The sequence below is a fragment of the Diadema antillarum genome, unplaced genomic scaffold, assembly GCF_040938485.1.
Source record: "Diadema antillarum isolate AM-2024a unplaced genomic scaffold, OU_Dant_1.0 seq00000195_RagTag, whole genome shotgun sequence".
NCBI lineage: Eukaryota > Metazoa > Echinodermata > Echinoidea > Diadematoida > Diadematidae > Diadema > Diadema antillarum.
This window is the reverse complement of record NW_027271258.1, coordinates 1-284252: the sequence shown is the minus strand read 5'-3', so window position 1 is coordinate 284252 and position 284252 is coordinate 1. Positions and strand designations below refer to the sequence as shown.

The 284252-nt window shown below is 38.6% G+C and overlaps 5 protein-coding genes and 1 pseudogene across 7 annotated transcripts; 3 read left to right on the top strand and 3 right to left on the bottom strand.

Annotated features, from left to right (window-relative positions):
* Positions 1-13227: 13227 nt before the first annotated feature.
* On the bottom strand, positions 13228-16692 carry LOC139728727 (uncharacterized). The gene has a single exon (XM_071639668.1). It carries the CDS (start codon positions 16690-16692, stop codon positions 13228-13230), a length of 3465 nt encoding a protein of 1154 aa, XP_071495769.1.
* Positions 16693-16707: 15 nt separating this feature from the next.
* On the bottom strand, positions 16708-18423 carry LOC139728726 (uncharacterized). The gene has a single exon (XM_071639666.1). It carries the CDS (start codon positions 18421-18423, stop codon positions 16708-16710), a length of 1716 nt encoding a protein of 571 aa, XP_071495767.1.
* A 70594-nt stretch (positions 18424-89017) lies between these two features.
* LOC139728746 (guanine nucleotide exchange factor VAV2-like) lies at positions 89018-212639 on the top strand. 3 transcript variants are annotated; one of them, XM_071639686.1, is made up of 24 exons: positions 89018-89381; positions 140542-140658; positions 142331-142389; positions 164453-164506; positions 167335-167470; positions 170023-170112; positions 170888-170956; positions 173098-173295; positions 174669-174764; positions 179038-179109; positions 180913-180986; positions 181733-181825; positions 182761-182824; positions 185767-185787; positions 195658-195744; positions 196527-196645; positions 198417-198515; positions 198875-199184; positions 204348-204454; positions 206371-206475; positions 207471-207558; positions 208830-208935; positions 210849-211015; positions 212119-212639. In XM_071639686.1, the coding sequence occupies exons 1-24, from the start codon at positions 89166-89168 to the stop codon at positions 212173-212175; spliced, it is 2604 nt and encodes an 867-aa protein (XP_071495787.1). In that variant the 5' UTR covers positions 89018-89165; the 3' UTR covers positions 212176-212639. The 3 variants fall into 3 exon arrangements, with proteins under 3 accessions (XP_071495787.1, XP_071495788.1, XP_071495789.1); XM_071639687.1 differs by lacking the exon at positions 185767-185787; XM_071639688.1 differs by lacking the exons at positions 204348-204454; positions 206371-206475; positions 207471-207558; ... (1 more) ...; positions 210849-211015; positions 212119-212639 and adding an exon at positions 200967-201108.
* Positions 212640-225033: 12394 nt separating this feature from the next.
* LOC139728724 (4-trimethylaminobutyraldehyde dehydrogenase-like) lies at positions 225034-233643 on the top strand. Its single transcript, XM_071639665.1, has 9 exons — positions 225034-225156; positions 226954-227099; positions 227953-228082; positions 228645-228851; positions 229576-229700; positions 230675-230815; positions 231236-231424; positions 232117-232343; positions 233436-233643. The coding sequence occupies exons 1-9, from the start codon at positions 225048-225050 to the stop codon at positions 233641-233643; spliced, it is 1482 nt and encodes a 493-aa protein (XP_071495766.1). The 5' UTR covers positions 225034-225047.
* An 8153-nt stretch (positions 233644-241796) lies between these two features.
* LOC139728723 (geranylgeranyl transferase type-2 subunit beta-like) lies at positions 241797-253761 on the top strand. The gene is made up of 9 exons (XM_071639664.1): positions 241797-241862; positions 243994-244101; positions 245817-246014; positions 246614-246719; positions 247587-247639; positions 248840-248953; positions 249526-249637; positions 251872-252035; positions 253461-253761. The coding sequence occupies exons 1-9, from the start codon at positions 241860-241862 to the stop codon at positions 253602-253604; spliced, it is 1002 nt and encodes a 333-aa protein (XP_071495765.1). The 5' UTR covers positions 241797-241859; the 3' UTR covers positions 253605-253761.
* A 6455-nt stretch (positions 253762-260216) lies between these two features.
* Positions 260217-283612, bottom strand: LOC139728749 (uncharacterized; annotated as a pseudogene).
* Positions 283613-284252: the final 640 nt, after the last annotated feature.

Below are 284252 nucleotides of genomic sequence, written 5' to 3'. Positions count from 1 at the left end.
CAGTCAAAATGTAGATGCTATTGATTTTGAAGGACATCGATTTTTTTTTTAATGAGAATGCCGTAATCATCGAAAGATTAACACCTGTATTAGGATGACAAGTGTCTTCGCCACATATTTCGCCGATTTACGTCATTAGGAATATATAACAAAACATTTGGTTTGGGGGGCACTACAATGCTCTCGCAAACTTCTACAGGAATCTGTACACTGTATCTAATATCCAAGCTTATGCCGTGATCGATATTACCTGCATTGGAAGGCGTCGATTCTGAGCACAGATGAGGATCATCTTATTTGATGCATTTTTTTTTTCATGAAAAAGGAGCATGAATCCAATTTTAGATGAGTTTACTTGTTTGTTTGTGGGTTGGTTGGTTGGTTGGTTGGTTGGTTGGTTGATTGGTTGTTGTCCATTTTATCACTACACGTGTGATTACTAAACGCACAGACTCTTTGCGTAAGACTACTAGTATTTGGCGTCATTACTTACCATATCTGCTCTGATTATTCCCAACAGTTGCTGTATGATAATTTCATTTGATAGCGCAGTCTTCCAGTTTAAGCGATGTTGAACACAACCGCGAAAAAATAATGATAATACTAAATGAAAAAGTGAATAAGATGATATATATAATATTTAACATCTGTTTAATATACATATACGTGTATATATATATATATATATATACGTGTATATATATATATATATATGTATATATATATATAAGTATATAAATGAAGAGAAAAATGAATAAAAAGTAAATTAATTAGTAAATAAACAGAGAAATAATATAAAAAATGTACATTTTTGAACAATTTTGAAGTAGTTGATTGGTGTCACACAGGATTTCATTATCTCAGTGTCATGATGTAGCTATGTTTGTTAACTCCGGCATATCAACATTTAATGGCTTGGCCACGCTGCATGGTTGTCTTAGTTGCTATATTCCCGCCAAATAAAACATGCAAGAAATCTTCTTTCTTGCGTGATGAAGACAACCGGAAAAAGTATTAGAATACAACTCGAAAATTGTGCGTTCTTCTTTCTTTCTTCCACGCGATCACACGTAACCACGAACGCACGCAAGTGCGCGCGCGCGCACACACACACACACACACACACACTCACTAACAACAACATACAGGGACTTTCTCAAATCTCTTGGAATCTCTTCTCCCGCCTGATTCCAGCGAATTTCTGTGACATATCCCTGACAGGTGTTCCACGTCATCTATATCACGTCTCCTTCGCTCCATCGTCTGGGTTTTAAGTTCTTTCTTGTCTCATTATCTTGCACTTTCTTCTCTTCTATTCTTCTCTCTCTCTGTCGCTTCCACACAACCACCCACCCACACACACACACACACACATACGCACACTTTCTTTTTACTACCTCGACCACAAACCCGGGGTTATTTCCCTACATTTTCCATACGCAGAGGGGAGGAGTCTAAATTGAATTTTAAACGCATGCTTTCAGTTCCCGAGAAGGTTCTGAAGAATTCTTTCAATTTCCATAATGAACGCGCTTCCTTGAGCCACTGACTCCGAAGTGTTTTGCCGTGTATAGAGTAACGCGGACGCGGCGGTGCGGAAACACGTATTGATGTGTTACGTACGGATCCTGGTGAATAAGTCTTCTCCGTGTGCGTGTGGCGGTTTTTCTGGTTTATTTTCGTTGAGGGAACAAACTTGCGCCACCGTATATGTGTATTGCGCCTGTCACTGTCGCGTATATGGAAATTGATTTTGAAATTCGTTCGAGCAAAATAGGGGGGAGAGAATTAGCAAATGTAATTCGGCGGGTTCATTTTCGTTGTCCATGAAAGTTATCGTGAATGATTATGGGAGAAGAACGGAGTCTGGCGAGGAGATACCCCTCTGAAGAAAATACAGATGATAATTTGATCCATTGTTGGTGCATGCCATTCATTTGTTTTAGAATTGGTTAATGTCTTGATTATATTTTACGCAATTTCTTCCCGCTCCCTATATATGAATGAATTAGTGTATGAGAGAAATATATGTATATATATATATATATATATATATATATATATATATATATATATATAGAAGTATTGGAACAAGTTCACTCGGTTGACATCAGATTGCCTGATGATTGCCCCTCATGGAGGTGGCATGAAACTCCGAGTAGCAATAAAATACGAATGAACCTGCTGTCAACCGAGTGAACTTGTTCCAATACTTCTGTCTAAAGCTCTTCCTTTGAGGATATCGAGCACTCTTCATAGAAGGATAGAATCACCAAGTGTATATATATATATATATATATATATATATATATATATATATACATATATATATATGTATATATAGATCTATATTCATATTTATAAGAAGAATGAGTCTCAAATACGCCATCTGTAGATCCAACAAGAAGGTTTTTATTCACAAAATTGTCAGCCCGCCTCGGGTCTTCGTCAGTGTAGTGTATACTAGGACAATGTCCTAGTCTTCCAATTCACGCACATGAACAAGATCAATAGAGTTCGTTGAATAAACAACTGTGCATCAGTATTCCTACAAAACATACTTCTAAGTGCATAGAGTATCTGCGGGTTATATCACTCAACAGAATGAGCAATACTTCGAAAAATAAAACATCAACAAGTGAACTGTCTGAAATTTGGCAGACTACAGGCAAGGGTATTGTGGTGTAGGACTTATGAAATAAAAGTTTGCTTGTTATTTATTTGTTTGTTTGTTGTTGTTGTTTTTGTTCATGTTTGTTTGTTTGTTAGTTTGTTAATTGATGATTTCACGAAGAGGAAATTTTACTAATGACGATGATGATAAAAGAAAACTGAATGAAAATATCATTGATGATAAAGAGAATAACGATAATATATCTACTTCTACCACTGCTTCCCGTAATGATAACAGTGATCATGATTACCATCGTCTGACTGAAATTCGGCAGACTACAGGCAAGGGTATTGCGGTGTAGGACTTACAAAATGAAATAGAATTTCTGTATCTTCACGGCGGCAAACGTCAGTAGATTTTGGTCAGGTAAGAAGAACCATAATAAACGAGTTGAACTCGCTCAGATACAGGAAGTGGTCTGGCTCATTTTCTTTCCTCAGTAATGTCCATGTACGACACTCCACATACTTAATCAATTATAAATGTGAAGCCCTGCAGTCTTCCGTTCTCACGTTTCGAATTCTGTGAATTCTATGAAAATTGCAACAACAATTGATTTCATAGCTCCCTCTTTATCAATCTTTGATACCGCCGTTCTTCCACTCTTTCCATCATCTTGCCAATTTCTTATCTGTTTCGTTCCCCATTCTTCTTTTTCTTTCTTTTTCTCTCTCTCTCTGCAACTATTCCTGTTCCTTTTTTCTTTCTCTTTCGCTCCTCCTCTGAAAAGTTCTGTGTTTCAGTCACTCTTCAAAGTCAATTTTCTCAACCCCCATTCTACTCATCATCTTATTAAAGGGCATGCACGTATTTTGGGACTTTATCGTCTACAGTATCTATTTTTCCTTCCTTTTTGTCCCCACCTTTGCTTTTTATGAGGGGAAATAAGAATGTAATCACTAATGCGCTTGGCATCAATTTGTTGTCGAGTGGGTAATGTCACCATTAAGCACCCCGTAATCGGATTTTCGGATTAGCAACTTGGAATAATGTTTATGGAAGTAGACAAGGATTTTTTTCTCTTTAAAAAGCCGAAAGCAGAGTACATGGTTACCTTCTGGACTCGAAAGAGCGTTTGTTTCAGGACGTACCCGGGTACAACGTCTATCCGCCCATTGTCAAGAATATTCTCCCGTGCGGCGGCTCGCATCTCAAGACCACTCCATTTGCTTTTAACAAGACAGGGATGCTCTTAACACGACAACACTGCGAGGTAATCCTCTTTCTGTTGCTTATGATGATGATAATAGCGTTCGAGTGCTGGCGACATTTAGGGGGAAACAACTCTTGTCTAGGAAGTGGACAGATAGAGAAGGGGAGTAGGTGAGACGGAAAGAAATAAGGAAACAAAAAAGAAAAAAAAAGAAGGAGAATGAAAATAAGATAGAGGTAAGGACGAAAAAAGCATCAGAAGAAACATGAATAACAACCGGACAGAAACAGATATTTTCGTGAAAGTCATAACCGGGATAGCCAATTAGGGACTATCTTTCCGTTAAACTTGTAACAGAATGAATGTTCAATCGCGCTTATTCCCTACTCCCGCCCCTTTTTTGTCTGACTTCTGGCGCCTTTACAGTGTACATTGAAAGAAAACACGTAGCACAGAGTCAGGAAGGAAAAATCAATCATTGATAATATTATGATGTAATGATATGGTCTTATTCATATAACGTTGCCTCTTCATTCTTACCCAGTTTTCCATGTCATTTTTCTTACCTCAGCATTGTCATCAGGTACCCATTTTGCATCTGGGTCGAGAGGGACATTTTGGGTAAAACAAAAACAAAAACAAAAACAAAACATCTTGTGCAAAGACGCAAGCACTCGGAATCGAATTCGGGGCCACCGTTTCAAAGTCGCGAGTCTTGCCAACTACGCCATGTACACAACCGTGTCCCCGCTTACGACTAGCATTGAAGAGGAAGCTATAGTACACACACACACACACACACACACACACACACACACACACACACACACATGCACACAAACAATGTACGTAAGACAATATGTTTATGACATCATTACATATGACTTACATCAGAAGTTGCCAATTTAGAATCATTATTACACACAAAAAAGACGAAAATGGTAGATACCCTATATATAACTGACTTATTAGCCTGTTTGAGTAGGTGAGCATTTAGGAGGCTCTAATAGAAGAGAGAGAAGTGAATTATTTTTCTAATCTATGAAAGAATAAACACCTAAAACCGCAGGAAATTGGAGGAAAAAGCACAACCACAGCAACATCAGCATGCAACACCAAGAAACAGACAGCTAAACTTCAAAGGACAGTCGTGTCTGATGGGGGAAAGGTGAGGATTAGAGATAGAAATAGATGGATAAAGGGAGAAATATAGGAGGAAGATGAGGAAGAGAAAGACGGAAGGATAAGATAAGTTGTTGTGTTACTCTGAGATCGTTTTGATTTGCATTGCACATGCAAAACTTGATAACAGCGTAGGTACGGGACTGGAAATATAGTAAATTTGTTCTATATTTCCACGCACATTTTTTTTTGTCACTCATATTGTACAATGTTGTACATGGGTATAGGAGTGGCCGCCATTTTGAATGGAAAATAAGCTTGAAATACTAAATTTACCTACTTGAAATGAAAATTCTCTTGCATATGCAGATGGGTTTACTCAAGGAACAAAAATGTAAAAAGTTTGATGGAATAGTCGGTCAAAAATGGACATATCTGTGATTATCATGGCCTAATTAGCATATTTGGCGGCCATCTTGGACTTTTTGCTTATTGCCGAAAATAAAATGCTCAAGGTTACGCGAGTGGCATCAATCAGATTTGGAATCAGCACCCTAGAGTTGGCAAGAAACCATCAAAAAAACGTTGTATATATTCCAAAACAAGGTTAGGTGCACTTTCCATGGAGCCTAGCCTGAACTATTTCCAGTCAAGCACGCTGCTTGTTGATAACCGTGTCCTCCACATGTCCCACAAAAGATGTGGAAGTATTTACACTCATATAAATATATCATATGTAATATGTTATTTCTTTCATGTACCTGTATGTCTGCACATGTCAGAGTAAGTTTAGTTAGCACTGATTTTGTCACATCAATTACTAGAAAATATACTGTTGGTGATCTATTACTTTCTTTTATTGATACAAACCCTGCTGCAAAGAACACAGTGTGTTCACAATGTGTTCACATAGTCGGCTATGTGAAAACACTCGAATTTAACAGTGTGAAGATGATTTCACACTGTGGTGTAGTTTTTCACACAGTGTTTTTCTGTCTCACACTGTGAGTGATGATTTACGATGTCTTCACAATGTTAAAGGGACATTCCGGACGATTTTCATAATTTCACATCATGTAGTGCATAAATCGACAGCTCCATGTATAGACTTGTGGAATTTATTGTGGTCCTTGAGCAGAGAAACCAATAAATTGAAAATCTTAAACAAATTACACTGAACAGTGTTGATGACATCAGAGCCTCATATATTTCAGAAATGTAGCAGTGCAATTCCATTACAATACCGCTTGCTCAACAAGTTCACCTGTGAAAAATCTATGCATGCCTTGTTCTTTTGTTCTGCTTCCTTGAGCCCCAACTCATGCATTCTTATGGTGAGGCTGCTATGTCATCATCCTTGTTCATTGCAATTTGTTATAGATTTTGAAAACATTCTCATTCCTCATCCCAATCACTAAAAGTTCTGAAACTCTATACTCAGTTTAACTAATTTATAGTTGTTCAAATGTAAAAGTCTGAAAATCATCCGGAGGTCCCCTCTAAAATGCTCGAATTTAACAATGTAAAAAAATTACACACTGTGTTCACACTGTGTTTCACATAGTATTTCACACTGTGGGACACTGGTTTTTTTTTCCAGCAGGGAGTGAACAAACTGAAGAAATTACTGAAACTGAATAAAGTGAAAGAGAAGAAAAGACGCGTGAGGGAGCAGAGTTGTTGATATAGTAAGGACGTGAAGAAGGCTTTGCTGGATCACTGACGAAAGGAGCGTTGACTCTGGTCACGTGACTTCACTATTGGCTATCATTTATAAATTAGCCGTCATTTATAGCAAAGTCTGTTGTTCACTTTCCATTGAATATACCTCAGTGGATTATCGTTTTAAAACGTTAAAAACTATGAAAAAATAAAATGCCTTCTATATTGCAGGTCATTTCTCTCTTTCCATCCCCCCCCCCCTCTCTCTCCTTCTCGTCTTTCTCTACATGATTCTCCTTCACTTCTTCTCTCATCTTCATTTTCTATCTCTCTTTGAATTTTCCTTGCCTGTCTATGATTCTCGTATATCATCTATCACGCACTTCAGCTACAGTCTGTACTTGAACTTGAGATGTGTTCAAAGGCTCCTTTCGTATTTCTTTTCCAAAACAGAATGAGGGTTATGTAGAAATAGAATGGAGAGAGGACAGTTGATAGCTGTCTAAGCAAAAGTTACACAACAAGGAAAACAAAAAAGGAAAAAAAAAGAAACGGTAAAAGTCGTTTTCCCCATCATGGGACACGGATACCGATGGGGAAATGAAATGGAATGCGCCTTGACATTTCAAGGAGGATTACGGCAAAATAAAAGAGAAAGAGCGGCGGGTATCAAAATGCGCGCGAAATAAGAGAAGCGCAATTAAACAGCGAGCAGAATTCGAATCCGGGTTTTATAGACGATGACGTTTCTCGAATGTTTCAGCGTTCCGTGTTTTTCCTGGTGAGGTTTTGTGCACAAAGCACGGTCTCTTCGACGCGTAGCAGTCATACCTGTCACGTGATGCAATCATGTGGTATGTATATCATCTGTCTCTTTCATTGATCCCCCAATTTGAGGTCGACCGTCTTCAATGTGACTTTGAGAATAAAAAAAACAACAACCAATCATCCTCTCTGTACATGAATACATAACGAACCATTGACCAGATTCGCAACAGTACGACACTTCTGCGCATCTAATCATTTGGATTTGTTTGTCTTTATCAATGTGCGTATCATATTTTCAGCCCATTGTTCTACGCCAAAAAGATATCACTGGGTGTTTGTGTGTATGCTTTTGTATCGATGATGTGACGAATCTGATAACTTGCACGGATGAAAATGATAAAAACAATTAAAAATGACGATGATTTATAATCTTGTGATAAGAATAACACTGCCACTGATATAGCATATATATATATACCACTGATATGACAATGATGATCATCATCACCATCATCACAAACGTAGTTTTAACGGGTAATAGCTTGAACAGGTCAAGGAGCGTTTTCTAGTCCGGATCCCTACATCCGCTGCTTTCATACGCTTACAAGTTTTTATGAAGTTACAAGGTTTTATACAGCTACTGTCACAGTTACAAGTTTGTATATTTGCCTTTGCCCATTGTTTGTATGCAATGTACTTTACGATGTCAGTCATTCTTCAAGTGATATGAAGTGAATTTGAATTTAATCATCGTCACCACCACCACCACCACCACCATCATCATCATCATTATCATCATTATCACAAATGTTATGGTGTAAGCAGCAATATACTTCTACTGCTTTGCTGTCATGCATACTACTAATGTTACCATATAACGGTAGTAGACCTACCCTTTATATCGTCAGTGATGACACTTTGAGTACTAATGTATAACCATGGAGCTTTAGTAGCTCCATGGTATAACTACATTAACAACGCAATTGAACAACAACGCAACAACCTGACAGCAGCTACTTTCTGTGTTAGATATTCTATACTGTTTCTACTCCTATACGATAGGCACACTTTCCTGCAGAATCTCTTCTTCCTCCTCCTCCTCCTCCTCCTCCACTCTCTACTCTATCCATTGCTATCCATCCATCTATCCATCTATCTATCTATCTCTCTATCTATCTATCTATCTATATCTATCATCTATCTCTCTCTCTCTATATATATATGCATATCTATCTATCTATCTATCTATCTATCTATCTATATCTATCTATCTATCTATTCATCTTTCTATCTATTAATCTATCTATCTATTTATCTATCTATCTATCTATCTATATCATCTATTCATCCATCTGTCTTTCTATCTATTTATATATCTATCTATCCACATCTATATCTATCTATCTATCTATCTATCTTTATCTATCTATCTATCTATCTATCTATCTATCTATCTATCAATCTATCAATCTATCTATCTATATATTTACCTATCTCTCTATCTATCCCTCCCCTCCTTTTTTATGCTCAAACTCTTACTCAAACACATTATATTTACCCGCAATTCCCCGCATGAAGGCAAGCGATGTACATATATTCTCGCCTCTGGCATACTCCTGCCTCCTACAGTAAAACGTGATTAAATAGCGATTGATTTGAGGGAAGTAGTCTATCAATTATTGTGGGGCCACAGGACAAAAGCATTAAACAAAGAAAGACGAGTGAGAGAAATAAAAAACGACAGATGAAAAAACAAACAAGCACAACGTAGACTCAAAAAAAAAGAGAGAGAGCCAAGAAGAATCGAACATGACGATGCGTTCAGTATTGATAGGTATGCCTTGGGTGTTTACATGCCCAACCTAGAATTATTGCAGCACATTAGGGTGCAATATACACGTCTGTGTGCTAAGGTAAGTAAAAAGTATATAGTAGTGTTGGAGTTATTCAGAAGAACCACAACAACGGCAGGAATAACGACTCGATCTTTCGAGAAATGAAACACGTATAGCAGTTGCATTACCACCAATTGGAGCACGGTGGGTTATGTTTTTGTTTTGTCTTTAACTTTTGCTAATGTTGAATACTGCCTGCCTGTCTGTATGTCTGTCTGTCTTTCTCCTTACGTATATTCTTTTTCACTTTATGAAGCAAGGAAATTCCCTTGAAGACAAGCACAATAGAAGAGTGTATCTGTGCTTCCAGGAAGTAAACGTAAAGCTTCACTTTACTCAAAATTATGATATTAGAAGCAGGTAGTAGTATCACACGAAAAAAAAAAATCAACCCAATGTTGTTGTTTTTTAAGGTAGGATAGATTTATGTAATCAGTCTTCCAGGAAACAATGAATTGGAACCATTTTCATTCTTTGACAGAGTTTAGTATTGTTGTTTATTTTCTTTTTCAAGTATGTTTTGCTTGTCAGCAAACAGGGTGACTCTGAAACAGACAAGTTGACAAACACTTCGGTATGACATGAATATCTGTAGAAAAGAAGCCATTCAAGTAGATAAAATCTACTTTGGAAAAAATCAGAGTATGAGAAAAATAATGAACATGCATTTGTTACTGTCTCTTTAATACCTGGATTTGTCATGTACACACACTCGAGCACACACGTCCACCACACACAGTTGATACAGTTGTATTAGAAATGTTTAAAAAAAGGAAAGAAAAACACGATTTGTATCCCCATCTCACAGGGACAGACGACAGTAAATACTACCTTACAAGACCTTATGTACTGTGACGTATGACCCCCAGACACCATCGATGACGTCAAGAACCACACAGGGCGACACCCATGAAGAGATACCGTGCATGGCAGCAGGTTCAATCTGCAATTTAATATAAAACATAATCAACTCTTACACTACATGAACCAAAGGAGTAATCACTCTGACTTATTGGTATACAGTAATGTACCTTTGCATAAGGCTACTTGCCATCAATAAATGTTTTCCACCAAACATCACCTGTATGTAGTGTCTTCTTATTTGCCTGTATAACCCATAGTGTGATGAGTGAACTTTCTTTGATATTGACTAGCATAATACATGTGCAAGGGCACTGTCTACCTGCACTAACATACAGTTGCATTTATCATTGACCTTGGCCATGCATGACCTTGACATGCCTTCTTACACATAGCAACCTCACACTGTACCTTTCATTAATCTGCCCTTGTTATACATCTTACATAGGCATTATCTCTTCCATAATTACCTCAATTGAACCACAGTACTCTTCATACACTATTATAATCATCTGCGGTATATCTAACGTAGATCTGTAAATGCTCAGATTATACAGAGCCCATCGGGCCTTATTCATCGTGCATCATCACTACGTTATACTGTGTAGGTAATCCATTACGTATATGCAACGTGCACCTTCGACTGTGTACTTTCACCTATTCAACCACTCCACATGGGCAACTCATTCACACACTACACTATATTTTGTTGCCTCATTTATATCATTTATACTTCGTCATTCATTAAGCCAAATGGCTAAAAAGATAAATGAAACCTCAAACTTCATACAATCATACTCATTTCTACTTACATCATTGGGCTTGTAACGAAATCTGAGCTAAATCAATGGCATCTCTGGGCAACGAAAGTTTCGGAACTCGAAATTAGCAGCACACCTTTATAGCGCCCCCACAGGCCGATACCCAATTTTCTGCTTCACAAGCCCGCCTATGACGTCACAATCAATGCTGAACTTATCACGAACTCATACTTTATTCTGTCCACAACATCCCGGCCCCCTTAAATGTATCTAACGAAACATTTAACCTTCACTTTCTTCAGTTACTTATCCTCAACTTGCCCATTCAAATCTATATTGCTTCTTGCAATACACTGTACCACGGTACCTTTAACGTCCTTCACAAATGATTTCTCAAAGTAACTCTTCCAACAATTCATGCCATAAGGCATTGAATAATGTTAGTGACTGTACACAACTCAGCACATATATAACTTTCGAGAAATCTTGTATTTGTCTTTCAGCATGATAATTTGCATGCTATGCTTAAACTTCACTGTCTTCATATGATCGCTTTAATATCACTATAACAACCAAATAATTGAATAACTTTGCATCTCTATCAAATCATGACACTCTTTCTGTTCTCCATGACATATTGATAACATTAGCCACTCTTCCTTTGCACAATTACCAATCAATCAAATTTCGATTTCAACAACTCACTGGACATTTATCCAAACAAAAAATGCTCTTCTTTATCTTAGAACAAACCTTACACTTCATATATCACATTTCGTATGTTTTGCATAATCTTGCTTTCACTTTGACATGTATACCTTTGTGAACTTCAAACTATTCACATTTTCATTACCGCATAATGTCAACTTAAACTTCCTTTCATATGTCCACTTTACATACAACAGGGATGACTATCCGACAGTCACTGTACCAACTCTTTAAATCTGTAATAATAAACCTGTACTTTGATGAGCACAAATAAACAAAAATGTTTCAATTCCTAGCTCTGGGTATTCATACTATATAAACAATTTTGCAATATTTACCCTTTGTCAAATTTGACCTGAACTTCAAACTTTCTCAAATCATAGTAACAGTGTACTTTACACAACTACATACTTATTTCACTCATAACATTCAGTCAGTGAATTCTGTATCTTCTTTCATCATAAGACACCTTTGCATACAATTTGTAAAACTATGCATGTCTAATGATGTGTATCGCCTCCATACCTGTTGACACATTTTCCTGCATAATGTTTCTCTGATGGACCATAACATCAACTCTCAACCTGCAAAAACATGAAATATATGAACACTTGGATTTGTCAAGCTCTTGGCTTGTAATACCTCTGATACCTGAATGCACACAAGAATGAACACTTGCATTATGTCAAACTCCTTCCTTAATTATCAATGCAGCTGTGCATCAACATATGTACACATTGTATATCAGCATACAACACTTTAGCAAGCAGTTTGTTTGTTTATTTGTTTGTTTAAAAAAAAAAAATTAAAAATTCACATGAACCCGTCCTCAGAAAGAAACTCTGGGATTTCTTTGTTATCACCACAGTGCAACAATTTGCCTAGTTTTACTGCATACTCCACATCCATGTGAACTTCACAAGAAGGAAACCTTTGGAAAGGCATTATATCCATTACCTGTTGCAAAACTGCCAAAATAACAACCATGAGATATGAATCATTTCATATACACTTCACTTACACAATGTACAACATTATGCAATCAGTTATCTTGTGAACCTGCATAAAGTCTGTCTTATAAAGTCTGGTAAGAGTTATTTGTGTTCACTGGTAATGAACAAAAGGTGAATTCACAGTCAAGGTGGCTTTCATTTCCACTGATCTGAATGGATGAATCAAATGAATCCCCGCGACACAATCTGCGCACTTGTCACAAATGATCTCCTTCGCGATTTACGTCAAACACACAAACCTTCAGCGATATCACAACACAATCCGATGATAATATCACCTCTGAGAAAAGCTGAATCTTGTGTTTTCCATCCAACACGACACAAAACGACATCATTTTATAACGCGATTATATCACAAACTGCGCATCACATGATATTTCCACAACGCGAATATCACAGCTTGACCTTCACACGCTATTTTCACAATGCGTTGAACTCCATGTCGCGACTATAACACAAACTGAACATCACACTATCTTCTTGCCGCGAACGTTGATATCCACTTGGCAATCACAAACGCTTTAACACATATCGCACTTTCTCACAAACGCTATGTGTAACACGCTATCACAATACTGGCTGATCCATCACAGATCCTAAATGAGCTCCATTAAACATCTCCTTCCAAGATCATGCATAACTTGGAAATCGGTCGAATGATAACGCTGTTCTTCGTCTTGATTGCTGCGCTACGGACGAAACCTTGGCTGTCAGGCATGGTTTGAAGTACTCTTCCCAACATCCACAGATTACGCGGAACATTTCCATCCACCACGAGCACTAGGTCACCAACTTGCACATTTCTGCGAGACGATAACCACTTCTCCCTTTCCTGCAGTTGAGGTAGATACTCCCTCGTCCAGCGTCTCCAGAAGATGTCAGCCAAATACTGCACTTGACGCCATCTCTTCCTCGCGTAGACATCAGACTTGTCAGTCACCGTGGGTGGTAGTTGAGGCTTCCTGTTGAGCAGGAGAAGGTGATTTGGAGTCAGAGCCTCAACATCACTCACGTCATCAGACACTCTGGTTATGGGCCTGTTGTTGATTATGCTCTCCACTTCACACAACAAGGTACTCAAACCTTCATCAGAGAGCATTTGTTGCTTCGTCAAGGCAAGAATCAACTTCCTCACCGTTCTGATCTGTCTTTCCCAGGTGCCCCCAAAATGTGAAGCTCCAGGTGGATTGAACGACCATTTAATGTTTTCCTGAAGGAGTTCGTTGTTTAGTCGTTCTCGATTCCATCCTTCTATTTCTCGCCTGAGCTCCCTTTCTGCTCCTACTAGATTGGTCCCATTGTCTGATCTTATTTCTTTCACATTACCTCTGCGAGCAATGAATCGTCTTATTGCATCAATGCATGAGTCTGTGTCTAATGATGCAGCCATTTCAAGATGTACTGCTCTCACAGCAAGGCAAGTGAAGATAACACCGTAGCGTTTAACAGTACTCCTGCCCCTCTTAGCTTCTATGGGCCCGAAGTAGTCCATACCGACTCTCGTGAAAGGCGGCTCATCAGGTGTCAACCTGTCCTTGGGCAGGTCAGCCATTTTTTGCTGCATTACTTTAGCTCTCTGTCGCCGGCATGCAACACACCCACTTATCATCCTTCTGATGGCAGCTCCAGCACCGGGTAGCCAGTACTTCTCATGTAGAATTGACAACATGTAATTTCTGCCACTGTGTCCAGCCTTTACATGAATTTCTCTTAAGATCAGTTTTGACACATGGCTTGCCTTCGGAAGCACCACTGGGTGTTTTGCCTCTAGTGGTAGTGCAGATCTGCTTAGTCTTCCTCCGACTCTGATCAGACCTTCCTCTATCCTTGGATCCAGTTTGTAGATAGGACTGGATTTCTTTACACAGCCATCTGTTTCAGTCAGGGCATCCTTTTCTTCTCCATAGAATTTAGATTGCTCATGTTGGAGCATTTTCTTCTCTGCAAACTGCATTTCATCCAGTGTGATCCTTTTGAAGTCCTCATCTACTTCATGCTTCAGTGATTTCATTTCTTTCAACCACCGGATGAATTTCACCACCCAGCAAACTGCTCTTTTCAATCCATACCATGATGAATAGTGGTTGATCATCTCATCTAAGGCATTCTCATCACCAGATAGAGTGCTGAATGTACTTGCATCTCCCTTTGATGATTTGATCTCTGCATCATTGTCTGAAATCACTTCCCTCTCAATTGGATTTGTGGGCCAATTTTCCTTCCCTTGTAGCAAGAATTCTGGACCATGTAGCCATCTTTCTTTCGTCCTCAGATCATCTGCCGACAAACCTCTGGACAAATCATCCGCTGGATTAGATTTAGAATCCACATAATGCCATTGTTCTGGAGAAGATGCATTCCTGATTGCAGCAATTCTGTTTGCTACAAATGTCCGAAATCTTTTCTCCTCATTTCTGATGTACTGAATGACGATAGTACTGTCTGTCCAGAAAAATGATCTCGTCACTGGTACATTCAGCTCACGTTTCAGAAACGAGTCCAGTCTTACACTCATTGTTGCAGCAGACAGCTCCAGACGAGGGATTGTTGTCTTCTTGATAGGTGCCAGATGAGATTTTGACATTAACAGCTCACTGTGTTTCTGACCGTCTGTGGCTTTCAACACCAAATAAGATGCTGTCCCATATGCTACCTCTGAGGCATCAGAAAAATGGTGCAATTCATAGTCGTTCACTTCAGCTAGATCATGGGGCCGAATGCACCTGTTTACTGTGAAGCGTTCAATAGCTGGTAACTCATCTAGCCATTTCAGCCATTTGTCTTTGTCGATTTCTGGTATAGGCTCATCCCACGTTAGCCCCTTTCGACACAGCTCCTGCAAGACCAATTTCCCTCTGACGATGAACGGGCTTGCATAACCCATAGGGTCATACATTGACGAGACGACACTCAGTAGTCCCCGTCTTGTGAGGGGTTTGTCCTTAGGTGATATCTTATAGCCAAAGCAATCCTCTTCAACGTTCCAGCTCATGCCCAAGGCTCGCTCGACCGGTAATGCATCGTGATTCAGATCAACTCCAGCTAACTCCTTGGATCTTTCTTCTGGTGGTATGGTCCCCAACACACATGGAGAATTACTCAGCCATTTAGTCAGTCTGAATCCACCTCTGCTGAGTAGGTCACGAAGCTCTGCTGCCAAGTGAATGGCCTTCGTTTCAGTCTCTGATGTTACTAAGCAGTCATCAACATAGAAGTTCTTGTAAACCGTCTCGACTGTGATGGGATCATAATCCTGCTGGTTGTCTTCTGCAGTTTGTCGCAGTGCAAAACTGCACACACTTGGACTCCAAGTACCACCGAAGAGATGTGAACACATGCGATAGACTCTTGGTTGCTTTGCAAGATCTCCTGATTCCCACCACAGAAACCTCAGGACATTTCTGTGATTTGGGGTTACTCGGACCTGATGAAACATGGCCTCAATATCTGCAGTCAGTGCGATAGGATCCCTTCTGAATCTCAGAAGTACCCCTGCTAGCTTGTTTGTTAGATCCGGCCCTTGTAGGATGACATCATTCAGAGCTACGTCTCCATATCTGGCTGCACAATCAAAGACAATGCGTACTTTCCCGGGCTTCTTTGGATTTATCACAGGGTGATGAGGCAGATACCAGTGTTCTCGATCAACTTGACTTTGATCTTGTAGTTCGTCGTTAACTTCTTCAGCATAACCTTTCTTGAGAAGGTCAGACATTCCTTCCTTGTATTTGCTGAGAAGATAGTCATCCTTGGAGAGTTTTCTTCTAAGCGACTGCAAACGCTGTTCAGCTAGATGACGATTGTCAGGCAAACGTGGACGATTCGTTCTAAATGGGATTGGCAACTGATAATGTCCACCATCCATGGTAATTTCTCTCTCCCAAGTCTCTATCGCCTTCTGGTCATTCACTGACAGACTCCTGTTGTCGTCATCAAGGCATTCCATTCCTTCAAGTTTCCAGAACAACTTGACTTGCTCTTCGAGACCTCCAGCATCAGCTATGAAGTTAGCAGTGGCTTGGAAATTTCCCTGACCGTTGTCTGCTAATGGACCATTCAATGTCCAACCAAACATAGCGCGTTCATGTCTCTAAGCGCTGCTGACTGCGTAGACTTCTCCTGATGCTCCTTCTCGCACTTCCAAGGGCATTAAGGCCTGGGGAACATCCTGCCCGATCAGCATACTGACCTGGTGTTGATTGACAACTGGAAGGTCAAGGTCACGAAGGTGTTCATACTTGTTTATGTCTTCCTCCGTAGCCATGTTTCTAACACTTATGTTCAAATTCGGTCGCGTGTAAGCTTGGATATTGAGCCCCTCATCAGATGTTAGTCCTTTCACCTTTAACTGCACAGTCTCACATTCAATCCTGTTGTTTGGTCTCTCCAGTGTAGAGATAGACAGGGTCTTGGTCTCACCCTTTGCTTCCAGAGTGTCAGCTAGTTCCTTTGTACAAAAGGAATGTGTAGATCCTGTATCTAGCAAGGCAAATGTTTCTACGCACACATTTCCATTTGGAGCTTGAACTTGAATGGGAATTATGGGAAGGGCGATCCTATACCTCCCGGCCCCCATGACGTCACTGCTTGCGTGTGATGATGATTCACTGGTGCTAGCAAACACATGCTGATCTGTTTGGGTTGATGAATCTAACTGATCAGAAACTCTGTCTGTTTTCCTTGATGACAATTCAGGATCATTGGAACTTGGTCTAGTAGACGGTCCTCCAGTGTGCAGAAACTTTGTGTGCTTTAGAGTACACCCTTTCACTGAGCAGGTTCTGTTTAGAGTGCATCTCGATGACATATGCCCTTGCAGCAAACAGTTGAAGCACAATCTCTTGTCCCGGGCTAATTGAAGACGCTGTTCTGGCTTCATGTCTTTAAACTGCTGACAGTAGAATAGCCCATGGTTAGCCTCGCAGAGAATACATCTTGGTGTACTGACAGATGTAGAATAGGAACCTCTTTGTGGTAAACGATGACTTGAAGGTGTTGGTCTGTCTTTAGACTTCTGATAGAAGCTGCGTCCATCCTTCGTACCACTCTGTAGTAATGACCCAAAGACAGGATCATTCAGTTCTTCTGCTGCTTCAGCGACGAACTCCACAATGTCAAGGATGTGTGGTGATCTGCCTCTGTCCCGGATAGTCTTTACCAGCTTTAGCCAACGACTACGAAGATGGTATGGTAGTCTCTCAACTATCTTGACCATCTCTCCGCGGTTGCTAATCTCTTGCAGCATTCCAAGTGCCCTCAGTGTTTCTGCACAGGTCTTTAATTGATCAGCGAAGTCTCTGAGTTGTTTGCTGTTGCTCTGTATGGCTGGACCCTCAACAACTCTCTTGATCCATGCTTCACTGATGACAAAGTTGTTACCAAACCGATCAGCTAACAAATGTCTTGCCTTGAAGTATCCTTCGTCTGGGCTCATCATCAGACAGCACTGGATGATGGATTTCGCTTGGCCCTCACACAAGTTGTAAAGCTTTAGCAACTTGCTATTGTTGTCTAAAGTTGAGTCACCAATCAAGCTGTCGAAGGATCTCATGAACTGGAAATACTTGAGCGGATTTCCATCGAACTGCATAATGTCAACATTAGACAAACTAATTGTTTCCATCAACTGTCGCTGTTGTCTCTGACCTTCTTCCAAATGTTGAAATATCTGCGTTGTCACTGGGCTCGATGACGGCATAGGCTGTTCAACAGGATATTGAAAGGTTCTATCTGCATCACTACTTGTTCCCCTTTCAGAAGCCATGGGTTCATCACGTCTTGGCAACGGAGTAGAAACTGGAACCATTTCGGGTGGTTCCAACTTGACGGTTTCCAACTTGACGGCTTCATCATCACTTTCATCGTAAACAGCTTCCTCGGCCTCAGCAATCCTGAGCTTAGTTTGCAGGGTCAACTCAGCCTTTCTTAGCCTTAACTCCAGTTCCTGTCTCTCGAGCTCTTGCTGCTCTTTCAGGGCAGCAACTTCTGCAGCTAGGGCAGCTCGTCTGGCCTTACTCCGCAGTCTGGACGACGCCCGTGAGCCAGCCTGACTCACAGAATCTTCCGGTCGTACATCTGACTTGGCTGCCTCACTCATGGTGGTGCTAACTCATCAGCTACACAAGCTGATATTGAACTGATGTGACGTATGACCCCCAGACACCATCGATGACGTCAAGAACCACACAGGGCGACACCCATGAAGAGATACCGTGCATGGCAGCAGGTTCAATCTGCAATTTAATATAAAACATAATCAACTCTTACACTACATGAACCAAAGGAGTAATCACTCTGACTTATTGGTATACAGTAATGTACCTTTGCATAAGGCTACTTGCCATCAATAAATGTTTTCCACCAAACATCACCTGTATGTAGTGTCTTCTTATTTGCCTGTATAACCCATAGTGTGATGAGTGAACTTTCTTTGATATTGACTAGCATAATACATGTGCAAGGGCACTGTCTACCTGCACTAACATACAGTTGCATTTATCATTGACCTTGGCCATGCATGACCTTGACATGCCTTCTTACACATAGCAACCTCACACTGTACCTTTCATTAATCTGCCCTTGTTATACATCTTACATAGGCATTATCTCTTCCATAATTACCTCAATTGAACCACAGTACTCTTCATACACTATTATAATCATCTGCGGTATATCTAACGTAGATCTGTAAATGCTCAGATTATACAGAGCCCATCGGGCCTTATTCATCGTGCATCATCACTACGTTATACTGTGTAGGTAATCCATTACGTATATGCAACGTGCACCTTCGACTGTGTACTTTCACCTATTCAACCACTCCACATGGGCAACTCATTCACACACTACACTATATTTTGTTGCCTCATTTATATCATTTATACTTCGTCATTCATTAAGCCAAATGGCTAAAAAGATAAATGAAACCTCAAACTTCATACAATCATACTCATTTCTACTTACATCATTGGGCTTGTAACGAAATCTGAGCTAAATCAATGGCATCTCTGGGCAACGAAAGTTTCGGAACTCGAAATTAGCAGCACACCTTTATAGCGCCCCCACAGGCCGATACCCAATTTTCTGCTTCACAAGCCCGCCTATGACGTCACAATCAATGCTGAACTTATCACGAACTCATACTTTATTCTGTCCACAACATGTACAGTGATGTAAATATTTGATACCAAATGCAAATGCTCAACTACTCAAACAGGCTAATTTAATCAGGTTTATATACCGTGTTATATTCGTTTGTTCTCTTTTCTGTGTGTGTAATAATGATTCAAAATGGACGACTACTGATGTGAATCATTAGTAATGATGTAAAAAGTATATTGTCTCACATAAATTTGTTTATCTCTGTGTGTGTGAGTGTGTGTGTGTGTGTGTGTGTGTGTGTGTGCGTGTGTGTGAGGAATGTGAATATGACTTTCAAATAAGTGACTGTATCTCATAGAGATGGAAAAAAATCCTAATAATACTACTGTTCGTCATAAGCTTGGACTGGAATAAGAGCAACTCAATCGCTTGTAAGTCAACGGTTATATTTGAATCAGAAAAAATGTTTTATAATACTAATTCACAAAACCTCCTCCCAAATTCATAATTTCCATCTATCATGGCTATAAAACAACTGCATCAGATTTTGTCTTCTTGATTATTTTTCCTCAATTCCGTCTCTCTCATGACTATAGAACAACTGCATCAGATTTCTGTCTTCTTGAAAGTTTTTCCTCAATGCCGTTTCTATCATTCTGTCTACGTACGCCCCCCCCCCCAACCCGTTCATCATGCTTATTATTATATACTTAAAACCAATGAAAAAAAAAATGTTAAGGTTGCCTGCTGATTATCCGATCGATCAATCAAATTTCTTGCCGCTCGCAATTGTCAGTGGGCTGACTTTTCCCCCCATCTTAGACTCTTCCTGAAAATGACAACAATTCTGGAGTTTTCTACTCGATTTCTGCCGCAATATACGGACGTCCTCAATTAGTACACCTTTGCCCAGTGGCAAATGCATTATTTTCTTGTCTCCTTTCTTTCTCATTTTAGTGAATCTTGGTCTTCTATTTTTTTTTGTCTCAACTCTTTTATGAAAGACAAGATTGAGAGATGTATCCTGTCATTTTTAAGCAGGAAGATGTTCTCGGTAAGGAGTGATCCTTATTGATTTCCCTCGTCCGCTCCGCTGGGTTTTTTTTTTTTTTTTTGGTTAGTTTTGTTCAGACTTTTCCTTTTCATATGATGGTTTTGTTTTGTGTTTTTCTTTTCCATGCTTTCCTTTATACCAAGCGACAAAATGTATCGATTATGTGACTAATCGGGAGTTTGAAAGACTAATCCTTAAAACGGAACCGCTCTCGAACTGTATAGGGAATTTGCACATGTGACTTCATCACTCTTCAGTTCTTAGAGGGTAAAAAATACAAGCTACATGATACATGTTCAGCTCCAAGTCGAACCAAAAATCAGTTGGCTCCATTATATGACGAATCGGAACTATGCCAGACTAATATTTAAAACAGAATAAGAACCGCTCTGGAACTGTATTACTGACTTTTTTAAAACTTAAAAGAAAAATGTTCATTTTCCTTTCATCACATTTGTATGTTGCAATGCCATGTCAAATATGTCGAGCAGAAGGAGGTACAATACGTCATGATATGGCGGAACCAACCAGATATTGGCCTGCATGCACTGTATTATTGTTATCATATTATATGTTTTTGCAATCGCAGATGTCATACTGTTGGTAATTGTTTCTGTTCATATTGTTTCAATGTTTATCAATGTATACGCGTATGTGTATATTGTTCATGCAGGACCTCAGCTAACAACGATGTACAACTTCCTGATGGAGCAACCCTGTGAAAGTAAGACAGATGAATAAATAGATAAATCTGTCAGTTTGACGTGTTTAAAGGGATATATCGTCTTCATTTCCTATTATTCAAGAATCTCTTTAAATCCGACTTCAAAAAATTATCTCTTTTTTCAGTTAGCATACTGATTTGGAATTTGCGGAGGAGGCACGTTTCAAGCCAAACAGATATGGGGTCGTCTCTTGTAGTCACTGAAAACGTGCTAGAACGAGAATCATGATTTATATGAAATGTTAACCTGAATAAATATTGTTTTTCTACATGGATTCCACATTTGGGGTCAGATACTATCCCATCCGTCGCCACTCCCATCCCCCCCCCCCAATCTTAAAAAAGGAAGAAAAACAAAAAGAAGGAGAAGAAGAAGAAGAAGAAGAAGAAGAAGAAGAAGATGATGATGAAGAAGAAGAAGAAGAAGTAGAAGAAGACCAAGAAGAAGAACTCGCTGTTAGTCTCGAGTAACTTGCTGTCGGGCAAAACAATTCAAATGTAAGCGAGACGAGCATGAGCTAAGAATGAAACTCTTGTTTCTTCTCTGACAACCCGGGCATCCGTCTTTCCATGATTCCTGCATTGTTTGAAACCGTAGCTGTCAAATGATTAGACGAGTGCAACATTGTCCACCAGCCTCAGAAACAATAGTCATCAATCTGATTTCAGTTTCACAAGGAATCACCACGGGCAAATTAATTTGTTTCCACTTCTTTTCTTTCTTTCTTTCTTTTTTGCACATGGAAAAAAAAATCATCCTTTTTTTTTCAAAAACAACTGAAAACGGTTTCTACACATGTCTGTTCCTTGAAGCTGTAAGATTTGAATTTCCTTGATCAGATCCCATCTCTTCCTCCAAAGTTTGATGTTGATGTGTTATCTACAATGGAAGAAGAACGATTTGATACCTCTTTCTTCGAGTTGACGGTCAAAAGAATGTTTCGATCTGAACACCAACAAAGAAGCAAAACACAATTTGGCCCGTTAAATCGGGTGATGACCGTTATTCCAAAGGTTCGTTAATCCGAAAATGATATAAGGTTCGTCATTTCGGAGATTCGTTATACCGACACACACAAATTCCCTACGCCCAGATGTTCGTCAATCCGAACAATTGTGGCATAATTCTGAAGGTTCGCTATTACTATTCCGAAGGTTCGTAATTCCGGAAATGAAATGAAATAAGATTACGAAACTCATTTCATTTTCGGATAAACGGACCTTCGGAATAATGACTTGTAACCGTTAAATCATCCACTTTCAGTCAGATTTGACTGCAAAACATATTTAGTGAAGCATTTCAATCAAGAGCCCTAAAGTGATGTTTATAAGCGGAAACCCAATCGCGGAAGCTTATAGAATTAAAATTTTGAATTTTCTCATAGTTGTTGTTGTTGTTGTTGTTGTTGTTGTTGTTGTTGTTGTTGTTGTTGTTGTTGTTGTTGTTTTGGTTTTAATGGCGTGTATCACTCGGAAATGAGTATTTACACCATAGGGCTTATGTTACTCCTAGCCTTCGTCCTAGTCAATCACATTAATGATTGAGTGATGACGGTCTCCTCGTACATCAAAATATGTAAGTGTTTACGTGTATATGTTATTTCTTTCATGTACCTGTACGTCTATACATGCTATGAGTATGTTTAGTGATCAATGATTTGATCACGTCATAGTTAAATTGTATGGTATGACATTGTTTTGTATTTATCACGTAACAATGCGTCTCAATTAATCAGTGTTTATATGTAAGAAAGTGATGTTGCCTTAATATTGTTATGCAAGTAATGCGACTTTGAAGATTATTTGTGCTTTATGTGGTTTATCATAAATGTGTTGTCATCATGCGATTAATGGGAAGGATCGAGATCTAATGATCATGTTGTTAGATTAACGGTGTTTGAGGTTCCGAGACAGAGCAAAGTTTCGGGTTCCGACAAGGAGCAAAGTTTGAGGTTCCGACCAAGACAGAAGTTTGGGATCCCATAATCATAAAGAGGGACGGCCCGCTTTACTCCAAGATGGCATCATCGACAGCTTAGATCAACCCAGTGAAGGAGCTACTCCATAGCACAGCAGAACAGAGCAGCCAAGCTAGTGTTCGAGCTCAAGAATCGGAAACCTATTGTTGTACTTGTAGTAATCACCGATATCTGTTTGAAAGCAGTATATAATAAACTCATCGGTATATTGCATGACTACGGTGAAATTGACTACTTATTTCGAGGCACAATAACTTTGCACACAAGTCGTACGAGTTTGACAATTAATGAACGGTCTGTTAACAATCTGCTGCATTTTGAGAGGGTCAAGCATTGACTATGTAGAAAAGATCCCAGTCACAAGGAGAAATTTCGATCCCCACATAAAGAGGAATATCCCCTGTGGCAGATGTATTATTTTTTCTTTATTTGTACAAATGTTCAAGTAAAGCAAACAAACTAAAAGAGAAGAAACCATCTTTAAAAATTTTCTCTGAATTTATCATATCTTGTATTATTTTTTGGTGAGGTCGGCCGAAAGCCAGCAAGGGTTGTTATGGTTATCTCTTCCTTGAATCGTGGATTTGAAAGATTGTCAATATATATTTCTTTCCTGTATACAGGAAAAAGAGACACAAGCCGAGCGCAAAAGGTTGCCTTCGAGGAAACAGCGTGTTGTTTGTATGAAGCTGTTCCATTAACATGGTTCGAGATAACAGCTATTTGTATAAGATGTGAAACCATTCTGTCGGCCATGTGTCGAAAAAAAAAAAACAACAACCCAACAAACACACACAAGAGTTGAGTGTTGAGGTATAATGATGATGGTATGATGGTTACACGGAGATTGCCACTGCAATGTCCCTAAAGGGATGAAATTCGAACGTCGGAAATAAATTGGCAAATGGACATGATGCGGTGATAACGACATCGACAGAAGCAGAGCAAGTTGATGACCATGACTCTGCCATGTTTCTGGAGTGGGAAACCATCAACGAGGAAGATAGACTTCAACCCGAAATGCGGGAAAAGTGGATATTATGGATGTGATGAGCAAGCTAAAGTGTAGCATCGATAATAATGTATGGAACTTTTGTGATCATTTTGCCTGAAACGATAATTTTGTGATTGCTCTTTGATAGAGAAATCAGGCAATTTCGTCATGGATAAAAGAAAGCTTTAGTGCATTGGGCAATAGATCAGTTGAAGAGAAATTATGTCAGTTAACATTAATTGTGAAAAATCTTGTCTAGCAAAAGAATCGATTTGATTGTTTGTTAAATTTTTTTCCCAGTTTCAAATCAAATAACTAATAAGTTTTGAAACGAGTTCAAATGGCGGACATGGACATGGTTTTTCATTTCAAAACCTTTCTTCACATTTTTCTAGAGTTATCAATCAGTAATGATGTCAAGTTTGTTATCAGTTATTTAGTCTATTACCGATTTTATGCCCAGTATACAGCTTATGTGGAATATGAGCGTCGGGCCTCGTATTTTTTGGTAGAGAGACGCGCATATAGAATTAAGGATACTCAAGTGATTAAAAGGAGAAAAAAAATCAAAGAAGATTAACAGGATAAATCAAATCAAATCAAATCAAATTAAATAGAATAAAAAAGAGCCGGTTTATCTTGAACGGCTATCCAAGGAAATAAAAAAAAATGAATCAATCATATGCTCTTTCACAGTGACTAATAGTTATAAGAATAAATTGGTTTTCTAGACACGTATACGCCCATAGACAAACGTACACACACACACGTACACACACACACACACACACACACACAAACACACAAGCTCAAACACAAACACGTAAACACCCCGGCATTCACACATTTAAAGCCATTGTACGTTGTTGTATATGCACGGGAACCTGGTCTATCAGTACAAATTTTGTAGGTAACCAAGAATGTTGACATTGCATGAAGAGGGCTAATATTCACCCTGGTATACACATTATGCATCTTTATTTACAGTGCGTAAATCGTATGAGTGTGCGAGTGTGTCTTATGAGGTTCTCACCGCTTGCCATGGTCTATACAAGTGAGTTCTTGAAAATAATCGAATGATGAAAGCACAATTTAATTCTGGGTATGGCGAAGACGGTGACCTTGACTCATTAATTAAACGTGGCAATCTGTAAATGGAAAGAATGAGAGATTTACGGGAGAATCAGGGCTGTATCTTCGTGGAGAAAAAAAAATAGTGACATTGATGTTGTATCACACACCCCGTTTTTTCAAAGTTGATTCTTATTACAACTGTACATCCCCCATCCTCTTAATCAATAAGTACTCATTCACACAGTCATATAGTATATAACATCGTCCATACATAAATTATACAACTGCATGTATACAGGCACGTGGCATGTAGGCACGCAGTAAATGTAATATTCTCATGTACAATGTGTGCATGGGAGTTTGTATATGCCCATGATGGTAAAAGAGGAATATAAATAAAAGCTAAATTGTTATAAATCCCCGACATTGATTTTTGGTTTCAAATCTCCTACTGTGCCTCATGCTGTTTCTTCTGCTACACTCACTTCCCCGTTGATTAGAGTTCTTCATTTTTTTATTTATAATTCCTCCCGCTTTATTCTCTCGACTCAGTCCCTCCACTTTTGCCTCCGTAATGTATTCACTTGTATTTCTGTTTTCTGTCTTTTTTAAGCCAACAAAAGCACTTGCCAAGCGTTTGTATTCTGCAGCCATTGTGTCTAAGTGCCACCCACCTTCTCTCCAGCGTGTTTTCTTTTTGACAGTAAGGTGGGGGAGAGTGTGTGCGACAGTATCTTTCTTTGAGACGCGAAGGCCCTGACAAAAACTTGGTGCAAGGGCAAAATAGTGAATGGAGGAGGAAGAGAGCGCGTTATGAGGTAGAGGAGGTGAAAGAAGACAGAATGGATTCGTAAAGGGTGACAGACCAACCACTGTTCCGCAGGTGCTGAGATGCTGGGCGTTGCCGACTGGAGGCCAGCTAGTGTTTAGGAGGAGAGGGGGAAGGGAATGTGGTGGAGGCTATGAGAGAGATATGAGTGGGGGAGTAGTGTGTGTGTGTGTGTGTGTGTGTGTGTGTGTGTGTGTGTGTGTGTGTGTGTGTGCGTGTGCGTGTGTGTGTGCGTTAAAGAGAGAGAGAGGGGGGTGTGTGGGTGCGTTTGTGCGATGATGTGTGTTTGTATGGGTGTGGGAGTTTTCAATAATGTTGCGCTCGTCGTTCGTTTAAGCGGTGCGCTCGATTAGAATCTTTTAGCACCCCAAACAATAAACACTGCTTTAATAGCAACCAAAGTCACTCCTCCTCACAGTGACTGGTCACCAAAGAAAAAGACCACAAAAAGAGAGAGATTGAGAGGGAGAGAGAATGGTAGTATTGTTAAAGCACTGCTTTTAACGAGAAATAAAAACATAGATAGGAATGCAAAGACATTAGCTAAAATAGAGTGAGAGAACGTCGAAGCTCAGTGCGGTAGATTAATTTCCACGCTTCCCATCCTTTTGACTTCTTCAGTTCTTGGAAGACATTTCTGGCGATTATACACACGGGAGAATTTAGGAGCTATATGCTTGTGTTTGTGTGGAGTGTTCCCGCGTATTAAAAGATTGTGAGGGTTTGTGTGTGTGTGTGTGTGTGTGTGTGTGTGTGTGTGTGTGTGTGTGTGTGTGTTTGCTTGCTGATGAAGTCTTGGGCTTGCGTGAGTCAGTTTCGTGTATTAATATCTCTCCATTTGCAGCTAATGTTTCCAATTTAGCTCACACTTCTGCAGGAAATTCCTCCCTCACTCGGGGCTAGCTCCCTTCTCCTCCATCCTCTTCCTCGCTGCTTCTTCTCCCCGCTCTCTATTTTCCCCCCTCGTTTGCTTTTCCTCAGAAGTGAGGAAAAGAGACATTAATGGAAATTGCATTCATCAGAGACGCGGTGTAAGAGCTGGACAAATGCTCGGTAATTGGATACGCTCAATAGCGAGCGCACCCGATGTCGTTAGTTCAGCGCCGTAACTCGATCGCGCCGGGACGAACACGGGCTCGGTGCGTAACGAATTGTAAAATGGAGCACTCCTACCCTCTTTGTAGATGGAAGAGAGAGAGAAAATAAACCACTTTACGGATCCATTACAGAAAGACGAGTCGATACGTTTGTCGATTGCAACTCGGCGGGGTTTTTCTTTCTCCTCTTATCTTGTCGCGAGATTCCCATCTAGCTCTAGAAAAACGTCTTGTTTAGCGCAAGATGGAAGGACGAGGGATATTCTGTCCTTTGAAACTCCCCACCACTGCAGTTAAAGAGGAATGCCCGGTATCTCTTCGCGCGCGCTGCGGACGCCATCTTTTGTCGATGACTCCATGCGGGGTGTCGTCCTTACCCACTCGACTGGGGCCTCGCCGGCCGACGGTGGCTCGCGTTACACAACGTCAAGAGCGCCACTTCTGGCTCTGTTTTCCACTCGGGGCGTATCGCGGGAGAAAATGTTGCCAGGAGAGAGCGCGCCGCGGCTCAAGCGCAAATTCGATGAGAGGCCAGAGTTGGAGTGGGGCTGTGAGAGCTGATCGCTGGCTCATGTTATAAACAGGGAAGGAGCGGCCGGGAGTCGGATACCAAATAATATGATCGTCTCGATTGCGCAATGTTCCATCAAACCACCTGTTAAAACTGGCAGGGAAGACTTCATCCAAGTGATATCCCCTTGCTTCATCTATCTCCCTCTTTATCTCTCCTCTCAGCTCTCACTGTCCCTCCTTTTACTTTCTCTTTTCTCTCTTTCTCTATATGTTTCTCTTTTCTCTCTTTCTCTATATGTTTCTCTTTTCTCTCTTTCTCTATATGTTTCTCTTCCAGCCTTTTCTGTCAAGATTTCTCCTTTCACCTCTCGATATTTTTGTCTGGCCTTTTTTTCTAGTGCTCTAACAGTCGCTTTCTTCTATTTCGTTCACGAGCTCTTTCTCTTCAGTTCATTTTGTTGTTGTTTATTTCAAATGTCTAGACACGCTTTTGCTGTCAATGTGAAATGAAGTTAGGCTGACAGGTGTAAATCTGTTTATCCATCTATCTATCTAATGTATATACATGTATATAATATATACATACATACATATATATACATGTATACACACAATTATGATATATATATATATATATATATATATATATATATATATATATATATATATATATATATATATAGTAAGGTATATAGTGAAAACTTTGAGCAAAGAGTCGGATACCAAATAATATGTTCGTCTCGGTTGCGCAATGTTCCATCAAGCCACTTTTCAGTAGTTGCCATTCGTTTCTGAATTGAATTGAATTAAATTGAATTGAACTGAATCTATTCATTTCATTTCCATTTTTACATTGCATTGTTGTTTACATATTGACACATAATATTACAGTAATATATCAGCATGAATTGACAGAATATATAGGGTACTTATACAAACGGAAATGGGGTGACCCAACTGAAAGCAAAGCTTGTAAAATTTGTAGGTCACCATGACGAGTAATATTCATAATTATGTACAGAGTAATTGAGAATATAACATATATACAGACTCCTGAAACATATTTACATAACTTGTATATATTTACATCTGGTCAGTTTTCCCTTCTTCGTTGTCTTATATATATATGTATATATATATATATATATATATATATATATATATATATATATATATATATGATCACAAAGGTAGGTCTACACGATAAAGCTTCAAACCTGCCAGCAAAGTGTGGATGATAGGTGAATATTAAAGCTACGGCAGCAGGTACATGATATGTATATATATATATTTTTATTTTATTTTTTTTTTTTTTGGGGGGGGGGGGGAACTAAAAGGCAGACTTCCCGACAGTGTCTCAAGCGTTTTACGCCGGTATATCCCTGATCTCCATGGTTATCTAACTGAACTCAAGTGTGTGTGTGTGTGTGTGTGTGTGTATGCGCGCGCGTTTGTGTTTGTCTGCGTTTGCGTGTGACATATCAAGTAAGATATAAACTTATGCCTACTTTCAATCACGAACGGTATTTTTTTTTTGGGGGGGGGAGGAGGTGTCCTCCTGAAGAAAATACAGCTAAGCACAGATTACAGTCTACAAAGTAAATCCACTTTCCTTGCTGTATCCTTACTCTGAGTTTAACGGCTCCTAACTTTACTTTATCGGTTAAAAAAAAAGTATAAATCGTTCATTTTGTCTTATTTTCTTACTTTTCTTTTTCAATCTGTTGAGGTGTGAAAACTGGATACACGATCTTTAAAAATAAAAAAATAAAAAAGCTTAACTCAAACAGGTGGTTGAAAGCCCAGAAGTGGCGAAGGATCACACGAATAGAAAGTGTCATTGATTTTTGATTGACGGTGAAACTCGCTCTCAAAGAGCAAGACGATGACTAAGTGAGAAATAAAAAAAGAAGAAAACTGAAGTGGAGGAACAATAATGTAAAATACGCCCAGAACGAGGCGGCACTGAGTTGAACGTATTTTACGTCACTTCTCTCAAAAATTAGCGGTGGCGTGCGCTTGTTACCTACCGATGCGTGCGCCTCTGTTGGTGCGTGTGTATAAATGAGTAATGATTGCATTGCACCAAAAAAATGCTGAACGGGAATAGTAAGATACGGTGAGAAAATCAGGGTAATGTTTCTCACATGAAATGTTATAGAATACGCACGTGAACAGACACGAGCAAGCATACGCACTATATTGTTGCATATGCATACATAGATACATAGATAAATATATACTATGTACATGATATATATACTATGTATAACATATGTAAATGTAATATGTTTACACACACACACACACACACATATATATATATATATATATAATATAATACTATGATATATATCCACATAAATATCATATGTAGAAAGAGGGAGAGCGAGAAATAAGTACAAATACACAGAGAAATTTAGCTGTTTATAGACAATATATTTGTGAATAATACGTACATACATGGGAAACATACGTTCATACACACATACATTCAATAGGCAACATTTCATTCCTACATCACTTCAAAAATCTCATCGATCTCTCTCTCGTCTCTCTTTCCTTTTAGGGCTATATGTATACTATACCAATGATAAGGAAACATAGCAAATGTCGTACACTCCAGAAATTCGTTTAGTCATATTCAAATAGATGAAGATGACGAATTCAACCACAGAAATGGGCGAAGCGTGTGCGTCGGTCAAGGGTCAGTGGATAACTGATGACGTGCCAAAAAGGACAGAGAGAAAGAGAGAGAGAGAGGGAGAAAGGTCGGTTGCCAATTTGCGTCTCTCGACACCAACTTGAGATGCATTATTGATGTCGTCTTCTTGCATTACAACGTAATGAGTTCGCTGCGCCAGTTGATGAAAGGGTCTGTAGCTGCATGACTTTGTGACGGTGTTAGTTATAACTATCGGGCACTTAAACCGTGTCCGATAGTCTCCATGCCTAATGAGGAACTGTGCAGGAATGCTATAATAGTATGTCACAAATATCGAGGAGAACAGGAGACCCTTCTGGCCTTCGTTCGCGAATTGTAAATCACAGCGCCCTCTTAAAAAATGATTTCAAATAACAAAATATGAATCATTTTACTTAATCCTAAGACTGCGCGCATTAGCAGTGTATTGGAAAAACTTGCTACCACGTTTAACAGGAGTAAGATAAGGTGAGAGGGAAAAGATGGGAATGCTTTACGTATCATTTTACAACAAACGCTGCATTGTATTCATGTTTAACATCATTCTGTTAAGGAGAGAAAAAAAAATCTATCACAAAAATGCTTAATATAGAATACCTACAAAATGAAAATAAGTGTGTATTGATGCATCGTGATTGTATTTCATTGAGTAAACAGAAATAGAATAAGAATAGAATTAACAATAAGAAACACACAAAAAATGGCCGTTCAATTTTCCGTCATTTTAGCTTTAAAGGAGGCAAAGGAACTATCGATAATTGTACAGAAATGAAAACGGGTGGGAGGTAGATATCAACAAGAGTCGGAGAGGGAGTGGGGAAAACAGAGCCGTTAAAGCAAAAAATGACAGAAAAGAAATAATGGAGTTCGATTTTGGATGTTCATAACAAAAAATCAAGCATAGATAAAACGTGGGTGGAGAATCACAATAGTGATCACGTGACAGTGTTTGAAAGTTGGTGATTATCGTATTACAGTTGGAACAGCGACCTTATTTTCATGATGGAGTGAACTAGATTAAATTCTTGTAAATAGAATGCATTTGTGTGTGTGTCTGTGTGTGTGCGAGTGTGTGTGTGCGTGTGTGTGTGTGTGTGTGTGTGTGTTTGTGTGTGTGCGTGCGTGTGTGTGTGTGTGTGTGTGTGTGTGTGTGTGTGTTTGTGTGTGTGTGTGTGTGTGTGCGTGTGTGTGTGTGTATGTGTGTGTGTGTGTGTGTGTGTGTGTGTTTGTGAGGGTGGGAGAGGGCGACATAAAGAGTAAGGGATAAAGAACGAGAAAGGCGGGGATGAATAGCTGGGGGTCCATGAGGAGAATAAGCTACATATCTTCACAATGACTTCTTTGAGTCTTAGATTGCTTCATTAAAGATAGGTCAAGTTTCGAAGACAGTCAATTTGGAGGCGTAAATTCATATGCAAGAAAGAGGAAACTTCAAAACGTACACACAACAGATATGACGCACTTTTCTCTCCTCTTCTCTCTCTCTCTCTCTCTCTCTCTCTCTATTTATATATATATATATATACATATATATGTATATATATATATGTCTCTCTATCTCTTCATCTATATATATGTATATTTATATATAATATATAGAGAGATAGATAGATAGATAGATAGATAGATAGATAGATAGATGGATAGATATCACACTCTCTATCTATCTATCTATCTATCTATCTATCAATCTATCTATCTATCTATCTATCTGTGTATCAAATCTACAAGTAGGGCCTACCACTTTCACTATTCGCCCTTTCTTCCACTGAACACTCTGTAAGTTTTGGTAGACTTCTAGGGGTAAAAAGCGGCCTCATACACCACCAACCCTGATCCTAAGCAAGGTCCCCCTTCTCAGTAGTACCACTCATCCATGTAAATCTGTATTTAATCTTGGGGGTATCGTTACGGCGAGTGTGCCCGGCAAATAGTGGTACGCCTCTTCACCGTCGAGTAGGGAGTGTAAACAAGGGTGATGGTATTTGGGGAAGGGATGCGGGAGGGGGAGGGGGGGGGGGTTAGAGAGGAGACGGGGCGGTGGAATCGAGGGATGTTAGGATTTATCAATACTTTATATGTGCCTAGAAACGCACACATATACACACATTTGAATGTATCATAATTATTATTGATATGTAAGTATGCTTATGTTCATAACTGTGTACTGGTAAATCAAACTTGTGAGTATGCATGCTGCGGCGATATGTGCACATTTGCATTTCTGGTGGTGAAATTATCTGTATCAGTTGATGTGCTTTCTGAATCATTTGGCCAAAATATCAAGAAGATAAAGCGGGAAATCATAAGTCAATTCTTTTCTTTTCATATCTTTAATCCTGCTCTATCATTATACGGCCATAGTCGCAATTCAAAATTATCGTCGGGATATTCAATACTGATGTGTGGTAGCGATTTTCGTCTTAATTGAACAACCTCTGATCTTGACTCATTTTCACGAAGTTGTCCACGATGATGTTATTTCAGTCAGTTTACATACATTTAACATCAACGAATTGATTAATAATGGCCACAAATTTTACGATTATCACAACTTATTGGAGATGTATAATTTCTTTTGAAGATAAATATCCTAATCACGCATTAGTTTCAGTATGAAATGCTGTTGTATGCTGTATGAAAAGTTGTCTATCGCAATGCGAGTGGGAAAAGGTTATGAATCTTCGATGTAGCAGCGAAGTTTGCACTGAACCCCCCGAAGGAAGGGCAGTGTTGATCCATCACGGCTCTCGAGCTTGAAGCTCGTATTCTTGCCGTTGGCCCCCTATCTGCTAAGGGTGTCACCTGCTCTGAGCAAATAGTCCGCGAACAAAGCACCAATTACCAGCGATGAAGAGGACGGGAAATAGGAGGGATTGGCGAGGTATAAGGAGTGATTGGGAAGCATGTTGAGAGAGATATTAGAGAGAGGCGGGGGTCCTTCTTGGACACTTTGAACGATGGTTGGAACATTTTAAGTCGATCGCACTATCATGCGATCGTTCATTTTGGCCCCGCTCGGCGCGCACACACTCACGCACCATCCATGTCGCTTTGATTGGTGACGCAGCAATCCCATAATTCAAAGCGACAGGTTCCCGCGTGTATCACGCGTTGCCGAGTGTTGGCTGACCTTATGTAGATAGTTTTCCACGTCTAAATCGATGCTTACTGCCCATTACCTTCAGCGCTGCCCGATACAAAAGCAAAAACAATAACAAAAATATAGAGGCAGTTTTGTGGTGGTACTAAAAGTTCCTTAACCCTCTGAATAACCTTCTTGATAGACTCGGTATTTCCGACTAATTTTGAAGGCCTTGTGGAGAAACAAACTGCTTTTCGGATGTCACAAAGTGATTTTCTTGTAGAGATCACGCTTAAGTGAACGCTAGAGCTTGAAATCATCGGCAAGAAACAGCAGCGACGTATTCGAGTGTAAGTGTACTCTTGACTCTAAAGTTTTAAAACTTTTTCAACCGATAAAGTTCTTTCCCCCCCCCTCTCTCTCCCTCTCTCTCCCTCTATCTATTGACATTTATTTTGTCTTCATGTTGCCAAACTGCAAATGCTTTCTATATAAAACTTCTTCTTTTTTTTTTTTGGATAATCTACCATAACTATATGGCTTTGCCGAGGTAAGAGATGAGCGTGACCCTAGATAGTGTCATTAAGACAAAAATAGCCATGTCATTGTACCATCTATCGTCATGGTATTCAATTCTTCCTTCTTCTTTTTTCTTTTTCTTTTTGAAATCAAAGACGGTACTGAAATGTGTTAGGGAATAGTTAGCTCTATTTCATTGTCATTTATGTGACTAAATGTACAGTTAACTCGTAAACGCTCTCCAAAAGTGACGTAGAAGTAGCCATAACCAATAAAGTTGACATCAGTCAAAGTATCAAAAAGTCATCATTGATCAGACATCATGGAACTTCTTCTCACCCGATCATCCAAAGTCATAGTTTCTCTCATTTTAAAGATACGCGCGTATTCATATTATATTATTGTGTTGTATTCCATCTGGCTAACAGTAAAATACCCATGTCCGAAAGGGGATCCTTCGTTTTCCATGGCTTTTCACACTTTTGGCTGTATAGTGAGTCAACTTCCTCATGGCGCCGCCTCGGAGCGTAACCCTCCTTCTAACCCCTTCCCCCATCTCTTCTTCTCCCAGAGCCCTCCTTTGGCCTATCCCAGACAAGTCGTCCATGCTGATGACGATTTAACTGCCTATACTCATCCCAAAGTTCGACGTCAGTTCAGGGGGGAAGGTGCTCTTTGATTTCACCCCGGATAAGCGCAATCAACTTCCCATTACTCCGTGGAGAGGCCAATCGTATAGCTCCTGTTTCGGGTTATGTAATTCTCTCTTTGTTTTTACCCCTTCTCTCCCTTTTCTTCCTGTATCTTCTCCCTGTCTCTCATTCTCTCTGTCTTTTTCCTCTGCCCTCTTTTTCTATCCATCTATATTTCTCTCTCACTATTAATGATAACGAATTTTAAAGAGAGAGAGAGAGATAGAAATTGAAAGTGAGAAAGAGGGAGACTAAAGATCAGGGGACCTGAGGAGGGGAGAGAGTACACGAGGACGGATCTTCGAGTTATTTTCAGATAATCTCCCCCTCGTTGAGGTTCTAGGCGAGTGAAAGACATGACAAACAAGTTGTCGGAGTATCGCGATTACATCGCTGATTTGAAGAAATTGCCGGGGCACCATTAGATGAATTTCCAGCTCCGCTCTGTAAAATAACCCCAATGGCTGGCTGACGGATGCTGCTTACAATTGATGGGGACAAGACCTTCCCCCCCCCCCCCCAGATAAACTTTGTAAGTATTCTGTTCTGTCTCAAAAGAAAAAAAAAACTTTTACAAGTTGACATTTTGGCTGAGTTAACGTTTTCATGCAAGTTGTTTCAAAGTTTTACGACAACCCTAGATAGCGAAGTCAGCTTCGTATTATGTTTAAAAATCCTTTTAATGATTATTCTTTTAGTCCTTAGGCAATGCGCCAATATTATAGTAGTAGTAGTAGTAGTAGTAGTAGTAGTAGTAGTAGTAGTAGTAGTAGTAGTACTACTACTACTACTACTACCACTGCTACTATTACTACTACTACTACTACTGCTACGACTGCTACTGCGACTACTACTACTACTACTACTACTACTACTACTACTACTACTACCATTGCTGCTACTACTACTACTACTACTACGACTGCTACTGCGACTACTACTACTACTACTACTACGACTACTACTATACTACTACTACTACTACTGCTGCTATGCTACTACTACTACTTGTAAAAGTAATAGTGATAACAGTGATAATGATAGTAATAGTAATATCAGTAGCATTTGTGTACTACAGTAATATAGTGTAGTAGTATTGTGTAGGAAGAGGATGAGGAGCCGAAGTCGTAGTGACAATGTTATTGTTTTCCTGTATACGACTCTAATTATTGTCCATACATCATCATTATCCTCGCCTCCCATGAGCTAAAGACACATCGCATAAGACCTGGGATGTCACTTGGCGAGGGATGCCGTCCGACGGCCCCAGCAAGGCACGTCGGAGGGGTTGCCAGGCGACGGGATCGATGTTACCGAGCAAGCAAGTTGGAAGCAAGCGCCTCCCGTCGTCCGCACACCGCGAGCGGCGGTATCATATAGGACCCATTCCTCGGCACCCGAGAGGTGCATGCGAAAGTGGCCAATAACGTATGCAGGGGAGACCGTCCCCCAGCCATGACTCACTAATGCTCCATATTATGACGGGAGAAAGTCTCATGGTCTACATCACATCAACACCTATAAGGAAAGGAGAGAAACGCGTGGAGGTACGCCAAATAAATGTCTGAGGCGGAACTTTCGACAACGAAGACCGACTTTTCACTCGTTTTGTGGTATGAGGCAAAATACTAGCCTTTTTTTCACAAGGCAAAAACTATTTTGAAGTATCACATTTGTTTAAACCATCTCAGTGTACATGAAATACCACCTAATAAAGGACAAAAATATAAGAATTTCAATAGTCGCATGGAGATACATGCGTAAGTACATGCATGCGTACTAATTATGTGGTAGACAAAAAAAAAAAGTTGAGAGAAAAATGTTGGTACTTGCATAGATGAATACAAACACGACAAACATGACAAAGGGGTATAAAGAGTGAAACGGGAACGTGGAAAGAAAAGAAGAATATGTTTGCATGTGTGTGTGCGTGCATGTGTAGTCAAAATCAAACGTACACACACACACACACACACACACACACACACACACACAGAGGCGTACATTAAAATCTCTTAATTTCTCTTAATTTTCTGCATGGAAGAATGCGAAAACAAATCAGTGAAAGCGTTCTAAACGGACGACTGAAACCAGCCGAGAAGTCGGTAATATACGGTGCATCAGTTCAAGGAGGAGGAGGAGGAAGAGGAGGAGAGAACAGAGAGAAAGATAGAGGGAGAGATGGAGTGAGAGATAGAAAGGAAGAGGGTGATGAATAAATACTCGGAAAAAATACCTTCACAGACATCACGGCGATTAAGAGATGAAAAAACTGCGGGGAAACAAATAGGAGTTTGATTAATGCCATAATTGATCGGAAAATGGAGACATTTAATCGAGCTGGGGCTAGTCCGGGGTGCAGTCGCGAGATGAAACCGATACTCGCCACCGATCGCACCCCGGACATGATGGTGATGATCGACGACAAACGCCGCACAGCCATGGAACATCATCTTCACTTGGGTCATCATTTATTTAGGACGATTAATACTTGATCGCAATATCATCCCCCTGTCGCTGGCCTGGTCGTCGACGTGGAGTCTGGAGCTTTCGATCACACACCGCGAAGAAGACTGGGTTTCAGGTGATAGCTCGTGGGGGCGCCTTCGTCCTTTCTTTTTTTGTAGGTCTTCTTAGATCTTTTTCTTTTCGTTCTCCCTCTTCTGCTTTCGGAAGTTAAATGCCGCATTCACAGTCACGATTGACGAAGACCTTCCCTCAGGCATACAGAGTGCCTCTTTTCAAGTTTTGGCTCGCGTCACCCATATCCCACGCTTGTTGAAGAATCTTCGGCTGCTAACTTTTTCTCTGTTGCTGGGCTAGCTCTCTCTTTGGGCCAAACGCTATGTGTATAAAGTTCCTCCTCAGCTTATGTCTGTGCTATTAGTGTCATCCACCCTTTATCCAAAATCATGCGAGTAAGACCATAAAAGCAACAAATTCGATTTCAAATTTGGATTATCATTTATAGTTGTCATTTTTTACGAAGAGAAAACCAGCAGCCACAGTTTGTACTCATCCCCTTGTATTTGTTTGATAACCAATATGATTCTGTCTTCTTGATATATCTCCTCTTTGTGGTAATCTTTTCTTCTTCTCGTTCCATCTCTCTCCCACCTTTTCACACATACACACATACACACAGACACACGCACGCACACACACACACACACACACACACACGCACACGCACACACACACAAATAAACATATTGTGTAAGGTCTTCCCTTCTTTCTCTCCTCTTTGTATTTATGATGAATAATAACCGTCCCATTGATTTTCTTCTATACCACTCTGTAATCCCGAAACCTTTTTTCTATTTCTCGTTACCCATCTTATCTATCTACAGTTAGTTTCATTTCGTATATATACTTCGTATATATTTCGTATATATATGTCTCTCTCTCTCTCATACACACTCTTTCTTTCCTTCTATTTCACTATTTCTCATTCTCTTTCCTTCTACGTGCATACATCTTCACCGCAGAACGTGATCTCTTCAACTGCAGCACGATAGTTAACTCCTTCCGGAGCGATTCGTCATCACATCTGTATCAAATTACGAATAAATTTAACGCTATAACAGTTTGAAGAGGAAGTACAAGGTTGTGGAAGGCAAGAAAGCATATCCATTCCTCTCTCCTGTTTTCCCCCACTTGCAGAACAGTGCTACCGTCTATCAAGTTATGAATATGCACAAAATGGACTTGTAAGTACACTGCATTCGAAAAAGGTGTAAGTAGTATCGTCAGCTTGAATAGCAGTAGTTACAGTCGTGCCGTATCAGAAGCAGTGGTTGTAGTAGTAATAGTAGTGGTAGTAGTAGTAGTAGTAGTAGTAGTAGTAGTAGTAGTAGTAGTAGTGGTGGTAGCAGTAGTAGCAGTAGTAGTAGTAGTAGTAGCAGTAGTAGTAGTAGTAGTAGTAGTAGTAGTATAGTGGTAGTAGTAGTATCAGCAGCAGCAGTAGTAGAAAGTAATGGTAGTAGTAGAAGTAGTAGTCGCAGTAGTTATAGTAGTAGAAATAGTAGTAGTAGTCGTAGTAGTAGTTGTAGCAGTATCAGTCGCTGCCAGTGGTAGTAATGAGCAGTGATTGATAGCAGTGCATTTGTTGCTGCTGCTGTTGCTCGTGTGCGTTTAACCATTATTCTTTTTTAAAGAAAGTCTGACATTACCTTTACTCCAAAAAAAAAATATGGCGAGGAGAAGACGGTTTGATCTCATATCATCCGAATTATCTAAAACTTAAAAAAAAAAAGCTCTTAAACCTAAAGAAAAAAAAAACTTTGACTATCTGTTTATTCATCTGCAGTGACGCCTTGGCATGTATTACAAAATCAATTATCCTTTTCGTCAGGTGGCGTCGATTGGCATAACGTATCTCAAACATGCACTCAAAACGGCCATAAAAGAAATAAAAAAAAATCAGGTTATTTTGCTGTTTCTGCGTAGAATAACATTCCGTCCCTTCAAGTAATGTTACATTTAAAGATATGTGTTTCAGGAAAATTAAACATCGACTCTGTATTTTAGACGGTATTGTAGCGATGTTTTCACATTTCAGAATCGCTTCCCTTCCCCCCCCCCCCTACAAAAAAGGGGGCTGTCAAGCTATCTATGCCAGCCTAGAGAGGAAGTTAAGCAAATGAACAAGAGATGTCGATGCTTTAAGAAGTAAAAGAAACAAACACAATTGATTACAGATGCACGTTGAGTATTTCTTGTCTGAATTAGAAATTGTACAGTCTTCAAATTGTACTTGGTTAAATCATTTTTCTTTAAAGGGCCAAGTGTTTGAAATAAATAACGCGATGACCTAAAACATGCATCAAGCCTTGCTGTATTCACATAAACAGTACTTTTGAGAGAGAGAGTTTTATTAAGTTCTTAAATACAGTAACTGTTTTACTCATGTTTTTATCTTAATTAATTTATAAGTTTCTGTTGCTGTCAAAACTGTTCCTAGTCCAGCTTTCCTTCTCTGTCTTCCCGATATTTCTTGCTGTTCTGTCCTGTCTACGTAAATTTTCACTGCAAAAAGTCCGGTGTTAGATATGAAACATCGAGCTGGTGTTAAATTTCCGGTGCTCATTCATGGTGTTAGATTAACACCTCCGGGTGTCATTTCAAAATTTAAAATTGTTTTTTGAATAGTTTCTTAGTTACTGCACTTCTTGTTAATTTTGAACTTCAACAAGACGATAAAGAATTTTCCGATAAAGTACTTGATTTTTGAAAAAATGTGTAAACACATTTACACCACAGTAACACCAGTTGGTGTGGTCCCCATTGAAGCTGGACGGGTGTTATACCATTGAAATTAACACCACCAATATCAAATCAACACCATGCGGTGTCATTATATTAACTCTAGCTCAGTGTCAAAAATATCACCAGCCACAGTGTCAAATTAACACCACGAAGCGCCAGGCGAACACTTTTTAACACCGTCACAATACATTTTCAACACCTGTGGGCGTGGTCCTCTATTGAAGTTTGATCGGTGTTAGATTTAACACCCATGGTGTTAAATCTAACACCGATGTTTTTACAGTGTATTAGTTTCTTCGATCGGTGTATGCCTGTGGGTGTGTTTGTGGGTGTGTGCTTCTGCGTACTTCCAATAAATTGAGTAGTTGGCCCACATTTCTGCACGCTCGTCTTTTACGTGGGCCTCTCTTTTCCAGTTACACAATGATTCTGTTCAAATAGTTTAACATGTTTGATACAGGTTCATGCCCTCCCTTACTTTCCTTTTCTGCTTTCAAATGTATTTTCATATATTTTGAATTGGATTAAACTGAATTGAATAAAATTGAATCGAATTGAACGGAATTGAACTGAATTGAATTGAACTAAATGACGCGGAATGAATTGAATTGAATTGGAAACCACACCGATACGCCCTTCTTTTATGAGGATAAAGCACTTCAGCTCTCAGGCCAAGGCGAATGGACACGTCGTTGGGTATTCGCAGTTGCAGAATAGAACAGTCCACCATATATTCCATCTGAGAAGTGACTGCGTTGATTACATCATGATTTAATCATCCCTGATAAGTGAAACACTGAATTATTGAACATAACGACGCGCATTCCTCTGAGGGATATGGGGCCCATAACCGACCAGACACAATGTGCACTTGTGCCATAGATACAAAACATCAGGCAATGTTGTGGGCTGAATTTTATAATGTCCTTTTTATTTGAAAACAAATTTCCTGGCATAATATTTGAAAGAGAGAGAGACACAAATGATTCGAAATCTACTGAAGAGCCAACAAACACACATACATGTGGGTGCGCGCAGATATATATAAATAAATATATATATATATATATATATATATATATATATATATATATAATATATATATATATGTGTGTGTGTGTGTGTGTGTGTGTGTGTGTGTGTGTGTGTGTGTGTGTGTGTCGGGCGGAAGCTCGGTGGTCTAGTGGAGATGACACCTGCCCGGAGATCAGGAGGTCGTAGGTTCGATTCCTGCTCGAGTATTACGCGCCCATGATTTCTTTTATCATGGCTACTACTAAAACACTGATCAATTCAGTACTTATTTACGTCGATGTAGGGCAATTTGTCAGTCAGTTGCAATGTTCATGTGTAGTTGATATGCAATGACTTGTGTGACATAATATCATAAAACTGTCCCTGTTAGAACCACTAATTGATTATTTGATATCTTAGAAGAACACGTGATCTTTCCGACTCTCTCCGTTTCGTGTGGATCAAAATGGTCCAGTTAGGTGAAAGGGTTTATTACTATACATGGCGTGATAGGCTGAGTCATTGGAAAGCAACTATTGTGTCCTCTCGCATACTTCTGGACAAAATTCGTCTGCTTTTGTGCCTCACTCATAATCTGAATTCTTGATTATTTTAAAAAAAAAGATAAAAACCTGAATGAAAAGATGAATTAATGCTGGGAGATGTTTATGACAAGAGAAGAGATTCTTTCAGTGAAATCATTTCTGCCAGGCCTGTGCCCGCACCCACTCTACTTCCATGATAATGTACCAATACAGAGAGGCAGAGAAAGGGAGCGAGCGATGTCTCCCGATGACGCAAATGATGACGTCACCGTTCATTGTTGAAAAACTCCGCGATCGAAATAGGGGGGAGAAAAAGAAACGATATAATGCCTTCAACAAGAAGCGGATATCTCTTTGCTTAGCAACCAAGGCGGGTTTTGTCCAAGGTGTAGGGCGAATCAATTACGGTCTGTTATTCAAAAATTGCAAGGAGTAATTTCGCTAATAATACCGGCGAATTGAGGAGGGTAGGGCGTATCATCGCATTTCAGAGAGATAAAAGACGGCTAAGCTTTTAAAATGCTTTCCACGACGATTTGCAATTTCCCCTTCCAACTCAAAGCTGCTTAAAGAGAAAATCGTGTTATGTGGATTCAAAACAAACTAACGAATATTGAACTTCCGCTCTAAATTAGATCATTAGATTGAATCACAAGAATTGTATATGTATTAAGACGGATAGTAAATTAATCATAATAATACAAAGATAAGGGGGGTATAACGGAAGATAGAGAAGTAATTGATTCATTGCCATATCAACAAATCTCCTGTACAAAGAATAATAATAATTATCACTCGAATGAAATATACAAAACGATTGATATCAGGCTCGGAATAACTCTTATTGTGATATCAGTATTAATTGCACTTATTGTCCTATCAGCTTAACAAGCAACTCCACGACACTGAATTATTTTGACTTCACATGTTGGATTGATTTTAACTTCCTACTGACTTTGAGGTGATTTTCAACATGTATTTCAGATATGAATATTAACGCAAAATCATTCCAAAGACAGACAAGCGATAATCTTTAGTGTTCACTCTCACAGTAATACATCCAAATTACTTTTTAATACACACGGATGAAAGAACTCTATACAATGTGCAATATGAAATAGAAAAGGTTTGTTCATTTTCCCGTTTAAGAGTAAGGGGGCTGATACCGAAGTAAAACGGAAAAAAGTATTTATAAGGTGATGAGAAAAGTAACTGATATATATATATATATATATATATATATATATATATGTAACTCATTGTGAATTCTTAATTGAAGTCATAACGATGATGACGATTTACTAATGAAGATATTAGTCATCATCACATCAGGTTTATAAACAGATTCTTCAATTTTCATTGTTACGATTGTGATAATTATGAAAATAAAAAGAATGATAAAAACAACAATATAGTGATGTTATCAAAAGTGTGACCACATGTTAGTGGCTGGTATCAACACAGCAGTCGCTTGAGGTCTTCCTAAAACCCACATTCTCCCTTTAAGGGAATCCAAAGTGAACGTTTTGATTCTCGGTGAAAAGCGTCGCGATATTCGCAATTGTTGTGTGAAGTGTTATTGATTTCTCTTGCAGCTGAGCGAAGAAAAGACTGGACTTGTCTAATGAACGTAGCGTCTTCTTTTTAATTTCGTCCTCCTACTTTCTCACTCTCTCTCTTTCCCTCTCCCTCTGTCTTCTTCTGTCATATCCTCCTCTTTTACAAACGCATGTGTGTCATTCTTGTATGACATACCTGCCGGCTGACACGGAGAGGCACCGATACTCTGTCGAAGAAAAGACGGCTAGAGTGGAAAAAAAGTATACATATACAAATTTCTCTAAAATCGCAAGTATAGAAATTTCCTCGCTCAATACTACGTGTCTTGTCCCAGGGACATCGTGGCAATGTCTTTATTCGACTCGGGTGTGTCCGCCGCTTTATTGTTAGAGGTAAAAGCTAGTTACAGTTGGATCATTTGTTGCCAGCGTAAAGTGTCTCTTTCTTGTAAGAATTGCGCTAATATTACTTTTTTTTTTTCAGGGGTAGATGGACGTTTGGACTTTATTTTCATTTACTGACTTAAGATAGGTAAACGTAATCTGTGTGTATGATGTGTTTGCATGGTAGTTTAGTGTGTCTGTTGGGTAGACCAGATAGTTTGAATGTATTTCGTGCTTGCAACCAACAACGATGAAGTGCTCTGCAATGGATTTTTTTTAAAGAATACACACAAACACCACAGATACACACACACATACACACACACGCACTTTTTTTTTCTCTCTCTCTCTATATATATATGTATATATATATATATACATATGTATATATATATATGTGTGTGTTTGTATGTGGGTGTGTGTGTGTGTGTGTGCGCGCGTGCGTGTGATCCTGCATCATAAAACCACCAAAAAGTCGCCAGACATGAATTTTTAGTTAAGCAAATGTAAAACATTAAAACAATGATGCACACAAAATATAAAGCACGACAAAGTCACAGTAATATGAGAAGCCTTTATCACTTTTGGCGTCAGTGAATGTTTAAAATTCATTTTCCATATATCTTTACAAATCCCCGAACGACATGTTACACCAGTCGATGAAGTGCTCCTCACTCTTGAAAAGAAATCTTAAAAATCAGCATTGAAATTTTATACGTATCTAGTAAACAGGTTTATCTAAAGTGGAAACTGGCTAAAATCTCCACCCTTTAGTACTTTTCATTCTAGATAAAGAAGTACATTCTTCTTCTTTCACCTACCACTGCAATTCTCACGGTTCCATCGTTCTTTTTTATTTTTCTTCTGGTTTTAGAAAGGATGTAAGTGGAACAATAAAAGATCGATGGATAGCCGAGAAAGGCATATCTCACAAACACTGGGAAAGAAAAAGGAAGCAGCTAGGAATCAATACACAAAAAGTGAGATTTTACAAACACTGCATGGCAATTTAACGAACAGGTCGACTATCTTGGCCGAGACTAAAAGTGGTTCGTCTTCCGTGAAAGAGACACAACACAGGCAGAAGGCTAGAAAAGCCGCCCAGGAGAAGGAAATTTTATGGAAATTCATTAAGTTTCTCTTGGTGTTTTGTGTGTGCTTGCTTGCCAAATGAGATGACTAACTGACCAAACTTAGTGAAGACCTGTCCACCCCCCCCCCCCCAAAAAAAAAAAAAAAAAAAAACTTGGTCCAGGTTAGTCGCCTCTTATAGGCTCATGTCTATGCTAATTACCCGGTTTACAAATTGTAAACTGACTCCAATCATACTATATCATTGTTTGAAATGAAAACCCGAAAATGATCGGAAATTCTTTACGCTTACTGTTTAACTTTACATATACATAATTCAACTGCACATCATTGGTATCAAACGAATCAAATCGGAAGTAAAATAAATATATTCATGCAAACGTAATTGTATGTATACAATAATATATGTAAACAAAAGGAGAAAGGTGAAGAAACAGGCGAAGCAAAGACATAATTCTTCATAAATAGATCTTCGGAAACTAACGTAAACATACGAAAGACATACAAAGCTAATCAGACCATACAGCTACTACCACAACTACAACTAATACACTTTTGTCACTTCGACTGCTACTACTACTGCTACTACTACTACTGATACTATACAACTACTGCTATTGCTACTATATACTGCTAAGACTGCTATTTCTACTATTTATCATTATTGTTATAATAATAATGATAGTAATGATAATAATAATAACGATTACTTGTGACTACTACTACTACTACTACTACTACTATTCTTTAGTGGGTCCCTCCATTTTTTCGATGTTCGCGTATTGTTATTTCGTCTTTATCACTTCAGTTCTCATGACAACGCATTGTTACTCCAATGTTCCACAATTATATTTTTCTCAGTTTACTTTGTTTTGAGTATGCAACCTAATTATGTTACCAAAGAAAGTGAAATGTCTATGTTCTTTTCGAAAAATAGAATAAACTTACATTGAATTGAATTCAATCACTGCTACTACTACTACTACTACTACTACTACTACTACTACTACTACTACTACTACTATTACTGCTACTGCTATTACTACAATCACTACTATTGCTACTACTACTAGTGCTGTTATTACTACAACTAGTATACAACTAAACTGTTATTACCTCTACTACTACTGTTGCTGCTACTACTTCTATTACTACTAATACTGCTGCTACTTCTACTGCACACTGCGACTGCTTTATACGTCACCAGTCTTTATTATGATTAAATCATTCTCATCATTATCACCATCATCATCATCATCACGAAATTGTTGTTGCTGTTTGCTGGTTTTGCATTGATTGTATCAAATACATAACGCGTACTCGACACAGAAGATTGAGGGCTGACACTATCTTAAAGTGCCCCTGGCAATTAATGAACCCATGGGACCAGCTGGCAAAAGATCTAGATGAATTATCGCCGTGTATTCAATCAGTACGAGGTCCATACCTCCCAAATCACACCCCATGGGCGAATGCATAAAGATACTCGCTCAAGGAGCGAAGAGATAATCCATCCATCTTTCAGAACAACAACCCCCACCTCAAAAGAATAAAAACATGCAAAAAGGAATTATATTTGAATAATTCACCTTTCTGCTCCTTCACCGGAGATTGATTGACGTACAAAATCTTTATTGCCTTCTTCTTCCAGCTCTCACCGGGGGGAATTAATATAGAAGATAATGTCTTTTATTACTATGATCGCGCGAATGATTCAACCCCGGCTAATGGACAAACATTACATGTTATAGCATTTCTGCATGTATAATCCGTCCATGATTGATTGTCGAGACGTTCCTAACGTTCTTATGATAATATGCAAACTCGCTGTCACATCGAATTACGCATGCAGACTCGTGAACTTTTCTAGTCAAGTAGACGTGCCTCTGTAGAACGCACTGCTGGGAATCGGAAACAGCGATAAGAATCGTCTGTTTCTCATGGAGATGATTTATCATCTGATCATTAAAATATGCAAAATTGTGTTGTTCCGAAGATTCCCTCTTGACAAGTTCAACGAATCACCCCATGTCTGAATATGTTACGTCCTTACCAAGGAGGTGGTCGCCATATTCCGCCCCTTGCAAGTCTTCGAAAGTGACTATCACCCCTCATATGATGTCGCTCTTTATCAGATATCTGTAGTCTTCAAGACAGAGAAGGAGTAGATTTGGAAACACAGAAGGATATTGTCGCTTCGAGCTGTGACTTACAACATGATGATGATACAATCTCACGCGAGGGCGCCCTACAACCGTTAGATTTTTTTTTTTTCCCTTTCCTCCCCGTTCACCGTTCTTCCGTTTACTGGCAGACTGGTGGGTTTATGATATTGTTCATATGTTTTGCTGCATTATATTACATATCAGGAATATAATAATGAATTTATGTAGGTGTAATATTAGAAGTATTTAACATTAAAAAGTAAATAAAAAGAACCTCTTGCCTTCTGCGACATCCTTGTCATCATCAATTTTGTGACACCCATTCTAAAGGCCCCAAATATGTATGAATTATATACAACGTATATATATATATATACATATACATATATATATATATATATATATATATATATATATATATACATATATATTGTACATATATATATAAATATATATACATATATACATATATTATAATATATACATAATTATATAGTACATTGTATATAGTGCAAGAGAAATAGATCTATATAATATGATGCATATGATATATTGTGTAAGAGAAACATATTTCCCTTTTATGTGATGCTCTTCCCGTCCTCCTCTTCTCAGCCACTGTCAGCCGGGTTTTTTTTTTTTTTTGTCTTTCTGTCAACCTCCATCCATCCCCGCCCCCCCCCCCCCCATCTGTTCATCTGTACCCTGAGAGCTATTAACGATGATGTATAGATGGGGGTGAACGAACGACTTTGTTCAATTGACTTCGTTGTGTCTTACCTTTTTCGCATAGACTTTTATTGTTATCTCCTTTTTTCTTTTCTTTCTTAGTATTATTTTTATTACTATCATTCTTCTTTGCGATCTATGCATTGCCAGCAACGGGTGACCACGTCAATAGAGACTCGCAGGGAAAGAGACGGTACACTAATCTACGCCGAGATGATGTCTTACCAAACGTGCGCAGGCACTATAATGAATAATATCATTATGATTAATAATATCTCGAAATGTGGCTTGAAAATAAAACAGTTATTGACAGTAGGAAAAAAAGGGGAGTAATAAAACATTGGTGAATAGGCAATGAATATGGCGTACAAGCATAACATGAGAATAATTTTGGGTTCAATCTATCAAGTAAAAATGCTGATTGCGGGATAAGCCATGATAAGTGCAATTTGATATTCCATTAATGAAAACTAACAAGATATTCATGTCAGAATGAATTCGTTCTAAATGCAAAATTGGGAGAATGATATTATTTGAGATCATACCAGGGCTTTCGCATGCGCAAATTAACATGCAAATTGAAGGACAAAGAAACAACTTGTCCCGCCGTAATTGATTGTAGCAGACTAATTGATACTACTTGACACTAAGAAGGGATAAAAATTTATGGGAAGAGTATAAAGATCCTTGGAAACGAAAGTAAATTATAGCACCAGAGTAATCATTGACATATCTTAAGACGAAAAAATATGAAAGCATAATAGTTCAGCAGACGACATATGAAAAAGGAAAGTGATTTCGCCTCGAGAGCAAAAGACTTTATAGGGTTTGTAGCAGCAGCAACAAAGAAGGATACATGTATAGTAGTAGAAGTAGAAGTAGTAGTAACAGTAGAAGTAGTAGTAGTAGCAGTAGTAGTAGTAGTATAGTAGTAATAGTAGTAGTAGTATAGTAGTAGTAGTATAGTAGCAATAGTAGTAGTAGTAGTAGTAGTAGTGGTAGTAGTAGTAGTAGTATAGTAGTAGTATAGTAGTAATAGTAGTAGTAGTAGTAGTAGTAGTAGGAGGAGGAGGAGTGGTAGTAGTAGTAGTAGTAGTATGGTAGTAGTAGTAGTATATAGTAGTAGTAGTAGTATATAGTAGTAGTAGTAGTATAGTAGTAGTAGTAGTAGTAGTAGTAGTGGTAGTAGTAGTAGTAGTAGTAGCATATTAGTTGAAGTAGTAGATAATAATGATGATGATAGGAGGTAACAGTGATGACTGTAGTGGTAGAAAATTTGATTTGAATTAATTTGATTTGAAATGAGTCTTTCTTAGATTCTGACTGGCCACCAAAGGTCTAAGTTGTATCAATACATGTAGTAGTATAGCAACAGCAGCAGTAGTATCAGCAGCTGCAGTAGTAGTAGTAGTACAAGTAGTAGTCGTAGTAGTAGTAGTAATAGTAGTGGCAGTTATAGTAGTAGTAGTAGTAGTAGTAGTAGTAGTAGTAGTCGTAGTAGTAGTAGTAGTAGTAGTAGTAGTAGTGGTAGTAGTAGTAGTCGTGGTAGTAGTAGTAATAGTAGTGGCAGTTATAGTATTAGTAGCAGTAGTAGTAGTAGTAGTAGTAGTAGTACAATTAGTAATAGTTGTTGTTGTTTTAGCAGTAACAGCAGCAGAAGCAGTTGTTGTTATTGTTGTTACCGCTGTGTAAGAAGAAGATGAGGAGAAGACGAGGAAGAAAATAAAAAGAGGAGGAATTAAGAGGGAGAAAAGAAATGGAGAGTGGTAGGCAAGTAGCTTTTGCATTACTCATTAGTGTCTGGTTATTAATTGGCACTTATGATTCATAATTCTTGCTTCTTATTTCTATTTATAATTATCCAACTTGCGATGTGACAGAATCAAGAATAACTAAATGTTATTAGAAAGAATGTTCTGTCCAAAACAAAAAAGAAATGACGCAACAAAACTTGCCTGTCTGAGAAAATGACAATTTTTTTTTTTGTTGCAAATGCATCGAAAGCATAACAAACGGTTTGCATTCCCCATTTGTTCCCAGGCGTGATACCCTGCAATATCTGCTGTGCTCTGAACATTAATCCTCACAACCGTGTACAGTTTTCCCAGTTCAAATTACGACAAGAACCCCTCCCGCCCAGAACTATACTATTCTCTATATATTCTATTCTATACTATACTATTCTCTATGGAAGGAGTTGTCACATTAAGGAGGGAAAAAGTCCTTATGGAATCTCAAGAAAACATTATTGGGATGCCGCCAGCTCTTTCCCCTCGCGACTTCACGTTCTCCAACTCTGAATCTGACGAGAATGAATTCTGATTAATTCGAGATTTCATAGGCAACCCATAATTTGATTCCTCATCTGGAGATCCGTTTACGGCTCTACCCTCCTTCCTATAACTTTAATCTTCCTTGTTCTTTCCATTTGTTCCCCTTCTCCTGCTCTCTCTCTCTCTCTCTCTCTCTCCCTCTCCATTTTATTCACACCCTCCTTTCTTTCTCTCTCCCTGTATCTCTCTCTCCTTCTGTCTCTCTGTCGCTCTCTTTTAGTTTCTGACGCTCAGGATATATTGTTTTGTGGTAAAACAATATTGGATGGATCTTTGTCAACCCAGCCAGTGTATTTCGAGGAAAACCCCTACATGTCTAAAGGTTCGTTGCTGTTGAAGAGTGTCATCTTTCTCTGTTCTGTCTCCATGCATATTGCACTATCTCTACTTCTCCTTCTCTCTCTCTCTCGATCAATCTATCTATATATATATATATATATATATATATATATATATATGTTGATAAGGTAGTCCACGTGTTGGCAAGATAAAAAGATAAGTAACAAAGCTGCAACAAAGTTCATGCTGTATTCACCAACGGTTTATTTAGAATTATTTAGTATCAACACTTGAGAAAGGGCGGCGAGACGCCCGAAAATTTGTGTGAAGAAATAAACCGTTGGTGAATACAGCATGAACTTTGTTGCAGCTTTGTTACTTATCTATATATATATATATATATATATATATATATATATATATATATATATATGTATATATATATATATACATATATATATATATATATATATATACATATATATATATATATATATATTTCTCTCAATCTATCCATCTATCCATAAATTCATATATTCATTAATTCATCTATTAATTTATTCATTTATTTATCTTTTTATCTATCTATCTATTTATCTATCTATCTATCTATCTATCCATCTATCTCTTCGTCTCTTATTTTGCCTTTCTTCCTTCTCTCCCCGTCTCTCGGTTTAGAAGTCTATTGTCCATTATCTATTCTTCTTGGCCGTTCTTATCTTTATCATTATTTCGGGATTTGGTAATCGCCGTGCGAGTTGTGTTTTTTTTTCCATCTCTTTCCTGGTACTGTATGGAGCGCGTTGATTTTTAGATTTGATTGGAGAGTTCTTTTTTATTTCCTGTCTGGCTTTTTTAGTTTTTGTTGTGGTTGTCTTTAATCATCTATCAAATCTGCAATCCACTATCATGATTGATACAGCTTGCTGAAAAGTCGACCCCTTTCTGTCCAGGAGTTCTCCACGGTGTGTTAATTGGAAGAAAAAAGAAGCCCGCCCTCCATCTCCGCATTTATAGCTAGATTCGCCGCCCATCATGCCAGGGGAACAGCGAATAATAACGGAACGTGAGCGGGAAAAGATCCCAGTCATCAGTATCACGTCTGCGGGAACGAACAGCAGCGTCGTTCTCAAATGGAGCAGAGACTTTGGGGAAGAGGGAGGAGACTTTTTTTCAATCGTTTCGTAATACCATCAAGTTTCCATGAAGACACGAGTTTCCCTTTATACCAGCTCCCCCCCCCCCCTCTATCTTCTCTCCCTCTCTCTCCGTCTCTCTTCCCCTCTCTATCTGACTACCTATCTTTCAATCTAAATTTCGCAATCTCTCCCTCTCTCTCTCTTTCTTTCTCTCGCTATCTCTATCTTCATCTCAGTCTATCTGCATCTATCTATACATTAACTCTATCCATCCACATATCGCCATCTAAATCTATTTCAATTTCTCTACCAATCTATCTATCTATGTATCTGTCTGTCTTTCTATCTATCTGTCTGTCTGTCTACATTGCCTATCTATTTGCTGATCATTTATTCATCTATTCATCCACCTTTTGTTAAAACTATCACCTTTTCCCTCTTTCTTTCAGTAGCTTTCTTCACTCTCCACTGCAAAATCCGGAGTTTTGGAAAGATATGATTGCCCATAAATTGAGAAATTTATGAAATGACTTTAACGTAGATCAGCGTTATATATCAACAATGATCAGTATAGAAGAGGAACAGAATGTCTAATTTATTATCAAATGTAGGTGATGACAACACCTTCTATTGGACTACATTCATCAAAGGCAATGCATTTTTATAGATATAATGCACATAGACCTAGATTATTAATTTTTCACATGTTTGACATACCTCTACCCGAAACAAAACGTGAGTAAAATTAAAAGACATTTTATTTGTTATTATTATCATTATTGGTTTGGTAGGGGGTTGAGAAGCGTACGTCACTTTCTGAAATTTTTACTCACCCTTAGAGTCTCTGAAAGTGTTTGTCATCTGCTGACACTTTTTTTTTTACACTCAAACGGGAAGGGCTTGTAAATCAGGTTAGCTCCTTTTCATGCCAGCTTTTTTTTTTTTTTTTGCGAAACCTTATCCTGATATCATTCTAGCTGTCCAGTGGTGTCAACATCCGGACTGGGATGTTGTCTAACCATGTAGAGTTAAAGAACTGATGAGGACAAGGAGGAAGAGAGAGAGAAAAAAAAAAGAAGAAGCGAGAGATAGAGGAGTGGTGGGGGACTAGGTAGCAGATGCTGACAGGAATTCAAACCATGCAAACATCGTTAGAGCCAACAATAAAATGAAAATGAAATTACGGAGTGCAATGAAGCGGCCGTCGCCGAGTTTCATCATCCTCTAGTTTCGTTTCAAAGTTCTTGTTTAACTCCAGTCTCTTCTTAATTTTTTTCCCTTCTTCTTCTTCTTCTTTCCTCATTCCCCTCAATCTCCTTGCACCTCTTTCAGATCATATTTACCAGCTCTTCCTTGCTGCGTCTTCTCCTATAATAATATATAATATACATTACCGACGGCTGGGTCGCTAACTTTTTGGGGTACAAATCATCGGAGACTCAAAACCGTCGTGCCCCCAAGACTCGGCTTGATGTTGTATCTCCGAGAAGGACGGGAGTCAATTCGCCCGCTGCGAAGAAATATGTGGGAGCCTCTAACCGCGTTATATCCTCAATTTTGTTTCCAATATCGCCGGACTCAATCATCAGTGTAATCATAACTGTTGCTCGTTTATTGAAATATCAATTTACTCCCCCGCCACAACTGCTTCGTCTGTCTGTTTCCTGGTCTCCATTTCTACCTCTCCCTCTCTTCCTCTCTCTCCCTCTTTTTTTTCTCTCTCTCTCCCATCACTTTTTTTTTCTGTTGGCTTGTAAAGATTTGTTGTTTCCGTATCCATTTTCTTTTTTTATCTTTACACCCCTCGCGTTTAACAAGAGAATATTATTGCTGAATATGATATCTTTTGAAAAAGAATTATATTATTGAAATTGTTTGTGCAGAAAAAAAGAATATATATATATATATATATATATATATATATATATATATATATATATATATAATGATGCAGTTAAGCATTATAACATGACTAGTGCAGTGTTCATAGATATATAGGAAATTGCAAAAAGACAATTGGCTATTAAACAATATTATCACCATGACGATAGGTCACATTTAGATTTGTTTCAAACAGACTATAATGAGAGAGTGAGATTCATCTACTTTGATTTGATATGATTTGAATGGATTTAATTTGATTTATTAGTGTCTGCATTGTCATTGTACACGTAAACTAATTGTTGAAAGTATATACATAATACTGTACTAAAAATACGTTGTTTACAATGTTTTATAACAAAATCAAATGTGTAGTACACACGGTGAAATATCATAGAGAAAGGCTACAGCCTAAGAGAAGCTTTATTTGCTTGCAGCCCTTGCGTGATACAAAATACATACAAAGTATACATACATTTTGTGTAATTGCATTTGAAAAATATTACTATTGTGTGAAGTTCCAAATTTCCATTTTGTTTTATACTCTGCGTTATATTTATTATGTAGTAAACTGTAATTTTTTTCTAAAAACTACAATAAACGTTAGTACAATTTTTAACAGTATCTGGAGAGTTTTTGTGATTGACTAAAACTTGCACTGTCGAACATGCACACACACACACACACATACACACACACACACATACACACATACATACTCGCACACACGTACATCCAACGATATACAGATTCCACACTTTCACACATTTTCTTGCACATAAAAATTGAATAAGAAATTATCATCGCATAATATTTCGCCTTTCCCTTTCAGTACACGTGTATAGAGAGTGTATTACAGAGAGTGAATGATTAATCATATCGAACCATAATTATGTTTATCCCATTCCCACAGAAGACGTGCAATATGAAGCCGTCTTTATTGTCATAATTTAGCGAACACATTCACAGAGAGCGAACATTTTGATTTACTGCAAAAGCGGACTTGCGTTATCTGCACTGCAAAAAATCTGGTGTTAAATAGTGAACACCGAGCTGGTGTTAAATTTTCGGTGCTCATTTATGGTGTTAAATTAACACCTCTGGGTGTCATTTCCAAATATAAAACTGTTTTTTGAAGAGTTTCTTAGCAACTGCACTTTTTATTGATGTTTAATTTAAACAAGACGATCAAGAATTTTACATTAAAATACTAGATTTTTGAAAAAATGTGAAAATAGATTTACACCACAGTAACACCAGCTGGTGTGGTCTCTTATTGAAGCTGGACGGGTGTTAAACCATTGATATTAACACCAACAAATATCAAATCAACACCATGTGGTGTCATTTTTGAATTAACACCAGTACAGTGTCAAAATAACACCAGGTACAGTGTCAAATTAACACCACGAAGTGTCAGGTGAACACTTTTCAACACCATCACAGTGCATTTTCTACACCTGTGGGTGTGGTCCTCTATTGAAGTTTGATCGGTGTTAGATTTAACACCCATGGTGTTAAATCTAACACCGATGTTTTTACAGTGTGCAGATGCAGTATATAGCATCTAATAGCACAACAAGATAGAAGTAAGTGATTCCGGCTATATAACATATTTTATAGCGTTTATCTATCCATAAAACCATCTTTTTATTATCGTTGCTATTAACAGATCGTTCTACGAATAGATTTACTTCATGGTTACTGGTTCTGACAGCGTTATGTTCGCGGTACACCTTGTTAGAGAACGCCACAATCTAGTAGGATTTCCAAGCAATGTTTGGACTGCATCCCTTCATTCAGGGAGGTACAAATAGAGAAGAAGAAAAAGAAACAAGAATCTCTCCTTTGTACCCATGCTCCGTGCCGCCCAGAAATTATGCGTTCTCTCGCAGGTGTCAACGAATTGATTCAACAAAAGACAGCATTTCTATTTAAGTATGCATCGTTCCTCCGAGCGAGCAGCAGTTCGCTGTCCTATGCAATGTTTTTGGCAGCAGTTATTGGTGTGTAGAGAACAAGACACAACAGCAGTAAAAAAAAATGTACTTCTTTAACTGTAATGCTGTTAAGCAAGCGGAAACACGCATTAGCCAATATTATCTAATCCGAAAGATTCATATTCAGCTACTAAACCTAGCAAACAAAATTATGCACGAATGTGCGCAAGATGGTTAGATGCTAAATCTGTATGCGAAACTAATGTTCCTTTTTCAGTCTTGGGGTATTGATAACAAGAAGATTGAAGAAAAACTGAAAGAATTTGTTCCTTAACATACAGCCAAAAAGTTCCACACAGGATTTCAGCATATCCTCTGAAATACAGCTTAGAGTGGTTAAAATCAAGAATTTATTAGTTGGTCTCCATATCAAAACTCTATGGAAGAGCGGCTTGGACCATGAAACATCAACGCCTTTGGAATGCTAAGCATTCAATTGTCATGCTATAGAGCCTACGCATAAATTTGCATATTAATCATTGGGTAGAGATTCCACTCCTCGTACACCTCCCTGCGTCATGTTCGACACCATGGACACGGTTAGTGAACTGCAAGGTCTTACATCGATATGTTTCGTTTCTGTTTTGTCATTTCGATCACTGGAACGGAACGTGAAGGCGCGAGCTTCATGTCCCAGGTTTACGTTCATTCATACAACGTACGACGAGGAAGACTTGTTTTCTGCTTCAGTCTTCTCAGAAGCAAATGACTTGACTTGACACTAAGATCGATTCTGAAGCTATTAATCTTCTCTCGTCCATGGCTACTTCCACCTCCCCTCTCAACCTCATCCTTCCAACTTTGACTTTGTAGACTTGTTGGTTCTTTAACTTGCGCCTGCTTGGAGCGCCGCTTTAACAATTTAGCCGAGACGCGATATTTTGCATCTCACCAAATTAATTTTCATGACTCAATTTCTCCCGAGCGGAAGTCAAATTCCTATATTGAGGTGAAAGAAAGAAAGAGAGAGAGAGAAAAAAATCAGCCCATAGCTGGGGAAAGCGAAGATGTAATACAAGGAATATAAGTCAAAGAAGAAGAGGAAGAAAAAAAAACTTTTAATCTATAGAAGGCGCTGTCGCGTCTCCTTCTTTTACGTTAAACGGTGGAAAACATTTTGTCTATGCTGCAATTATCGATAATCTGACGTGCCCCCGGGGCGCTCCGGCTGATAGGTAGAGCAGCGAAAGCCCGTTTTAGCACGGCCGCGCTGCAGGCTTTTTTCCCACTCAACGAAATCTCCCGCCAGCCAACCTCCAAGATCACACGACATTGGGATGGAGAGGGGAAGGAAGAGGACATTGAGGAGGAGTTTTGAAGCCAATACTGGGTGGCCATCACACCTCCCTCCATGAGTCGAATAAAGTCCTCTTAATAGACTTGTATTTAACCCTTTGTATACTAATTAGTTATTGGCACAGAAAACGCCACAGCGTTGTGGGATGCGCACTGCAAAAAGGCTCTGGTACAGAAAAGGTTAAACTTCATCGTCATAATTAGGAACACCTCCTATTATTATTGCAATGTTGAATGCCCAATTGAATAACAGATATGATTAAATTATCTTGGAATATACTTTATCCACTAATTTACTTTTGCTTGCCCACAACTCAGATAAGTGAATACATGAATAGATCAATATCTACTGTAGATGGTAACATACCCCATTCTCTGACTTACGTGCGATTATCACAATTTCTCATTCAAAACATACTAGTCTGAGTCTGCTGTCTTTGACTGAAAATAAGTTTGGTAATTTCGGTAAAGAACGCTCGTGGCCTTTTAAATGACCCGAAAGATTCCATATTCACTCCATGACAATTCTCCGACAATTTCATATCCTTGATCAGTGTTTTGAAACGACGATATAGTAAGTTGTTGCTATTTTTCTTTATTTTCCCGAAAGGCAAACCGCCGCAAAATGCATATCTCCTGAAAGTAAAATTGGCATTTGTGATTAGCCGTGTCTGCTTTGATCAGGTTTCAAACGAATTTTTGGAATTTGCTCTTCCAATAACTGGCTTTTTCGGGCATTAAATTGAGCTGGTCGACCTTTGTTCGGAGCTAGCTGTAATCCGAAGCGCGTTGTAAGCGATGTTAAATGCGCTCTCGATTAATTTAGATCGTTGGCCATTGATGGATTAGATATTGGCCATCATAAATACAGATGCAATTAATGCAATCAAAGAAGATATCTCTATTGTCAATATAATACGCGTTCTTCATCACTCCCTTTTAAAATAGTGCTGATTTGATAATTTACAATGATTTATTTGTTTGTTTTTGTCTTTTAATGGATGAATTAGGTTATTACTTGATATAGGCAATGATCTTGCAATGACCCTTTCTTCTCCTGCTTTATTTTCATTTTTATTAAAGTTTACACACACACACACATGCACAAATGAAACATTTACATGAATTATTATATGTATACATGAATGTATGCCGTGTAGGAAGAGTGTAAAAATAAGAATGAAAGAGTAATTAGAGTATAAGTATATTGTCGCTTCTATTCCCAGCAAAAGATAATCCTGGATCGAGACATTCTGTAACATGACAGTAAAAATGGTGTTGCTCTTAAAGAAATCAATGTCATTATATCTCTCCCAGTTCACGCCATTGCGTCAAAGGCTATTCATCGTGGACGATATTCACTTAAACTACTGAGTCATCTTTCTCATCCCTTATTGGAAGGGAGAAATAATTATCTGTAGGAGTAAATTACGCCCTCACTGGCGTAAGACGAACATAAACCTTAACAAGACATAATATATGGCAAACTTTACGTGTACTCAACATGGGCTTATACGCCTAGCTCAGACTGCAATTAAGAATCAGATCACTGGCAATGTTTTCATAAATGTCGTTCTTGATTATCGTTATCATATTTGAAATCATTATTCTTAGTTTTGCTGTTGTAATTCTCATGAATGAGATTGTCACCTATTATATGAATCGTTTGACTTTTGATGTTGGCTATTCACTGAAAAAAAAAAATGATAAATTGGAAATTGAAGGATTTCACAATCGCACTTCTTTTCGTTCATTGCTTGAGACGTTTTCGGGGTTATATTCCTTCTTTTTTGTGCCCGGTGGCATACAAATCTGCGAGTCCGTTTTATTGTTGTACTTTGTTGTCTACGTGCACGAAATTAATTAACAGTGCATATTGCACAATATGTAATTGCTTTATAAAGTATCATTTTGTCCTGTAGATATCTGAATTTATGTCGCCATTCCTTTGTTTGATATTGATTTATCAATATCCGGAAAGCAAAAACGAGACAGCATCAAAACTATATCTAATCGAAGTGAGAGGAATCAACCACAGCATGACAACAAATCAAAGCAAATGTTGAGACAGCAATTTCATGAAGAGACAAGAAATTTCTTTCTGCAACCCTTAGCTTTAATTATGCCCCCAAATGGAGTCCATTACGAACCATAACGCAAACATCTTGCTTCGAAGAAGAAAGACCCTCCATATTCAGCTAAGCGGAAGGCGCCCCCAAACAGACAATACCGCCAGGATAGCGCACGAAATCATGAAGCTGCATATAATCAGTGCTAGCTTACGGACACCCCAAGGGGAGAGGCGGGTCAGATTTTATGTTAGGAGATGAATATGCATTCGCTTAATTCGTCTCTTCTTTCAACAATAAGCGTCCGGGAAGAAGAAAAATGTTCCTCGGCAGGCGCCGATCAAAAATCGAAATGTTGGTATCGTAAATGATGTGCACGCGCGTTAATGGGTCGGATGATAGCGGGGCTGTATAGATTTATTGGCGCACACGGCGTTAGTCCGTTTTAGCAAAAACACGGTGTTATCGATCTGCCAGCTGCTTCGCAATCGGCAAATATTTCTATCGCTTCATTAAGTCGTCGTCTGCGTCTTGATGCGGCTCTTCCCCTCATCTCTTACACTCTACCTCTGCGGGGATCCGGTTCATTGTTCGATGGCTAATGGCCTTCCGACCATTTCACTCACGGAACAAAACACGCAAACATGAAATCATAAGAAAGAAAGAAAAATCAACTACACATTTATTCCTAAAGTATTGATTGTGTTTCACAATTTCCGTATCCACCTCCCCCATGTCCATTTCGTATACTAGTAGTACCCATGGAGAATAGGTAAAACAATCCAAGGAAAAGTTAATTCAGACAATAAGTTGTTTTCAAATTACGTCGTTGAATTAGAAAACTAAAGCATCAACGACAGTTTTACGGGTATGAAGAAAAGTCACACCAACTGAATACAAGAGGCATCCACCGGGAGTAGTTTCTGACGACATTAAGATTGTCACGTAGGTCACACGGTCTTGTTACTTACGTGATGTCTATAGTTCGTCCATTTCAGATTGAACACTTGTTGAATATGAATATGATTTTCTTGAAGCTTTCCGAAGTAATCATCTTCCTCTGTCGCGAAGAAAGTATCATAATATAGGACGATCTTGACGTATCTTGGAAAAACTGTCGCAAAGATAGACTATGCCTGTTGAAAATGTCCATTCAGAGATAAACAAATCAATGCTAAGCGATGCTAACAAGACAAACGATGCAACGTTACAATCACGTTATTACAACCAACTCACCGAGGATGCATGTGGTATAACGTTACCATGGTTACAATGACTAAACCGACCACCAACAAGAACGTAACTCTTTCAATTTTTACTCGATTTCGCTCAAACCTTTGAAGGACTGTCGATTATTGTTTGGACCTTTTGTCGTCTGCTCAACACATGCCGTCATGGCAGTATTTCATTCGCACAATTTGATCCACAGACGAATTTTCCGGGTGCGCCATTCGATCTGAAACAACTCGCACTCCCCTTGGAGACCTCCTCCAACATGAATCAGACGAATTCATCGTTGGATCTCGAGCTGCAGGGAGAGGGTAAGGGTTAAAAAAAACCGGCCCCAAAGAAATTGAATTTGAAGAGGTTAAAATGGCATCTGTCGGGAGAGCCTAGGTCAATAGGTGGCAAGGGGGTACTGGAAGGTGGAGAACGGAACGAGCAAGGCAACGGGGGAAATCCACCTTTAAATAAAAACTGTCTAAAGAACGCTGAGTTCTCGCGACTACAGCTTCTCGTCTCCGCACTCTCCCTCTCCTCAGTCTTCCGTCCCCCTTTCTCAACCTCTCTACTTCCCTATTTTTTCTCTCTTTTTTTTCTTTCTCCTCATCATTACATCTGTTGATTCGTCCATCCATCTATCTACACATCTATCTATTTATCTACCAGTACTACCTCTCTCCGACTCCTATTCCTGTGACATCTTTTCCTCCATAACCTCTTCTTTTCCCGTTCTCAGATGAGCATCCCAAAGTTGTTCAGAAATCAGCAGACAATTTGGAGCCTTGGATGGAAAGGTTCCTCCCCCCCCCCCCATGAGTCTCTCTCTCTCTCTCTCTCTCTCACTCTCTCTCTCTCTCTCTCTCTCTCTCTTTCTTTTTTTCCCCTCAAACATTTCTGCTCTCTTTCTCCCTATCTAGGTTGTTTCGTGCCCCTGCACTTCGTCGTTCTTTCTCTATTTCTGACAAAAAAAGAAGAAGATGCCCCCACCCCTTGGGACCCACTCTGGGCTAGGAGAAAGGTGCATTACCTTGCCCCCTGTCCTAGAAGAGGTCCCTCCTGCTCGCTTGAAGGACGCTCGAGAGTCTCAAGAACTTAAGGGGTGATTCTCGTCTCCTCTCGGCAGCTCTTTCGAGGACGTTTTCTCTTCCTGGCTCGTGATCGGACGAACCTCGGGGTGTGTGATGTTTTGATTGTAACAGGAGACACAGAAACCAGGAAAAAAAGGGTTATAAAACTCTGTTCAAACAGGATTTTTTTTCTTTTATCCAGCACCATCCGCATTTCATTTCATATCTCAAAGAAAAAACTCTTTCTTCATCTTTCATCCATCATTACTTTTATCTCCTTCGTATCTCGTCGGCGGCATACGATAACTGTTTTCGCGATAGGTAGGAGGTTTCTTCGGCGGTTTTGGTTGATTGATTACAGGAATGATTTTGCCGTCAGCACTCGATAATTGAAGAGGTGCCAGTAATTAACGGAGAAATGCATGCTAATCGTGATCATTATGGACAAGCGCTGCCGGGGACTCCGCGTCCGAATGATGTTGGCGTGATGCTAATGAAAGTCAAAATGCTCGAGAACAATCTTTTCCCCCTCGATGGCTGCTCAAGGGCCTTGCGGATTTGTCGACGCGAGACGCAGAATGTGACAGCGTTCGATGCTTCATACCACTGCATACGATGAATATTCGTCGGGAATAATATGTTCATTCTCTTACGTCTTAATCTCGTAATAGTCTTGAGTCGCCATCAGCATTCAACCTGAAACTCTTCTCTGCTTGTTTAATAGCAGTATTCATACCTTCTGAATATACTACTAGTATTCAGCAGACATTGCGTTGAACGTTGCACTAATGACAATACAAATAACGCTTAGAAGAATAACTCTCAAAGAAACGATCATATCACTTTGTAAATCGAATATCCAATAAATCAGCATGGTTTGCAAACAAGTATTAGCAGATTAGACATGTAGATAGAAATATAGATAGACAGATAGATAGATAGATAGATAGATAGATAGATAAATAGATGAGTGGATGAAAAGATAGTTGTATAAATGAATAGATTGATAAGTAATAAGTAAGTACATAAATGAGCAAATTTAAAGGACAAGTTCACCTTCACAGACATGTGGGTTGAGTGAATGCAGTAGTATTAGTAGAGCACATCATTGAGAGTTTGAGGAAAATCGGACAATCCGTTCAAAAGTTATGAATTTTTGAAGTTTCTGCTCACTCAAGGCTGGATGAGAAGATTACTATAGCTTGTGATGTCACATGAGTACAACGATATAAAGAAAGAATAAAGAAAATTCAACATATTCTCACTTTTCTCGCATAACAAAAGAACACTTGACTTCTCTCTTTCAGAAGGCAGGGTGAATAATATCACCCTTAACATATGTCAGTAACAAGTCGAAGAAATGTGCACTTAATTCAAAAAGTAAAGTTTTGTGAAATTCTCTTTTTATTTTCTTTATATGGTGTACGCATATGACATCATGCACTATAGTAGTCTTCTCATCCAGCAGTGACTACGCAGATACTTTAAAAATTCATAACTGTTGAACGAATTGTCCGATTTCCCCCAAATTTTCACTGATGTGTTCTACTAATATTGCTGCATTCACTCAATTAACATGTATATGAAGGTGGACTTGTCCTTTAATGAAGTAATAGATAAATACATTGAAACGGGGAGATTTTCTTCAAAAGAAACAATGAACAATGTCAAGTTGACTTGAGAGGGATTAAACTAAGAGAGAAATTCAAAATTCATGACTCACACATAAACACGCACACAATCATGATATCATGTATATGGTGTATATATGCATATATATGAATATATAGAGACAGACAGACAGACACATATACAGATAGACAGTCAGACCAAGGAGGTACTAGCGAGACTGAGAAAGAGTGCGATAAAGAGACATGTAGATATCGATATAGATATAGATATAGATATAGATATACAGGTAGCTATATAGATGTGCATAACCACGGAATAAACAGATCTAAACACTCACAAACAAGTCAATAATCAATATCGAGTCCTACGATTGCGAAGTGTCAAAAAACAGCAGGATGTTATTTTCTCTTCAGGCGAAATGATACGAGGCGAAGAAAATGGACAAACTAAAAATCCTCTTCCCCCCCCCCCCCCCTCTACACCGGGAATTCAAGAATTTATCCGATATGAAGCGAAACCTAATCCACGACGGCGATTATTGTCAACATTCTATTTTCACAACTGTTTCAATTCGTTTTGTATACAACGTTCTATCCGAGTTTTATTTTTCGTCCAGCTTGAGAAAAAGCGATAGGAAAGATACTTTGCAGTTTGATTTATCTGTTTCTGATTACTTTTTTTTTCGATTTGTGATTTGAAACGGGAGATGACGGATAGATTTACAATAGAAGAGAGAGAGAGTACAGATGAAGAAACTCTCTGGCCAAAATCTTCTGTTGCAAGCAAAGGAAAGTATATTTAATTTGTCTTGTTTGGAAATGATATGGCGAAAGGAAATGCTCAGATCCTGGTTATTCTTCATGACGTGTTAGAAAAAAAAAGGCAACAACAGCCAGGAAAATGTCAAGACATCTTTTATCTTTGTACCAGTTTTCCAGGTGAACCGACCAAGAAAGAGGTGTTACTGCAATGAGTGCAAGTTTATGATGTTCTCGCTGTGTAGTGCTGAGCTTATGTAACAGTGTTGTAGCTTCGCAGGTAAAGATTATCATTGCCATACATATACTATATATATATATATATATATATATATATATATATATATATATATATATATATATATATATATATATGTATATATATATATAAACTATATATATATATATATATATATATATATATGTATATATATATATAAACTATATATATATACACTATATATATACTATATATATGTATATATATACATATATATATATATATGTATGTATATATATACATATATGTGTATATATACATACTGTATATGTATAATTGTATCTTCATTTATCAACAACATTATCGTTCAATGAGTTTGAATGGGGTAGTGGTGCTCCTTTCACCCCACCAAACTCCTTTGGTGGATCTTGCGTATTCTTTTATTTTGCCGTCTTTCCCAAAATAATGTGATGATAATATCATGAGAAGATGATTACAGTATATGAGAGCAGATGGGTTAAATCGACATCAATTAATAACCATCACCTTCCTTGATGTTCGTAATCTACACAGCTGTGAGGTATTTTTTAGAGCTATTTCATATGTACATATACAAGTACTTATTTCTAAAACGATATAACACCAATAATAAGTCAGGAAAAGAAGTACATGTTTAGCGAAAACCTTAACGTGTCTTTCTCATTCCCTCTTTTCTCTCCCTGTCACTACCCCCTCTCCCGGCGCGCCCCGCCCGGCCATTCTCGCCCAGCTCCGCGCCATTGGAAACAGGTGAATGTGTCGTCCAAGGCAGTCCTCGATTGATGCGAGATGCTTTGATCTCTTAAGTGGACCAATCCATTTGGTTGTCCAAATGAATTCGCGATCTTTTCCAGAGCCCTTTCCGCAACTGACACTTCGGATTTTGCACGCAATACCTGAAAGAACGGAGAGGTGTTCGGGTTTTAATTATCCAAGCGGGCAGATGGAGAAGCATTTTCTCTTTTTCGTTTCTTATCCCTCCCCCCCCCTTTCTTTTTTTTTAAAGAGAAAAGTAAAAGACAGTTGCACGATTGGGTGCGGAAAAGCTACCGAATGAGACAACATCAACCGCCAATCCATTAGGGAGGGTGTCCGGAGGAATTCCTATTTTTCTTCCTTTCTAATCAGCTGTTTTCACCCATTTCCATCTCAATTCGTTTGAGTCCGCCTTGTTTCATGATTTGTGCACGAAGTGTGATGCGAGTGAATAATTAGCATATGGTGCATCTAGCGCTGATATTGTGTTTCTCCTTTCTCCTCTCTAAAATGCGCACAGAATGATTGTAAGTAGATTTTATCATATTCAAACAGGTTTTTCAAAGATGTGATGTGAGTTTGGTACATCTAATGCTGATGCATTTCCCTTTTCATATCTAATATGTCCATTAGAATGATTTTTGTGAGTTAATCTTATCATTTTGGGGAAAAAAGACCTTTTCTTGAGAAGGAGAAAACGTTGTTTGTCTCCAAACTCTGAATATCATTCCTATAAACACGGAAAAGAAAAAGGATGATGCGTTTTAGTTCAGTGGTATGACTTAGTATCGGTGAAAACGCGCCGTTTGTGGAAGTATACATGTATCATTTTGCAGTCTTTTCCTGGAAATGCCCCTGCTGAAAACGGAAGTTGATAACCTATCGACTCTGAAATTTCCCTGGCAACGCAACCCGCCAGGTGAAATGGCACAAGGTGCAGAAGCGAGTTGCTGCCGAACTTGCAAGATATACCGTTGTCTATTAATCAGTTGCTGTGCTTAGATAATTTTCTTTTCTTTTCTTGGGCATCCATTCACACTATCGTTCCATCCCCTCTGCCTCTCTACCTTTAACAGTCAATAATTCGACCCAATTCCGCACAGTATTCTTCACAGTATTCTGTTTTGGACGATGATGATATTGTTGTTGTGTAATGATTCATCAATTGTTAATGATGACCCCTCCCTGTTCCCGTTTAAATCTTGTCACTGTGGTTCCCATCATTTCTATTCTGTTCGTTTAATGTTTTGTTGAAGACAGTATGATTATACATAGCAAGTGGGGGAAGTATGATTATACATAGAAAGTGGGGGGAAACTTTCTCAGGCTACAATTCCAATGCCATACATGTTACGTCAAGTCTTGGTATATATTGAATTTGAAAATAGAAGGACCAAGAAGAAGGCGAGGACGTATGGAGACGAAGAAAACCACGTTAACTTAATTCAGGTTTCTGGAAGTATTCTATTTGAGGAAACGCATTCGTTATTAGAATAATCCTGTAGACGGGCAAAATGTGTTTCAACGGCTGCAGCTTTAAGCAAGAACACTTAAAGAAGCGACTGAAAAGAGGAGAGGGGAGGGGAAAACGAACGTGAAGAACACGAAGAAAATGACGTGGAAGAAATCGTTCCACGCTCGTTTACGTTCGCGCGCGAGATTGGAGGTGACTGCGAACGAACAACACTGCCATTGAATTCCAATTAATGGAATTAGAATGTCACACCTGGTGATGTGAGTTAACAGCATGATCGGTCGTCTGCCTCCCTCCCCATTAGTGTCCCATGGCGGAGCGTACAGGTGCATGAAAAAAAAGCGCGTCTTTCTAGAAGAGAGAAAGAGAGGGATATAGGAAAGGAGATAAACAGGTAGACACAGAGATAGTCATGACGTTGCTGTACAGACAGAAATAGAGAAAGACGAATTGATAATCGCGAATACTTGAACGCATTAAGACAGCGTGAAAGATTACACTGCAAACGGTGCGGAGAGTATGAGAAAAGAAGGACGCAAAGGGCAATAATGATGTATACACAAAAATGCGGAAAGCTAACAGTCAGATGAGAAGGAAAAGTGAGAAGGATTGAGGGGAGAAAGAAATAGATTTACAACATGTAGAAATGGAAGTGCATATGAAAATGGAGGAGCAAAAGGGAACGCTATGACGGGAGAGGGAGGTATATGAGACGAGCGCAGAGATAATTGTGATGACAGTGGATAAGAACATGCAGAATGGCGGAGAGAAATAATATACAATGAGTATGTTTATGGACAAGAAACAGAGGAGAAAAGATAATAGAAAACAAAGTAGAAAGCTGCGTCAAGATGCACCCCACCGCCTCACCAAGGCAAACCAAGTAGACATCGATTGTACGTCGGGATGATTACTACAACTCATTCAATTACGAAATACAGCAAGGGGAAGAAAGAACTGAAGCGAATGAATGGAAGGATGCAAAAATACCAATAGAGACAGAGAGATAATTATATGTATATATGCGCAAACTGAATTAGAGGGGTAAAAGTGAGAATTGAAAATACGCCGCCAAAAGGCGCCGCCTAGCAGACAACAGACAAGACCTGTAAATATACAGGAGAGCACATTCAAACAGAAATAGGCTTATCAAAAATAAACGACGTGAGAGAAACAAAGGGAGAAAAGTCTCCGGGGAGGAGAAAAAGGAAAACGCACTCAAACATAATTAAAGCTGATGCATTTCCACCGTGATTACGATCTCAGACGTCATTAATTTCATCCACTTCATTTTTAATTTTCGTTCTGCTTCCTCCTCCTTTTTCTGCCTCATCATAATCTGCGTCTTCTCCATTTCGTTTTCTTCATCCCTTCAACTTATTTTTTATCATCATCATCATCATCATCATCATCATCATCATCATCATCATCATCGTCATCATCATCTTCCTCATCATTATTTCGTATTCTCCTTCTTTTCCTCTAATGTTTCTTCGTCATCATCATCTTCCTCATCATTATTTCGTATTCTCCCTCTTTTCCTCTAATGTTTCTTCGTCATCATCATCTTCCTCATTTTTCCCTTTTCGCCTTTGATTCTTCTTCTTCTAGTCTTCGCATTTTTTCTTCTTATTCTTCTCCTTGTTCTTCTCATCGCCGTCTCTTACATCGGTATGATCTTCACATCATGACCACTACAAACACCGTCACCATGGTTTCCATGACCATAAAAGCCATGGTCTCAGTGTACCACCATCTCGGTCATCACCACTGCCACCACCATCATCATCATCAGCCTCATCATCATCACTACTGCCACCACCATCATCATCAGAAGCAGCATCAGCATCACCAGCCCCATCATCATCACTATCATCTTTATCATCACCATCACCATCATCACCATCATCACCATCATCATCACCACTGCCACTACATCATCATCACTATCAGCATCACTATCATTATCATCATCATCATCATAATCCTTATCATCATCATATCTAGCATATTTATAGCATCCTCTCTAAGACGGATTTTCCTATTCCTAGGCTACATTATGACCAAACCATAGCTTCATCATCACCATTATCATCACCATCATCACCATCCTCCTCATCATCATTGTCACATCATCGTAGTCCTTGTCATCATATTCAGCATATCTAGCATCCTCTCTAAGATAGATTTTCAAATCCCCAGTCTATATTATGACCAAAACAAAGCATCATCATCACCATCATCGTCTTCATCATCATTGCTGTCATAAACGTAAGCATTTACTTCGTCGTCATTGTTTCAGCACCATCAGTATTGTACAAAGTCAACTCCCATTATCACAGGCTGCCAAATTCAAACCCGAGAGAATTCTACTCGGTCCCCAACCACGACCGTTCGTTGTTTTGTTGCACAGAATTCCGCCCGCGCGATATGCAAATTGTTCCTAAATCGAACATGGCTGTCCAAACAATAACAAATTTGCCAAGACACTGGTACGACGCTGACGCGCGGGCCGTCAAATTTGCGATCTAACCATTTGCAAATCAAATCAAATCTTCATGCCCCGACAGAATCGTTTCAAACCTGACTGAATTACACCTCTCTTCTTTGTCCAGGCACTGTAGCATTGACCAACTGCATCATGACATTGTCTCCTGTCTTTTTTTTTTCATATATACTAAGGAAAGAAAGGGGAGATGGAATAATCAAGGAAAATAATTCAACTGACGTAAGGTCCACGTTCCACCTCCACAGGAGGCCTTAGGTGACGAGTGATCAGGTATGTATCATCCTATTCCTTATGATAAACATCTTTTTTCTTTCGTTCATCTTCTTCTGCGCCTTATTTCACTGGTCTTCCTCCATGTCGCTTTTCCTCTTTTGCTTTTCTTCTTCTTCTTCTACTTCTACTACTGCTACTCCACATACGTTCTCTTCTGTTTTCCTTTCACCAGTCCCTCAATTTTCTATCATGATTAGTTATTCAGTGTGAAAGGTTCTGCAAAGAGTGTTTGTTTGTTTGTGTTGTTTGTTTGTTCATTTCCGTCTGAGAAGAAGGCTGGATAGCTATGCTAAGCTGGTCTTCCATGGGGTCCAGTTGGATGTGTAAGATGGCTGCATTCAGGTTCACTCCACATTAAGGATCGATAATGATGACACTAGATTGTAGTGGAAGTAGTAGTAGTAGTAGTAGTAGTAGTAGTAGTAGTAGTAGTAGTAGTAGTAGCAGTAGCAGTAGTAGTAATCAGGCGCGCCGGAAGCAGTTTTGGATTGGGGGGGGGGGGGGCAAACATTGGAGGGGGCTCAAGATTAGACCATGCATATGTTACACAATATACACATACACACACACACACACACACACACACATCTATTATATATATATATATATATATATATATATATATATATATATATATATATATATATTATTATTATTATATGTAAAGTGGCGTACGGTGGGTCGAAACATGGGGGGAACCATAAAGTAATTTTGACGGTCTGTATGCTTGTGCGTGTGTGCGTGAGCAATAATGGGACTACAATACATTACGGAATGTGATACATTCAACAACGCAGTCATTGAGGAACATTGTAAGTTTTCCTTACATGGATTATGGAATGATGGTGTGAAACGATCGACAAATTAGATACTGTCAGCAACATAAGGTGAATGGCATAACAATAAAATGCGAGCGAGCTTGAAAATTTTGATATTCTACAGTTCCAAAACTGGAGTTTTAATTGTAGCTATATACATATTTCGCTTTGAAATAAATGGGGGCGCATCGGGCGCAACTGCTGGCAATTATTGGCAGCAACACTAGGAGAATGGCATAACGATTCAATGCGAGCGAGCGAAGCGAGCAAGCTTGAAAATTTTGACATTCTACAGTCCCAAAACTGGGGTTTGTAGCTTTATCTTTCGCTTTGGAAATAAATGGGGCGGCGCATCGGGCGCAACTGCTGGCAATTACTGGCAGCAACATTAGGAGAATGGCATAACGATTCAATGCAAGCGAGCAAAGCGAGCGAGCTTGAGAATTTTGACATTTTACAGTCCCAAAACTCCCGTTTGTAGCTATATCTTTCGCTTTGGAAATTAAGGGGGGGGGCATCGGACGCAACTGCTGGCAATTACTGGCAGCAACATTAGGAGAGTGGCATAACGATTCAATGCGAGCGAGCGAAGCGAGCGAGCTTGAAAATTTTGACATTTTACAGTCCCCAAACTCCCGTTTGTAGCTATATTTATCTTTCGCTTTGGAAATTAAGGGGTGGGGGCATCGGGCGCAACTACTGGCAATTACTGTCCGCAACACTAGGAGAATGGCATAACGATTCAATGTGAGCGAGCGAAGCGAGCGAGCTTGAAAATTTTGACATTCTAGAGTCCAACAACTGCCGTCGTAGCTATGTTTTTCGCTTTAGAAATTAAGGGGGAGGCGCACCGGGCTCAACTGCTGGATGCGAGCGAGCGAAGCGAGCGAGCTTGAAAATTTTGACATTTTACAGTCCAAAAGCTGCCGTTTGTAGCTTTATTTTTTCCCTTTTATTCATATAGATCTACATATTTATTTTATTTTCTTTGTTTATTCATTTATTTTTATTATCATTATTTCTATTTGTTTCTATTTTTTTTTTTTTTTTTGGGGGGGGGGCTTTTTGGGGGGGGCAAAAATGCGTTTTGCCCCCCCCCCCCACTTTTTGGATTGGGGGGGCGGCCGCCCCCCCTGCCCCCCCACTTCCGGCGCCTATGGTAGTAATCATTAGGGAGCTTTAGATCCGCGACACGAACACTAAGACGACGCTTATTAGACAGAAATGGTGTTCTGCACATGCGCGACACAGCTATTTCCATTGTCCAACCCGGAAGGTTGCGTTGTCTTAGCGTTTGCGTAGCAGATGATGATGATGATGACGACGATGATAATGATAATCACAACGATTGATGTTCATCATTTGTAGTTATCGAGCTCGTACAGTAATTGCAGCAGTAGTACTGATAATTATAGTGGTTGTTATTGTTGTTGAGGAAGTTATAATTAGTTTTCGTTTTCAATAAAGTGACGTTAGTGGAAGAAGCGAAGATGAAGAAGGAGATGGAGGAGGAAGAGGAGGAGGCGGAGGAGAAGAGGAAGAAAAAGAAGGAGAAGGAGAAGAAGATGACGACGATGATACAAGTGGTACTACATGTACTACATCAATGCCGCAGAGCCTCTTTAGAAAAACAAATATATATAATTATATAGATATATATTCCATACCGGCTTACGATTCACTCTGTGAGATAGTGTGTCAAATCTTGTCTATCACACCATGGATTTACAACGCTGCACTGCCAACCTCCCTCCCCTCAAGACATCGTCGAATCCTTCAGAAAAACAGGAGCAAACACTCCTGAATCATGTTAACACATTCGAGGCAGCCACGGGCACAGCACTCCAAAGTACACATGTGGGCGTTTACTTTAGTACATAGCTGCTTATCCGCAAAGCAAATAATATGCTCACGCGCGTGCGCACGCACACACACACACACACACACACACACACACACACACACACACAGATACATTTTTTTTTAGTCTTCAGTACATTATTACTCAAGGAAGTACAAGTTTTACAATTGACGTAACGGTCCTTCAGAAAATTAACTCTCCGTGTTTTCAAGCTACTTTAAAAAAGAAGCTATACATTAAAAGAAATACAATTATGTTTTCTTCATTTGTTACTCATTTTCACATGTATTTTATTAATTCACGCTTTTGCAATTAATACAAATATGTTCTGCTTATACATTGCATATCATTTCTTTGTTTATTTGATGGAAATTAAGATAAATTTGAACTTTGAACTATACACAAGTAGACAGTACATTTTTTTTTTTGGGGGGGGGGGTGCCTACTTTCTCTTGCGTGTTCAGCCACTTTGAAAAATTATGACACGAACACTCAAAAAGTGTACTGTAAATTCTGTAAAATTTACATTAAAATTACTTTGTGCATTTAATTCACACAATATTTACTATACGTCAAAAGGTCCGAACGAAAGTATTATGCATAATATATTCTAAACTTTTTTCTAAACTTTTTTTCTACAGCCTGTTAAGCCCCGCGTCTACGAAAAAAGAAATCCAGATCATCTTTATTCGTATTCCAGCCGTGACACCATCCTCCTAACACTTGAGCTAAACAATAGACAAAGTTACGCTCCTTTACTGTTCATTTCTATCACTATATCTGTACTTACGCACAACAGCATAACATGCTTTTTTATGCAAAATACTGTTTGTGACAAATTTTGGCCTAGCAATGAATGTAATTGCATACTATAATAGTGTCTATTATTGAGCTGAAGTGTTTCAGGAGGATGATGTCACAGCGGGAATATGAATAAAGATGATCTGGAGGAATTTTTAGGTGCGAGGCTTCACAGGGTGCAGAAAAATAAGAAAAAAAAATGTTTCGAGATATGATTATTATGATGCAAAATTTTATAAAGTATTAAGTGATTTGGTTATGTACAGCACAAAATACATCAATAGATGTCGACATACATTAATAATTGCGGGGATGCTTCAAAATGCATACGTGCTTGCGTGCACACATCCATCAGGCGTAAACTTATACATAGGTAGTTTAATGTCATTTTCCACGGGAGGAGTTGTTTGTTGTAGAACGTATGTACTTGGAACTGATTCATTTTGACCATAACAGTGGCTGCCTTCAACCCTTTCATTTAATTAGGCAATTTGTTATTTCATTGGCTGATGTTTATCCAAAAGGTATCCTATATTCTTAAGAATTTCCGATTGTGTATTGTTATAAATCTATAAATTCCCAGGGTATCCAAAATGTCCGCAAAATAGAATTGAATGAGATTTGAGAAACTATTCAAAAACAAGTATTATTATGATTAGTACTTATTAAATATATTATTGATTGATAACATATTATATATTCTTTGTTGATTGATTCTTTGATCGCGTCAATTTACAGTTTGATTAGGAGCTTGATGATTTGCACAAGACATCATTTTGACTGAAGGAGAGACAGAGACAGAAACACAGAAAATATACTGTAAATTTATCGACTCTTGCACTTTAATATCTGGTCTACATAGCTATGTTTGGGAGTTTTATAAAATTCTCCAGGATATTCTTAAACTTTAGATTGGAAAGACATAAGAATAGTGACAAGCTGCAACCTTAGCTGTAGAACCAATAGTATAAGGTGGTGACAAAACAACAAAAACTAAAACACTATTAAAGCATAGTACGCTTCGAAGCTTTTTCATTTGAAATGCATGCTGATAATCTTTCAAATAGCGTAGGCAAAAATTCGCCTTTCATTGAAACGAGATTCTCAGCGGAAATATGCAATGAATATTCCGACAGCACTTATAAGGAAAATGATCATAATCGGTTATCCGAAAAAACAAGTGACAAATTATTCACTGATTGGCAGAATGACCAAATCGTTCTCTATAATGGGGGGGGGAGGGGCTAAAAGCAGAACATCAATGTAGGCCTATATTCGCGGTGATCTTGAATATTGAAATCGAAAAGAAAATAATGGACTTAAAGCAACTACAACGGAAGTCATCCCTTAGGCAGGGCTCGACACTAACGGTGGCCCGGTGGCCCGGGGCCACCAAAAATGAAAGTCGGGCCACCAAATTTCAGAAAAGGGCAAATTTGGTGGCCCGCCTCGGGCCACCACAATTTTTTGAAAAGTGTGTCAATAAATTCGTAACTTTTTGCGCCGGAAATGCATAAATGCATGCAGTGAGTGTGCGACTTATTTTTAAAAAATGGACTTTTATCAATGTTTTTTTTTTTTCGGGCCACCAAATTTTTCTCTCGGGCCACCAAAAATTTGAAATTGATGATTTTGGTGGCCCCATCGGGCCACCGAAAAATAAAGTTAGTGTCGAGCCTTGCCTTAGGGCTTGGCCACACAAACACACACAATCGCTCTGTATGATATATATCTTTATGTTTCTACCCAACTATATATCTGTACCAGGTATATCTTTATGTCTCTCTAACCATGTCATTTTATCTATCTATCTATCTATCTATCTATCTATCTATCTGGTTTTCTATCTATATATTCATCTATCTATCTCTCTTTATATCTATCTAGCTATCTGTCTGCTAGTATAATGTTTCTATTGTTGTTTCATTGCTGTTTCTATTCATCGAATCGTGCGCCTTATGTTCCCTATAAATCTTCGTGGCCCCAAGGGAAAGGGGACTTGTGTAGGAAAAGAACAGTGAGGAAACAAGGAAACAATCTTTAAGAGGAACAGAGTAAAAAATGTATCGGAACCAGAGTAGTTGATCATCATGGCACCAATGTTCCCCGTCTCACCTGGGCCCATTAGCGGCGTGGTTGAAGTGGGTGGCTTAGCACCTTCCTCATTGTCCCGTTTTCAATAGGGGGCGTGCCAAGGCATTTACCCAAACACTTGTGCCGTCGGATCGAGGAGAGAGAGGTATGTAGCCAGCCTTGTTTGCACCTTTTCAACCTTCCTACTTTGTAACCGCATGTTTCCTCTTATACCCCCCCCCCCCCTCCCCTCCGGGACCATAGTGAAGGGATAATTGAGAGGAGAGGGAAGATTCAGTGAGGGAGAAGTTTTGTAAAAATCTAAGCACATAATGAACATGACAATACCTCCTCGTACACCTGGTGGCTTTCGGAAACGTGGCCATCATGCTGGTCCTTGTATGAGTGGCAGCTGACAGGCTGTACACTGTGTGCTCTGACAGTGTTCGCGTCAATATTTGAGAGTGGTGTAAGGAACGCCATTTTGTATGCACCTACAGGTGAGGGTCACGGTATAAGAAACGTCATTTAGTTTCAATTTATTTTGCATCGTTCACGTTCGAAACGTATCAGTCATGCCCCTCATTCAAAAATTATGTATACAGTGTATGTATATATATATATATATATATATATATATATATATATATGCAGTAATTCTATTTCTCTATATCTTTGTTTAAAAACAAATACAATGTACAAACGAAAATACAACAATAACGCAATAAGGTTTTCTACGGAAAATCAAGTTATACAAACAAATTCACTGAATCATTTAGGTAGGCCGTACATAAAATACAGCAAATAAATTGCTGCAATTCTCTTACATGCATGTTCCATGTCACAGAGGCCGTCTCAACAGACATAGGTAATAATGCTTGATGAAATGACAGTCCTTTCCCTGTGATAAAACGACTAGAAAACTATTCTAAGTATATCATTATTTTATAGATATAAATAAGATGCAAATTGCTTCGTTGATGCAACGTTATCATTCAAAATTTCTTCCTCCGTATTTTATGAAAATGTTTGTAATTAATGCTGACGTTCACACTCATACTAGATCATGTATCACCGATGGTCTTTTTAAAATGATAAATCTAAATGTTCTCTACGGTACACTGGACCTGTATTGTGGAATGATTTGAACGTGAACCCTGTTTTTAATCTACAATCTAATGATGTTCTCAAAAGACAATATAAAAAGATTCTTTTGAGTTCATACTGAAGTTCTGTGTGAAAGTATTGGCTTTAGATTTTGTGTAATATACACGTATGTATTTTGATTATGTCAATTTGTTTGTTTGTTTCTGTTTTTTGTTTGTTTTTTTAGTTTAAATCTGTTTCTGTGCACTATTAGGTATGTACAGTTTTACAAGCCATTCAAAGGCTTTTTCATGTACATTCCATTTTTCATCATTACAGTTATGTACAAATGTGTATTTCGTGCTGATTTGTATAGTACATGTATCAATACCTGTGTTATCGTTGTTTGATTTGTATGTTACATTTATGTATGTGTTTTTTTATCGTTGTTGAATGATGGAAATAAATGAAATGAAATGAAATGAAGTGTATTATTATTTACAAAAAAAAAGAAAACAATATTATCCATCTTATTTCGAAGGTTCGAAGAAGGATGTGAATTGCTTCAGATTATTAGGAATCCACCAGAGTTTAGAGCTTTTGTTTGTATTTCGAGGCACAGTTTTATACTTTATGCCGAAATGAAATGAAAGACAAATTCATTTGATTCTTTTATTTTGGATAACCCACCGATTTGAAAACTACAACCATTTGTGGTGCTAGGTGGTTTAACCACACTTAGCGAGATCACTGAACGAAACAGATATTGGCAGTTACTTACCTGGAAATCGTAGTTGGCGCTATACAAGTACTAAGCGCAGTTCGAGAATACGTCTCTTCTTATTATTCTCTCGAGACTGTGAGTGTGTTCTTTTTTCCCCCCTTTTTTTCTATTTGTTCGTCTTCTTTCGCTTCTTCCTCTGCTTTCTCGTCTGTTTATTACTCGTGTATCACTATGTATTCATTATCATCATTATCACTCCGATCATAATCATTATCATTATCAACACTGATATGTTATCCATTACTATCGCTGTGGGAAGTTGACGTTGTTGCAGTTCTTGTGTTTCAGTCCGTTGTTGTTTATGTGGGAAGAGGCGTTGGTGGCGCTGTTTTCTTCTCTTACACGCATGCAGGACTACTGGAGTACTTGTCTAGTAATGGAATCTTACCATAAATTCCTATTGCATTTCGGAAATGTATCGAAAAATAATCATTTTGGGATTTCATTTCATTTCATTTCAATTTATTTTCATATTTCTCACATATATCACAATAAAGTATATAAATACGAAAATTATACAAAACATAATTCAGATGAGACTTCATCAGAATGTACAGAAGTTTGATTTGGTATAAACATGAGGTCTGTATGCATGCGAATTACACTGTGGTCATAATGCGAAAAAAAATATGATGGGGCCTGCGTAAAAGCATTAGCTTGTACAGCCGCAGGTCCCGTGAGTAATCAGATTAGGGGAAGTTTAAAGTACGGATGTTTTTTAAGACCAACTATATCTGGGGAAACCGATTAAAACAAACAAAACAAAAAATCCAATTAAATATATATCACTAAATAAAAATACAGAAAAACAGAAAGCTGAAAGGTCACATGTTGCAGCAGTGAGCAACAACTGCAGAGATTCAAGGGGTGTGTTGCAGAGTATAGAAAATGGCGTAACTGTATGTCATAAATACATAAGTAGAAGGTGGGATAATGAGATTTGTCGTGAATGTAAACAATACCGAAAGCTCAGGAGTAACATTCCAGCATGGGTCCTAAAACCAAGCATTCCGTGTGACCATAGTAACCGACAGCTGTCACGCGCGAGAGTTTCGATAACCGAGTGGAACAATAGGTGCATGAACTGCGCAATAGGCAGACTGTTCAAAAATAGTGTTCATGGTTAGGATCCCGCCGGACTAAGGTGGGATAGACAAGGGGTAACATGTAAAGAGTAACAAGAACTATACACTATGCATGCCGTACAATGTAGCTGCTAAGAAGATATTGCTTCAGTTTTCGTTTGAATGAGGTTACAGTGGTACAACTTACAAGTTTCATAGGGAGTTCGTTCCAATATTTGGGCCCAGCGAACATAATGGTTTTTTTCGCGAAAATTGTTCGGGTACGTGGAAGGTGATATGCGTAACGTTGACGAGTTGGATAATCATGAACTGTATAATTTCTTGTAAACATTTGGGAAAATACGTCTGGTAATTGGCCAGTTGAAAATTGAAACATAAACAGGCCGACGTTGTAATAAAATAACTCGGGAATTTTCAAAATTTTATTACTTACAAAAAGTTCGTTCGTGTGAGATAAATATCCAGTGTGGTTAACAATTCTAACAGCTCGTTTTTGTACAAGAAATAACGAATCGATAAGGTTTTTAGAAGCATTTCCCCACGCCAGAATCCCATAGTTGAGATAGGGAGATATCAAAGTTGAATATATGCTCTGTAGAATATTACTTGGAAAATAATAGCTAAGTTTGTTAAGAACCCCGGTATTTCTAGCAATAATTCTGCTTACATAATTAACATGGGTTCTCCAAGATAAATCACTATCGATATGAAGACCCAAAAATTTTGTATTGTTGACCTGTGACAGATCAATGTTGTTTATCTTGACAGAGAGAGGTAACACAGGTAGCGAATTACTGAATAACATATACTGAGTTTTATCAATGTTTAAGGATAATTTGTTCGCAAAAATCCAAGATTGGACAGAAACAAGTTCTTTATTTATTATGTTTATAAGCGCATCAGGATTTTGATGAGAGAAGAACAAATTTGTATCATCTGCAAAGCAAACGAAGGAGAGAATCTTAGAGGAGTTCTGGATATCATTAATATATAAAATAAAAAGAAGTGGGCCTAACAAGGAACCCTGTGGAACACCACAAGAAATCAGTTTTGGTTGGGAATCGTGACCGTGAATACTTACAAATTGTTTTCTATTCGTTAAATAATCAGTGAACCATTCTAGCGCCCTTCCCCGAATTCCGTAATGATTTAACTTATAAAGTAAAATGTCATGGTCTATTGTATCAAATGCCTTGGAGAAGTCAAGGAAAACACCGACAGTGTGAGAAACATCATCTATAGCATGAGCTATCTTATCAATAAACTTGAGTAATGCGTGAGTTGTACTATGTTTTTTCCGAAATCCAAATTGAGATTCAGTAAATATTTTTGCCTGAAGAAAAAAATTAAGGGTGCGTTTATACACAAGTCTTTCGAGTATCTTTGAAAAAGAAGTTGAAAGAGAAATGGGGCGATAATTATTGACACGGTCTTTTCGCCCTTTTTTAAAAATGGGAACAACTCTGGCTACTTTCATTTTTTGAGGAACTTTACCAGTAGACAAAGATTGATTGAAAATATAAGTAAGAGGCGAGATTATTTCATGAATCACATTTTTTACCAAGAAGTTTGTGATTCCATCATATCCCGAACTTTTTTTATTATTTAACTTATCTACAATCTTTATTATTTCATCTTCGACAATTGGGACAAAAAATAAAGATTCCATATTCCTACTACCCAGGAAAGAGTGAAATTCTCGCTGTGCTTCAGGAATTCTATCAGCCAGATTTGGCCCAATGTTTACAAAAAAAATCATTAAAAACTTCAGCTATATCTATGGGGTCATCAATACGAACATCATCCTCTTGAATATAACTAGGCACGTTATTATCAGTATTACGTTTCAACGCTCGGTTTATCACCCTCCACGTACCCTTCACATCAAATTTACATTTGTCGAATTGATTCATAAAATACATAAAATACATAGTTCGTGAATCGGGAGAACTCTACCACGGTCCTTCAACAGAACATAAATTTCAATTCAATTCAATTCAAAGGTTTTATTTTCACTTCTTTCAACAGAATGTACAAAAAAATATAGATTCGACATACGTTTGAAGGAATGATACATAGATAGCAAAGGATAACATTTGTCAATAATCATTAAAAATTTAGGCATTTTTCATACAGACATATTTATACATTCTGCCAAAAAAAGTGGAGGTACCCACTCAAAAGACTATGCTTGTACAACGTGGGCACCTCACAGGAAGAAAAAAAAAAGGTGAAAACTTAACTACAAGTGTGCGGGATGAAAAAAGAAGTGGAAAAGGGGAAAGGGAAGAAGCATAAATACAAGTAAAGAGACGAGACAACTAAGAACAAAAAGCCTAGATCAATCGGTACATTCAAGATCAAACCAACAGAGACTATTAGCCATATTAGAAGTGTAGAGCGTTAAAAGCGACGAGAAAGTGATATATACAATTGTATGGAATTGCTGATAGCAGAACACATTATCTGTTCTGTGAAGGCACGTAAGTTTGCAATAGGAAAAACAGGGGATGCGATGCGGAATTCCGCGAAAGACGCGACCTAACAAGCCTATGAAAAATCAATAGCATCCTGGTGCTTACAAAACCTACTTACTGAAAAAGATAAACGAACAAAATTAATTTCTTTCTGTTACATTATAAGACTTAAGAAGGAATGATTTCAATCTTTTTTTGAATGAAAACAAAGAAGGAGCATTTTTTATGTCTGGACTAAGGGAGTTCCAGAATCTTGGGCCTGTATATGTAAATGTCTGCTGAGCTAAAACCGTTCTAAGCAGGGGCAAATGAAATTCATTAGACTGTCTTGTTGGGTAACTATGGTATGTCAGGTTACGAGGAAACATAGAATCAAATATAAGCGGAAGACAGTTATTATTATAACTATACATAAATTGTCCTAAATGAAATAAAAACAAATCCTTAATTTTCAGAATCTTATTTTCAGAAAACAAAGAAGCTGTATGAGAGCAAGGAGCGGCATTACAAATGATTCGAAGTGCCTTCTTTTGTAACAATAAAACCCTATCTAATAATGTTTGATGCGTGTTTCCCCATGCCAAGATTCCGTAATTTGAATAAGGTAGTATCAAAGACGAATACAGTATGAATAATGAATGTTGGGGAAGAAACAGTTTGAACCTGTTAATGACGCCTATATTGCGTGAAATGATTTTACAAACACAATCTATATGAAATTTCCAAGAAAGTTTATTATCTACTGTGATTCCAAGAAATTTTGTATATGAAACACTTTCTAAAACAGTATCATCAAAACAAATATCCATATTCAAATTATCTAAAGTGTTACTAAAAAACATATACTTGGTTTTATTGATATTCAGGGACAGCTTATTAGCTCGTATCCAATCTCGTAAATTTTGTAACTCCGCATTTACTGTGTGCACAAGAATATTTGGATCTTCATGTGAATAAAACACATTTGCGTCATCGGCGAAAAGTATGAATGATAACACTTGGGAGGAAGCACATAAATCATTAATATAAACAATAAACAACAACGGCCCCAATAAACTACCTTGTGGCACGCCACATATTAATTCTCTCATATCAGAGTTATAATTGTTTATTGAAACATATTGTTTACGATCAGTTAGATAACTCCTGAACCACTCCAAGGCCTTCCCACGTATACCATAGTGGGACAACTTATAAAGCAATATATTATGATTAATAGTGTCGAAGGCCTTGGAGAAGTCCAGGAAGATACCGATCAAATGAGAGTGATTATCTAAAGCAAGATGTCCTAAAAACAAGATGTCCTCTTGTTACCATATGAATGACTCGCTTTCTTTTAAACATGAGAATTTACAAGAAAATAATAATGATAACAATAATAATAATGTCGTATACTTGAACGTCTTGTTTTAGCTGTTAGATTCAAGAAATATTGTGCTCAATGACTTTGTTCAATTGACTTTGTGTTGCATTTTATGTATGAAAAAGAGATACCGAAATGAAATCAATCATATCAATCAATCAGCAATCAAGATGAACGATTTATGCATTTGTTGTTGAATGCGTGATTTTATTCCACTCATCAAAAGTCAAACATCCAAAATCAGATGTGTGGCGTAGTTATGAATCATGACCATCAAACTATCATTCTTTGATAATTAGATTGATGGTCATATATTCATAACCTTGGAAATTCAGACATAAGATTTATGGACCAGCCGAAGGAAAAATGATAATGAATAATATAGTTAGCGTCATAAATGAATCTCTCTGCAATTTAAGCTGTCATGCCTTATATCCTCTCGATTTGTTTACAATCTGTACAACGTCTTCAAGAAGTTATATTGGGCAGAAATTCACCCATCCATATTTCGCTGCCTTCATCTGCAAAATGGCAAATCCAATAAATCGTCTTTTTTTTTTGCATTATATTTGGTGTTACATGTTAGTCGATTTTTTGGTTTGTTTTTGTTTGGTTCTCCTTTTCTTTCTTTCTACCTTTATTTCATTTTTTTTAAATCTAGCTGACCATAGTAAGCTATTAGAATTTAGCAATAGAGGTCTCTCATTACAAAAAGAAATGTTAACAAAATGCAATCCGAGCTCCATCATTTTTTCGTACCAAAGTTACTAGGTTTAAATCGGGGAAATATATATCAAGAAATAAGCCATACATGTCTGCCAACAACAACAACAACAACAACAACAACAACAACAACAACAGCAACAACAACAACAAAGATATGGATGATTGGTGAGAATGAATCCCTCTTCAAAATTCACCCCATTTGAATGCTGGACACACCTTTCCCCCAAAAAATTAGACGGAACTACTAGTACATTTCTTTCAACATAGATTTAGAAACGCGATAACTTTTTGAATGATAAAACCGAAGTTTTAAGAACATTTGAGCCGAGTTGGAGCGAATAGGCGCTTCTTGCAAATTCCATGCCAGAAGTCAAATGAGCTGGTGTAACTTAGCCATGAGACAAGAAAGAAAGATTGTGAATCCTTCGTCTAGTTGACATAATTTTGTAATCATATTCTTAACAAAAGCATTGTGTCTGTGGGGAATCATTGACAAATGGGAGACCTCCGACAATTACTGCTGGGATAGAGTAGTTTGTTGCTGAGTAGACGAGCGCCATCTACGACTGAGTCATTGTACCCATTCAAAAACTCGCCAGAACAGTGTTGATTTCATAATCAGGGGCGGATCCAGGAATTCTGTAAAGGGGGGGGGGGGGGGGGGGGGGGGGGCGTGACTTATATTTCTGGTGCCACTTCCGGGTTTCATTTCATTGTTTTTCTTTTTATTTCTTTTGTTTTTTACGAAAAATAAAGGGGGCGTGCGCCGGTTGCGCCCCCCTCTGGATCCGCCACTGATAATCACTATCCTATTTCAGTTGAAGAGAATGCTTCATGCCTTGAAAGTGTTATGGACGTATTTGATTTCCATTAACGATTCATATACTGGGGAAATTTAAGTAAAGGCAGTTGAGTCGATTATGCACAACAGTTTATTAGTGTGTTTGGCACGCTGTGATACGTAGAATAAATTTAAGCCAAAGATGTTCTCAATAAACAATATTGTTTGATGTAGGCGATTGGAGTGTACGGTTGATATTGCAGGGTTACTAATAATAACTAGCTCCCTAGCTGTAAATATTTTGTAAGCAAAGCTTCTGGGTCAGAGATAAACTTGCCGGTCATTTAAAGACAGCAACTACATCTGACACGGACCATATCACATTCAAAAATTGAGCAGAATAAACGCATTCTATCTTCCAGTGAGATCTCCCATTGATCTTGATGATGACCAAATAATTAAATCTTTCTATCGCGATTTAGGAAGATTGGACATATTGGACATATTGACATTATGAATAATCTGCATTATAGATATAAGCTTAAACGTACTGATCAATCTATAGATTGATATTACCGTAGATATACATCACTTCTTATAAAAACACTCTAGTGGGAGTTATCGGATGGGAAAAGAAGCAGTATTTTGTTAAACGCTTGGAATTATTCAAACACGATATGCAAAATACATGAAAACTATATGAAACTTGCTATGAATCTTTCAAAAAAACCCACATTTGATAATCTCATTGATGCTTTTACTTTTTTGTGTGTTCATGGCATTATTATTGTAATCATTATTATTGTTATTACAATAATAATTATTATTATTATCGTTATTGTTATTATTACTATTATCATTATTATATTTATCATCATCATTTATTCGGCAATTCAATATACAATACAAGCTGACACAAAATACAAACAGAAAATCGTATTACATGATATAAAAATTGTGGTGGTTCCAGGTGCATGCTGCTGGTTGCCAGGGGAGGAACAGGCAAACTTAATCACCGAGGCTCGAGACCTTCCTCCCCGACCAGTGCATGCACCCAGAATCAGCTATATACATTCATACATCGTTAGTTTCTTCTCGGAAATTGTTCCCCTTTGCCGTTCTGATTGGACGCGACACCATCTTTAATCATTGTCACGTGAGGAAGCAACGTAGGCTTACATGAGGGAGAAAACAATTTTGGCTCTCAATGGAATGACGAGAATAATGAGAGAGGCATACTCAGTACAATTTGATTGCTCTGGCGCCCTCAGTGTTCGCTGCTCATCAAGGCGCAATTTCGTCAATCGAGATATGAATTATTTTATCGATAGACATAATCTTGGTGTCAAAATAATACTTTCTTTTGTTATAACCATATATTAGACGATATACTCCATGCACTGTTTTCTGGGTTATGAAGAGGATAACAAGGAGAGCTATGATAATTATTTCTTCTTCATGATATCGATTGCCTCTTTCTTATACCTGCGATTCTGTGTAATGTTTGGTTGTTGTTCTTGTTTTAATCACCGTGTTTGCTACATCACATTGCGGCGAGTTTGCCTAACTCTAGTTACAGTATAGATCGGGTTATTCTATTCATAATCTACATCAGAAGGCAGTTTTCAAACTTTTGCCATCCAGACAACCAAATCATAGTAAAGTTATAATGCAAGGGGGAAAAGGTGTAGAAAATGAAAATCAGATTTGCGTTTTGCGCAACGACGTTAAAATCTGACAGCTGTGTACTTCAAAACAAAGTTTGTGGGAGCGAAGATGAAGAAGATTTGCACAGTGAAATGTTGGTTACAAATAAAAGGCAAATCTAAAGTCAGAAGCAAAAATAATGCTATCAGCCAATCAGAGGACAATTTACAGAAAAAAAAAATCACGATCTGAACCGAGTTGTTTTCACCATTAAGTCAAGAAAGGATTATGCAGTTGGGAGCTCTTCCAGAGTTCTTAAGCAAAATGCAATGGCATTCTGAGGATTTAATACCACCCCTCCTATCATGATTAATGACTAATACTTGTCAACTGCTTATTTTCACCTTATAATCACGTATATGCTTTTGATTGCTGAAAATGAAAGCGCAATAATCACGTGAGAATAAAATGCATGTCCATCAAAGTAAGAAAGTGCATAGTGTCTCTTTACGCCGTCATTTTTTATTGCAGTTTATGTGCATTAATTTTAGCAGAAGAACTCTATATGTTCCTTGTTATTTTCATTTTCAATGGAAGTGCCTTCGTATACTGTAAGAAAGGCAAGTATGCTGTCATTATTCGCTTATTGGTGTCATCGATATTCTGAAGTTGCATAAAGACAAACAAACCAACCAACAAACCAGCACATTTTCATAAACTATATACACAAAACATATATAGTTGGAATCAAATCAAAGGAATGTCATGACTCCTATCACACACGCGTTGCCCTGAATTGAAATCATCTTTTGTGATCCTTAAATTTGATTTCTCATCATTACATTTTGATAAGTCGATTTATGGTGATGCAACTTGATAACTTTGCTCTCAGCGTGAGAAAGATCGCATGCTCCATCCATGCCATAATAAAAATGTGAAAAGAAGGGAACCAACCTATGGGTTTGCTTTTTCTTTGTTCGTTTGTTTATTTGTTTAATTGACATTTTATTTCCATTGCAATGTCATTGTATTGTGTATTCAGCTGAAGCCCCTTTACCGCAGTGAAAAATTGCTATTATTATGGAACAGAACACCAAAATGCCTTTTTTTTTTCGTTGTCCCAGACCCAATTAAATATAATTCATTCGTCCCCGGGAAGAAATCCTGAATAAAAAGATTACTAATAAAAAGATTAATTACATGTGTGTGATTAGTCATAATTAGGTGGAATTGGAATTACTTGCAATTTGTAATTCCAAGTGATTCTTGCGCTGTTGTCTGGACAAATCTCACTTCGGAGAACGTCGGACAAGCTTTTCGGTTGGATTTTGATGTATCTTATAGGGATACCATTGTGATGAAAGTGCGCAAGATCATTATAAAGTGGAATGAGAGCTAGGAGAGGGGGGGGGGGAGAGGTGGAGAGAGAGAGGGAGATAGGTGTGCAAATATCAGATTTTCTTAAAACGGTTTCAAATAAAAAGGTTTCAAATGGTGTCATTCTCTACCTCATACATTTATCAATGAATAGTATAGTGTTGTGTTTCTTCGTTTGTTTGTTTTGTTTTATGTCTCCTTCATAAAGTGCCACAGAGCATTCACTCTTTCCCTCATTATGTGAAGATGTAATTTCTGAAAGTATATATACATATTGTTTTAATTATGATGTGCATGGTATGCGTTGTCAGAGAGTTTATTATCAATGTAAAAAAAGGTTGTGGATCACAGGATCAAGGACCTAACGACAAGTTGAAAAAACATAATTGTATTTTTTATATTATTCTCAGAAACGGTTTAATTTTTTATAATGTTATGTTTTAGCGTTTTGGTGTTGGTTATTTGTGAGATCGAATTTTCGTGTAAAATGTTCAATAATATAATACAGAGTGTTGGTTATAGAAACAATAGTATATATTTGTTTGTTAGATATACATATTGTACGTGAGAGTGTGTGTAATAGTGGAATGAGAGTTAGATGAGAGAGAGAGAAAGAAAGAAAGAGAGAGAGAGAGAGGGGGGGGGGAGAAAGAGAGAGATAGATGTACAATTATCAGATGCTATTTTCGTATATACAATGCACATAATTATGTAATGCGAATATATTATTTATTGATTGACTGATTTGATGTAATGTGCTGTGTATAGATTGAATGTATTCTGATATGGGAGTTTATGTATATTACGAAGAGAAGATTGTGAGGAATTTTTTTTATCACACTGATTATCTTTGTTGTGTAAAATGTGTTGATATGAACCGTATAGTCTGATTATCTTTGATTATCTTTGATAAACTGATTATTTTTGTTGCGTAAAATGTGTTGATTTGAGCCGCATGATAACACAACATCTGTATTGATTAATAAGTATAAATGACCGGTATATACAATTAACATAAATTCATTTTTTTAATGATTATTGAGAACAGTAATATATTGTATCTGTAATATCTGTTTTTGTTTTGTATTATAGGTTAATCCAATTGTGCAATGGTTAAGATGAATAAGATTGACCTTTTGTTGGTTTATGTATTTTTTTTTTCATCGCTACATTGTATTTTGTGAGTATTTTTAATATATACATGGTCATTTGTTAACAATGTCTGTAATTTAGCCTCCGGGCTGCGAAAGATATTGATTAATAAAACACCATTTCAATTCAATTCAATTCAATTCAATATGAAAACATCAAGGTAAAAGTATTATCCTTTAATATGGGATATATTGTGGGCCACCATCATTAGCATCACTTGAGGCATATTCATTACAAAACAATAATTATTTCTTTTGCTTCCAGGGTTGGTACGCTGATTAGAGCCATTACAAAATCATTTTCATGGTATGTCTTCCTTTTGTAAAAACTTAAAAGTGTGATTCCAGACCATATTTGTTTGCACATAATAATTATACGTATCAAATAATTTGCATATTACTAGGCCTATATTATAGGGCTATATAACTTCGCAACTATATGCAACTCCTTTCTCATAAAAGCCGTCATTATTCTATTCATTTAGCTATATATCGCAAGACTTTCGTATGCCGTCACTATCAAGATTTTTGTTTTGTTGTGAACAGAATTTCCAATGCTGTAATACATCCGATAACAGCAAAACAGTTTCTTTTAACACTATAATGTCTAAGGGGAAAATGAAAAAAAAAAAGTTTTATCGAGCATGAAAAGTTTGTTTTCAACCACAAGTTTCATCGTAGCTGATAGATGTTTATGATACACTGTAAGAAAAATATGTTCAACTTTGTACCTTTACCAGTGTCACACTGGGAGCCACAGGTGCAACTTTGCACCTTGCAGACCAATGTCACAATGCATGGGAGCACCTTCCTTAGAGGTGCAACTTTGCACCCTGCTGGTCTGATATGAGCAAAGTAGCACCCATTAAAGGTGTTCCCATTGCAGTGTTCAAAGTTGAACCTATTTTTCTTAGATAAGTGGCATATACCTCATTCACGCCAGATTTTATGGAAACATTGTGAAACTGTGCCTTTATGTATAGAGACGCGCATGCCTTTAAGAGCGGTCTTGAGATCAGACTTTGGAATCATATATTATTGTGGCGGAAACCTATAATGGAGGCTCCAATGGGAATTTACGCGGATCTGCGGATTGCAAGAGTACAAACAGAAAGAAAATTGTAATGGAGATCTATAAATAAGGTATGTGAGAGACCATGCACTTGTTCACAGTTAACTAATGCATATCCGTGACAGTGAGACATACAGCGACTTGTAATAAGGCCTGGTGTTGATAAAGCAAGACAATGTTAGTCCAATCGTTTTATCAAAAAAAAAAGAGGGAAAATCCACTCCCGTGTTAAACAAAGAACCGAAGTGATGATGTCACAGCTGTTCTGGCTTTGGTTGGACCTATAGGTGTGCACAAACTGGCATTCCGGCCAGGGGAGGTTGCTTATAGAACCAGTTTCCACGGCGATGAATGTCAAAAACATCACACTCTGGTAGGCCTTATTTATTTGATTGTGATGATGAAAGGATTGTAAAGTTCGATATAACGAGCAAACAGAACGAGCAAGTTTTCAGCACATGCATGTAAGCAAAAGATGAAATGTGAGAAGGGGATGCTGCTGTTGCTGCAAAAAAAAAAAACAAAAAAAAAAAACGAAACCCAACAATCTCTCTTGATTTCATGTACCCCCCCCCCCAAAAAAAAAGGGGGGGAGGCAAAGATTGTGTATGAAGGTGACTGGGAGGCCCGTGGAAATGATGATTTCATCATTACCTCTACATCTGCATCACTAGTGTGATTGTGATCACTCCATCTGTAAAATGGAGACACGCCTCTCGAACTTATACAGATACTCGATGATATTTTATCGAATTCCATCACTGTTAAACACGTCACATTTATCTGAGAATCTTTTTTGTCCCGTCTCTGACTTTGAACAAAGTGGGCTTTCTCTATCGGTCTTGTTAGGCTCTAATATGAACCGTTACTTCACACCTTTCGGTGAATCAATATATTTAATTATCTGGAGCGGAGTATCTCTAGTAGCTGTTGCTGAAATTCAGTCGATGAAAATAGGAACCGTCTTTGATATAGGAGCATAGCCAGCAACAAAAACAAAGAGAAAAACAACAACGCTAACAACATCAACATTACTCGTCCAGACTTGGTGAAGGAGCCAGGCCTATGATGACAAATCGGGGAGGGCTTATTTCGCTGCGGCACAAATCTCGTCAACTAGATCTATGGTTCTGCGCATCCTTCTCTTTCCCATCGGATCAGCGTACTGCGTGAAACCAACATATCGGAGTAAAGTGGGGACAACCCACTTTTCTGTGTTATGTGAGCTGAGGCGATGAGACACAGCGCAGCGCCAGCACTAGTCTTACCAGGCAATCAGTGTATAATGTGCGGAAAACTGAACAGGGAAGTGATAAGATAGCATGTCGCCGTGGTGTGGTAAATAGGACAAACTTGGGCACAATTCTTCAATTTTCAAAATGTCTCGCCAGGAATCATGGAGGCAATGTGCAAGGTGGCTGGTGGAATGTGGTGCTCTGCACCGCGAGCACAAAATCATGAGTCCAACCGCCGAAGCTTTCGATTTGGGACAGACTTTACGAGATGGTGTTATTCTGTGTCACTTGCTCAACCACATAAAACCAGGCTGCATAGACACTTTAGAACTCTCGAACATACGATCGCAAACTTCGCAGGTAAATGCAAGTTCAGTCGCACTGTCTGTAGCAAGCTGGTTGGGATGTGTGTCAGGCATGAGTGTGGTGTGTGTATGTGTGTGGTTTACTCTATACGTGTCTACAGTACCCATGGCCATGGTATACGCTTTGATTGTGTGTTGCAGCAATGCCTCAAAAGTTCACCGGTGTTCGGAACTTCCTTGTGTCTGAACGGCCATAATACTGGCAATATAGTTTTAGATTGTATCTTTCTTTCACGTTTGCATTGCCAAATGCTTCAAATTCTATGATGCTGAATGAACTACTTGTCTATCTGGCAGAGGAAGAAGAATATGAATGTTGCATTTTCAGATTAAGAGCAGATACAATGTATGACTGATTTTTATTTTTTTTTTTTATGCACACCAACTCTCTCTCTCCCACTACTCTCTCACTCACTTGCTCCCACACACCCCCAAAGTTGGTGAGTTTTGATATTCAACACTGGACCACCGAACAAAATTGAATGTTAGCAGAGTGCAGTGATGTTTTAATCTCAATACTAAAAAATAAGTACATCCAGTTTGTAGAGATGAAGTCTTCATATATATGCATGTTTGACTGCAATAGCAATGACCTGTTGTGTTATACTGTATCATTGCAATATTTGCCTCTGTAAATCTTTCTCTTAATCTTATTCTTAGTTTTTACTTTTATTAAAAAAAAAAAGTTTATCTCATCATTTAACAAATTAAATACCGACAAGTTGCTGCTAGTACTTGATCGAGAAAAACCTAGGTTGCTAGTAGTGATGTACCAACACTGTACTGATAGGCCTAGGATCACTAAGGTCGAGGAGCTACAATTGTACACGCTGTAATTTGTATAGTGTACACCGTATGTCTTACATACAATCTTTGTAGAGGGTCTAGATTCTATTAACGTTAAACAACAGTTGAGTTCGAATTGTGAATTTCCTAGACTCTGTATGCTGTATTCATAGTCTGCATACAAAATTGTAAGTCATCCCCATTACACTACATGTAACTGTTTATTTTGATCAGCAGTAGAAGGGGAAAGTATCTCTTTTTGATATTGATATGCCGCAAAAAGGCCAATTCCTGATGAGCACCTTCACAATATGTGGCTGGCATACACCAGTAGAGTAGTGCAGCTGTGGCAGACCTGAGATGGAGAGATACACAGCGTGCCATATTTTTATGTGGCATAATGATGCTACAAAGTTGCTGAGATCTTTTCAATCGCATTGTCTTACTAGTGTGAATGCCGTTCTACTCTCACTGTATCCTTATGATTTCATGTAAATATGATACAAAGATCTACATTGTACATACATGTATATGTAGGCCTACATTTACCATTAAATGGTTTGAAATCAGTGTGTACAAGTATTTAAAAAAATCACTGATTCATATAAAATCAAAGTTCAAGTTTTGATTAGAGTGAGAAAAATGTGAGGAAGACATATATGGTAATATAATTCTGTGACTCCCTGTTTGAGTGATGTGTACAGTGTGACCTTTGTAGCACAGCATGTCTCATACACTGTGCCTTCTAGGGTATGCCGCACCCATACAATTGTACATTGTATCATTGTATACATTTTATGCTTGTCAGTATTATGCCTGATCAAATGTCAGCTTTTGGAATCATTCCCCACGTGAGGTACTTGTACTATGGAGGTACAATATAGGGCAAGTCCAAGATAACACGCGCGTTACGTATGGGACATTCAGAGACTTTTATGACCTGAAAAATAGTGTTAATGGCCTTTGATCATATTGAACTTTATCATGGTGATTGATATCTAGGAGAAGTATAATCATGTAAAAAATTGAGAAAAATGACCTTGACAATTATATTCTAGAAGAGAAAATATGTGCCGTTACGTATGGGACCAGAAAAATTTTGTTTTTTTGAACATTTTTTTCAACCTCAAAACTCTCTGAAAGTATTTCATTCTACAACTTGTAGCTCACTGTGATGAAAGTCACAACACTCAAGATTATCACAGGTAAGTTTTATGTCATTAGGCAAAAAGCTCTAATTACAGGTTCTAATTAAAGACAGACATGACGTGTTACGTATGGGACAGTTACGTATGGGACACTTTGTCCCCCATTCATTTAGTGTGTGGAGAACCATGTTTATGGGTATTTTGCATAATTATTGAAGTAAAATCAGTTGAAACTACTCAAATACTGATCCAGATTGTCAAGGAAACAATATTCCCCAAATATTCACCATCATAGTCATATTCAATCATATTTTCATATTTTTATGACCAACCTGAGTATGCATGCCCATTGTCCCCCATTCGTTTAGTGTGTGGAGAACCATGTTTATGGGTATTTTGCAAAATAATTTTGCAAAATACCCATAAACAAATTTTTGCATGATTATTGAGGTGGAATTAGTTGAAATTACTCAAATACTGATCCAGATTTTCAAGGGAACAATATCCCCCAAATATCTACCATCATAATCATATTCAATCATATTCTATATTTTTTATGACCAAACTGAGTATGTATGCCCTATTTTTATCAGGATAGTTACTACTAAAAAATTTGATAGTTTTAAGTGTTTACTTCCACTGATGAAGGGCAGTTTGCCATTTAGTTTCAATAAAAAACAACTTGACACAAGAAATATTAATTTTAAGAGGTTATAAGCAATACCTGCTGCGTGGAATTTCAGTAATCGAGTAGATGTATGATGTCTGTCTAGCAGTCAAGTCATTGATTTGAATCACACCTCAGTATGTATACCCATGAATTTTGTTGTGGCTACTACTGGAAACTGAATAAGGACAATTTGTGTATCACTTGCAATAAAAAAAAAAATCATTTTACTTTATTTTTTTTTTATATCACAACCGTTTCACATTGGATCTCCATCAAATTAACTTTGAATTCCTCTAGTCTTAGAATTATATGCTCTTTAAATAGTCATTCATATGATTGGTTTCCAGTCATCTCATAAAATGTTGAAAACTGAATCCCCGTTTCTACAAAAACTATACAATGTACCATCCCTTTAATGCTGCTTTTCATTGTGTATTTTGCCATCTTCCCCTCCCCCTTTCTGAAAATTGTTCAGTCAAGTATATGTATTGTTTCAAGTGTCTATAACTCAAAAAGTAGCTACAAAGTTGGGATGCTTTCTTCAGGATGATTGACCATTTGTGTACTGGAAGACCTTCCCAGCTAGCTACATGCATTCACATGCAATATATATGAGGATGTCCCATACGTAACGCATTTGTCCCATACGTAACATTATTTCAATGCCTAATAAAAAAATTTTCTTTTACTGTTTTTTCTTTTTTCTATGGTATTTAATTTCTCTAAACAATAAATTAGAACTTTCCAAAAGGGCATTCAAATAACCTTAGCAATTTCGGAAAAAACCTAAAAAATTGACCTCATTTTGTTACGTATGGGACATCTCATGATAGGACACGAGCTAATTTGCATAATCATTTGCATAATCCCTAAATTTTCATACCAAGTTAAACTATTTGATGAACTTCTTATGTCCACATATTGATCAAATAGAATTTGCTTTCCTTTGAATAAATATGAATTTTTATAAATGTCCCATACGTAACACTGTGTTTTACATTTATGCAAATGAAGCCCTTGCAATTTGCATAAATTTACATAATATCATTTTTTCCTCCATGGAAATCAAAACTTCAACTCATAAGCTTCAAAATGATACCAAATATGTCAATATTGAGCAAAGATGAAATTTTGCCTTCTGAGGGGACCTTATCTTGGACTTGCCCTATATTGTACAATAGGCTGTGATGAAAACACCAAAAATCAACAACAAAAATTAAACGAATGATGAAAGATAAAAGAAACAAATGTACCTGTATTTTTCGTAATTGCTGTACTGATTGGTGCAGAACAGACTTTTAAATATGAATTTAAATTGCTGAAATCAAATACAGTACAGGCAGCTATTCAGAGAGTTAAGGTTACTGGTGAGGTATTAAACCATGCACATCTGCAGTACTTTATAGCCCTGTATTTTTGACTGCATGGTGAATATTAGTATACAAAGTGATTGATTTGACAGAACGTTGTGGCTATGGTCATTCGTGCACATCATGTCTAAGATTACCAGCGCTCTATAAATAGCACGACACTGAACTACTGGATGCATGCATGCATGAATGGAACAATGTCCCTGGGTTAAGAACACCAGAACAAGATTGAAGAGACACTGCTTCTTTTAATAGTGATGTTAAAGATTGAAACAAAAACAAAAAAGTAGCCTCAATGAGTGTGCTGCACATACAAAATTGTACTGGTAATTAAAGTGGACTAACACTTGAAATTATGATGACACTACCAGCAGGCTTTAATACAATATCAACATGCTCTTACAGGGGTTACAGAATACTAGGAAAAGTGAGGGAAAAACAAATGTAATGACATCTTACGAGTGCACTGTAATCTACATTTGTATGTTGATATTTCATATGTATCATTTGTGTATTATACTACAGCAAGTCTTTTACCTTGAACTTTATGTTTCAACATAATGCTTGAAATTATATAGACCCAAAGATTAATCTCTTTTACGGGATTGTATTGCAATGCACACCCAGTCCCTACCCTAGCCAGTGTTGGATGATTTCACAGTTCATTAGTCCGTGCATGATTAGTAAATGGTATGCAGTTACCATACAGTTGTATGCACTTCAGTAGATCATCTTATAGTTCTTTCTTAATATGTTGAATATGTTTCAAAATCTTTTCATATACCATTTTGCCTCTGACAAAGATTCTACTATGAATTTGAAAGCTCAGGCCCTTTCTGACTCCATTTTACTCCACTGGCTCGCTACTTTTGGATTTTAGACACTTTGTAAGCAATTTTCAGCATTTTTTTTTTTTTTTTTGCTGCAATAATAGGCACTTAAACATGTGTATTACGATGTACATTGTTGTTTTACTCAGGGAATGTATGGAATGTAGTTCAGTGTGTGTTGTTTTGATTCAGTTAATGTTTCTTATTAGTAAAAGAAAGCAAACAAACTTCACATAATCACTTTCTGTGGCAGTTTCTCTCCAAGGTTCATCCAAAGTTGGAAAAAAAAAATGACTGTTGAAGACGGTGTATACAAATTTAGATGATTTTGTTTCTGTGGTATCTTCATATGAGGCATTGTACATAATGCATGTCAGATAGTGACAGGGATAATAGTCATTCTGTTTCGACCTCAGGCAGAAATTTGATGTGCCAACTTTTGGGTCAGAGTTCGCTGTTGCCCGTGGCAGCATATGTGCTGCCTGGTACCGTTCATGTATTTACAGTTGACTTCCTGTTCCGACTAAACAGACTGTTCATTATTGTGTCCGTCGTCTGTGACAAGTGAGTGTACAGCATCGGGATCGAAGGCAGCAGTGTTTTGACACACACCACTAAAAAGCCAGACAGTGGTGTTTGAAGAGTGCAGAAATAGCATCCCATATGCTGAGCATGTATCCTGTGAGATTGACCTAGAATTAGCTGGTACGTGTATGCATAAAAGCTTTGTCCGAATTGTGGGGTATACCAGGGAAAGGGAGGACTCGGGCTCAGAAGGTGTGAAGTGCACATTGTATGCAATACTATTCAAATTTGTGTATAGATATCAAATTTTCATTATATACGCACAGAATATTTAAACTTAAAGGGATGGTACAGTATTGGTGGAGCTGAGGATTTGGCTTTTAACTTTTTGCGAGATACCAAGAAACCACTAATGATATGGTACAGAGCATGCCATTTTAAGAGGAATTCAAAGTTTATTTGATGAAAATCGGTTTAGGAATGGCTGAGACATCCAAAAACAAAGTAAAACAAAGCGATTGTAGTAAAGTGTGGGTCCCACATTTTATTAGTATTGCTCTGTTTTGGGTATCTCAGCCATTTCGTAACCAATTTCATCAAATAAACGTTGAATTCCTCTTGGAATTAGTATGCTCTTTCATATTTCATAAGAGGTTTCTCATTATCTTACCCCAAAATGTTAAAAACCTGAAGTTAGGTCCCAACCAATACTGTACGAGCCCTTAAAGTTTGTGTACTTTTTTTAAAACAATATTTACAGTGTATATACAAAATCGTACACAGGGCTCGACACTAACGGTGGCCCAGTGGCCCGGGGCCACCAAAAATGCACACCAGGCCACCGAAATTTCAGAAATGAAGAATTTGGTGGCCCGATCGGGCCACCAAAAAGAAAAGTTAGTGTGGAACCCTGATATACAGCTCTGTAACTTTTCTAGATTCCATTACAATACAATGTACGGATACATTGTTGGTGGTATGTTACACTACACAATTGAAATTCACTGTTTGAGTGAAATGGAAGTGCATAGGGTACTTTGTAGTACTGTTTTCTGAATGATGACATAAAAATGCAGCATTTTGGCATGCTGTACCATCCCAGTGTACTTTCAAAAGCCTTTTGTAGATTACCCCTCATTGATGGTCATGCCATTTCTACTTGTAGTTTTATTTGTTGATTGCCAAGAAATGCATACAGTACTCTGTACATTGTGGAATTATTTCATGTACATGTGTATAAAGAAGATGCTGTGCTGTGATCAGATGTTTAATAGCAAGAGCTTGAAAATGCTCTGAGTTTCATGTAAAGTACACGCTGTACAAACAGTAGGTCCCTGCATATTGGTATACATCCTTCGTTAATCATCTAGAGGCGTAGAGCATGCCTGATCAATACAAGTTTATACTGACATCACAGAAAAGTCTGTTGATCAGCCTTCAGGTATCCTGTTTATAAGACATTGAAGTACATTTGTAGCGTCTATACCCTGCAATTGTTTGTGCTCCCTTACGAGTACCTATTGATTAAAAAAAAATTGTTATGATGGGCATTCCCTAAACGTCCCAGATCCGGCTTTTACCATTGAAAGTGTCATTTCACTCCAGGCTCCAAGCCTACAATGACGGTGTAGCTTTTGTTTGTGTCTCACAGTGCCTGCCAAGTACAATTGTAGTGTGTGCCAGGCGTGCTTTCTAATGAAATGATGCATTCTTGCCACTCATGATGTACAAATGTAGGCCTACTTCCTCTTCAGTGTCTAGAAAGTACTTTTAAGGCTGATGGAGTCCTTCGCGTTCAATCATTACAGAGGTGTTGCATATATGGTCATATCATTTTCTGATACATGTACTTTGAAGACCTGTACACCCTACATGGTGGGTGAAGAAACTACAATTGTATCAGATATATTCCACTGGAGGTTGTAGAATGCCATTGATGGACATACACTGTAATAACTTTCTCTGATAACGTTTCAAATGTGAGGTTAGCACAATCGGTGCATTCTTGCCAACAATAGCCATCATCCATTATTTGTAGGTTTTGAAAATAGTAAATTGTACTGTGAAATACGTCTGCAGCTGTACCCTGTACAAAGTCCTTCAGCTTGAATTTTTAATGGAAGCCATTTTTGCTGCATGAATACACTGCAAAGGCCAACAGCATTCATGCCACAGGTACTGGTACCCAATTTTCTGCTTACAAGTGCTTCTTCCTAAAATCAGATTTCCTTCATGCATACTGCGTAGAATGAAAAAAACAACAACAAACAAACAAACAAACAAAATGCTGTCCATTGCATCAAACCAGGGAATAATTTTCCTGGTATCGCATCGCAATTGGCTATGCATTCTTCTACCACTGCTACACAGTACTACCAGTATTAAACTTTTGTGTAGCAGTTTTCTTCCATAGAAATGTATTGCAGGATACCATTTGAAATATTGTTCATCGGCCAAAATTGCTATTCAAATCAAATTTGATTTGGATACTTATTCCCTGCAAACGCATAATTGTACCATTGTTTAGTATACAATACACCTTATAGGCCTACTTGAAACATGAAAATGTATAGGGTACGTAGGCCTACATGTATCCTACAGTGTACAATACAAGGTTCAAAATATAGTTGCTGACTGGCAGCAATGTATTCATCTACATTGTATTATACAATTTACCAGGTGAACCATTATCATGCAGCAACATGTAAATTGTTACTCGGACTTGTACTTACAGTAGAATGTAACAAGTACAATATGGCAGCTTTAACCTTCTGCATGCCCCATTAATCTCTTGTCCATAGGCATGTGTGTAAACATTGTGCACATTGGACTCATTCGCACAGAAAGGGGTTAATAAAGCCCCTTGCTATTGAATGCTAACATTTTCAGACAAAAAAAAAAATAATAGCAGCTTTAGAGCGTTTCAAAATAGTTCAAAAATATAAGTGAGGGAAAACACCACCAACATGAAAATGTAAATCAGTAAAATCAATTAACTTTTTAAAAATTGAAATATTTGAACAATAGTTTCAGTAAAAATGTTTCTAAAATAAACCATCTCCATGGTAGTTTATTAAGAAAATTAGTGATATCTCCTTATATTTGTGGCTTTTACTGCAAAATGTTTGTATGGTAGAGTGTTTCGTGATATAACTGAACTACAAACTACTTCAAATGTGATACTCAAAATTTATTTAATCACTGCTCCCAGTGGCTTTAACTATAACAATTAAAAAAAAAAAAATCTTTGATCACTCAGCAAGCAAAAATCCCCTTGTGAGCAATCACAGATGATTACAAATTTATACACACCACAGGGATTAATGTTCATGGTATGGCATTGCTGCTATGCATTTTTTTTTTTTACACCACTGCGACACAAACTTTTCTTTTTATAGTGTGTTTATAGCAGTTTCCTTTTGTAGAAGTGTACAGGATACCATTTGAAATATTATTCATCAGCCGAAATTGCTAAGCAAAATTAGAGTTGGAAAATTACTCCCTGCACCGGGAGGGGGGGGGGGGGAGTTATTGGCCAACAGCATAGAAGTAGACCCTCAAGAATTTGCCTGTTTGCAGAAATTTACTTTAGTGGTTCCTCTTTGAAGTACTTGCTTGTAGACTTCCTGTTTTTACAGTTTTCTGTTGGACAGATGGTATGTTTACAACTTTTGAAGCTAGCAATCTGTGTGCAGCAGCTTTGAAACTTGTAAATGCAACATTTTGTTGTTCTGAAAAGTCAAAATCAAGCGCAACCCTTTTGTAAGAGAAAAGTCAGTTGATATGCTACATGTAGGCCTAAATGCAGTGTGTATTGCATTACCAAGCCTCTGTACACTTGTAAATGTACATTTGTACATTATTGTCACAGAGGTGACAAGACCTCATACATTTGTTTCTCACTTGGAATCCTACATTGTTGTATTTATTGAAACACATTTATAAATCAATTTTTGAATATCACCAATTCTGATGTGAGTTTTAAAGCAGAACAATTATTAATGTATGGATCATCAAGAACAATGTTTCTGCTTTATATGAAGTTATTAAACATAAATGTTCTTTACAACTGATTGACAAATTGCCCTACATCGACGTAAATAATCAATCAGTTGCAATGAAAACATCTGGACGGAAGAATTCAATGAATTTGAATGAATGTTCTTTTGTTAAAACCTTTCCTGAAAATTCATGATGTTATATTGAGATACAGTGTGAGTTCTTGTCTCTGCAGGGACGATATTCCAAATAATTTGCAGGCATGATATTTTGTGAATTGTTAGTAGTGAGACTATTTCACTGATGGTTGAATTTGCAGTTGGGATTGCAAAACATCATACTGCTTACATGCGCTCAGCATATTATACATGCGTATACGGGCAAGTCCAAGATAAGGTCCCCTCAGAAGGCAAAAATTCATCTTTGCTCAATATTGACATGTTTGGTATCATTTTGAAGCTTATGAGTTGAAGTTTTGATTTCCATGGAGGAAAAAATTATATTATGTAAATTTATGCAAATTTCAAGGGCTTCATTTGCATAATTGTGAAACACAGCGTTACGTATGGGACATTTATAAAAATTCATATTAATTCAAAGGAAAGCAAATGATATTTGATTAATATGTGGACATAAGAAGTTCATCAAATAGTTTAACTTTGTATGAAAATTTAGGGATTATGCAAATGATTATGCAAATTAGCTCGTGTCCTATCATGAGATGTCCCATACGTAACAAATGGAGGTCATTTTTTTAGGTTTTTTCTGAAATTGCTAAGGTTGTATTAATGACCTTTTGGAAAGTTCTAATTTATTGTTTAGAGAAATTAAATACCATAGAAAAAAGAAAAAACAGCAAAAGGAATATTTTTTATGAGGCATTGAAATAATGATACGTATGGGACAAATGCGTTACGTATGGGACATCCTCATACATAATGCATGTGAATGCATGTAGCTAGCTGGGAAGGTCTCTCAGTACACAAATGGTCAATCATCCTGAAGAAAGCATCCCATTATTGCAACTACTTTTTGAGTTATAGACACTTTAAACAATACATGTACTTGACTGAACAATTTTCAGAAAGGGGGAGTGGAAAATGGCAAAATACACAATGAAAAATCAGCATTAAAGGGATGGTATAGTTTTTTTGTAGAAACAGGGATTCAGTTTTCAACATTTAATGAGATGACTGGAAACCAATAATATGAATTACTAAAGAGCATACAATCCTAAGACAAGAGGAATTCAAAGTTTAGTGATGGAGATCCAATTTGAAATGGTTGTGATATAAATATTAAAAAAAAATATAAAGTAAAACTATCTTTTTTTAAATTGCAAGTGATACAAAAATTGTCCTTATTCAGGTTTCAATAATAGCCACGACAAAATTTGTGGGTATACATACTGAGGTGTGACTCGAATCAATGACCTGACTGCTAGACAGACATCATATATCTACTCGATCACTGAGGTTCCACGCAGCAGGTATTGCTTATTTATAAAAATTAATATTTCTTGTGTCAAGTTGTTTTTTATTGAAACGAAATGGCAAACTGCCCATCATCAATGGAAGTAAACACTTTAAACTATTCAATTTTTCAGTATTAACTATCCTGATAGAAATAGGGCATACACGTGTACATACTCCGGTTGGTCATAAAAATATAGAATAATGATTAAATATGATTATGATGGTAAATATTTGGGGAATATTGTTCCCTTGTCAATCTGAATCAGTATTTGAGTAGTTTCAACTGATTCCATTTCAATAATTATGCAAAAAGATTTTATATGGGTATTTTGCAAAATTATTTTGCAAAATACCCATAAACATGTCTCTCCACACACTAAACGAATGGGGGACAAAGGGCATGCATACTCAGGTTGGTCATAAAAGTATAAAAATATGATTGAATATGATTAGGATGGTGAATATTTGGGGAATATTGTTTCCTTGACACTCTGGATCAGTATTTGAGTAGTTTCAACTGATTTTACTTCAATAATTATGCAAAATACCCATAAACATGGTTCTTCACACACTAAATGAATGGGGGACAAACTGTCCCATACGTAACTGTCCCATACGTAACACGTCATGTCTGTCTTTAATTAGAACATGTAATTAGAGCTTTTTACCTAATGACACGAAACTTACCTGTGATAATCTTGAGTGTTGTGACTTTCATCACAGTGAGTTACAAGTTGTAGAATGAAATACTTTCAGAGAGTTTTGAGGTTGAAAAAAATGTTCAAAAAAACAAAATTTTTCTGGTCCCATACGTAACGGCACTTATTTTCTCTTCTAGAATATAATTGTGAAGGTCATTTTTCTCCATTTTTTGCATGATTATACTTCTCCTAGATATCAATCACCATGATAAAGTTTAATATGATCAAAAGCCATTAACACTATTTTTCAGGTCATAAAAGTCTCTGAATGTCCCATACGTAACGCGCGTGTTATCTTGGACTTGCCCATACATGTACAATGTAGGCATGGGTATGCACAGTTTGAATCGCAAAAGTAAAAACCCCTACATACCCCCGGTATTCAACATCCACAGTACTGTACATATCGCGCATCAAACCATCTCACGTGTTTACATTTGTGTCCATCTGGATTTTGGGGGGTTACCTGTACCAAACAACTTTTCAGCAAATGAAAGTAAACAATGGCTTGTGTGTTTATTTGTATCTTTCCTGTATGATAAATGATGTCAAAAAGATAAGTCTTTGTCCTACATGGAGATTGAGAGTTTTACTTTCATTAGTTACGTTCAGACGACAAGCCTTAACCTCGAGGTTAAGCTTGTAGTTATGGACCGTGTAGACGCACTCGTAGTTTGCTAACCTCGAGGTAAGCTCAATGTTAAGAGCTATGAGATATCTCATGGTTTGCGCTCTAACCACGAGCCGCGGGGGGGGTCCCACTTGTAGTTAAGCACCGTGTGGACACAAAAATCAACGTACTCAAAGGGGCAGGAACATAACCTTGAGGTTAAGATTCGTCGTTTGGACGCACGCCCGTAGTTAGGGGGCAAGAGCTTGAGCTCGAGGTTTAATAGGGCAAAGTGTTTCAAAGAGAAGAGTACACTGTTCACAGGCACATGGATGTAGGGTCAAAAACAGAAGTTGTGCAGTGCTTTATTAGAGTTGACGCAGTTTTAGAAAACTTATCATTAAATCTAATATGTACAGTTATGTAGCAAGCACAGATGAAGTTCTCCGGTACTTTCCAGAATGGACTTCCAGAATAAGCTGTCCTACATGTGTATACATTATCTTTTAAATTCCTTTTCCTAAAATGGTCCAGTGATGGAAAGCGAATCGCTTTCACGTGAGCAACAGAGAGAGAGAGAAGTTTTCTTTCTTCCTGCTCACCGGCTCTGCGAGTGGCGTTGACAATGGATTCATTATTCATGTCAGAGTATTTTTAGGCGTCTGATTCATCCCTGGGAATAACCGATGTCTTCATATATAACAACCACTTCTCTCTCACTGTCTTTTTTTTTTTTTTAAACAAGAAACCAAACCAAAACCACTTCCTCTCCAGTGCGCTTTGCAGTCAGATGCTCGCACTCCCTGAGCCCTATGTTTGACACTTGACCTTTAAATACAGAGATGGAGAAGGGTGAATGTAAGAGAAAAAAATGTTGCAGAATGATGATGCTAATGTATGATCCTCTTTTTGATGCACAAAGTATCTTTTACATAATTTCTTGTAAGTCTTTTGTTTTTGTCACCATGTACGTCCACATGTACAGTACATATGAATATTCATATACGTACGTACGTTTATGTACCATGTACACTATTACTGGTAAACCTTAAAAAAAAAGCAACTTCTTGTTACTGGTATTATAGTACATTTGATTTTCCATCCACCCCCTTGCCAAACAATCAGTCAATAGTGATCAGTACCATTAAAGAAGAAATCCACTCCAGAAACTTATCAGTTTCATAAGAAAGTGAAAAATTCTGTGCAGAACAGTACAAAATTGATCAAAATTGGATGAAAGAAGTAAGGAAGTCATAACATTCTGAAATGTTATTTTGTTTAAATACTTCTTGACCAGTCATTATGAATATTCATATCAGTAAGTTGATGATGTCGTGCTCTCACAATTTCTTAAATTTATTTCTATTCATGATAAAAATCTCATGATTTCAGCTGTATGAATATAAAACTTGCCTTAAAACTAACCAAAATAAGAAGGAACAAATGTTAACTCTTATATATTTTGGTACACATGGGAGTATGTCTTTACCTGTATTAGCCAAAGATAACAATTTTTCCAATTTCGTATACATACATTGTAGCAAACATGAACAATTGTGAGAGCATGACATCATCAACTGGCTCATTTGAATATTCATAAGGACTGGCCAAGAGATATTTTCTGAAAAAAAATGTAAAATTTCAAATTGCCATATCATCCTTATTTCTTATCTGATATTTGTCATTTTTCGAATGGTCTGAAGGGATTTTTTTTTTTTTAATGCCTCCGCCCGAAGGGTACCGGAGGCATTATTTCTCTTTCTTTCAGAGTTTATTTATTTGGGGTGGATTTCCTCAAAATTAACATTGCTATGAATACCTCAATGCTTCTATGCGATATCATAGTTGTTATTGTAATACAGATTGTGGATCCATTGTTGCCACTCAAAACAGGTCAGTGCAAACAGCAGAAATGCTATTGGTTGTCTAGAAATTCCGTTGTGTTGGAAGCATACAGACTGTACATGATAATGGCATGCATCACATCTAAAAAAAAAAGGATCAATTTTCTCTCACAGTACAAGTGCCATAGAGTAGTAGTGTTTGATATACATGAACCCAAAGAAATTATACTTCCATTATGCAGTTTTTCATACTGCTAGTTGTTTCACAAAACAACCAAAGTTTGATTTTGACTGCCGGCTTTTAAAATTGGGCTCAACTGGACTCAGTTTGCATATGCATTGTACGACAACATACCTTCATTATGAAGTTTCCGCAAAACTATTAAAAGCCCAGTACCCATGGCTACATGTATTTGTAGTCGTACATTCATTGAAGTTTCTTCTCCTGATGAGAGGAATATATGTACAGTTTCGATTTCGTATTATTGCAATCGTATCTGATGACAAGCTTGCCCCATGGTAGCCAATGTCTTGTCCTGTGGGGTACAGTAACATGCGTGTGAAATCTCGCTTTGCTATTGCTCTGTCTAAGTGGAAACATCCGAATCCTTATCTAAAAATGACGGCCATATTTTCACATTCTGATGGAGTTGCGTCACTCTTCAATGATCTTGCAAACTGTACATTGTAAGATACCGTGCTGTTGTACTGTACAAGGTGTATATTACAGAAAAGTTTAAGGAAAGAACTGCTCAGACAACAGAGGGTGTGTTTATTGACTCACTTCTAGTGCAGAATTAAGACTTCCAAACAACTTTCAGGGAGTTTTGGGCAGTTGATATTAAATGCAAAGCTGCTTTGATTATAGGGTTAGAAATGTTTCGCTGAAAAAAAGTGTGATCGCAAATTATGCATTCATAGAGGCAGAAACGTGTTTACATATATGTATGTACGGTTGATGAACGCAAAGTCCTTCTGAAACGCATTTTCTTATAATAGCTCAGACCTGCCCATGCCAACCACTGCCAACTAACTACACATCTCTCGCTCCTGGGGTCAAACTGCACAATGGAGCTGCCCAGCGACAAGGCCTCCCAAATTGATTCATGATTATGCATCAACTCGAAAAATGGAATTGGAAAGGCGTTCGCAAACACATTTTGATAATGGGTATTGAAACGAGTTTCAAACATGGGAAAGTTGATAAATGTAACCATTGTATGTAATGCCCTTTTGAACAGGCCACAGAAGTAGAATGTTCTTTTGATAGGAATGAGTGCACAGACTGTCTCTGGGAGAGTGAATGGTCAGTGACCTACATTTGAAGGTGTACCCTTTGCATCTACTGTTAACGCCATAGTATTTATAGTGAATCTATTTTTTTTTTTCCGAATTGGAACTTCTAGACTATTTCGTGAGTGTTAAATTTGCAATCGTGGAGTACAGTACTGAATGGAGAAATGCATCTGTGCAAGTCACATTCATGTCAGGATCATAGATAATTCTTTTGCGTGTTTTCAAATTCACCTTCGGGTTTCATGAGCTAACAAGCCAAAAAAAAAAAAGAAAAAAAAGGTCTTCAACGCATCTTTCTCATTCCACTTCCAGGTTTCTTCAGCTAACAAGCAAAAAAATAAAAAGGGTCTTCAGCGCAAATTCATAGGTCTTCCCATGCTCAAAGGTTTCCTTTTTTTTTTTTTTTGGTGCCACTTCCAGGGTAAAAAGATGGGGGGGGGGGGGCCCAAAGTGCTGAAACCTGTATGTATTCCTATGTACGGGTGCAAAAAAGTGGGGGGGGGGGGGGGGGGGGAGGGGGGCGAGTCCGCCCGGCCACTCGTTTCTGCCGGCCCTGTAGTAGGCCGTATATCAGTACAAGCGATCCACATAGTATGCACAATGTACAGTATGTATTGTAGTGCTTCAAATGCCCTGCTACTTGTACATTACATCTGTTGAGATGGCCTGTGAAAGAATGTGAAATCTTCCTCAAGGAGCAGTATGTATCCACACGTGATGAATCAGAACTATCTTATTTATAAAGGAAAAGGATGATTCCTTCAGAGGCGAAGTTACCCTAAATAGAAACTTTTATCTTTGAATGGAAAACAAGTGCGGCAAAAGCAATTGCTAGATGAATATTTGAGCTACTGTAATGTTTACCCACATGTACAGTGTGTGCAGATAGCAAGATAACCTTTTGAATTATCAGTGAATCAACCAATATGGTATCCCCTGGGTATCTCCCAATAAAGAGTGCAGTCATATGACTGGTGTGCATTCCATTTTTGTTAATTTGTTCTGTTTTGTTTTATATGATATTTCTTTTAGCTGCCCTCCCTTGGAAGAAACATTTTTTCCATGGTTTAACAACGGTGTCATGCATGTAGGACTTTTTATGAATTTATTCATTTTTAAAGGCATCTTCGAAGACACTGTCAATCAAAATTCTTCTTGCCATGAAATGCTGCATTTTGAAGATGATTTGATAAATGTGACTGAAATACAGACAATACAAAATTTCAAATATTTTTTAATTTTAGATTTTGGTGGCCCAAAATAAAACGAAAAGGGAGGATTCATTTTTAACATTAGCTGCTTCATCTGGATATCAATTTTAGGTGGCCCAGAGTGATGCTAAGCCCTACTTGTGTGACAGTGGATACTAAGGAAAACTTTAGTTACCTAAATTTGTTTTTGAATACTGTCATCCATAGAACGATGGAATTAAAGCAATGAGTGAGCAATGAGTGAATGTTTTTAACATTAGCTGCTTCATCTGGCATATCAATTTTAGGTGGCCCCAGGTGATGCTAAGCCCTACATTGTACTTGTGTGACAGTACATTGTAGATACAAAGGAGAACTTAAGTTACCGGTACCTCAATTTGTTTTTGAATGCTGTCATCCATATAACGAGGGAATTAAATGATGTGCTGGGGAGAGCTGCTACACATGAAGTGCAGTTTTAACAGTTGAATTTCAGCTGTCAGTAGTGACCCAGTGTATGTACAAAGTGTAAATAATGATTCCTGATTGCTTTGTTTCAGTACATGTATGATAGATGCAATCGACGGCAATAATAAAAAGGGGCTGTCAAGTATTATGGTGCATAGCGTATCAAGTGACTTGTCTGATACGTGCTGATCTCAAGTAATTAGCTGCAGATTTCGTTTGCTTTGTTTGTATTGCTTCATCCAGAGCGCTCCCACCGTGAAAACACTTCACCCGGACCCTCTATCTTGGGAGCTAATATTGCCAGTGTATTCAGTGTGTCGAACAGCAGTTTAATAAATGCAGTTTCTTCCCTGCACCTTATTCTATACTTTCTCATGTGCATTTATGCATAGTAAGCAGAAGACATTAATCACATTTGGCAGCTGTTAAAGGGAAGCAGTCCTGAGATTTTCACTGTACTGATAATTAAGAAGAGTAAAAAATATAAACTTTCACCAATTTATACGCTTGGACATCAAAAATTGTCTCCGTACGCGATTTTTGAAAAATAATTCCTGCAAGCGATCGTGAAAGAGCCGGCAAAAAGATGCTACGTAGTGCATGCCCTACTCACCAAGTTGACAGCCGTGCCTCTAAAAACCAATTTAAGTGTTCAAATGACTAGTTGCAATTTTGTCATATAATGTGAAAGTTTGTGGTTTTATAATTTCAAACAAAATATTTCAAGCTTAGATATATATAATTTACGAAAAATTGATATTGTAAACATAAATTTATATGTATTTTTAAACCAAATATACCATGAACTTGACATCAAATAGGCACGGTCGTTTTCTAGCTTCCGTCCGTGTTGCATACTTCTTAGCGTAGAAACCACTCTCGCGCGCAAATCCTTACCATACCAATGTATACATACACACTAGTACACTCGACTCCGTCCAGTCAATTTTGGCATTCAAACCGAAGATAACCTGTGCATGAGAGAGTCGAATTCTTAAGAAAATATTGTTTGTATCTCAATATTTCTGTAAGTAGTCAGATAATCGCCTTTCCTCGAAAAAAAAAAATATGACGTGAGCCGGGAAGGATAAACACAGGGGGTCGTAGGGATATGATTTCGCTCCACTTTGCCGTGCATGTCCAGTCGGCACTGGCAGCAGCTAGCTCAGTGGCACTGTACTGCAGTCCAACCCCGGCTGCAGGCCCATGGTAAATTAAACATAGCTAGCCACTTTCCTTACCTCTCTACGCTTTTTTCCCTCGGTTCTCTTCGAAGTCGATGCTCGAGGTGTTTCTGTTTTATAACTCATGTGAGCAAATGGTCAGGATTGCATCTGGTTTCAGGAGTTTTCTCGGTTTATAACCGAGGGCCACAGCCTGCCGGTCCACGTAAAAACATCGCTTCACAAATTGTCCATGCACAGGTAGGTCACAACACGATTTCGAGATTTTGTAGGCCCTAAGTTTCTTATGTTCGGCATCGTTGTACCGATATTTCCCAGCCATACAGCTCACCTTTCACGATACTTTTGTTGGTCTGGGACGGAAAAAAGGATTTTCCTGGGAAATTTTCTGCACGATTCGAGCAAAACTACTGATGTAAGATAGCCTGACCAGACGACGCTGAATGCGGTCGCCCCTGTAGTGTACTAGCAGGCCTGTGTAGAATCGTTTCTACCTACAAATATGTACACTCTGTACGTACTATAGAACATGCATGAGCGGCGACAGGTAGGGCTGCAAGCTGCGCTTGAGACTGGAAAAGTGCGAAGGGCAAACCACGTACGGGGTGCGTACGCGTATCTACCGTAGATCTATCATCTAGTTGTACCGTCCACACGTGCGAATATAATACACAATACATACACACACACACACACACACACACAACGTAGAAACAATGTCAAATACGAGTCGGAGTAGCCACCGACGTCTTCATGCATCCGGGTAAACTAGGGAGCGTACGGATAACGAGCAGAACACGGCTGGGAAGAGTTGTGCATCGACGACGTATGACTCTCCGCCAAGACTTGCTCATTAGCATATTCACCATGCAGAGTCACACTTTTTCAACCAAAATGTACGAGCTTATTTGGTGATTTCAAAGTTTGTTTTTGGTGAAAGTAGTTCATTGGAGGTACCAACAACAACATATTTTTTTAAATTTCGTGAGGACTGTGTCCCTTTAAGAAAGTACATGCTGCATATTGTCATTTTGGAATAAAAAAAGATAGGAAAGAGGTACAGTGAAAAGTACATCTTGAGATGTGTCAAATATGTATGTTGGCGTGGAATAATCACTGTGATGAAATTGTGAAAACGGGTGGAACATTGTACAATGTAGGCCTACTGACAACAATTTACAAATTAGGAATGCTTGATTTTGAGTGGAATCTAAAAAGTAACAACAGCACATGTCGACAATGCAGAAGCCCATATGTAGGAAAATGCAGAGGTGTTTAAAACTTCAAACTACCCTCTGCCTTCTTACTATGTTCTCCACATTGAAACCAGCAGAGAGAAGGTATGAAAGTGACTCTGAAATTAAAAGGAACTAGAAAAGCACATGGAAAGTGCAGACCACCACCACGCAGCTCATTTCCACCCATATACGCATGCTATAAATTGCCCTTATTTTCCCAATGATATACTGTATACGCCATATATTTCGCAAGTCTAAATTTTCGCGAATCGGGAATTACCAACGATTTCGCGAGTGGTTAAATTCGCAATCGTGGAGTCCTGCAATGAACAGAGAAATGTACACGCGTACGTCACATCCACATCGGGATCAGAGTCAATATTTTTGCGTGTCTTTAATTTCGCGAATAGCACCTGATCGCGAAATTCGCGAAAATAAAAACCTCGCGAAATATTCGGCGTATACAGTAGATGTCTTTTGTTTATAGCTTGTAGTTCAATATTGGGTACAGTACAAAACTCTGTCATTGCTGTGAGTGTTGCAATTTCTTAGAAAGAGAGAGAGAGAGAGAGAGAGAGAGATAAATGCAAGACAACTACTGTAGAAGATACCCTCACTCCCGATACCGTAGGTGATATCAAGTACATGTCTTGATGCATTCTTGGAAAGATGATTTCATAGTTTATTGCAAATATTACTTCAGTTCTGTGGATGAACCAGAACCAGCTGACATCACCATGTACATTTGGACTCTGCCATACTGTGATTCTCTTCCAAAGTAGCAAAAGACAGAAAGAGAAAGAGAAAGAGAGAGAGAGAGGGTGGGGTGGTGGTGGGGGGGGGGGGGGTGGGGGTGGGGGTGGGAGAGGGGAGAATCTTCAAATTATTTGAAGTATCCAGTAAAGCCTATTTGAAATACAGGATCCCATGTCAGCTCGACAGTAATAAGAGTACTTTATGGTGAATTATAATTATTCTGTCAAACATTTTTATTGCTTGATTTAATTTTGCTGAATGCAAGCCTACTCATTTGATATTTTTATTATTCAACTGAAAAGAAAATTTTTTGTCAGTTTGCTGCTGAAACACCCTATTTTGACAGTCCTTTCTTGACAGAAGTCATTTCCCCCCCCCCCCCCATGAAGTCCAGAAGACTCGTGCAAACAGCACATCAGCAATGAGATGACCATTTGACACCCAAAAATATAGAGTTAAGAATCAGTTTGTTAGATTGTCTTGAAATACCTCAATTTGTATAATTTTGCCCAAATTTCATGTGCTCTATCCTCTCTAATCTTATATTCATTAAAAACAACTGTATCTGTGAGGTAGATTCATCATTTGCAGCAAGATTCATGCATATGCACACCTACTTCGGTCTGGCATATTGATTAATATTTCTTCAAAATCAGCAAATTTGGTAGTATTTTATTAAATGTTCAGTTATGTATTTACACTCAAAATATTCATTCTTTTCCAAAAATAATTTATGTTTATGTGTTAAAAGGGAGAAAGGAGGTATTCAGAATCTGTTGTTGCTGCTTTCAATGTAATGACAGCAAAGTCTGGTACTTTGTGTACATTTTAGATCTGTTTCTATGTGTGTATACATATGTGTGTGTGTGTGTGTGTGTGTGTGTGTGTGTGTGTGTGCGTGCGTGTGTATGTGTTTTAATCAGTAGGATAAAAACCCAAACATGGGTATGTACAATGAATTTTGCTTTTTTCAACTTAACCTGAAGCTACATTGCAGACCAGTTTGTCCACCCACAGTGTTGCTTATTTAGCATTCAAGCAAATTTGGAATTTTATTTGATACAACAATGTACAATGTAGCCTACATGTTTACATGTATATAATGCTGTGCCAGAGTGGAAAAGTGAGTGTCGGTGAGACAGTCGGGGCACAGCTTTTGAATTCATGTGATCTATGCATGCTATCTGTAGCATACATGTACACTGTCAGAGACAAATCTACATTGACTTCCTGGTCAGGGTGAACAACTGAAGCGGAGTAAGACGGCCATAAGAATTCTTTCGTGCTGTCGCGGCGGTGTGGGTTTGATAGTGCATGGCCCAGAGGGTGGCACGAACTCGGCCCCAAGAACTCAGAGGGGAATTTTCTCTGTGTGATGTAACAGAAATCCTACAGATTACATTAATGTGTGTTGGTGTGTGTGTGTGGGGGGGGGGGGGGTGTACTATATGTGTGTGCGTGTGTGTTGATAAATGTGTACCTACACGTGTATGTGTATATTTTAACCCGTGAAATATGACGTAACTTGGGGCAAAGGCATGTTGGCCAAGATTGTACTGTATGCACTGTATTTATGACTTTCTGGACAGGGAATATCGATTGTAGTACGGTTTAATAGTGGGTAGCAGAGAATTCCGACTTCTCTTCAGTAGGGAGAGCAGATACAAGGAAGCATGGGAATTTTAATGAGGAAGATAAACAGGTTGTTGCACAGATAAACATAATGTGAGAGGTGTATCGTACAGCGTATCAGTGCCAGTCATCAGTCAGTTCAAAGTGCAGTCAAATATTCCTTGTAAAATTGTCAGACTTCTCTTTTCTCCTACTTTAATAGTGCTCATCATGTTGTCATACAAGGAGGTTGTCCAAAAAACTTTGGACAATGCTCATTGTTTCCATCCTGTTTGTTTGGGTTTTTGTTTGTTTGTTTGTGTTTGTGTCATAGAAAACTATTGAACTCGTATGTCAGTGCAGTGGTAGCAAAATAGCCTTCATGTATCTGTGACACCACCATCTCAAAGGTGACGTTTGAGGACGTATTTATGAAGTTTCAACAGTGAGAGCAATTTCTGTCTGAGCAATTTCAGGCCAACATTGCAGCTGAGTCTGCATTGAAAGGGATTGGTGTAGTAGATTTTTTTTTTATTCATCTTAATATCCAGTTATAGGGAAATGTCTGTGTATTAAAAAACATATGTGAGTATATTGTGGTTGCACCAAGAGTACATGTAGGAAGAAATTGTTATGTCTGCTCGAAGCCTGTGCCAAAAGCATTGCTGTGATACCCCTTTTACACTGCACATGACTTAGCTTGGGCGTATATATTCATACCCCTTTCAGTAACTCTCTGGCTTGGGCCAGGCCCGAGCTAAGGTGTGAAATTTTGAGTTTATGTTATCCCTTATGTGGCCGAGTTCGTGAATGGGTCATGGTAAAACTAGCGCGACTCCATTATCGTTATTGAACTCAATTTTTACTGCTTGGCGCTGGCCAATCAAGCTTGGGCCAGGAGCTGGCCAAAAATGCATGAGTTTTAATACTGAAAGGGGTGTTATACTGCCATTCCGACCACCCAAGTTATGTCCGAGACCAGACCTATCACCCCTCCCCTACCCCCGCCTACTCGTAGCTGGCTGTGCTTCCCTTGAGCGCTAAAATTCAATTGCAGTATGCAAGCCTAATTACAAGTACAGTGCGAATTCAGTTTCATTGTTATATGTTACGTGCGAAATTCAACCAGTCATCAGCATAATAATACTGTATGTGCTTCGCCATGTTGTTTGCCATGCTAAAAGAGTTTAAGAGTTTTACTGTACAGTGACAGCGTAGAATACGGTATGTGTAAATACACTACACATTGTATAGTAGTGCATGACGTGCATAAGATCTACTTCCCAAGAGCAGGCTAACTTTCACTCGGACTAAATACGTTATGACATTTTATACAGGTAATAGCCGTGGGTAAGCTCGCTTCAGGTCTGAACCTGAAGCAAGCTACAAGTGTAATTCCCAGTATAAAATGGGTATAAGTTTCATAAACATGATATAGCTGTAAGTAGTGTTGAACCATCAGTTATTCCCCACACATGCATGTACACTTAAAACGAAAAAAAAAAAAAAAAAAGACTGCAAATGAATTCATGAGACATTACATTACAAGTGCAGCTATTTGAGCTGGCAGATATTTAGCAGAGTAACATTTGGCCATTGGTTTTCAAAACTTCTCCACAGGGAAGAAATCACTTTGCACATATCATCTTGCTTCTGCTGCCTCTAAAAACAATTTTTGTTCACAAGGCAACTATCATATAAACCAAAGTAAATATGCGATATAGTTCGAAACATCTCACTTGTACCTCTACAGTGATTGTTAAACTGTGGCCTGAAATATAGCGTGACTGGACAACTGAAGCATTTCCTTGTCAATTGGTTCTCTGCAAGGTGAAGATGGCGGGTGTGGGGGGGGGGGGGGTGGTGGCGGCTAAGGATGAGATATGGTGTCAAAAGCTCGTCAGGAATCGGAGTGAATTCTTTCTGGTGTGCAATACACAGTGTGTTGTTTATGTAGGTACCTGGGATGTGGCAGAAGTTTATTTCCATCTGGAGGAAACGGACTCGGAACTTCATTGCTTCCCTCGCTTTTGGATTGAATGTCTTTCCCAGTCTCCTTTTCAACTCAAATGTGCTTTTAAAATACCCATGCCTTCGCTTTCAGTGCACAGAGCCGCACAACCAGGGACGATTCTTGTAGCTATCTATCTGTTCTAGGAGGAGAAATATCACACAAACCCTCATGAGTACCTTCTAGGGGCAACCAATAACACTTGCTCTTTGGGCAAGCTCATGTAGATATTTCCTGGTTACGATAAACCAAACATGTGTGTAACTGCCAACTTTGCCTCAGTTGCCTCTGTGAACAGTGATATAATTCTATTGCAATGAGTTCTATCCATGTTTTAGTTAGTTAGACCAGAAGAGATAAAAGAAGGACATTTTATCAAAACTTTGAGTGACTAATGTTTCAAGGTTTTGTGATGATGACAGAATTTCCTGTGCCTTTGCTTTCCCAAGTGCTGTAAACGTCGATATTTTCACGTGATTAATTTTTTTGTGCTGAGCGGCTCAAAAACATATTCGCGGGTTGTTGAATTCGTGCTGAATTAGATTGTCAACCCATTCACAATGTGCAGAGAAAATTGTGACAATATTTTGGCGGGTTTTATGATACGCACTAGCCAGAAGTAGCGCAAAATGTGCGGAAAATTTATGTACCTCGAAAATGTTTGCGTTTACAGTAAATCACCGGGGGGGGGGGGGGGGGGGGGAGGGAATAGAAAGCTGGTTGTGGAGGATATTGATATGATAATATTATGCATGTTTGATAATGTTCTATTAAAAAAAAAAACTGCAGAGTTGACAGTGATAATGATGATGATGAAATAGCATTTATATAGTGCCATTTATCTGTAGAAACATTCAAAGAGTTGCTGTACACTTTTTCAGTGGAGATATATGTAAAGTACATTGATTCAACTTCAAAAAGCAGGAACTGCTGTTCTTGTTAAGACGGCGTTGCATCATGAATGACCATGAAAGAGCTGCAATTTGCTGCCAGGTGCATGCCTGTTCCTAAAGGACTGAAGTCAGATTTTGGACATATGAATGGTTTCCCATATCTTTTGGACATTCCATCATTTTGTTTTTCTGCTGTTCTTGTCATTGCGATTATCATTTTCCTTTGTAGGACCCCAGATAGGAGCATGCAGAAATGTATCCTCCTAATACATGTGATGAAGCAAGACCGTAGAAATGTTAACATCATTTAAATCAAAGAAATCAAATCTGATGCAATTTTGTGTATTTTATGAAGAAAGGGAAGGGGTTTTATACAACTTGTCCCCAATTTGTTTATTGCCCTCTAGTGAACACTGTGTGTATGTTAATGGTGGCTATTTACTTCCTTGTTCCCTGCCAGATTTTTTTTTTTTTACAGAATTCTCACTGATTCATGCACTCTTTTCTTCTAAAGTTTATCAGGGAAGTAACTGGAAATGAAAGATTTGGTATCCCGCAGGTAGACCGCAGGATGAGATAGGGGGATTTACCTGTTTCTGTCTTCATGCAACAATCTGGCATACATCGCTAGATTACACGTGTACACGTAGTAAGACTCCAAGAATGGCTACAAAGTTGTGTCATGGGAGTTCAATTGTGGTCCGCAGAATTAAATTTTGTGGTAAATTTTTGTCGCAACCGAGGCATTTGCTGCAGTACAGATTTGGGAGAACATTCCTCCCAGCAGAAGGAAACCTACAAAAAGCAAACATCCTCCCCCCTCAAAGAAAAACAGTTAAATAAACAAAAAAACAAAGAAACACAAACTTAAATTCTCTGTTAGTGTGCATATATTACAGAAGACTCTGATACTGACTGCAAAGTTGTTTGGAGGAAAATTGTGGTCCGCAAAATTGAATTTTGTGGTAAAGGTTCGTCAGAACTGAAATATTCACTGAAATATATTTTTGAGAGAACACCCGACCCCTGTCATCGGAGGAGAAAACCACAAAAAGCAATCACTACCCCCCCCCCCCAAAAAAAAAAAGAGAAAAGAAAAACAACCTTTATTTCTAGGCTAGACATGTAGTAAGCCTCCAAGAATGGCTATAAAGTGGTGGGAGTCATATTGCAGTCCACAGAATTGAATTTTGTGGTAAATTTTTGTCAGAGCCGAAGCATTCGCTGAGGTACAGATTTGGGGAGAACACCCTTCACACCGGAAGAAAACACAGAAACAAAACAAAACACCAATTTCAATCATTTTCCCAGTTTTTAAAAATAATGGACAGGTTCTGTGCTACAGCTGTGTGTGTGCTTGTATTTACACAAGGAAATCAAATTCAAAGATCAAATCTGTCAATTGGCTATGTTTCTTCGATGATAAATACTCAAAGTTTTTGCAAATCTGACTTGCTCTTCCTCGTAATGCTATTGTCTTCAATAACTAGATCCATTCTTCGAATACCTTGAGCTAATGCTATTACAGTATCTGTTATTGGCACCAAGTTTATGAGGAAAGAATTAAAGAAAATATTATTTTGGCATGCTTTGCGTTAATAGTCTTCTATTATGAGCTGGTGTTTGAAAAAAAAAATGCTAAAATTTCTCTTTTGTAGAATATTCCACATACATGTACATGTGTATGCATGGTTGTATAGATTGATGATTCAAAAGAACTTGAATGTCTCTATCTAAATCAGCCTTTCTTCACATATACATTTTCATTACGCCAAAAGTGCCATGGGTAATTCAAGGCTACAATGAGCTCGCTTGAGCTTGATACTTTCCCTCAGTCCTACCTACACAGTGATCAGCTCACAAGGTTTACTGCTCTGTTCCTTTAGTTTTAACCCTCTGTGGGCCATGGATGATCGGAAGCTACCATTGATATATAATGCAGCAGAGTTGACCAAGAAAGGAGAGAGTTCAATGCATCGTCCAGTCACATCAAGAATTCACTATATTGGGGCCACTCACACTTCCAGTGAAACAGCGTGGTATTTGCATGGTATTTTGCAATGTGAACGCAAATGCTAAAAAAATATCGTGGTATTTAGGGTGGTAACTCAAACTTTGTGCGAATTGCGCATGCAACGTTTGGATGCGAATCTTGTCATGAAATACCACCTACTGCACTGTGGTATATTTCTAATGTAATCTTGACACACTTCCTATCTTTTCCCTGTAGGAAATATGTGTATACTATGTGCAATGCTTACTTGTATGGTACTCTTGGGCCAGAAATATCATGGTATTTCGTGAATTAGAACCGTACCAACTGAAATACCAGGGTATCACCGTGGCATTTGACCAGTGAAAATGGCGACAACACATTACCATGGTATTTACAGTCGTACACTGGTAATTTTAATTTGAATGCACCTGACTGATATAGAGCCAGATTCTCCTGTCTATATTATAAATAGCATTCTGACCACAATCTGAATAATATGATGCATCTGCCCTGCAAATACGTGTGTATTTACTGAGTAGGCCTAGATGTTTTCATTGTAGTCCACAGGATTGGTACCTGTAGTACGACTGTGAAGAGTATTTCCATCCTCAAGTGTAATATTTCCTCTTGAAAACAGTGATGTCCAGTTTCAGTAGTGAAAGGCTGTAAATATAGCCATTTACTCGAGTGTCAGTTGGTTTCACAGAGTACATGGTGTATGTACTCTGTGTAGTATGATGCAGCTCAATTACACATGCACTTGTAGTCTTGCTTCCAGACACTGGTATACATGTAGATGCAAACTATTTTGCATTTTTAACTTGTGTGCAAAGCCCTTTTTTATGGAGGAGGACAATATGGGAGTCTTATCGTTCTGTACCGCAATAGCATTATGTGGGATGTTTATCCCAGGCAGCCTCCAAGAGGTTCTTGTCATCGTCATCATTGCCCAGGATACTGACCCAAACTGGAGATACTTACTTGTTCGCCTGGTTAGAGGGAGAGATAGGGGCAAAGTGGGTACCAAAGTCCAAGGATGTGCCCCACAGTAGGGATTCATGAACCCATGATCTTGTTTTTAAGAGTCTCTAAGATCGGTTACACACGAGAGAAAATTCGTAACTTGAATCATCATTGTAATGATGATTGCAGTTCGTCTTTAGAATTATCGGACCTTACACACGCTCGCTCGAAAACTGTGATTAGAATTCGAATTCTCGAGCTAAGGCGCTACGTAATCCTTGGTGACTTGTCAATCAAAACGTATGATTGAGTGCATGCATGCGGCGCACGTATTATCTACGGAAGTGCTTGAAAGGTCACGTAAGCTCCGCCCCTCAAAAGATGTTTTGGAGGTCAAGCATTACACACGCAAATTTCGCACCGTAATTTGAGTGAAACTTCACTGGAATTCACCTCCGGACTAGAATTTGAATTTGTGATTGTGATTAGCATTCGTGATTCTAATTTGCTTCCACACGTGCTAAAAATTGGTCATTAGAATTATTTTTCACTGGAATCATCATTCAAATGACGAATTTTTGACCGTGTGTAACCGCTCTAAGAGTCTTCTACTGCTCTTAGATGACAGTGCCCATTATATCAGCACACAAGTTTGTCATTGCGTTAAATGTGGGAAAAGGGCTGTAATGATCATCTTACACCATCAGTGGTTCTACATTTAGGTTGTAGAAAGAAGGAAGTGTGAAACTGAGACTACTTGAGACTTGATGGCTGAACTGAAAGCAGGAAAAAGACACTTGACAGATGGGAATGTAAATTCTATGTGCTTTCAACTGCAGAGATTTTTCTTCTTTTTCCTTTCCTTTGTTGTTGTTGTTGTTGTTGAGAATATAGGCCTACTACGTGCAGTTGTATGCCCCACCTGTATTTGTCCCTGCCTGGGGGGGCATTTCGTAAATATATATAGAGATAAGTCGGTACGTCTGAAAGCGCTATTAAACGGTTGTTCACATGATATTTAATTCCTTATTTTTAGTGAGAGCAAACTGTTCATGGCTTGGCTCAAGGTATCAAAATGAAAACTAGAGATTGTAATTTGTCATCACTGACAAATTAAGGTGATCCGATTTTTTTTATCAATGATTCGAGTCCTGATACTGCAAAGTCTCAGCTACAACATATCAAAATCTGAGAGAAATTCACCGAAGCATAAGTAAGATAGTGCTCGATAAAGAGAGTCATGTCAATTTTCACATCTAAAAAATTCCCTCCCATAGAGATAACACGTCATAGCGAACATAGAAAAAGAAGTACATATGACCTTTGACCCCACTTTGCACAGACAAGATGGCATCTGAGCAAAAAGTGGTTATTTTATGAAATGATCCCTGTAACATGGATTTTACGTGTGCAAAATATGGGAAAGATAGGTCATGTATTCACCAAGATACAGGATGAAACATTTATGACCTTTGACCCTAATTTACATACCCAAGATGGCGTCTGATCAAGTAGTTGTTATTTTATGAAATAATGTTCGTGACATGAACTAAACATGTGCAAAATATGGTGGTGATAGGGTATGTTTTTCTTGAGTTATTGCACATAAAGTTGCAAAAAGAAAGGAATATCTCAATACATCGAAGATAAACTTTAATTTCAACCAAGTTTTTTCACGTGATCCCGACAACGTATGAAAAAACAAAGGGCACATTTACGATAGCCCTACGTCTCAGCTACAACATATTAAAACCTTAGAGAAATTCACTAAAGCATAAGTGAGCTAGTGCTCGATAAAGATAGTCATGTCAATTTTCATTTCCATAAAAATTGCACTCCCATAGAGATTACACGTAAACTGGTCAAATTTGACAAGGTTACCTTCAATCCATTTTTTCGAGGTGATGTCGTCATCTAATGAAAATTAAGTATTTAATTTATGAAAGAGCATTTCATAAGCTACAACATATTGAAATTTGGGTGAAAATTGGCAAAGGATAAGTGAGATACGCTCGAGTAAACTTGAAATTTGATGACGTCATTTTGAAAATTTACTTTTTTTACTTTATTAAGAAATTTGATATCTTTTAATCATTTTTTCAGCATCGCCAACCCATGAAATGACATATACAACTCATCAGCTTTCAGAATATGTAAAGGAAATGGGGGGTCACCGTCCATCCTGACGAGTAAAATCGGATTTAAGATTTGCGGTTTTTTGGCATAGTTGCACTGTCTATCGCCATTGACGCGCGCGCGGAATTTCAACTTTGACGGGCCCGTATGACGTCATATTGAGTCGGATTGACTTGAAACTTGGTAGAAATATTCCTTCACATTTCAGACATCTGATCACAGTGAAAAAAATGGGAAATTTCTATTGCATATGAGCTGTGCGTGCGTATATGCGCGCGCGCGTACGCGTCCGTCCGATTTTTTCATTTTTTCAAAAAATGCTCTAAATGGTCTGAAACGTGTGCAAAAAAATTTTGGGCTTGATTGGAGCATACAAATATTTCAACGCGCGCGTACGCGCACGTTTTAAGAGAAAATATAAATTTTGACAATATGAATAGAATTCGCTTGACTTGAAATATATGTGACGTAAATTTCATTTAAAAATTCCATCCCATTAATGAGATATGATTGAGAATGTGTTTTCATATAATGACGTCATAGTGACGTCACGGTCAACTGATCACAATGATTTTACTTGATCTGTCGTCTTTGGGACACGATACATACATGGTATAAGTTTGAACTTGATAGGCATAGCACTTTCTGAGCTAACCTCTGCACAACTTTTGAGGAGAAATAAAGAAAGAAACAAAGAAAGAAGAATAAAGAATCAGTACAGATACAGAAGGTGATCCGAGAGGATACTCGGATCACCTAATTATGAGAAGATGCCATGTTCTGTTGAGAGTGAAGAGGCAAGGAGAAGGATTGCTGTTGTTTGATACAGTGATCTACTTAGGATAGTCATCCATCCATCAGTGGAACATGACCTTCCCCTTTAAGATGAGACCTCGTCAGGCAGGCCTCCTTGTAACATGTACAATACATTGTGCTGTGTAGTGACAGCTCTGTAAACATGTCAGAGACCTGGCATTCCGCACATTGCCCAGACATAGCTGGCAGATACCGAGGAGGCATTGGCTGATACCATCACACACCACTCTTAGTGGTGGTGGTGGTGGTGGTAGTGTCCTCAGTGTTGATTCCCATCATCATTTATCTGGAACATCCAGTTGGTTCTACAACCCTGTTTACACTAGAGGCCTGGACCGAGCCAGGGCTCAGCCAGGATTCAAATTTGGGGTTCAACGGTTGCTCGTTCAAGTTTACGAGTTCATCCGGAGAAAAGGGGCCATGGCAAAGTTGGACTTTATCAATCTCGCCGTTGTCATAGTGTGCTGCATGTAAACAAAGAGAATGCCATGGTGAATTCCAAGGCTGAGCTGCAGCTGATCCTCTGTAACCATTTACACAGAAAAAAATGACCACATTCAGAAGTCGGGTCCCACATTGGGCTACGACTCTGCCAAGTTTTACCGTTCACAGAAGGTCCATGTTCACACCAAACTTGGGCCATGACCGAGCTGCAGCGTGAGCTCTGGTGTAAAATGGGGGTCTAACACCCCAGACAGCTCTCCTTTACCCTGCCCAGGGGTTCGTGTCTGGCTACCTGCTGTGTCCGATCACTCTCCTCCCACGCCAGTCACCCCCATGTACTTGCCCTGTGTGCGTAGTGTTTCATTCAAGATCTCTCATACTGTTCTTAATGCTGACTCTTGCCAACCAAGCCATGCTAAAGTTGAGCACATCTTTCCAAAGGCTGTATCAGATCTGCCAATATGATAATTACAGATAATTAATGATAATTACTTTATACATAAGCCATTAGAAATAGATATCACCACCTCCTTGGCTAAACCAACACACTCTGTAATACTACTGAGTAATTAGTCACTTCAACCAATAGAATTGCTACTTTTGCCCATCAGGCATCAGTGCAAAAGGTATGGGGCTCTGCTGATGTGTTGTACTGTTTGCAAAGAATGGTTGCAATTCAAAGATGTATGAGTTCAGTTATTCAAGTAGATTTATGTATGCCCTCTCGTTGGGGCTTGGGCCCTCGCTGAAAAATGGCTTGATTCTGTCCCACATGATGACCCTCTGTGTGCTTCGCTTGCAATTACAGCAGCGAAGAGCCTTTGACAAAGACTACTCCTCCACCTCCTTTCTCCTACCTAGTGTTTGTTACAGACAGGCTTGAGGGTCCGATAGTTATATTCCAATGGCTCATATTTTTGCAAGTGAAAAGCACTACTTTTCCTCAAAGCTGTGGTCCATGGCTGCGTCATAATAAAGCACATTGTAGGAGCCGGGCACCTTTGAATGTTTCTGCAGATTAATGGCGCTATATAAATGCTGTTTCATCATCGTCATCACCGTCATCATCATCACATTTCCATGGCTGCATGGTCTGTGAACAAGACTACAAAATATTTGAGTTAGAAAGTGAAATTATTTCATCAGCATAGTGAGCAAGAATGAACAGGACTCCGAAAATGAAACTATTGGTACACGTACCCATTTTTACAAGCCACTGTTTAATTTTTATCAGGGTTTAAATGTGTCACGGTATATTCTAATTCTTTGAATCAATTCATTGCTGAATGAGAAGAGAGCTATGTTGTTGAATAGATACAACATTTCAGTGACTGTTAAAACTAGTTGTACTCCCTTTTTCACTGATTAACCCATTAAGGATGGGCTGATTTTGTTACAACACGCATTTCCCATAGAGACTTGCCCGAGTATACTCTGGACTCGTCCTCAACGGGTTAAAGCTTTATATCGTTGCATTTGCATACTCAATATCTGCATACAAGAAAAAAAATCGGAGGATGTTCATGTAGGCCTACTTGTAGTAAAAACATTCTGCAGGAAATGTTATAATCTTGCAGAAGAAACTGTTACCAGTTGTTGTTATGACTGCAAATGGACTGTTTAGATACAAAGGTATGCCAGAGTTCCCGCCTTGGTTCCCAGTAGTACTGATACCTAACACTGATTTACAGGATTCAGTGATTCCCTGTGTGTTGTGAAGAAGTGCAAAGTAATCCAGCTGATTAGTACACTCCCGCTCCCCCGCAAGTGTAGCGGACACAGAGCTCACAGGGCAATATTCCGGGGCCAGTCATTTGGGTGGGTAGTCAAGCAAGTCGTTTTGAGTGGGCTGCCAGTTTTATCACTGACCCTAGCAGCCTCATCCTGATACATGTGATTATCAAGTCACCTTTCTCTTCCATTTTCTTTCTCTTCTCTCCCCCCCCCCCCCCTTTTCCCATTCTCTCTCCTTTCCTTCTTTTTCTTTTTTCTTTTTTTTTTCTTTGCTAAGTGATAGATAAGATGTGATGTTAATGTCAAATTGGGATTCTATGGAAAATGAGTGAGCTGGAAAGAGGGGATATTAGGCCTACTGCACTTAGGAGTGTGAACACAAGGTCACATCCTACGATCTGTGAATGGGAGTTCCAACAGGGGTGACATTGTATGATCATTACATCAGAAGGCCAGTTCACACTCGTGGATAATCTGTATGTAAAGGATGATAAAAGGAATGTTAGGTATTCCATGTGAGTGAAAGAGATTTATTCAATAGTTGTAGTGCCTTCATGTAGCACAGCAAAATTCATATCACAGTGACATTCTAGCCAAGACATTTAATTGGAAACATTTACAAACCTTTGGGCCCAATTGGGTATGTAAATGGGGTATTAGTCATGATCTACTGAGGATTTGTATTGCATCTGATCCATTTCATTTAAACGTTTTGAAAAGTTATTGGAATCAGGATTGTTTCCTCGATGATTGTTTCCTCGATGATAATATAATTTAGCATGTGAAAGTTTTTGGGGTGAGATGGATGCTCCACCTGTTATTGACAGAAAAAGGGGTAACCATCGAACAGAGTTCTACAAGTGATGGAAATAGGAGGAAGGGAGGGGGAAGTAAAGTGCGAGCCATTTACAAATTATCTCCTGTTTTAATTAACATGGTAATAACGAAATCTCACTACAATGAAATAAAAATTCAGGTCCCAAAATTATTATTCATATGCAGTTTTTACTACATGTATGTTCTTAATTGAATTTGTTCAGCTTTAGATGATAAAATGTCGATAAAAGGAAAGAGAACTGCCAGTCCAAGGACTTCATTGTAATGGGAGTCGCATGTTCATGACCATGGACCAAGAGATGTTGTGTAGATGAACACAATTAAGATGGAGCTAAGGAAGTCTTCCTTTACAGCTAGGAAGAGACTGGTGCACACTGTAATCCAATGAAGTACTTGGCTCATCACAATCCATACACGCGTAAATGATGATTGTGAAATTAACTCCGGTGAGGAAGTGTTCTTTTTTCGTTTGGAGTGATGCACTGAAGATTTAACATTTCCTCATTGCCACTGCCACTCCTTACATCTTGTATGCAAGCCAAAATATTTCTTTGAATTGCAAAATTTGCTATTAATGAAGTTATTGCACTTTCCTCCTCTGAAGAATTACCAAGCCTATATATTCACACTGACTAGAAAAGAGCATCAGTGTATGCAAAATTGAATGAGACATGCTGGTATAAACCCTTTCTGTGCCAGGGACTTTGGACAGTGTGTACTGTACATCGCAAAATTTTGTCAGTGCCAATTGACATGCAAAAGGTTAAAGGTGCATGGTCCCGATGTTTTAGTCAAATGCGTACGTGGGCGCACGGCGCAAGTTTCCTATAGAGACCTACAATACGCTATCGACTCCTCTTCAGCACTTACGCTGTGGCCCACTTCCCCGAGTGCGAAGAAGTCCGATCCACTGTAGTCAGTGGTCGGATCACAGTTCGGCTCATGATTCGGCTGAGGGGGATGACAGCTTTAGCAAACTAATTCTTTTGTGATGTCATAATAACAAGCACATATGCACGCACCCTGGCATTACTACAGACTGCGCGATGCGCAGAGAAGACAATGAAGGCAACGTTACTTAGCAACACCTACGCACTTTACTTTGATGACAGCTCAACTTTGGTAATCTTCGTATCAGTGCTAACGATGATCGGTAGTATCATCAACAGCGCCATCTACACTACCGGGACTATGCGTCTTAAACACATCAAGTCTTTTTAAAAGACTGGGTAATACCCAGTGTTTGAAGTCACATGTATGCAGTTATACAGAGATTAGTGACCATGTGTGTATGTGCAACAATTACAGTGATTACAGTGTACATAGACATGCAAGCACACTCAAGTTCAGTCGTGTGCGTTGCCATTTCCTTCCAAGCTTTGTCATTCGTGTTCATTAGAAGTGCCCAGCTTCTTTGGCTGCAGGTCGTATAGATACCAGTCCTGACCCCGCGGTATTTGTCTGGTGTCACGTCCAACTGCAGTAGCATGGGGACAAACCGATAATTTCCCCCGACACGACTCCATGGTGTGCAATATTTGTAGTACTCCCAGTGGGCCAAACCCTCTCCTTGCACAAAATGGCAACTGTACTTTTAGAGTACATTTCATTGACCAGTGAAAGTAATACAGATGTACATATGTACCTGTATCATCAAAATCATTGATCGGTTCTCTTCATACCGGCTGCTGCATTATATTCAGTGTTTTATACATGAATTGCAGTATACAGTATACAATATGAACATATTCCATGTGTGTGCATGCGTAGTACAGGGTCCCAAAGGTGACCTACTGTGTGTGTTCAAAAAGCAAAAGTGAGTTGTAATGAACTTCCTGACCAAATGTGAATGTCTTGTAGTTGTGATTTGGTTTGTGTGTTATCTATATTTTTCACCAAATGCAATAATATTCCTTTGCAGGTAGTACAATCTCAATTTACAACTTTCTTTTATAGCTTTTTGTGCTGATGATACATTATGATGTACAGTATCAACTCCGAAGCCCTTGCCCATTGATATGCAATTAAACCAAAAGCATCTCTATATAGTACTCTTTGGAACATCCCATCGTTAATAATAGGAGTGTTGGCAGCCCTAAATCTGTACTGGCATGGTTATTGTCCTTTTCATGTGATGGTGGTGGTTGTCTAACATTACAATAGTCTTACTCTTGTAAAGAGAGAGGCATGTTTACATCTGTATGAAACTTCAGCATTGTGATGAATGATTCTACACAATGAGATTCATCCACTCCAGACTTCTTGATAACCAAGTTTTTGTCATACCAATTGGCCATCTGAAACCACTATAGTCTCCCTTGAGTGAAATATACTTTTGTATATGCCCCTTGTTAAAATGGACACTTTATTTTTCTTTACTTTCAAGTGTTATAACAATGAATGCAGCAAATGCACTTCAACATATCAAATTAGTGATGTTCCTATAAAGTACATGAACTTATGTAGCTGATCTTAGCAGTAGCTGTAGATGTCAAGTACTTGTAAGAGTTGCTGTCATGAGTATTGTATATAATCTGAGAGGGTATGAGTGGAGCACGCCAAACTTGTAAAGGAGAGCTTAATTTGATTATCAATAGCAAATATGGTTGCCCGCTTCTGCGGCTTCCAGGAGTGTTTGCACTGTCTGCTGTACAGCAGGGACTAATATCAGTTTTGATAGTACAGTCGCTTTCTGCTCCTCAGTCACTTGCACTGTGCCAAATTAAAGGGAAGATGTAGTTTTGGTCGAGATGAGGATGCAGTGTTAACTTTTTGCGAGATGATTACAAAACCACTCATGAAATATTAAAGAGCATACAATTCTAAGAGGAATACAAAGTTTATTTGATGAAAGCCGATTTTGAAATTGTGGCTGTGATATCCAAAAACCAGGCGAAACAAAGCAATCTTTAATAAAAGGTGGGTCCCATCTTTTAAAGGGTGTGTACAGTTCTGGTTGAGGTGAGGATTTTAATAGCTTTTAACGTTTTGCGAGATATTCAGGAAACACTCTATGAGATGTCAAAGAACATCCAATTCTTAGGGGTATCAAAAGTTTATTTGATGAAAATCGGTTTTGAAATGGCTGAGATATCCAAAAACAAGGTGAAACAAAGAGATCCTAATAAAAGGTGTGGCCTGTTGCCTTTTATTATTATCACTTTTTTGGATATCTCAGCCATTTGAAAACCAATTTTCATCAAATAAACGTTGAATCCTTCTTAAAATTACATGCTCTTTCATATTTCATAAGAGGTTTCTCATTATCTCACTTAGGAATGTTGAAAACATAAATCCCCACCTCAACCAGTACTGTACAGTCCCTTTAATCATTGCAATGCTGTAATTAACTGCTGCTGTGTACTTCATCTGCTGCTTCACCAGCATTTGACACCAACTTCTGTCGCTATAGTTGGAACCAAAACTAGCGAGAATATTCATCAAGCCTATCCTGAATGCAAAGATGTTACTTGTATATTCTAAATGTTTTTGTCTTCATGTATTTGATAGCTTGATAGCAGTATTCATCAGTATACAGTAGTACTGTGTATAAGGACTCCATGAGCTCTGATGTGAATATTGTAATTCCTGTACTATGATGTGATTATTACATGATATAATGGTATTGTATGATACATCATATCCCTCCTTATAACAACGAACAACAATCCTTCAAATCTTTTAACAAGGTTTTGTTTCATTTGTTTTTTCCATCACTTAGGAACGCAAAAGCTTCAGGTTGTGTGAATATAAGTGACAATAAATGAAGCCCCTTCCAAAGTTTATTAAACCTTGGCCTCCAGATGGGTTGTTGACATTGAATGTGGAACTATGGCTGTTGGAAACAATTCACCTTCAATCACAACTTCACTATAGCTCTGTAGTTGTATATGTTATATGATTCCCCGCCCCCTTCTTTTTAGAGCAGGGTCTAAGAATTACTATTTCATTGTATAAATGTGTATGAGACCTATTGTACTCAATGCTCATCTACAACTTCAAGAATTCTTGATGATGACCACCCCCCATCTCACAGAGTTCAAATTGAAGGACGGCATGAGAGACTTTGTTATGATTGCTCACAAGACTCCAGAAATTAAATGTATATCAAAGACATGTATCATCCATACTATAAATATTGTATGATGTATTACAGTCCAATATCAGAAAATTGAAAGTGGCTTAATGTTGATAGAAAGTCTGTTTCACCCGACACTGCTGATACAGTAAACATTTTCTCCCGGCAAAACTGCATTTCCTCTTGTTGAGGGCCCTGTAATCTGTAGCTATGCTGTGTTGTAAATGACAATAGAACCTCTCCATTACAAACTTTTGACGATGTCTATCAAATATCAATATGCAGGCGGTTTGTGGAATCAGAATATCGTAATTTCAAGCAAATATACTAGAAGGTTTGACAGCGTGGAGCAATGGGAATTTTTGAAAAGACAGGGTTTGCCAACTTTGTCGTCTTTTGTGCAGATCGCTACATCATTGGCTATACCTGATGAACCAGGAAGGTTGCACATGGCTTGTGGCATATAATATGAAACAGCTATTGCCATGCCCTCTATACCTGGCCACTACTACCACCATCACACATTTTACGCTAGATATTTAATGGTTTGCTTTGGCATGACAAGGGCAACCATCTGTTTAGGACATATTTAGGCATATAATATGCGAAATGTCCAAGCTCTTAGTAGTCGTGTTCACACACAATGGAAATGAACAGTTCTTCAATATCCATCTTTGCAATGTGATGCCCAAACCATCAATTCTTTATGTACAATTTATAGTATATCTTTTTTTTTTTTTTTCATATACATATTTTGCAGGGTTCTCGCCAGGAATTTCTTCACGCTTGTCGGCATTTATGCGCGCTGTTCTGGGGGTGGGTACGGGAGGGGGGGTCCCCCCTCCCGCGCGAAGCGCGGAAGCCTTCGCTAATGCTCAATACAACACAGATAAATCGCCGCTAAAATGCCACTAAATGCGACATTTTCACGGAGATGTAATGAACGTTGTGAGGGGCATATTCTCACAGAAACAATGCAGAAACTCCATACCTTTTGTTAGCGGCAGTTCCTAAATAATAAATGAAAGAGAAGTAGGTGCCGATGGTGGAGGTTCCGATTTCTTTTAGGCCTTTCCTGTTTCACTGTTGCAATAATTAGCCGCCTCTGCATCGCAACAACGCGCGCCGTGTTGCTTTCTCGCCGTCTGCTCGACCACGTGGTAGGCCTATTGCCTGCAGATGCGCGAGAAGCGATCGAGAACTTTCGGGACATCGTTGCACTTTCCTTTCTGGGTATACTGCGGTAGTTTGGCCGTGACATCAAAGATATATCATACAAAAATGTAATGATGGTCATTATTCCGAAGGTTTGTTTAATCATAAAATGTAACGATTCATTACTGAGTACTTCGAAGGTTTGTAATCGAAAACAACAACAACACCAAAGGTCGGTACTACAGATGAATGTTCAAAATAAAACTGATTTCGTTCGAAGATTAACAAGCATTTTTTCTTTATTATTTTCCGATCAACGAACCTTCAGAAAGGAATCTATCATCTATCATCATTATTGCTTCAGAATAACAAACCTTCTGAATAAGAAAACACCCTTTTGGGGCCGTTGTTGTATTCCGAAATTATACTGGCAGAACATTCGAAATAGCAAAACTGATTTCGTTTGGATATAAACGAATATTTTCTCCTTTATAATTTTTCTATTAACGATCATTCAGAATTAAGAATGTAGAGTATTATTTTGCCATTATTCTTTCGGAGTAACGAACCCTGAGGGTAAGAAAACTGTAACCGTTTTCATTTCTTCTTTATCGTTTTCCGATTAACAATCGTTCAGAATTAAGAATCTAAAGTATTATATCGTTATTCTTTCGCAGTAACGAACCTTCAGAGTAAAAGAAAACTGTAACCGTTTTGGGGCCGTCGTTTTATTCTGAAATTTCACTGACGGAAACGTTCGAAATAACAAAACTGATTTCATTGTGAAATGAACGGACATTTTTTAAAATCATTTTTTCGATTAACGAACCTTCAGAATAAGGAATATAGCATTATTTTTTCATTAATCTGTCGGAGTAACGAACCCTAAGAGTAAGAAAAGTGCAACTGTTTTTGGGGCAGTTTTATTCCAAATTTCACTGGCAAAACGTTCGAAAAGACGCACTGATTTCGTTTTGAAATTTACGGACATTTTTCTTTATTCAATTTTCGGTTAACGAACCTTCAGAATAAAGAATCTATTGTTATTTCATCATTACTACTTCTGTCGGAATAACAGACCCTTATAGAGTACGAAAACACGCTGTTTTGTGCCGTCGTTTTATTCCGAAATTTCACTGACAGAAACGTTCGAAATAACAAAACTGATTTCGTTGTGAAATGAACGGACATTTTTTCTTAATCATTTTTTGGATTAACGAACCTTCAGAATAGGGAATCTAGCATTATTTTATCATTAATCTGTCGGAGTAACGAACCCTCAGAGTAAGAAAACTGCAACTGTTTTGGGGCAGTCGTTTTATTCCAAAATTTCACTGGCAAAACGTTTGAAATGACGCACTGATTTCGTTTTGAAATTTACGGACATTTTTCTTTATTCAATTTTCGGTTAACGAACCTCCAGAATAAAGAATCTACAATTTATTGTTTCATCATTACTACTTCTGTCGGAATAACAGACCCTTAGAGTACGAAAACACGCTGTTTTGTACTGTCGTTTTATTCTGAAATTTCACTGGCAGAACGTTCGAAATAACAAAACTGATTTCGTCGTGAAATGAACGGACATTTTTTCTTAATCATTTTTGGATTAACGAACCTTCAGAATAAAGAATCTAGCATCATTTTATCATTAATCTGTCGGAGTAACGAAAAAAAAATGAATCTTGGTGGCGATAACTGATGCTGGTGTAGAGAAAAACAAAGACAGCTCGCTCAAAAGATGCTTCCTTCTTTCAGTTTATTTTCTCCCCAGTCATTCCTATCGTTCTCCTCCCATGAATCCCTGCCATGCAGGGACGATGAACAAAACAAAATGTTACCGATGCTGCAATGAAAAAAAAAGAAAGAAACACGTCCTCAAAGCAAATTATCTACACTTTTCAAGTTGAACAAATTGATGTTCGTAATGAAGAATAAAAAAAAGCACGACCTCAAGCAGTGGGGAAACTTGATATCATGGCTTGTGGAAATTTCCATGAAATTTCCACGAAAGCCAGGTGTCAGATAAAGAATGTCGCGCGTACTGCCACCTTGCTTCAGCGGTCGTAAACAGCGTGTACATAGCATGTAAACCAACTGGGAACATAGATGAATGATCATCATTTATTTTCTGCCCATGAAGGCCCCCTAACCCACCTTTTAACAAACCAAGTCAGAAGCACGTGGAGCATTACGCATACGTTGAACTTGAAAGACCATCATGACAGAATTACTATAAATTTCGGCCCGGAGAAGGAAAATGGAATATTCACGAATGACGTTTGCAAATCCGTAGAAATTGAAAAGGTTAAAATGGAACGCATGGCTTTTTAGATTTAAAAAAAAATAACCCATTGAAACTACCAAAACCTAAATAACAATTTGCATTTGCTTACTCCATCGCACGTTCTTTTTTCTTTTCTTTTTTTAACGAAAAATGGAGTTAATTTTCTCTCTGCGGCAATGCTTTGAACGCATCTAATTTTGCGTCATTGCCGATGGCCAGCTTCCTAAAGAATTGATACGAATCCTTTCAAATATACGAAACAAAGTCTAAAGATCCTGGATCCTGGCGGTGAATTTCGGTGGTATTATAAATCCTGCTCACTATCAAAATTTAATCATCTGTTCCTTGCGCCATTTTACCAACCAACTGTTCCTGAAAATTTCATCCTAATCTATTCCCAAATTTTGACTTATTTTGCGAATAGAGAGACAGACAGGCAGACAAACTAACAAACAAACCAAAGCAGCCAAAAAAAAATACAACCTTTGGCGGAGGGGGCATGCATTTCATATCGTTTGTTTTCGCGTAACCCGACAACAAGCGTGACAACAAGCGAGCACGTGTCAACCTTCCTCAGCCTCCTTCGGCCTCCGACCCTCTCTTTCCGTCCTCTCTCTCCCTCTCACAATCACTGTACCGTTGTACACGCAGGCGGCTAGCTGGTAAGTGGCCGGCTGGGTGCTTGTGCATGTGTGTGTGGATCCCAAATCAGAGCGCATGTGAGTGAGCAAGTGTGTGATGTGGTGTGTATCAGCAGGGAGGTAAGACCTCCCTGGTATCAGCTAGTACACACGTCGCTCTGTTGAGCCGCGTTGTTGTGATCGGTGCGGTGACTGCGTGGGTAAATTTTTGCGCTTGTATAAGTATGTAAACTGCTGCTGCTTTCAACATCTAGCTTCTGTTCTAGCCAGATAATAAAAACTGAAAAAGGCGAGAAATTGGTCCGAACTTAGCTCGTCAAGCAAGTTACCCTTGTCGGCAAGTTCACGCGTGGTGTTACCCTTGTCGGCAAGTTTTACCCTTGTCGGCAATTGCTTCTTCAAACCGCATGCTTGTCGGGGCCGACAAGGGTGATATACGCTGGCGAGATCCCTGATTTTGTAAACCCTCGTGATAATTTGCCTCACACAGTGTGTGAACAACATGGAAAAAAAATGTAGTGTTTTAATCCCGCGATGCAACTTGCAATGATAGGTTCACACCTTAGGGTACATGTACAGACAAATCAGAGATTTGAAGTGCTTCACTTGCTGCTAAATTCTTTTTCTTCTTTTTTTTGTGGTCATGTGTTATAAATGTTGCAAACACAATTTGATTTTTTCCAAAAATCAATCACTTTTGTGTGTGAATGGGCCTAGTTTGACACCTTGCGCTTTCCATGTGTGGCACATGTATTTCCCTGCGCGAACAGATTGCCTTTCATCCCAATCACATGACACCCGGTTGACATGTCCTGGACTGTGAGTGGTAGAAGGGCGTTTAGAGCGCTTCACAGAGCCTCTGTGGCCGTGCAGCTCTTCTGCTCCCAAATGGATGACATCATTGCAGTGTCCACCGTGTAAAATGGTGTAAACTTTCCCCCGCGCCAGTTCCCACTGTCCTCCCATTTCCTCATCCTTGGCTGGTGCCAAAAGCATCCTTGTGGGATTCCACTGGAGAGACAGTTTGACCCAGAATTATACCGTCTTCCTTGTCAGTCCGTTTACTTCCTGATTCTCTGCTCTAGACCAATGCATTGCACAGCAAGATGGACACTAAATTGTAATAGCCAATTTTTTTTTATATGGATGTGTTATATGTTTTGTAATTCCAGTTGCATTTTCTCTTCTTTTTTGTTTTATTTTATGTTGTGAGAATCCATGTATTATCATGATATTTTATCAATGTCATTATGAGTAGTCATATTTATTAATAATAAGCAAATATCTTCTGTTGTGAGGATATTTTATTCCCAGGAATATTAGTAACAAAGTGTTTGATCACTTGTTCGAATATTGAATGTCCACGCTGTGTTCCACTATATACACTGCTATGTTGGGCAGGTCTTTGGCAGGCTTTCTTGTTTATCAGCAATATTCTTTGGTTTGGACTCATGCATACCATGTGACTGTGGAAGTCAAATCATTCCATTTGAGTCAGTGACAATGTTGGATCAGACTTAAATGCTCATCATAGTAACTACACTGTGCTTATTTCATCTTTCCAGAGCTACTGTATGTTCATAAGTTTGTTCTGTCCCCCTCCTCCTCCACTTTCCTTTCTTTCACTCACATTCTCCCTCCTTATCCTCTCGACTCCTACACGATGCATTCAGACATCATGACCCTGCTTACATTTGTGTTTCATGTTTCTCCTGAAGGATCATTGATTCCTCGCTTGAATTCCAAAGAGCCTTTTTTTCTTTTACAGTGAATCGTAACATCAGTTTAACAGGTCTTTGCATTCTTTTCCACTCTTTCTCCATCGTGTTGTTTTTTCTAAACCTCCTATGGTGTCATTTCAAGCCATATCTTTTCTTCTCTTACGGCTGATAGCTTTATACCCGACTGTGTTCATCCTGGTGGCTCTTCCTCAGTATGAGCTATTACACGTATGTGGCAATGTACTGTGCGATATTGTGATTGTGTTATTGGACTCTCTGTTACATGTCCTCAATACGCTCACAAGTATGTGTGCCGTATAACATACGAGGAGAAACAAGATGCAGGTTTTTCTACCAGTGCAGTGTAACCAGAGACTTGAGACGAAGACATGGGTTCTCCAAGTTACTTTACGAGTTCTATGAAGCCAGTAAGACTTCTCCTCTTGCAGGGCTATAAAAGCAACGTGTTGCACAAGGAAATATCAGATATCACTCGTGAAGTGGGCTGAGCCATGGGCTGATGTACACACACATGTTGTATGATGATTTTTTTTTTCTTTCTTTCAATGTAGGGATCAAATGGGCTATGTCTTTGTTTAGTTTGTCAGCAATTTTTTCTATTTTTGATCACCATTCTTTTTTTTGATAAAAGAATTTTCAGTCTGTTTCGAGCTGCTTGCATAAGCATTGAGAATTTATATTCATAGTACCTTTTGGGATGTCCATGTTCAAATCAAACAGCAGATGGCACATTTTGATTGAATGACCTCATCCGAAGGTTTTCATGATAACGGAAAAGGCAGGATTGCTGTGATAATCGCCAGAGCTTTCTCTCCCCTTAGGCGGGGGAACGAATCAACATGTCACTCACAGACCATTTGCAGCGCATTGCAAAATGGGGCTCGTAAGTGCACTCTAGTGTAAACCATGTTCTAACGAGCCGCACGCTTATCGCCCCAATGTGCGGGTCTGACGTTGTTTATACCATGACCTCTCCCACGACACATCCTCTCAAGAAGATTTGCTGGTGAGATTTTCCAGGCTACAATTTGTCATTTGAGCATTTGAAGAAAAAAAAAGTGTGAAAATTGAGATGGAATTTGTAGGAGAGAGGTAGAGAGCAGTTTACAAAACAGCCAGAAATGTGACTATTTACAGAAAATGAGGGTGTGTTCAAAGTCATTTGTGCAAGTTGGTATTTCACACTTGATTTGTCTCCTTTTTGAATGCTGACATGAATCTCCCCACAACCTAACATATCTGTCTGTCTGTCTGTCTGTCTGTCACTTTCTCTCCCTCTTTGTAACTTTCACTGCCAAGCTTCGAACCATTTCTGTGATTTTTAAAGTTGGTATTTTCCTCCAACACATAAAGTAGATTCAGTCCAAAAGTTATGAAGCTTTATAAAAAGCTGTACTTACATCCATATGCTACCCTCTCAAGAACTGTTTTTAATGGTATGTCAATTTGTGATGTCACAACAGAACAGCAACAATTAAATATGCTGTTCAAACAATTTGAAAAGAATTTGAAAAAAAGATCCTATGATTGTAGTGCATAAAGAGGAGGGTGTGTACAGTTCTGGTTGAGGTGAGGATTTAGCTTTTAATGTATTGTGAGACATTCAGAAACCACTCTATGAGATGTCAAAGAACATGCAATTCTAAGGGGTATCAAAAGTTTATTTGATGAAAATCGGTTTTGAAATGGCTGAGATATCCAAAAACAAGGTAAAACAAAGAGATCCTAATAAAAGGCGTGGCCTCTCACCTTTTATTATTATCACTTTTTTGGATATCTCAGCCATTTGAAAACTAATTTTCATCAAATAAACATTGAATCCTTCTTAAAATTACATGCTCTTTCATATTTCATGAGAGCTTTCACATTATCTTACTTAGGAATGTTCAAAACATGAATCCCCACCTCACCAGTACTGTACAGTCCCTTTTAGCATGCTCAAAGGGCACACAGACTGGGAGCATTAGCCTATAATCAGTAACAAGTTGAGAGAATGTATAGGTGTGATTTTTTATTTTCCCAAAAAAGAGAAATGGAATTTTTTATTTTTTTTTTTATTAGAGAGTAGAGCCTATGAGTCATGATGGTATATGTATATCTGTTATGTGAAAACTACTCACCTCATTTCATCCATTTCGTTGTGGCTCCTCATGTTCCACCAAACAAGAAGCTTTGCTTTCTGTCGATGACGATGATTGTCATCCGGCCAGTGCTCAGATAACACCCCGTCCGCATTCGTCCATCACACGTGATTGTGCACGGCCCCGCGATAGATGGTTGGATGCTTGCTGTTAGCCTTGGGTGCCATGCCCGTAATAGGCCAGCTTTAATGTATTCAGATCCATGGATGCATCTTCTTGGAAGATAATTCAATTCGTCTGTTCCTCTCGCATAGTGTGGTGTATCCCAGTAGTAATTGATGCAACCAAGTATGAATCAAATCTTAGACCACCTTACTTTATTAATGAGAACTTTACCTTCTATAGATAACAAAATATATTAAAAAGAATATTTTTGGAGGATTCCCCCTCCCTGATATCAACATTTCATATTTTGTAGCGCAATTCATAAATTACATCTTGTTTTATCATGAATATTTATATGTACTTTTTTGTGGCTATCTGGGTGCATTGTTTGTTTTTTTGGTTTATTTTTTTGGTTTATTTCATTTTTTTTTTTTTACTGTAGAGTGTAAACCTGTCACAATACAGCCTCTGGCTGTGACAAAGTTGATATCAATACATCATATAAAATCTAATAGAATCAAAATGGAAATTGCAATGAAAGATTGACCATATCAGCTTCAGGGCTAATAGGAGATATTTTGGATACCAACTGCCGAAAAACGAACAAACAAACAAACAAACAAGCAAAACAGAAAAAAGAAACAACAACCCCCAAAACCCAAGTCCCTTTTTGATGGATTAAAGAATACATACAAATAAGCATATTATGATCTCTTTTTGTTTCCTACTTACCCTTCCTTTTAATAGCATCTTCATCTACAGCATGTTTCAGATGAACAAGAATAATTTGATGATAATATAGTTGTGTTTGAATTATAGATATTATAAAGTATGATACCTTTTTATCATAGGCAAGCAATGTAAACATTGTGTAGGGAGGAAGATGCTTTTTACATCCAACAAGAATAAACAATATTCTGCACTAGAAAAAAAAATAGAACTAAGATTTCATGATGTTAGAAAAAAAAAAAAAAGGTGTGATGGTTGATCAGTCTTGTACAGATACTGATGTTGGAAATGATGTGGAGCATGAATGCATACTTTAATAGTCTTGCCAGAATTTGATGAACTAGGGTTCAAAGTTGATAGCCATTGTCATCACTTTATGTGCCAGTTTGGAGGACACACACTCTCCCTCTCCCCTCTCTCACACACACACACACACACACACACACACCAAAATAAACACCCCCCCCCCCCCCCCCCCCCCCGCAACAACAGTCAACCAGCCTGGTGTGGAGACTAATGATTATCCCGTCCAAGTGACTCCTCACTACCCCCCACTGCAGCAATCTGCATCATTGAGGTTGTTGGTATTGTTTTCTTTTTGATGATGAATTCCTGTGGGGGGGAAGGGATGACTCACCACCGCTCCTCATTCCGACCCATCCTCATCCTCATCCTCCTTCCCAACGCATCGTCACCGCCACCATCATCATCAGCGGCAGCATCAGCATCACCCCAGCCGTCTCGTCTCTCTACCCGACTTCTTGACCCTCTCATGTAGGCACTCTCATCAGAGGAGCCACTTGGAAAGTTTTAGTAATCTTAGAGGGGGAGATCTAGGTTTTTATGTCATGACCCAAAATAAGAAAAATGGTAATTCCCAAGCATATGCTTCACAGCTGTGCTTGCATTTATACACGTAAGTGACATTTTGGTATCCAGCGATGATAGGGATTTTTTTTTTTTCAAAAGCGAGTTTCATGTTCCATCCCATCTGTAAAGTGGATGAGATGGCTAAGGATTGTATTTGTGTATCAAGCTACTAATGGAATAATATGTAAGATGACTATGTCTCCCTCAAGCGTGGATGTTTTTTTGTGGAGATTTTGTTTAATTTTTCATCCAGCGCTTGCTCATATGTTATTCCATGTAGAGTTCACTTCCATTTTTGTACTTCCCAGATGGTCTAATTTCAAAGGTCATAGGCCATACATTGAAAAGAAACCAGGGCCCCGTCTTATAAAGCCTTCAAATCAATCACAAGTCCCCAAATCAATCGCAACGTGCATTGCAGCACACACAAAACTTGTGATTGATTTCTATCGCAAGTCTTTATAAGACAGGCCCCAGATATCAATCATAAGCACAAATGGAATTGAACAGAAATGAATGGAATGCATGAGTAGAATAGAAATCATGTCATAGCTCAAAAGTTTTGGGTACATGAAGATACATTGGTCTCAACATATCAAAACAAACATACGACAACGCCAAGATCGTGAAAAAATCTGCAGAAGATGATCTACTTGTCCACAACACGATGATTTCGTGACAAACTGTAGACTTGTGGTCAACTACCATGAAAAGTCTGCCTCGTGAATATTTATGACAGTGCAGTGGAGCCGAAATATTGGATAAGCTGTTCTGACCTTAATTTATGTGACCATTGGTCATTCGACTCTTGCAATGGTCATGGGCAGTTGCAGACGAATCCTGCCGCAATGCCTGATGGGAGAACGAGAAGCTGTGAGGAGAATTTGCTTTCGTAATTGATACGCAGAATTGGCCATCTGTCGTCACTGTGCAGAAGCACAGCTGGGGGTAGATTGGATTGATTGGTGTGGACACGGTGGGTAATGATGTCGCGCATGTTCGCCATGCCGGGGGACCCACAGTCCATGGGGCGAATTTTTGGTAGAGATGGCGTCGCGACAGTGCTGCTGTAGTTAGCAGTGGGAAATGTTGCACTCAAGGCCTGAAGAAGTTTGCATGGCTGATACAGTTCTTTTGAATTTTTGTTGTCTGTTTTGTGTGTTTTGTCGGTTTGTTGCTTTGCCTTTAACACAAGAAAGGTGGGGATACCTGTGGTGTTGCTTATTCTAGGCCAAAATAGTTCTTCTTTTAAATGCACTTTTGTTGGGGCAAGAGGCTTGACCATCTGAGGGCATGACATGCATACACATCTTTAAAGGGATGGTACAGTATTGGTGGAGATGAGAATTGGGCCTTTAACTTTTTTGTGAGATACCAAGAAAACTCATATGATATAGTGCAGAAATTACCATTTTAAGAGGAAATCAAAGTTTATTTGATGAAAATCGGGTTTGGAATGACGGAAACATCAAAAAACAAAGTAAAACAAAGCGATCGTAATAAAGTGTGGGTCCCACACTTTATTAGAATCGCTCTTTTTTGGATATCTCAGCCATTTCAAAACCAATTTTCATCAAATAAACGTTGAATTCCTCATAGAATTACACGCTCTTTCATATTTCATAAGAAGTTTCTCATTATCTCACCAAAAAATGTTAGAAACCTGAAATTAGGTCTCAACCAAAACTGTACGATCCCTTTAACATAACCTATTTCGCAATTTGCACAAAACTTCCAGCAAGGAGTAATGTGTATTACGCAAGCTCAGCTGTTTTTTGTTTTATTTTTTTAAAAGTATTTTATAAGGTATTTTGAGTGTGTGTATTATGATATCCAATTTTACATTATTATATTGCCAGTCTGCTGCGTGAAGAGTATAAAATGGTTCCTAATTGTTTAAAAGCTTTCATTCCTGGAAAAAAAAAATGTTACCAAAACATTCACACACATTGTATGTGTGATGGTTCCAAGCTTTGTCACACAAGTATACACTTTGCCTGCACCAGTTGGTACTTTCATATGGGATTGCTCACTCAACCTGATCTCCTTGTCTGTTTCATGGTACATGCCTATCAAATATTATGTTTTATTTCGTTTCATGGACTTGGTCTTACAGGCCTTGACAGGCTAATGTAGTTGACTTTCTACAAGCATCTTTATCTCGAGGTATAATGTGATGTTCAGAATTTTAACCTTTGGAGGTCTATATGAGACTGATGTTTACCCATCAAGTCCCATAACACCACAGTTTTGTGATTTGATCAGCAGGGTACTGTATTCTAGAGATGCTGATACATGTACATGTAGGCCCTAGATGTACAAGTGTAGTTCTCCTTTATTGCTAGCATTTCATAAAGTGCTAAACACTCTCTTCTCCTTCAGCCAGTCTTTCATCATATTCCATAGTTTTATTTCATTCACAGAGGATTATAAGGCTTCTCAAAAAGCACTATTCATGTGACTGTTCCTCAAATTGGCAACACACATGGAGATTGAATTGAATGTTTCTATTTCACATAGACAAGTGTCAAAGTTTTAAAAATTTTGTTCTGATTCTTCTTTTTTTTTTTTCAAAGAAAATGTACAGTTGTAGAATTCATTATGAGATTCTGAGTTGCCAATTTTTTTTAGCACAAGATGATAAAATTTTGCAGCAAAATTACCTGTGCTACTCCAATACTTGATTGGTTTAAAAGATTGGCATGCAGTCAGTTCAGTCTCTTTGGCTTGTATACCAGTCTAGTATGTGTATGCCATCTACTAGTATCTGGCACAAGTTGCACATATTATCCACCCCCCACCCCACCCCCACCCCATTGCATTTTTCAGGTGTGACCTATTTTCTGGTTGAGGGAGTAATCCCTGTATTTATAAGGCACATTCATGAGTGCAGGAATACATACATGTATATTGCAACAATAATGCACAGAGATGCAGTGTCCTTGTATGTCTCACATTTATCTGTGTGTTTGTGTGTGTGAAAGACGCATCCCATGTAACATGTGAATGTACAGTATATGTAGTGACTGCTGCTGAATGCGGGAGTGTGTAATGAATGACCCATATTTTTTTCTTCATCTTCACAGCAGTGTCATTCAATTAGTCATATTGATTACTCTTTGATGATATGCTATGCATGCGTAGATTTCATAGCATGTACATATATTTAGGAAATGCTAGATCAGTTCAAATTAGACTTTGTACTTTCATTCTTTTAATTTGCCCTTTTCTGTGTCTTTTGGTGATGAAACAAAATTAGAGCTACAACACATTTCGTTTGTAGTGAGGGTATAAAGTAAATAGATATGTTTACTGAATATTTTCATGATATAACTGTTAATGTTGATATTTCAACATGATTAATTTTTTTTTTTGCGCTGAGTGGCTCAGAACAAAATACTTTCGGGTTGTTGAATTTGCACTGCGCAATTGTCAACCCATTCACAATGTGCAGAGAAAATTGTGAAGATATTTTTGAGGGTTTTAAATTTGCGCTAACAAGAGGAATTATGAAATATGCAAAAATTAGTGTCCCATAAAAATTTCTGTGTTTACATTGCATGATTAACATGTTCATTATTTAGTGATTTGCCTTTTTTTTGGGGGGGGGGGGGAATCAGATGTCTAAAAGCATGTATCAGCTACTACATATACATACATGTGAAACCTGTTCTCCATTGCTCAGAACAGTTTTATACTAAACATTGCTGAATCAATGGCAATTACAGTACAAGTAGCAGCAACTCTCAATTATGTGTATCTGCCTTTAGAAAGCATACATGTACATGCTTGTAATATTTTCGGCAAACTGCGATTTACATAGTAATCAATCACCTCTAACAAAATCTTTTTCTGTCCTCGACCGCTTTTCCACAGTTTCTGTGCATGAAAAATATCCGAACATTCCTGCGTGCATGCTCACGAGTCTTCAACATCAGAGAGGCGGACTTCTTCGATCCAGCATGGCTCTACCAGATGTCAGACTTTGGCTCGGTGAGTAAACAGGCCGATCCGTAAATTACCTAATTTGTGTTGTTTTTGTGAAGAATGTGCTGAACTGGGTACAGTGACTCACAGAGATATGGAAGCGAGTGATCCTCGTTCTGGTTCTACGGATTCAAAAGGCCACGAGACCAAACCGTTAGATTAATAACCACCTTTAATATCAAAATGTCACACAATTTTGGAGACTTTTGATTTACCGTGAAAGGTCATTTCCAAATGATAGGTCTGTTTTAATGATAAACCTTGGAACCTCAATTTAACAAGCTATAGTTGTAGTACCATCATTATTTCACAAAATTTGATTTCACATTGTCGCAAATTGAGGGGATATGGCATTTTGATTGCTATTAATATTTTGGGCCCCTTGTAGTGTAATTACACCCATTGCTCTCAGCAGTTATCTTCTATTAATTTTAGCAAGAGATATATTCTAGTTTTACTATTTTTTTTTGTCCTTCCCATCCACTGTATTGTCCTTTTCTCCCTTTTCTTGCAAATATCTAGGTGGTTTTTTTTTTACACCATGCTTCTCTGTATATTATGATTTTGTCTCTTTTTCTTTTGCATCCGTTGGCCAAGTTGTTTCTTTTTTTCCATATTTGTTCAACTACAATGAAAACTCCCACATATTATAAATTACTTTACTTAGCGGTACTTAATGCTCAATGCATACTGTACAGCAATTTGTATGGTATTATGTCTGGAAGTGATCTAATTATTAAGGCAGTGATGAATTGATAATGAAATCGAAGGGATGACATATATGAAAACAAGCAGATGACAGTTATATAGCACTAATCAATGTACAATATTGTAGATCACCTAGTTTCAGGGGAAAAAACACACACACACATGCAAATATACAGTTTATTCAAGTGATATCATTCTTCAGAACCGTGAACATCATGTTTTATACTATGTAATATATTTTTACAGTATTTAAAGGTTTTTGTTGTTTTTTTCATTGCAAAAAAAGGTAGCACAAGCCTTTTTCAGACTCCTTTCTGCAGTATCCTGTGTTATAAGCCTTATTCTAATAGTGCATCAAGGGAATTGAATGTTTTTGGAGAAACAAGAAGCTTGAATCTTAAATGGAAATTGGCCTCAATACAACAACAGTCGTACGTTCGCTCGAATGAATGCAATACAGCATTGATTCATAAATTCAGATTGTCTGGTCTTATTCTTTTCTTCTTCTTGTTTTTTTTCTTTCCAAAAAGGGCAGTGTTTTTGAGTATAGCCTTATATCAACATAAAGAGCTAGTCATATTTTCATATCTCAATGCTGGACCATTTGTAATATATTAAAAAATATATGATGAAGCACATTACATCACAATCAAATGTCATCTTTAAGACAAGATATGGATGAAGCGCCGAAAGAAATGATAAGTATCGAAATAGCAAATGCCTTTGATACAGACCTTGACAGTCAAAGTGATACATTCAGAGTCCTCTCCGATCTCATCATTATCGAATAGAGGCCCCGTCCATTAGCCTTTTTAAATGTTTTGCCTTGTGGTCATTACCGCTCTGTAGATGGTAGTCATTAAACCATTAGTGGCCCCTGTGATTTTTTTTTCCCAAACTGTTTTTGTTTTTTGTTTTTTGTTTTTGGCATTGACATCTTTTTTTTCTTTTTCTTTTTCTTGTTTTAAAGCTCATCGATCTCCTCTCCAAACTCTCACACACGGAGGATGCCCAGAGGACAGGAGCAATGTGAGTATGGTTCCAGCACAAGCGTCATAAATCCTCTATTGGGTGGTGGTACATATACATATGCCCCCTTCAACAAATGCTACATGCGTGTGGTGTTACAATAGTGTATAAAACAGATAGTGAATGGTCACAAGCATGATGGTATAAGATTTCACACAAGATGAATGTGTATTTGATGGCCTATTATAGAGTGTCCCGTCACTCACAACGTGTGAGTTCTGGTTGTGTTGCGCGAACTATTAAAGTCTGTTCACTATTTGTTTTAAGTGCAACACCTCAGACATTAATAGGCATGGCCCATGTCAAGATGTAAATGTTACGACCATTTTCCAGGGTAGGGCTCGTAGGGAAATTTTCACAAAGTTTATGGAGATCCTATGGGAGTGTTAAATATGAATGGGTGATGACATGGTGCATTGTCCAGAACTGCTGGCTGGCACTTTGCTGCATGCTTGATAAGCAAATGGTGCATTGGTACATTTTTATACTGTAGCAAATGTCATGAGATCAGATGAGCAATAGTCCAATCTGAAAGTAAGATTCTTGTTAAGGGTGTTTTCGAAAATGTTTTTTTGAAGATAGAGCACAGACGTGAGTGTGTCAAGGAAATGCAGAAGATGAGGACTAAATCAAACGATACTATTACAAATGTAAAAAGGAATTCAAATTGTGTCCCTGTTGCTATTTGAGGAAAACCGTAAACCTATCATATGAACTGAAACTGAATCCAAGACCACATGCCACAAAGTGTTAATTGCAAGTTGGATAAAGTACACCATGTTTGCCAGTCTAATCTTATAAATTTGTAAACATACCACCGCATACCTTCACTGTGCTGATATTCTTGAAACATACAAACACATTCATACACCCACAAACTCACACCTGTTGAGAGCTTTTCCACAAAATACTGGAATTTCAAACAAAAAAATCTGGAGTGTTTGCAATGAAGAAGTACTTGTAATGTCAGATAAGATATCACATTGCTATGCAGATTAGCAAGGAGTGCTTCCTAAGATTGATTTACTTTGATTCAGTTTCGTTAAGTTCAGTTTGCATATTATACCTCATAGCACAAAACTTTTGAACACACTGATCAGAGGGAAACGGATGTTGGAGGCAAAGTTGATACTGATACATGAGTACAATTGTAGATTTCAGATGATCTTTAGTTGATAAAGTATAGACAGACAAGCAAGCATTGTATTTCTAACAAGATGGGTACATACAAAAGACAAGTAACATGATAGCCCTTGTCATGACACTTGAGGGGTATGTGCAATGCAAGTAAATATGAAAGACAAGTCTATCATGTTTGGCGCTGTTGCCCATGTGTAGATGGATATCTTATCTCTGCATTATGTAGATTTTGATAACTATTTCCAAAGCTTTGATAACATACAAATTGTACATTGTCTTTGTGGAGAATATTGACATTGAAACAAGCATGTGACTGTGTGGGTGTTTACTATGTGTGTGTGTGTGTGTGTGTGTGTGTGTGTGTGTGTGTGTGTGTGTGTGTGTGTGCTAGCTATACAAATAAATGCATTGTTGATGCATACCAGCTATGATCAATACATTTATGTTTGTTCAAGAGGGTACTGTATCTGGCAATAACAGCTGGTGGTGATTTACAGGGACTTCCCCAGTGAAGGGGGGGGGGGGAGGGGGTGGCCCAAATCACACACAAAACACTATTCAAATGACTATTGTTCAGACTAGAAGTATCTACACCCTGTAAGGTGGTTTAAACTGTTGAAGACTAGTCTCAAAGTATACTCGGGCAGGTGTCTTTTAATAGGAAATGAATGCTATATTAAAAACAGCTTTTCCTCAATGAGCTATTAATTGATATTGCAGGTGATATGGGAATGTCCTTCCGTGTGCATGTTCATTATCTCTACAGAGAAATCAATTTGACACCCTTGTACCTCCTCCCCCTCCCCAAACCCCCCCCCCCCCAAAAAAAAAAGAAAAAAAAAAGAAAATAAGAACACCATTCAATATGAAACGGTCATTGTCTTGCTGCACACAGGCACACACACACACGTATACATGTATGCAATGATATGCAACAGATCACCACAGACGATGAATTATGTGAAATATGCTTTTGAACTGAGCACATTTTTACGGCACAGCAGTGGATGGAAGATTAATATTGATCATAATTTGTTTGCTCTAGATCCCCATTTTGTATAATGTACCATGACAGATTTCATACTGGTCATCAATCACAAATCCAATTATTTAGACAAAGCGGCATACAGGCATTAGATACATCTGTTTAAAGTTCACGGTATGACTAATCAATCCCATTTAGAGTAGTTTGATGAAACCTTCCATCTATGTATGAGTATGATTTAATGCTAGATAATTACTCAATGGCTGACAATTTATTTATTTTCAGTCTATTACTTACTGTAGTAACTGGGCACAAGGCAGCCAGGCCAGATTTCTAGTAAGCGAGGCCCTATCTGGGGTTATAATGACTTTTTAAAATTTTTCCTGTAAGTGTTCTAACATGTTCCTGGATAACAATTCAGCACGCCTGTACATATGTATACCGTGCCTTTACAATGATCAAGGATACAGAGTCTGTTATAGTACAGTATGTAGTTGTGTGTGTGCAACAAGGAAGTAAAGACCTTCTTTTTTTTTTCTTTTTTTTACAGACCTTCAGCGAGATTTCTGATTGTCTTTCCTAAAGATGAAGTGACTCCTCATAATACTATCAATTTGCCCTGCAGTCATCTGGAATCTCGACCTCTCCCTTCTCCTATTGGAGCCCATAGTCTCTACATTTGATTAATTCTTTTCATTATCACTCTCTGTCCCTAACAATCAGCTCTTTACCTGATTACTTTGAGGGAAAATATCAAAAAGATATCATAGATAAAATGCATGATAGACGTAATGGTTGTATGACTTGCAATACCCTTATTAACCTGTTGAGGACGAGTCCTGGGTATACTTGGGCAAGTGTCTATGGGAAATGCGTGTTGTAGCAAAATCAGCCCGACCTCAACGGGTTAAAGTCGTTACTGTCCGGATGTGAAATAGTGCATGAAACTTGCACTCTCTGGGTAAAAACAACAACCACAAACAATTTATTAACTTTGGCTGCTTTATGAAATAGCATGAACTACTCATAGCAAGCAGACATGAGAGGGTAAATAAAGACTGGCAAATATCCAATCTTGTTTCTGTGATGAACATCCTTATGGTAGAAAGTTTCCATTTTGTAGTAGTTAGCTTCATAAAATTGATGTGCAAAAGATGTGTCAATGAATATTGTTGTACAATCAGAAATTGTTTTCGGTTTTGCAACTTAGACACATTAAGAGCATACGGAGTTGTCAACTGAAACATACCTTCTTTTTTTTTTGGGGGGGGGGGAGGGCGGGTATGGGTTAAGGATAATATCTAATGTTGCTTGAATGTACCAATATTATGTTTTCAGTTATCCAGGCAGTTGTAAAGGTAATTGGCAATGTTCACATTATGGGAACACACTGTGAAAGACTGTTCTCGTCTGTTCAAAGTCCATTATGTGAGGTTCCCTTGAGGGGTGAGCTCACAGTGCATTTTATTTGACTGCGGGGAAATCTTCCTGTGGCCATGTTTCAAGGGAAGGTATAATTTTTTTTTTTTTTTACACAGCACTTCGAGCAATATTGACTCAGAAAGTGGAGTCATTATGAAGCCTGGTAGGTGTACTCTGATATTAAAAGTGGTTATAAAACAAACCCATTCATGCAATTGTACATCTCAGTCATTATTTTTGCTTTATGGTCACTGCAATACGCTGATTATTATTTGTTGTCTGTTCATTTTGTAATCTCAGACACGAACCTGAAACAAGGCCATGCCATCATGAAAAAATGTATTCATTTATTTATTTATCTTGTTTTGTTTTAGTAGGGTAGTTATGTCAGTGACTACAAACACTGTTATTCTCCGAGGTCCTACACAATATCTCAATATACACATGCAGTAGACACATAAAAAAAAAGAAAGCGAAAAAGAAGATAACATAATACGTAATACTGTAACGGCAAACTTCATAACATTCATAACATTGCCAATGACAAACTTCATAACATTCATAACATTGCCAATGACAGAATAGCACATTGGCCTTGGCATAGTTAGCTCATTCATGAATGTGAAAGCACTTGTTACAAATGACTCTTTGATGAACATTGGTGATTTTCGTTTGAAGTACAATGTCTTATCGTAGAGAGAAAGAGAAATACCAATATATCTACAGTGCAGTCATCCAGAGAAGAATTTCACTTCCTTCTCATGCATATTGATATGAGGAAAAAAAGTCCAGTCAGTTTGTGAGCAGACATTTGTCTCTCTTTAATAGTGTATCCAAAATTCACACAAAATTTAGCTCTGCACATAAATTCTCCTCTTGAGTGGGTTTGAAATATTCAAAACCTCTAAAACACGATTGCATGTCAAAGAGCTCAAAATGTTTTTTTAATTACTATAATGTAATTTATTTTCATTATTCATTTCGATTTACTTTTGAATTAATTTACTAGTACTCTCTCTCCTCCTTTGTACAAGAATGATAAAAATACTACACAAAATTTGTAAAGATCTGATCCCAGGATGTAGCATGCACAAGGCTCAGGCAGGATTTGAACCCAAGGCCTTGTAATTAAGAGCTCCAGAGCCCTGTCTACTGTTCCAAGATCTATGCTACAGTTATACCATGCAGCATATGAGCATGTGATTGTAGCTCATACCTGACCAGTTTCTGGGGTCTTGATTTTTTTTTTTTATCACGCTCCCTTCACCCAGAATTGGAGCAGTGACGAATATTACACCCATTACTCGTCTCGAGACTAATGAGCTCACTGCATGCATCACCTTTATTGACTCTTGACATCACACGGTGCTCCAATTTTCTCCTGCGGCGTATCTCCCGCTTTATTGCCCAGCCTGTGTGAAGAAACCAAATTACGCTTCAATTTGTGCCCCGAATGCATGCATACAAGCCAAGTATGCATGATATTGATTTCAGAGAGGTGAACGTAGAAGAAATTTTTAAAGTTCTGAGTGGGAAAGCTCGTTAACTATGATAAAAGAAGGAATGGGATGGGGGGGGGGGAGGAAGGGCGGAGGGGGTGTTGGAAACTTGGTGATAAGGAGATGGTGTAGGTAAAACCTGGCCAAGATGAGTAGGAAGCCAATATTTCCCTGTAAATTACTATCGTGTGATGAGGTCGCAGATTTATAAATCGGAGCAGTGGAGAAGACTCTTTAATGAAAATGAGTAATGCACGGAAACACTCAGCCACCCGATCGGCACGGAAAAGTGTGCCTCAGTCGCCTCTTTCACCCCGTTCGGCGGAGCTGGGGCTACGCCAGTTGAATAGACAAGCAGTGCATTGCTGGTTCCAAATGGCATCTTCAATTAAGAGTCTCATATGAAATAAGAAGCAGCCATGAATTAATTTTCAGAGTCTGGGAGATGCCTCCAGGCCACTGAGTCTCCTTTAAGAAGCAAGAAGGCGCAAATGAGATTTCATGTGTAATGAAAGGACGGGGGGTCTGAGGAGAAAAGGAGGATGAGTTTATCAGAAATGATAGGAAAAAGAATTCATCAAACAGATTTAATAACATGACACTGATTCACAATGTTTTTCCTTTGACGCATTTCTTCTCTTTCTCTCTCCCTTTCTCAATGTCACTCCCCCCCCCCCTCTTTTGCCCATTAAAGACATTTCTGAATCACAAATATAGATTTTGGGGTTTCTGAGCATAATTATTACTCTATACACATACAGTACTGTACATGTATAAACGGTTTGCATTTGATGTACCCATTCGGCCAGGTATGCAATATAAGGCGCACCTGGTAAACTAGGGACGGCGAGCGACGCGGTGCGACGCTTCTGCAAATTTCTTTCAATTTCCGACGTCAAAGGACACCCAGCGACGGTTAGCGACGGCGTACAATCACTAGTTTAGACTGCGTGTCGGCGGGCGCCGCCGAGCGTCGCAAAGCGTCGGCTAACTCCCAAGTATACTTGTAAAAGACGAGCCCTCACAAGTGGACCGTTGCATGTACGAAAAGGAGCTTACCTGGTTGCCGTCTCGCTGCGTCCGCGAAATAAGCTCCTTCCCTCTACCCTCCCGATGCGTCCTGATGCGTCTCGAGGCGTCCCTCGTTGAATGGCGACTATTGTTTCGTAATGAATAGAAAACTAAAGTGCTACTACTAGTGCTAAGCGGAGAAGCCATCGGCAATCCAGGATTTGGGGCCACGCACTGTTTTGACATGAAAATTACACTTACTGATACATGTGCAAAATAATTAATGTATTTTAGGTTACAGAAATGAATTGTGACATGATTCAACTCCTCAGCAATGCAACTGCGAACCAAATTCGGCAATTAGTATTAAGGAGGAAATGCCATAAATATGCTATTGCTTGATGCTTTAAAAAATCGCGAGTTTACCGTTTAATTCGCGCTACTCGCTCGCTACTCATACGAATCCCCGATACGCGTGCGTGTACGTAGTGCAGCGTCCGAGTATACTTGGGCACACAATCTGCGCCCTGGGCTTGAGATGAAATTTTATGAAGCACAGCTGTGACTTGTGAGAGCTAAAACATCAAATGCAAGTCCCCGCACCGTACGTAAATTTTCATTTAAACGCAAGGAAGTTCATTACTAAAAGGAAGCGTGATTCCGTAGGCAAATATCGAACGCAACCTTCGCTAATCAAATGGAATAGAAAGTGCTACATATTACTAGCAGACGAAGCGGAGAAGCCATCAGCAATAGGACAGGGTTTGGGGCTACGCACTGTTTTGACCTGAAAATTACACTTACTGATTTTCTAGGTTACAGAAATGAATTCTCACATGATTCAGCTCCTCAGCAGTGCAGTTTCGAACCAAATTCGGCATTAAGTATGAAGGTAGAATTGCTGCCCGATGCTTACAAAAATCGCGAATTTACTGTTTCGCGCTACTCGTTCGCTACAACTCCCGATATCGTTCCGAAAATCCCCGATACGCATAAAGTATTATGTGTTATAGCGTGTGGTATAGTGCACATAATCTAAGCACTGAGCTTGGGAAATTTCAGTAGTTGTGAGAGGTAAAGCATCAACACATGCAAGTTCCCGCCCGAGAGCGACAAGCAAGTTCATTGCTAAGCGGACGCTCGATTTCGTAGGGAAAATATCGAACGCAACCTTGACTAATCCAATGCCAATTTGCGTTTGTTTCTAATTCAACGCAAAGTTTCAGGCAAAACTGTATTACTTATTTGCAGTTGCAAGTCAAATCTCTCACAGGGCCAGCGAGCCCTGGTCCCAACAACTTTTGTTACTGTCATTTTAAGGCACGACGGATATCCACTCGTTGGTATTCCAGAATGCGTTCGGAATACACCTTGTACCTTTTATCTCAGTGGCATGCACTCGAGAATGCGCGCATTCTATACCCATTCCGGCCGTCGCCTGGGAATGCTCAGCTTAACAGGGCCTAGAAATAAGCCGGGCATTCCGGAATGAAACTGAGAATGCATCAACAATGAGGGTGACTTTGTCTAATCTCTCTATTGTCTGTTAAAACCTAACGGTAACACTACCAACAGGATCAATTTACCAGGGTTCACAACCTTTGTCTTGTAGCATGCATTCGATCAGCCCCACGCTTTCACCAATGAGGTGCATTTTGTATACGTACAGCCGCTACTAGCTCGCCGTTTTGCTTCCTTCGCTAGCTCTCAACGATCGAACATGTGGCTGGATCTCTAGCTGGCCTGGTATTGCGAAGGTACCAAGGTAGTCTTTATACAGGCATGCTAGATTTCGAATTTTCTATCACAGGACATTTAATTCAGTTTTCGCCGAGAAGGAATAAATCAATCCTTTTGCATGGCTACGTGAACATTTATGATATCAGGGAGGTGAGGTCTGTTCGCTATATGCTTTTTTTTAGGCGAAAAGAAAGACAAAACAGTATCATATGACGTTTACAGGAACTCAAAAGGGGCTTTTACTCAAGACTAGTGCTAGAGACATGTCCCTCGCTCACTCCCACTCCCAGGCCAGACTGTCTAATTGATATCTGCACGTGGTTTACAACAAGGGTGGGGTGTGAAGGAATGCATACGCGCATTCCTTTGCTGGCAGGCAACACTAACTTATTGATTGATCCACTCTGCTTTCATGGAAATTTCCACAAGCTTGGCCTGGCTGGGGCATAGGTATCATTCCCATTTATTCAGCTAGCACATGTTCCTTTGTTTGTTTGTTTTAGTTTTAGTTTAGTTTTGTTTTTGTTTTTGTATTGTACTGAACTTCTTTGTCGGGTGGGCTGGGGAGAGGAAAGATCAAAGTGAGCTGAGAGGGAATGAGACAGGGAGAGGGGAATCAAAAGGAGGAATCGTCTGCTGAGCATGTTGTCTCCTATACTTTTGCACAGCTCCATAAATTGTCATCAAATGCCGATCATGTGAAATTAACCGGATTTGGATCAAACAGAATTGAACTGATATGAATAATAATATGAAAATCAGTGCTGTTGCTACAATACAAACGCATTCTACGTCACTACGAATGATTACAAGTTACTGATCTTATACTGCAGGACCTATAATGTATTACAAAGCGTTTTTAAAGCGACAGGGCTGTTATGAAATTACAGACCAGCGTGGCTAACGAGCTACCCTCACAACCATGTAGCAAACGGGCAAATTACAGATAGGGAAATTATTCGACATGTATTCTAGCATGTTCCGGAGCTGCATGTTATTGCTATTTATTTTCGAACGTAAAAGCAAACATGTGACATTTATTTTATCATCGTACGGAGTTGAATATTATCGTTATCAATTTCCGAAAGTTAAAGGAAATATTCCACATTTATTTTAGCATCTTCCGGGGCCGAATGTTATTGCTATTTACTTTCGAAGATAAAAGCAAACATCCGACATTTATTTTACCATCGTCCGGAGTGGAATATCACTATTATTCATTTCCCAACGTCAAAGCAAACGTGCGATATTTATTTCAGCATCTTCCACAGCCGAATGATACCCTTATTCATTTCCCAACGCAAAATCAAATACTCGACATTAATTTTAGCACCGTACGGAGCTGAATCTTACTATTATTCATTTCCAAAAGTATAAGAAAACATCCGACATTTATTTTAGTATCATACAAAGTCAAATATTACCGTTATTTATATCCCAAAATTAAAAACAAATATCCGACATCTATTTTAGCATCTTTCGGCGGTAAATGTTATTGCTACAGATTCGAACATAAAAACAAACATCAGACATTTATTTCATCGTCGTACGGAGTTGAATTTTATTGTTATTCATTTCCGAACGTCAAAGGGATCATTCGACATTTATTTTAGCATCTTCCGGAGCTGACTGTTATTGCTATTTACTTTCGAACGTAAAAGCAAACATGCGACATTTATTTCAGCATCTACCAGAGCCGAATGTTATCTTTATTCATTTCCGAACGCAAAATCAGATATCTGACATAAATTTTAGCACCTTAGGAAGCTAAATCTTACTGTAGTCATTTCCAGAAGTATAAGCAAACACCCGATATTAATTTTAGTATCATAAAGTCGAATATTACCGTTATTCATTTCTCGAAAATAAAAACAAAATATCCGACATTTATTTTAGCATCTTATGGAGTCGATTGTTAGCGCTGTTCATTTCCAAAAGTATAAAGGCAAACATCCGACTTTTCTTGGTGGCCCGATCGGTCCACCAAAATCTTCATACAGTTTGTATATGAAATTCTGGTGCCCGACGTGCGTTTTTTGATGGCCCCGGGCCACCGCTAGTATCGAGACCTGACGGTATACCTGGTAGGTACCTCCTAGCAACAGGGTTGGCGTCTCAATCCCGGCAAGAAAAAATACGAATGTATCGAACTGCGGTACGAAACGCAACTTTAGGCAACGAGTATTATATCGTAAAAAAACAAACTAACCAACATACCAGTACAGAAAATCGAATAAAAACAAAATCTCTGTGTTAGAAATCAGTTTCCAGAGACACTTTCACTCATTTTTTTTTTCACACTGAAACACAACGTGTATAATATGGCGCGACTTTTCTTTCTCACAACGCAACAGGGCGGCGTGTCGTTCTTTTGAAGGTCAAAGACAATAGTAGAGGTGCACGAGGCCGCTATCATTCTTCGTGAATGAATGGTTTCAGTAACGCGTCTGCATTCTCGGGCGCATTCCGGACGCCTTGAATAGAGGATTTTATAATCCCCATTCTCGGAATACGACGGAATGCCTCTATTCACAAGGCTGAGGGGAGTAACAATAGGGCATTCTCAGTGCAGGCAGAATGCGTGGACCCGGAATGAAGTAGAAAATGCCTGCATGCCGGACGCATTCTGAATTACCAGCGACTGGATGTCCGTCGCCACACCATACAATTCATCACATTTTATTTTGCTTTCTGCTTGAATGTGCGTCATCATGCGTCCCGAGGAGTCCCTCTCTGAATGGCGACTGCTGTTTTTTAATGAATAGGAAGCGCTACACTGTACTGGCAAACAAAGAAGAGAAGATTTATCATTATCTTACAATGTCTTAATGAAGCGTAAAGTTACTCTAAATACTACGGATTTGGAAGTAAAACGTGATTCGTTTTCTTCTCTTAAATGCGTTCTTTGAGACCTTCAGCAAATTGTGATAGTCCCTTACGTGCTACTAAGTAGGTTATAGCTCGTTATTCCGAAGGTTCGTTATTCCCGAATTTCATTTTCGGATGAACGAATCTCCGGAATAACGCCACAAAATAAAATGTTCGGATTAACGAACGTCTAGATATAGGGAATTTGCGTATTTCGGATCAACGAACCTTCGGAATAACGAACCTTCAGAATAGCGAACCTTCTGAATTTTGAATTGATTTGATTTGATTCATTTCATTCTCATTTTCATTTTTTCTTTCATTCCACAAAACATAACACAAAGTAAATCTCAAATTCAATCATAAGCATAATTATATACATTACAAAGTATAGCAATCAATGGTAATCAACAAACTTGCAAAGATATGCACACATACTGGAATTACAAAGTTATGTTTGAAGGATAAAAAATGAGAACTGAGAGGGGTCCACTAAAAAGCATTGCTTGTAGATTGTGGACCACTCTAAAATATCTTCAAAAATACTTATCATAAGTATACAAGTACATGTACATAATACAGAAAATAAGACAAAATGAAACAAAGAACAGAGACACAACAACATGACATGACTAAACTGAGGGGGATACGATTGAAAGGAATACCCTTAGCAAAAAAAACACAAAAAAAAACACACATTTAAGGGAAGAAGGGAAAGAAAGAAATAAAGAGAGTGCCTACACACTGGACAGAGAAACGGAAAAGGGGATTGTGGAAGTATTTCGGACAGCTGGTGACTGCACGCAGCTGTGGAAAAGTTAAGGATATAAAATGCCGAATTTCTTTATACTTTATAATGCCATTCTTTACTTTATAATGAATAACGAACAGCACCCACTAAGTACAGTTGTATTTAGTGGCAAGTATTATACGAGGCCGATTGTAGTCATCATCATGAAGCATATACTAACGTAGTATTTAATCTTCCAGCGCGCGTTGGTGCGTTGTTTGTAATTCTTGGTAAAACCATTGTTTTCAAAGAGAGAACATCATCTTGCTGATATAGATCTGCTCTACATAGCTGTCACATTCATGACAGCAGTTTTAAATTCTGTATTAAACCTATGTCATTAAACTTTTCGTCTAAATTTCGTCTTTATATACACACTGATTAAATACGAAAAGGTTTAAAATGTTCATCAAAGAAGGGGGTCTGGACATTCACATGTTGGCATCAGTGACTGTTCATTCATCACGATTTATCTTTCTCTGTCCATTCACGAATCAACAGTATCATCATTCATCTAGTATTAAGACAAAAAGGTAATGTATATAGATAGGGAACATAACTGCATCACCAATAAAATGTTATTATCGATGTGTATCACAACATACCTTGGTACCAGTGCTCACAGTCGTGTTCATTCGTTTGTTTTTGTTTTCATAAAATTCATTCTTTCCTATCTTGGTGGTACCTTATAAGCAGCCGTTGGGTTTGCAATTCCCTCGTCGATTGAACGTCGACGGACTCTTCGATGATTTTCAGCGTCGATTACTAACTTACCTTAACACCCACAGACACGCACGACAGCTTTGTCTTTTACACCAGCATCAGTAATATCATTACCATCACTCAGATCATTTGGCCCTTTTCGTATCAAAATTAGGAACACGACCACCATCATCACTCGAGATAACACCTAAGCAAACTAATCACAAAGTACCAACAACCTCTCAGACAACAACACAAACAATACAAAATATCACACAGCACACCGAAGAGGCTGGGATCGAACTTCCTTCGAAATATGCAGTACTACAGCAAATTGGAGAAATCGCCGTTACGAAAATGCATGTGCAGTAACCGAGACGGGTGCTGTTCGTTATTCCGAAGGTTTGCTATTCCGAAGGTTCGTTATTCCGAAGGGTCGTTAATCAGACGCAAACACGCAAATTCCCTATACCTAGAGGTTCGTTAATTCCGAAAATGAAAAAGGTTCGTTAATCCGAAAGTTTGTGGCGTTATTCCGAAGGTTCGTTACTCCGAAGATTGGTTAATCCGAATCTGAAATTCGGAACAATGAACCTTCGGAATAACGAATCTTAGGAATAAAGAGCCTTCGGAATAACGAACCTTCGGAATAACGAGCTGTAACCAGAGAGACACCTGAAAGAATTTTTACATACCGGTACTTCGAAACAAAGGGAACGAATAAAGTGACATTAAACGAAAGAAATCGTACCAAACGAGGTATGAGAAACAGCGGAAATAAAACAATGAGTAAAGGCCCTCGCTGAAGTTTGCAGCACCGAACACCACGCGAAAATTATACAAAGTCAACACGTGGCAACTCGCTATGACGAGATCTTGAGACAGACATATTTTGTTCTTTGTAATCTTTATCAGTACACAATAAACAATACAAAACAGAAAATGAATTCGTTGGGACCGGAGTAATTAGTTTGTTATATCGGGTATTATTTTGTTACATCAGGATCTCCTATGCCTAATCGAGTTTCCACGGGACACTGGAAACAAAGTTCGAACGCTTTTTCACCTGCACAAAATACATGCAAGAACAATTATCGCAGGAGCAAATGTGTCATCATCCAGTTCATTCCCAAAAATCTTTTTTTTTTTTTTCAGTCACAAAATTGTCCCGAAACGGGAGAGTGCCACAGAACTTCTTTAGAGTTCTGTGGAGAGTGCCCGTCACCTTCTTCTGAGGGAATTGCTAGTAAGCCTGATCAGACGCAGTGCAATTCTATGCAGCGACAAGGGCTGGGTAGTTAGTGAATGAGTTGCCTCCTAATCCGTCTTTTGTTCACACGAGGCGTGGCGTGGACATTCTGTTTTGAAATCGGCAAGCCGTAATTGTCTCTGATCAAAGTTACTCTGTACAATGTACTTGAAAGTCTGTGGTGTAGGGGGTCACTGAGACACCTTCCTTGCAAGACACAGTGCGATGCGTAAAAAAAAAAGACAGATTAGTGCTTGTTCATTAATTTTCTACGCCACCACGCCAATGTGCTGAATACGCATTGTATCACGTTATGTGCACCATCTTGTTGATGAACCCTATGAATTTGTTTATCAAATCGTTGCTGACCGTAAAAGAGAGGTGGAAATTATAAGTCACGAACTGCCAGCCGCATGACAGAAATGTACCAAGCAAGCAAACAAGCAAGCACCAGTGAATGCCGTTTACAAACGCAAAAACTTGAACTATTAATAGCAAAATCGACTGAAATCGTGTTTAGACTAAGTAAGAAGCTAAAGGGCCTACTCGTACATTAATATTGCAGAGATCAGTTACTCAGTACTCTCTAAAAAAAATCGAGTGAAAATATTCACTCTTAAAAGAGTGAATACAAAAAAGAGTGATTTTAGAGTGAAATTGGAGTGAATTATGAGTGAAAATGTTCATTTTCACTCATTTTGGAGTGACCTCAAGGATCACTCGAAGATTTTGGAGTGATCCCTGAGGTCACTCCAAAACGAGTGAAAACGAACATTTTCACTCAAAATTCACTCCAATTTCACTCTAAAATCACTCTTTTTTATATTCACTCTTTTAAGAGTGAATATTTTCACTCTATTTTTTTTTTTAGAGAGTACATGATTTCTAACAGAAAGAAAATTCGCCTTTTAAAATGCAAGGTAAAACTCGCTCCACATCACAATAGGGCAACGAGTAAGTTCAGATTGTCTTTATTCACTTACTGTTGTCATATCACTACCCTGATTCAATTTTGGCTAGTCCGCAAAAAATTGACTAAACAAACATTACGACATATTATAATAGTATGCCTTAGTAATAGTATCGTCCAGCTTGTGTACCAGCAGCACGATTATAAAGATTCTCGAGTACTACGTGTACTGAGCTACTGTACGCGATGTACATGTTTGTTGATTTACAGATCAGCAGTTGCGATCTTAACAAATTTAATTTGTAGAGGGAGACAAAGTGAAGAAACTCGCATCTGAACCTTCACCCCTCTGAATAATATCTTTCTTTCAATGCAAAATGTTTTGGGTATATTCAGTTATTGTTTACTATAAAACATAGTCATGTGTTATTTACAGGCTTTTTCATGTTATTTATTGGATTCTATACATCTTAACTATTCCAGTTTCTTTCCCCCTGACTGATATCACAAAGTCTGCCATAACGATGTTCGCTAAACAGTTTACATTCCATACGAAGAAATTATGTCTTTTAAACGAGGAAAAACAAAAACAAAACAAAAAACAAAAACGAACGAATGTTGATAGCCAAATAACTTCACAGTTCGTAGGTGAAGTTCCTTCAAATTTTCCAAAGTAATACGTAGTTTTGAGCGTGAAATTGTCAGGATTTTGCTGTCTAACCGGGTAGTGGCTGCATCACATACTCGTAGTGAATTTGTGTGGGCATACGAGGCCTTTCGTATATTTCTGTGAGTAACCAATCCCTTCCTGTACAATTTGTAGTTCAGTAAACATTTAAAATACTCAATTAAGTACACAATAATAAACTGTTCGATATTTCTACTAACGGTCAAAAGAAAGGCTATAATTAGAATCATGATCTTTGCGATGACAACTCATGAGCTAGTTCTTCGATCGATATTTCCAGGCTATTTACACGCGGTTTATTCCAGTGCGCGCATTCTTTCGTCTGGCACCTTGGGTCTGGCACCTGGTTTTGTGGAAATTTTCCACAAGGAGGGGAGAAGGGTGGGGTGTCAAGTTTCTCGTAAATGCCAGAGAGTGCCTACACAATCTCTTTGCTTCAGTTACTGTTGTGTTTTTCCCCTTTGCTGGTAATGAACTTCTAGATTTAACTTTATGAAGGTTGCTAGCACGTGGTTCTTTTTGTTGTGAGGTGTATGTATTTATTTATTTTTTTTTTTGCACCATTCATGGGCCGGAAGGGAAAGAAGTATGTTCTGCAAGCTGTCTTTTACACTCGCATTAGTATAACTTATCATCACCATCACTCAGATCACTCAGCCTTTTTCTATAAACATTCAGAAACATGACCAACATCATCATCAGTCAAAGATTATTCCTCCCGTCTATGTTTCTTTTCTGAATTATCCTCCACTACTCGCTTTAATGATTAACAAAAAATCGTAACTGTTCGTTACTTTGAAAGTTTGCAATTTCCGAAGTCTCGTTATTCGAAAAAATAAAAAATAAAAGCAACAACAAAACTGTGTTGCTGTTTTGAAGATTCGTCAATTCAAAAACGAAGGAAGGTTTGGTTTTCTAAATGCTGTTAATCCGATAACAAAACAAATTTTTGACCACATTCGTTTTCAGATTAACGAACCGTATTTCCCATTTTCAGATTAACGAACCTTCGGAATGTCACAAAATGTTCGGATTAACAAACCCTACTACACTTTCAGATTACTATAGTAACAAACATGGAATTTGCGTTTTTCGGATACGGAAGAACGAACCATCGGAATATAAGTATATACACCTAGTATCATCATACCTGACTCTTTTTGGAATAATAACCACCACGCAAAGAAATTAACAATGTCAAACTGAGAAACTGATTTCTTGCCTCAAAATTTTCCCTGATGCCGTCTATATATTTCTTTTCTGAATTACCCTTCCCCCTCCACTGCTCGACTGAAAAACAAACAAACAAAACAAAACATAAAGTTACAGTTCGTTACTTAAAGTTCGTTATTCCGAAGGCTAAGATTCGGAGGAACGAACCAACGGAATAAGTACGTGACTCTTTCCAGAATACACACATCACGCAAAAAAAAATTAACGATATCAAACTGAGAATTTCACTTACTTGTATTTCTTGCCTCAAGATTTTCACTCCCTTCTATATTTATTTTCTGAATCACCCCCCCCCCATCCCCTAATCGACTGAAAAAAATAAATAAACGTAGTTACAGTCATTCCGAAGGCTCGTAAATCCCAAATTGACGAACAAGGGGGGGAAAAAAAAAGTTTTTTGAAGAATCGTCGACTCGAAAACGAAACGGGGGTCGATATTAAATCGTTGTTAAACTCAAAAGATAAATGAGTAAATAAACAAATAGATAGATAGATAAATAAATAAATACTTAATAAATAAATAAATAAAATTTCGTGCCGGATTAAGAGTGTTCAGACTAAGGCACCTTCGGAATAATCCCACACACTGTTAGTTACTTAAAAGTTGATGCCTATTTAGGTGGTCAAAACTTACGTTTGAAATGAGAAAGTGGGAGCATTTGCAGACATTTAAAACATCCGACATTAACGTTTTAGCACAATAAAGAGCCGAAAGTTACCGTTATTCATTTCCGATTGTAAGAGCAATCATGCAACATTTACTAGTTTTTTAGCACCTTACGGAGCCGAATGTTACCGTTAATCATTTTCAAATGTAAAAGCAAACTACCGACATTCATTTTAGCATCTTAGGGAGCTGAATGTTATCCTTATTCATTTCCGAACGTGAAAGCAAACATCCGCTATCTATTTCAGCATCTAACTGAGCCGATTGATACAGTTAGTCACTTCCAAAATTAATGTAAAAGCAACAATCTCTTATTGTTTTAGCATCGTACGGAGCAGAATATTACTGATATTCATTTCCAAATTTAAAAGCAAACATCCGACATTTATTTATCATACGGAGCCGAATGTTATATGCTGCTGTCCACTTCCGAAAGTGAAATGAATCATCTGACAATATTATTTTAGCATATCACGGAGCCGAAAAGTAGGGCCTACTGTTGTTCATTTTTAACGTCAAGGCAGATATCAGACATTTACTTTCCCATCAAACGCAGCTGAATGTTACTGTTATTCATTTCGAGATGTAAAAGCAAATATCCAACATTTATTTTAGCATCGTATGGAGCAGAATGTTACTTCTACTCACTTCCGAACGTAAAAGCAATCATCTGACATTTATTTCAGCATCTTCCGGAGCCGAATGTCATTGCTATTTACTTTCGAAAGTATAAGCAAACATCCGACATTCATTTGATCATAGTACGGAATTGAATATTATTGTTATTCATTTCCGAACGTCAAAGGGATCATTCGACATTTATTTTAGCATCTTCCGGAGCTGAATGTTATTGATATTTGTTTTCGAACATTAAAGCAAACATCCGGCATTTATTTCACCATCACACGGCGTTGAATATTATTGGTATTCATTTCCAAACGTCAAAGGGATCATTCAACATTTACTTTAGCATCTTCCAGAGCTGAATGTTATCGCTAATTTACTTTCGAACGTTGAATTAAACATCCAGCATTTATAGCATCTTCCGGAGCTGAATGTTATTGCTATTTACTTTCAAACATAAAAGTAAACATCAGACAGTTATTTTATCATCGTATACGGAGTTGAATATAATTGTTATTCATTTCCGAACGTCAAAGCAAACATCAAACATCAATTTTAATGAATCAATGTTACTGTTATTCATTTCGAAATTTAAAAAGCAGACATCCGACAATTATTTTAGCATCGTATGGAGCAGAATATTACTGCTATTCGCTTCCGAACGTAAAAGCAATCATTTGATAGTTATTTTAGCATCTTCTGGAGCCAAATGTTGCTATTTACTTTCGAAAGTAAAAGCAAACATGCGGCGTTTATTTATTATCATCGTACGGAGTTGAATATTATTGTTAATCATTTCCGAAAGTCAAAGCAAACATTCGACATTTATTTCAGCATCTTCCGGAGCAAAATGTTATCCTTATGCATTTCCGATCGCAAAATCAAATATCTGACATCAATTTTAGCACCGTATGGAGCTGAATCTTACCGTTATTCATTTCCAAAAGTATAAACAAACATCCGACATTTATTTAAGTATCATACGAAATTACCATTATTCATTTCCAAAATTAAAATGAAACACCTGACATTAATTTTAGCATCTTGCGGAGCCGATTGTTGCCGCTGTTCATTTCCAAAAGTAAAGGCAAACATTCTGACTTTTTCCTACGGGAGAAATAGGACGACTTCGTAATACACTGTATTTAGTTCTTGAGTCACTTGACAGATAAAAAAAGATCTCACCTCATGCATGCAAAATTTTACATGTATGGAGCTGCCTAATTAAGGCATACATTCGCGTTTAAGTGTAGACCTACATGTGTTTTCATAAACCCTCTTCGATCGCTACTTTCAAAGTGTTCCCCGTTCAGTGAGATCACACCCCATAAAATACGTTTTGAACTCGTGGGTTGTTACAACGCCGTCATTACCGACCGCGAATTTAAACACACGCGAAAAAGTCGGCACCGATGGAAACCGCGAAAGTTTCTGTACGCGAAAGAAACCACTTTTACAGTAGCCAAACGAAACGCAAATCAACTCATAACCAATGTTGAGACAAAGGAAAGCGTCGGGACACGTCGCTCATCGTCGGGCTATCACGAGCATCATTTGTAATCTGGAGAGGTGCGTCTGGACACGTCGTTCGCTATTCAATTTAAGCACTGGCCGTGACCATTCAGAAATCTCGCTACATCTCAAGCGCCATGTCCCGAAACGTCGGCGCTATTAAAACGAACAGTTGCGTGAGCGGAGGTCACGCAACATAGAAATAATCAACAGCTTCTTTCGAGGGTGTCGGCAAGTGTCAGCAAGCGTCGGCAAGCGTCGCTGTATCATCAAAATGATGGCGCGTACTGCTTTGACCGACGCTTAGCGACGGAGTGAAAACATACTGCGACGCACTTCATTGTTCTCGCAATATGTCCCCGTCGCTGAGTGTCGCTCTCCGTCGCTCGCAGTCCCTAGTTTACCAGGTGCGCCTAAGCATTGCATGCTCTTCTGCCTATCAACATGCTTGTTACAGATTTTGTTGGTAGTACAACAAACTACCATTAAAAAAAAGAAGAACTTTAAAAAAAAGATTCTTGAAGACTGAAAGGGACTGTGCAGTACTGGATGAGGTGAGGATTCCGCTTGTAACGTTTTGCAAGATATTTAGAAACCACTCTATGTAATGTCAAAGAGCATATAATTCTAAGGGGAATCAAAAGTTTATTTGATGAAAATAGGTTTGGAAATGGGCTGAGATATCTAAAAACAAGGTAATACAAAGAGATCCTAATAAAAGTCATGACCTGTCAATTTATTAGGATCGCTTTTCTGGATATCTCAGCCATTTCAAGGCCAATATTCAGCAAATAAACATTGAATCCTTCTTGAAATTACATTGCCTCTTTCATATTTCATAAGAGATTTCTCATTATCTCACCAAGAAATGTTATAAACCTGAATCCTCCCCTCGACCAGTACTGTACGGTCCCTTTACTGTATACGCCATTTATTTCGTGACTCTTAATTTTTGCGAATTGAGAATTCCCAACAATTTTGCAAGTGGTTAAATTCGCGATCATGGAGTCCTGTACTGAATGGAGAATTTAGTGGACACGTCGTCACATTCACATCAGGATCAGAGTCAATATTTTTGCATGTCTTTAATTTCACGATTAGCACCTGACTCGTGAAATTCACGAAAATAAAAAACCTCGCAAAATATTTGGCGTATACAGTATCTTCTTGATGACACAAAATATGCAGTGCGAATGCAGCTTCCTTGTTATCCCAACTTGATTAGCTTTTGATATCTGGAGTGATTTTGACAATGCATATTAGAATGGGATCACAAAGGTATCATGTGAATGCCATACTTTTTGACGCTATAGACCAATAAAACAAAGTCCTCTTAAACTGGATACTTCAGATGTTTTTTTTTTTTAATGGCACATGTAGTGGCACAGGTAGTATCTCTAATACAGTTTGGATGCTTTCAGTTTATCACGATAACATCAAAATAATGTATGTAAACCCAACTAATGTAATACAGATTACATCCTGTCTCGTTCAGGGTTACAGTTGATCGCATTTCATAGCTTTTCCTGTCCTGGAGCTCTACCTGATAATGTATCTATGATACTTTCCGGTATTACTTTCTCTTTTCATATTGAGCATTCACAAATGCAAAGTGTCAACTGAACAAAAGAGAAAAAAATATAGGAGAATTGTATCCCACCAACAATGGTATAGACAAAGAGAAGCAAAGTGCACAGTGGATGAATACTGTAAAATTTGTCAGACCGTGATTGCTCGAGACAGATATCTGTCAGTTTCATGTTTTATAGGGTAGAAACCTGGGTAGAGATGGGAGTGTCTCGGTTTTCTGATCAAAGACCTTGCAATATACATTGTATCTAGAAGAGTACTGTATGTTCTTTTGGAACGCATTACCCACATGCATAATTTATTATGTAATTCACTTAATAGTAAAACAGGTTTCTGTAGAGGTTAAAGATATGATTTATATTGATATTCAGTAGCTCTTCCTAATTTTTTTTCTTTTTTCCTTCATTTAGTTTTATTTTATTTGTATTTCTCTTTCCGATGTGAACAGAGCCCACTAGGAGAACTGCTCACATCACTAAAGTATCTATCCTGTATAAAGACTAAATAATAACAAATATAATATTCAATGATGATGATGTTCATGATAATGATAATAATGATTATTGTTATTTATCATGATAGCAATAAAAATGATATGTGCCATATATGCCGTTAGTTTGATTTTTTTTTTTTTTTTTTGTGAATTGTGACTTCCAGACAGTTTCACAAGTGATTAAAATTTATAATCATTGAGTAGGCTATATTAATGAATGGAGAAAGAAAATTGCAAAATTCAAATGCACATGAAAATTTCTGGTTTTACAGTAGCACTAGTCCTGCCATGGTCCTACACTGGTCTGGTATTAGACACAATTACTCTAATCATTTGATATTCAGCTTCCTAGATTTAACAGGGTTAATCCACTTTCTACACAGCTTTAAAATTTCTGTAGACTGTGCATGGAAACCCACCAGGTTCCATGAGCATTGGGTTAATAGAAAATGATGATGTAGCAGAGTTAAAAAAAAAATAGTGGGTACGAGAGTGATTGAACAACTGCATAAAAAGAAGACAGACAGAGAGAGACAGAGAGAGAGACAGAGAGACAGAGGCAAAATTAATGCTTATACTCATACCCATGTGCCCCCATAATGCACCAGCTCAATGTCATCAATGGCAAATGGACCACGAGGACTGACGCACATCACAACACTTAATGTTAATCATTCTCACGATTTTTCGGCCTCGAGCCTTCGCCCCGCAGCGGCGGTGGCGTCTCTCTGCAAGGCCCATCTTTGGAGCCCCTTAATGTTGATTGATCATCATACTGTGATGCCCGCCAGAGCCACTTGGACCATTTCTGCAGGCGCGGTTGATTGATAATAACAGGCAGCTATTTCTCAGTCTTGCTTTCCTCTTATGTGTGTGTGTGTGTGTTTTTTTTTAAATCATGTTTTATCATTATTTTTTCTTTCTCATCTTCTTCCACCAGACCGTTCAGCACGATAGAGGAAGATATCTATGGAGGCCTGGAAGATATGGCAGAGTAAGTATTTGCGTCCATGATTCGGCATACGCGTGGTATACCATACATTTGGACCGCATTCAGAATATGCAGGGTGCGAAATATTTAAACGCTTGCCCGATTGCCCTGGGCAAGTGAAAGTTTTGAAACCTTTTTTTTTTTTTTTTTTTTTTACATTTTCCCCCTTCAAACCTGTGAAGTCAAAAATACAGAAGCCCAAAGATAATTACTGTTTAGTGATGCGATGCAGTTAATGTCATTTCAGCAACTTTCCAACATTTAGGTGAAGAAGTCCCAATGCAATGCAACAACACTCGCTCAAACCAAGTTTGTTACTTCAATGTGTTTATAATGCGTGCGAACCAGCACATGTGCTGTTTATAAAAATGATTGTGTTTTTAGCAAGTCTTTCACTTACAAGGGATTTTCGATTTAATTTTCTCGTATATTTGGACTTTCTTTTCAGGCAAGTAAAATTCATTTTCGGGAAAGTGTTCTGCAACAATTTGAAAAGCTGCTTTTCTGAACTGGGCAAGTGGAAAAAAAAAAGTTGTGTAGCACCCTGCATTATGTTTCTCAAGCATCAGAGCCCTTGTAAGACAGTGTTGCTCTGTAGAAGAAATCATGATCAAGACTCTGTTACAGTGGTGGTATGAGAAATAAGCATCCCTTTTCAAGAGCCAAATTTAGCAATAACCCCACATCTGAGATGATGTGCATTGCATGAGAGGCCACATTTTGAAGATTCTCATTTGTGAACTCTTGCTTCAAGTTGATTTTTACTGCAACTGATTGACAAATTGCCCTACATCGATGTAAGTAAGCACCTATTCAGTGTTTTAGAAGCAACCATGATAGCTGAAAAATCATGGGCATACAGTAGTACATAATTGGCGAAGACTCTATTAAACCAACAGTCTCCTGATTAATAGACAGACATTGCTGCAGTAAGTTGCGATATTTTGAAGAGTCGTTAAAGTTATAACTAATAGCGGGAGAGTATTATGAAGTTAAAAACCAACTCCAAATAACTGGTGAATGAAGAATATGCAAATGGAGCAAAGTCGATGACTCAAGAGAATTCCCAACTCGTCCCAATCGGTCAATTTTTTCGTTTTTTTGCGGAAGAATCCACTCTACACTCAACATGTTTGTCCAAGTGTGAACGTCGACTCAGTTTACTTTTGGATATGAGATTGTGTGAAGGAGAAATTACCTGCAAGCGTCATACCACTCTCATAAGCTTTCCTCGGCCTTTTAACAGTAGGGTTTAAAAAGAAACATGATCTGTCACGTAGTCAAACTATTTCTTTCAGAAGCCTATCAGGAATACTGTGATGAAAGCTGTCTGTGTGTATTTGTGCCAATTAAGAACCAAACAGTTTACAGAGGATTTTTTTTTTTAAATTCTTTGATTTTGTTTTAGTTTTAGATGTATAGCAAGACAATTCTGTGTAGGAAATGCATCTTATCATATATTTGAAGTTGAGAACAGGCACATCAGAGCTGCCAAACAGTACATTTTAACCATATTTGGTATGTTTTTCATGTTATTTCATAACAAGAAAATATGGAATATGGCTGTGATAGAAAAATAAAGATTTTGATGTTTATTCTACAATTTCATTTGCCATCTAATTTGTTTCTGTGGCATTTTTATCATATTTAAATGAGAATATTTTTTTTTGCCTTCGGACTGTTTTCTTACTTTGCATCAGTACGTATACATGCTATCGTATGCAGAGGATAGCTGCTTTGGCATATCGTTCCTGGGGTGACAAGACCTTGTGTCTGAATTTGCTTTTATTCAAAAACCTTCTAACTTAATTTTTCAGTATCAAAAATACTGATCTCGGCTTTAAAACATTACAATTATTAATGTAATCTAATAACCAATGTTCATACATTGTATATCATTTCATGTCAATGTTGATGTTGTTTTGCAAAAATGTTGCAGTAATGCAAAAAGTTTTCCCCTCTCCTGAAATATATCATGATTTTTGAGATAAGAGGTCTTGTCACCTCAGGGACGGTATGCAACTGTGATACCGTATGTTTGTTCCATGCGAGGGGGCGGATATCAATTTCACTAGATGATAAAAGTTTTATGGTGGTAGCTTTGATAAAGTGATCTTTGGACACCTTTTCAAATGTCGCTGTCAGAGACGCTTGTAAAGATTTGCTACCGATTACATGGCATGTGCGTGCTAGTAGTTAAGCAAAACTCAGAAATGTAGTAGACGGAAGGGTTCATTTATATAGAGAGTGGACATGAATTTATAAAGACCTTTACATTGAAACATGAAGAGTCAGGAGAAATGAATTGAAATCATGCCTTCGAAACTGCCTGCTAAATCAATAACATTCTTTTCAATTTTATTTTTTATATTATCAAAACCTTTTATTTCATGTGTCAGCTTGAATATATCTTTTGTTTTGTGTATGTGTACACTCAGCCTGTCAAAGAAAATGAGAAAGAGAAAATGTTACTTTGTCAAGTGAAAAAAATACATTTTGGAGTGTTTACATTTTGTTATGTTGAGACGAAGTACATGTGCTACCTAGTATGTTGTCTGAATACAGCATGCATTCAAATTCTCAGTGATGTCATGTCATTGCTCACCATTTTAGTATTAAATGGCATTGCATTTATACAAAGGTGTCATTGTTAGTTTTGTCTCATTCCAAATATTTGTTCATTTTTATTCATAGTTATAATTCAGACAGTACACTACGGCCATAGACAGGCTCATATGTTGCAAAAACAAGTGTAAAATGTGTATTTCGAGGGATATTGTCAGAAAAGAATATTGATTTGATTTTTTTTTTGTCCGTTTTCATCTTTTAAGTGAGCACGACCTCCAGGATGAGGGTGAGATTTACGACACGGTGGACGAGGACGAGGGGGACAAGATCTACGACGATCTTGTCAACATTCGCAGGGAACTCAAGCAGGCCCCTGCGCAACGGACGTCCACTACAGAGGTGACTAGACAGAGTAGCTGAGTTAAAGGAGACCTCTGGATGATTTTGAGATTTTTACATTTGAACAACTATAGATAAGTTATACTGAGGACAGAGTTTCAGAATATATGATAATTGGGATGAAGAATAAGAATATTTTCAAAATTTAGAACAAATTGGAATGAACAAGGATGATGACATGGCAGCCTCACCATAAGAATGCATGAGTTGGGGCTCAAGGAAGCAGAACAAAAGAAGAAGGCATGCATAGATTATACACAGGTGAACTCGCAAACAAGCGGAATTGTAATGGAATTACACTGCTACATTTCTGAAAAATGTGAACCTCTTATGTCATCATCATTGTGCAGTGTAATTTGTTTAAGGTTTTTAGCTCAACTGAGCCAAAGGCTCAAGTGAGCTATTGCGATCGCCCTTCGTCCGGCGTCCGTCGTGCGTCGTGCGTCGTGCGTCGTGCGTCGTCCGTCGTCCGTCGTCCGTCGTGCGTCGTGCGTAAACTTTTTACATTTTCATCTTCTTCTTGAAAACCCCAAGACCGATTTTCATCAAACTTGGCAGGTAGCATCCCTAGGGGGTTAGGAACTCAATTTGTTAAAATGGGCACCATGACCCACCCAGGGGGCCCCCAGGGGGGCCCAAACCCCCCAAATTTAAGGAATCTTTAAAAATCTTCTTCTCTAGAACCAGAAGTGATAGAGCTAAGTTAATACTATGAGTTAGTTCATTGATGACTGTAGTTTCAAGTTTGTTCATGGCAGAATCAGGGATGCCCCCCTTGGGACCCAGGGGAGGGGGGTGGGGAGGGGTTCTAATGGGGCCTAAATTGTACATTTTCATCTTCTTCTTGAGAACCCCATGACCCATTTTCACCAAACTTGGCAGGTAGCATCCCTAGGGGGTTAGGAACTCAATTTGTTAAAATGGGCACCATGCCCCACCCAGGGGGCCCCCAGGGGACCCCCAGGGGGCCCAAATCCCCCCAAATTAAGGAATCTTTAAAAATCTTCTTCTCTAGAACCAGAAGTGATGGAGCTAAGTTAATACTATGAGTTAGTACATTGATGACTGCAGTTTCAAGTTTGTTCATGGCAGAATCAGGGGTGCCCCCCTTGGGACCCAGGGGAGGGAGGTGAGGAGGGGTCCTAATGGGGCCTAAATTGTACATTTTTATCTTCTTTTTTAGAACCCCATGACCCATTTTCACCAAACTTGGCAGGTAGCATCCCTAAGGGGTTAGGATCTCAATTTGTTAAAATGGGCACCATGTCCCACCCAGGGGGCCCCCAGGGGGGCCCAAACCCCCCAAATGAAGGAATCGTTAAAAATTTTCTCTAGAATCAGAAGTTATACAGCTAAGATAATACTATGAGTGAGTACATTAATGACTGTAGTTTCGAGTTTGTTCATAGGAGATCCAGGGGTGCCCCTCTTGGGGGCAGGGGTGGGGGGGGGGGGGGGGGGTTGGTTAGGAAGGTCCAAATGGGGGCCTGAATCGTACATTGTCATCTTCTTCCTGAAAACCTCATGATAGATTTTCGTCAAACTTGGCAGGTACATTTTGTAGCATCCTTAGGGGGTCAGGATCTCAATTTATCAAAATGGGCACCATGCCCCACCGAGAGGGCCCCAGGGGGCCCCCAATCCCCCAAATTAAGGAATCTTTAAAAATTTGGGCCCTTATTGTACATTTTCATCTTCTACTTCAGAATGCCTGGTCAAATTTTGGTAGAGCTGTGAATAATTTAGATTAGTGACTGCGTGAAAGGTGAACTTGCGATACTCAGGTGAGCGCTAGACCCGCGGGTCTCTTGTTCAAAGTGTTGTTTCTCTGCTCAAGAACCGCAATTAATTCCACAAATGAATACATGGAGTTGTCGATTTATGTACGACATGATGTGAAATTATGAAAATCGTCTGAATGCCCCTTTAAAAAGGGTCAAGCCATTTTGGATGAAGACACAAATGATTTCCCTTATTTTTCCTAGAGATCAAAAAGAGAGGAAAATAAGGATACTTTATATGTATCAAATTTCTTTGGTTTGAGCCTCAGAAAAATTTCAGGACACGTTTTTGCCAGGGACAGTATAATACCGGATGCTATCCTATGTATGGATGTTTTTCACTTTACTAATGAGTACTGTTGAGGTTTTTACCATATCTGGGCTGGGTTCATTCTTATAGACTTTTAATGGCACAATAAGATTATGCGCATTTGCAAGTCCTAATGAGAGGATGCCAAAGGCAAAGGCAAAAACTTCACCCCACTTTGTGGACATTCCATGAAATGCAAATGAAGGAAGAGGAGGAGGAGGAGAAGGAGGAGGATTGATAGAAGGATTGTTTTAAGAAGATGAGAAAGAAGAGGAGAAAGATAATGAAGAATAAGGAGAAGAAGAGAGCAGCAAGAAATACATCTAGACAGAATGATATCTGACTCCTCACCCGAAGGTTTCTCCTCCTTTCTAGAATATAAAATTATGTCGTTTTGATGAAATGGCTTTACATCACACTGTGCTGTATTTTCTCCCTATATCCCCCTGCCATCAATGCAGTCGATGAAGGTTGACAAACGCGAGTTCTGCCGGCGAGAGATCGTCGAAACGGAGCAGAAGTATGTGGAGGCGCTGCATATGTTATGCGAGGTAAGTCGCGTTTGTAGTGGCTCAAGGTATAAGTTTGACTTCTTTGTTCAGTATGACTGTAATGAAGCAAAATTTGTGTAAGGATTTGATAGAATAATATGGTAGTGTTGTGCAAGTATGTATTTTTACCTTGTCCTCATTATTATCAGTCAAAATGACATGTTATGCAAATCAAGCTATGAAAACAGCTATGTCATTGCTTCACATCTTCGCTTTAGTGGTTTGTATGCAAAAAAAAAAAAAAAATAGATGAAATAAAAAAGGAGCAGCAAAGGCTCCTGTTTGTTTGCAATTAAATCTTCACCGAGTTTTTCTTTTGTTTGGCATTAATGCAGGAAGAATAAATATCCTATCAGACTTGCAATGATTTTTACAGAGCAAGAACAAGTTCGTTTGCATGTTTATTTGTTTGTTTGTTTGTTTTAGCAGAGCTATAGTTGGTACTTGCTAATTTATAGTTACAGATTGTTAAAAAAAATAGCTCTGCAATTTATTTATATGTGTATGTTTGTGACTTTGTTGGTTGTTTGTTAGCTGAAGGTCCGTAGATTACCATCAGAACAGTCGGGTAGGTTGCTGAGAAATAAGCTATGAGTATCAGATTGATTTGCTGGAAAGAGTCCAATTTCTGAAGAAATCAGGATAAATGCTCATATAGTCGCATACCTTCCAACTGCTTGTGACATTTGAGGAAAGAATGTTGACCGGCTGCACTTGTGCCTCACTTTTGTGACGAAGGGCGTCTTTTCTCCTCTCTGTAACCTTCACCTTCCAGCAATTCATCAAACCACTGAGGCAAGTGTTGACTAGACAGGACATCGACACAATATTCTTGAACATTGAGGTGAGTGCACTAGATAATGTTGTCATGACATGACTGCATGCTTCGCATTCATCCGTCGCCATTCCTCACTTCTGTTTCGTTATATTTCATGTCAATTTTTTGTATGGAAGAGTACAAGCATGGTTTGCAGGCTTGTCATGCTTTTAAAATTGTTAGCCGGTTATAAAAGTGATTTATTAATCTTTGGTATACATTATTTTTTTTTTTACGACAAGTCTAAGGGAAGTTGCTCGCAATAATTTTCTCACTGTTTGCAGTCTCCTTGTGATTTAGTCTTCAAAAATGCTTCTGCTGTTGGGGGTTGTGTTTTTGATGATGTCAACAGTGGCGTTAAAACTGATAATAATGCTGACATTGATGATGGCGGCGATGGTAATGACAATGGTAGAGAGGATGATATTGATAAAGATGAAAATAATGTTGCCAAATATTATGATGATCTTGATGATTATGGTTATAGTGATGAAAATGATGGTGCTTTGATTCGGTCATAATGTGGAAAAGGAATAATATGAAACCGGTCTTAGAGAGGATGGCAGTTATAAAGATAATAAAGATGATCCTAAATATGATGATGATGAGGGTGATGGTGTTGGTGATGGTGATGGTGATGGTGATGTGATGGTGATGTGATGGTGATGTGATGGTGATGGTGATGGTGATGGTGATGGTGATGGTGATGGTGATGATGATGATCATGGTAATGATGAGGGATGGTGATGGTGATGGTGATGGTGATGGTAGTGATGGTGATTGTGATGGTGATGGTGATGGTGATGGTGATGTGGTGGTGGTGGTGATGATGATGATGCTGATGGTGATGGTGGTGGTGATAGTGATGGTGATGGTGGTAGTGATGTGATGCTGATGTGATGGTGATGGTGATGGTGATGATGATGGTGGTGGTAGTGGTGGTGGTGATGATGATGGTGGTGGTGATGGTGGTGGTGATGCTGATGGTGATGGTGATGGTGATGGTGATGGTGGTGGTGGTGGTGATGGTGATGTGATGTGATGCTGATGGTGATGGTGATGGTGATGATTGTGGTGGTGATGGTGGTGGTGGTGATGGTGATGGTGATGGTGATGGTGATGGTGATGGTGATGGTGATGGTGATGGTGATGGTGATGGTGATGGTGATGGTGATGGTCATGGTGATGTGATGGTGATGTGATGGTGATGGTGATGATCATGATCATGGTAATGATGAGGGTGATGGTGGTGGTGATGGTGACGGTGATGATGGTGATGTGATGGTGATGTGATGGTGGTGGTGGTGATGGTGGTGGTGATGGTGATGGTGATGGTGATGTGATGGTGATGTGATGGTGATGGTGGTGGTGGTGGTGGTGGTGATGGTTATGGTGGTGGTGGTGATGGTGATGTGATGGTGATGGTGATGGTGAGGGTGATGGTGATGGTGATGGTGATGGTGATGTGATGGTGATGGTGATGGTGGTGGTAGTGATGGTGATGGTGATGTAGATGGTGATGGCGATGGTTTTAATGATGGTAATGGTGGTAGTGATGAGAGAGGCAGGTGCATCAAAATAAAAAAAAAACACATTGTGATGATAACTGACCTGCATTTCTGATACTGTATGTGTGTCTGCATATTTTTTACCTCCACTGAGGAAGGAGGTTAAGTGATCATTGGCGTTGGTTTGTCTGTTTGCAAAATAACTCGAAAAGTTGTGTATGGATTAAAATGAATCTTCCATGAAATGTCTATTAACACAAGGAACACCTCATTCAGTTTTGGTAGTGATCCGGGAAATTTTATCGATTTTTGAAGGATTTTTCATATTTTGGCATATAAGGTCAACAAACTTGGAGTTTAAACTGTGCGTACTGCAGGTTTACATACGCGCACTACAGTGCACGCTCTGCTCAGGCATAAAGCGCAGTGCAATGACGTAAACAAAAGGCTTCTATTTTGGGAAATAGATTGCATGCGTGAACAGGTGGAAATGAGTTGCTTTCTAGGTGGAGGTCTGCGCTCTCTGAGTGCTTGTCTAGTTGTTTGTGTTTTGTTCTGTTCTTGTGTCTTGATACTCTTACCCCATGATATATAATCCTTTATCCTGATGAAAGTGTGCAGTATTAATCATCCTCCTCCGCCTTAATTCTCCCGCTGCAGGAACTTCACAGGCGCCATCGAGCCTTCTTTAAGGACCTTCAGGACGCCTTTCAGAGACCAAGTCCAACAATGGCCCAGGCCTTCAAGAAGCACAAGAAGAACTTCCTCATCTATGGCTACTACTGCTCCATGATGCTCCACGCCCAGAATCACATCGAGAAGGTTTCAACAAACCAGACGGTTAGGATGAGGATCGAGGTTAGTCCCACGCACTGTCATTGACGTCATTGTGTTTCACCCAGAGACTGTGCTCTATCAACAGTCATCTACACAACTCCCTACTCATTAGTTATTGATGACTTGGGAGGTAACTACTGCTCTGGTTCTAATCAATAAGTGAGCGTCTTATTTAAAGTCATCAGGTTTTCTCAATGGCAAAGGATAGAACTTTTCACACACTGTCTCGGACACAGAGCTAGCTTGTGATGTGTTCATCGTACCAACCTGGGGCTTAAGTACGAGGACAAAGTCCCCTGTTGCTCATAGTCGGTGAAAGGATTTCATGGAAATCTTGTAATGGTACAAACAAAAATCACGCTTGACGTTTCCATGACAACAGACAAGCCTTTCCTTCATGTTCATTAGAAATGTGAAAGCCACCAGCTCTCATCCTAAAAAGAGCAGGAACATTTTGTAAACCAGTATTTAAACTGTTGAGGACGGTTTGATTATGTTACAACACGCATTTCCAATAGACACTTGCCCAAGTATACTCTGGACTCGTCTACAACGGGTTGATAATAGTCAGTCGATTCCTGGGCTGTTCATAGCAAATGTATAACAGAAATTGCTTGGGGAGTGGGGGGGGGGGGGGAGGAAGGGAGCATTTTCACAGCCAATACAGTAATAGAGTTGTACCAACTCCCAGGTGCACATTTTCAGACCTGGAGATGTGACTTGTATTTGATATCTTATTGGTTAGCAGTAACCATCAAATACTGGTACTCAATTAGAAGGGGAAGCAAGTGGCAGAGTTTCTACTTCAGTGCGTGGGCAGGGCAGTGCAGTCACAGTTCAAATACAGTGCACTCCCATTATAACAAACGCGGTTATAACGAAATTCCGGTTACAACGAAGTAAGAATTTAGGCTGCAGCGTTATCAGCTCTGTGTTTTTTTACTGTTTATTTGTTCGGTTATAACGAAATTTCGATATAACGAAAGAAAGCTGTCGGCCCTGAGAACTTTGTTATGATGGGAGTCCACTGTACTCGTGACAAGTTCGTTAAGATTCGTCAAGTTCATCAAGATCTGGCCACCCTTCACTGTCGTGATAAATTTCTAAATGTCCTGTCACAATTTCAACGTGATGTTTGTTGTTTTTACTACTTGGCTATTCGTAGGTATATTTAAGAAAAATATGATTCTTCATTTTGTACAAATCACGAAAACAAAAAAAGATGGTAAAGTGTGATAAAAGAGGCGTGGCATAGTGATATATCTATGACACAAAGATTTGCAAAGACTTGTGTAGCCCTCCTCTGTGCTGCCGATTGTTTGCACGCATCTCTTCCTACTGTCAGCCTCATGTCACCGGCAGATAAAGTCTGGTTTTACTTTTTTTGTCCACAGGAGTGCCAGAGAATTGCAAATGATAACAAGTTCCGGCTCCGTGATCTTCTCAGCGTCCCTATGCAGAGGATACTCAAGTACCATCTTCTTCTTAAGGTGAGGCGATGTTTTATATATATGTCTTGCCTCATTTCCTGCAATGCAGTCGACGCTAGCACGGCCTGGCAAAGACTCGCCCTTGGTTCTCATTATTAAAACGTGAAGTGTTGCATAAAACGTGAAGTGCTGCACACTTGAAGTACTTGTTCATATAACACTAAGTGTAGGTGAAACTGCTTGGACAGTAAAGACAGTGTATATGGTGTAACCAGAAGTTGGATGTTTTGTCATGTGTATTGTATGAGAGTTTTTGTTTATTTGTAGAAATTAGGTTCCCTTTTTGTAAAGGTTTTCTTTTTCTTCTCTTTTTTTTTTTAGGTAGAAATCAATTAGTGTATTTTATGTCAGACTCTGATACATTGTAGGTAGAAATCATTTAGTGTAGTTTACATCCTCCGATACATGTAGGTAGAAATCATTTAGTGCAGTTTATGTTCTCCAGTGTTCATCAAGCAAACACCTGTAGACATCTTCCTGTTTTGGTTGCCCAAGTGTCAAATTTTTCCACAAACTACGTGTAGCTGTATGGTATGTAATTCAGTATAGGAATATATAAAGAAAGAAATGTCAGTCATATTCTTGTGAATACTGTAAAATGGCATTTTCTATTGGTGAATATGTTACAGTCTACCAGTTAAGTGTGGCGTACTGAAAAGTAAAATTGACTCTTATATTCTTTTTATTAGTGGCATCTCCTTCAGACAAATAACAAACAAAATAAGAACAAATGTGCCACATTCACCACTTGAGTGTCACATTATGTTATTATAGGATGCTGAGGTACAGCGTATGTTACGGCTCTGTTAACCCTTTGAGGACGGGCTAATTTTGCTACAGCACCCATTTCCCATAGGCCCCTGCCCGAGTATACTCGGGCCTCGTCCTCAATGGGTTAAGCTGTGATTTGCATGCCACGAGAGTCGGTCACTGCACGTGAAACTGATCCACAGTCACACGAGAATCCGAAAAAAAAGATGCATTGTGGCTCGAGTAGATGCCTTTACCTTGAATTTCACGGGACACCTTCTCAGAATGCAACAATTGCCTGTACCAAACCTCGCTGAGATATAGAACATTAGTTTCAGGAAATTCCAGCTCTTATTTATAATTGCCCTGTGGCTGCTGTTGTTGTGTTTGTTCTGAGTTTTTGTTTCGTCCGTGTTCTTTTTTAAGTATATTTTTCTGGAAGTGAGTTTGGTTTTGTCACTGCATCGAAAGGAAACTCCCAGCTTTCAAGACGTGCCGTTCTAAAGCACCACTTAACGGGAGTTTCAGCTTTGGAGGAGCGTGCCTGGTTCATTTGGCAAATGAGGCGATGTGAATGCATCCCTCGCAGATTTCCAATGGTGATTGTATTACGTCGTGGTATTTAGGACTGGCGTTGGCTTCGCAGATCTTTTTTGCAGCACGTCTTACCCTATCTGGATTACCTCTGTGGAACACACACAAACACACAAAACAAAAATATAAACAACCCTCATCTGTAGTAAAGAAAAAGTTGTATAAATAGGTTTAATAAGCATTATAGCAGCATGCCACAACAGTTCGTAACATGTACCTGCGATGCGTTTTTATGCCTCCACCCGAAGGGTGCAGGAGGCATTATTTATGCATATGATGTCTTATGATTTTAACCTGACACGTCACCTTGTACGCAGTTCCATCACTTCAAGAATACTTTCAACTCTTTCAACTCATATCCTAACTGGCTGATTTCATTTCATTTCATTTTCATTTTTTTTTTTCTGCATGGTACAAGTAATCAGCTATGATCACTTTTGGAAATATACACATGGTTCATCATTATTCATGGCTATTTTGCACATGAAAGGTAAGTAAATCATTGTGACAGAGAATAGAGATATGATAATAGACAAAAAAACTGATAACAGTAACAACAAGATCAATAGACACAATAAAATTGATTGTAGAAAAGAGTGAAAACTTTGCTTGAAAGGTCTGATAACTAGATTTGTACAACTGTAGTACGCAAAATGTATGTTTATACGTGTATTTGAACATTAGGAATACCAGTCTATTTGGACATAATGATTCAGTTTGTTTTCCACTTTACAACCTGTTCATATTTTTAGTAATTAAAATGATGCAGCGGGGATTTTTCTTACATTTCATGTTATCATTTCCTTGCGTAAGGAATTCATGTAAATCTACCACATGCAAAAATCATATTAACACGGGTGTGCATGTGTTCAGAGACTCCAACCCCAAGCACCTTCTGATCTGGAGATTCTCCCGCCTGAAACCCCTAGCAAACGGGAGACTCCAAGTTGATGTGTGCAAAGTGCAAAGTTCCTAGGGTACTAGAGGCTTTCTGGTGCTATCTAAAGCTTATTTTTTCAACATATGATAGCAATAATTAAGAAATCCTTTCCAACCTGAGACACAGAGCCAGGGCGGGAGAATTAAAGCTCAAGCGGGAGAACGGGATATTTAGCAAAAATGGGAAACGGGAGAGTTGGAGTCTCCGTGTGTTGTCAACTATAGTGAAGGGATATGTGACAGTAATGTTGGGATTTACTGTATGATAGATCAATCAAAACAAATTGCATCCCGTTTATCGCCGTATATACATGTACATTTTCTCAGCAAGGGGCTTTTGTAGGAAATGCAATACCTACATACCGATGTACTTTCGGCTCATGGAAACCACATGCGTAAGTTGCCAAGTTTCACTTATATGTCACAAACATATTAAAGGAAGGCATCAGGCATGTAATTTAACATCTCCAAGAAAAACAAAGTTTTTGTTCGAGAAAAGGAATTGCATATGACTGAGGAGGACTGAGAAGATTAACTGATGATTCTTCAGTCCCACATACCTGAATCTGTGTTACTTGACTTTTTTTTCTTTTTTTTTCACTTTGCGTGGTCTTCAGCGAGTACCTGAATTATTTGCTTTGTTTGCTTTGTGTGCAAAATGTGTATACATTGTACATGTGTCTGTATGCATTTGTGCTTTTGTTTGTGTATTTGTTGTTGTTTTCTGCCAGTTTTAGCCATTAAAGATTTGTATTATTTTTAGGTGTTTTTTTTTTTCCTTATTTATTGTTAAGATTCCTTGCAATATACCCATAATTACTTTCTCTGTAGCAGCGTGTGACACTGGCTTCCAAGGTTGATTCCCTCATTGTGTAAATCAATTGAATTAGCTGTCAGATACATACAAGTATGATGATGACATTGGGGGGAGGGGGAGAGGGAGTACATGTAGGACCTAGTGTCGATTTATCTTTAGTTTGGAGTGCTGTTCCACTCCATTTTCCAGTACGCTCTAATATGGGTAGGTTTCATTGAAAGTGGACATTGAGAGGAAGAGTTATGGTACTTTGTACGGTCAAGCTCTCATGATTTTACATTACAGTGATATTTCAGTTGCAACTGCATGCATAAATGAGGATAAGGACACATTGTCAATGCCTTTTGAGTCTTCAGTTCAGTTTGACATAATTTATATCAACTCTTTAGTACATGTATATTCTGTTATACTGTATTGAAAGTGGAATACAGAAATGACACTGAACAGAAGCGAAGAGCACTGAAGTCTTTCTGTGATCGGCTCACAAATCTTCTCAAAGTTTTCATTCTCGTTTCATTTGAAATTGGATTGAATGACTTGTACACTTCCCCGGAAGATGTCGTGTTTTTGATATTCTAGAGCAATTATATGGTGAAGAGGTGTCAGATATGACATTGTTGACCAAACACACAATCTTTATGATGTATTTGCGTGTACAAACCAGTTAGAGATTTGGTGAGGTAATGACGTAATCAGGTCATCTTATTTGCGTATGCTGTGGTCATGAATATCCATCATTTCATTCATGTTGGAAGGGAGTTATTACCTATTTTAGATAATTGCTGTCTCTCTGCGTTGAAGGCTTACCACCATGCTGTAAACATACAAGGTAGTAACTTTTACTTGAGAAATGCCAACATGCTGCAAGCTCTTGTGCAAGTGTAAAAGTAGCCAAAACACAATATTTTCGCGGCATGAAATTTTCGCGAATTGGAGCCGACGGCCTTTTTCGCAGCATGAAATTTTCGCGAGTAGCCTCTATCATTCAATGTGTGTAGTGTAGACAGGAACTTCCATGTGCATTTTAATTTCACGAATCTTGGCTCTCGCGAACTTCATGAAATTAAAATACACACGAACAATCTTCACTTTACAGAATTTCATTCCAGCAGTAGTTGTTTAATTTAATCATATTTTTCTGTTTTCTGTTTTCTTTTTCTTTTTTGCTTACAGGAACTTGTGAAGCACACGGACAAGAAGCACAGAGAGAGGAAAGAACTGGACGAGGCCCTTGACGAAATGCAGGTATGGAAATGCGCTTGGCCCCTTTCCCAGGTTCTCTCTCCTACTTTCAGTGCATGTGTATAGAGGGCAGTATTCAATCTCTGGCTTTTTATTGCCAATTGCAATCATCCTGCCGCATGCGGCATTGCCCTAAATTGAGTCAGCATTCATGCAGTTCAGTTCAATTTTCATATTTCTCATAAAGGTACTGTTTACCATTGGGAGCAGTGATTTAAAAAGTGTTCAGGGTACCACATTTGATGTATATGTGTAGGTCAGTTGTGTCACAAGACATCCTACCATTTACCATGTATTAAGGAGATATCACTGTTTTTCTCACTAACCAGAGAACTAATAATACCAAATACAAAAGATGAAGAGAGAGAGAGAGAGAGAGAGAGAGGGAGGAGGGAAAAATATGTGTATTTATTTATGTAAGGTGAACCATAGTTGTTACCTTTGTTTCATTTGCTGTCAGAAATGGTGATAATCATTGCATATTTTGCATTTTACTCTGCAAGAATTGTATAGCGTAGAACTATTACAAGTATTCAATTTAGACATGCATACACAAAAAAAATGGTAACGTACAATCACCGAGTGATCAGTGATCAAGTTCATGCAAATTGACAGGCATGATCAAGATTGCCTGTGTACATGATCAGGCAAATTGTATTGATGTGAAACCAAGAAACAATAAACAAAACACAATAGAAAGAGAAGGCGGAAAACATGATACAATAGGCTTTCATGGAAAGAGCTGCCGAGATGCCAGCCTTTGATTTATAATGATAAAGCATGGCAAAGAGTTAAAGCAGGATTTAGCACCCGTGAGTTTCCACTGTACTTGCACTTTTGTTGTAGGCTCTGAATGAGAATGAGCAACCAGTGACGATGCTTATATGTAATGAAAAAACAAACGACAACAAATGAATAGGATGAAGTCAGTTTGTTGCAATGCCATTGTAAACTATGCTTATCTTTTGTGATGGATTGATGAGTTATAAATGTAAAGGTCGTTCAGGTCTTTGCGTGGAAGTAAAATGGGTATTGTGTGCCAGTGAGAGGACTGTGAATAGTAGCAATGTTTATTATAAACCTGTTGAGGACGGTGTGATTTTGCTACACCATGCATTTCCCATAGACGCTTGCCCGAGTATACTCGGGACTTGTCCTCAACGGGTTAAAGGACAAATCCACATTCGTGTACAATGTACATGTGGATTGAGTGAATGCAGCACTATTAGTAGAACTTGGATCAGTGAAAGTTTGGAGAAAATCTGACAATCCATTCAAAAGTTATGAATTTTTATCAAGATATCTGCGCAGTCACTGCTGGATGAGTAGACTACTACAGTGTATGATGTCACGTACATAGAATGATAACATTGAAAATACAAGCAGAATTTCACAAAATTGTATTTTTTGAAAGAAAGTGTCATTTCCTTGACTTGTCACTGACGTATGCTAAGGGTAATATTATTCCCACTGCCTTCTGAAAGAGGCAAGTCAAGTGTTCTTGTATTATGCAAGAAAAGTGAAAGTATGTTGATTTTTCTTTATACATGTATTTTCTTTATATCGTTGTACACATATGACATCTCAAGCTGTAGTAGTCTTCTCATCCAGCAGTGACTGACTAGAAACTTCCAAAATTTTGAACGGATTGTCAGATTTTCCTCAAACTGTCACTTTAGATGTGTTCTACTGATATTGCTTCATTCACTCAATCCACATGTCTACGAAGGTGGACTTGTCCTTTAAATTTGAATTCTCTTCTATATGTTCTTATGTTTTTTGTGCATCTGTTTTCTCCTTGGCAAGGATCTGTCGCTGTATGTGAATGAGGTGAAGAGAGACTACGAGATCATGCAGACCAACGAGGCGATTCAAGGAAGGTAATTTTAGAAATCGAAAGAGACTTTTCCACGTGCAAAAAGTTATTTTGGGTGATGATAAGGGAGGTAAAAGCATTTTTAAAGGGAAAGTATAGTATTGGTGGAGATGAGGATTAGGCTTTTAACCACTCATGAAATAGTACTGAGCATACCATTCTAAGAAGAATTCAACGTTTATTTGATGAAAATCGGTTTTGGAATGGCTGAGACATCCAAAAACAATGTAAAACAGAGCGATCATAATAAAAGGTGGGTCCCACCTTCTATTAGGATCGCTCTGTTTTGGATATCTCAGCCATTTCAAAACCAATTTTCATCAAATAAACGTCGAATTCCTCTTGGTATTACATGCTCTTTCACATTTCATGAGAGGTTTCTCATTATCTCACCAAAATATGCTAGAAACCTGAAGTTAGGTCTCAACCAAAACTATATGATCCCTTTAATAGCGATGTAGTAGTGCCACCAAAGTCTAGAGTACAATGATGAAAGTATTGACGTGCCTGTATGACGCTATTGAAATGGTGATTAATTCTTGCTGTTTTTATGTCATTTCATCCCAGGTTTTATCATTAAATTGTTTTGATAGATGTAAGTGTAATAGTGATTTATTTGTAGTGCAAAGTGTACTTGTTTTTTTTCAATTTATGTATGAATGAATGTATATATGTATAAGTGTGTATGTATGTATGTGTTTATTCATTCTTTTATGTATGAATTGTTTTTGTTTTGTTTTTCATTTTTAGTTTGGTGAACTACAAAGGAGTGAATCTGAACGAGTACGGACGAAATCAGAAGGACGGGGAGCTGAAGATTCGGCTATCCGGGGGCAACAAGCGGTAGGGTTTTCGTGTCGGCCATGAACATGGTCATGCTCAACGCATAGAGTCGAGCCTCGTTCACATCATATGGAGATGTCTGTGCCTTGATGTTTTGGGCTTGTATTGTTAGGTTGTATCTGTTTGTTTTTTTCTTGTTTAAAACTATGCTAAATGTAGATAGCGCTTGAAGATGCCAGGGCAAGTTTGAAATAACATAGTATTTTAAAGATAATGAAATTATTTGCATATGAAATGCCGTGCCTACAGTGTATCATATGAGTGCATCATTTGATGATAAGAACAGACTGGGACAGTCTACAGTACTTTCTAGCTAGCCCACAACAACAAATGCCAAATTATGTTACTCTTTTTGCAGTATTTTGTACTGTTTTTGTAGTATTTTGTAGCCAAAAATGTTGCAGGTTTCATGGAAAATGCTGGGTGTTTTTTTTTTTTTTTCTGAATTGTATCACTACACATGCCTATTGTAGGAAAGGTTCATATTGGAGCCACTTGAATACAGTCTTTAAACAAACTCAATGCAGATGTCAGAGTGACTTACAATTTTGGCAGGAAAAAAAAGAGAGAGAGAGAGAGAGATTAGCAGTGAATATGCAATCATAGAGACACCTATCCAGGTCACTTGGCCTAGCAAAATATACAAATTTCCGTACATGATTGTGAGTGATTTAGTATCTAAAAATCGCTGTATGATCCTATGTTCTCCATTGTTTAGGTTCTTGTCCGAACCAGGGTGGGTAAGAAGATTTATGTCTGTGCGGTGTATGCAGACTTTTTCTTTCCCTGTTAAAGGTTTAAGAATTAGCATTTCCGTAGAGATGATATTAATTTTGTTAATGCAGGAAGTTGAATAGCTCACGTGACGCACCAGAGGCATATCCTCTACTAAAATCGCTTCTGCCTCTGAACATTTTTCTGCTTCCCCCCAACAGTCAGATGAACGCAAGGTACTGCTTTCTCTTCGACAAGGTTATGCTGATCTGCAAGAGTGGAAGAGTAAGTGCTGGTATTTCTTGACCCTTTTTCTAGTACTTTTTTTACCTTTTTTCCCCTATTTTTTCTCTTTGATTCTGTCTTTTTTTATGTGTTTGTGTGTTTGTGTATGTATGGATTATTTCTGTCCATATGTCTTGTACTCTCGTGGTTTGAAAGCGTTGTAGGTGATACATCCATTGACGTTTGATTTTTTTTTTTTTTCAGCAGCATCACGAGTATTAATATTAGATATAATTTTGGTACTGGGTTTATAGAAGGAAGGCTTACCTTTAGACATGAGAACGGAGGCTTTCATAGATTTGACTAATCCACAAAGAAAAAAAAAAACCAACAAACAAATTTACATCATTACTAGTTTTCTTCAAACTTAAATGTCTGTGGGAAACATAAGGCAGATACTAAAAGATACATGAGTATCCCCCCCACCTGTTTTTTTAACAGTTTCTGATTTTTTCACAGATTCTTTGCTTAGTGTGTCACAGATGGTTGCATCTCAATCAAATGCCATACTTTTTTATATGTGTTTGTGTGTCCAATTGCCTACAATGAAAATATCTGGGGTAAAATTTATGTTTCTTGAAATTATGTATCTTTTGTGATATATTTTGTTGTTGCTGGGAAAATAGCAAATATTTACTTTGTAGAGCTTTGGATTTAACTTGCTATAAAAGTATCTGTGAACTTCAGAAAGAAAATTAGAGTATTAAAAGTATCAAGCAAAAAACAGATCATGTGTGCTAACAATTCAGGATTTTCAGAGGAAATCTCTGGGCATTTGCTGCATGCTCTTCAGCTGTCTCTGATGAAGAGGCTGTGATGTGGCTGGCTGGTAGACTCGTTATCCTGTTCATGCAAAATGCCACCAGAAAAATATCTGTATTGATGCACAAGTCTGTAGAAGCTGTATGCATGTGATTGTTGAAGGTCATTCATTTAAAAAGCCATCGTAAAATTATCGTGATTTGATACCTCGATATGATTGGTATAGGCTTTTGACAAGAAACGCCAGTATAGAAAATGATGTAACATAGTGGTGTAACTGTGATTGGCAATGGCTGTTCACAACACAATGCCAGCCTGAAGTTTAGTATAAGTTTGAAACATGTGATCAGGTATTTAAAGGTATTGCACAAGAACTGCTCTCAGAAATTCTGCGAGTAAGACGTGTGTGTGTTACAGGTAACGGCTATTCTCAAGAAATGCCATAATGATGATGATATCAGGGGTCAGATCTGTACAGGTCATGGTCCAGGGACGCATTATAAGAGGCGAAGAAAGGGGTAGCGTGTAGATGCACCAGGGCAATAATCCACATTTGCACGGACTCCATCAGTAGAACAGAACTTTTTTTTTGTAACCAGAGAATGCTGAGATCATCTTGTGCAAGAGCCTGGAAAAGCAAAATGACCTCATGATTATCCATAGCCATTCAGCATGGGATAGTGTTCATTTTTTTTTTTTTTTTTACAACATGCATTACATAATGCTCCTGGAAACATCAATATCTATTCATTTTTCTGAGGCAATGACATGCTGAAGTGAGCAATTTCTGAAAAAAAAAAAAATCTCCTCTCTACCCCTCTAGATCTCTCGCTATAGCTCGCTGAATCTCTGTCAGATATGTATTCAAGTAGTGCTTGCTAGAGAGCATGGACATACAATACATATTGTATGTTGTAGCCCATGAAACGATTAACATTGTACTTTGTTTGAATTTGCTGATTTTTTCCAAACTTTGAGACTATTGACTTTGTAATGAGATCTCCGCAGTCAGCCTATATGCTTTCTTGCTACATACTGAGGAAAAGGGAAATAAAAAGTCTGCATCTTCGCAGCATTTTAGATGGTAAGAAAAGCACATCAAATTGCCGCAGACTATTAATGTACTCCTGCAGAAATGACATAATTTTGTATTTGAAATAAAAAAAACCAACAACATCAAATTCATTAATGTATTGGATTTACATGGTAATGCATCTATTGGAAATATGCACACATCTCATCTATGCTCTATGATTGATGTTGCATTGTGTTCCTTATAGTAACTGTCTAGTATACTTCGTATGCCCGACATTTTCATGCTGTTGAGGTTTTTATGTACATGTATACTCCTCGAAGTGTTCTTCTTTGGCAGTAGCAGGATAATGCATGTCACATTAACCAGAGATTTATTTCAATTTCCTCCTTAAAAAGAAAAACCAAACAAACAAAAACCACGAAGTATATTGCTTTTGATTTTCCTGGCGGAAGTACCTTTCTGATTTTATAACTTTGTTTTGATGTATGAGGTTTGCCATGACCCTTGATAAGAAACTCACTCTTCAGAGTCAGAAGTGCCTGCGAACAACATTCACCGACGTCAGAGCAACTTTGACAGAAAATTCTATTCTACTCCTCAAATCAATTGTAAATCGACCTCTCAAAATGCAGAAGCACTCTTGGAGAATAATGAAAGAGAAATCATTAATCTGAAATATGCTGCAAAATCCTGATATTAAAGAGACCAGTCGTGAGTCATCTTTGTCATGGCAGGATAAAGGGAAAGAAATTGCACATTCTTATGAAAAGGTACGAGTCGAGTCGAGAGAATGAATAAATAACTAAAGTTAACAAATTTTTCCCTGCTCTGGACAGCGATTTTAAGCATGTCTCAAAATGTTATGCTTCTTTATCATATGTTTGTGATTCGAGGTATATTTTTGTGGAAAAACTAAGGGGAAAAAAGAAAAATATACAAATATATGTACACTCTACTGCAAGAAGAACACTTCCCATTAAACAAAATAGTGCATAAAACTATTCTGTTGTAGTGTAGTGTTAACGTCTCTTAAAAAGTAGTTTGCTCTGTTATTTTTCCATTGTAGTTCTGTCCATTTATTTCTCAGTCAATCTCTCTAATGTGCGATATATGAAATTGGACACCTCTCTATTCTTCATTCTAGCTGAACGTGGAAAAGTTATGGGTAGGTACTCTTTGCTGACTAAACCCAAAAAAAGATAAAAAGAAAAAAAATAATAAACCTGCGGAATGCCCTCTTGTTGTTGTTGAGATTTTTTTCTTTTCATCATCCCTACGAACAAACATCTTGACACTTCAGAATGCTCTCAGCAAACTCTTCCCTCTGGCCTGTGACCCCTGTCTCCTGATGCTGTACATACTACCCCACCTCACATCTGCCTATGGTCTAATAGCATGGATTTATTAAATCGAATCATGCATGCACTGCTGCTAACTCTTGTTTCTTGTTCCGTCTTTTTTTTTTCCCTCCCCCTTTAAATCCTTATTTATTGTCCTCCAGTCCCGTCGGAATCTTGTTTATGTACAATGCCAATAGCCTTCCAAGTCTGTGGTCTTGAGACAGTTAATCCTATCCTGTAGGCACACCAAATTGGCATGATTGTATGTAGACTGTGTATAGTATAATGTTGTCGTGATGTCTGTAGCATGGTGTACCTTACTAATTCCCAGTCGTGAGCTTCGTACCTAGCCCGTCCCCCCTTTTTTTTTTGCATCTTTTTTTAATCAACTATTTTTAAAATTCACGAAAAAAAGTAGTCCATCGTAGTAGATTGGTTGCTTTTGCTATTTTGCAGTAGCGTGTGTGTTCATTGAGAACAATGACTCGCAATTATGCATGTGGTGGTATTAAAGGGGGATTCTTCCCTAAAGATTATGTTGTTTTTGTATGTAAAAGAAAAAGTAGAGGAGTAAATCAGTGAAAATTTGGGGGGGGGGGAATCAGACACACTAAAAAAGTTATGAACTGAATAAAGTTCAGAGGGTAAGACAAGCTGGCAACTCTGTGTGATATAGATGTTAAGTAGCTCTCCATCTGTTTTGTACACAAAATTTCACTAATGTTAATTTTCCTCAAATATGTTGGCACAGATAGAACCTATCGACCAAGGATGATGTGCAAAAACATATCACTCTTGTCATTTACCAAGAACAGGTCTAGAGATTTTTTTGTTCTTGTTAGAAAAACGAAAATTAGTGAAATTTTGTGTACATAACAAATGGAAAGCTGTGGCTCACAGAGTTTCCAGTTTGTCTTACTCCCTAAACTTGATCACTTCATAACTTTTCTTGTGTGTCTGATGTTTCCCCAAATGTTCACTGATCTCATCTGACCCTCGTGTTGTCATACTTAGCAACATAATCTTATTGTAAAATTCCCCTTTGAGGGGGCAATACATGTGTGGAGGAAGTAAGAGAGAAAAGTTTCAGAGTTGTGTGACTAAGAGTCATGAAGAGATAGGTAGAGGATTTGTTGACTTGCTTTTAGGTGTTACAAGATAAATGAATTGCTCCCTCTATAGTTCTAAGCATAAAGTTTCAAAAGGAAGGTTTGTCCGCCAGTGAATAATGTCTTGAAACTGGAGAGAGATATGATTGATACAATTTGAGAACTCTGTGATTAAAGTTTGTTGGTACTAACTGTACTTAGTTAAAAGTCCAGGTAAGTTTTGTATTAAGATCCCCGGAAGGTTAAAAGAGGAAAAAACACAAAAAGATGTGTGATGTAGTAAAGTTACATTTCAATGTCTGGAGACACATTGATACACTGGTTGACCTGTTGCTCTATCAGTATATGACCTTCTGGTTTTATCCGTTGTGATCATGAGACTGGAGATTAATCCTGATGTTTTGACTGAGTCATGTGATCGGACCTTATTTGCAATATTTTCAGCACATATAATTATTCACCACTTTTCCAAACTAAATGAACTGAATAAGTAAAGAAAAAAAAAGTGTTGGTATGGCAATATCAAAATGCACTCAACTGACTCACCATTGCTGGTTGAATATGTTAGAACTCCCTTTAAACATTTAGTGCTTAAGAAAACATCATCACACTCAAAAATTTGTGGCAGAGCTTATTAATGCAAGTGCACTTCTGGTACTAGTATGCCTCTGCCCCAAAGATGCTGGACATTGTAATGTTTTGAGTTTGTTTCTGCTTCTGTTTTTGTACACAATGAGCTCAATTGATTAGATTTCGGATGTGCTCCAGAGTTGAATTTAAGGATGCCATTATGTATTCGTTTAAAATATTTACTAACATCAAAGAGGATATAGTGTTTACATCTAATACGATATTCACTGCATAATCGGGCACCTGACAATTGGGGACATCAGTTAAAATGACAAATGCCTCCCGAAACATTTCCAGTGCACGCTTTTTTCACTTGATAATTCGACACGGGCCTACGATAAATGGGATGCTGTTTTTTTCAAGTGATCTTTATTTTCTTTTTCATACTTTACACACACACAAAAAAAAGCTACCAAAACCCAATACAACTTTACAAAGATTCCCTATCAGTTGCTGCTTCAATATGCATAGGGTACTTGCAAAACAAGTTTTGGACTAATCAGTTTGGGACCTTCATCAAGTAAAACCACTAACTTAAGCTATTTTATGCTTCGCGAAGCTTCACCATGTGCGTGTGGCGAGCTAGCTCAATGAACATTCGATCTGATGTTGACGACACATGTGTATAAAGTCCATGGTCGGCTGGAGCTCGGTAACATGTCATAAAAGCTACAATCAAATGCAAGTCGGGAATATCAACAGCTGGTCAGATTTCATTATGTATTTCCCATCGACATGAATTTGATAGTAATTTATTGTGGTCCAAAAAGGATGAGTTTTTTTCTAGCTACATATAGGCTCAGTGATTGAATGAACCCTCCCTTGACATTCCCACATCAATTCTGTGTAATCATTGTCTATGGATATGGATTTACTGTAAAAGTGGTTTCTTTCACGGTGGTTTTATTTTCGTGCTTTTCGCGCTTTGAGGTTCAACCGCGAATTTAACATCACGCGAAAATGTTTTGAACTCGTCGTTGTTACAACGCTATCATTACCGACGGCAAATTTAAACACACGTGAAAAAGCTGGCACCGATGGAAACCGCGAAAGTTTCTGTACACGAAAGAAACCACTTTTACAGTATATGGAACATTCTACATGCCCAAGCTATGAATAATCACTGGAAAAGAAATACAGCGATAAGGCAAGCGAGAACAAAATTAAGAGGGACTCTTTTTTTAAAATAAATTGATCACTTTTCAGTGTATGTCTTCTGAGTTCAAACATACATCATTGTGCGCATGACAGATTGTCATTAGGGTGTGGGAGTGTGCGTAGGGTTAACAACATTCTGCCATGCGCAGGGAAGTGCGTTAACAACAATCTGCCATGCACACGACTACCTGTAAGTGACAGAAGAACCTGGCTGCATTTACTCGATGGTCAATGGTAATACGAGATCTTGAGGGGAGGGATATAACAGTCGGGTGGTGCATGTTACAAAATGTACATGTGTGTACTATCGATGCCTTGAGTGTATCATCGCAAAATCAGGCACCCTGCTTTAAGGGGTGTTTTTGCGACTCCCATCCTATCCCAATTATGCGGTGAGTATTATACTAGACTGACTTTATTCATGTTCTGTTTGTTTTATTAGGCGATTTTACATTCAAAATGACTGTGTTTTTTTTAAAGGTTGATTCTCTCACAACGCTTCATATAAAAGCGCCATCATCTCATCAAAATCGTGCAACCATGACTGAAAATCTACATTTAATGCTTCATATGCAGGGTTTCTCATAGAGGCCCTTGTACATTTCATTTTGCAAGACAAAGGACCCCATCATTAAGATCTTTGTATTGATATTCTTTTCAAATTGTAAAAATTCTAGTAAATCACAGCATTAAGCATTTGATTTTTCTCTTTCATCCAACATGCAAAGTCATCTATATTTTCAGAGTTCTTTTGTTTTGCTGGCAGGCATATCCGTGCTTCACATTCATAGAATGAGAGATGTCGACATCCTAAACAGTGATATTAGAGCAAAGTGCCTGTGATGTACAAGTGGTGGTTTATTTTTTGAAACAGAGAGAGGGCACAGGTAGAGAGCGAGAGAAAGGAAAAAAAGAACACCAACTGAATGAAAGGTCAAAGGTGAAAGTCTACAAAATGCAACACAGACCAGTTAATCCACCAAATTTGATATTTATGTAAACCACTTAAGGCACAAAATGTGTTGTTTATGCAAGTTACTTTACAGTGTATATTGTATGTCCTTATAGGTCAGGGAATTGTTGTGACAATACCTTTCAACTTTAGGATTTAAGTTTTAAAAAAAGTCATCCAAGCTAGATTTTTGCTCTGGCTGTTAGGACTGCCAGTAGATTTTCTTCTGGCCATCTCCATTCAAATTTCTCATTCTCCATCAAATAGCATTATAAGACTTTTGAGAACCTTCCCAGTCTGTATTGTGTACGGTCCAAACGTCCTATACGAAAGCAGTTGACAGCAAGTATCCACAATTTTATGGCATCATAAAGTCCTCTAATATTCAAGATGACTTTAGTTTAGTTTTCAATCTCAGTATATAATTTAATGTTGTTGTTGTTTTTTAGGGGGGGGAGTTGTCTTGAGATTGTTGTTACATGCGCCGTTTCATGTGCATTAGCCCTTCTTCATTGTGAGAATTACAGTTACATAGTAAACTTTCTTTCATAATTGTCAACCAATCAAATCTTGCCACAACTCCATATCACTCGTATGTTTCCGTGAATACAAGAGTGTGTCTGGCAAACATGCTGTTCCACATTTTATGAGGTGACATGATCAGATTGCAGTTTAACACAGAAAGGATAAGACTGAAAAACAGAAGATCAAGGGAGAAAGGTATGAAATGAAAATGAACTCCCAAGTGCATATTGGACATGGAAAAAAGGTCACTTTTTTGTTCAGTTAGAAAGAGTTGATTAGCAAGTCTTACTTTCTTTCCTGTTGTAATGAAGAAGACATAGAAAACATTTTATATGAATTGATAAATGTCTAAGACCATTGGGCTAGGTACCTTGAAGTACATGTACTATTATTCTTTTTCATGGGACTGGAGTAATTGCCTAAATATTTTGTGCTTATCTGAATTAGTTACTACCAAGATTTTTTTTCTTCTTTGAGAAACTCTCTTGACCAAATTGGGTGACGGTATGATAATGATTTTAATATCCAGAATGCATGGAGTGAAGGATGATATTAGCCATTTGGGGTTTAATCTCTTACTATTTCCTCCTCCTCCTCCTCCTCCTCCTCCTCCTCCTCCTCTTCTTCCTTCTCCTCCTCCTCCTTCTTCTCCTCCTTCTTCTTCTTCTTGTTCTTCTGACTTCTTCTTCGTTTGAAATAACTCTTCACTCCTGTTGTAAGTTCTCAAATGAATCTGTCCATTAATGAATGATTATACCCTGAAATCTATACTTTCTTCCTTTATTTTGAATAGATAGGTAAAAGAAGGTCTGTTTGCTGAAATCTGAAAATAGCAATCGTCACAATTCCTGGGATATTGCATTTTTTTTTTGGCAGGATCATCTGAGGAAAAAAGTTTTGATAAAAAAGTATTCTTGTTTGATAAGACAACTCCACAAAAGCTGTTTCTTAGCAGATGGTTTTAGAAGACACTTTGTTTTTGTAGATTGAGTCCATCTTTACTAATTACTTAATGGAATTATAAGCATTCCAGGTTTATGACACTTTCCGACTGAATGAGCAAAACACCCAGAATATGAAAAAAAAAGAGTATAAGACTGATCCGCAGATTACAAACTTCGATTATGTCCTGTGTCATACCACAAAATTCAAACGCCACAAATTACTCTTGGTTTATATTGGTACTACCTAGTTTTCTCCTGACAACTGAGGATGTGGAAATGTAGTGATCGAATACTCTCCACAGTGTGTGAAGAAGAGGAAAAGAAAAACTAAATTCTTTACATCTTGATTTGCATGCATATCAACATTCCCTGACTATAAATCTATAATATTTCCCTGAGTTGGCAATTTTCTTTTCAATTGGTACACTGTATCTTGTCACTCAATCTGTTTGGTTCTATAGAGACACATCAATTACTGCTATCTGTAATTGTAAACAGATACGTACTCTGGGAAAGATGGGATTCTGTATGAGTGGATGTAATTTTCTCTTGACATTGGCACTGCTATATTTGTTAACAGCTACGTCACTACTTACTACAATTTTCCAGGCTTTCTGTATAAACTCTGTGTGGTTATGTAGTGTTCTACAACAAGTGTATATCTCTGCTGTGGAAAATTACATATACTGTATGGCTGCGTGAATTATTTTCTCAAATGGATTCCTGTATTGGTAACTGTATATGGAGGTCCAATAACCGACCATTTATTCCTCTAAACAGGGTTTATCATGCAACAACACACACACACACAAAAGATTGAAATAAAGGAATTGTTTTCATAGTCTAGAATTATACATAATTCTGAATACGTTATAAACTTTCTTGAGTGGAATAAACTTATCCAACATTTTGTTGAAAGTGTGTTATTATCATAAGAAGCCACACAGCACAGGTAAAGTGATCGTGTCAAAATCCAAGGTCGCATTTTTTTTTCCCTCCAGAGAAGTTTTGGTAAGGTATCAACAGAAGTCGTAAACCAGTGTTATACACATATTTCTCATATACAAGTACATGTGCATGTACATGTAATACAAGTGTACACTGTACAGTGTATGTCCCTTTTGACCGTAAACGTCCAGTTCGGAAGATCGTATATAATACTGCTTGCCCGCATTGAACATCCGACAGTGTGGTGGGATTGATTGTGCATAAGTTTCTGTTGCTTGAATAATGAAAGTTCAACCCATCTCATAGCGTCTACCGCTGTCTATATTGGCATCACACTTAATGTGTGTCTCAATGGATCAGCAATGGAAAGCAGCAAAAACCAGGTTGATATTTTTGTTACTGTAGGTATAGCTTTCTGTCATGCTTTCTATCAATAATCAGTTTATAGGAGAGTATGATTAATTGCCGTGTTAATGATGTTTTTAAAGGTTTCCTGTGTCCATTTCTTAGTACAGAGTCTAATATGAGCAAACCTTCAAGCTTTGATATATCTTATGATCAGATGATGGAGCTTATCAAATCTTCCACAGCTTTTTGAATAGATGATACAAAACGCAAATTTCGCAGATCACTGAATGCGTAGTTAGCCTATTAAAGTTGCATGTGAGATTTAGCTCATAACATGCCAGATGCCGTTCCACTAAAAGAGTAGTGTTAGCTAGTGCCCCCCTCCAAAAAAAAAAAAGAAGAGAAAAACGATTAGTAAATAGATAGAAATAAAGTTTCAAAAAAAAATTGAAGTTATAATTATGATGATTTAAAAAAAAAAAAGGATATAGAGTCTGAGGCATGAATTATTAGTTGATTGCATCATGTTGCGTGTTTGCTCACCCTAACTTGTTCTCATGCTTGCCAGTATACTTAGCCTACATTTGCATGATTGTGTGCCTGTTTCAAATTGTGTGTGATTGCCTTTGACCACGGATCTATGTAATCATCATTGTTCCTGTTCCTTCTCAGTAGTGACCGAGTTTGAATATTTTCCACCTTGTGGAACTGGTACAGCAGTTGACCACTCCGGTCGATTTGTCAATTTGCAGTGCTGTTGTTCAGATGTGTTCAATTTTAGGCAGTCATCAGTTGTACAGTTGTTTTTTAAATATCATTGATCATGGCATGCCATTGCTGAATGTAGATGCAGAATGCCTTCTCAGTGCTGTTCAAATTTAAAGAAACACCCCCCCCCCCCCCCAAAGAAAGAAAAAAAAAATTAGTTAATGCCCAGAATGGTTTTTGTCTTTAACAGTTTATAAAAGGAAAAACTTTGTTTCACTCAGAATGGAGTTTCACAACCAGGGTGTTCTTTGACTATTTTGATATTAAGGAACAATGAAGCAGACTTAAAGGAGAAGTCCGGACGATTTTGAAAAAAATTAACCAAAATCTACATAAATAAAGGACCATAATGACTAAGTTTCATTGAAAAAGACCCTCCCAACTCGCCACAATCAATTTTTTAGCATCACTAATTTTGAATCGTAACCGTCCGATTTCTGTATGCCGGCGAGAAAGATCACGTGACAGCGTGACGTTTCATCCTCACATTGCTTTTTGCTCGGAGCGTCAGCTGGCTTGGGGGAGCCCTGCTTGAGCAACGGTGATACGGGCCAAGCAAGCGGTAGTAGCGTACCGCTCAACAGTCTCTGACCACACAGCGGATGCACGCGGCATGATCTATTGCTTCATTAAAAAAATGTCGATGTGTCAAGTGTTAGGGTGTTGTCAATACTTCAACTTTACTAGTAAGTCTTCAAATTGAAGAAATATTTCGATTTTAAATTGATATCTATCCACGATACTCAGAAGTCGAAAAAACGATTGCGGATTGTGATAGCACTTGGCAGCAGCAGACGTAAATGTATGCCTGCACAGCCCGACAACAGCTAATGCATTGTAAGTGATGGGGTGGACACTAATAAGTACGGCAGTATTATAATATATACATATTTCAATTTAAACGAAAATGTTATAGCATTGCAACTATTTTACATTAATCTTTGAAGATTTTATATAGATATATAACGAAGATTATTTGAATAAAGGAATACAGCGTTTGGCAACAGCACTCCTAAATCGGTGTACGGTCTCCTGCAGTAGCGCCGACAAGGCACACATGCAGATACCGCCCGCAGTCAGCAGTGCAATGGGAGATCGATGCGTAGCTGGGCTTCGCTCGCGGTGCTCTCAGCTGAGGAAACTGCGCCCGATACGTCACGCGCAATGCATCCTGGGACAGATAGTACGAAGGGCAGCTCGCGACGGATTCGAACATGAAGAATTACCTTATTTTAAAAAAAAAATCATAGTAAATGTATCTGATGGTCTTTTCTCGTCGGGAAAAGGGTAATAGGTTCATGAAATATTGTTCTTTACACACGAAACGGCTGATAATCGTCCGGACTTCCCCTTTAATTTATAATGCTAATTTGTTTCTTCTAACTTCTGAAATTCATGAATATATGTGTCATGGACATTTTGGACTGGAATGATTTTGATTTGAATTGATTAAAAGTGATTCATACATTGATTGAGTGATTTCGGTGTAAAGATCCAGACTGGGCAGTACAGATATCAAAATTCTACCTTGGTGTAAAGATCCAGACTGGGCAGTACAGATATTAAAATTCTTCTCATTGCATTGTTCTGATCAGTACCCTTGCATGCCAAAATGCATTATGTATTGATGCCTTCTGTTTACATGGGCAAAAAGGGGGTAAATTTAGTCATGCTTCCTCCTCAAAGGGTACATTTAGCCTGCCACACATAAAACCACACTCCAATAAAAGAGTAATGAACGTTATGTTATTGTCAGTAATGCAAACTCCAACCCAGCGTAATATAGACCTCTCAGCTGGACTGTTTAGATGCTAGTGCTTCATGACCACCTGCAGTCAACTGTCAAGTTCAGACGGCATGATATCCCCCTTTCCCCATCATATACAAATGTGTGTCTTAGAGGACCAATTATAATTGAAGGCAGAGGGCTTTATGCTGTCCCTGTAATTTCTTCCTAGACACATTATCGTCATTTAAACAAAGAATCAACACCCTGATGGGGGTAGATATTGTTTGTCATCCTACGCATTTTCTGGTGCAAATGATCCAAAAATAGAGCAAAATTTCACAGGGAGGCGCTGTCATGTATTCTCATACTTGCCATTCACCTGGACTTGCACTTGTCCTGATTGGGGCATGCACATGCAGATTCTGTGGCTGATTTTATTGTACAGTTGTTGTTGCTGTTCCTGCTGTCATAGTTTGTTTGTTTGTGTGTTTTTATTTGATCAGTGACACTATATTTTCAATGCTGTGGGCATTACGGTGAACCCCCCTTTTTGGTCTTCATATTACCCCCTCGATTCTTTGCAGGGCCAAGAGAGTCACGAGTACCAGACCACGATTGATCTCGCCCAGTACAAAGTGGAAGACAACCTGCCGAGTGGTAGAAGCGGACGGGTAAGAACAGCCTCCCCGACACCCTCTCCCCCATACAACCATGCGTCATGTGTGTGTGTGTGTGTGTGTGTGTGTGTGTGTGTGTGTGTGTGTGTGTGTGTGTGTGTTTGTATATAAACATCATAAGATACTTTTCATTGAAGTTTGTAGTTTCTCCTGTGTGATTGTTAATGGCAAATTTTTCTCCTTTCAGCTGCCAAGAATAGCCAGTCTCTATCCTTCTGATGATAGCCTGATAAGTTTTTCAAATTTCCCAAATGTGGAATGGCTCATTTTATCAATTCAGACAAAACTTAACCGATACCTTATGCTGGCCATCCTCTAACCCCATGAGAAAACAAAAACAAAAACAAAAACAAAACAAAACAAAGACAAAATAAACAAGGCCTTCTATGGTTTGTAAATATTTGTGGTGCCAAAGATCTTATGAATACAATTATGCCAAGGACTGCAAAGGGGGCTAATGAATGCTGCAATCTTTCAGTGAATGTACCAAAATTTTAAACGGGAAAAAAAAAATCGCTGGTAGTATAGTGCACTCTCGTTATAACAAACACGGTTATAACAAAATTCTGATTACAGCAAAGTAAAAATTCAGGCAGCAAAATAATCCGCCCTTTTGTTCTTTATTTTTTATTTGTTCTGTTATAACGAAATTTTGATATAGCAAAAGAAAACTGCTGGTCCTAAGGACTTCGTCATAACAGGAGTCCACTGCAGAAGCTGCATTATGTAACAGCTTTCAACATTTCTCCTTTTTCCTTCCCCTTTTTTCTTGACAGTGGAACTGGTGTTTTCACCTGACCCCCAAGGAGCCGTCAAACAACCGGGGCAGCGTGGAGGTGTACTGCAAGACAGAGGAGATGATGCTGAGATGGGTGGAGGGCATCCGGCTGGCCCAGTAAGTCATGGGAGGGTGGTGGGGGATGCTATCTGCTCTGCCTCCTGAAAGGCGATGATGATTTATTGCCCTTCGTCTACCATCAGATGGTCTATTTCCCAGTTCGTCTAACACCACTGCGACTATATAAAACTCATTTGGTGTACTATCAATTTCGTCTAATACCCGTTTGTTCTAATCCTCACTTGGTCTGATGCCCAGTTTGGCTAATTATCGTTTTGTCTAATAACCAGATGGTCTAATTGCAATTTTGTCTCCTTGGGATTTTTTCCCATTTGGTCTAATAAAATGTGGGTATTAGACGAAATGGACATAGCCCATCTGGAAGTAGACCAACTGGTAATGAGGCTATGTGGCAAGTGGACTAAATGGTTATTAGACGAACTGGATGTAGACGAAATGGGATTAGACTGTGTAGGTTGAGACAATATGTGACCCTGCATCACAAAACCAACAAAAAGTCACCAGACATGGATTTTTAGTTAAGACCATATTCTAAAAGAGCAGACTTTAAGCTTGAAAATGATGTATAACTCAATTCAAATGCGCTTTCCTAACCTATCTAAATATTGGAAAGAAAAGAAAAGTGTGAACTGAGAAAAGAGGCTCTGAAGCACAGGGTCTATTCAAGCGCTTAATCTTCACCAAGCCATGCTAGCTGTGCGATGAATGGGACAAAAAACACGATGTAAACCACCAGAGTAACAACAATAAAAGGATTATCAGATTAAGCTGAAATTTAGCATGCTCTATCAACACATTCTATCCATGATTAATGCCAACTTTCAAAGCAGTAGCATCATCCTTTCAAAAGTTATTAGAGTTGAAAGTGAAGATTGTGTACAGGGTTTTTAAAGAAATGAAAAGGGGACTCTAAAGACACACCTAATCACACTATTAAAAAAAAAAAAGTGTTTGAGATAAACTGCTAAAGAACGCACTTTCCTGTCCGTTTTATGATCCCAAACTTTAGCATGATGTAGAAGAAGACTTGCTCTTTTCAGGAAAAAGTCAAGATTGGTTAGGTTGACCCATTTCACCTATTTTCAGTCCTCACACAAAATTAGTGGATGCGACTTTTTGTTCATTTTGTGATGCACGTTCACAAATGGCTATTGGACGAAGTGGGAGTAGACCAAGTGATAGATCACCACCGTCGATGACAACGATGATGATGACGATGACAGTGACAAGAACAGCAACAACTTTGACAATTTTTTCTGTGCATATACAACACAAGGTTTATGCTTTATTCCAAAGCCAGAAACATTCGTCACATGAAATTTTGCAAACAGAAGCTGATGGCACTTTTGGAGGTATGAAAGTTTTGCAAAAGGCTGACCATATTAAAAAGAACTACAAGTATGCAACATGCACTGGATTGTGTAGACAAAAACTTTTGCGTGCATTTTAGTTTTGCAAATCGTGACTCCTCACAAAATTTGTGAAAGTTTCATGCACATGAATATTTCTGGTTTTACAGTACCGTACTGTATGTTTCAGCGGTGTCTGACCATCTGTCCGCGTGCCACTCTTCCAAGATTGGGGCCACTAAAAACTGATGTCAGGCCTCCAAATTTCCAAAAAGGCCATCTTTTGGTCTCCCAATCGCGCACATACAATGTAAGATTCAAATTGGATTGTTATGTTCCTGTTTATCTCTGGCCACTAGAGAGAAAAGTTAGTGTAGAGCCCTGTTTAGCTATGTGCAGATATGAGTTTTGTGTTAAACTGAGTATAACATTGGGTCTTTTTCCCCCTCACTCCACAGAGAGAACATTCAGCCGAGACAATGCAAGGGGCACACGGTAGAGTACACATCTTTTAAGACTGAGGATCCATCCTGCGACTCGTGCCACAAGCTACTACGGTATGTACCCTGAAAGTCTTGTACAGTAAGACTACCAATTTATATTTTGAAACTGCCAAATTAAAACACATGAAAACCAGTCTTACCCGGCCAAGCTTGTAAAGCTTATCACTCACAAATGTTGCGCTCTTTACAGTATTCAACCCTTTGAGGACCTCCATCACAAAATGTCTCCGACATGGTGTGCAAATGTACTGCAGATGGTAACAGTAGGGTTTTGTTAAATCTGTGTGGGTAAGCAGAGGATTTGCGCTGTGCTCTCGTAGCAAGTGCTTGTCAAGATCTGTACCTGCCACATTCCCTTATTTTTCTCTCTCTCTCTCTTTCTCTCCATCTCTTTTCATTCGCCATGGCAACAGAGGTTGCTTCTTCCAGGGCTACAAGTGCACGGCATGCAACATCTCGGTGCACAAGGAGTGTCTGACCTCCACCCACACCCCATCCTGCCACATGAGCAACCACAGCAGCAACCAGGTCCAGATCCGGCCCGGCCGCCGCTACACGGCCCTCCGGCCATACAGCGGTTCCCCGCTGCCGCCCAACAACGAGCAGATAGTGCCACTGAGCACCAACGACATGGTGCAGGCGCTGGAGAACATCAACTCGCAGTGGACGAGGGTCAAGCTGGTCAACAGCTCACACATTGGGGTGGTGCCCTCCAGCATCCTTGTACGTATTCCGACAGCAAACCCACCTTTACTTCCAGTAATCAGTCCTAGCCACGGAACATACATCGCTTTTTCTTTCTCTTGTTTTAATTCTTTTTTTTTTGTGCCTACGCCACGATACGTCACTGGAGGCATTATGTTTTTGAGTTGTTCGTCTGTCTATCCTGCTGTCCGTCCTTCTGTCTATTCTTCCATCTGTCCATAATCAATATTGAGAAGAGCATAACTTCAGAACCATTTGGGTATGCAGATGAAACTTGGCAAATTTTATATATAGATGAAAGAATTCGCACAGATGCAGAATGTGATCCGAGAGGATACTCGGATTCCCTAACTACACTTCTTTTTTTTTTCATTCCTTGGAGATTACTCAAGAAATACACTTGACTAAACTACTATATACTTGCATTACTGCACAGTGATTCTGTATGGATAAATGTTTTGGCGAAGGTCAAGTGAAACTGTTAGTATATCGCCATTTTTTTCACATATTTTGAATATAGCTGAAGGGACAATGTATTGTCTTGAAAATTAAATATTATCAGTTACCCGGTAGTGACAATTTGAAGAAAGTTGTGGGCCTGGGCAAGGGTCAAAGGTAAAGTGAAAATGCCCAAATCCTCAGATACTTGCTCTCCGAAGTGATTTTGCCATCCGAATAAGACCTAGGTTCTGTGAATGTAAACACTCGACACATTCATGGCTTTGCTGTACTTGCGAATGTGTCATTTCAGTTTTTTGCCAGTCATGTGAAACTGCCGTCTCACATTGCCAGATGTACTATAAACCCATGCTTCGCAATCTTTTTTTACTTGAGGCCCATGTTGGCTGCCGCAAAATTTTTTGAGGCCCAGTTTGATCACACTTGAATTTTTTTTCAATATATCATTTGTGGCCGACTTCACAGCCCACTGGTTCAGAAGCCTGGCTTTAGACCTATTGGGAGAACGATGCAATTTGGCAGAGTCATCCAGTAGCCATAGCAACATTTCTAGTTACTTCATCCCTACCAATGTTAAACACAAAACATTTGAATTATTTTGAGACAATGGCAAAATTATCCTCAAAATAACTACTGCCATGGGCGTGTGGCCATCAAAGTGAAGGTGGTCCTTTGCAATAATCTCATGCTACAAATGATCAAGAATTGTAGTTTTATACCAGGGTTCACACGGGTCATGGAAAACCTGGAAAGTCATGGAATTTGGCCTATTCTTTTTCCAGGCCTTGAAAGTCATGAAAAACTGATATTTTCATCGAAAGGTCATGGAAAATCATGGAATTGCAAAAGTTATAGAAGTTTATCTGTTGTTTGTGTGAGGTGTGTATGTATTCCGTTTGCTTCGCTTTGATTTGAGATCAAATTTTCAGTTTAATGTGTTAAAAAAAGAATTGTGTTAAAGTAATGGAAAGGTCATGGAATTCTGGCTAAAATGGTCATGGAAAGTCATGGAATTTAATTCATGAGAAAGAGTATGAACCCTGTATACTATTAAAAAGGAAGTTACATTTATTCTCCAATGCAGACAAGAAATCTGTGTTAATGATGCTTTGAATTAACCGTAACCATTTTTAATAGTTCACTTGTGTTAGCAGAAGTGATGTGTTGCTACTATGAACAGGATTTAATGTGTACAATGTAAGTGTTCCCATGAACGGATCAACAATTGTTTCTTTCTGAGAGAATTTGCCAGAAAATGAATAGATGTTAATTAAAGGAAAACTACCTTTGAAAGTATCCCTCAGAGTATCAAGATTCCAATGTGCCATTTCACACCTGCAGGACGAACCCCAGTTGCCAACTCCGCAAAGAAATACCATTAACCCGCGAATGGTATGCCTCAGCATTATGACATTCCGAAACCGGAAGTGTATAACCACACTGTCATGTCACTAACCCTTAGTTTGTACATTCAGGCTGAAAACAAGAGTGTAGCCATTTTATCGTGTGTAGTAGTGGCAGGTTGGGGGTTGGTGGGGCAGAGAGGGAGGGTGGGTGTTATTACAGTTTGTGCCCCCCCCCCCCCCCCCCCCCCCCCCCCCCCCCGTTCTGTTCTAAAGTACAGTTGTACATGACATGTCTCAGTTCCATTTAGGTCATGTCATTAGCCCCAAAAGTGTATGTGACTGTGCATCACAAAACTAACGAAAAATTTCATGCCCTGATTTTATGTGTGGACTCAAAATAGGTGAAACTTGAGATTTTCATGTTCTCTAAAAGATCATTTCTTCCACTACATTTTGTCAAAGATTGGGGTCATAAAGAAAAGGAATTGGAAGTTGTGTTTTTAGCAGTTTTTCTAGAACACTTTTTGTAGAGTAGTGTAATTTAAATAGTTATGTCCTAGAGGCCCTTTTCATTCCTTGAAAAACCTTTACACACTCTTCACTTTCAACTTTTGAAAGGATGGTGCTGCTGCTTTGAAAGTTGCTATTAGCCATGAACAGAATATGTTAATAGAGCATGTTTCAACTTAATCTGATAATCCCTTCATTATTGTTGCTACAGTGGTTTACATCCAGTTTTTTGTCCCATTCATTGCACAGCTAGCATGGCTTGGTGAGATTAAGTGCTTGAATAGACTGTATACTTCAGAGCCTCTTTTCTCAGCTCACACTTTTCCAGAGTGTGTGCTTTCTTTCAAATATTTCGGTAGGTTAGGAGAGTCCACTTGAATTGAGTTATACATCATTTTAAAGCTTAAAATCTGCTCTTTCAGAATCTGCCCTCAACTGAAAATCCATGTCTGGCGACTTTTTGTTGGTTTTGTGATGCAGGGTCACATGTATGAACAGACCATTTATCTAGAGCCGTCAAGTCTGCTAGTGCTTTTTAAATACCAGTGAAGGCATTAGAAGTGAAAACTGTGAATGTGCCACATGTTTGTTTTACATTGTTTAGCCTACATAGCCTACTTTATGATTGGCTATTTCTTCCATACACAGAATCACAATATCACTCGTCATCTACATCTATATATGCGTGCACTTGAGTTTCTCATATGGAATGAGCGGAATTTTGTTCCAGTAGTGATAAGATGCTACATTAGAATTGATTTCCTCGTTGCAGTTGGTAAATTATCTAATCCCAAAGTTGTTGAATAGGGTAAATGTATGATTGGGTGTTGCTTGATAAAGACTGTCCCAGCAATCCAACTTCATGGAAAAGTGACTTAGGACAGATCATCACTAATCAGTATTTATACTGTATGGTCCCCCCCCCCCCCCAGTACAATCGGACTTTCTGCAATGATAACCTTAAAAGTAGTTAATCAATCAAAGTGCAATTTTAGGGTATGAAATTATGTACATCCTGCAAGAAACCCCATTCAATTTGCTTCAGTGGTCACAGAGAAATGGAGATCTTTGTAAATCATGGCAGAGGGCCCTCCCCTCCAAGTTTTGTAAGGAGATGTGTTGTCCATGGTGTTCACGCCTTACAAATACCAAGTTGTTCATTTCGTTCTCTGACAAAAATCTCTCTTGATATAATGACTGCTGGTTTCTTTTCATTTTTAATTAAAGAAGTGAAAAATGAATAACAGCAAAAAGGACACCGATTTCTGAGTTTTGCAAACATTAGTATGGTGTGAAAATGAATGATTAAAGAAAGATATGAAATCATTAACTCATTGAAGACTAGATTGAGGTCTTCTTCCTTTTTGACTTTCCGTTATCTGTTTTCTTTGTCCTTTTTTTTCTCTTTCATCAAGGTGATCATGACAGCAATATTTACATACTCACATATTGATGTAATGTTATGCACAAAATTTGAATTCATTTGTTGGTTGCCCTGTCATTTGTGAGCAAGATATTTTCATTCATATGGATGTTGGCATCCAAGTGCTAAACTGGGGAGAAATGGACCCATGTTTTGAATTCTGTATGAAGATCCACATTTCTCCATGACCATCGAACCAAACTGAATGGGGTTTTCTGCAAGATCTACGTAACAAGTCAGAGTTTCATACCCTGAAATAGCATTTAGATTGTTTCATTATCACATCTGCCAAGGGAAGAGGTTGATTTCATTGGCGTTTGTTTGTCTGTGTGCAAAATAACTCAGAAAGTTGTGAATAGATTTGGATGAAACTTACCAGAAAGGTTGAGAATGACACAAGTAGCAGATGATTAAATTTTTGTAGTGATGCAGAAATTTTCATGGATTTTATGAAAGATTTTCAATATATTGGCAGGCCAGGTCAATGAACTTGGGGGTTCAAGCTGGGCATTTTTGAGATTTCATACGCGCACTGAAGTGTGTGCTCTAGTTTTTCTTCTAAGGCGAGGCGCGCTGCGCAGATGGCAGTGGATGACATAACAAAAGGCTTCTATATTTGGAAATTGGGCAACTTTCGGCATGCATACATGTACGGGTGGAAATCACTAATCTCTATGGAAAAACAAGATCAGTAGTGGAAATGAGCTGCTTGGCAGAGGTCTGTGCTCTCAGAATGCTTCTCTAGTTTTGAATGTTATCAATGCGAAGAGTCCGATTGTAATTTTTTTTTTTTTTGTTGAAGGGAGCATATACTGTATAGCCACTTCACATGAACCTGGCCCTTGAAAGGCTCAAATCCAAGCACAATATTTTCCTGTTGATATTTAAACTTCATTTCAAGACATACCAAAACATGTGCTCTTTTTACTCACTGTTTGATTTCTTGCTTTCTTCCTATGCCTCCACCCCCGAAGGGTGCCAGAGGCTTTATATAATATATATATACATATTTTTGTTTTGCTTTGTTTTTGATGGGTTTATTTGAAATATTTGTAGATCACATCAACATGTAGTATATTGTTCATTCATACTATGGTTGATGCACACACAGTATATCTTTTATGCTCATTCATGATTCATATGCCGGCATTCGCTGGCTTTGTTTTTCGAGTTTTATTTCACGTCAGAATTAGAAATTGTAGAAATGATGAAGCCACGCGTAGGCACATTTGTAGCCTGAAGAATGACCCATGATAAGGATTAGTGCAAAGATATTGTAGCAACACAACTCAAATTTAATAGCTGTGCACTTTTCTGTGCAACTACATGTAATGTGTTGGTTTGTTGATTGGTTGCTTGGTTGCTTTTTTTTTTTTTTGGCATGTAAACTCCATAGAGCAAAGGGCTCATATTATGTGTATGTTGCATCGTCTCTGCTTTCAGGGGGAACAATACGAGCAGCACACACTTCCCATTCGGGCGCCAACTACCGTTCAGCAGTCGGCGCCATCGCCGACGCCAGAAATATCCGGCTTGTTCTCCTACCCCTGGTGAGCATCTCTTACCTATACTCTCAGAAAGCAGAAGAGGCCTGGCTGTAGAACATGAACAAGCCAGGAACTTTCCCCATATTTGTTTTGTTGTGTTTGTTTGATCACTGTAATCACAGTTAAAAATGAAAATGAAAGTACAAACTAAATAAAGATAGCTTAGAAATACAAACTTACAAAATCAAAAAATAAGATTTTTGCTTTCTCTGAATGAAGCTTGATTTTGAAATACAGATACTGGGAGGTGATAAGGTCAAGAAGTATACGGTAGTACTGCATTGTATTGCTGTAGCAGATAACGTCAAGAAAAGCATGGGGGCAGGGTTATCTATGGTTTTGCACCTTCATGTGGCATCGTAAGTAAACGGCAGTGTTAATAGTGTGGTGGCTCAGTAAAAAAAAATAAAAAATTGGCATATCTCTAATGATTTAGATTTATAGTGATGTTCAAAGGGATACAAAGAGTCCTAAAGCATTTAATAGTTTTGCATTGCTATTGTTACTATCAAGATATCTATAAAGAAGTATGATCATGCTAGCAAATGTTTAATAAAGGTTTAATTCTAACACTGCTCTTTTTGGAAGGGGATGTGAATATGGGTATACCTGGTCTCTCACAGATTTTCGCCTAATTCAACATTTTGCATTCACTTTTTCAATGACACTTTTGCCACCGCTATATTCGAACACATCATCAGAGGTACTGGTAGCATATATACAGGCTTTCAAGTGGCCCTACTTTTCCTACTTTTTCCTACTTTTTTACTGCTGTCCCTACTTTTCCTACTTTTTTGCTCAAAATCCTACTTTTTCCTACTTTTTCCTACTTTTTTGGTGAAAAACCCCGCAAAAAAAAAAATGTGCAAGGCTACTTGAATAATTTATATTCAGAAATGATGAGTAGACTCTAGTTGCAGATTCTTACTGGTGGGGAGAGCCTCTTCAACATGAAAGAGGGATAACACACACCAATCAACCACAAGACTGCCGCCAGCCTCAGCTTTTGCTCCTGTGCAGATGTGATTGATCCCACTGATATTGCAGCCTAGGACTTGGAGCAGTGCTCAACCAGCTCTCATCATCGCTCAAAATTACCAGGCTCTCCCAGGAGCAAAAGTGAGGCTGAGGCAGCAGGGTTGTGAGTACAAATTAAGTACATGTAACATCAAGAGTTCTGGTGAGTATCGACGAAAACTACTCCAAAAAGCCTGCACATGTCCTGACTTTACGATTCCTACTTTTTTTTCTTTAATGCCCTACTTTTTCCCTCTTATGTCCCTACTTTTTCCTACTTTTTTAGAGATTTTGTTCCTATTTTATTCCTACTTTTTTACATTATCCCGCTTGAAAGCCTGATATATAGGACTGTGCAGCTCAGATGTCAGATTTGTCTATTAAAATGGAAGTGTTGTTTAAAAAGTGCCTTTAATGTTGCTTTGGGAAGAGGTTTGGTGACTTATCTATGGGTGCGTTTGAGCACTCTCCTAAAGCGAACCATACTGTACCGTACCCGCGCCAGAGAAGCGCTCGAACGCTCCTAAAGTGTACCGTATCATACTGTACCAAGCCAAAAGTGGACCACTTCACGATGTGCTCCAAAAGCGTACTAAAAGCGTACTAAAAGTTCGCTGTAAAGCATGCGCATATCATGCGCATACGTCACAAAGCAAAGACATTCTCTTTGTTCGGGACAGCTGCAAGTAGTTCAGGCGCCAGGTGAATGACATTCTTGCTACAAAAATGTTTGACCTCTTCTAAAAATAGCTCACGAGGTCCGCTTTCTCAACGGAGCGCTCGAACACTCCAAAACAGGCACAGTCCGGTGTTACGGAACGCTTTGGTTCTGTTCACTTTGGTTCGCTTTAGAGTGCTCGAACGCATCCTAAGGTTTCTGGATTGATATTCTTTGTGTCCAGGTATGTCGGTGAGATGGAAAGACCAGAAGCCAATGAGAAGCTGCTGCCAAAGCCGGGCTGCTTCCTCGTCAGGAAAGGGAGGAGAGGCTACGCCGTCAGTTTGGAGTAAGTCAGACTTTTTGCATCCTCGCAAATACCCCCCACTCTCATTGGATGAAATTGCTGTTGTGTGTGTGAACAGATTACCTCCACAGTATGTTATGATAAGGAAATAATTCCTAAGCTATTTTCAAGACTGCCAGAATTGGTATTTAATGGGTCTCTGCTGATAATTTTGACACTTACACATGTTCCGAACATCGGCATAAAACTGATTCATATAGTGAGAATGTCGAAAATGATTGTAATATTGTCATCTCAGTTCGTCTCTTGATTCAGCCACTGTTCCAGGCTGGTCCTGCATACATCATATTGTGAATGACTATTGAACCTATATAAAGGATAGTGCATGCAATATTTTCCATGATCTACTTTGATTGACAGTTAAAGGGACTGTACAGTTCTGGTTGAGGTGAGGATTTAGCTTTTAACGTTTTGTGAGATATTCAGAAACCACTCTATGAGATGTCAAAGAGCATTCAATTGTAAAGGGTATCAAAAGTTTATTTGATGAAAATCGGTTTTGAAATGGCTGAGATATCCCAAAACAAGGTGAAACAAAGAGATCCTAATAAAAGGCGTAGCCTGTCGCCTTTTATTATTATCACTTTTTTGGATATCTCAGCCATTTGAAAACCAATTTTTATCAAATGAACGTTGAATCCTTCTTAAAATTACATGCTCTTTTATATTTCATGAGAGGTTTCTCATTATCTCACTTAGGAATGTTATAAACCTGAATCCCCACATTAACCAGTTCTGTACAGTCCCTTTAACAAGCTTTACGTCGTCAATCTTCGTGGTGAAGATAGCGGCGATCTTCATGCGATCCAACAACGCCCTCTTGAATCCCAAATCAATGTGCCTTTATTAGTTATAACTTGACTTCAAAAGTGTAGCTCTGTCTGTAACTTTATGTTTAACATTTACTCATCAGGGATTACTATGCACTGTCATCAGTCTAGATCAAGCATTTTGCCTTATGCATTTCTTCTTGACAGACACGAAGGTCAAATCAAGCACATGAAGGTCGTGGTTGAGAATGGACAGTTTGGACTCGCAGAGCAAACCTTGTTTCCCACATTACCAGTAAGTTCATTCGAAGGAATAGATACATGTGTAGAATATATTATTTCGTGTGTGGTCATGTGTGTGTGTGTGTGATAGATAAGTCCACAAATTGTGCATTTCCTTGAGCCAAGAGGCTTATATTGCACTTCTAAATGTAGGGGACAGCTCATTGAGTGTAATGAAGTACATCAAAGGTGCAAACTGTACAATAACTTTGTTTTACATTATGGTGTGTTAATGTGGTTTTGGAAGATATGCAGTTTGTGCAAGCAGCCAGAAATTTCATACTGATTTGATAGGGCTGTCAGGGAGGGCTTTCAGGCAACCCTATCAAGATTCTGCTAATATTTGTTTTTTTAACATCAAGCACGCTCTATTTTCTGATAACTGGCTTTGAGCTTTGAGCTTGTTGCCACGGGAATTATATCTTTAGAAAATGTGTTCAGAAAACCTTTCTATCGGGAGTATCTGCATTTATAGGCTGTATCTTTCAATGGAAGAAATGTACATGATGATAGAAATGCCTTTTATTCCTGATATGATGAATCATACATGTTAAAAAAAAAAGGAGTCAAAAGGGGCCTGAGCTTTCGATCGTAGCAGAATCTTCATCAGAGGCAAAATGACAAACAGGCAGGGAAAGCAACCACTGAAAGGACTACATGTGTACATACAACAAGAACAGTCAGGGGAGAGCTAGGGACACAGAACAAAGAAAACAAAAGGGGAGGGTTGGAGGTCATGGGCAAGGAGCCCAACAGGTAAAGGGAGGGGGATCAAAGGAGGGTGGGTGGACAGACAAAAGGCAGAGGAGGGTCAGTGATGATCCAAGGACCATGGAGGAAGGCCTTTGAAGGATAAAAATGAATAGGGAGGCAACATCAAACAAGATAAGGAACAACAAAGGGATAAAAAAAGAAAGGAAGAGAGTAAAATAGCAACAGCAAGAGTTGGGGGGGGGGGGGGCTGAGCAAGCAGCAAGCCCTAACCTGGTATACCAAGAAGAGGCAACAAAATGAAAGTGAGAGTCAACCAACAAATGCAAGTTATCAAACATATCAAAGTGTATATAAAATGATAATTAAAAAAATGAAAACAATGAAAAAAAAAATGTTATGTAAGCAGTGCTTGCCGTGATGTTATTGGGCTTAGTTCGGTTGTGCCACTTCAGAAGTGCTATTTCATTACAGGGAAATTTTCCTGTTTAAAATTACAGTCCACAATTGGAAATTTTGTAATTAGTGAATGATTTTATTATATCTTCTTCTCTTTTTTTTTTAAACAAAAAGGACATGATCACTCACTACAGTACCAACAGCCTCGTAAATGTCTTCAAGGGGCTAGATGCCTACCTTAGAAAGCCCCTACGTACAGTGGCCACTGTGCCGGAGAATGGTAAGTGAGCAGAGCGGATAATACACAATGTGCATGTGTAACATTGCCCTTCAAGGTAATTAGATACTGTATACGCTATATATTTCGCGGGGGTTTTATTTTCGCGAATTTCGCGAGTCGGGAGCTATTCGCGAAATTAACAACACACGAAAATATTACCTTCCAAAATGAATCCCTTGCCTTGATGATACGAACATTTCATTACTAGTATACCATGTCACGGCTTACCGAACAGACCATACTGGCTAAGCTTGTTTACGCACGTCCACGTCTACTTACGAATACTGTAGAGAGCCAATCCATTATCGCAAGGGGACCACTCGTCAGAAATCTAGCGCGATGGACTTAACCACTTCAAAAATGTTGAATTCTAACTTACTAATTCGCAGAGTTTGGTAAGTTTTTTTCATGCAGTGTATAACTAGTATCATTCTTATTTGCTAGTAAGTTGAAAATTCACACTGTCTTTGCCACTTCATATTTTCTCTGGTCCCCCAATCGTGAATTTAACCACTCGCGAAAATGTGTGACAGCGGCAATTCGCGAAAATTTATGTACGCGAAAATTATAGCGTATACAGTATGTCTTTTGGGCCTTCGTATATACAAGTATGTTGCCTTTTGTATGTGGAATGACCTACTGGTGTACACTGACTAAATACTTTATAGATGTATGAAAGATGGCCCGTCCCTTTTGCATTCCTTCCCAAATAGCACAGGACGTGATATATCCACCAGAATGACAAGACTATTGTAAATCTATAACATTTCTGTGATATTTGAAGGTTGTTAGCCATTAAAATTCAAATAATGCACCAAACGCTCACCGTAACGTATTCTGTGTACTAGGCACAGCTGCAGCACGATGTACAAAACACACGACAGCACAGCAGCGAGCACCGCGATTGATCTGAATGTAGCTATCTCACAGTGACCTGTGGTTGTACACAGCGCCAGTGTACTTTCGCACCTGTTTGTCAAACGACCTCCAAACAACCATAAACTCACCCTGGTTTTTCAGTAACCTGAAATACTTCCATCTGAGTCTCCAAAGTCCACTTTTAGCATTTACAAGTGTCGGAAAATCGTTGGAATATCTTGATCGCTGTCGCTGGAATTTCTGCACAGTGCACAAGCACAATTACGAATTGGTCTGAATGTAGTGACACAGCGGCTTTTTCTATGGTGTCGTTGAAAAGCTAGAATTTGTTTTTTCCTTGTAATCGGCCGAGATGGAAATGGTATTTTCTTTTTAAAGACACCATAGAAGAACTTGCTGTGGTCACTGTGAGATAACTACATTCAGATCAATCGCGGTGCTCGCTGCTGTGCTGCCATGTGTTTTGTACATCGTGCTGCGCTGTCTGCTCCTGTGCAATGCAGTTATCGCTGAGCGAGTAGCTGCAATCAAGATTATTCCGAGAAGTAGATAAATGACAAAATGGTGAAAATTCCATTTCTACTGGACTTGAATCTCACTCAGATGCAAGTATTTAGGTTACTGAATAACCAAGGTGAGTTTGTGCATGTTTGGAGGTCATTTGACAAACAGGTGCAAAAGTACACTAGCGCCAAATTCACTAGCTTCTCTTACTTTGTTATTAATGGCAAATAACTACACACCACATACATAAACTACATGTACAACTAAGTGCGTCACACAGGTCTGTAAAACTAGACTAGTATTTAGATTTGTAATTTTTGTGAACTTTGCAAAAATTATTCAAATCTTTACGGTCAATTTAACGAAACAAATAAAGACCCACTTGAGTTCAAAATTTACAGGAGGTTTCCAAATAGTGTTTTCTTCAATACCCAAGTGTTCTCACCAATTTTTCAAAAATTGGCATGCAAAAGGGATTGGCTGTCTTTAAAGTATGTGTTGTATTCTGATTTCATTTTTGTGCTGAACAGGACTGAGGACCAATCGCCGCTACAACGTGATCGGCCACGCCAAGGCCATGTACGACTTCTCGGCCAGGGACACGCGAGAGTTGACACTGATGGAGAACGAGGAGGTAGCCATCATCAGCAAGGCCGGAGGACACCGCGGCTGGTGGAAAGGATGCATAGGCGACAGGGTAAGGGGTCGTCAGATCTTTCTTCTTTTTTAGGGGGGGGGGGATTTTTTAAATGAGCAATTATTGTAATCTTGGCAAACTTAACATATTTTTGCTTCCTGTTTGTTTCGTCGAGTCTGCATGTGCATGGTATATTTTTACACTTTTCATTTTTGTTAATTACAGTCAAACCTGCCTTAGCGGCCACCTGTCTATAGCGGCCACTGAAACATCCCCCCCCCCCCCCCGAGAGAAAAGCCCTGTTAAAGACCATGTGTATAGCAGCCACCTGTCTAACCAACCAGCAGCCACAAATTTTGTTTCCCGCGGTAGATTTTAACCTGTCTATAGCGGCCACAGAGCCGGTAATTCAGCATGTTTTTCTGATTTGTGGCCTTGCCAGATATTCATGGGCAACGTTCAGTGATGGCCACTGCTGCATTCATCACTTATTCAGTCATAATAATGCACTAGTATTAAGCTTTCTTCATGACTGTACACATGCTACTGTGCAACAATTTCATGAACACCGGCATTGTTCAATGCATGAAACACACGTCATGTACATTAAATACTTATTGATGTAGCCAACGATATAATGTACATGTATAGGCAATGCACATAAAGTTGGATTACCTGTCTATAGCGGCCACCTGTCTATAACAGCTACTTTTTTCGTTTCCCTTAGGTGGCCGCTATAGACAGGTTTAACTGTATATGTGAGCACATGGAGACCAGCAGGAACATGAGGAGAGAAATGTGTTTATCCAAATGTGATTCTAGCGTGGTATGTGTGTCTTTGTTAACCCATTGAAGACTAGTCTTGAGTTAGAAACTCGAGCAGGTATCTATGGGAAATACATGTTGTAGCACAATCAGCTCATCTTTAACAACAGTTTAAACATACAGATTAACTCATTTGATGAGATGTGTACATGTATGCAGTAGGTGCATGGATTTAGTGAGTTGCATAACTTCTCCTCGACTCAGACTTTTAGCATTATTGCATCATTATAAGTCGAGTGGTGATTATTCTTGCTGCCAAACTTAAACATTGTGGTGGTATAAAAGTTATACATGTATATATGATGATATGTGTGGTATCTCTTCCCTGTCCGTTTCAGGTTGGCTACTTCCCGTCAACCTACGTCGAAGAGCTCGACAACGGGGCGCCCATCTGATGACCTCAGTGTCGAGGCTGGCACGATTCTCGGGGGTTGGATTCCCCAGTGACATGCAAGGCCTAATACTGTCAGAGTCTCAAAACCAAATCGAAAACGATTTCCGTGTCTGCTGTCCATCCCATGCCATCACAGACGCATGCTTCTTGGACCTTACAGGCAACTTGAAAGCAGGAAAAAAGACTACATAATTATATATATATATTTGCCTTTGTATAGATATATATTCATAAATGCATTAATGTTGGAGCCGTGGAATCCAATTCAAGACTATGACCTTTGAACCTAGCCGTGACCTATGCATTAGAAAACCAGACGTTCATCACTGATGAGCGAATGTACAGAAGCTACTAAACACGAGCATTGCACAACCGATATGGTGGGTGGTTTTACTTTTCGTTTTCGTTTTGTTTCCCTCGACTGCTCTATCAATGGAAGCGTTGACCGGTGGCCCTCGCGATGTGCAGAGCTGGGAGAAATGAAAGCGAAGTCGACAGATTTCTGAGAAATCTTGTACAGCTCTGAAGAAGGCTTGTGAGGAGGACAATTCATCTGGGGGCTGGCATCTCGGCTGAGAGCGTAGGGTTGTTTTTTTGTTTTTCTTTCCTTCTGTGTATGTATTGCGTATTTACTCAGCAATGACATGGACACCCTTTGAATTAATCTACAAATTGTATGTCAGAAATGTGAATGTCAATTTTTTTCCCTTTGTGCTCATTTTTTTTTTTTTTTTCATAAGGTGGATGAGGCACATTGTTTGCTTTTTCTTTTTTTTGTTTCTTTTAACCCGTTGAGGACGAGTGCCGAGTATACTCTGGCAAGGGTCTATGGGAAATGCGTGCTGTAGCAAAATCAGGCCATCCTCAATGGGATAAGGGAGGTTTTCCATATCATGCTACAGATGGCTTTGCAGAACCTGTATTTAGAACCAGAAACTTTGTAGATCATCTGTTACAAGCATTTACGGGGAAAGTCTACAAAGGATGTGGTGTTTATTCACCTCTCTCGATCTGCTCTCTCCCACAGAGTGAAGAAATTTACTATTAATTCAAAGTATTATAGTATCTGGTTCATGATCTGTGCTTTACGAAATAGGCAGATGTAGGAGAGAATTTTGCACTCATGCACTGCTGGTGATACGGAAAATAGGATGGAAGAGCAAATATCTGATCAGGTTCAGTCTGTTGGATGGATAAATTATATCTCGGAATGATTACTTATACACTGTGGAGGTGGAAGAAGCAACGTTTATGTATTTGCACTCTAAAACTGACCTACACTTCCTTGAGAGAAATGTTTAAAAGGGGATTTAAAAAAAAAAAGCTTTAATAAATGTCAATCTATTCTGTCTTCCATTCTCTTGCGCTTGGGTATACAAACTGTACATCCCCTCCCCCCCCTTCTCTCCCCCCGACCTGATCTTTTCTTCCCTTGTGACTGAATCCAAGGTTGTGGTATCAAGAGCTTCTGTGAAATCTCAGTATTGTATTTATTTCTGTGTGGTGTGCGATGCCTCCAAGCATTGCATGGTGCCAGACTAAAGAAACCCGGCAGCCATGTACATAGAGGTATTGTTATGATCAAGAATCATGTGGGTTTTGGGTTGTTTTATTTTACCAAAAGGAATAATGCTTAGCCATACAAACAACTCAGAACAAAGGTGTCTTTACACCAAGATGTACATGTATGGAGTGAGAAATGTCCACAAGTACAGTCAATGATGAGCCTTATAAACATGGACCAAATATACTTGGTTGTAGGGTTGTGAGAGAAGTTTGGAATGTGAGGCAAGGGCTGGACACATGCCACAGTGGACTTTCGATGCAATGTGGACACGCAGTTTTGTGGTGTAGATCCAGGGCATGCTATGATACGACAAGGGGTGTAGCGAGACGGCAGCCCAATGCTGTGAAGGAACTCGGCAGACATGTTATATGGCCACAATGTTGAACACACGCTCAGCTAGCTGGTTTTACATGACTTTTGATGTCCGTGTAGCTAGGATGATTTTAGCCTGCCTGCTTCCACACATGTACCGGTAATAATGATCATGTGTCTAAGGAGACATACCGATTTCATAGTCAACCTAGTTTTTGTTTTTGTTTTTTTCATTTTCCATTACATGATAGACGATTTCAAACCCCAGTTTATTTGGTTATTTTATGTTTGTCATCAGGATCGTCTTATATTTTGCTTGGGATAGATTATCATCTTTTGAAATTATTATAGTACCCTTGGTATGGATTGCAGTTGGCTAGCCAGTAAAGCACACCTGTTGAAGAACTAGAGTGCCATGGATTACGAGCACCTACAGCTTTATGTGGAATAGCGTACTGTGAGATGGCAGGTATTTCTTGCTCTAGAAAAAGATATCTCTCAAATATCATCAGATACCAAAATTTGGTCCCTCTGCAATGTTTCAATTTGTCTAAACCTTTGCATATTTGTAACATGGATGTTTTCTGTGAAATCAATTTTGTGATTGAAATCAATTTTGTGATTGAAATCATTAAAGGTACTAAGCAACAATTACAAAATAATTTTTCTGTTTGGGTATGTGGGGCCAATTATGAGCAGGTTTCTGTTGAAATACTGTTCCACTCCTGTGAAAGCCTAACATGCATATATACAATTTGAATGTGTCTTGCCATGCAATTGATGGCATACAAGCAAATCTTTGCAGAAATGTTTTACTAGTTGACTTTGGGTTGTGGGTTGAAACTTCATGCTTACAGCATGGCATGAATGTACCTGTGGAAGTGTTCTCATCCATGCTTCGCACAAACTTGGGTCATTGATGCCTGCTCTGAATGCTAAGATATCCCCCTAGTTGTCCCATCGAAATGCAACTCCTTGTATGTGTACTCAAACAGATGCAAACAAGACATCTACCTTGTTACTGTACAGTGAAGGAACAACTTAAGATTTTCCTTTTCTTTTCTTTTCTTTTTTTTACCTTTTGTAAGAAATTACATATTTGTAGATGTGGTCGTGAAACAGTAATGTTGTTTCAGTGGACATTTCAATAACAGCAATTCTATCTGAGCTTCTTGTGTCAGTAGTTTGTGGTATTCTATTCCTTTTCCAAGCACCTCCAAATGGTTCTTTGTGAAAGCCGAATATGGATACTGCTCCTTGGATAGACAAAGTGTTGGACTGGTCTCTTGTGCTGCTGATTTGGTTCCGCATTTCAAGAGTGCGACAGCATCTTCACATGCACTTTCTGCAAGACCCTTTTTTTGTGTGTGCATGTGTGTTTGTGTGAAGATGTATACTTCCCTACTTTGGCACAACCAGAAACGAGTGACATGCTTGCCGCTTCTTTTGTATATTCCAGCACAATGAATCTGTCATTAATGTTTATGTCAGCATGACAGTGTGATGCCTTTACTGACTGTATCCATCAGTACAATGTTTCTTTCTGCTCAGAACTTTGGACACCTCGTCTCTTGCAACCCTTTTTTTTCCATTGAAGGATAGAAGACATTTCCACATTCATTTCTCTTTCTTACAAGATGCACATCCATATAATCTGAAGCCACTGGTATTACTTCATCGCTATGCTTTTAAGTATGGGGGTGGGGCTTTAGGGGGAGACAAGTGTCTGTAGCAATTTCATTGCGTATATATTATGTGAATAACTGACGTGTGCATTAGTACTGAACAAGCTGAAACTCATTCAAAGAAGGCTACCTGTTACATGTTACAGGTCTGTCTAAAATTAGCTGCCAATGCCTTCTCCAGTGTGCTCGTATGGACGCGCTCTCTCTCTCTCTCTCTCTATCTTTCTCTATTTTTTCCTCAATCTAAAGACGTATCGCAGCCCTGTCTGGTGACATTAGTTTATTTGGTGACCACTGGCTATCATGGGCCCCATTTATGAATCCCTGTCTTGAAGGACGATAAAACATTAGATCATTTTCGCATCAGAAATGAGAGAGAGACTGATAAAAGACAATAAATTATTACCTCTGTCCTTCTTCAGTCAATTAGAATGAGTGTTTAGAATCCAAGATTAATTGTACATAATTTGTATGATTGATAGAGGCAAGTAATGATACGTAATGTATGACGTTATTGTTCAACTGTGAATTCTGCCCACATTTCTTTCACCACCGGCTTGGACTTCAAAAGTCACATTCGGCGTGAACATCAGCCGGAGAGACCGTTCAGAGACCGACAAACCCAATGCTCGGATACGAGCTGGAGCTTGCCAACGATGACGGCGACACAATGTATCATGTAAAAACATTGCATTCATTGCAGCACATTGGAAGGTATCATATGAAGAGGAACATCTTACAAACTAAAAGAATTCAGAACCAAAAAAAAAAAAAACGCTGCAATACTGTGTAAATGTTTTCGTGTCTTAAAGGCAGCCTCATGCCTGGAATATTACTGACTTGTTTTGTTGGAATTCTCGTTGATGGTGGAACTTTCACTAGCAGAAGGTGTAGTACAGTTACTACTAGAACAACTATGACTACTGTTTACATTATCACTATTATTTCTATGGTTATTGTAATCCTAGGTTTCACTGTGTGAAATCATAAAGACTAGAAAATACATCTGTACTCCATGAACACTTGCCTTTTTTGTTTTCCTTAACAATACTCCTTTTTCTACTCAGTTTTTTTTTACCTGCCTGAATGCAAATATTTTCATGCTGCATTCACAGACAGAAACAGCAAAAAACTTGTATTGACGATTAAAAGTGTCCTATTCTTGATGTATAGATGATATGCAAGAAAGATTGTTATGTATACCAAATGCTGTGGTGTTTGTTTGTAGCTTGGGGGGGGGGGGATAAGGGAAGCTGTAGATATTAAATGCAGGTTTTTATAATCGTCTCATCTGAACGTTCTTTATGATGTATTTATGACTTCTTCTGTGAATTGAGATATTCATCGTGCTAGTTCTTCACAAACAGACATGGATTAAAATATATATTTACTTTATATATTTTTTCATGTCCTGGCAGGATGAGAGTAGTACCAGGTAAAGAAGAAAAACGTAACAACACTGTAAAACGATATTTTCACGGCATGACATTTTCGCGAATGGGAGCCGACGGCCTTATTCGCAGCATGAAATTTTCGCAAGTTGCCTCTAACATTCAATGCATATAGTTGTAGACAAGATTTTTAGCATGCATTTTAATTTCACGAAACTCGGCTCTCGCGAAATTCGCGAAATTAAAATGCACGCAAACATTCCTTGTTTTACAGTATTCTAAATCGTAATGAGTTAAACACACCCAACCAGAGAGCAACTCCTGTGTCATGGACATTGTGGAAATGTTGTTTGTGTTTTGTGGTGTGTGGCCTGTAGTAGCAACACTCAACAAGCATGCATGAATATACCTACAAATGTGTATGATATGTGTACTTTAAGAACTGTTGTACTACAGAAGGCAGAGGAGAAGACTTTGTGTATTTATGTGCTTGTGTGTGTGTGTGTGTGTGTGTGTGTGTGTGTGTATGTATATACATATTATATGTATGTAATTGGTCCATGTGTGTATTTGTGTTCGTCACAAATGGGGCTGCTGCAACCAATTACATTCTCTATTTTCAAGCAGTGTTCCAAGAGTCTAAGAAATTTTGGAAGTGTGTGTGAGGATGTGTGTGTGTGTTTCACGAATATGTGGCAGAAGAGGTAGAACTCAGTGTATCATCGCCTTCCCTAGAAGAGAATGCACAAATACTATTATGTCTCTGGCTGTACGTTAAACCATGATCAAACCTATCACAAGATATAGAGCAACTCACATTTTCGGTAGAGCACTGGTTGGCTGCTTCTATGCATACAGGTGGAAGAAAGAAAGAACTACCATAATCCCCCTGATAGTTTTTCAGATATTTCTGTAAAATTCTCTTGTTTTCCCTTCTTTTTTTAAAAACTGAATCATCAATTACACGGAATAGCTGCATAAGAAGCTCAAGCTGTATTTATATGAGTGCAGAAAGAATATGATTATGAAATATACATAGTCTATAAAGGCATCACTCAGCCATTGGAGTTTTACATATTATGATACGTGTGAAGAGAGCCTTGATTTCTATTACAGGGATGAAAGTCAGAGTCGGCAAAGATGCGAGTTTACTTGCACTGGAACATACTATCACAATTGCCTTATCATCAAAATGTCGACCTGTAATGAAATGGATTGGGGGGGGGGGGGGAATGCACAAGAATTGTAAAACTGCCATAGGAACAGCTTCTCAATGTATTGCTTTTCATCTGCACAGGTAGAGCATACCATTCTTGAATGCTTGAAGTATGGTGACCAAATAAACAAGGATGTTTAATAGGTTGTGATAGATCAATCCTAGGCCCAGCTTCGTTATTGGTGTATATTTGGTTTTTTCTTCATTTCTTTTTCGTATGTTTGTTTGTGGGTTGCTATCGGTATTATGCCAAACATATGTATGTATGTGTGTATATGTATGTATGTATGTATGTATGTACTGTCTGAACAATTTATGAAGAAGTGTACTTAATATTGTAAGAGATACTATGTAATGCTGAGCTAAGGAAGAAATCAAAATGGAAAGTAAATATTGGCCATATATGGCCGGCTATGAAAAGTATGTGGATATTGTTTAAAGAAAATGAGATTTCTTGTTCATCATGAGGTAGTAATAATAGATTCTTCCACGTGTATGTACACAAAGTATATTTTACTCCTACTGTGTGTAACAAAATTAGGCAAATGAGTTTGTACAAAAGTGGAATTAAATTACTTTCAACAATGCTACACAGATTATATCTTTGTGTAATGTTCTCTCCTTCTCTGGTGTCAGTGATGTCATTTAAAAAATATGTGTGATTTAATTGTCGGCATACCACAGCTACTATTGTATAAAAGTGGAAATTTTTGCACAAGTAATTTCTCGCACTCGGCAGAATAAGTTGAGTTTTGTGCATTTTTAATTCCAAAAAGTCAAGACATTACATACTGTAAAAGCTGTTATTTTCAGGGTTTAATTTTCATGAATTTCAGGAATCACTGTTGGCAGCAAATTTTGCAACACGTGAAAATATCGCAAATGGACACACATTAGTGTACTTAGGATAAGTCGATGTCAAATCACGAAAACACCATTTGCGAAAATGTCTGTGACCTCCTTATTCACGAAAATATCTGTACGTGAAAATAACAGCATTTACAGTAGCGGTATACATGCAGCAAGTGAAAAATGTTCATATGCTTTTATTTTCTAGCTATTTTCTGGTCGAGCAAAATGTGCAAAAATGTACACCGTGAGAATTTCCGCTTTTATAGTACTTTGGTTACTGTCCAGAGTGTAAGTCTGCGCTAATCAAAGTGATACCGTTTGATAATGAAGAAGTGAAGATGGACATGTTTGAGAGAGTTATGTATGTGATGGTCTTGTGCTGATTGAAGAGGGTGAACAGCATGAATGAGAATTGTGATAAATATACTAAAACAAAATACATGAATACACTAGTGAATACATTAATGTGGAAAGCATATCACTGGAAGGTAAGCACAAGCTTTAATTATAGCAAACATTTGTAACAAATGAGAAATTTCACAGAGGCAGTCAGAGTGACTTAGGAGGAACATGATCTCACAAAACTTCTGTTCAAGAGGTATCCTCAAAGGATCGAAGACATGGAGAAATGTGAATCTTAAAGGGGAAGTGTAACCTTAAGATCAGTAGTTTGTGTGAATAGAAGTGGAATAGAGGAAGAGGACAGCTAAAGCCGACAAATTCTGATCTAAACTTAAAGTTACAATTGTTTGAAGCAGTTATCAAACATACTGTACACAAAATATTGGCAGTTTTGTGATGCCATGTGCCAGCTTCAACTCCTATGTTTGCTCTGTACTTCAATGATATATACAGGCAAATATATATATATATGAGATTAAAACCTAAAATGGTATTAAAACGCTTTATCCTGGCGAGGAAATTAAGCGCATGTTTTAGAAACAAGACACCAAACAGGTTAGTCATCGCATTCTTCATCAGCGACCAGGATGCGATGTGATGTTAGATTAAAAATCTGTTTCTGAAGCAGAACATACACACAAGGGTATACGTCTGCTCCTGGTCGGACGGATTTCAAAACTAACCTGCTTGTGATGGAATGTGTCTAGACTGGTAGTTGCTGCCACAGTGCATGGTAACCGCACAGAGTGTATGTGCGCGTTTGACATAGCAATGACGCATCCATGGACTGGTTCCCTCCACGAAGAGCCAAAGATGAAAGGATGAAAATTTACTTGATGGAATATATATATGATATATATTATGTATATATATATATATATATATATATATATATATATATATAATAAAGTCACAACAGAGGAATGCAGGGAATGCATTAATAGCCAATCTTGATTTAATGAATAATCCGAATTTTCGAGGAACCTTCCTCTTCTTCAGGGATGACAGTGCGAATATTCACAATGATTATTAAAAGTGAGGTGTTACTACCCTGCTAGCGCGCGCAATAAGTGTAACCAAAACAAAAAAATAATAGATAATAACAGCAAACGCATGTTGTGCGCTTATGAGTGTCATACTCCACGTCATAATAGATAAGACGTCACACTAGGATTGCGCGCGCTGCACAAAAAGATCATGAGACAATAATAGCAATAATAGAAACGTCATAAAGGCAATGAAGTTAACATGATACAATGAAGGTGCCAATGGATTTTCACAGTGATATGTCAATATCCCACCAGAGCGCGTAGTCTCAGTGTAACCAAAACAAAGGATAACAAATAATAACAATAAACGCATGCTGAGTTGCGCGAATATATGAGTGCCATACTGTGCGTTATAACAGAGAAGACGTCACACTGAGATGGCACGCGCTGCACAAAGGAGACAATAATATATTATGAACGATAATAGAAACGTCATAATGGCAATGAAGTGATACAATCTGTCAAGTGCTTGTACGCGTTATATACAGAGGAGAGACGAGAGAGCAAAAAGTAGGAAAGGAGGGAATAAGGAGAGAAGAAAGACACAAGAAAAAATGTCATAATATACATGAGGTACACTTACTCGTAACACATCAAGACTGCGCAAGTTGTCTAGTACCAGAAAAATAAATTGAAGACCTCTACAAGGGTGAAATTATCAATAGCGGAGTAGCAACTGAAATTAGTTATCGGAAGAAAGTGTATGGGCTAAGCCAGGAAAGATCTTTGTTCATGCCTGTTTCAAAACTGCGGCTCCGAACAATGAATCGCAGTTCTGCCCACTTCCTGTCTTCAGCCGATTTGTAACCCCCGCCAAAGATGCAGACTTTCAAGTCTTTCATCGAATGACGGGGGTCACTGAAGTGGTTCGCCACTGGAGTATCTTTATGCTTGAGGATTGAGCTTTTGTGGTTATTGAACCTCATGCGGAACTTCGTGCTTGTCTCACCTATGTATGACACCCCTGGGCATTTACTGCACATAATACTGTAAAGCACATTGCTAGAGTCGCATGTGTGGTCCGGTGGTTTGATTCTGAGTGACGGAGAGATTTGCACCACTGTTTCTGTCACCAGATGGTTACAAATTTGACATTGTGGTTTGTCGCACCTCTTGTTACCTTTTGGGGTTGCAGGTTTTGGTAACTCACTCTGCACCAGAAGTGATCTCAAGTTGGGCGGTTGTCTTTGGGAGTGTAGAGGTGGTTCCCCCAATATTGTAGAAAGTCTGGGATCAAGTTGAATATTCGTCCACTCTTTCTTGGTCGTGGAGACAAACTTTTTGACTTGTGGATGGATTGTAGTAACGAGAGGAATGCGATCGTTCCTCTCATCTTTAGGTTTAGAGTCTAACAGGTCTTCTCTCCGTTTTTCATTGACCCTTTTGAGCGCATTGTTCACGAGGCGAACTGGATAACCCCTTCTGACAAAATGTTCTCCCAGACGTACAGCATCTTCTTCAAACACCTTAGGGTCAGAGGTGATCCGCTTATATCTGACTAGTTGGCTGTACACAATTGATTGCTTTGTGTGCAAGGGGTGGAACGAATTGTAACTCACCTCCACCACCAAAACCACCTCTACACTCCCAAAATGTTTCTATTCATGTACAACTCCTGCATGAAAAAAAAAATCTATTCTGCCATCAATTAAACAAAAAAAAAAAAATATTGCAATTTTATGCAGAGGACAAATGGAAGGTAAACTTCTGTTTGGTTGGTCACATCTTTTCAATATCAAACTTTGTTATTTTTAGTTTAAAAAAAAAAAGAAAATTGGTTGTGTTCCTCTAATTCATGTGGTTCCAGTCAGACAAACTTATTTTTAGGGCAGACTATCCCTTTACATTACATTGAAGAGCCATTCCAGGTTATAAGTTGGTACCAGGTATATAAAGATCAATTTATGTTACCTTTAAATATGAATTGAATCGAATTGATTGAATTGAACTAAATTCAATTCAATTCAATAACTGAACTTTAAAACACAGTAATAAATTCTATCTTGACTACATGACACACGCGTACGTGTAGGCCTATCGATTAGTATGAAATTTGGCTCTTCGATTTGAGAGATACCCTGAGAGATACAAACAGAATGTAGTACCATGCACCTATTCTTTCTCAACTTAGATTTCCATGCTGACAGTAGGCAGCGACCTTCCCTAGATATACATACCCGTAATGCAGAGACATTGTACCAGTCTCCGATTACAGCACGTTGGACGGAGGGTGGGTGGGTGTGTGCGGTCGGATCCCGATATGATACTCATTCACACAGCTAGCTATAACTTCTGAACTCGTTGCTTGTGTATACTGGATCCATGGAAGACAAATCGTGCTCTGATGATGACGGAACAGATCATATGACAGTCGACCTACCTTCCCAGGGGCGAGCTCAGCTCAAGTAACTCGATACTCGTACTCACAAACGACACGCATATGACCTCGTTGGTGACGTAGAATCCTTATCCCTATCTCATGATCTATATTACTACCTAGTACACAGTCCCTTGCCTTGTATTAAACCACCAACAACCACCATCGTAGACCCTTTGCCTTGTGTTACGTGGTTAGTAGGGCTTGTGTAGAAACAAAGTCAACGTAGAGAAAGAGGGTGCCCTCTGATTCCATCGGATCCAGCTCAAACCGACATCGATTCATACCATCTGATCAGACCAAACACTATTAGTGTAAGTAGATTTACAGTAACGTTAGACTTTCTGTTTTACACGTTGTTCAATCACAACATTGTCAAGGACATTGTCATTGTCATTTGACATTGATAGTCTCTGTGTGTTAGCTCAGTAATTTATAAATTACAATTTTATAGGTTGCTGGGTCTGTCTTTTTTTTGATAACAGTTAAATTTAGGTCTAACATTAGCTTTAGTTAGTATTTTAGTAATTTTGCCGAATTCTTTTCTTGTCAAAAGTTGTGATATTTAATCACTTTTAACGTAAATTTAATATTTATGTTGGATGTATGATGTTATCTCACTCAGTTGTAATTAGCTTCACAAATTTTTAACTTTAATTCAGAGTTATATTAATAGCATTATTAGGTAATAGGCTCCTTAAATTTCATAAATCTGAATCACATGCTACAGCTCTGGCCTGGTTTCGATGGCAGTGTGTGCACATTGTCATAGCAGGTGCTAACTTAGACAGAAAGATCCGTCTGTCCGGAGGACTCTTTTTATATTTTGCCATTAACGCTGTCCTCCGTAGACAGACGGAAGGTTGCAGTACCCATTGCTGTGTGGATGTTCTTAACCACTGTCTCTATGGAAAATTGGGTGAGGTACCTCACCCTTCTCGATTGCGTCTAATTCACGGCCCTAGGTCGGCAAATTTAAGCTTGTTTAGTGAAATTAGCTTTTTAAGAATACATTAAACTCACCAGATTAATGAATAATCCAAAATTTTGGTAGAATTTTCAACGTAAAACATAGCCTGTCGCGTCGTCACGTTCAAACTGCAGAAACATACACTATGAATCTATTAGCCAATCACATGCGAGGTAATTTCTACGTGTTTGTTTTATTAAAACACGTACCTCGCATGTGATTGGCTTACAGATTCAAAATGGCGACTTACAGCTTGCGAACGGCGATGTTGCGATATCGATAAAATGTCTGCATTATAACCGAGTTCATGTGAGTATTTCTATTGCACAATTGAGAAATTTATCCCAAATATTGCTGCATAATGTGTCATGTCATGTCAAACTTGTTTGAATGTAAAAAAGCTGTCTGAAATTTGGTTTATCGTAACGTTTGATCTGTGCGCGACTGCTCCACACAGGAGCCGCAATCATTGACTTCGGTCTGTATACGGAGGGGATCCGTGAAGCCAGACGCAGTCTCCGCAGAACATTCCCCGACGGACAGATACAGACCGATCTTTCGGTCAAGTGCTATTAAAAACTTAACTATACACAGCCCAGTCGCTGTATCGCACAGCGTATTAACAGCGTCTGGTCAGGCTAGTGCTAACTGCGATCAGCATACTTCAAGTTAAGTGGGTAATAAAAAGGGAAAACTGACAATGTGGCTTCAAAACTTTTTGCTTGCCCAAAAAGCAAAACAGTTTAGGTCTAGAAGCTTTGAACATTTTGAGATTTGATCATTATTCTAATTTAGGGGATACTTTCCTTTGAGTGAACAAAGGTAATTGACAAAGATAGTATTAGTAGAGAGACCGACATAAATTTATATCATCATTTACATTTGTGATAGTTTTGCAAACTTTGATGGATGAACGCTTTCAGTGCTTGCATTCCTGAATTCCAGAGACATTTGATGCAGAAGATTGCAAGATATAGAAATGGTAACTACAGAGTTAAAGCTAGTTCAATCTGTCACCTTGTTCCGAAGCAGGTGTCCAAAGAACTTTCGACATGGCAGACTCTGTGTTCACCAAGCCGCTGAATTTCATTGATGGGGAGAGGGTTTTGCCCACCAACACTGATGACTCCCAGGACTTCAAAGTCTATGAGCCAGCCACAGGTGAGAATCTTTGTGAAGGAGGAGGAGGAAGAGGAGGAGGAGGAGGAGGAGGAGGAGGAGGAAGAAGAAGAGGAGTAGGAGGAGGGGGAGGGGGTGAGGAGGAGGGGAGGAGGAGGAGGGGGAGGGGGAGGAGGAGGAGGAGGAGGAGGAGGAATAGGAGGAGGAGGAGATGAAAGATGAAAAGGAGAAGGAGGAGGAGAGGGGAGGAGGAGGAGGGGGAGGGGGAAGAGAAAGAGGAGGAGGAGGAGGAGATGGAAGATGAAAAGGAGGAGGAGGAGAGGAGGAGGAAGAAGAGGGAAATCAAAACAGCTGACCATCAAATTGCACATGTACGTGTATACTACACATGCATACCTACATTCCTAGGCATAGATATCAATGGCATACATGTCGATTTTAGCAATGGATACCAGGTATCAAAGATAGGCCCTAAATATTGTAACGTAACTGTAGTCCTCCAGTTATACTTTGGGTTCTTTTATTGGCTTGTATATCGTAAGGTCACAGCCATTTCAGTCAAAATCACTTATTTCATTACAGTATGTTTATGTACCCCCCCCCCCCCAATTTCTCCCCTGAATCAGTGTGACATATAACATAGATCCAAATTTTTGTCAGTGATTTCAACTGTGAATTGACACTTTAGTTTTGGGAATAATGAAAGGAATTTGGTCTGGTTTTTTTATCATTTTTGATAATCATTGTGTATAATATGGTCTTTTTCAGCACTTTTGTTCTGAGTGTTTTGATATCAGTATGGTTGTAAGAAGAAAAGACGTGATGAAGAACATACCAAGGATGACTATTCATTGAAGAATCGTTGTGGCTCTGTGGATAAGATCGTGGTCTGTCAATCATAAGGTCTATGTTCAATCCCCCTGACAGCAGTGGTTGTGCCCCTAGGCAAGGCACTTTATCCTCAGTGCTAGTCCTTCGGAGGGACATGAAGTCCCCGGTCCTGTGGTTGCTTGTTTTCAAACATTTATTGCTTCCATATGTGACCCTGCACCTCAAAACAAACAAAAAGTCGCCAGACATGATTTTTTACTTAAGACCATATTCTCAAAGAGCAGACTTTAAGCTTTAAAATGATGTATAACTCAAATCAAATGGACTCTCCTAACCTATCTAAATATTGGAAAGAAAGCACAAACTCAAGAAACGTGTGAACTGAGAAAAGAGGCTCTGAAGTACAGTGTCTATTCAAGCGCTTATTCTTTATCAAACCGTGCTGGCTGTGAGATGAATGGGACAAAAAACAGGAAGTAAACCACCAGAGTAACAACAATGAAGAAATTATCAGATTAAACTGAAATTAATCATGCCCCATTAACACATTCTGTCCATAATCAATGCCAACTTTCAAAGCAGTAGCACTATCCTTTCAAAAGTTATTAGAGTTGAAAGTGAAGAGTGTGGACAAGGTTTTTCAGAAATGAAAAAGGGATTCTAGAGACCCACCTAATCACACTATTCTACCATATATGTTCGAGATAAACTGTTAAAAAAAAAACACTTTCCTGCCCGTTTTATGATACCAAATTTTAGCATAATGTAAAAGAAGACCCGCTCTTTCAGAAAATATGAAAAAGTCAAGTTCGACTAGGTTGACCCATTTCACTTATTTTCAGTCCTCATGCAAAATCAGTGTGTGCGACTTTATGTTCGTTTTGAGGTGCACGGTCACATATCGTACATGTAATTCAGTACAAGCTAATGTCATTCCCTTTGCAGTGCGATGAATGGAATTCCAGAGAAAGGCAAATTGTGAATGGAGTCAATCACTTTTGTTTACAGGCAAAGTCCTGTGCGAGTGCAAGAGTTGTAGCAAAGAGGATGTGGATCGTGCGGTGCAGTCAGCCTTGGAGGCATTTAAGGTGTGGTCGGAAGTCCCAGCCCTGGAGCGAGGGCGCATCCTCCAGAAGACTGCCAGAAAGCTGGAGGTGAGTGGATGAGGCATGACCAGGAGTCAGAATCTGATTTTTTTTCTTTATTGTTTTTGGAAAAATCAAACAAACATGCATGCTATGACATCTACCATAGAGCAAATACTGACTTGCAGAGCAGTGTAAAGAAAGTACAGAATATGTCATATATTTCTTGAGTATGATATTTTTAGAAATTCGGACTTGAAAGACAGTTTTGCAAGTACAGTAATCCTCTCCTAAATTAAATCTGAAGGGTCCAGAGAAAATCGTTTGACTTACCGGTACGTGAGTTTTGACTTTCACGACAGAATTAACAAATGTTTATATCTTTTTTGAGGTAGAATTTTTCGGTGACTTAGCCAATTTTTTCGACTGGTGCGAGGTCAACTTTAATAGGCAAGTTTGACTGTACCTGAATTCATGATTGATAACCAGTTACAGAATGAGAAATATAAATTGATACATGTATTCCTCTACAGTTGAACAGTTAGAGATTTCCCGTCTAAGATTACAGTGTACAGTGTCTGTGTTACTGGAAGCAATATTTTGTGCATTGTTAAGTTTGTGAAACTCATGAAATTATCCAAATTGAAACATCCAATATTTACAGCATACACAGTACTTCATGGAATACTATTCAACAGCATTCACTAACACACTTCATGCAATATGTCTGTCTGGTGTAAGTGCCACTGTTCCATGCAATTCCCCTCATGAAAGACAGAAAAACCCTTTGATAAAGAGAAATGATCAATTTCTGTGAATCTGCAAGGACAGTACTTTAAGGGAGTATCACATAAATGTGGCGACGATCTTTCAGTTTTTGTTTCGTCACAATCATCCTCTTTCCCTTTCGTTGTAACCCAAGGACCGTCTGGAAGAGTTAGCCATTTTGGAGACCAGGAACAACGGCAAGCCCATATGGGAGGCCAGAGAGGATATCAGAAACATCGTCGAGTGCCTGGACTATTTTGGTGGCTTGGCTCCGGGCATCGTCGGTGAGGCTCCTTTGCATGCATTGCCACATCTTGTTTAATTTGCGCATGTGACTGTGAACAGTGTCACGATTCCAGGAAAACGAGTGACACGTCAAAATTCTATGACCTTTTATCAATGTACATTGTAGTGTCTGCCTTTCAATCTGAACTTTGGAAGGGATTTTTACTTGACCCACCCAAAATTCAACTTGAAGTAAAAACAAACAAACACACAAACACACACACACACACACACACACATAGGTGAAACAAAGCCACAGTTCCTCATATGGATGGTTGTTGTTCAACAGGGACCTGTGGTAAGAGCATGGAATCCCTACTCATGACCTGCAGGTTTCAGGAGATCTTTGTCAATCAGCAAAAGAAAGAGTTCCAAAGGAGGTGCTGGATGAGGCAAAAAGACAACTGCAAGATTCCAAAGCAATATGTAGATGTTCGAATGTAAATTTGCAGGGTGTATCCCAGTTAAAACAGAGATGCAAATGTTACTCACCCAAAGACGACAGACATGATTTCGCTGGTTTTTGTTAACGCAATGGGGTACGTATCATATTTGTCTTAGGGGAGCATGTGCCTTGTTCGGGCGGATCCTTTGGTTACACCCGACGTGAGCCCCTGGGTGTGTGCGGTGGCATAGGGGCGTGGAACTACCCCCTCCCTAACATTGGCTGGAAGGCGGCACCAGCTCTGGCCTGTGGGAACACCATGGTGTACAAACCATCCCCTTTCACTCCAATCACAGCTCCAATCCTGGGGGAGATATTCATCGGTGGGTAGCTGAAGTCACTGAGCAAGACAGTCATTTTATTTATTTATTTTTTGTGTGTGTCTTTCCATCATGTTTTTTTTTCCCCAAACTTCAGTCCTCCCTTATAACTTTTTCTCAATTATCAGCACCCTCAGGGTTACTGTAAAACCAGAAATTTTGAATGCATGGAACATTTTCTCAAATTTTGTGAGGAGCAAAGAAAGTAATATACACATGAAAGTTTTTGTCTGCATAAAGCCTTGAATGCCAGTCACCAATTTATGAAAGTTTCATGCCATGAATGTTTCTGGTTTTACAAGTAAGTGCTGCTGCTAAAATACCTATCGCCCTATCACCCATCTGTGCAAGATAAGTTTTGAAGGGTTAGAAATGAGTGGATGATCCATTCCCAGTGGGAGTGTGTGTAAACAAGGAATACAAAACTTCAAAATCTCATTTCATCTTCTGACAGTGGCATTACAGATTAGTAAGTAGAAGCGTGTTACACTGGAGAGTTCATCATTTCACATGTGCAAGATACTAGCAACATGATTTTCGTTTTGAATTGCCAACGAAAAATCCGTAATGAGCAAGAAATGTTCAGAACATCTGTCATCTGTATGCATATCCAAATATAGGAAAGAACTAACAGTACAGTCAGTATCCTTCGATTTTTCTTTTTGTAGGGGTGAATTTTGTTGATGATAGCGCCAAAACCTTTTTTTGCCTTCCTTTCAAAATGTAGAGTGTGGCCTACCCAAGGGAGCCTTCAATGTGGTCCAGGGCCAGGGCCAGACTGGTGAGTTCCTGTCCTCGCATCCTGACGTGGCCAAGGTCTCCTTCACGGGGAGTGTTCCGACAGGAAAGAAGGTCAGTAGACTCGTGCACTTTACTGTATATTATGTCCATATTTTTGCACAGTTATTTTTTTTTTCCCACTGAGCAGCTTAGAAATACATTATCTGTTTTTTTAAATTCACACAGTGCAATTGTTGTATGCTTTCATCCATGTCACAGTACAGACAGAATTTGGTTTAACCTGTTGAGGACGGACTGATTTTGTTACAACACACATTTCCCATAGACACCTGCCCGAGTATGCTTGGGATTTGTCCTTTAACGGGTTAACATTTCTCTGAGTAAAAAATTGATGTGCTGCAAGATCCATTTGCATGTATGGCTTGCACAGAAACTACAGCCTACACACTTGCATTCAAAAGAATACACCTGCCATACTACTTGTACTGGGCATAGGTATGCACACACACACTTGTACCAGGGAGGCACCATTTACAAAGCCCACAATTCAACCAGTTCAAAATGTGCAGAGAAAACTGCGAAGATATTTTCGTGGGTTATAAAATTCGCATAAGCTAAAAGTAGCACTAAGCAAGTGAAAATTGATTTAGCAAGAAAATCTCCAAAGTTTTCAGTGGTATCAGAAATTAAGGTTTGTTTGAAGTGTTTCCCTATGAAATAAAAAGGTTATTTTTCTTGTACGTGAAATGAAAATTGACAAAAAGAAATACTTGTAAATCTGAACAATGCTGCAATTAATCATGCATTGTAGTTAAAGTCTCAAATTTGTTTGTTTTCTGAAATTCTTTTTCTTCTCTTTTTTTTCTGATGGAAGGGGAGTTGGGGGAACGCTTGGAATTAAGGAGGCTATTCTAGCTGCTCATGAGACAGAATGTATTAATGCATGTGAACTTTTGCAGATACATATGTACTTTATAAAAGCGCAACATAATCAGCATAATGCAGTGCTTGTCAAGTGCTGTAATGCTAGGCTATAATGGCATGATGAGCTTTTCTTTGTTTGTTTTTTCCCCTGCCCGCTGCAGATCATGCAGAGCTGTTCAGGTCGTGTTGCCAATTTGACGCTGGAACTTGGAGGCAAGTCTCCACTCATCATCTTCAACGATGCCGACATGGACAACGCCGTCAAGGGGGCAATGATGGCTAACTTCCTGACACAGGGCCAGGTAAACTCCCTTCCTGTCTTCATCAGTCATTGCTTGTCTAGAGTGTCACTCAGAGATTTACAGATTTGAAGAAATAATGATAATGAGGGTTATGATGATGATGATGATATGATGGTGATGATGATGGTAATAGTAATATGATAATGATAATAATGATAATAATGATAATAATGATAATAATAAATATAATAATAATAGTAATAATAATAATAAATGTAGTTATTATTATTATTATTATTACCACAACAATAATGTTTCATGAGACTGATTTAGTATTGTTATTAAATAATTATGATAATGGACTACTCCAAAATTGCTGTCGGTTGGGTAGTTCCTTCTTCACACAATCCTATGTGTAATGTGCTTTATTTTTACATGAATAACCACACAGCTTCCCCCCAAAAAATTCATCCCTTTCAGGTCTGCTGCAATGGGACCCGGGTCTTCGTTCAGCGGGACATCCACGACAAGTTCCTTGACGCCTTCACCAGCAAGACTAAGACCATCAAGATCGGAGACCCGCTCAAAGAGGACACCATGATGGGGGCGGTGGTCAATGAGATCCAGCTGAAGAGGGTCATGGGGTACATCGACGGCGCCAAGAAGGAGGTGAGTCAGATGTGAAATAGGTCCTGGGGACCACTGCAGTCTGTGCGGTCTCTGGCTGTCTCCACACCCAGTCAGCCATGCCTGGTGCTCCGAAGATGAAGTTATGTCTCAGCTCTGATTAAGATCTAAATATACAGCATTTTTAGTAAATGTAGTGTTGATTAATCATTGGAGTATGCCAAATTTGAACAACATCAACAAACAAAAATGATGAGGATATTGATAATGACAAAGTTGTGTTTCAGTGTGCTGCAAAAACTGTAGCTGCTGATTTTGATGTTTGAGATTACAGTCAACCTCACCTAGTTGAATCCAAAGGGGCTGTAGCAAACTCTTTGACTCGGGTGAATTGTGATTTACACATTAGCAATAGCTCATGTTTATATCAGTATGCTATGGGGTATAATTTTTATACGTTGCAGCCAATTTTTTTGACTGGGGCAAGGTTGACCACATAATGCATGGTCTGAATGTTTTAGTATCTGTGACTTCTAAGTAGATCTATTATTGTTGTTGAATTTTCTAAAAGAAAATCATAAAACAAAGGGTAAAATGTCCTTCATATGATGAAGTTTGCAGGGGCTTGGATGTAATATGTAGCTTTCCGGAGACTAAACAAACTGTTCTGATTTTTCCATCAAACCATGGAATTGATTATATCCACTTGCTGTATCGTTGCCGCTCTCGATCAGGGTGCTACCGTTCACTGTGGTGGGGACAAACACACCCCGTCTGACCCCGCCTGTGCAGGCGGCTTCTACGTCAGCCCCACCGTGCTGAGCGTGGATGACCACATGAAAGTGGCCCGGGAGGAGGTCTTCGGCCCCGTCGTCTGCATCATGCCCTTTGACACAGAGGAAGAGGTCGTCGAGCGTGCCAACAAGACCGAATATGGTCTGGCCAGTGGTGTGTTCACCAGGTGAGTTTCTCTGTGTTTTTGTAGCTCTGAATGTGCATCAAAATGAGTCATGAATATTTGTGATATTATGCATGACCAACAAGCCCGACTTCTTTCTGGCTAGCAGTGTGTTCGCCAAGTGAGTTTCTCTGTGTATTTGTAGCTCTGAATGTGCATCATAATCTGTCGTGAATATTCATGATATTATGCATGGCCAACAAATCTGACTGCGGTCTGGCTAGCAGTGTGTACATCAGGTGAGTTTCTCTGTGTATTTGCAGTTTTGAATATGCATTACAGTTAATCATGAATATTTATGATATTGTGCATATCCACCAAGACTAACTGACTCTGATCCCAACATATGGGACTAACATCATACATGTACTAGAACGCAGTACATGAACAAGGTGTTGGAAAATGCAGATTAGTAGGCATAAGTTTTGGTGCACCTACTTTGTGAATGGATGCTCAAGCTTCCCAATTTCTTTATCCACTGCTGGACTCCAAAATCGTGAATATAATCACTCACAAGATTGTTAGGAGATCCTGATTCAAGAAAAATTGGACTCCAAAAGTATGGCTTATACAGTAGCTGTCATCTGCGAGGTGCAAAAGTGCTATAAACTTTGCTTCTGATTATCCAGTGCTTTTCTATGCATCTGATGTTCAAATACCACTGGCAGGCACTATGTTTTCACTGTAAATCATTTGCTCAATTTTCATTTATGGACATGGAAATTCATATCTAATGGTTTGTGCTTCACAGTTCAATGTCAAAATACTGTACATTATCAGTCTGTTTCACAATTTACGTCGGGTGCAGTCTTGTCACACAACTTGTGTGCTTTTTTATGTGAGACTTTTTGCTCAAATGACACACTTACGAGAGACTTCATGAAATGGATTTTAAAGACTTACTCATAGCTACAGTTTACATATGAACAATTTTAGCCATTCTGAGATTCATGTAAAGACTTGTCTGTGATGGCTTCATGAAACAGACCCCTGGCTATCATTACACACTGAATGAAAATAAGCATACAGTGAAGATTTGTTAGGTTTCATTGATTTGATTTGAATGCCCTCATTCGTAACTACCACTTTCTGCAGTGACATCAAGCGTGCCCATCGCATGGCTGGGAAGCTTCAGGCCGGCTTCTGCTGGATCAACAACTACAACGTCAACCCCTTCGGCCTGCCATTCGGCGGCTACAAGCAGTCCGGTTTTGGCCGTGAGAATGCCCTTGATACCATCAATCACTACACGCAGGTCAAGAGCGTCTACATCGAAATGGGTGACATTGACTGCCCCTACTAAGTGATTTCAACTTCTTCTTTTTTTTTCTTTTCATTGTTTTGTGTTTTTTTATGGGATATATAAGCAGTATTTGCTTAAAGCATATATAAGAGTGTATGAAGGGGATAATCCTGAAATATTAATGAAGAATGTGTTTCTCTACCGTGATATTAGTTGTGCCGTAAGCACTAAATGTTGCGCAGAGTGACACATACAGTACTAAATGAAGTATAGTATATGTCTGTATATGTTCGTAAGATAATAATTTGTTCTACACATTTTAACCCTGTCATGGATGTAACTCCTAAAGCAATTGCAATCTCAAAGTATTTCTTTCTTTTTTTTACCCAGTATATCCCCAGTATATCCCCAGTATATTCCATGCTTTTCACATCTTACGATATCAGCAAAGTGCAGATCTTCACATGTATTATGCCTGTTTGCTGATTGCACAGCTGATGTAAAACTTGGGTCAGTAATAATAGGTCTTTATTTTTTCGCATCTTTCTCTTCTTCCGTCACTGCCGGAAAATTTGATCAGGAAATTCTATGCCACTCCTGCTAGAAAAAAAAAAAAAAAGAATTCTGCAAATTATTGGCTTCATTTCCATAGTGCTGGCAGTAGTGCTGGAATTCTCACAGTTCTGAGAGAATCCCTGAGACATACAAGCTGTATTTTTTCATTTGATATGTCAGTGATTGAATTGCACTTTGAGTCAGCAGACAATTGTAACCAAAAAAAGTTACGTGAATCATGTACAATGTAGTTCCTGTATCAAGACATGATAGATTTACAGGTCTTCCTTTTTATAGGGGAAAAAAATATGATCAAAAGATGTTTGTGTTCCTACAAAGTAGGTAATAAAGGTGTGTAATGAGAACAGGGGTATTTTTATGTGACATTTTTTAGAAGTGGGTTTTTGATTACATTATGAATCGCACAGATTTGTTTTAAGATTAAATGCATGTTACAATGTACAAATTGTTTTGTCTATATATGTGGGTATATGCATGGAGCTACAGTTGTACAACACACTGTGGATCCCTGATATATGTCCCGGCGAATCGTGCTGCCAAATGTTGAGACGTAAAATGCATTATGAGAGTGTGTCATATCGTAGATGTTTTCTTCATTTTGTATCCGTGTGAGCGTACTCCTGCTGTAGATATCCCAGAATGCTTTGCAAGGGAGAGGTCTCCTGCCTTGGGCCTGGACTGATTGATTCAAGGCGAAATAGTCATCATGAGAATCCATGTTTTAATGCCTCCACTCTGTTAGTATGCCAGAGGAGTAAGAGTATACACAGACATAGTCTTTTTTAAGTTGTAGGGAAACTTGACAAAGTAGACGGCATTTTCTAGTGAGTTTGTAAAGACAATCATTCAATTTTAGAAGGTGTTGCAGCATTCTTTCCCAACACATTTAAAAGTGTAAAAGATTCCCCTTGACCTTGTAACGTTACAGGCAACTCCTATTACAATGAAGTCCTCGGGACTGACAGCTTTCCTTTGTTATATCGAAATTCCGTTATATAGCCGGACAAATGAAGTAGACTAATAATTATGTGTAGATAATAATTTTGGGACCAGGATTTTTACTTCGTTGTAAGGATATTCCATTATACCTGTGTTCACTGTACTTAATTTTTTGTTCAGATGGACAGACATTTTACTGCTTTATTCCTGAATCATCTCTTGCCATTTGTAACATGCATCAAAAAGATGTAGTTGATCACATTTGTTATCACTTGAAGAAGCAGTCCATGATTTTGATGTTGTTGTTGGTGTTGTTGGTGGTTTTTTTTTTTTTTTTTTGGGGGGGGGGGAGGGAAACCCGCTTTTCCTTGGCAGCACGCATGGAAGACAAAAGCCAGAATTTTTATTGTCTCTACATTACAAGAAATCATATCAACATAATACATACTGATATGACAGAGTGGTATGAAATCTTGAAACTCTTTATGTTGTAATGGTCATAATTGCCTTTAAGCTCGGTTGCATGTGATGAACATAATTTTTACCCATGGGTGACTATACCCTTCATTTCAAAAGTGTGCCACTTTTAATTCTTTTACCACTGAATTCAATTTTGAAAGTACCTCAGCCGATTAACATAATGAGATTTGGAGGTGTGTACATTAGGTTTTGCCATTAAAGGCATCATTAGCATCTTCATCGTCATTTATGTAAAATGAAGTGATATTCTTTAACAAGATGCAGCTCTGCTTTGTCATATTTTTTTCACAGACTTGAGCAATCATCGGTCATGGTAAATTGAGGTGTATGAGTAAAGAGCAACTCATTTTTATATTTTGTCATTGTACTGGGATTGGGGCATTTTTTTTATACGACAAAATAAAAATTATGCATATATAATTCAAGATCTTTGCTGTGCTATCCTCCTTTGCCTAGCTGTCATTGTATCCATGTGACAGTGTGTGACATGAACTTGACAAAGCAGCAACTGCTGGTTGCATGGATGAATATATGCGTTGATTTGATACAGTGTACTCCATGATTTGCAACATATATCACAATTATACTAGTAGTTGTAGTCGACGTCGCTTCAGTCAATTCCACCGGGAGAGGAGAAAGATTCCAATTGATGAATAATTAATTTGATGATTAATTGATTGATTACTTAATTGAGCAAGTTATGGAATTAATACGTGTTTATATCTATTGGGGGCAATATTCTTCGACTTGTGCAAGGTCGACTTGGGCGAGTTTGAGTGTATAACTCGTTTTCATGATTGCATGATTTGATGAGTGCTGTGTGTGTTGTGGATGGTAAATGCTAGTACAAAGTGTAGTTCCTATTTTCACACTACAGTCACTTGAGAAGCTATTGGTGTGTCTCAGTGGTTAAGATCACTGGTTGTCAATCATAAGGTCTCTGATTCAAGTCCCCTGGCTACAGCGGTGGTGCCTCTAGTCTAGGCTATGCACTTCATCCGCATTGGCCGAGTCCTTTCGAGGTGACTTTCAGCCGTCCATCCCACAGTTGCTTTAATAGAAACATCCATTGCTTCTTCAGCGACCGTGTATAACAATTCTCAGTTCAATTCAAGATCGACTATGGATCACTGTACATTGTGGTGTATACAGGCTCGAGTAAGATCCGTGAGAATTTGATGCACAAGGTAATTTGGAATGGTTTTAAAACCCTCGAGACATGGCCAGGCTGGCTTCAAGACTGTTTCCAAAGGTTATGGTAGGTAGCAACCAAATCCGCCTATTCACAACATACACCCGTGCATCAGTGTGTTTCATTAAGAAAAAATTCCAGTCATCATGTGTCAAGTCAAAGTGAATCGAGCATAGGGTGTAAAATTTTACTGGAAGAAATCAACAAACTCATTTCCATTGTACAAATTCACTGACTTTTCTTTTGTTTTGTTTTTGTTTTTTAATCAGAAGAATTTTCAGTAGGACTTTTACTTCTGGCCCAATGAATGGAGATAAATGTGGACATAAATATGGCAGAAATTAACTAACATGGCAATCGACCAGTAACATGACAGATTATCAAACCCATTTAATGAAATGACAATGCTATTATTTTGTTCAGGCTGACGCTCCTGACACTTTCTGCACAATCAAAAGTCCCCCTCCCCCTCAAAAACACACGCACGCACGCACACACACACACACACACACACACACACACACACACACACACACATATATATATATATATATATATATATATAGATAGATAGATAGATATATAGATATATATATATTATATATAAGAAGAAAGAGTCTCAAATACGCCATGGATCCAACGATAAGTTTTTTTTTTATTACAAAATTTTCAGTCTGCCTCAGACCTTCGTCAGTGTAAAGACATTGTTCAAATTGTTATATTACATGACGTGAATCAAGAAAAAAGTACATTCCATGAGTTCTGCAACGTTGCTTCAAAGCAGCGTTTACGATAATATAGCGAGCTTTAGATCTGCGACGCAAATGCTAAGACGACGCTAATCATGCCAAAAAGGTAGTCTGCATATATGCGCGAGAGAGCTGTGTCGATTGTCGAGTCCGGGAGGCTGCGTCGTCTCGGCGTTCTCGTCGCAGATCTAAAGCTCGCTAATGCAGCACTAGACAACAATTCAGACATCAATTATTACCCAAATCGTCGATAAATGACATTTTGACTTTTCTACCGTTCCCTCTCATATTTTTCTGTTTCGTTGCGGTGTCAATTCCAACTTTTGTAGGCCTACATTAACTTACTACAATATCGTGACTGAAATCGGAGAAAATGCATTTTAGGGGAACACAAAAAGAAGGAAGAATGTAACTTCGGTTCACGCTGTGTAAACAATAACGAAAGAATACACACAAACATACTGGTGAAAATTATTTATCCGCATAACGGGTGATGCCACATGCCCATTCCATTTGTTGGCTTATTATTTGAGTTTACCTGTGTAACCATGTTACTTTTCCCGTTTCGAAGTCGTACAGAAAGGAATTAAAGAAAGGATGGCAGGAAAAGCTTCTCCAATCAAGTCAAATACGAGTTTCTGACACGTAAAATAGGCTAATCGTTTTTATCTGTTGTCAAGTCGCCATGTATTAATTCATTAGGATCGATACGACTCATCTCCAAGTTCGATGTGAAAAGGAAATACTTGAGAAGACAATGACCGAAACCCGTGGTGTCTGTGAGACAATGCCAACAGTGCCGTCAATTTAATAATTTACCACCGAGCAGGAGTCTAAAGTTTGAAGATGGCCGCTGTCTTCACTCGAAACACAGAACACTCAACCGCTCAGGTTAATTCTCAAAATCTTCAGTGGCGCAGAAGTTAGTACACTTTATCATTATCTGATCCTCTTCTTTCCAGATCATTTTTCTTTTCTTTTTCGTCGAAGGGTTGTTTCATAGTCGAATAACGAACGACCAGATTAAAGGCGCTGGCTGGCTGCCTCATGTCCGGGTCACTGCTCAACAAACAAACAAACAACGAAGAGAGCGTCATCCTGCGGACGATAGCAGGATGAGGGTCACTGCGTATATTCGATGCCTCGATGGTATAATATACTGCTACTGATGATGACGAAGAAGTTGTTGATGAGTGATGATGACGATGAGTGGCGATAAGACATTGCGATGGTGCTGATAGTGATGACGATGGAGTTGTTGATGGAGATGCTGATCGATGACGATGGCTATGATGGTACGATGTGGTGCTGGTCGATGAGCCATCAATTATTATTCAGGTGATCCTCTACTGGACGAGGGGAGAATATCTGACTATATCAATGCCTACAACGATGACAGTGTTGATGAGGGAAAAGCCGTCAATGAAGATAGTGATAATTGGCCATGACAAAGACGGTAGTAACCTTTGTGCTGTTTGTTTGTTTGTTTGTTCGTTCGGAAGATAACTACAATTTGTATTTTGCGTCAGTTTGAGTCAATGTTTGTTATTTGTTAGTTTTTTATGTAGGCTAATCCACGCTAATAGTCCCTCATTCTAATCTTCCGGAAGCCTCCTGGAGCTGCGAAATTTGTGCATGGAATGTAAAAGTCTCGAAATTTTCCAACGATACATTTTGTTTACATTTTGTTGCATTTTTCTTTGTTTTCATAAAACATGAAGTCTAAGAAGCTCATAATGTCCACTTAGAACATCAAATTGATACCGGGCATGTAGAAAGTAAGTCACTTTGCCCATAGCACCATAGAAATTGAGAGGACTGAATGAGCACAAATAATGACGTACTGAATTTCTAGTTATAGAGGGGTGACAGATTCGAAGTTAATGCAAAATCAATCCTTCACGGTCCTTGTTTGATTGTGATGTTATCAGCAAGTATGTAGGCCTACTCCAAAACTTTGTATACGTGGGGAAAATTGGATATGCGGTTTTTCACGTTGTTCTTCATATCCGCGCAATCTGCTTGTCACAAGAAGTAACCCCGTCACCGTTTTATGTTTGTTTGTTGTTTGTTTGTTTTTGTTTTTACGAAAAGTTGCTGAGAATCGCACAGAGAAAGGAACTGGGTGCTCCGAGAGTTTCGGTCCAGAGGAAAGAAAATCGTTCCCGGAATCTCGTTCTCGCCGCCGTGCCGCGCACGACGGTGGCACTGTCGGGATGGTAAATCGGGAACATGGAATCCCGTGGGGTTCCCGCAACGGGATCGTAACCGCAGAAGTCCGATAGGACGACAGCATTGTCCATTTCGTCCAGTGATGCGTCTATTTTGTGAATGAAGAGCATGAAACGAGGGCAGAAATGCAGAAAGATCGATCTTTAAATAGGATGAATGCATAATTGCATCAGGGTAGAGGAAGGAGAACCAGAGCTAGGACACAGAGAGAGGGAGAGAAAGAAGGATAAGAATGAAGGCCAAAGAAAATCGTCTTTACATTTCAAATCATTATTTGAAACATATAATGGCACGGTCGATATGGTATTATACTGTTTATTTAACGTCTGCGTTAAACGCAGACATTGAACCTTTATTTAGCTTTAACTCGACTTTAACTCACTTATCCTATTTTGTACAATGGAGATCTGATGACGATGATAGTACAATGTATAGGCCTGAAGTAGTCAGCAATTTTTCCGGAGAACATATGGCTACAGAACAACACTACAGCAATTAGGAGAATAATGCATGAAAATAATCGTGACTTTGTTATCTTCACCTGTCGGGGTTTGAAGCCAAATAGCGTAGACAATCAGAAGGATGAATATGCATAGGTTTCGCAAAAGTTTCCAACGTATAGAAGTGGTTGTCGTCAGCGTGCACGCTGGATCCAGTTCACCCTCGTTCGCTTTCGCACTGACATTTGTTTTTCCGAATTCCATTTTGTTTCATTACACAAATTAATCGGATTTAACAACTGACTCCTTCATCGCCGCGTTCCTTGTCCAACTTTGAATGAAACAGATCATAAAAACACGAAGGGCCGATCTACACAAGGACTTGCGTCTTGTCAGGTTTGTTGACGGCGCGGAGTTGACATGGAATCAAAGCGCGTTTCTTTTTGTGACGACACAAATGGCACTCTCTCCTTCGCGTAGTGTGTTTCTTATACCAGTACGTGGTTTATTGTAGGCCTACCTGTTTTTGCTGTTTGGTTTTTGCATACTACGCTTTGTTTTGCCTCGGCTATGAAGTGTTGGGCGAAAAAAAAAAGTTTAATCGTAGCGTTTTCCTGCAAAAAAAAAAAACAACAACAACAATTATGGTGTCATTTGGGGGTAAATGGCTATAGCTTCCTTTCCTTCCCATTGTCGAAATCATCGAAAACTCTGACATGCAGGGAATACGAAAAAAAAACCCAACAACAACAAACAAACAAACAAAAGAGAAACAAATTTCAGCAAGTAGTGTTATTAAACTTAGATTTGAAGGGCTGGTTTCCTCAAAATGACAAAGTTATGGGATTTCAAAGTTCCACATTTTTTTTTTTAAACGAAGCAGTGATATAGCAACGAAATCAGATTACATGATGACGTCACGGCCACACCACAGGCCTATCCTCATTGTTCAATAAAAAGTATCTGCAACATGAAATAAAATTAAAGGCTTGTATCCTTCACAAAATAAAATCTTTGTTTAATTGCGATTTAAGGCCTAGCTAGCAATAGGCTTATTATATTTTTGTGGAGAAGGGCTTAAATTTTATGAAAGTGAGTCAATTTGCTTTGTATGTACGCCATTCCAGTTGATTGGATAGTTGTGTAGAATTTCACCTGAGCACCTCTCTTTCCACTCAAGATAATACTCAGAGATTTTATCTACATGCAAAGTAAATAACGATGTCATTACAAGTTCGTTTTATATCAGTGAAGTATTGAAACGATGCAGATTTCTATAGTAAAATTACTATTCTACTCATCCATCAGGGAAAAACAGGAAAAAGATATCCAAATTAGCAAGTGCATTTCGATTATGGAGGTTAATTTCTGTTACTGTGTGTTGCAGTTGCAGCATTTCCTAGTTGTGATCGAATTATACAAATAATGTGAATTCTGATATCGTGAGAATCGCTTTTGACAACATTTTGTGTGTTTAATGGTTGTTCGTTTGGTACACTTTGTACTCTTGAATTATTTGACGGCAACCATATGTACAGACCTCTCTGTCTGCTGAATGAATGCAGAATATTTACAAGCTGCGAACAGCAGAGGGCAGCATACTCACAATAACAAGTCACGTCTGCAAACTAAGAAATATTCACGCCCTTCTGGACTGACTGTAAAATCATGGTAAGTAGAAAATAACCAGCATCTATTACAGCTGTAACACACTCCATGATGAATCACAAACTTGCGTGTCATGTGTGTGAAACACTTTCTTTAAATACGAGAGCAACATTACCATTGTAATTTTCGGACACGACATGTAAAATTTTATTGTGGTCCCACCCGTTTCATATCTTGTTGGAAATGATTTTGACTATTGTGATAAGGCTTGCGCTTTTTTTTTTTTTTTTTAATTGCGTTATTTGAGTCGTTCTAAAGTGCAGTACACAATTCGCACTATAGTAATAGTGTCTACTTTACAGGTAACCACCGTTATTAGATAAATAATGCATTTTTTCGTCTTTTATTTGGATACAGTGGCTGATGCAGCAATAAATAGCCATTATTAAATTAAATTTCTAAAATAAATCTAGCAGAGTAGCAAAATGGGTAGACAGAAAGATCCGTCTGTCCGGAGGACTCTTTTTATATTTTGCCATTAACGCTGTCCTCCGTAGACAGACGGAAGGTTGCAGTACCCATTGCTGTGTGGATGTTCTTAACCACTGTCTCTATGGAAAATTGGGTGAGGTACCTCACCCTTCTCGATTGCGTCTAATTCACGGCCCTAGGTCGGCAAATTTAAGCTTGTATAGTGAAATTAGCTTTTTAGGAATACAGTGAACTCACCAGATTAATGAATAATCCAAAATTTTAGTAGAATTTTCAACGTAAAACACAGCCTGTCGCGTCGTCACGTTCAAACTGCAGAAACATACACTATGAATCTATTAGCCAATCACATGCGAGGTAGTTTCTACGTGTTTGTTTTACTAAAACACGTACCTCGCATGTGATTGGCTTACAGATTCAAAATGGCGACTTACAGCTTGCGAACGGCGATGTTGCGATATCGATAAAATGTCTGCATTATAACCGAGTTTATGTGAGTATTTCGATTGCACAATTGAGAAATTTATCCCAAATATTGCTGCATAATGTGTCATGTCATGTCAAACTTGTTTGAATGTAAAAAAGCTGTCTGAAATTTGGTTTATCGTAACTTTTGATCTGTGCGCGACTGCTCCACACAGGAGCCGCAATCATTGACTTCGGTCTGTATACGGAGGGGATCCGTGAAGCCAGACGCAGTCTCCGCGGAACATTCCCAGACGGACAGATACAGACCGATCTTTCGGTCAACAAAATGGGTAGCAACTAGCATGATTGTCGGGCACTCGCTCGGGTATAAACCCTGGGGCGCTCCTTGTACACAGTTATACTGTGCGTTCGGCGTTCGGGCTGTGTTTCGCAGTTATCGCTCGGGCAGCATTTCTAAACGGTTGTTATTAAAGTACGATAAAATGTAAATTGTATGTTTACCATTTCTCAGTGATCTAATACCTCTAGATAATTTTCATGTGAAATTCAGTGGAATTTGTAGACTCTATCTACAGTCAAATATTCATGTCCAGAGCACCACGCACAGTAGCCTGACCAGACACTGTCGCGTCGCGACAGCGGCTGCGTGTAGTTACACGCACAGTAGCATTCCATTACTGAATTTTGATAAAGCCAACACTAGCACTGTTTCTACAATACAATCGAATGATTTAACCAATGGTAAGCAATCACTGTGAAAGTGGAAATTTTGGCTAGCGCGAAAATAAAAGCATGCGAATATTTTTGCATGCCATTAATGTTCCAGTAGGTAATGCCCTGCCCTGATTCTGTGAAAGTAAAAACATGCAATATCCATCTTACCCGAGGCTGACCGAGTGCGAAAAATTACTTGCGCGAAAATATCCACTTTTACAGTAATCTATTGCCCTTGGCCCTGCTCTTTGCCAGTCAGTAGACTAACTGTTAGACATGAACAATTAAGCTGAAGTGTGAGGCATCTCCCATCTGTCAGCTACTCCTACTAAATGTAGTTTGTAAGTGTTATAATTTCACTTCCTCCTCTTTGTTTTTTTTTGGGGGATGGGGTGGGTAGGGGGAGCTCGGGAGTCAACCGATACAGGTAAATAAGCATCATACTTAAGTGAATATACTGTGTGATTTTTTTTTTTTTTGCTTCTCAATGTATGGCATGGGTATTGCTGTTGATTGACGAGTCACACTCGCCTATTTATGTATTGTAATCTCTTCACAGGGTACACCAATGAAAGATGTCACTCTGAAACCAGATGCCCCAAAGGACCTCTTGCTGGACAAACATGTGGAATATATTGCAAAATATGGATCCAAGAAGGATGATTATGTAATCAAAATTGATTAATTATTACCTGAAACTAGACTGTCTTGACTGTGGACTGTATTTGTTGCGTTAAGGAGTAATTTTCATGAATATTACCTGCCACTCCTTATTGCGGTAGATTAGATGTAAACAGCTTTCTGAATGTTTTTCTTTTTTTTACCCTTTGAAAGCTATTATGTCATTACCAAATTTTGTTTTCACTTTTTGCAAGAAATTGAATGACATCAAAGGCATAATTTGCCATTTGCAGATGAAACAAAAACCCAGCATTAGTGCTTTGAAATAGTTCCAAATTGTGAGTTTGGGATAGAAACAACCGCTGTAAGAATTTGAGTCCGTATAATCAATGTTAAGTATTGTTAAATAGACAAGATGTGAACAATAGTTAATATAAAATGTTGCCAGACTAAACCTTCTGGGCAATTCCGCAGTTAGGTGGACATGACATGGATAAAAGAAATGTGCCTCTTTATCTTACTCTTTAATCTAGGTATCAACTAATGCCATGGATGTTCACTAATCATTAAGGTCTTTCAAATTCAGTAGATTTTATCTTTCGTATTGATTGATTTCGCGAGATCTAAAACCATCATTTAAAATGTACATGTGGGACTGGGGATGCTGAAATTCACTTAAATGCAAATTACAGTGGGTTCCTTTGAAATTTTTTCCTCAAAGTTTTGCTTAAGGGTAAAAGATAAATACATTTAAATACTCCAGAAGTCATGTGACATTTTGTCAATTACAAAAGGGTGAAATAACCTGCGGAATTACTCCGGACAAATGTAACGTTACTAACCGTAACGTTACTAACCATGCTTTTGGGGGTCTAGCTAAGAAATTATTGGTCGAACTGCTAAAAAACATTGTGTGAACATTTGTCATGATGCAATAATTGAAATTAATGCAACACTTTGTTTGAAGTAACTTGAATTTTTGCACACTTTTTGTTACAAGACATTGATTTTTTTGTCATGTCCTTTTTTCGTAACGTTACTAACCAGCCCTTTAAGTTGCCATAGCAATTCTAATATTTCTTGGATTGTATTCATTCTTTTCTGTATCATAAACCTGGGAATGATGCACATGTTTTTGACATAATTTTGGCTTGAAATGAATACATGGTAATTTAGTAGTAAAAACAAATATCTAAATTTGTTCAAATGTAACGTTACTAACCGCGGAATTGCCCTTCTACAGTTACGGTTTAACAAGAAAAATAGAGATATCTCCTTATATTTTAGGCTTTATTGCAAAAATTTAATATGGTAGGATGTTTTGTGATACAACCAACCTACACATATATGCATCAAATGTGATACATTGTATCTTGAACATTTTTTAAATCACTGCTCCCAAAGGTAAACAGGACCAGTCATAAGAGTGCAGTCCAGAATGTCTTCCTAAGCATTTTTTTTTTCCAGCTCATAAGTATTGCATGTACTTGTATGCAATGACTTTATTTCCAACCTGTCTAGTGATAAAATTCATAGACGTTGTGTGTCAGTACACTGTGCTAGTTTATTACATATTGCAAGTGCATGGGGGGGGGGGGGTGGTGTTGGGAATGAGGAGTAATGCTTTGCACAGTGAACACTCTTGCCATCACTGCTACATCAGATAATCACTGGGAAAAAAAAAAAAAATGTCACAAAGAATGCATGCTGGTCCTTGCTGTGTCAGGCTATGACCTCTGACCTCTCCATCTTTCAACCCAGGAGTATGTCATGACCGAGTACTTGCGGATGAGCGGCATGTATTGGGGCATCACCGTCATGGACCTCATGGGTCAGCTTGACCGCATGGACAGGCAGGAAATTGTGGACTTTGTTGTCGCCTGCCAGCACGACTGCGGCGGCTTTGGGGCCAGCATTGGGCATGACCCCCATCTCCTGTACACCCTGAGTGCTGTCCAGGTACGAAAGAGGCGGCCATGAGAGTTTGAGATGGGACTTTTCTGTGGCATATTCAGCATTTCTCAGTACAATGTATTGCAAGCAACCATTATCATGTGTGTAATTTAACATTGCATCACTCAAAAGTATGAAGTGCAGTATGATTTTGTTTGTATTCATATATAGTGATCTATTGGTGCTTGAGAAATATTGCTGTTTTGGGAGGGTACATTGTATGTTATTTATTTGTGGTAATCAGATCAAAGCATTTTATTTGTAAATACCTATGAAGTTTGCACATTTTGCATATTCATCCTTAAAAAAAAAAATCCCATTGCAATGAACTCTGTACTCCAATATCATATCATTCATATCATATCAATATCATTTCTTTGTAATTCTGAGAAAAAGCAAAAGTGATAAGGTCTGCGTGACAATAACATAAAAAAAGAATCTAATATGCTTTAAAAAAAAACCAGACAAAACCATATGAAGATGCTCTAGTAATCCCATGTTATGGTTTGTTTACAATGTCAAGTACCAATGCTTTATCCATAAAATTAATTTCATTGTACCTTTTCCCCTTCTCTCTCTGTATATTTGTTTTTTAATCTTCTCAGATTCTGGCTATCCATGATGCATTTGATGCGGTGGATACAGCAAAGATTGTAGAATATGTGCAAGGACTACAGCAGGAAGATGGCTCATTTGTTGGAGACAAATGGGGTATTCTAGCTCATGTTTACTTCTGACATAGTGCATGTGACCCTGCATCACAAAACCATCAAAAAGTCACCAGACATGGATTTTCAGTTTGAAAGAGCAGACTCTAAGCCTTAAAATGACATATAACTCAACACAAATGGATTTTTGTAACCTATCTGAATAATGGGAAGAAAGTACACCCTCTGGAAAAGTGTTTTCTGAGAAAGGAGGCTTTGATATTTTCGGTCTATTCAAATGCTTCATGCTGAAAATAGGAAGGATTATAAAGTTTTTGTGAACATGAAAATATCGTGATATCTTGAGAAATGTCCTAATGCCAGAGAGTGCAAGTTTGTATTTTGCACAGTTTTCCAAGGACTGGTCCACCCTATCATGTACAAAGGAATGGTTATATCAGTTCCTGTCATGCAGTGTTTGTTTTTTCTTTTCAATATGGTGTGTTAGTGCCCCGGAGTCTCATCTTAGAGTCAGTCACAGAAAAAAAAAAAAAAAAACAATGTAAAAAATTGGAGATGTACGAGATTTTGGGTAGTCAATTTGTTGGAGCTGTTGCCAGACTATTGCTTTGGTGGCTTTGAAACATGATTTTGCCAAACGATGATTGATTGTGATGCTATTATGAGGGCTATATATACTTTGATGCAGTAAATTTTGAAAAAATCATGATTGTTCTTTTTTTTTCTGGGTGTATGTATAAATTTGTAGCATTCAACTGTGAAATCAAGTAATTTTTCTGTACTGCAAGGGGTACAGGGTGGGATTTTATAAAAACAGTGTATTTTTAACCCGCTATTGAGACATAGAATTTTATGTGACAAAGTGCTGCATGTCTGTAAAATCTCTTTTTTTCCCCCTTCCATTTGACAGGTGAGGTAGACACCAGATTTTCTTTCTGTGCTGTTGCAACACTAGCATTACTTGTGAGTAGTCAACAATCTGGATTTTACAATTTCGCAGAATGCCTTTGCTTCTGATGTTGTACTTGCGGGCAATTTGTCTGGCAGTAATTACCTGACTTATGTCACATCTCTGATAAAGAGTACATTCCACGAATTAAATCTTATTACATGTATTATATAATACTGTAAGTGAAATACTGTAAGTCAGGACTTTGATTCTTTGTTTGTTTGTTTTGTTTTGTTTTTGTTTTGTTTTGTTGGGGGGGGGGGGGGAGGAGGGAAATGATGAAAAATAACAGATATGGCATTGTATTGTACATGGTGCCCGTTGACTTTCTTTCAATAATCAAACAAAATTTGGCATTGTTAATATCAAATCTTACTAGCAAATGGTGCGTGATATTCTCTTCAATTTGAAATCACTGTATATCTATTATTGGCTATTATACAAGCCACTTTTTCGATACAATAAAACCATGTATCAATATTCCTGCAAGGGGTTTGCTTAATGACAAACAATATTGTTAGCATAATACCTGTCCTATGCATTTTACATTACCCGTATCAATGGAGAAAAAGAGTACAATATTGTTTCCAATATTGTACTCTGCTGTCAATATCTCACTCAAATGTTTCTTTGTACGCGTGCGCAGTATCGCTTGCAAAGAAAGCAAAGTGCAGTGGCATTGCGCGATGAGGTTGAGAAATGCGCGATGAGGTTGAGAAATGCGCGAAGAGGTTGAGAAATGCCATAGGAGTACACGTAAATCGTCTGTGCTGTCTGCGGCAGTCGCTCGCTGATATGCATGTACTGTACTGTACTGTGCGTAGATACACGTCCGTATACAAGTTGAAAGGTTAGATTTTGTAAATAATAGTATAATGATGAGTGAAACCCTTTTTCATTTTTTTTTTTTTTTTAGAAATTGAATGTGGTGTTGTCGTGGAAAGTGGTTTGTATGTATAATAATAATAATAATGAATTTCTTTCGTGGGATATCAGATATATTGCATTCATCAACTTGAATATTGCACTCGTCTTCGACTCGTGCAATATTCATGTTGATGAATGCAATATATCTGATATACCACTCAAGTGCATCCAATATTATATAAGTGTCAACATACTTCTCACAGTTGTGGTGTTGTCGTTACACTTCCTCTGTGCAAGTGAATGAAAATATTCTCTCTATTCCTTTGTGAAATACACTGACTCTGCAGAAGAGACTAGATGCTGTACCTTACATGGAGAAAGCTGTGGAGTACGTGGTGTCCTGCATGAACTTTGACGGAGGCTTTGGGGTCCGCCCTGGGTCCGAGTCACATTCTGGCCAGGTGAGGGCGCTTATTGGTTAGTGTTTTTTTTTCCCCATGCACTTTGTCTCTGTCAAAGGAAAAAGAATGAGTTTATACATTTGGGTTGAGTAAGAAAGGTTCAGAGGTGCTTCTTTCATTTTCTGTTTGAAAATGCGGCAAATGTTGGCCTGCGTGATTATTACAAGAAAACATTTCATGTGCAGATCAACAGTTTGCTGTAATTTTTTTTTTTTTTTTTTTTCGGAATGAAGTCTCCGATTACTATAAGTAGCCTGTGGTGTCTGCATGCAGTTTCAATGGCATGTTGATGTAGTGTCCCTTAGAGAGTTAATTGAAGTGTATGTATGTGTGTGTGTGTGTGTGAAATGTGTTGTTGTTGCCACTGCTGCCATTTTTTTTTTTTTTTTTTTGGGGGGGGGGGGTTATCATTATATCTTTTTAAGACACTGACTACTATCTTAGCCAGTGAAAGTTACTTTGCATTCCATGGAAGGAAGGTAGTGAAACTCGAACAAATGTAAGAATTAGTCTCACTAGGGCAAGTTTGTGGTACAGTAGTCATTTGCACAATTTCCCTCTTTTCTCACCAGATTTACTGCTGCGTGGGGTTCCTGTCTGTGACTAACAACCTGCACCATGTCAATGCAGACTTGCTGGGCTGGTGGCTGTGTGAGAGACAGCTACCCTCTGGAGGACTCAATGGTGAGATGAGAACTCGTGCTCTTTCTATTACACCCAACTAGACCTCCTTAACCCGTTGAGGACGAGTCCCAAGTATGCTCGTGCTGGTGTTTAAGGGAAATGCATGTTGGAGCAAAATCAGCCCATCCTCAATGGGTTAAAGGACAAGTTCACCTTCATAGATATGTAGATTGAATGAATGCAGCAATATTAATAGAACACATCGGCACGAGTTCGAGGACAATCGGACTATCCGTTAAAAAGTTATGAATTTTTGAAGTTTCTGCTCAGTCACTGGTGGATGAGAAGACTACTACAGCTTGTGATGTCACATGTGTACAACGATATATAGAAAATTAAACATATTTTCATTTTTCTTGTATAATAAAAGAACACTCGACTTCTCTCTTTCAGAAGGCAGGCGGAATGATATTACCCTTATCATACGTCAGTGACGAGTCAAGGAAACGTGCCCTTTTTTTCAAAAAGTAAAATTTCCTGTAATTCTCTTTATATTTTCCTTATAGCATTGTACGCATGTGACATCATACGCTGTAGTAGTCTTCTCATCCAGCAGTGACTGTGCAGATACTTTAAAAATTCGTAACTTTTGAACGGATTGTCCGATTTCCCCCAAATTTTCCCTGATGTGTTCCACTAAATACAGCTGTACAAGTATTGCTGCATTCACTCAATCCACATGTATATGAAGGTGGACTTGACCTTTATAGACCTGGTAGGCAGTGGCGTGGAGGTACCATGGAGTGAGAAGGCTAGCCCAGTTCAGATATACAATTCCCGTAACGGATTGTGTACAGCTTCTTTTTTTTTTTTTCACTGATCTCTTTTTAAGTACCACACAGCTGAAGAATCTCGACTGGGTCGACCATTACCGATGAGTGTACGCTTCGATGCACATATTCGCTGACTAGTGCTATTTACGGTTTTTTTAACATATTCCACTGGGCAGTGAAGGAATCAGGTCACCCGTGAAATCCCATGGTACTGGGTCTTTAAACTTTCTGACAAGCCTTCAATCATCTTAAAGGGATGGTATAGTGGCTTATGTTCCCAATATATGTTTGAGATGGGTCCCACCTTTCATGAAGACCGCTTTGTTTTTTGATATCTCAATCATTTCAAAAGGGATTATCATTAGATAAACTTGGAATTCCTCTTCGAATTATGTCCTCTTTTATACTTTGCAAGTGCAAGTAGTGTCTAATCACCTGACAAAAAGAAAATGAAGCCTCATCTCAACCAAAATATACCTTCCCTTTGAAACATACATGGAGCTGTGGCCAAGTCCCCTTGGTTGGGTTGTGCAGGAAGCTTCCCCCTAAACTTAATTACCTCTTCATGACTTGATAAGAAAAATATGAAGTGGGATTTATTTTTGCTAAGTAAGATCCATACATCGCACTATTATCTCTCCGATTGCAGTGAGAATTGAAAGGATTTTTATATTTTTGTCAAATAATTTTTGATGCACTAAAAAGTGTTCTTCATTTGCTCTGAGATAAATTGATTAAATTTTTGAGAAATGCCTTTTTGTGGTCATGCATAACATATTACTGTGAGTTTTCACAACAGAGTCGGTGATAAGATAATTATGTTCATATTTGAAGACCCCCATTGATCGAATGCTTCAGTAAAGTTCAAAGGGGATGACTGTACTACTGTAAAGTGAACACCTTGAATGTTTTGGGGGTTGCTGCAGCAAGTGACATTTAAAGGCATAATTTACCATTTACAGATGAAACAAAAACCCAGCATTAGTGCTTTAAAAACGTTCTAAAATGTGAGTTACGCATAGAAACAACCAATGTGAAAATTTGAACCAGTATAATCGATGTTAAGTATTATTCAACATACAAAATGTGAACAATAGTTATAATAAAGATGTTTCCAGACTAAACTGTCTATAGTTATGGTTTAATGAGAAAAATAGTGATATCTCCTCATATTTTAGGCTTTATCGCAAAAATGCTATATGGTAGGATGTTTTGTGATACAACTGACCTACACATATGCATCAAAAGTGATATCTCGAACATTTTTTAAATCACTGCTCCCTAAGGTAAACAGGACCTTTAACGAAATGCATACAGTCACCGTGGTATTGTTTGATTAGCAGTTTAAGACATTAAAAGTGAAGACACTATGAATAGTATTCATTCGATTTGAGGAGGTCATAATTCTGTCTATGATGGGAAAACAGCTCAGGTGTGATTTGTGGCATTACACATTTCCAGGTCGGCCGGAGAAGCTGCCCGATGTGTGCTACTCTTGGTGGGTGCTAGCCTCACTCAAGATCATCAACAGGCTACACTGGATCGACAGCAAGAAGCTGGTAGGCTTCATCCTTGCCTGCCAGGACGATGAGACGGGCGGCTTTGCCGACAGACCCGGCGACATGGTAAGGACGTAGAAAGGAAAAACTTAAGGATGGTTTAATAGTTTGAGGGGTTTTGTGTTTGTTTGTTTGGTGGGTTGATTTTGTGTTATGTTTTTTTTTTTTTTTTTTTTTTTTTGGGGGGGGAGGGGGTATTGGTTAAAAGGGATAGTGTTTTTTGTTTTGTTTTTGTTTTGTTTTGTTGTTGTTGTTTGTATTGTATTGCATTTATTTCCGCATAAAATCAACATAAAAATACACAGATAATAATCATACATGTTAATTGAGATACGGCTGGATTACCCTGCTCAGCAGTGCCTACAAGACACTGCTGTTCTGTTTGGTCTCATTGTATAGACGTGTCCATTGACTGGATAAGAGTGGATTATTTAGCCCATTGAGGACGAGTCCCGAGTATACTTGGGCAGGGGTGTATGGGAAATGCGTGCTGTAGCAAAATCAGTCCATTCTCAATGGGTTAATTTGAATGTATTGAGATCTATGCTGACAGATCCTGGGAAATGGTAGGGATGTAGAAAGGAAAAACGAGAGGTGGTTTTATTCGAGAGGGGTTCTTTTTTTTTGGGGGGGGGGGTGGGGGTGGGGAGGGACGGGGTGGGGACTTGTGGTAAATTGGGATGTTTTTGTCCTTTCTCTTACTGTATGGACAATCATGTCTCCTGGTTGAAATAGAGTGGATTCTTGAATGCTATGTACTGCATCTGAATCTTTGCTGACAGACCCCAGGACATGGTAGCTAGGGATATAGGAACGAAAATCTAAAGGTGGTTTATGTGAGATTTATTTTTGCTTTTGTTTTTCTATTGACTGTATTTGCTTATTTGTTTATTTATTTGTATGTTTGTTTGTTTGTTGTGGAGATCAGTGATTGACAGGGATATAGTTGTTCTTCCTGTTCCAGTATAGACATTCGCATGGATGAGATTAGAATGGATTCTTAATGTAGATTAGAGAGAGAGAGAGAGTGAGAGAGAGAGAGAAAAGGGGAATCAAATCTACCTCATTATAATGGTTACTTTTATATACAGCCAGCATACTTTAGAAAAGATAAGCAATGGATTACCACCTCATCTTTGATTAAAACAGCTGAATTTATCCAGATGATGCTCTCCATATATAATATACAGTCAACCTTATAGAAAACCTTATACTGTAAAAGTGGATATCTTTTGAGCGACAAATTTTTTGCGTTTGGCCGGGTAAGAAGAGTTTTTCGTGTTTTTTATTTCGTGGAAACAAGACATCAAGTACTGGAACATTGGCAAGCAAAAAGATTTACATGCTTTTATTTTCGCGCTAGCTTCTGGTTGCGTGAAATGCACAAAAATTTCAACACCGCGAAAATGTCCGCTTTTACAGTAACATTGTACACACTGTCCAAAGCCACTGGCACAGAAAGGGGTAAAGTTTTTTTTCTTTGTCCCCTAGGTGGACCCCTTCCACACCCTCTTCGGCATCGCTGGCCTCTCACTGATGGGCAGCTTCGAGGGGAAGATCCAGAAGGTGAACCCGGTCTTCTGCATGCCCGAGTACGTGCTGCAGAGAATTGGAGTGCGCCCTCAACTGTTATGACGCAGAGAGGAGCGTGGAACAAAAAGGGATCATACCTGGACAATCAGTTCAAACTGAAGGACTTTTTGTTAGGCACCTATGATAAAACAATGCCCTGTTGACACTCATGCACCAAGCTTAGCTCAGTTGGTCCAGGCGTATCAGTCTGAGCAAAAGTCATACCATAGTTGCCAGCTCTTTCGTCCTTGAGTGTACCCTGGGGTCGCCCAATTCTCGACCATGTCAATACACATAGTTTGTGTTATGAAATTAATACATGTTGTGTGAACAGTGACCATGCATCTTTTCTTATGTGCTTAGTTCATGTGAATTGACAGCTGCCTATCTAACAGCGATGCAATGAAAGGGGACTGGAATATTAATCTACCCTTTGTATTCCAACCTTGAACTGAGCAAGGAATTGTGGGAAATCCGACACCTCATCTCTGTCAGTAAAAATTGGTGAAAATGGTGCCAATGAGTACTGGAAAAACTTGCCAGGCAGCAAACCCAGTCCTCATCATTTGATTTGATTTTTTAATTTTTTATTTGATTTGATTTCCTGGATTCTATTGCATCTTTATTCGTACGTGAGCCAAATACAATTTACATGTACCATGTACATAGGCACAGGGCATGCAACTCTTTCATGAACAATGTCAATACAAGATTAGCTGAATTGATACATCAAGCAGACATGATGGGCTACAACAGCTTGAAGCAAAGCTTGATATGCTTGCAGCTGGGCAAAGATATTAATTTCTATAGTATCAAGAGAAGATAGAGGAGGAAGGAAGAAGTGTGAAGGGGTACTGCTTTCATAGAATTGGGATAGGATGAAGGGAAAGAGTTTATCACACCTGCAATATTCACCCTGGCGTCATATGTGTTCTGTTGCTTTTAACAGAGGTATTTCCTGTGGACAAATTCAGCGGCAAGTCAGGACAGGTTGCACTTTGTCATGATGTTTGTTAACATTTTGCAACCTTGATCTTTTAAAAAAAACCAACAGTTTCCTCATTAAAAGGTTTAATGTTTACATTCCTTTTTTTTTTTAAAGAGACTGTAATACTCCATATTTTCTGTCTCCAGTGATGTTGTCATGCATTTCATGGAGAGCTCACATATCATGCAGAAAAATTCTACTGTGGTAATACATGTAATAATGATAATACAAGTAATTAGAATTTATATTGCACAAAATCCACTCTGTAAGAATGTTCAAAGCGCATACATACTACCAAAATGGTACGTGTATTATTACCCCAGTCTCTGGATACATTATTTCCCCTCAGCACTGACCGTGTTCACTCTCCACTACCTGGGGAGCATTCCAGCCAGTCGCCATTTAACAGGCGCGCACATGCTGATCAACCAACATAAACATTTTCATCCTACCGGGTACCCATTTATACTCCTGGGTGGATAGCAGCAATGTGGATAAAGTGCCTTGCTGAAGGGCAAACGTGTCGAGCTTCGTGGGGCTCGAACCCATAAACCTAAACCACATTCGTGTGATTCAAAAAACGTGCACTCTTATCCATGATCCTCTACACCCGGGCCCCATTTCATAACAGAACAGTTGTAGTTTAGTTTTGTGTGCAAATTGTCACCGACTATATTTCTACATGAACCGGTGATGTTTTCTTCATGTCAAAAGAGTGCGAGCATCATGGTACAATTGTACAGAGGATAAGGGTCGACTACTTATCAAACTGGAATCCTGCCCAGCGTATTCACCTCGGCTCTTGCACAAGAAGTTTTGCCCACAATTTTCCTCTTGGGCCATATGTAATGGAATAGGAAACTGGCAAAGTTGAGGGTAATAACAATGTCAGGGCCCTCTGGACCAGCATTGTCAGCACTGAAGGAGCTATAACCTGGAGAAATGAAACAATATCATTGTTACTATCAGAAATATCATTATTAATAGTTCCTGTGAGGTTAAAAAAAAAGGGTTATGTGTACCATAATAGTCACGCTGATATTTTCTGTGTGAATGGCCACCATGCGACCTAGTCACACACATGCATGATATTATGTTGTGTGTTGTTACGTTTAAGTTTTTGTTTTTTGATAGAGAAATACAACTATATTATGTAACTTATTGTGATGAGTATGCTTATTGAGAGTATGTGCTACATCATGTCAGTAAAACTTACTAAATGTAAAGCTTGCTGTTTGTGGAAATATGTATGTACAGTATACTGTATACATATATAATGTTGAGAAAATATATATACATTACATACATGTACCCTGGTCCTATGTCTGGCATGTGAGCTGAGTGAGTGTGCTGTGTGTTTTGCCTTTTATGTTTCCCATTGACATTTGCCATCCAGAAATTTAGGATAGTTCACATACAAATGACATCTCCATCATCAATATGCCAGCTACTCACATCCATGGATATCTTTCTGTTTGGACCTGTAAAAACCAGCTTTTTTATCTACTGGACCTGTATACACTCGACAGATCCTGCTATAGTAGTTGCGTTGTTGGTTTTTTTTACACAAAAAGCTGCCATGCTGAAATATAAATGTGTGTGTGTTTGTGTGTGCATTCTAGCTCATTTTAAGACCCCCAATTTGCTAAAATTATGGGAACAGTTGCAAAGATATACAGTGGCACATATTCAAGACCAACGTCACAAGAAATGACAGTTCTAATGGTGTTTGTGTGTACTACAGTATGTTTGGGTTTTACAGCAAGAAGTGCTATCAAAAGAATGTGTCTTTTTTTACCGTATTTCCTCAGACAGCATCCCTTTTCAATAAAAGTAAATGAAAAACAAAAGATTTATAAAGACCTTCAAAGAATGAAAATTCAGAATTTGGAAAAAATTAGCATATTCATATAATTGATTAGAATGATTAGAATTAAAAATATGAAACTTCATTACCTTTGACTCAGCTTTCGTCAAGAATACATGAGAGGCTAAATTATGCCAAATTTGACTGCATTTTCTGCATAATGGGGGGGGGGGGAGGCACTCTGAATGAGTATTCGTAAAAGATACATATCATTGCACGATTAATTAGACAAATAAGGAATTACACAATATAACACTTTTTGATAAATTTACCAATGTACGTTGTATTAAACACATGAAATAAGCTGGCCTTATCAGAGACCAGAAGAGGAAGTGACGATGTCCTTCCACATGCAATGTATTTTTATGATCACTGTATAATTCAACGTCGATATTAGTCTGGCTTCCAGACCCTCTGATCTGCTCGTACTACACGTACACTGTACAATGTATTTTGCTATACAGGATATTGACGCCCTCAACGTCGAAAACTGGAGCAGGTTTTAGGTGGATTTGTCCTGCTTCAGCAAAGGCGGGCGGAGGGTGCATTTTGTAAAAGGGTCCAGATGGCAAAGGGTCTGGAAACCAGACTACATTGATATAAAACTGTGCAAAAATGTATACAACATCATTTTCTTCGAGGAAGCTCGGGGAAGTACATGTATTCCTTTTGGTTATAAGAGTTATCTCCTGGAGGTATGCGCAGGATTTGAATTGGTCTTGTAGACGTATGATCACGCCACGCATTTTCATTGATGCAGCACATACACACATACAGACACGCACAAACACATCACATAAAAATCCCCCTTTGCCTAGTCTTCTGCATGACCGGCAGAACCGGGGGGGGGGGGGGGGAGGGCCATGGGGGCTCGCCCCCCCCCCCCCCCCCACTTTTTTTAACCCGGAAGTACGTATAGTGGCACTAAAAAGAAATAGAGATCTTGAAGTGTGGGTGTAAGGTTATGTTTTTCCGCTGAAGACCCCCTTTTTTTCTTTTCTTTATCATTTTTTTTTTGCTTGTTAGCTGAAGAAACCCGGAAGTGGAAGGGGAGAGATGAGCTGAGGACCTCTTATTTAATTTTTTTTTTTTTTGTTAGCTGAAGAAACCCGGAAGTGGAAGGGGAGAGATGAGCTGAGGACCTCTTTTTTATTTTTTTTTTTTGCTTGTTAGCTGAAGAAACCCGGAAGTGGAAGGGGAGAGATGAGCTGAGGACCTCTTTTTTATTTTTTTTCTTTGCTTGTTAGCTGAAGAAACCCAGAAGTGGAAGGGGAGAGATGAGCTGAGGACCTCTTTTGTATTTTTTTTTTACTTGTTAGCTGAAGAAACCCGGAAGTGGGAGGGGAGAGATGAGCCGAGGACCTCTTTTTTTTTTTTTTTTTTTTGCTTGTTAGCTGAAGAAACCCAGAAGTGGAAGGGGAGAGATGAGCTGAGGACCTCTTTTGTATTTTTTTTTTTTACTTGTTAGCTGAAGAAACCCGGAAGTGGGAGGGGAGAGATGAGCCGAGGACCTCTTTTTTTTTTTTGCTTGTTAGCTGAAGAAACCCGGAAGTGGAAGGGGAGAGATGAGCTGAGGACCTCTTTTTTTTTTGCTTGTTAGCTCATGAAACCCGGAAGTGCCCCCCCCCCCACACATTTTAAAACGCTCCACCGGCCCTGTCCTGCGCGTACACGTAAATAAAAAAACAAACACTACATGTATTCATACGTCTGATTGCCCTGCGCATTGACAATACAATGTGAGTGTTCTCATGATATAAACTTTATAATACAGACAAAGACAGTGAAATGAGGCACACAGTTTACACGGTACACTTTTTTTTTCTTAATCCAGGGGGGCAGAAAATTTCCAAGGCTTTTATTGGTCACAAAATAAAAAATAAAGTTTTCACAAAATTATCCCTTTTTTCCTTTGCATTTCCAAGCTTTGACGAGAACATCCAGATAGCCTTTCAATTTACATCAGGAACAAAATTTCCACCTCATCCTATTGACAAAAAACATCCAAACTTCAGATCCCGTTCTCGTTCTCCTTCCCTTAACATATGATAATTACGTGAAGACTGAGGTACACAAATTCGGACTCGAAATGCAATTCCCCAAAGAAAGAAAAAAAGTCAAGAGAGAAGAAAATATCACACAGAAGAATGGTTACCATGTATGAAAGTCTTTAAAAAAATAACAACGTAAAAAGTTATAACACAATTAATTAATGGGGATTACAGGGGACATTTCTCCGAGGGAAACTCACAAAGTTCCATTCACAAGGATTGCTACCGGTCACACAATGTTGGTTCTAATCTACAAAGCTTTTTTTCTCTCTCTCTTTCTATGTCATTGAACGTCGGAGGTAGAGCCTTTGAATAATATTGGCAAGACACTGTTTCACTACACTCAAGTTTAAAAAAGAAAAATCCGATTGCCTAGGTAGTACTGCAGCTTGGAACGGTTGTGGTATACGTGAAATACTGATAAGCGCTTGATGGCATGTGTCGAGAAAATTATACCTATGTCCATGAAAATGTATCATCAACCTTTTTGAATATCATCGACGATTTGGTTTGATTTCGCCCCAGTCTCGAGCAAACGCGTTAACACACAGTATAGCAGCAGCGGCGGTATCGAAGCTTTAGACACGGAATGATTTACAGCAGAAACACGACTTAGTCTTTCAAATGAAGGCTGATATATAAACAAAAAGACGCTATACATCAAATACTGAATATTTGATATTTTATTACCTTTAAGAAAAAATATAAATGACCTAGAAAACCTACATCAAACAACCGACATTCACCCAGAAAACACGTGTCTACTATGACTGTACAAAACACGATCATTATCTATTCTCCCCAATATTATTCGAAAAAATAATCATCTTACAAGTTTTAAAAATCACTCTATGTCTGTGTGTAGTGAACACCTCTTCTCTGTATCTACTCAAAAGAACTACTACAAGAAAATGAAAAAAAAAGAACAATAAAATCTATGAAAAAATTCAAGACACAGTAATTGGCAGCGATAATAATGTACAACGCGAAAGAATTGTGTCATCTACAAATAAGCACAGAGAAAAGTCATCTACAACATAGAGAACTACGAGGAAAGATAATGCCTTTCTAAATATGTTGTCTACTTCTAACACATCTAAGGTTAAAAGGAACTCTTCAAAATTACTACCACAGTCCTACTTAAGTTCATTTTCCTTCATAGATTTGTTCTGTAAAAAAAGACAAAAAACAACTCTGTGTGTTATTAAAAAATATCAAAACTTTTTTTTTATTCACATTTTTTTTTTCATAGTTAAAAGACACTTCTGAAATAAAGTAAAAAAAAAACACAGATGCAAAATGAAGTTGTATCTGTTTGATAAAAGAAGAAATAAGAAATAGCACCATCAAATACATGGATCTCAATTAGAAAGGCTGGATCCACACAGCTAGACGTCGGAGACAGTCACAGAGAAGGTAACAGAGAAACATCTATATAAAATAATACAAAACAAAATTACACACTTCCCCCATCACGTGGGGCGAAAGGGTTTGCCAAATCGTAATTATCCTGGAGATGCCAGGCGCAGCTGCTGGTTTACCCAGGGGTCGAATGTTTGCAGAAACGTCTTTCTTTGTTTACGTTTTTATTTTTTTCCTGCTCTTGTTCTCCCATCGCGAAACCATTTTTTTCCCCCAAGGCCTGATTTTTTTTCCTCCCTTTCCCTTGTCAAGTTTCACTATTGTCCCCTCCTTCTTCACCTTCTTTTTGTTTGTTTGATTTTTGGTACAACTCTGCTTTATTCATCCGTCTCCTCCTCCTCCTCCTCCTTTACCACTTCGTTGGTTCTTTTACACAAAAAGTTTGAACTGTCCCGTCTCGTGATCCTCTCCCTCTCACTAGTAATAATAATAATAATATTAAGGCACACATTGCTGGCTTAGTTGAAGCACACTGGCCCGACGGTGTAGCCGAATTTCTGGGTTCGCTTGCCGTAGTCCAAGGCGGCGAAGTCTGCGATGGGCAGCTGATGCAGCCTTGACGTCGCAACTTCGAGCGTGGTCTCGCCCAGGGAAGGCTTAGTCTGGAGAACGAGACACAAGAGGAAGAGGAAAAAAACAGAAGGAAAATGTGAAAGGAAGCAGTCTTACAACTCTGTAGCAGAGCTGTCAAAATACTATTTGTGAAACAATATTCAGTATGTCTTCTTCAGAAAAGAAAATTAAATTGTGCGTGTTTTTAAAAACGTGTTCTTTTCTGAAATTTGAATTTGTATGCTCAATGTACTCTTTTTTTTTAACCAAAGAAGATTGCTGCTGTCGAATTAATGTGTATTGTGTGTGTGTTTTCCGACACCCCCCCCCCCCCCCTTTGACAAATTCCACGGGCGCGCAAAATTTTCTGGCTGCTCGCTGACTTTTTACTTTCAAGTCTCGCGCAACTTTTGAGACCAAATTTGTCGCGCCCCGGCATACCGTTCCGAAGCCATACCCCTTCAGAAAATTTTCGTCAACCCCAAAATTGCTCAAAAACGTGATTTTTTGTACAAAGTCAATACAAATTGTGTTTTTTCAATTAATTCATATAAAGATTCATATTTTTAATTTTAATGGCTTAAGTCAATTTATTTTAGTATAATTATGCTTTTAAAAAATGTGTATGACAAATTCTGCTGAAAAAACAAGAAAAACAAAAGTTCGAAAAAACAAAACAAAAAAATTGATAAAACAATAAAAAACATAACAGATTAATTTTGATACTGAATTTTTTTTATGCACAAATGTTCGGAATGTCACTAGGAATATTCACACCAAAAATCAGCATTCCATAAGCTTTTATAAGCCAATTACAGACGAAAATTAGGTTTTTTTGCATAATTAATTAGTTTAAAATAGAAAATGCAATTTTTTTGAAAATTTAACTGAACAGTCTTGTAGATTACATCCGGCTTTATGTTCATGCAAAACTTTGCGGCGATCGCGCGATCAACGGCTGAGATCTGAAGGGGGGGGGGGCATAATGCCCCCCCCCCCCCGAATTCAAGCTTCCTATTAAATAGCCCAGGTAAGTTAGGGTTAAAGAGTTTACATTCTTCTGCTTATAAAGATTGGTAAGTATTTTCCTCCTGTTTTGAAGCAAGAAGGGTGGTGGCTTTGTTTTTCGTTTCCTTTTATTTCGTTTTATTTAAGAAGACCCTGCGGGAAGTGGTATTGCTTTTATCTAGCTATCTACTGCAAATCTGTATACAGAGACATTTTTCTAAGAGGGATAGCCATAACTGTAAGTTGTCAGACAGCAATGGACAAGAGGTCAAGTTCGGGACCGACCTTGCACTCGTCCTTGATGACCGTGGGTTCATAAGGCCGCCTTGTGTGAACTCCTCGTCGTTAGCGGCCAGCAGTCGCAGGGCCTTGGCGTAGTTACCCTCCTCCTCATCGTACCACGCCACGCTGTTTCGGCACTCGTACGTGAAGGTCTGCGAGGCTTTCGAGCTCAGAAGACGTAGGAACGTCAACTGCACAACGCCTCCTTGGTAGCCGATCTACGGAGGGCACAAGATTAATATTTCGCAAAGAACGAGGGAAGGAAATGGAACAGAGAAAATCTGTCAGAAATATTCATTTCGAGGAAAGAGAGAGAAAAAGCAGACCAGCTAAGATTTAGGCCCACATATACTTTCAGCTAACCTACCATGACAGGAGTATTGATTGCACTGTGTATTCTTTCAATTCAATTCAATTCAATTCAATTCAATTCAATTCAATTCAATTCAATTCAATTCAATTTATTTCACATCTTTCAAAAAAAAACCCAGAATGATAGACATATGAAGGGTTTGTTCGCAAAAACCGATAAGTCCATATTTGCCAAATGGAGATATTTGCGATTAAAGGTCAAGAAAAATGAAGAGAATAATAAGAAAATATTTGCTTCTTTTGACCATAACTTAAAAAATGTACATTATATGTAGTGACCAATATATCATTTAAAAGGTATTATTTTGTACTTTATGAAAGGGATCGTACTTCAAAATCCTCAAAAATGGACTTATCGGTTTTTGCAAACAAACTGTTCATATGTATAATATGTACAGAAACAGAACACAGTAATATACACAAAACAAAGCATAAGCAGTACAAGGACAGTTACAGTGAAGTATAAACACAGTAAAAACAGTAAGATCTGCAGCAGATGTGTGGGAATGACAAAAGGCCATTGGCCTGTCTTTTCATTGTGTATGTCAGGGAGGGCGGTTTTAAGTTGCTTCTAACCACAAAAGCAACGAAAAGATTCAATTCATAACTGACTTTGTTCCTCTGGTGCTTTATTTGGACTCACAAATTCCTGCATTAGTGTACCGGTAGTCTCGCATACCATCGAAACAAAATATATTTTCAATGAGGCAAATGACATGAATTCCTGTAGCTCCTACTTCCTATTAAAAGAGCGATAGTTAACTTAATCAGAACACTTTAAAACAGGAAAACAATAGATCTCGCAGGGTTCGTTATCATCTCAAAATCCCTTTATTTAATCATTATTGTACACGCATTTCCCACAAAAATTACATCCTAAGTAAGAATGAAAAGCCACTTGGGGGAAAGCGAACAACGATGCGGACTACTCATTTGCCTCCTTTCAAATCGAACTGTCTCAATGACTCGTCAGCGACAAATCTCAGACTAAATTGGCCAACACAACACTACGCCATCTAACAACTTCACAGGCGGTTCCATAATAATCGTCTTCAGATAGACACCATATACATAATGAGCGCACCTCTCGGCCTTGTAAGGTGTCTACGAACCAACTACCCGGTGGCACCTTGCGATATCCCTTGGTCTCCGTCTGAAATATACCAGCAAAGATAAAAAGAAAAAAAAAAAGAAAATGAAAGAAAAAAGAAGGGAAGTACGGGAAGAGACACAGAATTGCAATAAAGCAACTACACAGGCAGTAGTCCTCATACTGTTGTTGTTGTTATTTCTAATTGGGGGTTGTTTGTTTTGTTTGTTTGTATTTATTTATTTTTTTTGGTCCGGGATTGCATTGATAAACGTTGACAGCAGAATGATGCCGAGGTAAATGTAGATGTCTAAGGGTACACTCCAAACACATGACGAACAAACACAGTATAAAGTTGTGTTTTTGTTCTTCTTTTTTTCCCTACGTATGGGGCAATTTTCGTTTTAGACTATGTACAGCGTCTGGTCGAGGGCGCCCCATGTGGTGAGGACTACTGATGAGGACTACCACCGTTTCAGCATGTGAAACATTTAAAAACATGCAGAAGGAGGAAACTTCGTCATGAGTTACCAATGTCCTTGCCGCATGCCGATTCTGAATAAAACGGTAATGATAACAAGAATGAAAATGGCATACGTGTATTAATGCATAAATGGAATGACTCGGCGTTTCAAAAGAACACACGAGAGACAAAACAGAACGGTGGGTTATCGAGACCTGAATAAGGTCGCCGGGGCACAGTTTAGTCTTCATCTTAAAAACTGGTGACGTCACAATAAGGAGGTCGAAAGAGATTCGTCAAAATCGGCGACAGTACCGAGAGCATGGATGTGCTATTATTTAAAAACTTCCGATGTGCTCCGATTTTTATGTTGGCTTCGAAAAAACCACCCAGTGCATTTCATTGCACAAGTTCATTAAGACTTTACTCTCTCTGACAATACAGATATTTCGGTGCCATTTCTTAGAATAATGTTCACATCAATTGTGACGTCAAGGAAGAACAAAATGCACTGGCCTTTAGTTTTATCAAATCAGATATCTTTTCTTTTTTTCTTTTATGGTCTATGCATGTTTACTGGTCCAATATGACGGTGTGACTTTCTGGGAAACCAACGTAATTTTTTTTTTCCCATTTGAATTTCCTGGTGTAGGTTAACACTCTTTTTTTCTTTTGAAGAATTACGATGAAATAACGATTCACGTATTGGCGAAAAAAAGACTAACTTGACTAAAGAATCGAAGCCCGACTTTATCGATGGGTCATACCACTTAGTTATGAAATGCAAAGTTCCATTACACCATATATAATTTTGGGAAAAGTTCGACATTTCAAAATAGCAATATACCAGGATAAGCCTCCCTACAATTGATTGCATGCCATACACTGCCGGCAAATAGCACAGCTAAAAATGCATATCATTACCAAATAAAATTATATCATATACAATAAATTAAACATATAAAAATATATATCATTTTTTATACATCTTTGTTCTTGCGTATTTAAGAGGACCGAAACACGGCATGTCTAATTTATAACAAAGTCGATCTCCGAGCATAACAGCTAAACTTAACAAAAATGGTAACTCTGACATCATGACTAAAACAAGACCACAACGAACGAGAACATGACCACGGACTGAACATGTTACAAGACGGTGTGTTCATAATAGTGGTGTGATATATCAAGGGAATGTTCTGCAAGATTCGCGAAAGGGTTGCCATCACGAGTGCATTGTCAACATCTTGTCGGCTATTAGTTCACAGTATTGATAACGTCTCAATGTGCGTATTCGCTATGGAGCCTGAATCCGCACGACTCTCAAAGAACGTGACAAATAATGATGCTCTCCGCACGCCATTACCAAGTAGCTAGCCATTTTCAAATGCTCACGGTTTGTCAAAATTCATACCTTCATCATTACTGTGCTTTTAACTCACCGAATAATTTGCCTGTAAATATGATAGATTTGCTCCACTTGATTCTGCCATAGACATTTCAAACTAAATTTTAAGGTATTTTTTTCTTTGAACGTCATTCCTCAATACAATGTACAGGAGTTGTCAGGAAAATTTAATTAGGGTCACACCCTCTTTGCATTTCTCATACTTTATTTACCCTTTACAAGTGTCTGCACTGTCGCGGATCTTGCAGAACACACCTGAACAAGAAACAACTGTGGAAACATAAGTATTGCACAAAGAACTTCCAACAGCCATTAACACACTCTCGTCAGTACATCTCTTAAGAAAGGGACACAAAAAAAAAACCCCACACAAAAACAAAACAAAACAAAACACTTGCTCGAAGGTAAATCACAGGTGATAAATGATTACATGGTGAATCATTTTCTTAGAAGAATTCCAAGTTTGAGTTCATGCAAAAAAAAGGTTATAAAGTGAAGGCTATGAGATTGGGAAACATTGAATGTTCCTATGAAATAGAACTGCAATGGTTTCATACGTGTGCACATCCACATAAAACAGAAACTCTAAATAGGAAAAGAAAAAAAAAAACATTTAGAATAAAGTCAGACATATTTCCGTCAGTCGGTGAATATGGCAGTTGTAAAAAGAATATAGGCCTTAAAACACATTCTTTTCTCCTTTTTTTTTGTTGCAACAAAACGAACTCAAATGCTGCTGCCACACTTGACGCGTGTTCTGTCAATACAGTTTGGTATTACGTAACTTCGAAGAACTCTTAGAGAGCACGGGACAACGGTTGTAAGAGTTACGGCATACAATTTTGAAAATGACATTATGTTTTTACAATGCCATGAAAAAAATAAAAGAAATGAATAAAAACAACCAACAACAACACAAAACATTGATAACAAGGTTTGGAAGTACAAATACCGAATTTTCTTCCGTGTAATTGTAGAGGTGCTGTGGACAAACAAGACAAAGCAGGGGGAAAGCAGAAAAATGCAGATATGGTAAGACGAGGTCTTTAACACAAACAAAAAAAGTTTGACAACAGGGGTACGTAATAGTATGCAAGGGAACCAGCATTATACTCAAGGTATTATGGTTAGGTGAGGTCAAAAAAAATTGAGTACATTAGTGTGCCTCAATACTGCAAAAGATGGATGCCGGGGAGTCATCAATAATCAGACTAAGATTGAAAAAAAAGCAAAACAAAACAAACAAAAAATTACACTCGGGCCGTGTGCACAAAACTATCAAGATATTCAAAGTGCAAAGCCTTATTCAAGCGAAAAAACCTTTAGAATGACTATCGAGATGATTGTCGACACATACGTTAACAATTATGGACGAACTTGGGATTCACACATCTTGTGCGCACAGACATATTGAAGCGGGTTTTTTTTTCACATAACCAATGTCAAGTCATAGTGAAACTACAACCACGTAAGTTTCGTCCTCGACTGATGGCCAACCCTACGCTCCAAAGATTTATCTACATGCACACAGCACTTTTGTTTTTCGCGTGATTACCATATATAGATAAAAGACAACTACGGACAACCATGGATATGACTGAAGACACGAATTTACATCTCGTACTTTACTAGGATCAAGTGAAGAAGTGGAGTTGCATATTTTTTTTTTTTGGCAAACTACGTGGTCATGGAATAGTACAGTTTACTCGAATCGTTACGTGAAGGGTGAAGCGTAATGGAGGAAAGCGGGGCAAGCATTTCTACAAGCAAAAATAAAAAAAGAGAATAAAATCATACTAAAAACTAATTATAATCTAATGAAGCTGCTTTGGCTATGGATTACTTTTTTTTTTACATTTCTAGTTACATTTCACTTTCGCTCCATCGAGTCTTATTATGCTTTTTCAGGGGGCGTGGCTGGACCAACTAGGTCTGGAATGGAGAGGAGAGGGGGGCAGTAACTCACCTCTCTAGTGGTGTTATCGGCTGAAATGCATGTCTCTCCGCCGGCTGTCATATTGCAGTAGGCGTAGAAGGCGTCATCGGGACACCCCTCGTTGGGGTCGATCCAGTAATAACCTGTAGGAGAGAGAAGGTTGAACGGAGAACCGATTGTCAAACTAATAATGTAACGTTAATGGGGGGGGGGGGGGGGGGCTTTTACCCGTGCTTACGTCACCCTGCGTTAACCTCGGCATAAAGACAGCATTTTATCATATCTAGTCTATCTAATTACCCGTTTCAATCTTAATGAGGCAAAGAGTCAATTACAACAATGCATCAAGGAGCCAGCGTAAAAAAGATGGGTGCCTCCCTAAAATCGTTAAAAGAGTCCTTTCGAGTATTTATTGCAATCATCAATGATTTTCAAACCCCATTCAGGGTCAACCTAACCCTTTAAAATTTCTGACTGACGCGGGAAATTTCGGGAACATTTCTGATGGCTACTGAACATTTACAGTGTACAAACCCCAACCCCATGGTGTAACCCCAACCCGCGGTTTAACCGAACCATCACACCAACAGGCTGCCGTCGGTGCTCTCTCCCTGGGGAGTAACCCTGTCGCGGTTTACTGACCATCCTCAGTATTCGGGTGGCACATGTGTAGGTCTTTGCACGTGCGAGCCGGGTTCGCTTTCGTGCCGTTGGGCTTCTTGATGCCTTCCACGTCGGTTTGCAGCTTGTCCAGCGACCGGAACAGCTCTTCCATGGCCATCACGTACGGCTGGGGCAGGTTCTCGAAGCCCGGCACGTAAGGCATAGGGATATCCTGGATGCTGGGCAGCCCATTACCCGCCAGAATCTCTTCCAGGTCTGAGTAGAGGTTGTTGTCCTCCGGCGGGACGATGGACCCCAGCGAACGCTTTCTCCGCTTGGTGCCGCCGAACGGGCTGCTACTGCTCTGCTCCGAGTAGCCAGATGTTATTCCTGTGGCCGTGTCAGCGCCGGCGCCGGAATCGGGGTATCCGCCGCCACCGCCGCCGCCACCGCCGAAACCACCGGTGAAGTCGGGGTAGATATCCGGTCTGAGTGTGAGCATGCCGCGATCTAACATGGCTTGCAGGTACTACCAGATACACAGAAAATAATAACACAGGTGTATCACTGAGAAGAGAATTATACTTGCATATGGATTTTATGAAATCTCTGTCAAAGATGATGGAAAAGACAATATTCTATCAAGAACACCGACAATAACTGTCACTCATAGTGACACACTGGTGTTTGGTTTGCCACAACAACCAACACTGCGATTTCACTGATGATAACATTCATGAGTAGAAACAGAAACGTGGCTGAGAACAAAATGCGTCTCCTTACCTCAGCCGTGGCCGGGGGACCCTGTGTATGCAAACAAATTGAAAGAAAAACAAATAAATAAAGTACGTGTTGGCTTCTTTCAAGCCTAAAATTGCGCCTTTGATATTGCTTTACAGAAAATCACACACCACTTTGAATGTAAAGTGTCATTAATAGAGGCCTTGGGAATCAAAGCGATGGTACTCCAAAATGTTAAGTTCCAGCTTCTAATATGCTGCTACGTAGTGTTCCATTCATTTTATTTTTAATGTCTTTTTGTCCCTGTACATTTAGTAAACGAACTTCGTACTCCCAATGAACACACTATTTCATTTTTATGCTGTACCTTACTATGCCTTTAAACTTGAGACTGCATAACCTACGTGTGTAGAATGCATCTTACTTCCTAAGTATAATTTCGCGGGCATTCATCATTTCACCATGGCTTGTATACCGTAATACACTAGAATGTACGTAACATTCGAAGACACGAACGACTTAACACAGCTGTTGGCTGCAAACCGAACAACATGCACACAATTGGAGAACCACTCACATCACAACCACCACGTATAGTTTCCCACAGCTGAATGACCAAACATTACCACCACCATCACCATAAAAAAAAAAAACAACAACAACATCACCACCACCACCACCAACAACAACAACAACAACAGCAACAACGAAAACAAAAATACAAATACAAATCCCCCAAATATAGAAAAACACTGTATGGCTACAAAATCGTTTTAAAAAATAAATTGGAAAGTGAGTGAAATAAATGATGGACAAACTTACGGGTGCACCGGCAAGTCCCTGGAGAATGTCAAGAAGAGAGAGAGGGAGAGAGAAAAAAAAGAGAGATATCAGAGCGTGTTAGATGCCCTGAAACTTAATTCAAAGCATAATACAGTCAAACCTGTCTATAGCGGCCACCCAAGAGAGACGAAAAGAGTGGCCGTTATAGACAGGTGGCCGTTATAGGCAGGTTATCCGACTTTTGTGTGCACTGCGTACATGAATTGTACATGTATCATCGTTGTATACATCTATGAGTACTTACATGTACATGTATATGCGCACGCGTGTTTTCATGCATTGAACAATGCCGGTGTATCAAGTTTGTGCTCAGTAGCATGTGCACAGTCTTGAAGAAAGCTTTACACTAGTGCATTATTATGACTGAATGAGTGATGAATGCAGCGGTGGCGATCACTGAAGGTTGTCCATGAATGACTGGCATGGCTCAGTACAAAGCGGTTAAAACACGCTGAATTATCGGCTCGGCTACGGTCCATGGGTCCTTGGCCGCAATAGACAGGTTAAAATCTAACGCGGGAAACAAAATTTGTGGTCGCTGGCCGCGTTAGACAGGTGGCAGCTATACACAGGGTCTCTAACAGAGCTTTTCTCTCGGGGAATTTCTCAGTGGCCGCTAAGGCAGGTTTGACTGTATTATTGGAACCTCAATTCCAGTATGCTTTCAACAGCAATTTTGCTCATATTGGACACATGACAGCATAACCCAACAGAAGAAGAGGTGTTACAGCGAACGCTCAGGGTCTGCTAAGACACAATAATTACGTGGAGCACTGTTGCAGCACTGCACAGAGCAGACAGTGGCTGCCTTCACATCCAGAGTTACGCAACTGTGTGGACGACTATGTCAGGATTAGATAGCAAGAGATTATCAAGCAGTGGGGTGAAGATAATGGGGTATGAGTTGGTTTTTTTTTCCACTTTGTCTGTCTCTGTACAGAGGGAAACAAAGTGAAGAAAATTTATGCCCCATATTTCAGGATTCTTGAAATATCATCATAACCGTTGTTTTTCGTATACCCTTTCCCACTTGCGAAACTGCTTGCCAGCTGTTACACAGGCAGGAACTGAAAGGAACAAGGACAGAGGTTCGATACTCACCGGCGGTCCTCTTTCTCCCTTTGGACCAACTTCTCCTGGAGCACCCTTAGACCCAGACAGACCGTCCCGACCCTGTCACACAACAAATTGGGATGTTCAGAGGCCCGGTAAACGACAGAACACATGACACTTAATACAAGACATACTAACCGGCGTCGCAGGAGGGGCAGGAAGGGGTTTGGATAAGTGCTGGCAAGCAAATTTATGAACTTATGCCTATGAATACTCTGATTGATGGCTGACTTATAAAGCTATAAAGTAATACCAAAGTAATGTCTCCATCACCCATCGGGACGGCGGAGGCATATAGATTTTTTTGTTAAAGGAGCAAAAAATATCGGTTTAGACTTTTCCGTGTCTTTCTGCCAACTGACCTGGAGCCAGCAATATAAATTTTGACATTGATCAACTGATTGCAAACGCCGGGGGTATATTATAAAAAACATCGAAACACGTTCCCGTGCTTTCGATCCTCAGCAACTAGAAATGTTCATTTCAAAGAAAAGAGCAGATACACAGTCTACATAGGTACTCGTTGGCATCAAGGCTGTTATGATGGATCTCAACTGACTAGGCACAAAAACGACATTAAATGCTCGACTGCTTTTTCATGGATCCAGGTCTTTCATAATTTGATGGCATGATGGGAGGAGGCCAGTAACAGACGAATTGCAGTCTGGTTGTTTTTCTTCGTCCTCTTTTCATTTTTATTTTCCCAATGGCACCCTCGATTTACCTAGGACCACACAGCAAGAAAATCCATTTACAAAATCATACATTATAAGTCCATTACAATGGCAGCAATTACCACAGCAACAAGACATATAACATTGGCTTATCAGCTGTTGCCATGGTACTTTACCGGAAGTCCGGGCGGTCCTTCTGGTCCTATTATACCACGGGGGCCCTCTGATCCCTGTAGAGGGGAAAAACAACGCATAAGCGTACTCACTTCAACTAATTGATAATAGAACATAGGACATGATGATTGGATAAATTGGGTTGGTTTTTTTTTTTCTTCTTCTTCTTTTTTTACGAATGAACGTGTCTTGCTTAGAGTTGAGGACAATAAAAATATAATGGCATGTGACATGCCATTATATTTCTTTTAAACCTGTCATGCCTTTTGTGTATTCTTGTCAGACAACTTGACACTTCTCCCAGGCCTGTAAAGTCCTGGAAATAATCTCTCGGAAGGCGATACATAAAATTATAGACCATCATTGAATATTTTTGGTAGCTATGCATGACTCCTCATGATCAACTATTATTTGACTTGTCTTAGAGAAGTTCTTGTAATGTCACTTACTATATTGGTACGTTATGTTTGTAATAATTTTCATGACATATTACGTTCGCATGATTTTCTCTTTTGATGGTTTGTGACACGAAAATAACTTAATTCATTAACCTGCAGTATTAGAAGGGTGTTTAGATTCGCCTGTTGCGGTTTCATGATTTATTAGTACTTGATGTGAGCAACATTCATCTCCACTTGTCTTATGTTGCGAGTAAACAGTTAACATTTCTCGCTTTCAACGTCCCGCCTTCTCCTCATGATGTGCAATAATTCTGTATAATAATGATAATAATAATAATAATAATAATAATAATAATAATAATAATAATAATAATAAAAATAATAATAATAATAATAATAATAATAATAATAATAATAATAATAATAATAATTCACATTTATAAAGCGCAAAATAATTCACAAAATTCTCTATGCCTTTGACATAACAAATACAACCGATCATGACAGAACATAGTACAATAATTAATACCTGAACGGGTAAGTTTGTTCAAGTTGTAACGTTTGCGAGTATATAAAGTACGCTATAAATATTCACTGATATTTCAAAGCCGAAGAGAGGAGTGAGAGAGACTTACCGGGTCTCCCTTGGGGCCTCGTGGACCACTCTCTCCCCTGTCACCCTTGTCTCCTTTCTCTCCCGGTGGACCCTCCTCACCAGTTCGGCCGAGTAAACCACGGTCTCCCTATATCAGGTGGGTGGAGAAAGAAGATGGGAGGCCAAGGTTCAAAAACTTCCAGATGATTTCTCCAAGAAACGGTAATGTACAACATTATTACATCGCTGCTCAGAATTTGACACCTTAAGTGCCCTGTACACATCCTGTAGCCTTGAGGTCCATTCAACCCAAGAATGGCAAATACAAGCTATTAAAAGCATGAAGCATGAAGCGCTTCCTCACGTAGATTAGAACGGCGACGAACATATAAAGATATTCAGAGACGTCAAACCCAGAGGTTTGACGCATTCACACGACAGAACGGGCACAGCGAATCACATCTATGGGCACTGACTCACTGAGCTCTTACAACTTGCCAGGCATTCAATTCAACTGATAGACGGAACATCACTTCAGTTCCTTACGTTAGATTTAAACAGCTTCACACTTGTGTAGACCTACTGGATTCTATTCATATTGGCACATTTACACAAGAACCACATGACATTACTCTTTCTAATTGTCAACTGCGGAGAATCAATTGTGTGACACCGACAAGTTTTACATTCACCTAACACAGTACAGTCATTTACATATAACTGTAAAGAGTGAACAGTGACAGCTAAACAGCCATACGGTTTATCAAGGACCTCAGACTTCGAGAAAGGAAGACTGAAAAAAAAACTAGAAATGTTATGCCTCCGCCATGATGCTTGATTTTTCCTAATGCGTCTATAGTACAATCTCTTGAAAATATGTGTGATGACAATTTCACATACCTGGCAAAATATTGAAATGAAAGGTTTATCACAAATGTGTTGAATGTTCACTTCCCTTGAATTAGGTTTAATATATTGTCTAAGAGTGCAGGTACATGTATGTATTTGGGGATTTGACGATTTTGACTTTAGTTTTAAATGCATTGAGTTATTTTCAAGGTATGAAGAAAAAGTGTGATTTCAGTATCAAATAGAAAATTTCTTGAATTTTAGCCTGGCCTTCGACCCTTGACCTCTGACCCTATGACCCTAAAATTCCCAAGAGAATCACTGTCAGGTAGAACATGCATAAAATGTACTAAATTTCATGATATCTTGAGTGACTTTCAAGATATGGAAGAAAAAGTGAAAAAAGTTTCAAGAAAAATTCTGCGAGCATTGCATCAAATATGAGGGAAATAGTGAAATTTTGAAGAGTTGACCTTGACCTCTGACCCCCAGGCCTTTGACCCATGACCCATAAATTCCCTAGATAATCCCTGCAAGTCAGTACATGCATATGTACCAAGTTCCATGAAGATACCTTGAACCCATTTGTGATATGGAGAAAACAAGTGATATTTGAACATTTTCACCAGACCTTTGACCTTTTGACCTCTGACCTTGTAACCTGTACATTTGACCTTTGACCTCTTGCCGATATCACTCAAAATCTACTGAATTAATTGCCCTATCATACCTCATCCTTGGGCAAAGTTTGGTGAAATTTGATTCATCTAGTCTTGAGTTCTTGCATAAACAGAGAAATTTCAGGATTTGACCGTGACCTTTGACCTTTGCTCTCCGGCCGATTTCACTCACAAACTACTCGAGTAATTGCCCCATTATACGTCGTTCTTGCACAAAGTTTGGTGAAATTTACTTATTCCAGTCTTGAGTTATCGCGTAAACGGATATAATTTCATGATTTGACCTTGACCTTTGACCTCTGGCCGATTTCACCAAAAATCTAATCAAGTAATTGCCCCATCATACCTTATACTTGGACCAAGTTTGGTAAAATTCCACTCAATAATATTACTCAAGTTATCACGTAAACGAATGGGGACGGACGGACGGACGGACGGACAGACAGACGGACGGACGGACAACCCGAAAACATAATGCCTCCGGCATCCTTCGAGCGGAGGCATAAAAATGCATATCTGTGAGTTCTCGGGCGTCAAGCAAAGGGGGCTAAACAAGAGGAGGACCACACGAGTTATTCCAACCAAATCCCGGTAAAATCTCTTTGATTCCAACCTACCTTTGGTCCAACGGGACCATCGTCTCCCCGTTGTCCCGCTGGTCCTTGCAATCCCTAGAATAAATAAAAAGAGAGACACATGATGTTTCAAGGCACTGCTGATAATCATAATGTTGATGATGATGATGACGATGAAGCTGATGATGCGGATCATTACAACAATATATTACTATAAATAATAACAATCATTAACATCAGAGTATCTTCAATGCCATCGGTATCGTTGGCAGTCAAATTTTTTTTATGTTAAAAATATAAACGAAAAATAACGAAATGTAAAACAATACGCTAGGCATCCTTGGTTCATAAACAAACAGCTAACAACCATTACTACCATGCAGTATTACTGTTCATTCCTAAAGTACGAGAGTGGCAAAAGTCTTTATTGTACCTTACACCGCTCTATCTCTCTCTCTAAAGAGTTCTAACGATCTAAAGAGTTCTAACACCAGATCCTCTATACTCACAACTTGGCCTTGACCGCCCGGTGCACCTGGCGGGCCTGGTTCACCCGGATTACCCTGTTGGGAGAAAGAAAGAGGACGAATGGTTATAAAAGCAACTTTTTAGAAAAATGTTAACTATTTTGGTATGTAAGTGCTAAATATATTTTTTGGAAATAATTTCTTATTATCTATCACCTGTTTCTCCTGCGTTACTGCATTAAAAGAGCTAAAATATTACGTTTGGGGTTTTCAGTCATATTACTAGGATCTGTCCCACTAACAGCAAGTATCAGTATATTGCACTATTCCCAAGACTCACAAACTAACTTTCTTTCCCAATCCTATATTTGCATGTAGATTACATACACCTTTTCGTCGAGGTCTATAGAAAAGACTCTAAATAATTATCTATCAACATTCCTTGGCTTGTTGACAATGACTTTGGAATAGACCTAACCTGGGTAAACAACGCAGATCTGCGTTGTGGTTAAGAAACCTGGATTTTTCGAAAATATAATTTCGATATAAAATTCAGTAACGCAATGTGTAGCTTTATCATGGATGACTTCACATCAAATTGGAGATTTGCTGCTAGCTACCACGCCCACTGGTAACGTCCTCCTACTTTCGCAATAAGGGATATGCAAAATATAATAACTGTGGGACAAAAACTAATGTTCTACCTCTGGTCCTGGCAGTCCCCTCAACCCTGGTGGTCCTTGTGGTCCATTAGGACCCTGTGGAAAGAGAATACAACGGAAAAATATGACAAACTTATTAAAAAATGTACTAACACTGGTACTTAGATAGACAGGTATATATAGCTAGACAGATAGATAAACAGATAAATAGATAGATAGATAGATAGATAGATAGATAGATAGATAGATCGATAGATAGATAGATGGATAGACAGATAGATAGATATATAGAGAGACAGACATTATTGTACATGGTAAAGTATAGACAGGGAGATATATAAATCGATGTATTGATATATGACAAGATATACAAATAAAAGTATTTTAATGTGCAGACAGATGAATAATATATGGGCCATAGATACATGAGAAGATAATATCGGGAGGTGAACAGATCGCAAAACAGCAAGATATGCAGAAAAAGAGAAAGAAAGAGATAAATGACAGACAGAATGGCAGGCAGGCAGACACTAAAGAATTACAAAGAGACAGTGAGAAGGGAATATGGATTCTTACCGGTGATCCTGGAGGACCAGGATCGCCACGGAGACCAGCTGGACCATCTTCACCTGGGTCTCCCTTGGGCCCTTCGCGTCCCGAGGGTCCTTGAGCTCCAGGTGCTCCCTAGTCAAACGGGGGAAGCAAGACAGCAATAACAGCTTACAACAACAAGTTAACCTCATGAAATCCCAGAAGCTGCATTTCTATTGTTTGTTGATGCATCTCTTTAAATCAAAATTGTTTTATCGTTGTTCATGTTTTCATGAAGTCAAGTAAAACACTGTCCTTCATTTGAGCTCCTTGTTTATACATAATCGTTCGTTTCAACTGCTAAACTTTAAAACAGATTCTGGTTACTAAATTTATTACTGATTCTAAAATTGGTGTCACACTTTATAAAAGATTGGAGCTCCTGTTTCTTCCTAAATTTGGCAAACTCTTCATTGAATTTTGTGCAGATTAATTCAAATCTAAACGGTTTATTTTTTTCAATAAACGATATACAGTAAATCTTAAGAGGTCTAGTGGGGTAAGATGATAATATCTGTAGCAGAATCACTCCATGACTTGAAGTGAAATGAGTCAAGTGATAACTGAGACACATCAGATCACGAGATTACAACAAGCTCACAAGCTACGGAGGAAAAAACAAACAAACATCAACACATCTATTGACCCGGAAGTACTCACTGGCCGCCCTCTTGGCCCAGGTCGTCCAGGATCACCTGGTACTCCTTGGAGACCCTGAATAAAGCAACGAAAGTATAATGTTAATGACTATCTAATAAGATCCCCTTTTAGCATTTAGAACTGAGAGGAAGAAAAAAAAACACTTACTAACAAAGCACACAATGCTGCCTTTTGATTCAATGATTCAATGATTCAAACTTTATTTTTACTTTTTAAACAGAATGTACAAAGAAATGCGTGAAATTTGACATGCGTGTCGTTGGAAATATACATAACCCACCAGCGATAACATATTCATGTTCATGAATTGCCGGCAATGGCCGGGAATCAGTATCTGAAAACATCAAGAAATATTAACCTATGAAAGTAAGTCACCTGACGATTTCAAAACCCGTTACCATGGTTACTATTTGCTACATAATCATATCCTGCTGAAACCGTTCTCTTCCTTTGGAACGTATCTATCAAAATCATCCACTTGATTGTTCACTCTGGAATCCGAATGTGAAATCGAAAGTTGTGTTTTTTTTATCCCATATGTATCGATCTATGTCCAATGTTCTTGGCTTAATATTCCCAGACATCTCCAGGAAACCTAAAGCTCAAACATTCAAAGAGAACCACATGTTGTTGATAAAAACAAATCGAACGCGGTCAATCCGACAAACCTACGAACTGTAAGTAGTGTCGGTGATTAGATACGTTGGGCAAATTTTTCACCACGGCAACAACTTTGGTAAAATATTGATGTTATACTTACGATTGGTCCAGGATCTCCATCAGAGCCAGAAGCTCCGGGCTCACCAATTTCACCCTGTGAGCAAAAAGAAGACGTAAGAACATTATTCTAGATGTCCAAGAAGGGGAGGAAAATGCACATATGAGTGCACATACTGCAGATCTGCGGGGGTTCCTAAGAGCAGTCATGTTTATACTTGCACGTTATATGCATCTCATATAGGCTAAATAATTTCCATATCATGTAGGCTTCATAATATTCTCTCATATAGTCAGGATTGAAGAGATATCAGAAGTTTTCAGGAAGCCTCCGGCGGGATCAGGAATGCTTGAAAACTCTGACATTGTCTGTAAAAATACCTTTCATTACAGGTGATGCATCCATAGTAAATAATCTTACCCGTGAAAAACACATTTCTGTCCAAATGAATGAACAGACGATAAATATTCGTATCAATATTGTATCAGTACAGAAGATGTTCATCATCGTGGTAGAATCTGAAAGAAAATAAAGTAATCGTTTGTCACACGAAGCGAGGTAAACACAAGGTATGCGTACGACGTTTCGGCCGCGAATTCTGCTGGCCTTCGTCTGGCAAAGTAGACCGAGCGCTGCAGTGCATGCCTATTTACATGGCTGGTGGAAGGGAGCCTATTTATATGGCTGGTGGAAGGCCAGCAGAATTCGCGGCCGAAACGTCATACGCATACCTTGTGTTTACCTCGCTTCGTGTGACAAACGATTACTTTATTTTCTTTCAATATTGTATCACCTTGTACTTTACCCGTGAGATCTTCAGACGTACCACAGATTTTTTTTTTTCAAATACTTTTCATGTAAACACATAACTGTAGCTGCTTTCTATTCGCCTGTCAGCGTAAAACAGGTCTGGAGAAATCGAAATGTAAAGCTTCATGGTCCGTTTCATTTCTGCTTCTTGTTTTCATTGAACATGAGCTACATACGTTGGACAGATGCAACATTCTGCCTCGAAGTGAAAACACGAGGAAACAAACTGTACATAATACAACTTTTGACAAAATACTTCATGGGAAGTCGTGAGCATTCATTTCTACCTCACGACGCAACTTACATCCATGCAACACAAATATTTTGACGCATTTAGTTCAGAAAGTGAATTTTTACCGGTGGTCCTTCTGGGCCGGGAAGACCCATTTCTCCAGCGAATCCAATGGGCCCCTGAAATGGAAGAGAAAGAGAAGAAACGATGACAGACACAGAAAATACATATAGAATATTAGGAGTTTTTGTACTGTGAAGGACTCGAAGATACATGAAGACTCCTTTAAACGCAGAATATCACACGAGTATTATATAGAAGTTCATTGAGGAAGCAACGGTACTGGACAGATAAAACACTCCCCAATGCATATAGTTCCTGCATTATGGTCCTACCCTTTAGTATATACTGTCAACATTATTCAAAGATTAATTGATATGACAAGTGAAAACTTTACATCCACCACACATGTCATAATCTCTAATTCTCGGACGTTAATTCAAATGAGGAGTTAAGTAATATCATTTCCGTCTACCATCTATTGTAATTCTTACGTAACTAGGCCGTAATTATTGAAAGACACGTATTGAGGAAGTCACGGTAAGCCAATAATTAAATCAATCTATACAAAAAAAAAAAAACAACGACAACAACTGTTATCTACATGAAGCATGCGCAATTTTCCAACCAGCATTATTCATCAATGCCAATATCATCATTCAGAAAACTGTCTCATCACAAGGCAAAGGTGAGGAGGATGCCTTGCGGAATTCTGAACGTACGTCCTCGTATAGGTAACTACAAAAGGGCAACAGTGATATCGACAAAACGAAGGAAAACATATTCTCGACTTACGGGGTTTCCCTTGGGTCCCTGAGGTCCCTCAATACCACGTGGTCCAGCGTTGCCAGGGAGACCAGTTGACCCAGGCTCACCCTTCTGACCCGGATCTCCTTTGAAACCCTGCAGACAAAAATATTCCAGAAAAACTTTACTTTTCTACATATTCGATTTGTAAAGATTTCAAGGTTTTTAAGCGCGTTCAGAGGTACAATCTTCATAGAGGAAATCAACACTCAACAATGGAAACACGTAAAATGTACCTACCGAAAACAGTCCATCCAGTTCAAGATATGTGTGTACTCTCACATTCGACTGATGCGTTATACATCATACCAAGACAGAATATCGCGTTATTGATCGAATCGTTGAATTTTCGTTACGTGATCAAGTACTTGGATACTGGCACAGTGGAAGAAAAACGGAATAAGATGGACAGAAACGATGTGGAATACACAGATTACACGAGTGGATAGAAAATTCAAAAAGAAATAGGATGATTGATAGATTAGATAGATAGATAGACAGATAGATAGATAGATAGATAGATAGATAGATAGATAGATAGATGTGAAAAGGAAGTCATTTCGTAGTTACTAAAAACTTTGGCACCTTTTCTGAAGAGCCCATGACATCTTCGGACAACCCTTGGAAGCAAAACTTGGATCAGAAGAGAGAGGGAGAGGGGAAAAAACATCCCGTCGAGGAAAACAGATACATACCCTTGGACCATCGCGACCTGTTCTTCCTCTTGGGCCGGGGTCTCCTTTGTCCCCCTAAAAATGATGGTGAAGGAGGAAAAGAAAGAGAGTTGTATTGCAAATTTTGGGGGGGAGAATCGAAGGAAAACATCAGTATGACGAAGGCAACATTTGGGGTAAAATACAAACAAAGAGACAAAGAATGGTTAAATATATAAAATACATGATGTAATGTACAGTTTTTATGTTTCTGAAACCATTTTCCTTCTTCATTTTTCGTTATTCAAATGGGTGTAAATTTCGATTCGTCTGTACAAGTCATGTTTTTAATCTTTGCTGCACAATACAACTTTGTTATTCACGAAATCATTATTCGTCATTGCCAATCTATCAACGATGTTTAACGAAACTATCGTAATCATCACAACATCTTCAAGTCACTAATATCATTCATATCTGTATCAAGATTGCACCAAATCCAACATAATTATGAACGCACATATTACTGACGACCATTGCTCCGGTCAATTACGCCGGACGAAACTTACCTTCAGACCTGGTGCACCGTTATCTCCTCGGGGGCCAGGTAAACCTTGAGGACCCTAAAGTTGGATGAATGAAAAAGAAAAATCACCAATAAGATAAGATCCCGTTCGCCATGAGTTTACTTCTTCAAACCTTCGTAGAGTTAAGTAATTATCCCGTCATGTTAGCCTGTCTCCATTCACATCATTTTTCTGAAGCATAATAGTAACCACAAGAATCGGATTATCTGCAAATTACTATGAAGATTTCACTCTCTGTTATTTCTATTCTCTTTAAAGAGGAAAAACAAATGTTCGTCATGTGTTCCAAAAGCATCGAAAATAGATAACAATCAGAACGTCTCTGTTGTTCCGTGTCATAGAAGGGCAATATACTCTGTATATATTGCCTATTCATGTTATGATGAAATAGCTACACGAACGTAATTAAATGAATCATAATCATTTCTTTCACCAGAAGACACATATAATTGATGCATCACATGAAGGCAAACTACGTACAATATGCATCAATAGGCACGGTCAGACTGGCAAAAGATCGAGAAGTTTAAGATCGCGAAGTCTTCGCGATCTTTTGTCGTGCGGTCACACTGGCAGGCAAACTTGGATCAAGAAGTTTTGGTCATTGGTACGCGCGCGCAAGAAAGAAGAAAGAGCGCGCCGTCCGACGGCTAGTGATTGTGACGTAACAATGCACATCTGTACATGACAATGGCCTCGCGCTTCGGAGACACCGCCAGCAAGCAGATCGAGATGTTTGACGGGGGTGAGGGAAATATCTCTAGTTAGAGTGGAAAGTTTCGGGAGTAGTTTCGCGGGAAGGTTGCGGGAAGTTTGCGGTCACACTGGCAAAACTTCGAGATCTTAAAGATCGCGATGTTAAACTTCTCGAACTTTTGCTAGTCTGACCGCGCTTAATGCGCACAAGGCTTCGAGGAGTCGCAAAAATCATTCTGCTATACTGATATCAAAGTCATTCTCACACGCAGTATCGCATTTAAATAGAGAGGGAACTCGAGGCGAGGGGTAAGATTCTGATGTCTTACCTCGGAACCCGGAGCGCCTCGTTTTCCCGGCAGACCACTAGGGCCTGGCGCTCCCTGCAGAGAGAGAAATAAAGGAAGGAGAAAAAGGTTATATCGCAATAACAATTTTTTTAAAAAGAGCACTTCAGAGGCATAGAACGAGATCGCTGGAGAACTACTCGATTATCACATGGTTACCAGATATATTCTCATGCCTTCGGGAACGGGGTGGGGGGTTCCTGCACAGAACATAAGGGGAATTTTAGAGTCACACTCACAGGTGAACTGCTTATGATGTAAACCCTGGATTAGAACTTATCTCACTTTCTCAATTGTAGTTATGATTCTACGATTGTGTTCCTTAGTTCTTTGATTTATTCAACCGCCAAGCATTGGAGAACAGAATACCTTCAATGTGATTCTAGCGAAGGCAAACTATCAAATCATAGTGTAAACTTTACTGAATAAAACGAAATCACGCTAATATCACTTAAGTACTTAAAAAGAATGTGCTGGTTGAAATAATACAATACAACGACTCCAGCGTGGAATGTGCTTGAAAACTGAGAGTTTGATTCGAGCAATTTCATGAGCTATAACATCGTTAAAGACATCATTCACAAAGATAATCTCCATTTCGTTAGCTCTACCAACTATACCACAAGGTATCAGTAGAAACTTTTTGATCTACGGTCAAGAAAGATTATCCAGTTTCATACGGAAACAGCTTGTGCCATGTGTCAACTCCTTGAGGACTGAAGAAATACTAGCGTTAGAAAGATACCCTTAAAAACGTAGGACATCGTACTCTTCGTGATTTCATTCTTCAGGATTATACCTCAGTCCAAGCACAAAACACTCAGTCTGAGTCACTTACCGTCAAACCTGAATCACCCGGTTCTCCTTTCATCCCTGGGGAGCCAGGTAAACCCTAAATAAGAGAGAAATAAAAAAAAATGAAATACAAATATGAAAATAGAGTGAAGAATGCCTTGGATTGTTGTCACAATCAAATATACATTACGTGTTGTACACATTATTTCATACATAAAGCAAGAGCACTTGGTTATTGGATACGATAAACCTTTTGCCAAACCACATAACAATACCACCAGTTTGATTCTATGACTTTGTTGGTTTGTTTGCAAAAAAAAAAAAAATATATATAAACTAAAACAACAAAACCAAAACGAAAGTTATATAGATTTTCGCTGACTCCAAATACTTCAAACGTCATCATTATGATGTGCGTCTTTTCAAACAACGTGACATGTACATGTATATCACATACTAACATTTCGAGAGCTCTTTACCCTCAAAATTTTTGACGTCGCATGCTGCCAAAACAGAAATTCGGATTACTCGCAAAAACCTGGCGTGTGTTATACAGTAGTGGTACAAAGATGTAAAAGTGTTTAGACGCTCCAGTGATGTATAGGGTAAATTAAGTACGGGTAATCCGCTTGAAAAATTCGGGATCTTTTTTTTCCCCCGGAGTCAAAATAGAATAAATGGAAGTCAAATTTTGGGAATGCTTCATTAATGGAACAATGTACATATAACAAAGAACACTGATCTTATTCAGGATGATTTAAAAGAAAAAAAAAATCCAAAAATGTCCCACTTCAAAGGTGGGCGAAGGAAGGCCATAAAACCCCGCACGTGACTTACCTGTAGACCGATGGGTCCGGATGCGCCGGAGTTACCGGGCGCCCCTTCCTCTCCCTTCGGACCACGAGGTCCCGGCTGGCCTGGGATACCTGGATCCCCGTCATCACCCTAGACATGGTCGACGGAAGCAAAACAGAAAATATACACGTGATAGATAGATAACAAGATAGATAGATAGATAGATAGATAAATAGATAGATAGATAGATAGATAGATATAGATAGATAGATAGATGGATAGATAGATACAAAAGAATAGATGGTTATGTCATTCCATTTCTGTTTTATTACGTTCATGCTATTTCAGGAATTCACCACACCACAAGAAAGCCAAGGAAGGAATTTCTGCACACCTAGACGCGTTCTTAAGACTATGAGAGAAACATTTTGAACAGTGCCAGAGGCAAAACTTACCGATGGACCAGTCTCACCAAGGGGTCCACGCTCTCCTGCAGGACCAGGTGGTCCCTGCAAAGAACAGGAATCAAATTCAAAATATATCAAGATTAAGAAGGTCAAATAAAAATATCATATCTGATAGCAAGGAGAGAAGGAAACCCTAAAAGCAGTGGTGCATCCACGCGGGGCGCACCGGGCGCCCCCTTTATTTTTTGTTAAAAACAAAAGGTATAAAAAGAAAATCAAACGGGGGGGGGGGGGGGCGGGGAGGCATGCGTCCCTTTAATTTTGTTAAGGCGCCTCCCCTTTACAGAATTCCTGGATCCGCCCCTACTACGCTTCTCATACCACATCATAGAACTGGAAAGGTCAAATTTACGATTAGCTAAAAAGCGACTCACTGGCATCTGCTCGAGCCAGCTACCACTGACATGGAGATGGATTGAATTTTTACAAAGTACAAATACACTATCAAAATGTATCTAAAATTTTGCTCTTATGATAATCCAATACATTATATCTATAATAATATTATACTGTAATCGCTAATATCATCTGCACCATTCTTTGCTCCATAATTGCACCTCATATTATTACATGTCATTGTGACATTATAGCTATCGACATGAGTCATTTCAATTAATTATTAGCAACTGTTGACGAGTTCATACAATGATGCACGTAGTTCTACATGTTTAGATGTT

What these genes read in the sequence shown, in the direction of transcription:
- LOC139728727 (XM_071639668.1), bottom strand. Translation starts at nt 16,692, where the DNA reads ATGTTTGGTTGGACATTGAATGGTCCATTAGCAGACAACGGTCAGGGA.
- LOC139728726 (XM_071639666.1), bottom strand. Translation starts at nt 18,423, where the DNA reads ATGGTTCCAGTTTCTACTCCGTTGCCAAGACGTGATGAACCCATGGCT.
- LOC139728746 (XM_071639686.1), top strand. Translation starts at nt 89,166, where the DNA reads ATGTCTCGCCAGGAATCATGGAGGCAATGTGCAAGGTGGCTGGTGGAA. An exon ending in AACGAGGCGATTCAAGGAAG is followed by an intron (nt 180,987 to 181,732) that starts GTAATTTTAGAA and finishes TTTCATTTTTAG; the next exon opens with TTTGGTGAACTACAAAGGAG. An exon ending in TGATCTGCAAGAGTGGAAGA is followed by an intron (nt 182,825 to 185,766) that starts GTAAGTGCTGGT and finishes TCTTCATTCTAG; the next exon opens with CTGAACGTGGAAAAGTTATG.
- LOC139728724 (XM_071639665.1), top strand. Translation starts at nt 225,048, where the DNA reads ATGGCAGACTCTGTGTTCACCAAGCCGCTGAATTTCATTGATGGGGAG. An exon ending in AGTCTATGAGCCAGCCACAG is followed by an intron (nt 225,157 to 226,953) that starts GTGAGAATCTTT and finishes TTTTGTTTACAG; the next exon opens with GCAAAGTCCTGTGCGAGTGC. An exon ending in ACTTCCTGACACAGGGCCAG is followed by an intron (nt 230,816 to 231,235) that starts GTAAACTCCCTT and finishes CATCCCTTTCAG; the next exon opens with GTCTGCTGCAATGGGACCCG.
- LOC139728723 (XM_071639664.1), top strand. An exon ending in ATTTGTTGGAGACAAATGGG is followed by an intron (nt 246,720 to 247,586) that starts GTATTCTAGCTC and finishes TCCATTTGACAG; the next exon opens with GTGAGGTAGACACCAGATTT. An exon ending in ACCCTCTGGAGGACTCAATG is followed by an intron (nt 249,638 to 251,871) that starts GTGAGATGAGAA and finishes ACACATTTCCAG; the next exon opens with GTCGGCCGGAGAAGCTGCCC.